Below are 288,358 nucleotides of genomic sequence, written 5' to 3'. Positions count from 1 at the left end.
TTGCATAACATTGGTGTGACACAAATTGTCACACCCTTCTTCAAAAATTCATATCTAGCAAACCACAAATGATAAATGCACAAACTCTACATCAAAACAAAGATGAATGAGTCTAGTTTCACCACAAAAAGTTTCAGAACCATTGGATGCATCCTCATCATTTCACAAGGGTTTTGGCAAAAGGTATCAAATAAGCATACATGTCAAGAAATCTTATGCAATTAAAAATCCAGCCAATCAAAAATTCAACAAAAATCATGATAAAAAAGTAGACATTCATGTGAAGATGATGCAAAAATTTTCATGATTTTAGGAGTTGAAATGAATGAGAAATTAATTTTGGAAGTTGATGAATAATTTGGAACAAAGTGAACAAATAACATGAATGGAATGGTCAAACAAGGGTCAGCATGGCATTTTGGTAAATAAGATCCTCACTAATCAAAACGCACAGCTTCAGATCCAAGCCAGGAAATGTTTTAATTGGCTAATAGCCAATGGAACAGTAACTCGGTAGCAGAGTCAAACAACAACAGCCAATAGCATGCATTATTTCTGGGCAGGGTTTAATGTTCATACAACCTAGGGTTTTAGAAACAGCATGCATTTCATCTTCATGCAATCATCATCAATTGAAACCCAAACAGCATGGCAAGCAGCATGGCAAGTGGTATAGTATGTTCATGCAACATCTAACAACAGCATACCAAATACGATTCATGGAAAATTCTGGGCAGACATTTAAGGTTTTAACAAACAGCAGGGCAACATCTTCATCATGTTCAATCATCGATCATGAACAATAATCAAACATAGTTTTCACCAGCATTATGGCCAATAGTAATCATGCAACATCATGCAACAATGAACTAAACACGATTTCACATGAACTTCCTGGGTAGGCTTTAGGGTTTAAGCCACAGTGTTAGGGTTTTAGCAGCATACAGTAAGCTTCACCAACCAACATCATGAAAAACGAATTTAACCCAGAAATGTACAAACAGCACGGCATTAGAATCACCAAACAACACACATTAAGAATACCAAATTCATTTTCATGGAATCAAACCACACAACAAGTATCACACAAAAACATGTTTGAGCATCAACATTCGATTTCACATTTCTCCCTAATTAATCAGTCATTTTAAGTGATTCAAAGCCCATTGTTCTCAGCATCAAAAGATTTACAACAAGCATCTCATAATTTTGCAAATGGCCAAGTGCGAATTTCTTACCAAATTTGGAGAACTGAGTTGAATCGTGTTGTTTGGATGTATTGAGGTGAAATAGATGTTCAACAAGCTTTCCAAGGTTGAATGGAGAATGACCTGTAGCTCAAAGGTGCTTGGAAATAACCAAATCATGATCTGCCATTGAAGGGTCCTTAGTGAAAACAGAACATGAAGATGGCTGTGCAGATGAGATTTGTTGCTTGAAAAAAGCTCTCAAATATTGTCCAGATGATGGAACAATGAAGAGAACTCGTGGTGTTTTGAGAGTTTTGTGCAGAAAATCCAAATCGTGAAAAATGGAAATGAGAGAAAATGAGAGAGTTTCTGGTTTTTTGTTCTGGCTGCTCTTAGTCTCTAGGGTTCTGAATGAGCAGAAAATGAGGTTAAATACCTCTGTTTAAGGTTGTTAATCCATGTGCTAACCAAAGTTAACTTAATGAAGCCATTTTGCATATTGCTAAGTTTGGAAAATATGGAAGTGGAGGTGTATGGTCTGCCACGAAAATGGGCTTCAAAAGGCTGCAAAGGACCCTTACATTTGCTGTTTTACATCTGCTCATGAAGTGCTAACAAGGATTTGCTCTAATGAAACCATTTGCAAAATTGCCAATTTCCCACATATGCACATGGAGGTGCATGCTTCTGGCCGAGTTAGGGCTCTAGACAAGTTGCAAATAACATATTAAACACATCCCAATTGGCCAAAAGTGTTAAAACTTGTTAAATCAAAAAGTCAACTTTTGGTCAAACTTGAATTTTAAAGGAAACAAGTCAAAAAATGCCATTTTGATTGGCAAGGTTTTGGTTCATGAAATTTATATTTTTGGAAAGAGGAGATGAAATGTGGTTTGTAGGAAAAAAACCCCACCAAATTTGGCCTTATGGTTCATGAGATATGGCTTGTTGAAGTTCACAAATTTTTGAAATTGAATTGATCATATCTTGCAAACCATCCATGGGATTTGAGAGTTCTTGGACTTTTTGAAAATGGGAGAACAAGATCTTCAACTTTCATGTTGGGCAAAAATTCATTTGAAGCTTGTATCATGATGTAAGTTTAAGATCAAGAAGTTTCCATTTTTGGCAGTTGAAATTACAGGTCCACTTTCTATTTCTGGAAATTTTCTGATTGACCTCAAATTCTTCCATGATGAGGTTTGGCATGATATATGAGGCTTGTATAGACATGAATGAGCTCCTTCAAATCAATTCTATCCATCAAATCACTGATTAAATCCACTATTGACCAAGTTTGACTTTCTGTTGACTTTTCTAGGGTTTTGCATGATTGAGCCATTTCTGATGAATTCCAAACCCTAATTCTTTGAGAACTTGATTCCAAATGATGTCCCAAGTTGTATGAACTCTTGATTATTGATCATGGTGCCCAAATTCTGCAAGAATGGCCACCAGGCACTGCAATGACTGACTTTGACTGCCTTTGACCTAATTGCTGATGATTGCTTCAACTGCAAGCAACAAGGTTAGACTGACAATATTTTTGTACTTTTTGAATGATAAACATATGAAAAGCAAAGATATACAAATGCAAAGCATGTTTGGTGATCAAGAATCAACTCACAAGGCAACCTACCCACTAGGAGGGAAACTAAGGCATGCAATGATCCTTGAGGCCATGATATGATATGATATGGGCCATGAGGGATCTTAGGGCCAAAATTGGGGTCTTACACTACTCAATGCAATTTCAATCTTACACTAAGATCAGAGTTCCTACTCACTCCCCCTCAATCACCTCAGTGATTACTACCTTTAATCAATATTAAAGACAATTATGAAGTCACACTTCAAACAACTCTTGATTGTGCTTAACAGCTTTAATCAAGATACACAGCACTCACGCTTAAAAGCTTAGAGTGACACAACACTTACAACTCAATGAACACCTTATACCAATGCAATCATCTATGTGATAATAGCTTGGCTTACAAGATATGTCTAATACAAGACTCACAAAAATACAACAGTGAAGTATGATGGACACACTAAATCTTCACGCCTAAAATCCCCAGTTCTGAATGAAGGAATGACTTCCTTTTATATTGCAGCACTTGGGCCTTGTACTTCTATTCTCCTGAATTTAAGGTCACGCGAGTTCCCCTAAATTCCACATCTAGGTTACTAACAAATAGGCTATTTGTTAGGTTCATTAAATGTAGCTTGGTTGTTGGTTTCCTGGATTTTCTCTTAGCTGTTGAATCCCTGAAGAATAGCCTGAGAAAAATGTTGAAACAAAAAAACTAAACAACCTACAATATAGCATATGCTGTCAGGAGTGAATGTCACAACATTCAGTTTGATATCCAAAACAAGGACCATATCCTAAGTCTGTTTTTCCTGAAAACAGACTGTACAAATTTGTTGAACTGTACAGGACCAATCTGTCCATACCTCAGTATCAGCGTACATTAGTAAATGTCAAGACATCCAATTTGACATTTACACAATTAGCCTTATGTCAGGTCTGGTATTTCGTTGATAACCAGACTGAAGGTAAATACTGAGTTATAGCAGAACACCAATTGTTCTATTCCTCAGTATCTGCTGACAGGGATGAATGTCAAAACATCCAGTTTGACATTCAATAATTCCTGTATTAGCTAAACCTGCAGTATACTACTCAGACTGTCATGACATCAGCCAAGACATCAGAGTACAGCTAGATATTCTAACCTACAATGCAGTCAAACAAACATCTCCACAGCATGTCATGACATCAGTCAAGACATTATAATCCAGCTAGTGTTTTACCATACAATGCAGCCAATTAAACATCTACAATTCGACACAGTGTTGACCTAAAATTCCCCACAGAGTTGACGATTTGGATTCTCCGCGGATATTTTCTCCTTCCCCAGCCAGGGTTGAGATATTCAGAGCCAGATCATTGACATCCATCCCTAGCATGTTTCTCTAGTTGGTGTTTCCATCTAGTCGAGATCAGTCGATTCTTGTAGCGGTGACATTTGTATCCTTTGCTATAGTTGTCAGCATAATCATCAATCATATACATACACACTCATGCATAAAACACATTATCAGATATTTCATTACGCACTTATTGCATATGATTCCTTGTTTTTGACCCCCTGCTACGGTGATATTAACTCCCTATGCAGATTTGGTGCGTCCTTCCTCCTTCAATTATAGAGTGTCGACACCTCAGGCAGAAAGAGTTTAAATTTTTCTCATTCCCCACTGAGTTGCTTCCTCGGGGATGATTATTATTTCAATTGCCTCCCTGGTTAATTACCTGGATGGAACCATTCCCCCTGAGTTATATCCTCATGGGGTTGAGTCTTTGTTTGACCGTTTCTTTCTAGCTCTTACCTAGATAGATACTTTTGGTCCCCCGAGAATCTATTTCCTGGTAACTGGTAATATTCTTCTTGATTTTGAGTACTTTACTTTTGCCCATTTACCCGGTAGAAGTAACTTACTTCCTTTATTTTCCTCAGCGGATTCATTTTCACGTTTCCCCAAAGAGTCTATCCTTGATATGTTCATCTTAATTGATGATGGATATTCTACCTTTTTGGTTTTCTATCCAGTAAAAAGGTAGTTGTAGTCCCTATTTTTATTCCCCCAGAGAGTTAATCCTTAATATTTTCACCCTAACCGATGACAGATTTTTCTCCCTTTGTGGTTTTCTACCTAGTAATTGGTAGATGTAAATCCTATCTCTCCCCTCAGAGTTAATCCTTGATATGTTCATCCTAACTGATGACAGATTTTTCTCTCTTTTGGTATTCTTTCCAGTAGCCGATAGATATAATTCCTACTTTGCCAGGCAGTCTATCCTTGATATGTTTACCCTAACCGGTAACGGATATTCTTCCCATTTACCCAGGAGTCTATCCTTGATATGTTCATCCTAATCGATGATGGATATTCTTCCTCTGAGTCCATCCTTGATATGTTCACTATAACCGGTGACGTATATTCTCTCTTTGGTCTTCTGCCCAGTAACCGGTAGTTGTAAACCCTATTTGATATTTTCCCCAGTATGCTATTCTTACCCAGTAACCGGTGACGACTACACCTTCTTTTCCTCAGTGGTTCATCCTTGATATGTTTACCCTAATCTGTAATGGATGCCTCTCTGTTAGAGTATATTATCTTCCTACCCAATAACCAGGTATTAGATAATGAACTTATGGTACTCCTATGTTGAAGTTTATTCTTCCCCAGCTGAGTTTGGGTGTGTATTTCCTCAGTGAAGTCGTCAATCCCCTGTTTGGTTCAGATATTTCATCTTTGTTTTGATTTACCCATTTCCTCTATAGATTTTCCCTTATCCCTGACCAAGTCCTTCCATTGATTTATTTTCATGGAATTCTTCTCGTGTCTCTAGTAATTTTCTTGATCAAAATGATATGCTCCTGTGAACTTTCAGTCTCTCCGGATTTCTTTTCCTTGGTGGCAATATTTTCCCCACAGAGATTATTAGCATCTTCATATCATATGCATCATGAGGTCTCTTAGGGACCAAAATTTGTTTCTATATGTTGTTATTTAAGTCCATTCTACTGAGTCGATACGAAGATTTTAACCTTCACCTCCTGAGTTAGAATGTCCTTAAATAGGGGCAGCTGCAAGACCCCAATTTTGACCTTAAGATCCCTCATGTTATCTCATCATATGCATTGGCTTTGATATCACATCTTGGCATCCTCCTTACCTCTCATTCATTGGGTTTGCATTAGGAGAGATTACCAAGCACATTTTATTGTATCATACTTTGTTTTTTATTATTTACGAACCAGAATATCAAAAATATGTCAATGTATAGTTTGTTACTTTTGTAGGTACTGTGTGTGTCCACCCATGCTCCATCAAGCTCATATCTAGGGTTTGAGACCCTTAATTCAAGGATATTAATCAAGAGATAGTTCACATTGACTATAGGCATCATATATGGATCCCCATGATCTTCACATATCATTTTGATCAAGAAATCATCAATAGTTTGAAGCTTGTTTGCCTTGGAAACCCTAATTCATCTGGGTATCTTGTGTGACTTCTTCAATAAGTTTCTTCATCATTTGATCAAATATTTCAAGGGATACTTAATATTACATCATCTTACACATATATTATCCTCCATGAGTCCCAAAAATCAATACAATGTCAAGCTAGCAAGATGGTTCATGGTGGTTGACCAGAGAAAGTCAACATGTCAAAACTGGGGTTCCCTAGACCCTATCTCCTACAATTATTGTCATATGAAAATGATTCCAAGATCCAAGTTACTCATAATGACATTCCAAACAACTTTCATGTTGAAGTCTAGAGCTTGTTTTGCTTGGAAAGTCATTTTTTATGGTGAAAGATTATAGGTCATTTTGTCTGAACCCTAGTTAGGAGGTCGACTTCCCAAGCCCATAACTTGCTCATTTTTTATACGATGAAAGCCATTCAAATTCCATGGTCAAATTCAAGATGTATAATTCAACTTTGATTTTTGGAGGAAGCTCAAATTCAACTTCAAAATGCATGTTCCAAGAGGAAACATCATAGGTCATTTTGGGCCATTACCATTGAATAAGTGATTTTCCTCCACTTCTAAAATGCATAACTCCTTCATGCCAAATCCAAATAAGGTCAAATTTGTGACCAAATTGAAGAGGTTTTAAAGATATACAACTTTTATGAATGAACGTTTTCTATTTGAAGTTCATAGAAAAGGTTGTTCAAGGTGGAAGCAGTGAATATTTGACTTGGTACTTAGAAAATTTTCATTTATCTTTGATTTTCCAAACTTCCACCTCAAAATACATCATGATCCAAGCTTCAAATTGAAAAGTGTTCAACATGAAAGTTGTTCCCCTTGATCTCACCTGTCCAAAAAATCCAACATCATTTAATTTGGGTCAATATTGAAGGACTTGCACATGGGTGTAATGCTTGGTACCATTTGGAAGATTCCCATGATCAAATTCATTTCAACATTGCATGGCTTAATGCATTTCTTTCAGCATGACTTGTGCATGATTTTGGACCTTTTCCAATGATTCTTTGGGCTTTGTACACGCCCATGCAAGCTCATGATGCAAAGTTGCTAATTTTGGATTTCAAATGGAAGTGTGTGGAAAGCATATGAATTGGCTATAAATACAAGTGCAATGAGCTCAGAACTTCATCAACACCTTACCCAAGTTTTTCCAGGAGAATCCAAACCCTCCATTCCATATAATTCTTGAAGATTTCAATTAAAATCGAGTTTGAATTTCACCTTCTGATTTGAAATTCAAACTCCAGGAATTCATTGCCCTTTTCATCCCAATTGATCACTGCAAGCAAGTGGAAGAGAAATCAAGCAAATCCAGATCAAGATCAAGTGAATTTGAAACAACTTGAAGGTGAAATTTCAGAAACTTCATCTCTTTGATTCTCTCTCATTTCTCCATAATTCTTTGTGATTTCTGGTTGGCTGAAGTCCTACCAACGTAGGCAATAAGATTGAGTTTCTTTGAGGTCAAATCAAAGCAACTTAGATCATGAACCTCAAATTTCAAATCCATGTATCTTTCAATATACTTGGAATTGGAAGAAAATGGAGGTCAGATTCGTGCTCCTGAGCATTTTTTCTTCAAATTAGTGTATTCATTTTCCATTTTTCATGAAGTTGAGCTTGAACCAGACCGGTGGTGATCACCGGAGAAGATGACCGGAGCTAGGGCTCCAGTGGTGCGTTGGCAAAGCCCATGCCATCTGATCTGATTCAAATGTTTTAATCTTAAGCGTTCATTGTGATTATCACGCGTACAATGCATTGACCAAGGAACATGGTGGAACGCGCGTGTGGGGCCATCCAATATACCACCTCAATTAATGAGGGAGATCCGATGGCGCTTGTTTTTTTTGAATTTCCATTTAATTTCTGATTTTATGTTTAATTCATTTATTTTGTTTAATTCATATTAATTTCATTTTTAATCCAAAAACTATGAAACTTTCACCAAAAATCTTTAAATATTTATCTATTTCACTTTTTGAATTAAAATTTTTTTTTGGATTAATTTTGATATTTTTCATGAATTAATTGTTTTTGTGCATATTTTTAATTGTTTAAAAATACTTCTGACTTTTCAAAAATCATGAATTTTTTTGTCTAAGGTCCTTTGACATTGTTTGACCTAGGATAAATCTCTTGGCCATTTATTTGTTGTTTTGAAGAGATTTTAGGTTTTGACCAAACTAATTTGAATTTAAATGCATATTTAATTTGATTTTTAATTGTTTAATTGTGTAAAAGTTATGCTGAGCTATTTTTATGGTCTTGTGATGTTTGACTATTTGTTTGGGTCTTGGTCAAGGTATATTTGACTTTTGTTGGATTAAAATCATTGGATTAGGGGGTTGATGAAATGAACATTTCATCTCCCAAAATGAATGAAAGATTCTAATTTGATAAGATTCCTCCTATGACCAATTTGTGTTTCTCTCATCTCCCCTACCTCTTCACCTTCATTCCCATTCTTTCCCATCCCTTTCATTGACCAATGAAATCTTAATATCCTAAGGCTAACTGGTTCATCAATATCCCTGTGTTAGATGAACCAATACAAGTATGGATGAGATAGGTTCATCCACTTTGATCTTTTCTTTTAGTGTGTGGTATGTTTTAGGAGTTTGATTCATTATTCCAAATCTCTAACATGCATTAGCACCTAAATTTTTATTGCCCGATCTCAGATAGTTGTGACTTCTACATAAGTCCAATTACAATTGCTTAACATAGAGCTAAATTTGACCCTAAAGGCATAGCTTTCTACTAAGTGAGATTGTAAGTCTCCAATCTTTCATGGTATTGTATGGAAACTTATCCTTTTTTCCTTCCTTTGGAAGATGTCTTGGTTCAAGGATCCATGCTTGTGAATAGATGGTTGAGTGTTCTCAAAAGAATGACTTAATCAATAAAAAAGCAAAACACCACTAACATATAATTAACCTTGACTAACATTTGACTGACTTTTATTAATATTGCTTTACTTTCAAGTCATTTACTTTGTGCAATTTAATTTCAAGTCATTTACCATTCATTGTCATTTACATATAATTTAACTTGTTTATGTTTATGTCATTTTCACATTGCTCATTTGAGCCATATATTGTTATTGTATATATTTGCTTGTGTATTTTGATTGTGCTTTTGGTCTTAGGACCTTAAAATACTTAATAAACAACAAAAACCCTAAAAAATGTTTGTATGGACTGTTGGGTTTGATCTGAACTCTTGGACTTAGGATTAGGCAATATTCCCTATGCAAAAGGACTTGGCCAATGCCAACAGTTCTGAAACCAAATTATTATGAACTGAGCCTTCATCTGATGCAAGTCTTGGGATTCATTTGAACTCATCTGCTACATTGTCTTGATGCAAACTGTTATTTTGATCTTCTGTATAATGTCTTGTTCTGAGTCGATCAAGGAGTATTTCATCTGATACATGAGAAGACAAAGAAGACTGCTAGCTATAGGACTTACTTGCTTGGATATGGCCATCTTTATTTGATGCTTGATTCAAATTCCAAAGGGAAAATTGATTTTCTATATGACATTCTTGTCTGTTGGATTGCATCCCATTGGTCAGATCTTTTCAACTCTTAACTTTTAATTTTATGCCTAGGACAATCTCTTCATCTTCTCCCACTTCTTAAATTTCAAAATCTCTTCCTATTTTCAAAAACCTCTATTTACTTGTGATTTCAAATTTAGACATGTTTTAATGATTAGAAACTTTGGCCTTATGCCATTGAATTTTCAAACTCTTTCTTAAATCAAACTTGTAAATAAATCTAATCATATTGACTTAAAATTTCAAAAGACAAAAAAAACTAACACCCATTCAAACTTTTGGGCCCTTTGTGCCTCTTTTAACTTAAATTTTGATTAAAAGCAATCCATTCATTTTGAAATTGATACCACGAAATACGAGGTTTTGATCCCTCATTTTTATGTTGGTACGTAGGCACAAGTCTGAAGGTCTTGTCAAACACAAAAAGGTAATCAATGATTTTTTTCTCATCCCCATACTCTATTTTTCTCAAACATCTTTTATACCAAAAACACATACACACATAAAAAAGGGGTCCCTAGGAGTACCTAGGACACTCTGGGTGCTAACACCTTCCCTCGGTGTAACCAACCCCCTTACCTGTTATCTCTGGCATTTTATTAGTTTTGATTTGAAAACTTCTTATCTTTGTGTTTTGTTCGTAATTTTCCCTTTCCCCTTGGAAACAATAAAAGCGCGGTGGCAACTCTGTTTTTATTGACGTTGAGCTTATCCATAGCTTGATGGTCGTGAATTTACCGCTACATATGTCTTCTTGCATCTTCTCCATAATCTCTTGGCCCCTTGCGACCACTTGAATCGTCTCCATCAGTTTCCCCATTTGGGACCTCACTTGGGATACTTCCTCTTGAAGTGCGGCTTGGTTTTGCTGAAGTTGCTCCATGACGACTTGTTGGTGTCTTCGCATATTGTACCGGAAAGTCACCTTTGGAGAGTGGTTCTATTCAGAAAAGGATGGATGGATTAGTTTTTGTTTTTTATGTTTTTAAAGATGCAAATGATGCAGGAATTTGTTTGTTTTTATGTTAATGAAAAGATATTTTAGTTAATCGTGTTTATTAATTGCAAGAAATACTTAACGATTTACGTTCACAAACAAAGATAAAGGAAAACACAATAGATAGAATCATAAAGCTTTATTCATCCTTTGAAAGCAAATAAGAATGTTACAATACATGGAAGTTGGAAAGTACAAGTAGTCGAAACAAATAAACTAACTAGATGTCAACCCTAAAAGTGACCCCTTGAGACTTGCGTAGAGCCACAATGTCGGTAATAAGTTCGGCCACCGGCTTCTTGTAGAATTTGACGAAGTGATAAACCTTCTCAGGGGTATTATCTGGCCACATAATCAGATCAGCCTCCTTTAACATGCCGAGAAATTCGTGAAGGGCATAATTAGTCAACACCACCATGTTGGCGTATTTGTATCTCCACTCGTTTTAAAAGGGTTTGGATATTGTGGATGATTTCATCCCTTTGAGCAATGGAAGCTTCGGCTCCACGAAAATGCTCGTCCCAATGTCTACAGTTGTTTTGCAACTCCACATAGGCTTGGTCATAGATCCCCCACTTTAGGTTCTTGATTTGCTCGTAAGCTTGTCCAAATTTGAATTGCTCACACAAGAAGCTTCGGTGAATCTTTTCTTTCTCAATTTGTTCCTTAGGTAAGATGTCCTTACACTCCTTGAGAGTGGTCCTAAGCTCGAGGGTTAACATAAAAACAAAAACAAAATCATGCATCATTTGCGTCTTTCAAAACATAAAAAACAAAAACTCATCCATCCACCCTTTTCTGATCAGTACCACTCTCCAAAGGTGACTTTCTGGTTCAATACGCGAAGACACCAACAAGTCATCATGGAGCAACTTTAGCAAAACCAAGCCGCACTTCAAGAGGAAGCATCCCAAGTGAGGTCCCAGATGGGGCAACTGATGAAGATGATTCAAGCGGTTGTAAGGGGCCAAGAAATTATGGAAAAGATGCAAGAAGACATGAACCAGCATGCTAATGCTTCCAATCCTCCCATTCCTCCAGTGGTCGAGACTTTGATCCCTCCTCCTCAAGTTGACCCTCCAGTCCATATAGGCGCACCCGGCAGTGTGCCACATGTCAATCTTCATCCTCTTGTCGTCGAGATAGATGATCAACACAATGCTTTCTTCAGCCTTAGGGCTGCCTCTCAATATGACAATTTTGGTCCGACAACCAATGAAGTAGAGAAGAAGGTAAAGGCTATTGAGGAGAAGCTTAAGTCAATGAAAAGTACTGATGCATTAGGTCTTGAATCAATAGAAATGTGCTTAGTGTTAGAACAAGATTTGGTTATGCAACTATACCTTAAGTTTTGATGATAACAATATTGTATTTGTGTGAGAAAATTTTTAGTACCCTAATGGTTTATTGTTGTAACGCTTTAACAACCAGTTTTGATTCTAAATATATGATGTGCAACATCATCAGTTTCTAAACTATGTGTTTTAAATCCTCTTCTGCGCAAGTTATTAGAAGTTCTGACAGACATCAATATTATTGCAGCAATGTTCTTTCTGCTTCTGAGCTATTTCACTCATCAGAAGCTTCTCAGAAGATACTATGTTGTTGCTGCAATGTTCTCTCAATTTGTGCTTCTAGATGAGACTCTGATAACTAAGCTTCTGAAGAATGGCAAGCTTCTGAAGTTGTGTTATGAAGCTGAAGATTCTGAAGATCTTAATCCAGACGATTGAAGTTATCAAGGTTATGACTGGGGATTTTGATGACTCTGAAGATTCTAAAGATACTAAAGACCTCAAACCAGACTACTGACGCTATCAAGGTTCTGACCCAAGGTTTTGAAGTTTCTTAATCCAGCTCTTTATTTCTTTATTTCATGCTTCATCAACTTCCATCAGAAGACAGTGAATTTGAAGATAAGATCAAAATGGGAATGTGATCAAATAGTACATGGTACAAAACGAACAACCTTTCCACTACGTCATTTGGTGGATAAGGATAGTATTATGAATCACACTTGTCACTGATTTTATGGGCGAAAGGACGTACGCAATATCATTCCTTTCCCATCCAATCATGGACAGCAGCTCAAATGATCTTTCCCAATTTTTCCCTCCAACGGGCATATGCTCATGTTATATAAGCAAGACTTAGAGACTTGAAGAAAAACCTACTTGTTACGCAAATATTTTTGACAAGTCAGTTTCTTTGTGAAAAGTGTAATACCCCAATTTTGACCCTAAGATCCCCCATTCCATCTCATCATATGCATTAGCATTGGGATCATACCTTGGCATCCTCTTTACCCCTCTTTCATTGGGTTTGTTTTGGGAGAGATCACCAAGCACCATGTGATTGTATCATACTTGTTATTTTATCATCTTTACTAACTAAAATACCAAAAATATGTCTTTTTATTTGTCTAACTCTTTTGTAGGGAGGGCACATGATCACGTTTGATCCATCAAGTTCACATCTAGGGTTTAAGACCCTCATTGCCAAGAGCTCAACCAAGGAATGATCCACATTGGCTCTAAGCATCATATATGAGTCCCCATGATCTTTACATGTTATTTTGATCAAGAATTCTTCAAGAATTTGGAATTTGTTTGCCTTGGAAACCCTAGTTCATCTGGGTATCTTGAGTAACTTCTTCAACAAGTTTCTTCACCAATTGATCAAATATATCAAGGGACACTTCAAATTACATCATCTTATTCATATATGATCTCCCATGAGCCTAAAAAGTCAAGATATTTGCAAGTTAGCAAGTTGGATGATGGTGGTTGGGCAGATGAAGTCATCTGATCAAAACTGGGTCTCCCAAGACCCTATCTCCTACAATTTGCATCATATGAAAATTATTCCAAGAGAAAAGTTACTATAAATGACATTACAAACAACTTTGATGTTGAGGTCTAGAGCTATTTTTTCTTGGAAAGTCATCTTTTATGTTGAAACATTATAGGTCATTTTGTCTAAACCCTAATTTGAAAGTCAACTTCCCAAGGCCATAACTTGTTCAATTTTTATGAGATGAAAGATTTACAAGTTTCACAATCCAATTCAGGGTATCTACTTCAACTTTTATGTTTGGAGGAAGATCTAATTCAACGTTTATGAGCATGTGATATGAGGATACATTATAGGTCATTTTGGACCAATACCATTGAACAAGTGATTTTCCTCAACTTCAGAAATGCATAAAGTATTCATACCAAATCCAAATGATGTAAAACTGGTGACCATTTTGATGTTTTTTGAAATAGCTACAACTTTTTTGAAGACACTTTTCTCATTTGAAGCTTGCATAAAAAGTTAGCCAAGGTGGAATAATTGAACATATGGCTTGACACTTAGAAAATATTTTGACATGTTGAAATTTGCAAATTTCCACCTCAAAATTCACCATGATACAAGCTTAAAATGGAAAAGTGTTCAACATAATAGTTGTTCCCCTTGATCTAACCTTTCCAAAGAATCAAAATTCATTCATTTTGGACAAGATTTGAGGGGTCTGCGTATGGCTGGAACATCGTTGTATCAGTTGGCAAGAATCATGCTTCAAACATCAAAACATTCTTGCCTTGCAATCCAATTCTCATTCAGACTTCATTTCACTTGCATTTGGACCTAATTGAGTTTCTTCATGGGCTTGTACATGCCCATGCAAGCGTGCACTTCACATTGCCAATTTTGGAAGAATTTTCAAGTGTGCAAATATCACTTACATTGTGCTATAAATAGAGGTCCGTTGCATCAGTTTGAAGGACCTGGCGCGACAACTTTGCCTCCAACCATCGAAACCCTCACAATACAAAGGAAAACCTGATAAGTTTCACTTGAAATTTGAGTTTGAATCTCACTATTTGGAGATTCAAGAACTCCAGGATCCAAAGCCTTGCACCATTCCTAATCCCCTTCTGCAAGCTCCATAAGCAAGATCAAGCACGAATTGAAGCAAGAGAGATCAAGTTCTGCACAACATTGAAGGTATTTTTCCAGATTTTTCTTCTCTTCGATTCTCCCTCAATTCTCATCAGTTCTCTTGGATCCTTGGTTGTCTGAAGTCCTACCAATGTAGACAAGAAGATTGAGTTGCTTTAAGGTCAAATTGAAGCAACTTAGTTCATACACCTCAAAATTCAACTCCACGTATCTCTTAATATACTTGGAGTTAGGTTAAATTGAGGTGATATTCATGATCTACGCCATTTTTTCTTTAAGATCATGTCCTCCTTTTTCATTTATTTGATGGTGATGAGAGAACCAGTCCGTCCAAGGTCATCCGAGAAGATGATCGACACTTTGCTCCAGCGATGCGTTGGATGAGTTCTGAGCCATTGGATCAATTCAAATCGTTTTAATCTTGAACGTTAATTTTGAATACCAGACGTGTGGCACGCTGACTCAAGCATATCATGGAACGCATGTTTTCCACCACGTCAGTATATGTTGAATCATACCACTTGGTTGATATCCAAATTGAATCTAATCAAGTACATATTTGAGAAACTTGCTTTAACTGGGAGGATTGCCCGTTGGCATATGTTGTTATCAGAGTATGATATCAAATATCGATCTTAGAAAGCGATCAAAGGTAGTATCTTGGCTGACCATTTGGCTCACCAACCAATCGAAGATTACCAGTCAGTGCAGTATGATTTTCTTGATGAAGAGATTTTGTACTTGAAAATGAAAGATTGTGATGAACCATTGCTTGAAGAAGGGCCAGAACCTGGTTCTCGTTGGGGCATGGTATTTGATGGAGTTGTTAATCAATATAGAATGGCATTGTGGCAGTGATTATTACTCCTCAAGGAACGTATTTTCCATTTACAACTAGATTGACTTTCAAGTGTACAAACAATATGGCAGAGTATGAAGCTTGCATTATGGGGCTTGAAGAGGCCATTGATCTCAGAATTAAGTATTTGGACGTCTATGGAGATTCAGCTTTGATCGTGAATCAGATCAAAGGTGAATGGGAGACGAATCAACCCGGTTTGATACCATATAGAGACTATGCGAGGAGGATTTCAACTTTCTTTACAAAGGTTGAGTTTCATCATATGCCTCGAGATGAAAACCGGATGGCTGATGCACTTGCAATGTTGGCTTCAATGATTATAGTGAAATATTGGAATGAGGTTCCCAATTTAACTAAAATGCGTCTTGATAGGCCAACTCATGTGTTTGCTGTTGAAGAAGTCAAAGACGAAAAGCCGTGGTATTATGACATCAAGTGTTTCCTCCAAAGTCAGATTTACCCGTTTGAGGCGTCTTTGAAAGATAAGAAGACTTTGAGAAGATTAGCCGGCAATTTCTACCTGAATGGTGATGTGTTATATAAGAGAAACTTTGATATGGTTTTTCTCATATGTGTGGATAGACACGAATCAACCCTATTGATGATTGAAGTCCATGAAGGTTCCTTTAGTACTCATTCCAATGGACATGCAATGACAAAGAAGATGTTCCAAGTTTGTGAAGAAGTGCCACAAGTGTCAAATATATGCATATAGGATTCATGTTCCTCCGATACTATTGAACGTCATTTCCTCTCCATGGCCTTTCTCCATGTAGGGAATTGATATGATTGGCATGATTGAGCCTAAAGCCTTGAACGGGCATCGTTTCATTTTGGTGGCATTTGACTACTTCACAAAATGGGTTGAAGCAGTGTCATATACAAATGTAACCGAGCAAGTTATTGTGAGGTTTATCAAGAATCAGATTATATGCCATTATGATATGCCAAGTAAGATCATTACTGATAATGGATCGAACTTGAATAATAATATGGTGGAAGCCCTTTTCAAAGACTTCAAGATAGCACATCATAATTATTCTCCCTATAGACCTAAGATGAATGGGGTTATTGAATGTGCAAATAAGAACATCAAGAAGATTATTCATGAGATGGTTGTAACATATAAGGATTGGCATGATATGCTCCCATTTTCTTTGCACGGGCATCTTACATCCATCCTCACTTCAATAGGGGCAACCCCTTTCTCTCTTGTATATGATATGGAAGATATGCTACCAGTAGAGGTTGAGATCCCTTCATTGCGTGTGCTCATGGAAGTCATGTTGACTGAGGCTGAATGGTGTCAGACCGGGTATGATCAACTGAATTTGATTGAAGAGAAGAGGATAACTGCCATGTGTCATGGTCAGTTATATCAGCAAAGAATGAAGAAAGAATTTGATAAGAAGGTAAGACCTCGCATTTTCAGAGAAGGTGACCTTGAGCACAAGAAGATTTTGTCTTTCAAACCAGACTCTAGGGGAAAATGGACTCCTAATTATGAAGGCCCATATGTTGTTGAAAGAGCATTTTCAGGCGGTGCTTTGATCCTTACAACTATGGATGGTGAAAAGTTCACTCGTCCTATGAACGCAGATGCAGTCAAGAAATACTTCTCCTAAAAAAGAAAAGAACAACTCGCTAAGTTGAAAACCCGAAAGGGCGGCTTATGAAAACATGAGCGTCTCGGTGGATTGAAAACCCGATAGGGCGATCCAGGAAAAAGTTAGAGACATAAAACAGAAAGAATTATCCCGATAAATTGAGTACCCCACCTTGGGGAAATTAATGCAAAAATTAAGGATTATGGCAAGTAGTTGCATCCTGCTGATCTTCAGACTTGAAGACGTTCTTGAGCACCACGGTTGTTCTTGATTCATCGTCCCCAGTAGTAGCCAAAAGCATAGTGGATATCAAGAGTTGGTAGAAGGATTAGATATCATAGTATTCAATATAACCCTTTTCCATGTAAATTACTATTTTCAACTTTGTAAAGATCTATGGAGTCTTGTCATTTATAGACTACCATTCCATTAAATAAAGTTAAGCTTTTATCCAATTGTGTCTGTTGGTGTAAGCCCTAAAGGCCAATACTTTTGGTACTTGTATCGAATTATTTTTTAATAATAACATGATTTTTCAATATTATATTTGTTTAATAAAGTCCCTAGAATGGATAGTCCGTTTAATGTATCAAGTGTGACCTAATCATGAGATCGCATTAAACATAAGGACATTATTCTTAAAGTATCCGTAGTCGAGCTTTATTGTGAAGTGGGATAACATTAAAGCATTAAGACTATTATATACATAGACTGATGATCACATCTCATGGATCATGGATAAGGAGTTATCAAGTCTTAAACATATGTATGAATATTAAGAGTAATATTTATACTGGATTGACCCGCTATGAGAATATTATATGATAATGGTGTATACCATCCGTCGACCTGAAACCACAATGGACCCTAGATGTAGAGTCGAGTGCCTTACTGCTGATAAAACGTTGTCCGTAATTGGATGACCATAAAGACAGTTGATGGGTACTCCACGAAGCATGCTAAGGGACATGAGTGACCTAGATGTAATTTGCCCATCATGCGTAACAGGATAAATGTCTATGGGCCCAATATTGAACTGGACAAGGATGACACGGTCTATGCCTTGTGTTCATTATAGACATAAGGGCAAAAGGGTAATTGTACATATAAGTATTATCACAGAAGGATTTATCGGATCACATGACATTTTCGTGTCTTGGGTAGCAGTGATGTGTTGCTAGATATCGCTCACTGTTTATTATGTTAAATATGTGATTTAATATAATTATTGTGAGGTTTATCAAGAATCATATTATATGCCATTATGATGTGCCAAGTAAGATCATTACTGATAATGGATCGAACTTGAATAATAATATGGTGGAAGCTCTTTTCAAAGACTTCAAGATAGCACATAATAATTATTCTCCCTATAGACCTAAGATGAATGGGGTTGTTGAAGCTGTAAATAAGAACTTCAAGAAGATTATTCATAATATGGTTGTAACATATATGGATTGGCATGATATGCTCCCATTTTCTTTGCACAGGCATCTTACATCCATCCTCACTTCAATAGGGGCAACCCCTTTCTCTCTTGTATATGATATGGAAGATATGCTCCCAGTAGAGGTTGAGATCCCTTCATTGCGTGTGCTCATGGAAGTCATGTTGACTGAGGCTGAATGGTGTCAGACCAGGTATGATCAACTGAATTTGATTGAAGAGAAGAGGATAACTGCCATGTGTCATGGTCAGTTATATCAGCAAAGAATGAAGAAAGAATTTGATAAGAAGGTAAGACCTTGCGTTTTCAGAGAAGTTGACCTTGAGCTCAAGAAGATTTTGTCTTTCAAACCAGATTCTAGGGGAAAATGGACTCCTAATTATGAAGGCCCATATGTTGTTGAGAGAGCATTTTCAGGCGGTGCTTTGATCCTTACAACTATGGATGGTGAAAAGTTCACTCGTCCTGTGAATGCAGATGCAGTCAAGAAATACTTCGCCTAAAAAAGAAAAGAACAGCTCGCTAAGTTGAAAACCCGAAAGGGCGGCTTAGGCAAAAATGAGCGTCTCGGTGGATTGAAAACCCGAAAGGGCGATCCAGGCAAAAGTTAGAGACATAAAACAGAAAGAATTATCCCGATAAATTGAGTACCCCACCTTGGGGGAATTAATGCAAAAATTAAGGATTATGGCAAGTAGTTGCATCCTGCTGGTCTTCAGACTTGAAGACGTTCTTGAGCACAACGGTTGTTCTTGATTCATCGTCCCCAGTAGTAGCCAAAAGCATAGTGGATATCAAGAGTTGGTAGAAGGATTAGATATCATAGTATTCAATATAACCCTTTTCCATGTAAATTACTATTTTCAACTTTGTAAAGATCTATGGAGTCTTGTCATTTGTATACTACCATTCCATTAAATAAAGTTGAGCTTTTATCCAATTGCTTCTATTGGTGTAAGCCCTAGAGGCCAATACTTTTGGTACTTATATCGAATTATTTATAAATAATAAAAGGCTTTTTATTTATTATGTTTGTTTAATAAAGTCCCTAGAATGGATAGTCCGTTTAATGTATCAAGTGTGACTTAATCATGAGATCACATTAAACATAAGGACATTATTCTTAAAGTATCTGTAGTCGAGCTTAATGTGAAGTGGGATAACATTAAAGCATTAAGACTATTATGTATATAGATTGATGATCATATCTCATGGATCATGGAGAAGGAGTTATCAAGTCTTAAACATATGTATGAATATTAAGTGTAATATTTATACTGGATTGACCCGCTATGATAATACTGTATAGAATGTTATGCAAAGTGTCATAAGTTATTCTCATGGTGATAATGGTGTATACCACCCTTCGACCAGAAACTAGTATGGACCCTAGATGTAGAGTCGAGTGCCTTACTGCTGATCATGCTCACTCGTAAGGATCACTAAAGGTGAAATTTTAAATTCTGATGCGTTTTGGATCGCTATTCTCCTTCAGTTTCTACTCTTATTTAATTCAGCCAAATAGTGTTAAATTTTATTCTGATTGTTGGTTCTATGTGTTGGCATGAATTTTGGTAAAACCTAGAATGTTCACAAGTTGTCACAAGTGTTGTCTTGACATGAGATAACAGGTTCCAGCAGGGTGTTCAAAATGTGGATGTGCCTGATTTTGCTGAGATGTCAGACTCGATGTCAAAACATTTGTATACAGAACATTCAGTCTGAATGTTATGTATTGTGTGATTCTTCTTTTTATGCTAATCTATGTATGATTGATGAGATGATTGAACGCGCCATTCAATCAGTAATTACAACCAGATTGACTTATTTTCCAACGAGATATTATCAGCTGTCATAAGAAGATACGAATGGAAAATAGTTTTAGGGTTTTATGATGTCCAAGCCCAGCCAAACACTTCTATATAAAGGGTATGGAAAACCTGGTTTTAACACACAAGAAATAACAAACGAAATATTGAGAGAGAATAAGGGTTTTAGTCTTGTGTGGTCGTGTGTATTGTGAGCCATTCATTCATCCATAGATGATTGAATTGGACTGACTTTTGAGTTGTAATTTTTCCACTCTAAGATTTGAAGCATGAGTGTGTATTTACTTGGTTGAAGCTTCTAAGAAAGATCAAGTATGTGTTCTTGAAGATTGTCTTCTTTCATTGTAATATTTGTTTTATATCACTGTTGTGATTGAGGGGGAGTGAGTAGGATCTCATACCTAAGAGTTCTTAGATAGAAGTCACACGGATAGTGATTAGGTAAAAAGACTGTAGCTTGAAGTTGTTTACTGAGAGTCTTTGAACTAATTTTGTTTAGTGGATTTCCTTCCTGGCTTGGTAGCCCCCAAACGTAGGTGAGTTTGCACCAAACTGGGTTAACAATTGCTTGTGTCACTTGTATTATTGTTCTTTATCTTACATCCTGCTTATATTGTTCAGATATTAGTATCGTGACATTACCTTCGACATCTCATATCTGATACCAGAATTTCAATGTTCATTTTTGAAAATTAAAATTTTAATCAAAATCATGTTTTCTTAAACATATAAAAGCATTAGTTTTAAGAAATCGATTTCATTTAAAAAGAGGAATTTCAACGGCGGTTTGAAAGCCATAAGCCCTAAATGTTGAGCATTATTGGTTATCTCCAAGCAGTAAGCACGATTTTTCTTTCATCCTTGGCAGCATTGTTCAGTACCCGGTGTTTGTTGATTTCTCCAGACGGTTATTTCTCCGTCATCCCCAGCTGAGTTAGTTGATTATTCCCCAGCCAAATTAATATTAATCTCTAGCTGAGTTCGAACATTTCGCTGCAGCAGTTCGCATGGTTCCGGCAGACCTTTGGTTTCTTCATCAGTCGCCATCAGATTCGCTCCTAGTCAGAGTTTCCTCCTAATTTCTGAGCAGTTATTTGTGTTTATCCCTTAGATGGTTGTCTCCCATTTGATATGGTGTTGACCTAAAATTCCCTGCAGAGTTGATAACACTTTTCCTCAGCAGATATCCTCCTTCCCTAGCTAGGGTTGAGTGTTTGGGATGTTGATCTCTCTTTTCTCCAGCAGTTGTTTCCCTCTTTTGTGGATTGGCCGAGAATTGTATCGATGATTCAAATCTGCGAAATTTTGTATCCTTTGTGATTGTTTTGTCATCATAATCATCATATATACATATACATATACATGTATGCTCATATAATTTCATTGTTGCATCATTGCACTTTGAGACTCATTCCTATAATTCTTATTCTCTGTTATGGTGGTACTTTATCCCCATAGAAGTTTGGTGTTTGTCCTCCTTCAAATGTAGAGTGTCATCCCCTTAATCAGAAATACTTTAACCTTTCTCCTTTCCCCACTGAGTTATTTCCTCGTGGTTAATGATCGCTTCAGCATCCTCCCTAGTTGATGATCTGGATGGAACCGCTCCCCTTGAGTTATATTCTCATTGAGTTAAGTCTTGATTGACCGTTTCTTTCTAGATCTTACCTAGATAGATATTTTTGGTCCCCTGAGAGTTTATTACCCAGTAACTGGTAGTATTCTCCTTAGTTGGCAGTTTGTTACTTCTTGCCCAATACCCGGAAAAAATAACCCTTTTTCTCCCCAGCGGATTCGTTTTCACGTTTCCCCAGGAAGTATATCCTTGATATGTTCATCCTAACCGATGACAAATATTTTCTTCCCCTTGCTTTGAGTTTATCCTTGATATGTTCATCCTAATCAATGACGGATATTCTCACCTTTGGTATTCTACCCATTAAAAAGGTAGTTGTAATCCCTATTTTTATTCCCTAGAGAGTTAATCCTTGATATGTTCATCCTAACCGATGACGGGTTTCCTCCTCTTCTCGGTCTTCTGCCCAGTAACCGGTAGTTGTAAATCCTGCTTTTCTCCCCTTGCAGAGTTTATCCTTGATATGTTCACTTTAACCGGTGATGGATATCCTCTTTTGTGGTCGTCTATCCAGCAAGTGATAGATGTAATCCCTATTCTTCACCTCAGAGTCTATCCTTGATATGTTCATCTTAACCAGTGACGGATATTTTTCTTTGATGGTATTCTATCCAGCATTCGATAGATGTAATTCCTAATTTTTGTTCAGGTGGTTTACCCTTGATATATTCATCTTAACCGATGAGGGGTATCCTCCTTAACATCCCCATGCGAGTTTATCCTTGATATGTTCATCCTAATCGGTGACGGATTTTCTTTCCTTTGAGTCTATCCTTGATATGTTCACTTTAGTCAGTGATGGATATTCTCTCCTTTGTGGTCTTCTCCCCAGTAACCGGTAGTTGTAAATCCTATTTTCATCTTTTCCCTAGCAAGTCTATTCTTACTCAGTAATCGGTAATGAATATGTCTCCTGGCGACCCTCAATGAGTCATCCTAGATATGTTTACCCTAACCGGTGACAAATGTCCTCTCTGTCAGATTTTTATTATCTCTTTACCCAATAATTGGTAATGGATAATATATTTCTTCTCCTTCTGTGTTGAAGTTTGTTTCTTCCCCAGTTGAGTTGAGGGTGTATTTCCTTAGTGAATCGCTTTTCCTGCATGGTTCGAGTATTTTAGTTTTATTCCGATCTACCAGTTTCCTCTATGAATGTTCCCTTTGTTTCCCCAGTTGAGTCTTTCCATTTTCATGGAATCCCTCTAGTTCCCCAGCAGTTTTTAAGTCGTAGCCTGGCCTACGCATAACCCTTTTATCCCCAGAGTCTCTGTCTCCCCAGTGAGTTTTCCTTATGGAATGCAATACGCTTCTGCGGACTTTCAGTCTCACTGATTTCTTTTCCTTTATGGCAATATTTTCCCACAGAGAAATTATTTTAGCATTCACATCATATGCATTATGAGGTCTCTTAGGGAACAAAATTTGTTTCTATATGTTGTTATTTAAGCCCTTTCTACTGAGTCGATACGAAGACTTTAACCTTCTCCTCCTCAGTTAGAATGTCCTTAAATAGGGGCAGCTGTAAGACCCCAATTTTGACCCTAAGATCCCTCATTCCATCTCATCATATTCATTAGCATTGGGATCATACCTTGGCATCCTCCTTACCCCTCTTTCATTGGGTTTGTTTTGGGAGAGATCACCAAGCACCATTTGATTGTATCATACTTGTTATTTTATCATCTTTACTAACTAAAATACCAAAAATATGTCTTTGTATTTGTCTAACTCTTTTGTAGGGAGGGCACATGATCACATTTGATCCATAAGTTCACATCTAGGGTTTAAGACCCTCATTGCCAAGAGCTCAACCAAGGAATGATCCACATTGGATCTAAGTGTCATACATGAATCCCCATGACCTTTACATGTTATTTTGTTCAAGAATTCTTCAAGAATTTGGAATTGGTTTGCCTTTGAAACCCTATTTCATCTAGGTATCTTGAGTAACTTCTTCAACAAGTTTCTTCACCAATTGATCGAATATCTCAAGAGACACTTAAAATTCCATCCTCTTATGCATATATGATCTCCCATGAGCCTAAAAAGTCAAGAGATTTGCAAGTTAGCAAGTTGGTTGATGGTGGTTGGCCAGATGAATTCATCTGATCAAAACTGGGTCTCCCTAGACCCTATCTCTTACAATTTGCATCGCATGAAAATGATTCCAAGAGCAACGTTACTCTTATAACATTACAAACACCTTTCATGTTGAGGTACAAAGCTAATTTTTCTTGGAAAGTCATTTTTCATGTTGAAACATTATAGGTCATTTTGTCTAAACCCTAATTTCAAAGTCAACTTCCCAAGGCCATAACTTGCTCAATTTTATGAGATGAAATATTTCCAAGTTTCACAATCAAATTCAGGGTGTCTAATTCAACTTTGATGTTTGGAGGAAGAGCTAATTCAACTTTTATGAGCATGTGATATGAGGATACATTATAGGTCCTTTTGGACCAATAGCATTGAACAAGTGATTTTCCTCAACTTCAAAAATGCATAACTCATTCATCCCAAATCCAAATGATGTCAAATTGGTGACAATTTTGAACTTTTTTGAAAGAGCTACAACTTTGTTGGAGACACTTTTCTCATTTGAAGCTTGCATAAAACCTTAGCCAAGCTGGAATAATTGAACATATGGCTTGACACTTAGAAAATATTTTGACATGTTGAAATTTCCAAACATCCACCTCTAAATTCACCATGATACAAGCTTCAAATGGAAAATTGTTCAACATAAGAGTTGTTCCCCTTGATCCAACCTTTCTAAAGAATCCAAATTCATTCATTTTGGACAAGGTTTGAGGGGTCTGCACATGGCGTGAACATGGTTGTATCAGTTGGCAAGAGTCATGCTTCAAACATCAAAACATTCTTGCCTTGCAATCCAATTCTCATTCAGACTTTATTTCACTTGCATTTGGACCTAATTGAGTTGCTTCATGGGCCTGTACATGCCCATGCAAGTGTGCACTTCACATTGCCAATTTTGGAAGCATTTTCAAGTTTGCAAATATCACTTACATTTTGCTATAAATAGAGGTCCATTGTGTAAGACCTCAATTTTGACCCTAAGATCCCTCATGCATTTCATCACAAGCATTAGCATTGGGATCATACCTTGGTATCCTCCTTACCCTTCCTTTATTGGGTTTGTTTGGGGAGTGATCACCAAGCACTTTGTGATCATATCATACTTGTATATTTTTATTTCACTAACCAAAATACCAAAAATATGTCTTTGTAGTTGTCTAACTCTTTTTGTAGGTAAGGGACATGATTTCCTTGATTCATTGATCACATCTAGGGTTTGAGACCCTCGTGAACAAAGAGCCCAATCAAGAATTGATTCAAGAATGGTTATGAGCATCATATATGAGTCCCAATTGCTTCTACATGTTATATTGATCAGGTTTGCTTCAAGATTTTGAGGGTGATTTGCCTTGGAAACCCTAGTTTGACTAGGTATCTTGAGTAACTTCTCCAATAAGCTACCTCACCAATTGATCAAATTTCTCAAGGTACACTTCAAAATTCATCATCTTATGCATATATGATCTACCATGAACCAAGAAAGTAAATAGAATTGGAGTTTAGCAAGATTGGTTGATGGTGGTTGGCCAGATGAATTCATCTGATCAAAACTGGGTCTCCCTAGACCCTATCTCCTACAATTTTCACCATATGAAAATGATTCCTATAGAAAACTTACTCTAAATGACATTATAAACAACTTTCATGTTGAAACCTAGAGCTAGGTTTGCTTGGAAAATCATTTTCTATGTTGAAACATTATAGGTCATTTTGTCTAAACCCTAATTTGAAAGTCAACTTCCCAAGGCCATAACTTGCTCAATTTTTATGAGATGAAAGATTTCTAAGCTTAAAAATCAAATTCAATGTGTCTACTTCAACTTTTATGTTTAGAGTGGGAGCTAATTCAACTTCTTTGCATATGTGATATGAGGCTACATTATAGGTCACTTTTGACCTATACCATTGATCAAGTGATTTTGCCAAACTTCAGAAATGCATAACTCTATCATTTCAAATCCAAATGACATGAAATTGGTGACCATTTTTAATGTCTTTGATAGAGATACAACTTTGATGAAAACACGTTTCTCATTTGAAGCTCCCATAAAAAGTTAAGCAAGGTGGAATATTGAGACATATGGCTTGACACTTAGGAAATTTTCAATATGTCAAATTTTTCCAAACTTCCACCTCAAATATCTCCAGGTTCCAAGCTCCAAATGAAAAATTGCTCAAAATCAAACTTGTTCCTCTTGATCTCACCTTTCCAAAGAGCTAAAGTTCATGCATTTTGGATAAGAAATGCATAGGTTGCGCATGGCTTAAACAGACTGCTATCATGTGTCATGAATCAAACTTCAAACAACAATGCTCAATTGCCTTGCAATCCAGTCCACCTCCAATGCATCTGAACTTCATTATGGACTTTTGAACAATCATTTGATGGGCCTATGCGCGCCCATGCAGCTTGCTTACCCCACTTTGCCAATTTTGGAAACTTGAAAGGAGTGTGCAATTATCACTTGAATTCTCTATAAATTGAAGCTCAATTGCTCAGAATCAACACACACACTGCACCGGCTTTGATTCCCCATAAAAAACCCTTCACATTGAAAGGATAAACCTGAAAAATTCTGTTGAATTTGAGCTTGAATCTTCACTGTTTTGGAATTCAATTCTCCAGGAGTCCATTGATTTTAAGCCATTCCATTCCTCTTCTGCAAGCTGTAGCACCTCAAATTTGCACCTATCATTATACATACATTTTCACATTAGGTCATGGCATATCATGATCCATTGCATAGCATTTTCATTATCCCTCAGTTGCCTCAAGAGCAAGCAATCAAGAATTAGGTCAAACTAATCTCCTGATCAGTCAACCAAGCAAGCAAAGGAATTTCTCATTGAATCAAGGCCTTGGGGTTTGTCCAACAAGTTCACATGGCTTGGAGGTCTATTTGAAGTATTTTGGTCAAGGGTTAAGGGCTCAGAGGTCAGCAGTTCATGCCCAGACAGTCAAAAACCCTAAAAAAGTCAACTGTCAGTCAAAGCAGTGGATGGTGGTCATTCTTGTGGAATCTGGGCACCATGGTCAATGATCAATAATTCATACAACTTGGGACATCATTTGAAGTCAAGTTCTCAAGGAATTAGGGTTTGGAAGTCATCAGTCAATGCACAATCAGTCAGAAACCCTAAAAGTCAACTGTTGGTCAACTGTCCATTTAATCAGTGATTTGATGATTGGAATTGGTTTGTGAGAGTTCATTCATGTCCAAATAGCCATCATATATCATGCCAAACACCATCATGGAAGAATTTGAAGCCAGATCAAAAATTTCCCAAAACGGAAACTGGGCCTGTAACTGAAACTTACCAAAAATGGAAAGTTTTGATCCTCAAACTTACATCATGATATAAGCCTCAAATGAATTTTTGCCCAACATGAAAGTTGAAGATCTTGTTCTCCCATTTCCAAAAAGTCCTAGAACTCTCAATTCCCATGTGTGGTTGGCAAGTTATGATCGAATCGATTTCAGAAAATCTTGAACTTCAAAGGGCCATATCTCCCAAACCGTTTGACCAATTTTGGTGGGGTTTTTTCCTACAAGTCACATTTGATCCCCTCTTTCCAAAAATATAAATTTCATGTGCCAAAACTTCACCGATCAAAATGGCATATTTTGACCTTTCTCATTTAAATGAAAGTTTGACCAAGAGTTGACTTTTTGATTTAAACATTTTTTCAACATTTGGCCAATTGGAACAGCTCATAAATGTCATTTAGAATGTGTTTGCAAAGTCAAATTATGCAGCACATGTGAATTATACTTAGTTGCTTGGAATTTGCAAAAAAAGGACACTTTCATCATACTAAACCATGCTACTTCATACCATGCCTTGTACCTCAAAAGGACAGCAACATTATGCATCATTTGCTGTCAATTGAACACATCTTTTGCAGCCATAACCAACAGAAAAGTCATGGCCTAAGTTGCTTGAATTTTGGATGGAAAGGACATTGTCACCATGCTACCACATCTTGCAACCTTACTTGTACTGTCCCATAGCAGAACTTTTCCCCCCATTTTTCTGTCATATTGCAAGCATTAGAAGCAACAAAAGACAACATGGCAAAATCTTAATGTCATTTTTTTGGCTGTCATAACAAAAAACCAACTGCATAACCAAAGCCTAGCTCACCCTTGCTGTTGACATTCCAAATTTCCTATCCAAACCATAAAGAAACTGCTAACAGCAGACTTGGAGGCCTCCTTCTTCTGTCATTTTTTTGAACACAAAGATTGCAGCCACACAAAACCATTTTGGCCAAAGGAGCAAAGCATGGCTCATGTTCTAAAAGACTAACCTCGCTTGGCAATTCTAATTTTCTGTCAAGAAACCTCAAAAAACCTAGCCTGGCTTGGCAACATTTCCACCCTTTTCCTGTCATGAACCAGCCCTGCAGCCAACCTAACCAGTAAGCACAAACCAATCTCATCCCTCTCCAAAAGACTCCACTTTAGCATTTATCAAACTTTTTGTCCAAAGGCTTTCAAGAAAGATCAAACCTTGCCTGGCTGGATACAGTATTTTATCAGCATTTTCTATCATTTGTAGACACGACTAGCATCCCTCAAAACTCATTTGCATATTAAAATTCACTCACCCTAAGAAACCTCACCTTGATGCATTTCTCATCAAACAGAACCTTTTCTTCATTGTGAAAGAAGCAGCCTCATAACAAAAGCCTTGGCTCTCATTCACTCAAAACCTCACTTTGCTATTTTCTGCCCAAAACAAAAGCAGCAGCCCCTAACCACACTGCATACAATTCATTCCCTCAAACTTAACCTGTGTGCATTTTTAAAGGGACAGTCCAAAAATTCCAAAGTTACCAACCTGCTTTGCCACTAAGCAACCTCCAACAGCAGGGCTTTTGGTCTTTTCTTCTATCATTTTAAAACACAATTAACCTCCATTAAACACACTGAATACACTCTCTCATAATGGCTCTCTGCTGTTGCATTTCAAGGACAGGACAGAACTCATACCAAAAACTCCTTGGATGCATTTCTTTCTGCTGTCAAAAAACCAATCCTGCCTTGCTTAACAACAGATCTCCTCATCACATTTTCTGATATTGAGGACAGTAGGAGTAGCAGCAAACCAACCAATTTCAACTGATGCAAAAATTGATTTGTTTGGCACTTTGTCAAAGAGTGCAAGTGCTGTTCAAAAACCACTAGCAACACAAAACAGCAGGGCTTTGGATCATTTTGTTCTGTCACATTTTGAAACACAATCAACATCCATCAAACACATCAAACCTACAAAAAATCCACTCCCTCAAGAATGGACCCTGCTTGGCATTTGGCAAAAAAGCAGTCAAGACTCCCACAGTGAAAAGCAGAACCTGACCAACCAACACAAAACCAGTGAACTTCATTCATCCTAAAAACTTACCCTGCTATATGCATCTCACCATACTGCAGCAAAAAGGCATAGATGAACCTTGCCCTCATTTGGCCATTTTTCTGTCAAAAAAAACTTGCAACAAAAAACTTGGCTTTTGCTTAACATCAGCCCTCCCCTCATTTTCTGTCATCTGCCAACACAACCAACAGTAGGAGCATACCACAAAAACACTTTGGCATTTCTCTTCTAAGGTCTGTCACAACACTGCAGCAGAAGAAAAGAAGAACTTTGGCATTTGCTTCTCAAAAACCCTGCCACAAGCAGCATGCCAAAACAACAAAGAACCTTTGGAAATTACCTGCCATGAAAAAACCAGTAGCATGCTCAAACCTCCACCACCTTGCCACTTGCATTTTCTGTCAAAAGCTGTTCAGACTCATAATGAAAAAACCTGCCTTGCCATAAAACCACACTCATCCAAAACTGAACCCTGCTAGCAACACAAGACAGCAGAGGTTGTAGTTACTACCTGTCATGAAAAAAACTGCAGCAAAAGGACCAACTTCCTATTCTCAAAGGAATTCATTTTCTTGGCCAAGGATTTTGCTGTCAAAACAAGAAGAACAAAACCTGCCTTGAAAATCCAAGAGTTGCATTCAGTTTGTTTTTTTTGCATTTTCTGTCCAAGCATAATGAACCAAAATACCTCCATACCATACTTGTATTGTCACATGGCTTGAACATATACTGGCTTGAACATCCTGCATCACACACCTTGCCACTTGTAGACAACAATATGCATCAGAAAAATAGATTGGCACAGGAAAATGGATCCTGCTCACTAACCCTGCTGTTTTGCATCCCACACCTTCTGTCCAAACCAACATAACAAACTCAACCTTGCCTTGCCTTTGTCCATCTCAGTTTCTCATTAACAAACTCAACCTTGCCTTGCCTTTGTCCATCTCAGTTTCTCATTAACAAACATTGCCTTGCCACCAAAAAACACAAAATTCACCTTGCTTTGGCCAAACTCCAAAACCTGTCCAAAACCAAGGTTGCCCAAACCCTGCATGAACCAAACTTGAAGCATTGCATTGTGACCACCAACATAACATGACTTAGCCTACATCACACAATCACCTTACACTCACCTTGGCATTCACTAAAAATCTGCCAACCCAACCAACTGCTAGCAGCATACACCCTCTCAAACTTGACTTGGCTTTTGGCACTGCATCTCCAAAACCCTGCATTCAACCTTTGGCCATTGCTCAAACCATACACCCTCCCCAAATCGCACCTTACCATTTGATTCCCCATTTTTCTGTCCATACATAACAAAACTAGCCTGGCCCTGTACTGACACAACTCCCATTCCACCATTTTTCTGTCACTCAGAAAACCATCAACAATAGCTTGGCTCACCAATTGTTTGACCTGCTAGTGACCAGCATAACCAACATACTCCAACCAATACAAGAGAACTTGACTGAGGCATTGGCAAAGGCAAGCATCCACAAGGCAAATTCTTCAATTAATTAACATTGGAAAGCCTTATTTCATCAGTTTCAAGCATTGGTCACCAAATACCAACTGGATCATCATTGCCCCTCCAAATAGGTAAGTTTTCAAGCTCCATAATTTCTCAAATTGACACATGTTCTGAATAGGTTTTTCAATGCTGAATATCATGATGCTTTCTTTTTTGAAAATGATTGCTTATCCATGAAGATATATGGTTTTGAAGTTTGATGTTAGAATATGTTTTTACTCGATTCTTGACCTTTGTGTGGTTTTAATGAAAATCAATGGTAGATTCTTGTTTGCCATGGCTTGCTGATCATTTCCATGTATTCAATTTGGATTTTTGGGCAAGATTGTGAAACCTTGATTTTTGGCCATGAACCCTAGTTCCCAAATTCATTTTCCAGAATTTTCTTCCCATTCTCACGTGCCTGCATGGTTACATTTCACCTGGCCAATGAAAACATTCTATTTTCTGGACCAAAACACGGTCGTTTTGATAAGTGGCAGGGTTATTTACAAAAATGCCATTCTTTCAATTTTATTCCAATTTATTTCTTCATTTTAATTACCAATCTTCCAAAATTCATAACTTGCTCATTTTTGATCCAAACTCAATGGGATTTTTTGTGTTGTGTTCATCATAATCTCTACTTTTTTATCATTATTTTTCCAGAATTTTTGGATGGTTGGTTTTTAAATGGCCTTAGGGTTTGTGACATGCGACCAAATTTTGTACACTTTGCCAAATCAATTGTGAAATGATGAGAATGTATCCAATGGCTCCCAAATTTTTTGTGCTTAAACTAGACATGTTCACCTTCATTTTGGTATAAAGTTTGTGGATTTCCCATTTGTGGTTTGCTGGTTATGATTTTTTGAAGTCATGTGTTACATTTGGTGCCATACCATGATCATGCATTTTCCCTAATTTTGTTCACATGCTTCCTTACATCCAAATGACCCCAAATTTTGCATGAACTTACTCTTGTATGTCTAGTTGACTTGTGAATTTTCTTGGATTTAATTGGACTACTTTCCATTTGTTTGAGATTTTCCTCTCCTGCCTAGTCAAATGTTGACTTTGTGTGACACATGTTCCCATTTCATTTGTGAAATTCTCATACTTTATTAGATGGACATGAAATTTTACATGAGATAATTAGACATCCTCATCTTTGCCATGGTTTTGATCTCATTCATTTCTCATCTGTTTTCAATTTGATATGATTTTCTGAAGTTGACCCATGCTTGTTGACTTTCTTTGTGCATGCTTGAATTTGGTTTGACTTCATGATTTTCATTGACTGCCTCCCTCTCACCCAAATGGGATGAAATTTGACATGCTTACTATGCTATGTGTTAGGTTTGATCATGATTTATTTGGTGATTTTTGGAAAATGTTTAGATTGCTTTTGATGCAAGTCTTGCTGTTGACTTCTATGGGCTTCTGTATGCCATGTTTTGACTTAAATGGTTCATGAAATGATGATGATGATTGATATGAGTGTGAATCCAATTGGTTGTGTTTCCTAATTGTTTGAACATGATTTGGGATGCTTGCCCTTTGCTGTTTTAACTTTCTCATTCACTTTTGACCCTAGGCTTGCCCTAGTGGTCCTGTTATTCACCTTTGAGTTTGTGATTTCAGGTTGACCATCAAATGACCATTAAGACCAATTTCTTTTGATTGAGCTCACTCAAGTATCATTGTCTAACCTTTTTGTTTTGTAGGTGGCTTGGCTCACATGCCCTAAGCCTTGTGCCTTGCACATCCATGTGCCTCTAATGGACAGTTGTTGCCTGTTTCTGTTTGTTTTGTTTGAAGTTGCATACTAACATCTGCTTGACTGTTTCAGGTGCTTTAATTGCTTAGTTCCTTGTGAACTTTTTGCTTTGCTTTGCTTGTATAAGCAATTTGCATTGAGGTATGTCTCCTTTACTTCATGTAGTCTGGAAGACCTGGCCTGTTACTTGGCCAGGCAACTGTCTGAAGTCCTCCTTAAGAGGCAATGGTTGTGGATGTTTAACTTTGTCCTTGCATAGAGTCAAAGACCTCCTAAGTGAAGAGGCAATTGGTGGAAGGTAGGGATATGCAATCTATCCCCCACTATTCAGTGTGTCATCCGCTTTGCTCACACCACTGTGTTGATGCATTGCAGATACAAACCCAAGATCTTGTACAATTGTACAGTTGAGTCAGTTTTAATGTGTAGAAGGGTTCCCACTTTCTGAACCCACACATTCTTGTCTTGAGCTCTCCCAGGCCAGGGATAAGAGCTGTGAGGTCTCATCCTCACTTCATCCTTTCATCTGCTTCACCTTAGCCCCCTCAATGGCAAGGTTAAGAGCAACATTCACCCAGTTCCAGAGGTTTGTTTGTTGAGGTTGATATGACCCCTTGACTAAAACCTAACCCTTGTTTGAGCCACTTGTTTGTGTATAGCGTGTGCTATCTGTGCTTGTAGGATTGTTTGACTTGCTTCCTGTGCAAGTTAGGATAGTTTGACTTGCTTCTTGTGCAAGTTAGGATAGTTTGACTTGCTTCCTGTGCAAGTTAGGATAGTTTGACTTGCTTCCTGTGCAAGTTAGGATAGTTTGACTTGCTTCCTGTGCAAGTTAGGATTAGTTTAGACTTGCTTCCTGTGCAAGTTAGTTTTTGCTTGGCTTGCTTCCTGTGCAAGTTAAGAGTGTGTGTGGCTTGCTTCCTGTGTGAGCCATACTTAGGATAGGTTGGCCCTTGTGCCATTTAGCTAGAAACCATAACTTAGGGTTGATTTTGCATGACAACATCTAGGCTCGAGTCGTAGTCTCCCTAGAGTTGTGTCTCCCTCTGTTATCTGGTTAGGCTAGACCTTTATCCCTGCGTAGGGGAACTACATCGCCCTGATCTTCATACCAGATGAAGTATGTAGGCAGGAGATTGAGCTGATCTCTCCGGGCGCCTTTTCTTTCTTTTGTGTGTGTTGTCTGACCTTTGCTAGGCTCGAGTCTGTGACTCCTTAGCATTTGTTGTCTGTCTGTTTATGCGTGCTTGACAGTTATAGGCTGAGTCCCCGACTCCCTATCAACCTGTTGTGTTGTTGTGTGCTTGGAAGCCGATGTAAGTCCATCGAGTGGCATTTGGGTTCCAGTGTGTGTGCGTTTTGGTTCGGATGCTGATGTAAGTCCAGTGATTGGCATTCAGGCTCCATGTTTGCCTTCTTGAGTGCGTTTTGGTTCGGATGCTGATGTAAGTCCAGTGATTGGCAGTCAGGCTCCACGTTTGCCTTTGCCTGTGTTTGTTTGTGTGCGTGTCAGCCGAGCTACGAATGCTCTGATTCTTCTCTCGTCCGAGGAGATACGTATGCATAGGATGCGATATCCTAGCGAGCATGTGTCGTTTCCCCAGTCCGAACTACTTGGACTCTGATGTCTATGCCTGATAGACTAAGTAGGCCCAGGATACGACATCCTGCCGAGTCAGTTTCAGTCAGTTTCCTTTGTCTCTTTCAGCCAGTGTGTGTGAGTATTTGAGCAGTGTTTAGCAACCAATATTCCTTCCTTTTGTGCGTGGATCCCGTAGAGTACTACGGATGCGTAGGGGTGCTAATACCTTCCCTTCGCATAACCGACTCCCGAACCCATCCTCTTTGGTCGCGAGACCATGTTCTTTCCCAGGTTTACTCTGAGCGTTTCCTTTCCCTCTTTTGGGATAAATAACACACGGTGGCGGCTCTGTTGTTTCTTCTTTTCCCGCCGGTTTTTCGCGCGATGCGACAGCTGGCGACTCCACTGGGGATTTAAGAGAAGTTGACCTATGCTGGTCCATCTTCCCTGAGCGAGTCTCTCCTAGCGCTCTCTAGGTTAGGGTTTTGGTTGCTTTGTGCTGTTATTTATTGCATTCATTGTATATATGTGCATTTATTGTTTGCATTTATGGTTTGCATTAATGTTTGCATTCATTCATATTCATTTGCTGGCTGTGCTGTGTTTCTCTGTTTGGGGTGGGAGTTACTCGAGGTAAAAGGCCCAATACCCAGGCTATGAGTGAAATCTAGGAAACCTAGGAATAGAGTGATTCATGGGAAGCGGGTGGTGTACGCCACTTAGCGGAACATTGATATCACGAGTAGTTCAGACCCTGGTGGGATATTATCGGTGCATACATCGGGTGTGCACAGGATGATATTCTGCGAAAGGTTATTTATGCTGCGTTTCTCTCGACTTTACCCTGGCCTAGACTACACCCGTGAGTGGGGAAGGGTTCATTATTACAGGTACCGTTGGTGACTCCTGGTACTGATCGTGACTACGATTTATATTTCTGGACGCCGGAGGTTTGACCCTGGTATTGATCAGAGGGTTCCGTTTATTTCGGATCCCTGGGCTGAATTTGAGGGTACTCGCTCGGATGGTGACTCAGTTCTCCAGATTTGGGTTCAGATGCCAGCTCCTCAGATGACTTTGGGGTTTCAGATGGTTCCTCAGATGCCAGTTCCTGCCAGTCTTGGCTCCATCATTTGCATCATAGCATGTTTATTTTCCAAAAAATTAGTAATGCATGAAAATGAAAAAAGTTAACTCGCATACGCATATCCTTTTCAGGATCATTCATGATAAAATAGCATCCGCATCCGCATCATGCATATCATGCACATACTTGCATTACAGACATGTTTGGAGAGACTTCTCACTTCGGTTCCTGACTGAGACAGGATTGCTGACCGCCGACCGCATCGTTACTCAACCAGACTCAATCATCAGAAGATTATGGATCAAGTACAAGCCGAGTTGGCTGAGATGAGGGCAAACATGGCCCAGTTCATGAACACGATGCAAGAGGTCGTTCAGGGGCAAGAGGAGCTGCGTGCCTTAGCCCAGAGACTGGAAGCCGTGATTCCACCAGTCCATCGTGCTCCACCAGTGGGTGTACCCGTTCATGAGAATGCTGCTGTCACTATTCTCGTCAATGATCATGTCGTGGGTGATGAATTGAAGGGGATCAGAATCAGTGAACAGCCTCTTGCTGCAGAGACTGTTAATGTCAGAGCAACCCGCGCTCCGGTTCGCCATCCTGGCTCTTCAAAGTTCTTCCAGTTCTAAGAAGCTATACTCTGGGGCACCCAAAAGGGGAGAGATTGAAACAAATGCTGTGCACCGTCGGAGGAGTGTGAACAGAGGACAGTATCGTCAGGCTGCTGCTGTGACTGTTCCAGCCACTCAAACTCAACAACAGTAGAGAAAACCAACTCGGCAGTATCAGCCTCCACAACGTCGTCCTCAGCAGCAGGCTTCCCAACAAGCCAGTACGAGTAATGAGAGGAAGAAGATCATTTTTGATCCAATCCCCATGTCCTACGCCGAACTGTATCCCTCTCTGTTAGAGCGGAACTTGATTACGCCCAGAGACCCGCCGCCCATACCTGTCAACCCTCGGTGGTGGTATAGGCCTGAACAACATTGTGTGTATCATTCGGGTGCTCCTGGTCATGATGTGGATAGCTGCTTTCAGCTGAAGATGAAGGTTCAAGACCTTGTGAGGTCAGGTATTCTGATCTTGGAGGATTTAGGTCCCTGTGTTAATCAAGCATGAAGATAACAAGTCCTGGGCTGGCACCGACTTTTTCTTCAGAAGGGTTGTTCAGAAAACAGAAGCTGCTGATGCCAGAGATATTGACAGTTGTCATTCCTGGTGGGATCTATCACAATTGGGTCACTGTGGGCTTTCCTACAGTTGTTCATAAGTCAGAGTAATAATCACTTTATTTAAAAAACCCTTCTCCCATGCCAAAAGGAGAAGTGATGACATTGTTGGCAGCATTTTGTGCAATGATATTTTCATTCAAATAATTCATGTTAAAACTTTTGTTTTTCCATTTGTTTTCCCTTTTCGCTTTTTGCATGAAATTGGTGATCACAAAAAACCTTAAAAACAAGAATAAAAGCAATCTTTTCATCTGCATAACGATTGTCTTGTTTGATTTTCAAGGAGCTTTTCATATCAAAATCTTTATGCAGGTTGTTTCTCAAACCCATTGAACATAATGATCGGACGTCATCTCCCAATTTTGAATTCCCTGTATTCGAAATGGACGAAGATGATGTTGAAGGGATTCCTGACGAGATTTCCCGACTTCTTGAGCAAGAAAAGAAGATCACTCAGCTGCATCTCGAGAATCAGCAGAACAGCCAACTGGGGCATTATCAAAAAAAAAAAAAGAGAAAAAAGAGAAAGAGGAGGGTGCAAAATCAAAAAAAAGAAATCAATCAAAATCAAAAGAAATCAAAAGAAATCAAAAGAAATCAAAAGAAAGAAAAAGAAAGAAAAACAAAAGAGAAATAGCACCCTCAAAGTCCCAAGTTGGCTGATGCTGAATTCGATCGAAAAGAAGAGATCAACTGCCATGTGTCATGGTCAGTTATATCAGCAGAGAGTGATGAAAGCATTCGACAAGAAGGTCAATCCTCGTGTGTTCCAAGAAGGTGACCTCGTGCTCAGGAAAGTCTTGTCTTTCGCACCCGATTCCAGGGGCAAGTGAACCCCAAATTATGGATGTCCATATGTTGTCAAGAGAGCCTTTTCAGGCAGTGCTTTAACACTTACTACAATGGATGAAGAAGTTCACTCGTCCTGTGAATTCCAGATGCAGTCAAGAAATACTTCGCCTAAAACAAAACAAAAAAAGCAAAAGCTCGCTAAGTCGAACACCCCAAAGGGCGACTTAGGCAAAAAGGAGCGTCTCGATGGATTGAAAACCCGAAAGGGCGATCCAGGCAAAAGTTAGAGACATTGAAAAAAGAATTTGCATCCCGCTAGATTGGACACCTCACACTGGGGCAATCTAGGCAAAAATTAGGGATTTGGCAAGTAACTGCATCGACAAGACTGTGCTCTATATCTGTCATCCGTCAGGGATTCTCGATTCATCGTCGACTGAAGCTTTGAATACATCGAAAATTCAGAATGGTAGAGGAAAGGTCATTATGTTCAATGTAGCCCTCTCCAATATATATCACCAATTTCAAACTTGTACAGATCCATGGAGTCTCGCCCTTTGCAGACTACCATTCCATCACATCAATTTGAGCTTTTATCCAATTATTTGCATTCTTATTTGTTTCAACTCAACAAACGTTTTGCATGTTTTAATTGATAAAGTATCATTGTTTTCAAAATAAACAAATTTTTCAAAAAAATTGTTCTTAAACAAAGTGAACCTTCACGATGATGGAAGGATACTTAGGAGACCCACAGTGCTCTCCCGGGGGTGGTATGATTACCAACAGGTAAGACAATTGTTCGTATCTCGAGCATGACTGTATCTTTGTCCTACAGAACCTCGTATGGTCTCTCCGCAATGAAGGTGCCCGACGCAGTGTTGTTTGAAGATGTTCATCTTCATGTCCCCAGTAGTGCAACATTTCTCCCTCCAAGTCCCTATTAGCTCTATTGTGGGGCATCCCCAGTAGAGTGCTGTTTGAGCCCTATCATGGGGCATACCTGGGGCACGTTTTTTTATCTAACGATCTCTTGTGCAAGTACTGTTGGATATATTCATTCACTTGTCGGTGGTGATGTGAAGCCTTTATGACAAGAGATCCCCTCCGAGTCCAATCAGAGGCAAGGGATAGATGAATCATGAAAAGACGGTGAAGGATCACGACAACGATCCTGGAAAGTTAATCAAGAAGACTCTTCAAAGTCTGATGATTGGAAAGTATGTATGAATCCCAAGAGTTCAACCTCCGTGAAGTATGGCCGAGTTGGGAATACAAGATGATGGAGCAGAAAAGTCCAGAAGAGTCTGAGAGTTCTTAAAAATGGAAAGTCAACACTATGGGTGGATGATGGATACCAGTGTTCGACGAGTCGACCGACATCCCTGTCGAACAAGCTGTATCTCCCCAGAGGATTGAGAGTGTGATCTCCCTGGCAGATTCGAGATCTTTGTCTCCTCAGCAAGCCTGAAGGTTGTCACGTCCCCCAGCAGGGGCAGGGGCAGGATGTTTCTCAGGGTGGAGGACGTCCCCAGCCCAAGCCAGTACTGAAGCTATCAGAATTATTTTCCACTGCAGAGATACCTATGGACAGTACCTTCTTTCCCCCAACAGATCTAAGGATTGCTTCTCCCCAGCAGTCCTGTAATTGCAGATTTCCCCAGTTGAGAATCCCCGCTGAGCGCCTGGCAGTTATGTTCCCCAACAATTGGTTTTGTGATGCTATTACCTCCAGTATGGCCGTGAGTGCTTATCCCAAGCGGGTTTGTGGGAATTCATCTCCAGTATGACATGACGTGTCATCATCCTCAACAGAGTTGTTACTCTCACCACTATGGTTTTTCTCTCCAGCAGAATGGTGTGGTTTTTCTTCAGCAAGTTCCCCGAGTGGAGCGGGTCTCATGAAATACATCTCCAGCAGTGATTCTCCTACATATGGATTGGTTGGGTCGTCCCTAATGGAGTAGCATTTATTTCTCCAGCAGAGTTCATCCTACCAGTGGATTGGACGGGTTTCTGTAATAGACTGATATCTGTATCCCCAGCGGAGTTGTGACTGTTTTCCAAGTCTGAAGCTGTCTTCCCAGCAGAGGTTGTGTTGATGTTTCTTTCCCAGCAAGGTTTGTCTTTCCCCAGCAGGATGGAAGTTGACCTGGTTATAGGATCCCCAGCACAGTTCCTGGAGTTCCCCGGTGTTGTCTCTAAAAGAGACGTGTGTTTATGCATTCATCATTTAGATAAGCATAGCATATCGCATCATTAGTACATAGCATTTCCATAATCATGGGGCATTGTGTAAAGCAAGAAAAAACTCATGCATCAGCATTGCAAGCATATCCATTAACCCTAGGCCGTGGCGACCAGCCGAGGTTGGGTTGTTGGAAAGAGTTTAGCATCGCGCCATTGGATCGGCTTCAGAATTGGGTTCATCAGCATGGTTGAGAGGTTGGTGTTTTCCCAACAAGTGATTCCTCAGTCGGGTGGGTATCCCCAACAGTGTTACTCCCCAATTGTTAGCATCTTGCCAGCTTGGATTTTTTTTCCCTAAGCAGATATAGGTGTGTCTGATCTCTCCATGTAGAGTCTACCCCTTAAGCAGAAAGTGTCAATCTTTTCCTACCATTTCCCCACTGAGATACATCCTCGTGGATGACGGTTGCTTCCGTTCCCTCCCTAATGGGATGGGTTTTCCCTATTGAGTTCTTTCCTCATTAGGATGAGTCTTGATTCAGTCTGCCTTTTTGGATCGATCCTAAACTGGCTTCTTGTTGACTATCTCTTGTGCTGCCCTGGGGCATAAATGAATAGTCGCTCACTAACCGGCACTCATTCATTTCATCCTCAGCGGAGTTTGTTGTTGGCCTCTACCACCAAACCGGTAGCTGTAAGTCCTATCTTTGTGGTTTTCTACCCACTAGCTGGTAGTTGTAAAATCCCACTTTCATCCCCTTGTTGGAATTAACCCTTTGTGCTCATCCCGATGATGACTGGTTACTTTTCCGTGGTTTTCTGCCTACAAACCGGTAGATGTAATCCCCTCTTTGTGGTATTAATGGTCTTGTCCCCTTTGGATACTTGCTTTGATCAAGCAGTATTGTCCCCATTGGGTCTTCACTTTCTTTTTGGATACTTGCTCCAAGTTAGCAGCTTTATCCTCTTTTGATTGGTCATCTTTTGCATACCTAGTCTGGTACCCAGATGCCTTTCTTTTCGGTCGATTATTCATTTAACAACCTACAACCCGGTTATGGATAATCTTCTATGCGAGTGTATTATCTACGTTTTGACGGCTATAGATAATATGTACTTATGATTTCCCGGTATTCAGACCGAAGGAGTTTCCGACGATCAGGTCGATGTACTCATGGCACAAGGCCAATTTTCCGGCATTCAGACCGAAGAAGTTTTCTCCTCTCCGTTGGTGTCGATAAACGTCGAGTTTTTCCTAGTTATCCGATGATGTCTAGTTGTACCCCTCTCCATGCAGAGTTACCTCTCCGTTGGTTTCGATAAACGTCGAGTTTTTCCTAGTTATCCGATGATGTCTAGTTGTACCCCTCTCCATGCAGAGTTACCTCTCCGTTGGTTTCGATAAACGTCGAGTTTTTCCTAGTTATCCGATGATGTCTAGTTGTACCCCTCTCCATGCAGAGTTACCTCTCCGTTGGTTTCGATAAACGTCGAGTTTTTCCTAGTTATCCGATGATGTCTAGTTGTACCCCTCTCCATGCAGAGTTACCTCTCCGTTGGTTTCGATAAACGTCGAGTTTTTCCTATTCGTCCTATGACGTCTAGTTGTACCTGTCCCCATGTGGATTTACCTCTCCGTTGGTCCTGGTAAACGTTGAGTTTTTCCCATTCGTCCGTTGACGTCTGGTTGTGTTTCTCTTATCCCCATTCATCAGTAAATGTCTGGTCGATCTTTTTGGTGTCTGTAAACATCATCTTTCGATGTCTGTAAACGTCGAGTTTTCCCATTCATCTGTAAATGTCTGGTCGATCTTTTTGGTGTCTGTAAACATCATCTTCCGATGTCTGTAAACGTCGAGTTTTCTCCCATTCATCCGTTGATGTCTGGTCGAGTCCCCCCAGTCATTCATTAATGTCTGGTTACCTCTCCGTTGGTTTCGATAAACGTCGAGTTTTTCCTGGTCGTCCCCAGTTGGTTACCTCTCCGTTGGTTTCGATAAACGTCGAGTTTTTCCTGGTCGTCCCCAGTTGGTTACCTCTCCGTTGGTCTTGGTAAACGTTGAGTTTTTCCCATTTCGTCCGTTGACGTATGGTTGTATCCCTTCCAGTCATTCATTAATGTCTGGTTACCTCTCCGTTGGTCTTGGTAAACGTCGAGTTTTTCCTAGTTGTCCGTTGGCATCTAGTTGTGATTTCTTTTCCCATTCGTCATCGTTGTGATGTCTGGATGTGGCCATACCCATTGAAAACCAAAAAACAAAACAAAATACCCAGTAATAAATATCAAATCCCAATGGACGTTTCCATCGGTGGATCCCTGTATTGTGCAAATTCTACGGTTCTTTGGTATTCAATCCCTGTTTACCCTGAAAGTCTGACAGCCGTTGCTCTCATCCATTCGGGTTCCCAGCTGATTGAATAGGGGCAGCTGTAGCACCTCAAATTTGCACCTATCATTATACATACATTTTCACATTAGGTCATGGCATATCATGATCCATTGCATAGCATTTTCATTGTCCCTCAGTTGCCTCAAGAGCAAGCAATCAAGAATTAGGTCAAACTAATCTCCTGATCAGTCAACCAAGCAAGCAAAGGAATTTCTCATTGAATCAAGGCCTTGGGGTTTATCCAACAAGTTCACATGGCTTGGAGGTCTATTTGAAGTATTTTGGTCAAGGGTTAAGGGCTCAGAGGTCAGCAGTTCATGCCCAGACAGTCAAAAACCCTAAAAAAGTCAACTGTCAGTCAAAGCAGTGGATGGTGGTCATTCTTGTGGAATCTGGGCACCATGGTCAATGATCAATAATTCATACAACTTGGGACATCATTTGAAGTCAAGTTCTCAAGGAATTAGGGTTTGGAAGTCATCAGTCAATGCACAATCAGTCAGAAACCCTAAAAGTCAACTGTTGGTCAACTGTCCATTTAATCAGTGATTTGATGATTGGAATTGGTTTGTGAGAGTTCATTCATGTCCAAATAGCCATCATATATCATGCCAAACACCATCATGGAAGAATTTGAAGCCAGATCAAAAATTTCCCAAAACGGAAACTGGGCCTGTAACTGAAACTTACCAAAAATGGAAAGTTTTGATCCTCAAACTTACATCATGATATAAGCCTCAAATGAATTTTTGCCCAACATGAAAGTTGAAGATCTTGTTGTCCCATTTCCAAAAAGTCCTAGAACTCTCAATTCCCATGTGTGGTTGGCAAGTTATGATCGAATCGATTTCAGAAAATCTTGAACTTCAAAGGGCCATATCTCCCAAACCGTTTGACCAATTTTGGTGGGGTTTTTTCCTACAAGTCACATTTGATCCCCTCTTTCCAAAAATATAAATTTCATGTGCCAAAACTTCACCGATCAAAATGGCATATTTTGACCTTTCTCATTTAAATGAAAGTTTGACCAAGAGTTGACTTTTTGATTTAAACATTTTTTCAACATTTGGCCAATTGGAACAGCTCATAAATGTCATTTAGAATGTGTTTGCAAAGTCAAATTATGCAGCACATGTGAATTATACTTAGTTGCTTGGAATTTGCAAAAAAAGGACACTTTCATCATACTAAACCATGCTACTTCATACCATGCCTTGTACCTCAAAAGGACAGCAACATTATGCATCATTTGCTGTCAATTGAACACATCTTTTGCAGCCATAACCAACAGAAAAGTCATGGCCTAAGTTGCTTGAATTTTGGATGGAAAGGACATTGTCACCATGCTACCACATCTTGCAACCTTACTTGTACTGTCCCATAGCAGAACTTTTCCCCCCATTTTTCTGTCATATTGCAAGCATTAGAAGCAACAAAAGACAACATGGCAAAATCTTAATGTCATTTTTTTGGCTGTCATAACAAAAAACCAACTGCATAACCAAAGCCTAGCTCACCCTTGCTGTTGACATTCCAAATTTCCTATCCAAACCATAAAGAAACTGCTAACAGCAGACTTGGAGGCCTCCTTCTTCTGTCATTTTTTTGAACACAAAGATTGCAGCCACACAAAACCATTTTGGCCAAAGGAGCAAAGCATGGCTCATGTTCTAAAAGACTAACCTCGCTTGGCAATTCTAATTTTCTGTCAAGAAACCTCAAAAAACCTAGCCTGGCTTGGCAACATTTCCACCCTTTTCCTGTCATGAACCAGCCCTGCAGCCAACCTAACCAGTAAGCACAAACCAATCTCATCCCTCTCCAAAAGACTCCACTTTAGCATTTATCAAACTTTTTGTCCAAAGGCTTTCAAGAAAGATCAAACCTTGCCTGGCTGGATACAGTATTTTATCAGCATTTTCTATCATTTGTAGACACGACTAGCATCCCTCAAAACTCATTTGCATATTAAAATTCACTCACCCTAAGAAACCTCACCTTGATGCATTTCTCATCAAACAGAACCTTTTCTTCATTGTGAAAGAAGCAGCCTCATAACAAAAGCCTTGGCTCTCATTCACTCAAAACCTCACTTTGCTATTTTCTGCCCAAAACAAAAGCAGCAGCCCCTAACCACACTGCATACAATTCATTCCCTCAAACTTAACCTGTGTGCATTTTTAAAGGGACAGTCCAAAAATTCCAAAGTTACCAACCTGCTTTGCCACTAAGCAACCTCCAACAGCAGGGCTTTTGGTCTTTTCTTCTGTCATTTTAAAACACAATTAACCTCCATTAAACACACTGAATACACTCTCTCATAATGGCTCTCTGCTGTTGCATTTCAAGGACAGGACAGAACTCATACCAAAAACTCCTTGGATGCATTTCTTTCTGCTGTCAAAAAACCAATCCTGCCTTGCTTAACAACAGATCTCCTCATCACATTTTCTGATATTGAGGACAGTAGGAGTAGCAGCAAACCAACCAATTTCAACTGATGCAAAAATTGATTTGTTTGGCACTTTGTCAAAGAGTGCAAGTGCTGTTCAAAAACCACTAGCAACACAAAACAGCAGGGCTTTGGATCATTTTGTTCTGTCACATTTTGAAACACAATCAACATCCATCAAACACATCAAACCTACAAAAAATCCACTCCCTCAAGAATGGACCCTGCTTGGCATTTGGCAAAAAAGCAGTCAAGACTCCCACAGTGAAAAGCAGAACCTGACCAACCAACACAAAACCAGTGAACTTCATTCATCCTAAAAACTTACCCTGCTATATGCATCTCACCATACTGCAGCAAAAAGGCATAGATGAACCTTGCCCTCATTTGGCCATTTTTCTGTCAAAAAAAACTTGCAACAAAAAACTTGGCTTTTGCTTAACATCAGCCCTCCCCTCATTTTCTGTCATCTGCCAACACAACCAACAGTAGGAGCATACCACAAAAACACTTTGGCATTTCTCTTCTAAGGTCTGTCACAACACTGCAGCAGAAGAAAAGAAGAACTTTGGCATTTGCTTCTCAAAAACCCTGCCACAAGCAGCATGCCAAAACAACAAAGAACCTTTGGAAATTACCTGCCATGAAAAAACCAGTAGCATGCTCAAACCTCCACCACCTTGCCACTTGCATTTTCTGTCAAAAGCTGTTCAGACTCATAATGAAAAAACCTGCCTTGCCATAAAACCACACTCATCCAAAACTGAACCCTGCTAGCAACACAAGACAGCAGAGGTTGTAGTTACTACCTGTCATGAAAAAAACTGCAGCAAAAGGACCAACTTCCTATTCTCAAAGGAATTCATTTTCTTGGCCAAGGATTTTGCTGTCAAAACAAGAAGAACAAAACCTGCCTTGAAAATCCAAGAGTTGCATTCAGTTTGTTTTTTTTGCATTTTCTGTCCAAGCATAATGAACCAAAATACCTCCATACCATACTTGTATTGTCACATGGCTTGAACATATACTGGCTTGAACATCCTGCATCACACACCTTGCCACTTGTAGACAACAATATGCATCAGAAAAATAGATTGGCACAGGAAAATGGATCCTGCTCACTAACCCTGCTGTTTTGCATCCCACACCTTCTGTCCAAACCAACATAACAAACTCAACCTTGCCTTGCCTTTGTCCATCTCAGTTTCTCATTAACAAACTCAACCTTGCCTTGCCTTTGTCCATCTCAGTTTCTCATTAACAAACATTGCCTTGCCACCAAAAAACACAAAATTCACCTTGCTTTGGCCAAACTCCAAAACCTGTCCAAAACCAAGGTTGCCCAAACCCTGCATGAACCAAACTTGAAGCATTGCATTGTGACCACCAACATAACATGACTTAGCCTACATCACACAATCACCTTACACTCACCTTGGCATTCACTAAAAATCTGCCAACCCAACCAACTGCTAGCAGCATACACCCTCTCAAACTTGACTTGGCTTTTGGCACTGCATCTCCAAAACCCTGCATTCAACCTTTGGCCATTGCTCAAACCATACACCCTCCCCAAATCGCACCTTACCATTTGATTCCCCATTTTTCTGTCCATACATAACAAAACTAGCCTGGCCCTGTACTGACACAACTCCCATTCCACCATTTTTCTGTCACTCAGAAAACCATCAACAATAGCTTGGCTCACCAATTGTTTGACCTGCTAGTGACCAGCATAACCAACATACTCCAACCAATACAAGAGAACTTGACTGAGGCATTGGCAAAGGCAAGCATCCACAAGGCAAATTCTTCAACTAATTAACATTGGAAAGCCTTATTTCATCAGTTTCAAGCATTGGTCACCAAATACCAACTGGATCATCATTGCCCCTCCAAATAGGTAAGTTTTCAAGCTCCATAATTTCTCAAATTGACACATGTTCTGAATAGGTTTTTCAATGCTGAATATCATGATGCTTTCTTTTTTGAAAATGATTGCTTATCCATGAAGATGTATGGTTTTGAAGTTTGATGTTAGAATATGTTTTTACTCGATTCTTGACCTTTGTGTGGTTTTAATGAAAATCAATGGTAGATTCTTGTTTGCCATGGCTTGCTGATCATTTCCATGTATTCAATTTGGATTTTTGGGCAAGATTGTGAAACCTTGATTTTTGGCCATGAACCCTAGTTCCCAAATTCATTTTCCAGAATTTTCTTCCCATTCTCACGTGCCTGCATGGTTACATTTCACCTGGCCAATGAAAACATTCTATTTTCTGGACCAAAACACGGTCGTTTTGATAAGTGGCAGGGTTATTTACAAAAATGCCATTCTTTCAATTTTATTCCAATTTATTTCTTCATTTTAATTACCAATCTTCCAAAATTCATAAGTTGCTCATTTTTGATCCAAACTCAATGGGATTTTTTGTGTTGTGTTCATCATAATCTCTACTTTTTTATCATTATTTTTCCAGAATTTTTGGATGGTTGGTTTTTAAATGGCCTTAGGGTTTGTGACATGCGACCAAATTTTGTACACTTTGCCAAATCAATTGTGAAATGATGAGAATGTATCCAATGGCTCCCAAATTTTTTGTGCTTAAACTAGACATGTTCACCTTCATTTTGGTATAAAGTTTGTGGATTTCCCATTTGTGGTTTGCTGGTTATGATTTTTTGAAGTCATGTGTTACATTTGGTGCCATACCATGATCATGCATTTTCCCTAATTTTGTTCACATGCTTCCTTACATCCAAATGACCCCAAATTTTGCATGAACTTACTCTTGTATGTCTAGTTGACTTGTGAATTTTCTTGGATTTAATTGGACTACTTTCCATTTGTTTGAGATTTTCCTCTCCTGCCTAGTCAAATGTTGACTTTGTGTGACACATGTTCCCATTTCATTTGTGAAATTCTCATACTTTATTAGATGGACATGAAATTTTACATGAGATAATTAGACATCCTCATCTTTGCCATGGTTTTGATCTCATTCATTTCTCATCTGTTTTCAATTTGATATGATTTTCTGAAGTTGACCCATGCTTGTTGACTTTCTTTGTGCATGCTTGAATTTGGTTTGACTTCATGATTTTCATTGACTGCCTCCCTCTCACCCAAATGGGATGAAATTTGACATGCTTACTATGCTATGTGTTAGGTTTGATCATGATTTATTTGGTGATTTTTGGAAAATGTTTAGATTGCTTTTGATGCAAGTCTTGCTGTTGACTTCTATGGGCTTCTGTATGCCATGTTTTGACTTAAATGGTTCATGAAATGATGATGATGATTGATATGAGTGTGAATCCAATTGGTTGTGTTTCCTAATTGTTTGAACATGATTTGGGATGCTTGCCCTTTGCTGTTTTAACTTTCTCATTCACTTTTGACCCTAGGCTTGCCCTAGTGGTCCTGTTATTCACCTTTGAGTTTGTGATTTCAGGTTGACCATCAAATGACCATTAAGACCAATTTCTTTTGATTGAGCTCACTCAAGTATCATTGTCTAACCTTTTTGTTTTGTAGGTGGCTTGGCTCACATGCCCTAAGCCTTGTGCCTTGCACATCCATGTGCCTCTAATGGACAGTTGTTGCCTGTTTCTGTTTGTTTTGTTTGAAGTTGCATACTAACATCTGCTTGACTGTTTCAGGTGCTTTAATTGCTTAGTTCCTTGTGAACTTTTTGCTTTGCTTTGCTTGTATAAGCAATTTGCATTGAGGTATGTCTCCTTTACTTCATGTAGTCTGGAAGACCTGGCCTGTTACTTGGCCAGGCAACTGTCTGAAGTCCTCCTTAAGAGGCAATGGTTGTGGATGTTTAACTTTGTCCTTGCATAGAGTCAAAGACCTCCTAAGTGAAGAGGCAATTGGTGGAAGGTAGGGATATGCAATCTATCCCCCACTATTCAGTGTGTCATCCGCTTTGCTCACACCACTGTGTTGATGCATTGCAGATACAAACCCAAGATCTTGTACAATTGTACAGTTGAGTCAGTTTTAATGTGTAGAAGGGTTCCCACTTTCTGAACCCACACATTCTTGTCTTGAGCTCTCCCAGGCCAGGGATAAGAGCTGTGAGGTCTCATCCTCACTTCATCCTTTCATCTGCTTCACCTTAGCCCCCTCAATGGAAAGGTTAAGAGCAACATTCACCCAGTTCCAGAGGTTTGTTTGTTGAGGTTGATATGACCCCTTGACTAAAACCTAACCCTTGTTTGAGCCACTTGTTTGTGTATAGCGTGTGCTATCTGTGCTTGTAGGATTGTTTGACTTGCTTCCTGTGCAAGTTAGGATAGTTTGACTTGCTTCTTGTGCAAGTTAGGATAGTTTGACTTGCTTCCTGTGCAAGTTAGGATAGTTTGACTTGCTTCCTGTGCAAGTTAGGATAGTTTGACTTGCTTCCTGTGCAAGTTAGGATTAGTTTAGACTTGCTTCCTGTGCAAGTTAGTTTTTGCTTGGCTTGCTTCCTGTGCAAGTTAAGAGTGTGTGTGGCTTGCTTCCTGTGTGAGCCATACTTAGGATAGGTTGGCCCTTGTGCCATTTAGCTAGAAACCATAACTTAGGGTTGATTTTGCATGACAACATCTAGGCTCGAGTCGTAGTCTCCCTAGAGTTGTGTCTCCCTCTGTTATCTGGTTAGGCTAGACCTTTATCCCTGCGTAGGGGAACTACATCGCCCTGATCTTCATACCAGATGAAGTATGTAGGCAGGAGATTGAGCTGATCTCTCCGGGCGCCTTTTCTTTCTTTTGTGTGTGTTGTCTGACCTTTGCTAGGCTCGAGTCTGTGACTCCTTAGCATTTGTTGTCTGTCTGTTTATGCGTGCTTGACAGTTATAGGCTGAGTCCCCGACTCCCTATCAACCTGTTGTGTTGTTGTGTGCTTGGAAGCCGATGTAAGTCCATCGAGTGGCATTTGGGTTCCAGTGTGTGTGCGTTTTGGTTCGGATGCTGATGTAAGTCCAGTGATTGGCATTCAGGCTCCATGTTTGCCTTCTTGAGTGCGTTTTGGTTCGGATGCTGATGTAAGTCCAGTGATTGGCAGTCAGGCTCCACGTTTGCCTTTGCCTGTGTTTGTTTGTGTGCGTGTCAGCCGAGCTACGAATGCTCTGATTCTTCTCTCGTCCGAGGAGATACGTATGCATAGGATGCGATATCCTAGCGAGCATGTGTCGTTTCCCCAGTCCGAACTACTTGGACTCTGATGTCTATGCCTGATAGACTAAGTAGGCCCAGGATACGACATCCTGCCGAGTCAGTTTCAGTCAGTTTCCTTTGTCTCTTTCAGCCAGTGTGTGTGAGTATTTGAGCAGTGTTTAGCAACCAATATTCCTTCCTTTTGTGCGTGGATCCCGTAGAGTACTACGGATGCGTAGGGGTGCTAATACCTTCCCTTCGCATAACCGACTCCCGAACCCATCCTCTTTGGTCGCGAGACCATGTTCTTTCCCAGGTTTACTCTGAGCGTTTCCTTTCCCTCTTTTGGGATAAATAACGCACGGTGGCGGCTCTGTTGTTTTCGTTTCCTGCCGGTTTTTCGCGCGATGCGACACAAGCAATTGAAGTGAAGCAAAGTACGATTCAGATCAAGATCTAGCAAGCTCGGACCTCCATTGAAGGTATTTTGCAGAAAATTTGATCTCTTCAATTCTCCTTGTTTCTTGCTCAATTCTCTTGATTATTGTGTTGGCTGAAGTCCTACCAATGTAGGCAAGGTGATATTCGTGCTCAGTGATATTTTCTCTTTAAAATCATGTCCCTGTTTGAAATTTTGGTGATGGTTGATGATGACCAGTCCGACGAAGCTCGCCGGATAAGACAACCAGAGCTCTGGCTCCGGTGATGAGTTGTCTAAAGTCTAGACCGTATGATCCTTGCTCCACGTTATAATCTCAGCTGTTTCTTTTGATTAACAAGTTTTCCACGCAGTTGACTCGTGCATTGGTGAAACGCGTGTTGTGGATCATCAGATCTACCACCTCAACTAATGAGGGAGATCTGATGGTCCACGTATTTTTGCAATTTCTGATTTTCCTTTTTATTTCATTTTCTTCAATAATTCATATTAAATTCAATATTGATCCAAAAAATATGGGACTTTCACCAAAAAATTTCAAATATTTTTCTCTTTCATATTCTGAATTAAAATTATTTTTTGGATCATTATTAATATTTTTCAGGAATTAATTGATTTTTCATTTGTTTTTAATTATTTAAAAATATTTTTAAGTGTCCAAAAATTATGAAATGTTTTATCCAAGGTCCTTTGACCTTGTTTGACCTATGATAAATCACATGGCCATTTATTTGGTGTTTTGATGTGATTTTAGGATTTGGACAAAACATATTTGAATTTAATGCATTATTTTAATATTTTTAATTCAATAAATGTCATTTTAATTGTGTTGACCATTTGGATTGACTTATTTGAGTTTCTCATTTGTTTTTAGGTCTTGTTCAAGGTTGATTTGACTTTGTCAAATTAATATTATTGGATTTAGGGGATTGATGGTATGTACATTCCATCTCCCTAAATGAATGAATGATATTAATTTGGTAAAAGTCCTCCTAAACCCTTCATCTAATTCCCTCTTCATCTAATTCCCCTTCTTCATCCATTCATTTCAATTGTCCAATGACATCTCTAAGTCCTAAATGCTAGTTGATTGAAAGATTAACTTTAGTATGGATGAGATTAGGCCACACCTTTGCATATTTTTTTCTGTGTGGTATGTTTAATGAGCATAGTTCTTAATACTATGTCTCGAACATGCATTAACACCAAAACTTTATTGCCCGACCTCAAATAGTTGTGACTTCTACATAAGTCCAATTACGATTGCTTAACATAGCGCTAAATTTCTAAAACAAAAGGCATACGCATTCTAGTTAGTGAGATTCTAAGTCTCCCCTCTTCCATGGTATTGTGTGGAAACTTGGCCTTCTTTCCTTCCTTTGAAAGATGTTTTGGTTCAAGGATCCATGCTTGTGGCAAGTGGGTTGAGTGTTCTCCAAAGAATGTCTTGAAATCAAAAGCAAAACAAAACTAACTATTAACTTACTAACCATTAACCTTTACTTTCAAGCTTTTACTTTTAATGCAATTAATTTTTATTATCATTTGTCATTGTACATATCATTCTAATTGTTTATGTTTATGAAATTTTCACTTTGTCCACTTGGACCATATTGTGTGATATACTTTGTTGCTTTGTTTGTTTGATTGGTCTTTGACCACTAATGCACATAATAATAACAAAAACCCTAAAAGACAATTTGAGTGGACTGTTGTTTTGATCTCCCCAATTGGACTTAGAATTTAGGAAAAATTCCTTTGCTAATGGACTTGGCCAATGCCAATTTGTTGAGAGACCAAGAACTTGCAAGTTTGAATTCATCTGATACGTCATTCAAGATCTCTCCAGATTCATCTGCAACATTGATCATTGTTAAGCTATTATGTTGAACCTGTGACTTATGGAATTCATCTGCTACATAGGTTATTCTAAAGAAGATCATTGAAGTGGATAAGCTTGGATGAGGCCATATTTATTTGATGCCTTTACTCTTCAAGATTGATAATTGTGCATTTGTGTGTTGCTTGATCTAAAAAGTCCAAGGGAATTCTGGGTTTCTATTGACATACTTGTCTATTGGATTGCTCCCATTTGGTCAGATCTTTTCAACTTTAAACTTTTAAAATTTCTTGTATCTAGGGCAGTCTCTTCATCTTCTCCCCATTTCTTTAATTTCAAAATCTCTCCCTCCATTTTTAAAATCTTCTTTGTGTGAACTATTTTTGTTCTAAACTTCGACCACTTTCAAAAAGGTAGAAACTTTGGCCTTATTCCATTGCATTTTCAAACTTATAAATGAACTTAACAATACTTGACTTAATCTTTCAAAAAGACAAAAAGAACTTACTCATTCAAAACAGTTTAGGCCTTTGTGCCTTTCAAGCATAATTTTTGTTAAAACCAACCAACTCATTTTGAAATTTTTAGCACGAACTACGAGGTTTTGATCCCTCATTTATATGTTGGTACGTAGGCACGAGACCGAAGGTCTTGTCAAACACAAAAATATAATTAATCAATTCTTGTATCATCCCCCCATCCTATTTGTTTGTAAACATCACTTTGTACAAAATACATATGCATACAAAAAAGGGCTCCCTAGGAGTACCTAGGACACTTTGGGTGCTAACACCTTCCCTCTGTGTAACCAACCCCCTTACCTGTGATCTCTGATTTTTATTAGTTTTTATTTGAAAACTTCTTACTATTTGGGTTTTGTTCGCATTTTTTCCCTTTTCCCTTGGAAACGATAAAATCGCGGTGGCGACTCTTGTTAATTGATCTCTAGCTTGCCAATAGCCTGATGATCATGAATTTCCCGCTACAGAAATTAAGTTGCGACTCTGCTGGGGAATAGTCTCCAGTGGGTTTAGCCTACTTTTTTGTGTGAATATATTTGTATATATGTGATGTTTATATGTATGAGTGATATAATCTGCTTGTCGTGCTTGGTGATCTCTGAGTGCTGAGATAAGTTCTAACCCGAACTTGAGTGCAATTAAGATAGGAGGATGGTATAGTCATGTTCGACTTGTGTGGAGTAGTCCTTAACAAGTTGGCTTGAGATCCATCTGCTCAGTGGAGACTCCTTTGGATTTGGAAATGTCACACAAGTATTTGTGGTTAGGCATGACTATTTCTAATTGGGTATGAGAAGCTGAGGACCTTAGAACACCTAACCCATCTTGGTATATTTAAGACATAGTGCGGAAACTGTTTAAGTGTAGACTTGATAACAGTTGTTACGCGATACTACACTCATACGAGTTTCTCTTGAGAATATTATGGGTCGATGAGTCAGTCATCCTAACCTGTAATATCCGATGGATGGAATTAAGACTCTGGGAACTTTTTAGAACATGATCTACATGTTTTATCCTTAGTTCACTCCTTTGGGATGGTTCTTACCCAGACTCCATGCTCGTGACTTACAACAAACCCTTGATCCTTGGTTGATCCAATCAAGTCTTGTCAATATTGTAAGACCCTAATTTTGACCCTAATATCCCTCATGGAATCATATCATTGCACAAGTGCATTGCCTTAAGGATCATTGTATGTTTGGCTCCTTAACCCTAGGGTTGGGATTTGTTTGAGTGGTTTGAGATCACCAAGCATATTTGTATTGTATATTATTTCTTTTCTTATTTTATTACTAACCAAAAGCACAAAAATATGTCACTAACGCTTTTTGTTTTGAAGCTCAAGTGATCATGTGCTCCACAATGCTCCTAGGAGGCTCTTGAGCCCAATGAAATGGCTAGATAGAGAAGAGAAAAAACATGACAATGGTCCACAAAGTTCCTAATCATCATATATGTATCCCAAGTATCTCAATTTTCCAATTTGATCAAGATATCCCAAGGTGCTTGAAGATTGTTTCCCAAGGAAACCCTAATTCAATTGTGCTTTGACTATGCCTTGCCCATGAAGCAACCTCAATCTCTGATCAAATTTAATCAAGGGAAGTTATTTAATTAATCATTTTATGAATATATGAGTCTATTAGAGGCCCCTAAATCATTTATTCATCAAGATTGGAAATTTTTCCTTGAAAAGTTGACCAGTCAAGTCATTTGACTAAGCTGAGGATCCATGAAATATAACTTTTGATGTGTTTGTCAAATGAAGATGACCCCAAGAGAAAAAATGTTCCTAAGAACAATATTATCAACATTAATGTTAATTAAAAATACATTTGAAACTTGTAAGGTCATCACTCATTTCAAAACATTATAGGTCATTTTGACTGAAACCCTAATTGTGGGTCAACTTACCAAGGGCATAACTTCCTTAATTTTTATAATTTTGAGGTGATACCAAATTCATTGGAAATATTGAGATATATAATTCAAATGTTATGCTGGAAAAAATTTCATAATCTCAAAAGAAATACATGTGATAATACAAAACATTATAAGTCATCTTGGACCTAATTCATTGAATTTGAAAAAGTACCCAACTTCAAATTCCCATAACGTTGTAATAGAAAATCCAAATGATGTAAACTTTGAGTCTAGATTGATCATATTGAAACTATCTACAACTTTTATGTTGAATATTTTTTAATTTGAAGCTTTAATCATGAAAACATAGGGGTTTGATTAAGCTTGCTTTTGGTGAAATTTTTCAAAGTGTTTTGAACATGTTTTGTACTTGAATTTTCCAAGCCAGTTTTCATCAATTTGAAAATACCAAATGATTTTTTGCCCAACATGACTTTTGGATCCACCATTGGTGAGTTTCGAAATTATCTTCATTTAGGTGCATTTTGGATATTTCATGTTATAACTTGAATTACAAGCACATTCCATCCAATGTACATGTCCAATTGCTCTTCACATGAACTCAGCAATCTCTTGCAGCCATCAATGGGCCTTCAACACGCATGTATAGGCCCATGGACATCAAAGTTCAAATTTCATGCACACGAGAGAAGTGTGTGATCAGCCATATTTAGCTATAAATAGAGGCTGCATCTCCCTCATTTCTCAACCTTTTGGAGATCTGAAGTGCTACAGAGTTGAAACCATAGCCATACCAAAGGAATTATTCAAAAATTGTTCTTACTTTTGAGCTTGAAATTCAGCATCATTATCTGAGTTTTAAAGCCTAATTCCTTAGCTTTCACTTCCACTACATCCATAGATCAAAGAGGAGCAAGGAACTTGGAGGATTCATGGCCTGAAGTGCTTCCATTCAAAGGTTTATTCTCAAACTTTTTGGATCTAGAACTCTTAATTCAATGTAGCATTCTTGTGTTTCTGTGGTTTTCTGAAGTCCTCACACTTGAGGCAAGCCATTGGTGCTTTCAATTTATCATTTCATGAGAAAACAGTTTGGATACCATGATCTTCTCCTTCACATTTCTCTCAATATAGGAAGAGTGAGGAAGATCCATTGGTACAGTGATGATCTCCATCACACGAGCTTCATTTACATGGCCTTGTTTTCAATTTTCATTAAATTTTTATTTCCTGCAACTGGTGGCCGCAAGTTGTTGTCTCGCCGGAGAAGATGGTGGTTTCCACCACCATCACCATGTGTGCACCTTTATGGTCTTTGGATCTTGTGTTCAGGATCTAATCGTGTGCATCCATTGTGTTTACTTATTTTAATACATGTTGTTACGCGTTTGACTCAAGCCCAACGTGTGCCCTCAGATCTGGACCATCCATAAGCGCCACGTCAATTAATGAATCCATCACGTGGCTGTGGTTTTTTCCATTTATTCCATTTTCTTTTATTTTCAGTTAATTCATTTGATTTTCAAAAATTCATTAAAAATTCATTTGAGGTCATAAAAATATGAGACCAACTCCAAAAAATTTCTTGAAAAATCTAGTTTCATTTTTTGATTTTTAATTATTTTTGTGACTTCATTTGATATTTTTTATGGATTATTTGATTTTTAATGATTTTAATTCATTTCAAAATACTTTCTGACTTTTAAAAAATCCAAAAATATTTTCATAACATCCATGGATCATGATAAGTCAATTTTGAATTGAATTTGAGGTTTGACCTTATTTATTTATTTTTTATTTGCATTTTATTTTAATTCAAAAAATACCAAAAAAATATGGTTGACCTCTTGACTTGTTATCTTCATTTCTCTTCTGTTTGGTGTTGGTTGATGTTGATTTGATTCACATTTGATCTATTGGATTTGGTTGTGGTCTTCTTTTCCCCTCCCTTTCATCTTCATCCCTTTCTTTCCATCAATGGCCAATGAGTTAAACTCTTGAAGTTGGTCTTGACAAATGAGAAGTTTAACCTTCTTTGATCCAAACCAAACTCAACTTGATCCATGATCAAGTGAGTTGTTTTGTGTCCAAGATAGGTTGCTTCTTGGTCAAGCAAATAACTAAAAGTCAATACAAGGCCCTTCCCCTCTTATTTGGCATGACAAGTCTATGGAGCTTGGCTTACTATTCATGATCTCTAACTTGTGTTCTTTGCCTATATTTTTATTGACCGGCCTCAGATAGGTGTGACTACTACATTAGTCCACTTACGATTGCTTAACATAGCGCTACATTGTCTTATGACAAGCTAACATAACCTTACTAACTATTAACTTTAATTTGAGCATTTAATTTTAATGTCATTTATTTCTTGCTCATTATTGATATTGATTTTCACTTTGCTTACTTGAGCACATATTTTATGTTTATGTCATTTTTCTTTTACTCAGTTGAGCCCATTATTATATATAAATATATTGCTATCTTGTTTTGTTTGTGTTTATTTTGATGTGAACAAAAATGCAAAGAGGAGAAAGGACTTAGAATTAGGACTTACCTATGCTTAAAGGAGTTCAAGAGCAACTAGGCCTCATGCCTTTAGAATGCAAAAATTTGTTGAAGAGCTACTAGGCCTCATGCCTTTAGAATGCTAAAATTCAAAGTTGATCTCAAAGGACTTCTCCTCCAAACTTATTCTTTGTCCACTCCCTTTATTGTGTTGTGAACCTTTTGATGTTTGCTTCTGTGTGATAGGGATCCTACCTTGAGATTGTGAAAAGAGGACCATTGTCATGAGTAGCCAAGTTAAGAGCCAAGCCAAATGGAGATCCTAGGAGCTTGATTTCAATTGTTTGATTGCTTGTTTGTGTGTTAAGTCTAAAGGAAAGAAGCATCTTGAGTCATCTCTATGACTTCAAGAAAAGGAACTCCAAGGTTTATCCTTTTCCTCTTATCTTTGTTTGCTTTAGGAATAGCCCTTCTCTTCTTCTCCCCACTCTAACCAAGCCAAAAATCATTTTCAAAACTTTGAATTTGTTTCAAATTAGAAACCTAGGCCTGAAGCCTTTGACTTTTCAAAACCATTTTCATAAATACTCATTGTAAATAAATCTTAATCCAACTTTGACTTCATTTTGTAAATAAATTTAACTTGTAAATATAACTCGTTTCAAGTTGTTTTTTGTGGTTCCAATGGCCACTTGTTAAAATCTTTTCAAAAACATTTGTCATGGGTTTGAGTTATCATAGTGGTTGATGTAAATCTCACCTCATCCTTAGTGATTGGATTATAAGTCTTCCATGCTTATTATAGGGTTAACCCCTCACTAGCATGTTGAAGCCTTCCTCACATGGTGGATTGTTGGTTTAGGTTGAGTTTTCTCCCTTTTATAACAAAAGACCTTAAGGCTTTTGATCAAGTTAATTCACCAATCTTTGAGACTTTTACCCCGAACTACGAGGTTTTGATCCTCCTTTGTGATGGTACATAGGCAATGGGTTCATCCAATCAAACAACAAAATTTGTAAATAAAATCTATTCTTTTCTCATCCCTCCAATCTTTTTGCACAAATCTTTTCACAAATACCAACCTACAACACATATTTGCAAAAAGGGTTCCCTTAGAGTAATAAGGATGTTTTGGGTGCGTAAAACCTTCCCATTTCATAACCAACCCCCTTACCTAGATCTCTGACCTTTTTATTAGTTTTTTATTTAAAAAAAACTTCTTACTTGGCTTTTGTTCGCTTTTTAGCCTTTCCTTTGGACAAATAAAAGTGCGGTGGCGACTCGAATTGTATGTTGACTTTTGGTTTAGTCAATAAACCTAAAGGTAACGAAAACCCCGCTACAGAAAAGTGGCGACTCCACTGGGGACTATCTCTACTCTCTCGTGGGTTTAGCCTATTTTTTGCTTGTATGTGTTGTATTTTTATATTTATCTGTGGCATATTTTTATGAAAATTTGGAATGAATGTATTGTTTGTAATGTATGAATTGCTTGATATATCAATTGCTTGTATGCTTGGTGGTCTCTTGTGAGATGAGTTCTGTACCCGTACTTAAGTGCACTTATGATAGAAGAATGTCATAGGTCATAGTATTGTTGACTTGTGTAGAGTTATTCCTTAACAAGTTAACTTGCAAGTCCATTCACTTGGTGGGGGTCTTGTTGGGATCAATAATGTCACAAGAGTAGTCGTGGTTAGGCATTAATCTTTCCAATAGGAACCTTAGAAACCAAGGACCTTAGATACCTAGCCCATCTTGGCCTATTTTAGGACGTAGTGCAAAGGTCGTTCAAGTGTAAGACTTGATGCGATTGTTACGTAATACTACACTCATAAGAGTTCCTCTTGAGAATATTTTTGGAGGACGAGTAGTCGTTTCATCCGATAATATCTGAAAGATGGGATGATGACTATGGGAACCTCTTTAGAACATGATTTTTAGGTTTAACAATAGTACACTCCCGTTGGGTGGTTCTTAACCGAGACTCCATGCTCGTGACTCATAACAAACCCTTGATTCGCGGTTGATCCGTTCTTGTATATCCTCAATATCAATGGAACTTGGGTGTTGATAAGGTGTAAACCATAATCCACCAAAATGGATGATTGATATTGACGATGACTTGAGCCATCCCGTGACCTTTATGTTGTGTGACTTGCTTGATCCTTGAGTGTGTTTGTTGCATCCATGCATCCATGCATCCATTTGCATTCATGTCATAAACAATAAAGATTTTTTTACAAGGAACTTAAGAGGTCTATTTGTAAATTTTCAGATATGGATAAGCAAAGAAGGAATACGAAGAAGTATAGTTTTAGACAACCTGAATTGAAAGAGTTAAGGAGTTTGGCATCTTATGTATTAGAGCCCTTGGAGTTTAAAGCTCGCCATGGGAAGCTTCTGTCTATTCTTTCAACCAAAGTGGATGAGGGTCTGATGAGTGTGTTGGTGCAGTTCTATGATCCTCTGTATCGGTGCTTCACTTTTCCGGATTTCCAGCTTTTTCCAACATTGGAGGAGTATGCTTATCATGTGGGTATACCTATTCTGGACCAGTTGTTGTTCAGTGGTTTGGAGAAGATTCTGTCTTCTCAAGAGATTGTTGATATGCTTCATATGGAGGTGTCTGACATTGTTGCCAATATGACTACCAAAGGTGGAATTTAAGGTGTCCCGTTTGATTTTCTGATTGCCAAAGCTACTTTGTTTGGGAAGGCCATGAGTAAGGAAGCTTTTGAAGCCATATTTGTACTCCTCATCTATGGGCTAGTGTTATTTCCCAACATTGACAACTTCGTGGATGTGAACGCTATTAGGATTTTCTCTTCTCTTAATCCCATTCCGACTCTGTTGGGTGACACTTATTTCTCTTGCATATGCGGAATGCAAAGGGTGGTGGTTCCATTATGTGATGTCTGCCTCTGTTGTACAAGTGGTTTATTTCGCACTTGCCTCAGACGCTTGCCTTCAAGGAGAACAAGGGATGTCTACGGTGGTCCAGAGACTTATGTCTCTCACTAATGATGATATCTCTTGGTATAATCGTGTTTATGATGGCGTTCAGATTATTGACTCTTGTGGTGAGTTCTTCAATGTACCTCTTCTTGGTACATGTGGTGGAATTAACTACAACCCTACTTTGGCTCGCCGTCAGCTTGGGTTCCCCTTAAAGGATAAACCTAACAACATTTCGTTGTAAGGCTTATTCTTTCAAGAGGGTAAAGATCCCCAAAACTTGAAGGATAGAATGGTCCGCGCCTGGCGCAAGGTTCATAGGAAAGGGAGGAATGAGCTTGGTCTAAAGAACTGTGTTGCTTTGGAACCTTACACCTCTTGGGTGAGGAAGAGAGCTCTTGAGTTCCGCATGCCGTACGAATATCCGAGACCTACCCCTATGATTATGGTATGGCCTTCGACCCTCCCTAATCAAGGAGTAGAGGAGTTAAGAGACGAAGACCGTTCGCGTGCTTGGGTTCGTGAGCGTGAGGAGCTTCTTCAGCAGCTCAAAGATAAGGATGCAGTGATAGATTTTCTAGAGCATCAGGTCATTGATGAACCCGATGACGTGGTTACTTCTCTCCTACCTCACTCATCTAGGTTTTGGAAGAAGAGGTATGATCAGCTCACCAAGGAGAAGGCCGATATGGAAGTAGCTTATGAGAGATAAGTGAAGAGGCTTCGTGCAACGTATCTTCCGATCTTGAACGCTTTGGACGATTGCTTCTAGGGATCCATAGGATGTTTATTCTCCTTTTCTCTTGTATTGTATTTGGTTACCAAAACTGTACTACTTCTTTGGTGTAAAAAGTTTCCAAATATTATATTGCTATGAGTATTCCACATATGTCTTAAAAAGTTCACTATTTTTAAAACATTTGCAAATAGATCTTTATAAAGTTCCTTTGATAAAAAGCAAGTCATATGCACAAGCATTGCATGCATCATATGCATAAGCAGGTTTTGGTTCCGAGCTCTTTGATATAGTGGTCTAACTCTTTGCTTTTCATTTATTTTGAAGACAAGCTGACGCACCGGTACAACACCCGAGCAAATCATCAGAAGATTACGGAACACCTCGAACAAGAGAACAGAGATCTGAAAGAAGAGATTGCCAGGCTGACTGCCATGATGGAGTCAGTTCTTGCTGTGCAAAGTCGAGCTTCTCCAACTCATGTAACTCCTCCCGCGAGGACAATCATCTCTGAAGTGGTTACCTCAATAGTGCCTGCTGCCACTTCCCACTTCGCCCCTAGTATGCCTACTGGATTCCCTTGGGGAATGCAATCTAACTTTGTACCAGAGGGTTTCGCTCCCACTTTTGCTTCTCTACTGGCATCTAGCCTGGTCCTGTCTGTGCCACCACCTGTAGTGCATACCTTACCTCGTGCGGAAGACACCATTTATCATTCCGAGCCATTTGAGGGCCCGAACGTATATGAGAAAATGGATGAGATGAAAGATCAATTTCTTGAGTTGCGCAAGGAGTTGAAAACTTTGAGAGGTAAGGACCTTTTTAGGAAGAGTGTTGTTGAATTGTGCTTGGTGCCCAACATGAAGATCCTGGTTAAATTCAAAGTGCCTGACTTTGAGAAGTATAAGGGAAACATGTGCCCACTTAGCCATCTTGTGATGTATGCTCGCAAGATGTTGACCCAGACAGATAACGAACAACTGCTGATTCACTACTTTCAGGACAGCCTGACAGGTGCTGCGCTCCGGTGGTATATGGGGCTAGAGAGTGCAAGCATCCACACTTTCAATGACCTTGGGGAGGCGTTTCTGAAGCAGTATAAGTACAACATGGATATGGCTCCAGACAGAGATCAGCTAAGGGTGATGTCCTAGCAGGATAAGGAGACCTTCAAGGAATACGCCTAGAGATGGCGAGCATTGGCAGCTTAGGTAGTGCCACCCTTGGAGGAGAAGGAGATGACGAAGATCTTCTTGAAGACTTTGAGCTCTTTCTACTATGAGCGCATGATTGCTAGTGCTCCCTCGGACTTTAAGGAAATGGTAAATATGGGGATGAGGCTAGAATAGGGTGTCCGCGAAGGATGTCTGCCCCGTGAGGACAATTCGGCAAAGAAATATGGAGGATTTGCCAGGAAGAAAGAAGGGGAGACTCACGTTGTTTCTTCCCATATCAAGAGAAAGCCCTTTATGAGGAAGAAAGAAGTCCGACCAACTATCAACCAACACCAGGTGGCTCATATAGCACCTGCTTTCAGAGAAGCTCAACCACAACAACAACATCGTCAACAACAACAGGCTTACCAGCCTCACAACAATAACAACACCAGCACCAGCAACTATGAGAGGAAGAGGGTGACGTTTGACCCAATTCCTATGACCTACGCTGAACTTTATCCTTCCTTAATCGGTAGAAACTTGATAACTCATGACCCTCCTGCTGTGCCAGCCAATCCTTAATGGTGGTACAAGCCCGAACTTCACTGTGTGTATCATTCCGGTGCGCCCAGACATGATGTGGAGAACTGTTTTCCTTTGAAGAACAAGGTGCAAGACCTTGTAAGGAGTGTAATACTATTCTTCGAGGATGTAGGCCCAAATGTGAAGAAGAACCCATTGCCCAAGCATGGGAAGGAAGCTGTCAATATGGTTCAGGGGTGCCCTGGCAAATACAAAGTCCTTTATGTGAATGACATAAGGCAGTCCTTGGTAGAGATGCATGGGTTGTTGTGTGAGCACAGTCATTATGAGTATGATCATGATAGGTGCCAGGTGTGCACTATCAATGAGAGAGGGTGTCGTCAAGTAAGGAAGGACATCCAAGAGATGTTATACCAAGGGATGATTGAGATACTTCATAATCGTAATGAAGATGAAGTTGATGTTATCACTCCAGTGTTCAAGATTCCTGATCCTGTTGTCATAAAGTATGATGTCGCCAACTCTTGTGATCAAGCCAGCGGGCCCTGTCCCATATGTATCAGATAAGGCGGTCCCGTACCGTTACAAGGTTGTTATGCTAGAAGATGGGAAGGAGGTGTCCTTGCCCTCAACCTCTGTCGTAAGCATTTACGACGTTAGTGGAGTGACCCGTAGTGGTCGTGTTTTCTCGGCTCAGCCGAAATCCCATGAAGACGTCGTGAAGGGAGGTGTTGTTAGTCCTTCCGGTCCCATGGGGACTTCTTCCTAGAAACATTTGGTTCCTGTTGTGAAGGGTGTTGACCCTGTTGTTGACAAATCTGTTAAAGCTCCTATCCTAGTTGGCTAGTCTAGCATGATGAAAGAGGATGGTGATGAGATGATGAGGCTCATCAAGAGGAGTGAATACAACGTTGTCAACCAGTTGCTTCAAACTCCATCAAAGATATTTGTCCTATCTTTGTTGATGAATTCAGAGCCGCACCGTGAAGCATTGCAAAGGGTGTTGGACGTGGCATACGTGGATCACAATGTCACGATTGAGCAGTTTGATAGCATTGTTGCAAATATAACTGCCTGCAACAATTTGAGCTTCTGTGATGATGATCTTCCCGTGGAGGGAAAAGACCACAATTTGGCTTTACATATCTCCATGAATTGTAAAGATGATGCCCTGTCCAATGTGTTGGTGGATACAGGGTCATCACTTAATGTATTTCCAAAATCCACTCTTGCCAAACTTTCATATCAGGGGCCTCCCATGAGGCAGAATGGAGTGGTAGTGAAAGCTTTTGATGGATCGCGTAAAACTGTGATTGGTGAATTAGACCTCCCGATCAAGATTGGACCTAGTGATTTCCAGATCACTTTTCAGGTCATGGATATACATCCGTCATATAGTTGTTTTCTTGGTAGACCATGGATTCATGAGGCAGGTGCCGTGACATCCACCCTACACCAAAAGTTGAAATTCGTTAAGAACAAGAAGTTGGTGGTGATAGGGGGAGAGAAGGATCTCTTGGTCAACCATTTATCTTCCTTTTCCTACATTGATGCTAAGGATGAGGTTGGGACTCCGTTCCAAGCCTTATCTATTGCTGAGCCTTCTAGGAAAGGACTTTCTTCATTTGTCTCCTATAATGACGCGAAGTTGGCCATCGAGCATGGTGCAACTGTTGGTTTGGGGAAAATGATAAAGATGGAAGATAATAAATCCCGGACTGGTATAGGGTTTTCTTCTGGTGTTTCCAATGATCTTGGGTTGTTTCAGAGTGGAGGTTTCATCCACACCATTGAAGATCAGGAAGTTGCTGTCGTCATTGAAGAAGATGAAGAGGAAGACCTTGGCAACTTTGTCATACCTGGCGGAATCTGCAATATTTGGGTCGCTGTTGATGTTCCAACAGTTATCCATAAGTCAACGTAATGTGTTCATTTTGTTTAAAACTCCTTCTCCCATGCCAAAAGGAGAAGTGAAGACATTGTTGGCATAATTGATTAATACAATGATATTCACTCAATAATCGCATGTTAAATGTTTGTTTTTCAAAATTATTTTTCATTTTTTGCATGAAATTGGTGATCACCATAGAACCCTAAAAAAGAGAATAAAATCAATTTTTCCATCTGCATAATGATTTGCCTTGTTTGAATTCTGAAATCTCTTTTATACTCAAAATCATTATGCAGGTTAATCAAACCCATTGAACATAATGATCCAACACCATCTCCTAAATTTGAGTTCCCTATATTTGAGGCAGAAGAAGATGATGTTGAAGAGATTCCTGATGAGATTACCCGTCTGCTTATGCAAGAGGAGAAGATCATTCAGCCACATCTTGAGAATCTGGAAACGGTCAACTTGGGGTCTGAAGACTGCGTTCGTGAAGTGAAGATTGGGGCACTCCTTAAAGAGTCTGTTAAGAAGGGGTTGATTGAGTTGCTACGAGAATATGTCGACGTTTTTTCCTAGTCGTATAAAGACATGCCTGGTCTAGATACTGATATCGTGCAACATTTCTTGCCGTTGAAGCCTGAGTGCGTGCCTATAAAGCAAAAGCTCAGAAGAACTTACTCTGACATGGCAGTAAAGATTAAAGAAGAAGTTCATAAGCAAATTGATGCGGGGTTTCTAGTGACTTCTACATATCCTCAATGGGTGGCCAATATTGTGCTTGTACCTAAGAGAGATGGAAAAGTCTGAATGTGTGTAGATTACCGTGACTTGAATAAGGCTAGTCAAAAGATGATTTTCCTCTACAACACATTGATATGTTGGTAGACAATACAGCTAAATTCAATGTCTTTTCATTTATGGACGAATTTTGCGGTTATAATCAGATTTAAATGGCACCCGAGGATATGGAGAAGACAACATTCATCACACCTTGGGGAACATTCTGTTATCGAGTGATACCCTTCGATTTGAAGAACGCCGGAGTCACGTATCAACGTGATATGACTACCTTGTTTGATGATATGATGCACAAAGAGATCGAGGTGTATGTCGATGATATGATTGCAAAGTCGAAAACGGAAGTTGAACATGTAGAACACTTGTTGAAGCTTTTCCAGCGTTTGAGGAAGTACAAACTCCACTTGAATCCGAACAAGTGTACATTTGGAGTCCGTTCCGGCAAGTTATTGGGCTTTATCGTCAGCGAGAGAGGTAAGGAAGTTGATCCTGCCAAGGTCAAAGCAATACAAGAGATGCCTGCGCCCAAAACTGAGAAGCAAGTCCGAGGTTTTCTTGGCCGCATGAATTACATTTCCAGATTTATATCCCACATGACTGCCACATGTGCGCCTATATTCAAGCTCCTCCGGAAAAATCAGCGTCATGATTGGACCGAGGATTGCCAAAAGACCTTTGACAGTATCAAAGAGTATTTGTCTGAGCCTCCGATTCTGTCTTCGCCGGTTGAAGGGAGACCGTTGATTATGTATTTGACCGTGCTTGATGACTCCAAGGGTTGTGTCCTTGGTCAGCAAGATGAATCAGAAAAGAAAGAATATGCGATATACTACTTAAGTAAGAAGTTCACTGACTGTGAGTCTTGGTACTCAATGCTTGAGAAGACATGATGTGCCTTGGCTTGGGCTGCTAAGCGTTTACGCCAGTATATGTTGAATCATACAACTTGGTTGATATCCAAAATGGACCCGATCAAGTACATCTTTGAGAAGCCTTCTTTAACTAGGAGAATTGCCCGTTGGCAGATGTTGTTATCTGAGTATGATATTGAGTATTGAGCTCAAAAAGCTATTAAAGGTAGTATCTTGGCTGACCATTTGGCGCATCAACCAATTGAAGATTATTAGTCTATGCAATACGACTTCCCCGATGAGGAGATTCTGTATTTGAAGATGAAAGATTGTGATGAGCCTACGCTCGATGAAGGGCCAGAGCCTGGTTCCCGATGGGGTATGGTGTTCGATGGTGCTGTCAATCAGTATGGAAATAGTATTGGGGCAGTGATTATTACTCCTCAAGGCACACATTTTCCTTTTACAGCACGGCTAACTTTCAAATGCATGAATAATATGGCAGAGTATGAGGCTTGTATTATGGGTTTGGAAGAATGTATTGATCTTAGGATCAATTATCTTGATGTTTATGGTGATTCGACCCTTGTTGTTAATCAGATTAAGGGTGAATGGGAGACGAATCAGCCTGGCCTCATCCCATATAGAGATTATGCGAGGAGGATTTCAACTTTCTTTACTAAGGTTGACTTCCATCATATTCCTTGAGATGAGAATTGGATGGCGGATGCTCTTGCTACACTTGCTTCAATGATTGCTGTCAATTATTGGAATGAAGTCCCCAATATTACCGTGATGTGCTTGGATAGACCAACTCACGTGTTTGCAGTTGAGGAGGTGAAAGATGATAAGCTGTGGTATTATGATATCAAGTGTTTTCTTCAGAGTCAGACTTACCCGTCTGGGGCATCTGTTAAAGATAAGAAGACTTTGAGGAGATTATCTGGCAGTTTCTGAAGGAGAATGACGATCCAAAACGCAGCGGAATTTAAAATTTTCTCCTTTATTGATCCTTACAAACGGGCATGATCAGTGATAGAATTGTCACCTCTTACGGCGATCACGAACGTTGAACGATGACAACGCCTCTACTCAGTCCACACGAACGAATTCTTTCAATCTCAATGCTAGCTGCTACGAATGAAGGCTTTGAGTGAAAGAGAGAGAGAGAGAGAGAGAGAGAGAGAGAGAGAGAGAGAGAGAGAGAAACGAAATTGCAAGTCTTCTAAATGCTTCTGCACAAGGGTTCTATTTATAGAACCACTTGTGTGAGCTTCAAGCTAAAAGGCCCACTTAAGTGTATTTTGGCCCATATCTTATAATATGCCCAAAATCACTTAAGCGTGTGGTACCTTACCATATTTCGTATTCCACTTAAGTGCACCGTACCTTACGGTGTTCCTTAGTTACTCTATCTCTCATCAATCCGTCTTTTGTGTGTGACCCTGTAGGTTTTCGCGACGTTGGCAATTATATTAAATTACGCATTTAACATAATAAACAGTGAGCGGTATCTATCAACACATCACTGCTACCCAAGACACGAAAATGTCATGTGATCTGACAAATCCTTCTGTGATAATAATTATGTGTATAATTACCCTTTTACCCTTATGTCTATATTGAACACAAGGCATAGACCGTGTCATCCTTGTCCAGTTCAATATTGGGCCCATAGACATTTATCCTGTTACGCAGGATGGGTAAATTCCATCTAGGTCACTCATGTACCTTAGCATGCTTTGTGGAATACCCATCAACTGTCTTTATGGTTATCCAGTTACAGACGATGTTGGATCAACAATAAAGCACTCGACTCTACATCTAGGGTTCATAATGGTTTCAGGTCGAAGAGTGGTATACACCATTATCACCATGATAATAACTTATGACACTTTGCATAACATTCTATATAGTATTCTCATAGCGGGTCAATCCAGTATAAATATTACTCTTAATATTCATACCTATGTTTGAGACTTGACAACTCCTTATCCATGATCCATGAGAAGTGATCATCAGTCTATAAACATAATAGTCTCCATGCTTTAATGTTATCCCACTTCACAATAAAGCTCGACTACGGATACTTTAAGAATAATGTCCTTATGTTTAATGTGATCTCATGATTAAGTCATACTTGATACATTAAACGGACTAGCTATTCTAGGGACTTTATTAAACAAACATAATAAAGAAAAAGCCTTTTATTATTAATAAATAATTCGATACAAGTACCAAAAGTATTGGCCTCTAGGGCTTACACCAACAATCTCCCACTAGCACTAGAGCCAATAAGGCATACCCCTAATGCCCATAGATCTAGTATGGCCATCATGCTTCTGCTGCGCAAGAGGCTTTGTCAGGGGGTCAGCAATATTGTCAAGTGTAGGTAGTCTACATATTTTCACATCTCCTCTATCTATTATCTCTCGAATGAGGTGATAACGCCTAATTATGTGTTTGGATCGTTGGTGAGATCTAGGCTCCTTAGCTTGTGCGATAACACCATTGTTATCACAATAGAGGCCAATGGGATCCACAATGCTAGGAACTATGTCAAGTTCACTAATGAACTTTTTGATCCAAACAGCTTCCTTTGCTGCACTTGAGGCAGCAATATACTCGGCCTCGGTTGTAGAATCAGCAACTATATCTTGCTTTGAACTTTTCCAGCTCACAGCGCCACCGTTTAAGCAAAACACATAACCAGATTGCGATCTAAAGTCATCCTTATCTGTCTGGAAGTTGGCATCGGTGTATCCAATTACAGCCAACTCTTCCTGACCTCCATATATCAAGAATGAGTCCTTAGTCCTTCTCAAGTACTTAAGGATATTCTTGACAGCTACCCAATGGGCATCACCAGGATCAGATTGGTACCTACTCGTTGCACTTAAAGCATACAAGACATCTGGTCGAGTACATAACATGGCATACATGATAGATCCTATTGCAGATGCATATGGAATCTTATTCATGCGATCCCTTTCTTCCTTAGTTGAAGGGGATTGTGTTTTTGTTAGACACAGGCCATGTTGCATAGGTATGAATCCTTTCTTAGAATCATGCATGTTAAAGCGTCTCAGCACTTTGTTTATGTACGTACTCTGACTTAGGCCAAGCAGTTTTTGTGATCTATCTCTATAGATTCTGATTCCTAATATATAGGCTGCTTCACCTAGGTCCTTCATAGAAAAGCATTTCCCCAACCAAGACTTTACTTGTTGTAGGGTAGGGACATCGTTTCCAATGAGTAATATGTCATCTACATATAATACCAGGAACACGATCATGCTCCCACTAACCTTCTTGTAGACACAAGGCTCATCTTCGTTCTTGATGAATCCATATTGTTTTACTGTTTCATCAAAACGAAGATTCCAGCTTCTGGAAGCTTGCTTCAATCCATATATTGACCTTTGTAACTTACATATCTTTTGGGCTTCTTATGGTATGTCAAATCCTTCGGGTTGTGTCATGTACACATCCTCAAGAAGATTCCCAATAAGGAAAGCAGTTTTGACATCCATCTGCCATATTTCATAATCATGATATGCAGCGATAGCAAGTAAAATCCGAACAGATTTAAGCATTGCAACTGGTGAAAATGTTTCATCATAGTCAACCCCATGAATTTGTTTATATCCTTTTGCAACCAGTCTTGCCTTATAGGTATGTACCTTACCATCCATGTCAGTCTTCTTTTTGAAGACCCACTTGCATCCTATACGGTTAACTCCTACAGGAGGCTCTACCAAGGTCCAAACTTCGTTTGTGTACATGGAATCCATTTCAGATTTCATGGCTTCTAGCCACTTCTCAGACTCGGGACCAGTTATGGCCTCTTGGTAGGTCACAGGCTCATCTTTATCCATGAGTAATACATCACCTTGATCTGTTATGAGACATCCATATCTCTCAGGTAGGTGACGTATCCTGCTTGACCTACGCTGGTCTTGTTCTACTTGAGCAGGTTTCTCTTCCACAACTACTTGTGTTTCCTGCTCTAATTCCTCCATAGGTGTATCGATGCTTTGTGATTCTTGAATTTCATCAAGCTCTATTTTCCTACCGCTGATTCCTTTGGAAATAAAATCCTTTTCTAGGAAAACTCCAGTTCGAGCGACAAACACTTTTCCCTCAGAAGGATTATAGAAGTAATACCCTCTTGTTTCTTTAGGATACCCCACAAATAAGCATTTGTCAGATTTGGGCTCAAGCTTAGTTGAAATTTGTCGTTTCACATAAACTTCGCAACCCCAAATCTTCATGTAAGACATATGTGGTTTCTTACCACTCCATATCTCATATGGTGTCTTCTCAACCTTTTTGGGTGGAACACGGTTAAGTGTGTAAGATGCTGTCAATAATGCATGTCCCCAAAAAGAGTTTGGAAGATCGGTGTGACTCATCATGGATCGGACCATGTCTAACAGGGTTCTATTTCTTCTCTCAGATACACCATTCCATTGGGGTGTTCCAGGAGGAGTAAGTTGGGATAGGATCCCACACTCTTTCAGATGGTCATCAAACTCTAGGCTTAAATACTCACCACCTCGATCTGATCGAAGAGTTTTAATATTCTTACCTAGTTGTTTTTGTACTTCATTCTTGAATTCCTTGAACTTTTCAAAGGACTCTGATTTGTGTTTCATTAAATACACATAACCATATCTACTGAAATCATCAGTGAATATGATGAAGTACTGAAAACCTCCTCTGGCTGGTATTTTCAGTGGTCCACATACATCAGTATGTATGAGGGCCAAAAGATCATTAGCTCTTTCACCTTTTCCTGTGAATTGAGACTTTGTCATCTTTCTAATTAAACAAGATCTGCATGTCTCATATGATTCATAATCAAAAGAGTCCAAGAGTCCATCTTTATGGAGTTTGGAAATGCGCTTTTCATTTATGTGGCCTAATCGACAATGCCAAAGGTAAGTTGGATTTAACTCATTAGGTTTCATCCTTTTAGTATTAATGTTATAAATAGGCATTTCAAGATCAAGGACATATAATCCATTGTTCATTTGTGCAGTAGCATAGAATATATCATTCAAATAAATTGAGCAACAATTGTTCTTTATTATAAATGAAAACCCAAACTTGTCCAAACAAGAAACGGAAATAATATTCCTGCTAATTGCAGGTACATAATAACAGTTCTCTAACTGAATTATTAAACCACTAGGTAAAGTCAATACATAAGTTCCTATGGCTAAAGAAGCAACCTTTGCTCCATTGCCAACTCGTAGGTCGACTTCACCTTTTGCCAAATCTCTACTCCTTTTTAGTCCTTGCACATTGGTACAAATGTGAGAACCGCATCCAGTATCTAATACCCATGATGCAGAAGTAGATAAATTAATTTCAATAACAAAAATACCTGAAGTTGAAGTCTCTATTCCATTCTTCTTATCTTCCAGGTACTTTGGGCAGTTTCTCTTCTAGTGTCTGGTCTTACCGCAATGGAAACAGGTGCCTTCTTTTGCTATGCCTCCACTAGGCTTTAAAGTAGAAACGGTGGGTTTGGGTTTGGAAACTTCCTTGCCTTTCCCTTTATCACCTTGCTTAGTGGGCCCTTTGTTCTGTCTCTTTCCATTTCCGACCATCAGAATGGACTTCCCTTTTGACTTCAGATTCTGCTCAGCAGTTCTTAACATGGCGAGCAGTTCAGGAAGAGATTTGTCCATATCATTCATATTGAAATTTAGGATAAATTGACTGAATCTATCTGGCAACGATTGCAAGATCAAATCAGTCGCAAGTTCCTTTCCGAGGGGAAAACCCAATCTCTCAAGGTTTTCCACATACCCAATCATCTTGAGCACATGGGGATCTACAGGGGCTCCCTCAGCTAACTTGCCTTGAAAAAGGGATTTTGAAACTTCAAACCTCTCATGCCTTGCTTGCTCTTGATAGAGCATCTTCAGGTGTTCGATCATATCGAACGCTGCCATGTTCTCATGTTGCTTTTGCAATTCTGAGTTCATGGTAGCTAGCATGAGACAAGCAGTTTCATTGGCATCATCGACATGCTTATTATAAGCATCTCTTTCTGCCTTAGGTGCAGAACTAGGAGGTTCCTCTTCAGGAACAGGTTTCTCCAAGACATACAGCTTTTTATCATGTTTGAGGATAATCCTCAGGTTTCGGTGCCAATCCAGAAAATTTGTCCCAGACATTTTTTCTTTGTCAAGGATTGATCGCAAGATGTTGTTAGAGGTGTTTGTTGTCATGCTAATCTACATAAGAATTAATGAAAATATAAGTATCATTGACATCATTAATTAGGCCTTTAATTAAATATGCTCCCACTATTTTACTCAAAACAAATGACCCTCATCATTTGATTCGGAAAATCCCGTTGGAAGATTTTCTAGTGGGTCGAGATCCATATTTCACTTCGTTCTAAGTCCGCGTAGGCGGATTACACAAAACTAGGTTATTTAGGTAGGAACTCCTTCCAATTGTATCTAATACAACTCTCGAATATTTTAGTTGGGTGAATAACTCTTTATTCCAATCCATCACATGGATCATTTCCAATTCTTGCTTCTAAACATATATAATCTTATTATAATTTGTTTAGTTAAGTTTGACCCATTGTTTTAACAATTGGATATTGCAATTATCCCATCGCACCTTACTAATATAGAACATGCACCTCGCGTAGGCGAAACCTACATTATCCGATACTAGTCTTGATGAGTGTTAAAACTTGGAAAGCATAAACTTAATATTTAATTTGAGGGAATTTGCAATTATTCTGATCTCACCGGCTTATTTATCATATAAATCGTCTCTCATATGCATCAACATACATACACATGCATCAACATACATATGTAATGAAACAGTTATGGCCCCTAGCGCAATTGTTCTCCCAAGCCAATGAGAGAACCTAAGCTAACCTAATAACGACCTAAGCTTCTCCAAGAAAGATCTTCAAGGTTGTCCTCCTTTGGCACTGACTTCTTTGCTTTCTTCATAATATTACATTACATAAAGAAACTCGTTTTACATACGAGGGAGTGAGATGAGAAAAGAAGTTACATTGAGAGATTAAAAGAGAGGCATGACACGCAGGTCGTATTTTAAAACCCAAAACAAAATAAAGGAAAACTAAGGCCATAACCGATCACCACAAGACAATAATAAACACATTATTATTATTATCAATTTTAATTCTTTTAATCAATTAAAACCAAATTAAATCTCAACGACCGATCACATTACGCAGAGTTAGCCGAACGGGTCAATTTTGCCTTGCGTTAACCGGTTAACCATATACATTAACCGGTTAACACTATTTGAAAATCTATTCATAATTTGTATTCCATTTTGCGTTAACTGGTTAACCAAATTCGTTAACCGGTTAACACTGTTGAAAAACTGTTAGAAGGTTGTATTCCGTTTCGCGTTAACGAGTTAACCATATGCGTTAACCGGTTAACACTGTTCGAAAAAGTATTTAGAAAGCACAACTCTTGTGCAGTCACAACCCCAATCCCATAACTCTCTGACAACACAACCCTTGTGCCGTCACTAACCCAAATGCACCAATTTCAGACCATCAAACACATCCCAATTGTTGATTCAGTATGATTGATTAACACGTCATTGCATCACCATACTAATGTCGGATCAAGAAGCAAACGACCATTGATCGCTCAAAGGAAAACAACCATTGAGTGTTTGAATGAACGAACCAAGAACACTATATCATATAAAATGTATTTTGCATCAGGATTACTTATATCATATATATAACTTGATCGATCTCAATTTAATCTTTGATTCATTCTGTCTTTAATCGTATTAATACAGAAAATAAACAGTTATCAGATTCATGGTTTCGTATGTGGCTCTGATACCACTGAAGGAGAATGGTGATCCAAAACGCAGCGGAATTTAAAATTTTCTCCTTTATTGATCCTTACGAATGGGCATGATCAGTGATAGAATCGTTATCTCTTATGGCGATCACGAACGTTGAACGATGACAACGCCTCTACTCAGTCCACACGAACGGATTCCTTCAATCTTAGTGCTAGCTGCTACGAATGACGGCTTTGAGTGAGAGAGAGAGAAAAAAACGAATTTACAAGTCTTCTAAATGCTTCTGCACAAGGGTTCTATTTATAGAACCACTTGTGTGAGCTTAAAGCTAAAAGGCCCACTTAAGTGTATTTTGGCCCATATCTTATAATATGCCCAAAATCACTTAAGCGTGTGGTACCTTACCATATTTCGTATTCCACTTAAGTGCACCGTCCCTTACGGTGTTCCTTAGGTACTCTATCTCTCATCAATCCATCCTTTGTGTGTGACCCTGTAGGTTTTTGCGACGTTGGCAATTATATTAAATCACACATTTAACATAATAAACAGTGAGCGGTATCTAGCAACACATCACTGCTACCCAAGACACGAAAATGTCATGTGATCTGACAAATCCTTCTGTGATAATAATTATGTGTATAATTACCCTTTTGCCCCTATGTCTATATTGAACACAAGGCATAGACCGTGTCATCCTTGTCCAGTTCAATATTGGGCTCATAGACATTTATCCTGTTACGCAGGATGGGCAAATTCCATCTAGGTCACTCATGTACCTTAGCATGCTTTGTGGAATACCCATCAACTGTCTTTATGGTTATTCAGTTACAGACAACTTTGGATCAGCAATAAAGCACTCGACTCTACATCTAGGGTCCATAGTGGTTTCAGGTCGAAGAGTGGTATACACCATTATCACCATGAGAATAACTTATGACACTTTGCATAACATTCTATATAGTATTCTCATAGCGGGTCAATCCAGTATAAATATTACTCTTAATATTCATACTTATGTTTGAGACTTGATAACTCCTTATCCATGACCCATGAGATGTGATCATCAGTCTATAAACATAATAGTCTCCATGCTTTAATGTTATCCCAGTTCACAATAAAGCTCGACTACTGATACTTTAAGAATAGTGTCCTTATGTTTAATGTGATCTCATGATTAAGTCATACTTGATACATTAAACGGACTAGCTATTCTAGGGACTTTATTAAACAAACATAATAAAGAAAAAGCCTTTTATTATTAATAAATAATTCGATACAAGTGTCGCATTACGCGAAAAACCGGCGAGAAAACAAGAACAACAGAGCCGCCACCGTGCGTTATTTATCCCAAAAGAGGGAAAGGAAACGCTCAGAGTAAACCTGGAAAAAGCATGGTCTCGCGAACAAAGAGAATGGGATCGGGAGTCGGTTATGCGAAGGGAAGGTATTAGCACCCCTACGCATCCGTCGTACTCGACGGGATCCACGCACAATAGGAAGGAAAATGGTTGCTAAAACACTGCTCACGAACACCCAGATACTGGCTGAAAGAGACACAAGAAAACAAACAAGACTGACTCGGCAGGATATCGCATCCTGGGCCTACTTGGTCTATCAGGCATAGACATCAGAGTCGAAGTAGTTCGGACTGGGGAAACGACACATGCTCGCTAGGATATCGCATCCTATGCATACATATCTCCTCGGACGAAGGAGAATTAGAGCATCCGTAGCTCGGCTAACACGCACACAAACAAACACGGGAAAAGGCAAACGTGGAGCCCGAATGCCAATCACTGGACTTACATCAGCATCCGAACCAAACACACCCACACTGGAACCCGAATGCCAATCGCTGGACTTACATCAGCTTCCAAGCACACAACAAGACAAGGATACGGAATGCCAATCGCTGGGCTTACATCCATCTCCTAACACACGCAAAGACAAAAGAAAGAGGGCGCCCGGAGAGATCTGCTCATCTCCTGCCTACGTACCTCATCTGGTATGAGGATCAGGGCGACGTAGTTCCCCTACGGAGGGATACAGAACTAGCTTAACCAGATAACAGAGGGAGACACAACTAGGGAGACTACGACTCGAGCCTAGATGTTATCATGCAAAATCATCCCCAAGTTAAGGTTTCTAGCTAACTTGCACAGGGAGCAAGCCTATCCTAAACATGACTTACACAGGAAGCAAGCCAAACTAAACCTAACTTGCACAGGAAGCAAGCTAAAGCAAACACACAAGCACAAATATCACACAATGTATGCAATCAAATGGGCTCAATCAAGGTTAGGTTTTAGTCGAGGGGTCATATCAACCTCAACAAACAAACCACTGTAACAGGGTAATGTTAGCTCTTAACCCTAACATTGAGAGTTAGGGTGAAGCTGATGAAGGGTGAGTGAAGATGAGACTTCACAGCTCTTATCCCTGGCCTGGGAGAGCTTAAGACAAGAATGTGTGGGTTCAGAAAGTGGTAACCCTTCTACACATATGACACAGACTCAACTGTACAACTGTACAAGATCTTGGGTTAGTATCTGCAATGCATCAACACAGTGGTGTGAGCAAAGAAGATGACACACAGAATAGCAGGGTATGGATTGCACATCCCTTGTATCTGCCAATGCCTCTTCACTTAGGAGGTCTTTGAATAAATGCAAGGACAAAAGTAAACAGTCACAAACATTGCCCCTTAAGGAGGACTTCAGACAGGTGCCTGGCCAAGTAACAGGCCAGGTCTTCCAGACTACATGGAGTAAGGGAGTTATACCTCAATGCAAATTGCTATCAAGCAAAGCAAAGCAAAGTTCTCAAAGAACTAAAAGCAACTAATGTACCTGAAATCAGTCAAACACAATTAGTATACCAGACACAAAGTTAAAACAAACAGCATAAGCCAACAGGCAACACAGTCAAGCATATGTGCAAAGCTCAAGCTCAAAACAAGTGAGCTAAGCAACCTACAAAACAAACAAGTTATTTCATGATAAACAATCAAACTCATTCAACTTGTATTAATCTCTTTGAAGCATTTGTTGCTTAACCTGAAAAACCAAACTTAAAGATGAGTAACAAGACCACTAGGACAAGCCTAGGGTCAAAAGGAGATAACAAATTTAAAACAGCAAGGGACAAGTGTCCAAAGTCAAGACAAATCAATCAAGAAACAAACCCAAGTTGTTTCACATTCATATCATTCATCATCATCATTTCACAAACAAATTAGGTCAAAGCATGGCATATAGAACCTCAAAGAAGTCAACAGAATGACTCAACTCAAATCCAATCACAAACATTTCAATAAATCCTCAAATAAATCATGATCAAACATCATCCACAACACGATAGGCATACCAAATTTCAGCTCATTTGGATCAAAGGAAGTAGGTCAATGAAAATCAGAAAGTCAAAGCAAGTTCAAGCATACTCATACAAAGCATCAAAACATGCACCAACTTCAATTAATCATAAAACAGAAACAACACTTGATAAGTGAATGGGACTAAAACCATGATAAACTTTAAGATGTCTACAATTCACATATCAAATTTCAAGTCCATACATTTAAGCATTAGAATTTCACAAATCAAATAACATCATGTGTCACAAGAGGTCAACAATTTGGTCAAACAGGGCAGAAATTATCAAACAAATAGGAAATGAATTCAAAAATTCCAGAAAAAATCACCAGCATTCTCAACATGCACAAGTGTCTTCATGCAAAACTCCAGACCAATTTGAGTTCAATAAGCATGGTAATTAAAATTATGAAGTTGGACATCAATGGTGTGACACAAATTGTCACACCCCTATTCAAAAAATCCTATCTCCACAACCAGCAATGATAAAATTACAAACTCTATACCAAAATCACCATGAACATGTCTAGTTTAAGCACAAAAAATTTGAGAGGCATTGGATCATGTATCATCATTTCACAAGCAAATTGGCAAAGCATACACAAAATGGACACACATGAACAAACCCTAGCACAATTAAAAATCCACACGTGCAAAAATTCTGGAAAAATCACCATAATAAACTAGAGATCATGAGGAGAAATTCACAAAAAATCTCATGTTATTTGGATCATCCTTTGATTTTATATGAATTTTTGAAGATTGTAAAGAAATCGGAATAAAAATTGAAATGAGGCAATTAATGGAAATGATTTTATGAAAATGATTTAGGAATTTTTTAATGAGATGAACAGTGCCGGGGCCAAAACGCCCCGTATCACTAATCCCACGTGGCAGCTGGACCAAGTCAGCGCCCTCTCAGCCAAACGAAATGCCCGCGTGGCAGCGAGATCGGATCAATGCATGAAAGACTTTGCGAAAAACACATGCAGGTCGTGGATGTAGGCCAACAGCGGATCAAAACAAGAATTTCAAAAGAAAATTTTCCATTCTTCAACATGTTCATCATGCCAACACCAGTTCAAGAACTTTTCTCTCCGATTTCAAAAACAACCACACCGTCGCGTTCGTCTTCTAGCATACATTCACAATACAACAACGATTTGTCAAGAAAACAAAAGGTATATGCCAATCGAAGGAAAAACACATTAACATCAAAACTTTAAATGCTCGTAACTAACTCATTTTGGCACGAAAATCAACGGTTCTAAGCTTGTTTAACTCAGCATTCAAAGATCTATAAGTAACACTCAACAAATTCATGAATCGAGATGGTCGAAATCTGACCTTTATGAAGAACAGCGGTTGAATTCATGGTTATTTGTCCTTGTATTGTGCAAACAGAAATTCTACCATGCTCCAGGAGGTGAATGGAAGTAGGTTGGATGTTCAAATGCTTCAATTCCAGCTCAAAACCTTCACTGCCATGGAATAGGTTCAATGGAACAGTGTGGTTCTTTGCTCTACAGTCATGAATCTATCCTTGCAAAAGCTTCAAAAAGGTTTGCAAGTGATGACACAATGGAAAAGAGCAAGAATCCTTTGAAGATTTTCAGAAAAAATTCCAAATGAAGAATGAGAATTTTTGAGAGAAAAAGAAATTTAATCTGGTTTCTGAATAGTGGCTAGGGTTTTTTCAGTCAGAAATGATGCCATATATACTCTGATTAATAAGGCTTAAACATGGTTAGTGGAATGGTAAAATCACATTAGCTCAAATGAAGGTGTTTTGGTCATTTTGTGAAATTAACCAAGTTGCATGTGCATGGCATGCTACAGTGCGAAAATGGGCCTAAACACATCCCAAATTTGATTTCTGAACAATTGCAATTGGTAGAATGTATTGGAAATGGTTAATTTGAAAAGTCATTTTTCACCTCACCCCTTTTTTAATTCAAACCACTTGAAAAAGGCTAATTTGATTGGATGATTTTTGGTAAATTGTGATGAAGGATTTGGATAGAGCATATCAAATGTGACTTGTAGCAAAAAACCTCAACCAATTTGGCCAAATGGTTTGGAAGATATGCCACTTTGAAGTTCAAAAATTTCTGAAAATGATTTGATCATAACTTGCCAACCATAAATGAGAAATGAGTGTTCTTGGACTTTTTGGAAAGGTAAGAGCAAGATATTCAACTTTCATGTTGGACAAAATTTCATTTGAAGCTTGTATGATGATGTAAGTTTGAGGAGAAAAACTTTCTATTTTTGGCAGTTTCCAATTACAGGTCACCTGCCATTTTAGGAAACTTTTTGTCTGACTTCAAATTCTTCAATCTTGATCTTTGAAATGTCAAGTGAGACTTGTATGGACATGAATGAACCCTTTTAAACCATCTCCCACCTTGCAATCCATAAAATCAAGCACAGTTGACCACAGTTGACCATAGTTGACTTTCTAGGGTTTCTGAAGAAATTCAGCTTGACTGTTGAGCTTTGATCATCCAATCTTCGGCCAAATCACTTCAAAATGATCCTTAGACCATATGAACTTGATAAACCAACCCTAGGGCTTTGTCTCAATGGAAATGGCACATGCTTGCTTGTTTGACCTGATCTCCTGACCAGTTTGACCTAATTTGCCGGATGAACTTGCACTTGGGCAAATGGACAATGCAATGTTATGCAGTGGACTATGCTATGTTAATGACCTAATATGAAATGAATGTACAGAAGGTAGGTGCAAATTTGAGGTGCTACAGCTGCCCCTATTCAATCAGTTGGGAACCCGAATGGATGAGAGCGACGACTGTCAAACTTTCAGGGTAAACAGGGATTGAATACCAAGAACCGTAGAATTTGCACAATACAGGGATCCACCAATGGAAACGTCCACTGGAATTTGATATTTATTACTGGGTACTTTTGGTGTTGTTTTTTTTTCAAAGGGTAAATCCTCATCCAGACACCGACACACGATGAATGGGAACAGAAATCACAACTAGATGCCAACGGACAACTAGGAAAAACTCAACGTTTACCAAGACCAACGGAGAGGTAACTCAACTCTACTAGGGACGACCAGGAAAAACTCGACGTTTACCAAGACCAACGGAGAGGTAACCAGACATCATCGGATGAATGGACAGACTCTAATAGACGTCAACAGACGAAAGGGAGGAGCTCGACGTTTATCGACACCAATGGAGAAGGAGAATCAACTGGGGATGACCAGGAAAACTCGACCAGACGTCAACGGACGAAAGGGAGACTCTGTAAGACCCCAATTTTTGGCCCTAAGATCCCTCATGGCCCATAACATATCATATCATAGCCTCAAGGATCATTGCATGCTTTTGTCCCCTCCTAGTGGGTAGATTGCCTTGTAGGTTTGTTTCTTGATCACCAGGCATACTTTGCATTTGTATATCTTTGCTTTCATGTGATTATCATTCCCAAGTACAAAAATATTGTCAGTCTAACCTTGTTGCTTGCAGTTGAAGTAATCATCAGAAATTAGGTCAAAGATGGTCAACAGTCAGTCAAAGCAATGGATGATGGCCATTCTTGCAGAATTTGGGCATCATGATCAGTAATCACAAGTTCATACATCTTGAGACATCATTTGAAGTCAAGTTCTCAAGGAATTAGGGTTTGGAATTCATCAGAAGTGCACCAGTCACTCAAAACCCTAGAAAAGTCAAACTTGGTCAACTGTGGATTTAATCAAGGATTTAATGGATAGAATTGATTTGAAGGAGCTCATTCATGCTTGTATAAGCCTCATCTATCATGTCAAACCTCATCATGGAAGAAAATCAAGCCAATCAGAAAATTTTCCAGAAATAGCAAGTGGACCTGTAATTTCAACTGCCAAAAATGGAAACTTCTTGATCTTAAACTTACATCATGATACAAGCTCCAAATGAATTTTTGCCCAACATGAAAGTTGAAGATCTTGTCTTCCCATTTTCAAAAAGTCCAAGAACATCCAAATCCCATGTGTGGTTGTCAAGATATGATCAAATCATTTTCACCAATTTTTGAACTTCAACAAGCCATATCTCCCAAACCCTAAGGCCAAATTTGGTGGGGTTTTTTCCTACAAACCACATTTTTCATCCTCTTTCCAAAAATATAAATTTCATGACCTAAAACCTTACCAATCAAAATGGCATTTTTGGACCTTTTTCATTTAAATTCAAAGTTTGACCAAACTTTGACTTTTTGAGTTTTTGACTTTTTCTTGATTTGGTCAATTGGGAAATGTTCCATATCACATTTGTGATTTGTTCCAAGCCTTAAATCATTATCACACCACCATTTTACCACATTTTTGGACCATAGTGCAATCTTGGCAATTTTAGCAAATGGTTTGAAAAGAGTAAGAAGCAAGTACAGTTCTGCAGCACACACAAAACAGCAATTGTGCTGGCCACTAGCAGCTTGTAGCAGGCCCAAAACCGTGCCAAATTCACACCTCCATTTTCATTGGTTCCAAAATTAGCAAGAATGCAAAATGCCTCATTAAACATAATCCAACTTAGCACTTCCATTAGCTTGGCTAAACAGCAATATAAAAGTTCATTTCCTGCTGATTCACAACCCTAGAAAAACACACTGCAGCCACACGACCCAAAAATTCTCCTTTGCTCTCAATTGACATTTTCACAAAAACAGCAAAACTTCTGCTAAAACACTCAAAACCCTTGAGTCACCTTCATTGTTTCTCCATCTAAACATCTTGGTGAGCTCCCTTGAACCACCAAATCTTAACTGCAAAGCCATCTTCATGTTCTGTCATTACCAAGTCCAACAATGGCAGTTAGAGCTGTGAGGTTTTCTATGCACCATTGAGCCAAAAGACCTCAAGCCTTCATCATTTTAAGGCATTGTGGACATCTGTATCGGGCTGCAACATCAAAACCAGCACTGCATCTCACTTTGCTTCAAAATCAAGTAAGTAATTGACCCTTTCCTTTCACCAAATCATGTTAGGTTTAGGATAGAACATGGTATGCTAGTGTTATTACGACTGGAATCGTGGCAAACGGTTGTGTATTTCTTGAGATATGCTGATCTGAAGTAGGGTTCATATGGATTTTTTGCTCGATGCTTGGTTATTTATTTTGTTCTGATGAATTTCCTTGCTGGATTTATGATGTATATTGTTTGATGATGCTATTTGTGTGCTTGATTGTTATTTCTGGGATTGTTGTTTTTGTTCGAATTTTACATGATGATGATGCTAAAACCATGCTGTTGTTTGTTTTTGTTTGGTTTGATGATGATGAAGTTGAGCATTTTGCTGCTGTGATAAACCCCCACACTTTTTTTCCAGAAATCCATATGGTTGTGGCTGTTGTGTATGGTTTGTGCTGTTGGATGTTGCATGAGGCTGTACCATTGCCATGTTATTGTTTAATTTGGCTCGAAGCTTGATTTATGGTGATGAACATACATGTTGTTGTTGTTTAAACCCATCCTGTTCAGAATTTTTCATGCTCATGTTTGTTTGTTACTGGATGATGTTGCTTGTACCCAACACCATGTGGCTTGTATGCTTGTCGAATGTTGTGTTGATGTAAAAAATGCTGAATGCCATGGCTGCTAAACCCTGCTGCAGTTTTTGAAACCTTATGAACATGCTCAGAAAGACCAATGTGACTGCGTTGTATGCTTGTTAAATGCTTGCTAGAACATCGCCAAAACCTTAATGCTGCATGATGAAGTTCTTACCATGCTGTTGTGATTGCTTGCTCGATTTTGTTTTATGGTGATGATAACATGATGATGAGCAAATGCTGCTGCTGCCCAAACTTACTTGCTGCCCAGAATTTTCCATGATTAAGTGTTTTGTTGTTGGTTGAGTTTAGGTGATGGTAGTAGTTGCTGAACCTTGTTTGTTTACCATGCTAAATGATTTTGTGTTGATGGATAACATGTTGGACACCATGCTGCTTGCTTGCTATTGTTCTTGATGATTACATGATGATGATGAGCATGCCCTGTTGCTGTTATGCTTGAACCCAAAAAAACCATATGTTTTGTGTTACATACTGTTGGTTGCTTGCCGCATAAACTTTACCAGTGCCCTGCTATTAAACCATAATATGCCAGAAAATCCATGTGAAATATACTGAATACTGTTGTGATTGCTTAGATGAACTAGGTTTGAGTTTTGTTGATGAACATGTTGCTTTGCTGCTGTTCTGAAACCTTAAAACCTTGCCCAGAATTCTGCATGAATGTGTATGGTTTGTACTGTTTAAGTGTGCATGAGTGTGGTTGCATCATTACCATGTTTGTTCGTGAGCTATGATTTTTGATTGCTGTGATTTTGATTGGAAATGTTGAATGCTGTTTGCCAAACCCTAGTTCCCTGCATGAAATCCCCAGAAATTTGGAGCTCACTGGCCGTTGCTGCGTTTGTTACTGTTTCATTGGGGCGGGCCAATCAGAACATTTCCTGGCCGCCCCTGAAACGCAGTCGTTTCACTAAGTGCCACACATATTTACACAAATGCCACTGCGTTGACCTTGGTTGACCACTAGTTCATGCCTTTTGCTCATGCTTGCACCAATTTATCATCCAACTTCAACAATTATTTTCTAATTCGTTTTTCATCCAAAAATTATGATTCTTTTTCCATGATGTTCATGATTGAGTCTATTATTTAATTGTGAATTTTAATTAATTTTTCAGTGGATGGATTTTAAAGGATAATTGATTTTCCAACATGTGTGCATAAATGATACATTGTGCCATTTCAATTGTGAAATACTCATGTCATATCCAATGCCTTTGAAATTTTTTGTGGTAAAACTAGACACCTTGACCTTCATTTCCATATAAAGTTTGTGCATTTATCATTTGTGGATTGATAGTTATGATTTTTTGAAGTTATGTGTTACATTTGGTGCTATACCATGATCATGCATTTTCACAATTTTTGTTCACACACTTCCCTACATCCAAATGACTCCAAATTTTGCATGAATGATCCCTTGTATGTCTAATTGATGTATGAATTTTCTTGTAATTAATCTTGCTGTTTTCCATTTAATTGAGAATTTTCTTCCACACTTGGTCATTTGTTGACTTTTTGTGCTATGCCTTGCCAAATCTTTTGTGAAATTCTCAAATCTTATTGTATGATCATGAAATTTCATATGTGATAACTAGACATCTCAAGCTTTGCATTGGTGTTAATCTCATTCATTTCTCTTCTGTTTTCAAATTGATATGATTTTTTGAAGTTGACCCATGCTTGTTGACTTTCACCATGCTTACTTGAATTTGGTTTGACTTCATGATTTTACTTGACTGCCTTCCTCTCATCCAAATGCCATGAAATTTTACATGTATACCATGTTAGATATTAGGATTGAGTGTGATTTATTTCATAATTTTTGAGATTGTTTGAGTTGACTTTTGAATGAAGTCTTTGCTGTTGACTTTTGTATGCCTCCTTTGCTATGCTTTGCATTCTTTGGCTTATGAAATGACCTTGATGCATGATATAAGTTTGAATCCAATTGTGTTTGCTTCCTACATGATTGAGTTTGACTTTGATTGAATATTGCTTGCTGCCTTGACTTTCTTCTTTCATCTTTGACCCTAGGCTAGCCCTAGTGGTCTTCTGAGCTTATGTTGAGTTCATCTGTTTCAGGTTGAGCACCAATGCCTTGAGGATCATTCTAATGTGCTTGAGTTTGATTGTTTAATATGCTAACCTTTGTTTTGTAGGTGACTCTTATGCTTGAGTCTTTGTGCCTTGCACAATTGGTCCCTCTGTGGTTGACTATTGGGTTATTTTCTTTTGATTTTGATTGTTGACTTGTTTACTAATGAGTTTGACTTTTTCAGGTACTTTAGTTGCCTAAGTTCTTTGAACTTACTTGCTTGCTTTGCTTTTTAGCATTTGCTTTGAGGTATAATTACTTCTTCTTCATGTAGTCTGGAGACCCGGTCTGTTATTTGACCGGGCAAACTGTCTGAAGTCCTCCTTAAGAGGCAATGCCTGTGTTTGTTTAAATTTGTCCTAAGCAGGAAAAGTCCTTCAAGTAAGGCAATTGGTGGAAGGTAGGGATAAGCAATCTATCCCCCACTATTCAGTGTGTCCTCTCTTTGCTCCCATTACATGGTTGAAGCAATGAGATAAATACCCAAGATCTAATCGAGTCAACAACGTGGAGAGAGTTCCTACTTTCTGAACTCCCACACTTTCTTTGATGCTCTCTCTGATCTGAGATAGAAGCAATGAGGCACACCCCTCATTCCCTATTCATCTGCTTCACCTGAGCCCCTCAATGGCCAGGTTAAGAGCAACTTTTACCTATTACAGTGGACTTTTAAAGTCAAACCCTCTTGTGTGAGCCCCCATTGTTTGGCTATAGAGTGTGCTGTTTGATATTCATTGCTTGATTGATTGCTTCATATGCACTTGTTTGCCTGTATGCTATGCATTTATCATCATCATCAATTACCATTAATACATGATCATCTCATCTGTTTTGTGATGTTATCATTTGTTGCTTACCCATTGAGGACAATTGTAAGTCCATTTGCTTTGGCATTTGCTCCTGTGATATGGAAGGATAGAGTGTAAGACCTCATTGGTCACTCATATCTTCTGTTATCTGTTTGTATGTGAGGATACAGTTATAAGTCCCTGTAAGTTGGCATCTGTTGTCCTGTGATCATAATTTAATCTGTTTGGTGTGTATGTGAGGATACAGTTATAAGTCCCTGTAAGTTGGCATCTGTTGTCCTGTGATCATAATGTGATCTGTTTGATTTGTATGTGAGGTTGCAGTTATAAGTCCCTGTAAGTTGGCATCTGCTTTCCTGTGATCATAGTTTGTTCATCTGTTTGTGTGAGAGGTTGCAATTATAAGTCCCTGTAAGTTGGCATTTGCATTCCTGTGATCATATTGTTGCTTTTGTTTCTTGTATGTGAGGATCCATTGTAAGTCCCAGTGACGTGGCATTGGTATTCCTAGGACCATACTGTGGGGTTAACCTAAGTCCAGATAGATTGGCAGTTGACTTCCACATTTCATCTTTGTTTCATTCTTTTGAGGAGATTAGTGTAAGTCCATTGAGTGGCATCTGATATCCTGTTCTGTTTTAGGAGACCGGTGTAAATCCATTTATTGGTATCCGGTATCCGCTTTTATTTCTTTGCCTGTGGAGATTAGTGTAAGTCCATTGAGTGGCTTCTGATATCCCATTTTGTTTTAGGAGATTGGTATAAGACCATTGATTGGCATCCGATATCCGCCTTTGCTTTGTTTGTTTATTATTAATTGCTATTCCAAAGGACACACTTGAATCATCTGCTATATGATTTCAAGAAGTGAACCTTCTAAGAAGTTTTACTTTCCATCCTCATCCATTCATCATTCATTATGTCCTAGACTTTTCACACTAAACCTTTCAAACTTGACATAAGTGTTGTGCAAACATCTTCATGTTTTCTAACTAAAAACCTGGACTCAAGTCCTTGACCTTTTTTTCAAACCCATTTCATAATACTTCTTTCAAATTGATCTTAATCATACTTTGACTACATTTTCATAATCATAATCAGTAACTTCACTCATTCGCTTGTTTTGGCTTTGTCCATTAATCTTTTCATACATGAGCTATAGGTTTGATTTATCTTAGTGGTTGATGTTAATCTCACCTTCTGTCTTTAGTGATTGAATTGTAAGCCTTCCTTGCCTATTATAGGGTTAACCCCTCTCTGGCAAGTTGAAGTTGTTCTCACGTGGTGGACGTTGTTGTTTGTATAAGGTTGAGTTTTCTCCCGTGGATAACGTAAGACCTAGGGTTTGTGTTTAAAATTGAACCTAACCCACTTTTGGAAATCTTTTAGCCGAACTACGGCGTTCTGATCCTTACCTTTGATGGAAGGTACGTAGGCAACGGGTTCATCCGTTCGAACCCAATAATAATAAAATTGTATATTCTTTTCTCACCATCCCAATCATGTTTGCATAATGTTTATGTCATAACAAATAACAATTTAATACAACAAGTGTGAAAAGGGCTCCCTAGGAGTACCTAGGACGTAGTGGGTGCCTAACACCTTCCCATTGCGTAATTTACCCCTTACCCAGAATCTCTGATCTTTTTATTAGTTTTCTACGTGTAAAACTTCTTAGGCTTTTGTTCGCTTTTTAGCCAGTCCTTTGGATAAATAAAAGTGCGGTGGCGACTCGAAATTTCAATGTATCTCCTAGCTTATGATTTAATCGATAGATCATATAGCGACGAATACACCGCTACAGAAAAGTGGCGACTCCACTGGGGAACATGACATCTCTGGTGGTATTGCCTACTTTTCACCTTTGTTGTGATATATTGTTATTCTTTATCTGACATATTTTTGTACAATTTGGGATCACTGTATTGATTGTAATGTGTGAATTGCTTGATATACAATTGCTGTTTGCTTTGGTGATCTGTGAGATGAGTTCTGTACCCGAACTCGAGTGCTCTCTAGGATAGGAGAATGGCATAGTCTGGTCGACTGGTGTGGAGTAGTCCTTAGCCAGTTGACTTGCGAGCCCATTCACTTGGTGGAGGTCATGTTGAACTAATAATGTCACACAAGTTATTTGTGGTTAGGCATTATTCTTTCAATCATGTTCCGCAGAAGCCAAGGACCTTAGTTTACCAAACCCATCTTGGCCTATTTTTAGGACCGTAGTGCGGAGGTCGTTCAGATGTCAGTTCTGATACGATTGTTACGCGATACTACACTCATAAGAGTTTCTCTTGAGAATATTCTTGGAATACGAGTATTCGTTCCTCCGATAATATTCGAAAGATGGAACGATGATTATGGGAACCTCTGATAGAACATGTCTGGCAGGTTTAAACCCTAGTACACTCCCTTTGGGTGGTTCTTAACCGAGACTCCATGCTCGTGACTCTCAACAAACCCGTGATTCGTGGTTGAGTCGTTCAAACATTGTTAATATCAATGGATCCCGGATCAGGTGTAAAACCTAAAATCCACCAAAGCGGCTGGTTGATATTAAGAATGTCTGAACCGGTTCATGTACCGTTAATATCAATGGAACTTGGGTGTCGATAAGGTGAAAACCTAAATCCACCAAAATGGATGATTGATATTAGGGATACATAGAGCTTTCCCACGACCTTTGTTTGGTGTGCTTTGCTTGATCCTTGAGTGTGTTTGTTGCATTCATGCATTCACGCATTCATCCGCATTCATGTCATCAAAAAAGAGAAAATTTTCAAGGAACTTAAAGGGTTATTTGCAAAATTTTCAGACATGGAAAGACCAAAAAGGCATACAAAGAAGTACAGCTTCAAGCAGCCCGATGTAAAAGAGTTAAGGAATCTGACATCGTATGTATTAGATCCCTTGGGTTTCAAAGCTCGCTATGGGAAGCTTCTGCCGTTGCTGACTACTCAGGTGGATGAGGGATTGATGAGCACTCTTGCTCAGTTCTATGATCCGCTCTATCATTGCTTCTTATTCCCGGACTTCCAGTTGTTGCCGACTTTGGAAGAATACTCTCACCTTATTGGGATTCCGATTTTGGATCAAGTGCCGTTCAGTGGCTTAGAGAGTATTCTATCTGCTCGAGAGATTTCCAGTCTGTTGCACATAGATGAAGATCTGATTAGAGCTAATCTTACAATCAAAGGCGGAATTCAGGGTTTTCCTTCCGAGTTCCTCATTGCTCAAGCCATTTTCTATGGGAAGGCCATGAGTGAGGATGCCTTTGAGGCTCTATTCGTTTTGCTTATCTATGGATTGGTGCTGTTTCCCAACTTCGACAAGTTCGTCGACATGAATGCCATTAGGATTTTTTCAGTCCTTAATCCAGTTCCGACCTTGTTGGGTGATGCATATGTCTCTTTGCATCTGAGGAATATGAAGAATGGAGGAGTTATTGTCTGCTGTTTACCCCTGCTGTACAAGTGGTTTATTTCGCACTTGCCGCAGACAGTTGCTTTCAAGGAGAACAAGGGATGTCTACGGTGGTCTCAGAGACTCATGTCTCTCACCAATGATGATATCACCTGGTATGATCGCGTGTATGATACCGTTCAGATCATCAACTGTTGTGGTGAATTCCCTAATGTGCCTCTTCTTGGTACATGTGGTGGGATTACCTACAACCCTACACTTGCACGTCGTCAGCTTGGGTTCCCCCTAAAGGATAAACCCCATAACATTCTGTTAGAAGGTGTGTTCTTTCAGGAGGGTAAAGATCCCCAAGGCCTGAAAGCCAGATTCGTCCGCGCTTGGCGCAATATTCGCATAAAGAGTAGGAATGAATTGGGTCCAAAGAACTGCATTGCTTTGGAGCCCTATACCTCTTGGGTCAGACAGAGGGCTGCTACCTACCTGATGCCATATGATCATCCGAAACCTACACTGTTGGATGTGGCTGGGCCTTCAACCCTCCCTACCCAACGTGTAGAGGAGTTGAGAGAAGAAGACCTTTCGCGTGCCTGGATCCGCGAGAGAGAGGAATTGCTGCAGCAGCTCAAGGAGAAAGATGATATGATTGAATTTCTCGAGCACCGAGTGATCGACGATCCGAACGACGCTTGGACTTCTCTGCTTCCTCAGTCTTCCAAATTTTGGAAAAGGAAGTATGATCAACTTGCAAAAGAGAAAGCTGATATGGAGGCCGCCTATGAGAGAGAGATCAAGAAGTTGTGCACTTCTCGTCTTCCACCATCCCGAGCTAATAGGGATCCATAGGATGTTATTTACCTTTTCTCTTTGTAATATTTAAAAGAATGCTGTACTTCTTTGTCTTAATATTTTGAGTGAAATATTTTCCATGAGCAATCAAAATGTTTAAATATTCAAAATATTGCAAATGTACCCTAAGGGTTCCTTGAAAACAAAGCATTTGCACAAGCATTTCATGCATCATTCTTGCATAAACAGGTACCCATTTTTCTGGTCTTCTGGTTCTAACATCTGCTCTTCATTTATTTTGAAGACAAGCTGACTCACCGGTATTATACGAGAGTCAACTCTGCAAGGATTATGGAGCAATTGGAACAAGAGAACCAGAGTTTGAGGGATGAAGTCGCCAGACTTGGCGCTCTGATGGAGCAACTTCTTGCTGCCCAGAATCAGCCTGCTCCCCAGCCAGCAACTCCGGTTCAGCGGACGGTTATTTCTGAGATTGCTACTTCATCGGTGCCTGTTAGCGCCCAGCAGCCAAACACCATGCCTCCCGGTTTTCCTTGGGGGATGCCTCCCGGCTTCATGCCTGATCTGCCAGCTCCAACGTTTGCTCAAATGCCGGCATCTAGCCCGGTCCCTATACCTGTTCCTCCTGTCGTGCATACCATGCCTAGGGTAGACGACACCATTTATCACTCTGAAGCGTCTGAGGGCTCAGATGTTCACGAGAAGATGGATGCGATGAACGATCAATTCCTTGAGCTGAGAAAGGAATTGAGAACTCTTAGAGGCAAAGATCTCTTCGGCAAGTCAGCAGCCGAACTTTGTCTAGTTCCCGGTGTTAAAATACCAGTTAAGTTCAAGGTCCCAGACTTTGAGAAATATAAAGGGAACACTTGTCCTTTGGCACACCTGGTCATGTATGCCAGGAAGATGTCCACGCAGACCGACAACGATCAACTTTTGATCCACTACTTTCAAGACAGCTTGTCTGGTGCTGCTCTCCGCTGGTACATGAGCTTGGACAGCGTCAACATCCGCTCTTTCAATGATCTTGGCGAAGCTTTCGTCAAGCAATATAAATATAACGTTGACATGGCGCCTGACAGAGATCAACTCAGGTCTATGTCACAAAAGGACAAAGAGTCGTTCAAGGAGTACGCCCAGAGATGGCGTGAGCTGGCAGCTCAAATCACTCCACCATTAGAAGAGAAGGAGATGACCAAGATCTTTCTGAAGACTCTTGGGTCATTTTACTATGAGAGAATGGTGGCCAGCACTCCCTCTGATTTCACCGAGATGGTGAACATGGGGATGCGTCTTGAAGAAGGTGTCCGCGAGGGACGGTTAGCCAAAGATGATGGTTCTTCCTCTAAACGGTATGGAGCGTTTAAGAGGAAAGAAGGTGAAGCGCATGCTGTGCAGTCTCAGCCCAAGCATCGAAGACCCTCTGTTCAGAGGAAGCCTGCACATCGTGCCGGACATCAGCATCAGGTGGCTAGTGTAGCGCCTGTATTCAAGGATAATGCTCAACAGTATCAGCATCAGCAGCAATATCCACAACCGCAATACCAGCAACAGCAGCGTCCACAGCAACAGGCTTACCAGCCTCGTGGAAGTACAACCAATCAAGCAAATGTGAACTATGATAGGAAGAAGGTCAGCTTCGACCCTATTCCGATGACATATACAGAGCTTTATCCCTCCTTGTTGGAGAGGAAGTTGGTTTCACCCAGGGATCCTCCTGCTATTCCTGCAAACCCGCAATGGTGGTACAAACCAGACCAGCATTGTGTCTACCATTCCGGTGCTCCGGGCCACAACGTTGAGAACTGTTTCCCGCTGAAGAATAAGGTTCAAGACCTCATGAGAAGCGGAATTCTGAGTTTTGAGGACTCCAATCCGAATGTCACCAGGAACCCATTGCCTTCGCATGGGAAATCTGTGAATATGGTCCAGGAAGACCTTGGGAAGTACAAAGTGAAATATGTCAGCCATATCCGGCAGTCATTGGTTGGATTACATAAGATGCTGTGTCAGCACAGCTATTTGAAGCATAACCATGACCAGTGTCGCGTCTGTTCTGTCAATTGTTTGGGTTGTGACCAAGTACGCTGTGAACTTCAGAAGATGTTGAATGAGGGTACCATTGAGATTTTCCAGAATCGCAATGTGGATGTAGTTGAGCCCGAAGTGAGTGTCATCTCCCCGGTGTTCAAGTTGCCTGAGCCCGTTGTTATTCGTTACAATAGCAACAAACCGAAGGCTTCACCTTCTTTGATTATCAAACCGGCAGGCCCTGTGCCTTATTCATCTGATAAGGCTGTACCTTTCAGATACAATCCTGTTGCTGTCCAGGATGGGGTTGAAGTACCTTTGCCTTCCACTTCCGTGACCACTATCGCTGATGTTAGTGGATTGACCCGCAGTGGTCGTGTCTTTTCTGCGCCTGCTAAGGCTGTTGCTTCTGAATCTGTTGAGCGTCCTGTGGGGACTGCTGTGAATGTTCAGAATCCGGCACTTGATGTTGCCAAACCCTCCTCGTCTGTACAAAAGACTCCTGTTTCTTCAGATGGCCCGAGTGGCATTGTTGATGAAGAATCTGATGAGATGCTGAGGCTCATCAGAAAGAGTGAGTACAATATTGTAGACCAGCTTCTACACACGCCCTCCAAGATCTCCATTCTTTCTCTATTGCTGAATTCAGAGCCTCATAGGGAGTCTCTGCAGAAAGTCTTGGACCTGGCATATGTCGATCACGACGTCACCTTGGAACAATTTGATAGCATTGTTGCAAACATCACTGCTTGCAACACTCTGAGCTTTTGTGACGCTGATCTCCCCGAGGAGGGAAGAGACCACAACATGGCTTTACACATATCTATGAACTGCAAATCTGATGCAATGTCCAATGTGTTGGTGGACACTGGATCGTCCCTTAATGTATTGCCAAAATCCACACTCTCTCGTCTGTCATATCAAGGTCCTCCTATGAGGCAGAGTGGGGTTGTTGTTAAAGCTTTTGATGGGTCGCGCAAGACCGTGATTGGGGAAGTTGATCTCCCAATCAAGATTGGACCAAGTGATTTCCAGATTACTTTCCAAGTAATGGATATCCACCCATCTTACAGCTGTCTCTTGGGCAGACCATGGATTCACGAGGCTGGCGCCGTGACATCCACCCTACACCAAAAGCTGAAGTTTGTCAAAAACAAGAAATTGGTTGTAGTAGGGGGAGAAAAGGCTCTCCTGGTCAGTAACTTGTCTTCTTTCTCGTACATTGATGCAGAGGATGAAGTTGGAACTCAGTTCCAAGCTTTATCTATTGATAAACCAATCGAGAAGAAGTCTCCTTCATTCACTTCCTACCGAGATGCTAAGCTGGCCATTGAATGTGGTGCAGTTGCTGGATTAGGGAAAGTGCTTGAACTTGAAGATAATCGATCCCGGGCTGGCATTGGCTATGGTTCTGGGGCATTCAATGAGCAAGGTCTGTTCACCAGTGGAGGATTCATCCATGCTGATCAACCTGCAGAAGAGGAAGCTGCTGCTATCATTGAAGAAGAAGATGCAGAAGATTTGAACAATTTTGTTATTCCTGGTGGTGTCTGCCACAATTGGGTCGCTGTGGATGTTCCTACGGTTATCCATAGATCAGAGTAATTGTTCATTTTGTTTAAAACCCTTCTCCCATGCCAAAAGGAGAAGTGATGACATTGTTGGCAAAGCATATATACAATGATATTTTCATTCAATTTTTGCATTGTCAAAACATTTGTTTTTCCTTTGTTTTCACTTTTTGCTTTTCTTTATGAAATCAGTGATCACAAAAAACCATAAAAACAAAAATAAAAGCTGTAAAAGCAACATCTTTTCATCTGCATAATGATTTGTTTGCTTAAATTCTGAAGTTTTTCTTAACCAAAATCATTATGCAGGTTGATCCTAAAACCCATTGAACATAATGATCCAACGCCATCTCCCAACTTTGAATTCCCTGTATTTGAGGCAGAAGAAGATGACGTTGAAGAGATCCCTGATGAGATCACCCGTCTCCTTGAGCACGAAGAGAAGATCATTCAGCCGCATCTCGAAGACTTGGAAACAGTCAACTTGGGATCTGAAGATTGTGAGCGCCTGGTGAAGATTGGGGCACTTCTTGAAGGGTCTGTTAAGGAAGATTTGATCAGCTTGCTACGAGAATATTCAGATATCTTTGCTTGGTCCTATGAAGACATGCCGGGTTTAGATACAGATATTGTGCAACATTTCCTGCCTTTGAAGCCTGAGTGCGTGCCTGTGAAGCAGAAGCTCAGAAGAACTCATCCAGATATGGCAGTGAAGATCAAAGAGGAAGTTCAGAAGCAAATTGATGCGGGGTTTCTGGTGACTTCGACATATCCTCAATGGGTGGCCAATATTGTGCCTGTTCCTAAGAAGGACGGAAAAGTCCGTATGTGCGTTGATTACAGAGATTTGAATAAAGCTAGCCCAAAAGATGATTTTCCTCTACCACACATTGACATGTTGGTAGACAATACAGCTAAATTCAAAGTCTTTTCCTTTATGGACGGATTTTCCGGATATAATCAAATCAAGATGGCACCAGAGGATATGGAGAAGACAACATTCATCACACCTTGGGGAACATTCTGTTATCGAGTGATGCCCTTCGGTTTGAAGAACGCCGGAGCCACGTATCAACGAGCTATGACTACCTTGTTTCATGACATGATGCACAAGGAGATAGAAGTCTATGTTGATGATATGATTGCTAAGTCCCGAACGGAAGTTGAGCATATTGAGCATTTGTTGAAGCTTTTTCAGCGTTTGAGGAAGTTCCAGCTTCGTCTGAATCCGAACAAATGTACTTTTGGAGTCCGTTCCGGCAAGTTGTTGGGTTTTGTGGTAAGTGAAAGAGGTATTGAGGTTGATCCTGCAAAGGTCAAAGCAATACAAGAGATGCCCGCACCCAAAACTGAGAAGCAAGTCCGAGGTTTTCTTGGCCGCTTGAACTACATTTCCAGATTTATATCCCACATGACTGCCACATGTGCGCCGATATTCAAGCTCCTCCGGAAAGATCAGTCTCATGATTGGACCGAGGATTGCCAGAAAGCTTTCGACAGTATCAAAGATTATCTGTCCGAACCTCCGATTTTGTCTCCGCCAGTGGAAGGAAGACCTCTGATTATGTACTTAACAGTTCTTGAAGACTCGATGGGTTGTGTACTCGGTCAACAAGATGAATCAGGGAAGAAGGAGTTTGCTATTTACTACCTCAGTAAGAAGTTTACTGATTGTGAGTCTCGGTACTCTATGCTTGAGAAGACGTGCTGTGCTTTAGCTTGGGCAGCTAAGCGTTTGCGCCAGTACATGATAAATCATACAACTTGGTTGATATCCAGAATGGATCCAATTAAGTATATCTTCGAGAAGCCTGCTTTAACTGGGAGGATTGCCCGTTGGCAGATGTTATTGTCTGAGTATGATATTGAGTATCGAGCTCAGAAAGCTATCAAAGGTAGTATCTTGGCTGACCACCTAGCGCACCAGCCAATTGAAGATCATCAGTCTGTTCAGTATGACTTCCCTGACGAGGAAATTCTGTATTTGAAGATGAAAGATTGCGATGAGCCTACACTTGATGAAGGTCCAGAACCTGGTTCCAGATGGACGATGGTGTTTGATGGCGCTGTTAATCAATATGGAAATGGAATTGGGGCAGTAATTGTTAATCCCCAGGGATCGCACATTCCATTTACAGCAAGGCTAACTTTCAAATGCACGAATAATATGGCGGAGTATGAAGCCTGTATTATGGGACTTGAAGAATGCATTGACTTAAGGATCAAGTATCTTGATGTCTATGGTGATTCAGCTTTGGTTGTCAATCAGATCAAGGGTGAATGGGAGACAAATCAACCAGGTCTCATCCCATATAGAGATTATGCAAGGAGAATTTCAACTTTCTTCACAGAAGTTGAATTTTATCATATTCCTCGAGAGGATAATCGGATGGCAGATGCCCTTGCTACGCTTGCTTCCATGATTGTAGTCAGATGGTGGAATGATGTTCCCAACATTACTGTGATGCGCTTGGATAGACCCGCTCACATATTTGCAATCGAAGACGTGAAAGATGACAAGCCTTGGTATTTTGATATCAAGAATTTCCTCCAGAACCAGGTCTACCCGCCTGGGGCATCTGTGAAAGATAGGAAAACTTTGAGAAGGTTGTCAGGCAGTTTCTACCTCAGTGGTGAAGTGCTGTACAAGAGAAATTTTGATATGGTTTTGCTCAGATGCGTGGATAGACACGAAGCAAACCTATTGATGACTGAGGTCCATGAGGGTTCATTTGGTACTCATTCCAATGGACATGCCATGGCTAAGAAGATGTTGAGAGCAGGCTACTATTGGCTGACAATGGAGTCTGACTGTTGCAAGTATGTGAAGAAATGTCACAAGTGTCAAATTTATGCGGATAAGATTCATATTCCTCCGACACTCCTGAATGTGATTTCATCACCATGGCCTTTCTCTATGTGGGGAATCGACATGATCGGCATGATTGAGCCGAAAGCGTCCAATGGACATCGATTTATTCTCGTAGCAATTGATTACTTCACCAAATGGGTTGAAGCCGCTTCGTACGCGAATGTAACCAGACAGGTGGTTGTGAAGTTTATCAAGAATCAGCTGATTTGCCGTTATGGTGTGCCAGAGAGGATCATTACTGATAATGGATCCAATCTGAACAACAAGATGATGGATGAGTTGTGCGCTGAATTTAAGATTGCACACCATAATTCCTCTCCTTACAGACCTAAGATGAATGGGGCTGTTGAAGCTGCTAACAAGAATATCAAGAGAATTATCCAGAAGATGACTGTCACGTACAAAGATTGGCATGAGATGCTGCCATTTGCTTTGCATGGATATCGTACGTCTGTACGCACTTCAACAGGGGCAACCCCTTTCTCTCTTGTTTATGGCATGGAAGCCGTTCTCCCAGTAGAGGTGGAGATCCCATCAATGCGAGTCTTGATGGAAGCCAAGTTGACTGATGCTGAATGGATTCAGAGTCGTTATGACCAACTGAATTTAATTGAAGAGAAGCGTTTAACTGCCATGTGCCATGGTCAGTTATATCAGCAGAGAATGAAGAAAGCATTCGACAAGAAGGTCAAGCCTCGTGTGTTCCGAGAAGGTGACCTTGTGCTCAAGAAAGTTTTGTCTTTCGCGCCCGATTCCAGGGGCAAGTGGACTCCAAACTACGAGGGTCCATATGTTGTTAAGAGAGCCTTTTCAGGCGGTGCTTTGATGCTTACAACAATGGATGGGGAGGATTTCACTCGTCCTGTGAATTCAGATGCAGTTAAGAGATACTTTGCCTAAAAAAAAGTATATGCAAATGAAAAAACAAATGAAAAAAACAGAATTGCTCGCTAAGTTGAAAACCCGAAAGGGCGGCTTAGGCAAAAATGAGCGTCTCGGTGGAGAACCCGCAAGGGTAATTCAGGCAAAAATTAGAGACTTGAAAAAAAAAAGATATATTTGCATCCCGCTAGATTGAGTACCTCACTCTGGGGCAATCTAGGCAAAAATTAGGGATTTGGCAAGTAACTGCATCCTGACAAGACTTTCTGGTTTATCAATCGTCATTTCGTCAGAAGATTCTCGATTCGTCATCAACCGAAGCTTCGGATACATCGAGATTCAAATTGGTAGAGAAAGGATCATTATGTTCAATGTAGCCCTCTTCCAATATATATCACTGATTTCAAATTTGTACAGATCTATGGAGTCTTGCCATTTGCGGACTACCATTCTATCAAATCAATTTGAGCTTTTTATCCAATTATTTGCACTCTTATTTATTTCAATTCAACAAATGTTTTGCATGTTTTAAATTGATAAAAATGTCATTGTTTTAAACAAATCAATTTTTCAAAATTTTTGTTTTAAACAAAGTGAACGTTCACAAGATTGAAAGGATACTCAAGAATATCTCAGTGCTCTCCCGAGGGTGGCATGATTCCCAGCAGGTAAGACATTCGTTCATATTCCTGGTTTGGTGGTATCTTCTTTCTTCAGATCTTTGTTGAGGTTGTTCCTCGAGCAGAGTTATTGGTGGGGTTTTTCCCCAGTACGGTCGCAAGCGATGTGGTTGAAGACTTCGTTTTCTCCAGCAGCAGGTCCCCTAGCAGGGGTGTTTCTTGAGAAGTTTCGGTGATTGATGGTTTGTCATCTTGGTGCCCCGTCACTTTCTCCAGTGGGTCGTATATCCCCAGACTTTATTTGTCTCCTCAGCACAGTCATGAGTATAGCTGATTGATTGATACTCCCCTCGGAGTCGCGAGTAGAACTGTTATTGATATCCCCACCAGGGTTGCAAGTGGAGTTGTTACCACTCTTCCCCATGCAGTGTGCCAGCAGGATCTGTCTGTTTCCTCAGCATGATTGCTTTCTTTTTGAAGACTCAGTAAGTCAGTGGTTTGATACCCGGTACTTTGCCCTTTCCCCGGCGAAGTTGTCTGTGGAATTGTTGCTATCTCTACATCAGAGTTATTCTCTTCAGCAGAGCAGGATTTATTTTCCTGAGCAGTTTTGATTTGGGTTGATATCCCAGTATTTCAATCATCTTTTCCTCAGCATAGTCTGCAGAGTGTTTGTTGTGGCAGTTTCGCCTGTTGAATGATCCTTCAATCCCCGATATGGTCGGATGATGGCTCTAGCCTCTAGTGAACGGATTAATTTCCTGACTGTTTGTGATCCTCAGTAGAGTGGCTTATATTGCAGAATCTACTTGTTGTGATCAATTTGCTTTGTATATTCTCCCCAAGTGGGTTGGTTCGTTGCAAAATCTACTTGTTTGATCTGTCCTCCCTCAGTGGTTTATTCCCAAGAGAGTAGCCGACAGTTTTCCCCAATAGAGTTGCTTATGCAGTTAGATTCTATTTGGATGATATCATTCTCCCTCAGTGGATTCTCCCCCGGTAGAGTTATGTGGACTTGCTTCTACAGCAGTTTGTGCTTGTGCAACACACTTTTTGTTTCTCAGTTTACACTGGGACCCCCTGCAGATACTTTGGGATTTCTCTTGTTCCCCTACAGATTTGTCTTGGTGGCTGTTTTGCCCGTTGTGACTTTCTGTACCCTGTTTCGGGTTGTTTCCTGATATCTGATTCGCTGCTTCTTCAGCAGTACCCGCAGATCTTTGCTTTACAGCATGTGGATCTCCGCAGATTGGCTCTCCAGCTGGTTTTTCCCCTGGAAGTATAATACCGGACGTTTTGGTTCCTGAACTTGTTTGTGTTAGAATTGTCTGTTTTGTCAGCATTCATCAAGCATAAATCACGCATATTCATGCATATTCATAAACATTCAGATATTCATGTTGCATTTTTTGCCATATATCTTTTGTTTGCCGTGTCTCCTGCTATGGTGATATAGATCTCTTTACAGATCTCCCCAAGCAGATGTCGGGTGTTATAAATCTCTCCATATAGAGTCAGCCCATAAGCAGAGAATGTTGTCTTTCCTTCTGCAGTTCCCCACTGAGATATATCCTCGTGGATGACGGTTTCTTCCGTTTCCTCCCAACACATATATTGGGATGGATCTTCCTATTTGAGTTACATCCTCATTAGGACGTGTCTTTATTCAGTCTGTCTTTTCGGATCATTCCCGAATTGGCTATTTGTCAGATATCCTGTGCTTCCCAGTGGGTTGCTCCCCAGCGGAATGTTTTTGGGCCTCTACCCTCATAACCGGTAGCTATAAGTCCTATCGTTTCCTGGCTTTCTTAACAGAATTTGTGGTTATACACCTTTTATTCTCCAGCCAGAGTTTTGGTTTTCTACCTACTACCCGGTGGTTGTAAAATCCTATTTTCCTGCTCTTCAGCAGTATGTGGTTTGTTATAAACCCTATTTTGGTTTCCCGTGCGGATTTGTGATTTGTTCTATCCCCACGCGGAGTTTTTGGTCTTCTACCCCGTATTCGGTAGATGTAAACCCTAATTTTGTGGTTATCTTCATTCAATATTTGATGTTGATTTTCCTTTGCTTGTATAAGTTGCTCAGATCAGCACTTATATCCCTAGCAAGTCTTTTGTGGATAATTGCCGTATGCTAGCAATTTTATCCCCAGTGGGTCTTTTCACCGTATGCTAGTGATTTGTTCCCCGGATCATTGGTTGTTTACCAGTGCATCCCCAGCTAGTCCCTGTCGATAATTGCCGGATGCTTGCAATTTATCCTCAGCAGTTCGCCTTTCATTTACCCTTTTGTTGGTAATGTCTGTTGCCTTTTTTTGATTGGTTATCATTATATACCTAGTTTGGTATCCCGATGCCTTTCTGTTCGGTTGATTTATCCTTTGTTAACCCAGTAACCGGTTGTGGATAATCTTCCATGCGAGTATATTATTCACGGTCTGCCGGTAATGAATAATATGTCTCATGCACTCTTCAGTCGAAGCCTTTTGTGTTTCCCCAGTCGAGTAAGATTCGTTATTCCCCTTTGCGGAGTCGAATATTTCTTTGTTGTCGGATAATTGCCGGATGCTTGCAATTTATCCCTTTGAGTTGTCTTTCGTTTACCCGTATGCTTGGTATCGATTGTCTCTCTTTTTGGTTAGTCACTTATTACATACCCAGTAACCGGTATCTCTGGTGTCTTTTCCTTTCGAGTATATTATTCACGGTCTGCCGGTAATGAATAATATATCTCATGCGCTCTTTAGTTGGAATCCTTTGTTGATTTTCCCCAACTGAGCAAGATTCGTATTCTTTGTAGAATCGAATGTCCATCCTTTAACCAGTTTGTGTTTCGGATGATGAGTGTTTTGGAAGTGAAAACCAATTCACGTTTTCGGTAGATCACCTATTATATACCCAGTAACCGGTATCCCTGGTGTTTCTTACCATGCGAGTTTATTATCTACGTTCTGACGGTAATAGATAATATATCTCATGCAAGTATCTTATCCACGGTCTGCCGGTAATGGATATTATATCTCATGCACTCTTTGGGTTTGTGTCCCCAGTTGAGTAAGATTCGTTTTCCCGTTGTGGATTCGAATGCCCATCCTTTAAGTCAGTCTGCTTTTTTAAGCCCTCCTTTCGGATGATGAGTGTTTTGGAAGTGAAAACCAATTCACGTCTTTGGATTTTATCCTATAAACAACCCAGTAACCGGTTCAGGATAATTTTCCTATCGAGTATATTATTCACGGTCTGCCGGTAATGAATAATATGTCTCATCTGAGTATTCTATCCACGTTCTGACGGTAATAGATATTATATCTCGTTCGCTCTTGAGTCAATCTTTTGATTGTTTTCCCCTCAGAGTAAGATTCATTTTCCTTGTGGAATTGAATGTCCATCCTATAAACAAGTTTGCTGTTATAGCTCTCTTCAGGATGATGAGTGTCTTGGAAGTGAAATCCAATTCACGTCTTTGGTCGGTCACCTATTATATACCCAGTAACCGGTATCCTTGGTGTTCCCTCCTTTCTGCTCCCTATTATGACCTCGGTTCCCCTGTGGAGTCAGATTTTTCCTGAGTTTGTTACCCGTATGCCTGGTAACATCTCATTTCTTTGTTACTTCCCCAGTGGAGTTTTCTTTTGCTTCTCCTCAGGAGTCAGCTTGTGTCTTTCCAATGGACTTATTTTCCATTTGGAATTCTCTTCCCAGTGTGAGTTCTTCACTCCCCAGTGAGTTCTCCAGTCTGTTTTCCATTCTTCTAATCAGAGTCGTGTCTTGTTCACGTTATGTCAGTTTATCTTCCCCAGTTTGGAGTCGTGTATTGTCCACACATCTCTCATTTCTTTTATTATCCCCATAGATTCTTGTTAGAGTCTCTGTTCCTGGTGAGTGTATTACTCCGATGGATCGTCTTTCCTTCTGTGTGAATCATATTCCCCACAGAATTTGTGTCTTTTGCATGCATACATCTGCATCATGAGGTCTCTTAGGGACCAAAATTTGTCTCATTACTGTTATTTAAGCCCATTCTACCGCGTCGAGATGAAGATTTCTAAACTTCACTTCTCCGGCTAGAATGACCTTAAATAGGGGCATCTGTAAGACCCCAATTTTTGGCCCTAAGATCCCTCATGGCCCATAACATATCATATCATAGCCTCAAGGATCATTGCATGCTTTTGTCCCCTCCTAGTGGGTAGATTGCCTTGTAGGTTTGTTTCTTGATCACCAGGCATACTTTGCATTTGTATATCTTTGCTTTCATGTGATTATCATTCCCAAGTACAAAAATATTGTCAGTCTAACCTTGTTGCTTGCAGTTGAAGTAATCATCAGAAATTAGGTCAAAGATGGTCAACAGTCAGTCAAAGCAATGGATGATGGCCATTCTTGCAGAATTTGGGCATCATGATCAGTAATCACAAGTTCATACATCTTGAGACATCATTTGAAGTCAAGTTCTCAAGGAATTAGGGTTTGGAATTCATCAGAAGTGCACCAGTCACTCAAAACCCTAGAAAAGTCAAACTTGGTCAACTGTGGATTTAATCAAGGATTTAATGGATAGAATTGATTTGAAGGAGCTCATTCATGCTTGTATAAGCCTCATCTATCATGTCAAACCTCATCATGGAAGAAAATCAAGCCAATCAGAAAATTTTCCAGAAATAGCAAGTGGACCTGTAATTTCAACTGCCAAAAATGGAAACTTCTTGATCTTAAACTTACATCATGATACAAGCTCCAAATGAATTTTTGCCCAACATGAAAGTTGAAGATCTTGTCTTCCCATTTTCAAAAAGTCCAAGAACATCCAAATCCCATGTGTGGTTGTCAAGATATGATCAAATCATTTTCACCAATTTTTGAACTTCAACAAGCCATATCTCCCAAACCCTAAGGCCAAATTTGGTGGGGTTTTTTCCTACAAACCACATTTTTCATCCTCTTTCCAAAAATATAAATTTCATGACCTAAAACCTTACCAATCAAAATGGCATTTTTGGACCTTTTTCATTTAAATTCAAAGTTTGACCAAACTTTGACTTTTTGAGTTTTTGACTTTTTCTTGATTTGGTCAATTGGGAAATGTTCCATATCACATTTGTGATTTGTTCCAAGCCTTAAATCATTATCACACCACCATTTTACCACATTTTTGGACCATAGTGCAATCTTGGCAATTTTAGCAAATGGTTTGAAAAGAGTAAGAAGCAAGTACAGTTCTGCAGCACACACAAAACAGCAATTGTGCTGGCCACTAGCAGCTTGTAGCAGGCCCAAAACCGTGCCAAATTCACACCTCCATTTTCATTGGTTCCAAAATTAGCAAGAATGCAAAATGCCTCATTAAACATAATCCAACTTAGCACTTCCATTAGCTTGGCTAAACAGCAATATAAAAGTTCATTTCCTGCTGATTCACAACCCTAGAAAAACACACTGCAGCCACACGACCCAAAAATTCTCCTTTGCTCTCAATTGACATTTTCACAAAAACAGCAAAACTTCTGCTAAAACACTCAAAACCCTTGAGTCACCTTCATTGTTTCTCCATCTAAACATCTTGGTGAGCTCCCTTGAACCACCAAATCTTAACTGCAAAGCCATCTTCATGTTCTGTCATTACCAAGTCCAACAATGGCAGTTAGAGCTGTGAGGTTTTCTATGCACCATTGAGCCAAAAGACCTCAAGCCTTCATCATTTTAAGGCATTGTGGACATCTGTATCGGGCTGCAACATCAAAACCAGCACTGCATCTCACTTTGCTTCAAAATCAAGTAAGTAATTGACCCTTTCCTTTCACCAAATCATGCTAGGTTTAGGATAGAACATGGTATGCTAGTGTTATTACGACTGGAATCGTGGCAAACGGTTGTGTATTTCTTGAGATATGCTGATCTGAAGTAGGGTTCATATGGATTTTTTGCTCGATGCTTGGTTATTTATTTTGTTCTGATGAATTTCCTTGCTGGATTTATGATGTATATTGTTTGATGATGCTATTTGTGTGCTTGATTGTTATTTCTGGGATTGTTGTTTTTGTTCGAATTTTACATGATGATGATGCTAAAACCATGCTGTTGTTTGTTTTTGTTTGGTTTGATGATGATGAAGTTGAGCATTTTGCTGCTGTGATAAACCCCCACACTTTTTTTCCAGAAATCCATATGGTTGTGGCTGTTGTGTATGGTTTGTGCTGTTGGATGTTGCATGAGGCTGTACCATTGCCATGTTATTGTTTAATTTGGCTCGAAGCTTGATTTATGGTGATGAACATACATGTTGTTGTTGTTTAAACCCATCCTGTTCAGAATTTTTCATGCTCATGTTTGTTTGTTACTGGATGATGTTGCTTGTACCCAACACCATGTGGCTTGTATGCTTGTCGAATGTTGTGTTGATGTAAAAAATGCTGAATGCCATGGCTGCTAAACCCTGCTGCAGTTTTTGAAACCTTATGAACATGCTCAGAAAGACCAATGTGACTGCGTTGTATGCTTGTTAAATGCTTGCTAGAACATCGCCAAAACCTTAATGCTGCATGATGAAGTTCTTACCATGCTGTTGTGATTGCTTGCTCGATTTTGTTTTATGGTGATGATAACATGATGATGAGCAAATGCTGCTGCTGCCCAAACTTACTTGCTGCCCAGAATTTTCCATGATTAAGTGTTTTGTTGTTGGTTGAGTTTAGGTGATGGTAGTAGTTGCTGAACCTTGTTTGTTTACCATGCTAAATGATTTTGTGTTGATGGATAACATGTTGGACACCATGCTGCTTGCTTGCTATTGTTCTTGATGATTACATGATGATGATGAGCATGCCCTGTTGCTGTTATGCTTGAACCCAAAAAAACCATATGTTTTGTGTTACATACTGTTGGTTGCTTGCCGCATAAACTTTACCAGTGCCCTGCTATTAAACCATAATATGCCAGAAAATCCATGTGAAATATACTGAATACTGTTGTGATTGCTTAGATGAACTAGGTTTGAGTTTTGTTGATGAACATGTTGCTTTGCTGCTGTTCTGAAACCTTAAAACCTTGCCCAGAATTCTGCATGAATGTGTATGGTTTGTACTGTTTAAGTGTGCATGAGTGTGGTTGCATCATTACCATGTTTGTTCGTGAGCTATGATTTTTGATTGCTGTGATTTTGATTGGAAATGTTGAATGCTGTTTGCCAAACCCTAGTTCCCTGCATGAAATCCCCAGAAATTTGGAGCTCACTGGCCGTTGCTGCGTTTGTTACTGTTTCATTGGGGCGGGCCAATCAGAACATTTCCTGGCCGCCCCTGAAACGCAGTCGTTTCACTAAGTGCCACACATATTTACACAAATGCCACTGCGTTGACCTTGGTTGACCACTAGTTCATGCCTTTTGCTCATGCTTGCACCAATTTATCATCCAACTTCAACAATTATTTTCTAATTCGTTTTTCATCCAAAAATTATGATTCTTTTTCCATGATGTTCATGATTGAGTCTATTATTTAATTGTGAATTTTAATTAATTTTTCAGTGGATGGATTTTAAAGGATAATTGATTTTCCAACATGTGTGCATAAATGATACATTGTGCCATTTCAATTGTGAAATACTCATGTCATATCCAATGCCTTTGAAATTTTTTGTGGTAAAACTAGACACCTTGACCTTCATTTCCATATAAAGTTTGTGCATTTATCATTTGTGGATTGATAGTTATGATTTTTTGAAGTTATGTGTTACATTTGGTGCTATACCATGATCATGCATTTTCACAATTTTTGTTCACACACTTCCCTACATCCAAATGACTCCAAATTTTGCATGAATGATCCCTTGTATGTCTAATTGATGTATGAATTTTCTTGGAATTAATCTTGCTGTTTTCCATTTAATTGAGAATTTTCTTCCATACTTGGTCATTTGTTGACTTTTTGTGCTATGCCTTGCCAAATCTTTTGTGAAATTCTCAAATCTTATTGTATGATCATGAAATTTCATATGTGATAACTAGACATCTCAAGCTTTGCATTGGTGTTAATCTCATTCATTTCTCTTCTGTTTTCAAATTGATATGATTTTTTGAAGTTGACCCATGCTTGTTGACTTTCACCATGCTTACTTGAATTTGGTTTGACTTCATGATTTTACTTGACTGCCTTCCTCTCATCCAAATGCCATGAAATTTTACATGTATACCATGTTAGATGTTAGGATTGAGTGTGATTTATTTCATAATTTTTGAGATTGTTTGAGTTGACTTTTGAATGAAGTCTTTGCTGTTGACTTTTGTATGCCTCCTTTGCTATGCTTTGCATTCTTTGGCTTATGAAATGACCTTGATGCATGATATAAGTTTGAATCCAATTGTGTTTGCTTCCTACATGATTGAGTTTGACTTTGATTGAATATTGCTTGCTGCCTTGACTTTCTTCTTTCATCTTTGACCCTAGGCTAGCCCTAGTGGTCTTCTGAGCTTATGTTGAGTTCATCTGTTTCAGGTTGAGCACCAATGCCTTGAGGATCATTCTAATGTGCTTGAGTTTGATTGTTTAATATGCTAACCTTTGTTTTGTAGGTGACTCTTATGCTTGAGTCTTTGTGCCTTGCACAATTGGTCCCTCTGTGGTTGACTATTGGGTTATTTTCTTTTGATTTTGATTGTTGACTTGTTTACTAATGAGTTTGACTTTTTCAGGTACTTTAGTTGCCTAAGTTCTTTGAACTTACTTGCTTGCTTTGCTTTTTAGCATTTGCTTTGAGGTATAATTACTTCTTCTTCATGTAGTCTGGAGACCCGGTCTGTTATTTGACCGGGCAAACTGTCTGAAGTCCTCCTTAAGAGGCAATGCCTGTGTTTGTTTAAATTTGTCCTAAGCAGGAAAAGTCCTTCAAGTAAGGCAATTGGTGGAAGGTAGGGATAAGCAATCTATCCCCCACTATTCAGTGTGTCCTCTCTTTGCTCCCATTACATGGTTGAAGCAATGAGATAAATACCCAAGATCTAATCGAGTCAACAACGTGGAGAGAGTTCCTACTTTCTGAACTCCCACACTTTCTTTGATGCTCTCTCTGATCTGAGATAGAAGCAATGAGGCACACCCCTCATTCCCTATTCATCTGCTTCACCTGAGCCCCTCAATGGCCAGGTTAAGAGCAACTTTTACCTATTACAGTGGACTTTTAAAGTCAAACCCTCTTGTGTGAGCCCCCATTGTTTGGCTATAGAGTGTGCTGTTTGATATTCATTGCTTGATTGATTGCTTCATATGCACTTGTTTGCCTGTATGCTATGCATTTATCATCATCATCAATTACCATTAATACATGATCATCTCATCTGTTTTGTGATGTTATCATTTGTTGCTTACCCATTGAGGACAATTGTAAGTCCATTTGCTTTGGCATTTGCTCCTGTGATATGGAAGGATAGAGTGTAAGACCTCATTGGTCACTCATATCTTCTGTTATCTGTTTGTATGTGAGGATACAGTTATAAGTCCCTGTAAGTTGGCATCTGTTGTCCTGTGATCATAATTTAATCTGTTTGGTGTGTATGTGAGGATACAGTTATAAGTCCCTGTAAGTTGGCATCTGTTGTCCTGTGATCATAATGTGATCTGTTTGATTTGTATGTGAGGTTGCAGTTATAAGTCCCTGTAAGTTGGCATCTGCTTTCCTGTGATCATAGTTTGTTCATCTGTTTGTGTGAGAGGTTGCAATTATAAGTCCCTGTAAGTTGGCATTTGCATTCCTGTGATCATATTGTTGCTTTTGTTTCTTGTATGTGAGGATCCATTGTAAGTCCCAGTGACGTGGCATTGGTATTCCTAGGACCATACTGTGGGGTTAACCTAAGTCCAGATAGATTGGCAGTTGACTTCCACATTTCATCTTTGTTTCATTCTTTTGAGGAGATTAGTGTAAGTCCATTGAGTGGCATCTGATATCCTGTTCTGTTTTAGGAGACCGGTGTAAATCCATTTATTGGTATCCGGTATCCGCTTTTATTTCTTTGCCTGTGGAGATTAGTGTAAGTCCATTGAGTGGCTTCTGATATCCCATTTTGTTTTAGGAGATTGGTATAAGACCATTGATTGGCATCCGATATCCGCCTTTGCTTTGTTTGTTTATTATTAATTGCTATTCCAAAGGACACACTTGAATCATCTGCTATATGATTTCAAGAAGTGAACCTTCTAAGAAGTTTTACTTTCCATCCTCATCCATTCATCATTCATTATGTCCTAGACTTTTCACACTAAACCTTTCAAACTTGACATAAGTGTTGTGCAAACATCTTCATGTTTTCTAACTAAAAACCTGGACTCAAGTCCTTGACCTTTTTTTCAAACCCATTTCATAATACTTCTTTCAAATTGATCTTAATCATACTTTGACTACATTTTCATAATCATAATCAGTAACTTCACTCATTCGCTTGTTTTGGCTTTGTCCATTAATCTTTTCATACATGAGCTATAGGTTTGATTTATCTTAGTGGTTGATGTTAATCTCACCTTCTGTCTTTAGTGATTGAATTGTAAGCCTTCCTTGCCTATTATAGGGTTAACCCCTCTCTGGCAAGTTGAAGTTGTTCTCACGTGGTGGACGTTGTTGTTTGTATAAGGTTGAGTTTTCTCCCGTGGATAACGTAAGACCTAGGGTTTGTGTTTAAAATTGAACCTAACCCACTTTTGGAAATCTTTTAGCCGAACTACGGCGTTCTGATCCTTACCTTTGATGGAAGGTACGTAGGCAACGGGTTCATCCGTTCGAACCCAATAATAATAAAATTGTATATTCTTTTCTCACCATCCCAATCATGTTTGCATAATGTTTATGTCATAACAAATAACAATTTAATACAACAAGTGTGAAAAGGGCTCCCTAGGAGTACCTAGGACGTAGTGGGTGCCTAACACCTTCCCATTGCGTAATTTACCCCTTACCCAGAATCTCTGATCTTTTTATTAGTTTTCTACGTGTAAAACTTCTTAGGCTTTTGTTCGCTTTTTAGCCAGTCCTTTGGATAAATAAAAGTGCGGTGGCGACTCGAAATTTCAATGTATCTCCTAGCTTATGATTTAATCGATAGATCATATAGCGACGAATACACTGCTACAGACTCGACCAGACATTAATGAATGACTGGTAATGGGGTATACAATCAGACGTCAACGGACGAATGAGAAACACTCGACGTTTATCGAAACCAATGGAGAGGTAAATCCGCATGGGGAAGGGTACAACTAGACGTTTATCGACACCAACGGAGAGGAGGATTCTTCTGGGGATAATGAACACAACCATATCATCAACGGATGACCGGGAAAAACTCGACGTTTATCGACACCAACGGAGAGGAGGATCTCTTCACTAGGGAAGGAGGACGACGTTACGAACATCGAAAGATGATGTTTACAGACATCAAAAGCAGACCAGACACTTACGCATGACTGGGAAAGCACCGAAAGATGGTGTTTACCGACACCAAAGAAGACCAGACACTTACGCATGACTGAGAAATCACCGAAAGATGGTGTTTACCAACACCAAAGAAACAACACACGCGGGTGCTGACAGGATACTGACATCTACATGTCTGGGAAAGGCTAAACGCTTGCAAGGGATCTCACTGGGGATCAAGGTCACGACAGCGAGCAAACAGGAAGGAACACCAAGGATACCGGGTTGTAGGTATGAAACAGGTGACCGACGCGTGAATTGGTTTGTTTTCCAAAACACTCAACATCCTGAAGAGGGCTAGAAAAGCAGTCTTGTTAAAGGATGGACATCCGATTCCATAGGGAATACAAATCTTACTCAGCTGGGGAGGACAAAACTTCGACCCAAGAGTGCATGAGATACATTATCTATAGCCGTCAAAACGTAGATAATATACTCGCATGGAAGATTATCCATAACCGGTTTGCAGGTTGTTAAATGGATAAACGACCGACATCATCCTGAAGAGAGCGAAAGCAAACTTGTTAAAGGATGGACATCCGATTCCACGAGGAATACGAATCTTACTCTGCTGGGGAGGACGACTTCGACCCAAGAGCGCATGAGACATATTATCTATAGCCGTCAAAACGTAGATAATATACTCGCAAGGAAGATTATCCATAACCGGGTTGCAGGTTGTTAAATGGATAAACGACCGACATCATCCTGAAGAGAGCGAAAGCAAACTTGTTAAAGGATGGACATCCGATTCCACGAGGAATACGAATCTTACTCTGCTGGGGAGGACGACTTCGACCCAAGAGCGCATGAGACATATTATCTATAGCCGTCAAAACGTAGATAATACACTCACATGGAAGATTATCCATAACCGGGTTGCAGGTTGTTAAATGGATAAACGACCGACATCATCCTGAAGAGAGCGAAAGCAAACTTGTTAAAGGATGGACATCCGATTCCACGAGGAATACGAATCTTACTCTGCTGGAGAAAACAATCAAAAGACTGACCAGAGAGTGCATGAGATACATTGTCTATAGCCGTCAAAACGTAGATAATACACTCGCATGGAAGATTATCCATAATCGGGTTGCAGGTTGTTAAATGGATAAACGACCGACATCATCCTGAAGAGAGCGAAAGCAAACTTGTTAAAGGATGGACATCCGATTCCACGAGGAATACGAATCTTACTCTGCTGGAGAAAACAATCAAAAGACTGACCAGAGAGTGCATGAGATACATTATCTATAGCCGTCAAAACGTAGATAATACACTCGCATGGAAGATTATCCATAACCGGGTTGCAGGTTGTTAAATGGATAAACGACCGAAAAGAAAGGCGTCGGGGTACCAGGAATAGGTATGCAAAGATGACCAATCAAAAGAGGATAAAATTGCTTACTTGGAGCAAATATCCGAAAGGAAGGGGAAGACCCACTGGGGACAATACTGTTTGACCAAGGCAAGTATCCAGAGGGGACAAGACTATCAATGCCGCAAACGGGATACTGATAATGGCAAAGAGGGGATTACATCTACCGGTTTGTAGGCAGAAAACCACAGAAAAAGTAACCATCATCAACTAGGATAAGCACAAAGGGTTAACTCCACCAAGGGGAGGACAGAGGATTCACATCTACCGGTTAGTAGGTAGAAGATCACAAAGATAGGACTTACAACTACCGGGTTGTAGGTAGAGGCCACAAAAGATTCCGCTGAGTATAAGATGAAAGAGTGTCGGTTAGTGAGCAACTATTCATTTATGCCCCAGGGAAGTACAAGAAACAGTCAACGGGGAGCCAATTTAGGATCGATCCAAAAAGGCATACTGAATCAAGACTCGTCCTACTGAGGAAAGAACTCAATAGGGAAAACCCATCCCGTGCAGGGAGAGAACGGAAACAACCGTCATCCACGAGGATCTAACTCAGTGGGGAGCGCAGAAGGAAATGGTAGACACTTTCTGCTTAAGGGGTGGACTCTACATGGAGAGATCGGACACACCCACATCTGCTAGGAGATCACTGGGTAGAACCAAGTTTTCTTTTCACTAACGGATGAGTAAATAAACCTCTCCGGGGGTACCAATCCTGAATGCCGTCAGGAGCAACTGTAGCAAAAGTGTTGTACAGATGTCGAACAAGAATCTGCCTCTGCCGGGGATACGGTCTGATTGGGTTAACACATGAATGCATATGTTTGAATTTCTATGGCATAATGCTCCATATTGAATGGAAGTGCTACGCAATTTTGAGGATGCAATGATCGCTCTACGCAAAATGCAAAATGATGAACACTCCGGCTGGGGAGCCAAAACAATCAGATACTCCAACTCTGTGGGGAGACTCTGCTGAGGAAATCTGCTTGAGGAAAACTCTGCAGGGAGAGCACCGACTTCTCACTCGCGCTGGAGAACAGAGATACCAAGAATCAACCAGATCTCTGGTGATGATAGATAGGCATTGACAACACTCATCCTGCCAACAACTACGCTGAGGATCTATCCGGGAAAATACCGGAGTACTGGGATGTCAATCCATCGAATACTGAATCTTATCGGAAACACACCCGCGCCAGGGTAAGGAGAAGACTGCTCTGCTGGAGAGACGAAAATTGAAGTCTTCAGTACACCTTCTGCTTGAGAACTGCCCCATGAAAATGTTCCACCAGCAATCTTGCTGGGGATGCCCCAGCATAGGGATCAAACAACATTCTACTGGGGATGCCCCACAATATGGCTAACAGGAACTTGGAGGAAGAATGTTGCACTGCCGGGGACATGAAGATGAACAACTTCAACCAACACTGCACTGAGCAACCTCGCTGAGGAGAAATCATAAGAAGTTATACAGGAAAGAGATACAGTTATGCTCGAGATACGAACGAATGTCTTACCTGTTGGTAATCATACCACCCTTGGGAGAGCACTGCGAGTCTCCTAAGTATCCTTCCATCATTGTGAATGTTAACTTTGTTTAAGAACAATTTTGTGAAAAATTTGTTTATTTTGAAAACAATGACATTTTATCAATTAAAACATGCAAAACACTTGTTGAGTTAAAACAAATAAGAGTACGAATAAACGGATAAAAGCTCAAATTGATGTGATGGAATGGTAGTTTGCAAAGGGCAAGACTCCATAGATTTGTACAAGTTTGAAATCAGTGATATATATTGGAAGAGGGCTACATTGAACATAATGACCTTTCCTCTACCATTCTGAATTTCGATGTATTCGGAACTTCTGTCGACGACGAATCGAGAATCCCTGACGGATAACAGATGTAGAACATAGTCTTGTCAAGATGCAGTTACTTGCCAAATCCCTAATTTTTGCCTAGATTGCCCTAGTGTGAGGTGTTCAATCTAGCGGGATGCAAATTCTTTTTCAATGTCTCTAACTTTTGCCTGGATCGCCCTTTCGGGTGTTCGACTTAGCGAGCTGTTTTGCTCTTTTTTTTTTCTTTTTTTTTATCTTAGGCGAAGTATTTCTTGACTGCATCAGGATTCACAGGACGAGTGAACTTCTTCATCCATTGTTGTAAATGTCAGAGCACCGCCTGAGAAGGCTTTCTTGACCTCATATGGACATTCATAGCTTGGAGTCCACTTGCCCCTGGAATCGGGCATGAAAGACAAGACTTGCTTGAGCACAGGGTCATTTTCTCAGAACTCAAGACTTGACCTTCTTGTCGAACGCTTTCATCACTCTCTGCTGATGTAACTGACCATGACACATGGCAGTTGATCTCTTCTTTTTGATCGAATTCAGCATCAGTCAACTTGAGACTTTGAGGGTGCTATTTTCTTTTGTTCCTTTCTTTGTTTTTTCTGATTTCGCTTTTGATATCTTTTGATTTTTTTTTATTTTTTTATTTTTTTATTTTTTTTGCACCCTCCTCTTTTTTTTTTTTTGTATATTTTTTTTTTGTATATATGCCCCAGTTGGCTGTTCTGCTGATTCTCGAGATGCAGCTGAGTGATCTTCTTTTCTTGCTCAAGAAGTCGGGAAATCTCGTCAGGAATCCCTTCAACATCATCTTCTTCTGCTTCGAATACAGGGAATCCAAAATTGGGAGATGACGTCCGATCATTATGTTCAATGGGTTTGAGAATCAACCTGCATAATGATTTGATATGAAAAGCTTTTTGGAAATCCAACAAGACAATCGTTATGCAGATGAAAAGATTGCTTTTATTCTTGTTTTTAGGGTTTTTTTGATCACCAATTTCATGCAAAAAGCGAAAAGAGAAAACAAATGGAAAAACAAATGTTTAACATGAATTTATTTGAATGAAAATATCATTGCACAAAATGTTGCCAACAATGTCATCACTTCTCCTTTTGGCATGGGAGAAGGGTTTTTAAACAAAGTGATTATTACAATGACTTATGAACAACTGTAGGGATGCCCACAGTGACCCAATTGCGATAAATCCCACCAGAGATGACAAACGTCAGAATCTTCTGCAACAACAGCTTCTGCCTTTGAACAACCCTCTTTGTTGAAAAGTCAGCGCCGGCCCAGGGCTTGTTATCTTCAAGCTTGATTAACACTGGGACCCAAGTCTTCAAAGTTCAGAATATCTGACCTTACGAGGTCTTGAACCTTCATCTTCAACTGAAAGCAACTATCCACATCATGACCAGGAGCACCCAAATGATACACACAATGCTGCTCAGGCCTATACCACCACCGAGGGTTGACGGGTATATCCGGCGGGTCTCTGGGAGTAATCAAGTTCCGCTCTATCAACGAGGGATACAACTCTGCGTAAGACATGGGAATCGGGTCAAAAATGATCCTCTTCCTCTCATTACCCGTATTGGCTTGATTATCATAGGGAGGCTGGTAAGCCTGCTGTTGAGGACGATGTTGCTGATGTTGATATTGCTGAGTTGGTCTTCTCTGTTGCTGTTGAGTTTGAGTTGCTGGGATAGTCACAGCAGCGACCTGACGATATGGTCCTCTATTTGCACTCCTTCGACGGTGCACAACATTTGTTTCATTTTCTCCCCTTTTGGGTGCCCCAGAGGATAGCTTCTTAGAACTCGAAGAGCTTAAAGAGCCAGGATCTTGAATCTTTCCGGCTTTGATAAGGCTCTCAGTCCTTTCCCCACAGACAACAACATCAGAAAAGCTACTGAACGGGCAACTTCCCATGCGGTTCATGAACACACCTTGCAAGGTCCCAATGAACATGTCAGTCAGCTCTCTCTCCAGCATAGGAGGTTGCACTCTAGCGGCTAGCTCACGCCACCTCTGGGCATACTCTTTGAAGCTTTCCTTGGATTTCTGACACAAACTCTGCAATTGGGTTCGGCTCGGCGCCATGTCCATGTTGTGCTTGTATTGCCTCAGAAAAGCCTCACTCAGCTCTTTCCAGCTTCTGACTGATTCTTGTTTCAGGTCCATGTACCAATCCAAAGATGCCCCAGATAGACTATCTTGGAAAAAGTACATCCACATCTTCTCGTCGTCAGTGTAAGCAGAGATCTTTCTGAAGTAAGCTTGCACATGGGTGCGAGGACAGGAGGTACCGTTGTACTTTTCGAATGAGGGTGCTTTGAACTTGTACGGGATCCTCAAACCCTCTACCAGCCCCATATTCGTAACATCAAATCCGAGGGAATTCTGGCATTCCATCGCACGGATCTTCTCAGCCAGGGCGTCAACCTTACGGTCCCTCTCTTCAACTCTGACCACCTCATCATCTTCACTCAGCAGTGTGAACATGTCCTCTTGTCTGTCGACAATAGGAGCTGGATGACGAACCGGAGCCCAGGTAGCTCTAGCATTGACCTCTGCAGCAAGAGGCTGTCCATTGATCCTTATTCCTCTCAACTCTTCCCCGACGGCGTAGTCGTTAGCGGGAGCAGCAATATTGACATTCTCATAAGCAGGTGCAACAACAGGCGAAGCACGGTTGGACGTCTGGATCACAGTCTCTTGTCTCTGAACCAAAGCCCGAAGCTCCTCTTGACCTTGAGCAACCCCTTGCATCATCGTTATGAACTGGGCCATGTTCGCCCTCATCTCAGCCAACTCATTCTGAACCTGATCCATGCTTCGCTGTTGATTGAGTCTGGTTGAATACCGGTGAGGTCTCTGATCAACTATCCTGTCTGACACAGGAACCAGAGTGAGAAGTCCGAACTAGAACACCTGTCATGCAATATGATATGAGTATGATGCTAATGCATATGATGCACATGAAATGTTCATTTCTCAGGCATTCAAAGAGCCTGATCCATCTTCGAAAAATAGTAATCTGCAGTACCATGGCGCAGTATACAAGAGCAATGAGTATCGAGTGAACCCAACAATTTCATATGTAAATGAGCACCCGGATCTATCAGTGAACAGGCTCTGGAATGTACCTGAGAAATGATATGCATGCAGAGATTAGTTTTTTTTTCTTTTTTCCTTTTTTATATTGCTTTTCTTTTTTGATTGCGTTTCTTTTGAAAATAAACATGCTATGATGTAGATGATGCAGACAAGACTGGCAGGCTGTGCATCTCTGAACACAGGATCGAAACTTCGGCTCGAACTCTGATCACAATCATCTGAACCCCAAAGTTAACTGGTCAACTGTCATCTGAACCCAATCTGAGAAACTGAGTCACCAACAGAACCCTGAGTCACCATCAAGTCACCAACCGGTCACCAACAGTCACCATCTGTACCTGTTAAAATGATCATTCCCTCCCCACTCACGGGCGTCATCTAGGCCAGGGTAAGGTCGAAAGAAACGCAGCATAAATAACCTTTCGTAGAATACCATCATATACACACCTGAAGTATGTAACGATGATACCCCACCAGGGTCTGAACTGCTCGTGATGTCGATGTTCCGCTAAGTGGCGCATACCACCCGCTTCCCATGTATCACTCTATCCCTAGGTTTCCTAGATTGCACTCATAGCCTGGGTATTGAGCCTTTTACCTCAAGTAACACCCACCCCCAATCAGAGAAACACAGCCAGCACAGCAGATGAAATGAATGAATGCAAGCATTAATGCACACATTGAATGCAAACAGTCAATGAAATGAATGCAATAAATAACAGCATACAGCAACCAAAGCCCTAACCTAGAGAGCGCTAGGAGAGACTCGCTCAGGGAAGATGGACCAGCACAGGTCAACTTCTCTATCCCCAGTGGAGTCGCCAGCTGTCGCATTATGCGAAAAACCGGCGGGAAAACAAGAACAACAGAGCCGCCACCGTGCGTTATTTATCCCAAAAGAGGGAAAGGAAACGCTCAGAGTAAACCTGGAAAAAGCATGGTCTCGCGACCAAAGAGAATGGGATCGGGAGTCGGTTATGCGAAGGGAAGGTATTAGCACCCCTACGCATCCGTCGTACTCGACGGGATCCACGCACAATAGGAAGGAAAATTGAAATTCTGGTGTAGTCAGAGTTTAGATGTTCTACTCTAAGTAATGACATCTGATCTAACATTGTAACTAATACAGCAAGACAGTTATACAAATTACAACCTAGTACTGATATGCACACATTCACAGATGTCACGACATCTGCTACTATATCACCATAGAATGGAAGAACACCCAGTTCTGTCCATCTGGTACACAGGCACAGCAGAGATCAAACATAGCACTTACTTTTGTTGAGCCTGCACAGTTATCAGCATGATGTCTCAACATTGATTGGAACATCATCTGTTACAGCATTACAGGTTTACCTTATTTTATAACAGACAAAGTTATAACATGCAAAAGGTAAAAACACAAGTAATTGTTAACCCAGTTCGGTGCAACATCACCTACGTCTGGGGGCATACCAAGCCAGGAAGAAGATCCACTATTAGTAGTATCAATTCAAAGCTAAACTCACCCGTTTACAACTTATCACTTAATCCCTACCCAATGCAATCTATACCTAGGAACTCCTAGATAGAAACCTCCAGTTTCCATTCCTATCACCACAATTACAATGTAATGCTAAACAACTTGAACTTGCTTCACAGCTTCGTTCAAGAACATAATCACTCTTGCCTACAGGCTTTGAGTTACAAATACTCTCAGCTTTGAACACTGAGAAACACATGGTAACCATCCCACAGGTTGGGAGGTTTACCTCACACACACCCCTAAATTTTCATTCTAGGAGGCTTACAAAAACTAGGTTACAAAGTGCTATTTATAACCTAATCACCCAACTGGATTTGGGCCTTCAGAAAATCGCAGCAACTTGTTCTTTGCTGTTACAAAGTCAGCAAAAACTTTCTTCTACAAACAAGGTCTTCAATCCTAAAATCTCTCTATATATATCTCCTTATTTTGAGCCTATATATATTCCAAGACCTCCACAAATAATGCCACATAGGATTCTAACTAATTTCCAGATATTAGTGTGCTAACAAATGGGCTATTTGTTAGGTTCCTTAATTGTAGCTTGGTTGTTGGTTTCCTGGATTTTAGCCTGAGAAAAATGCTGAAACAGAAAAACTAAACAACCTACAATATAGCATATGCTGTCAGGAATGAATGTCACAACATTCAGCTTGACATCAAGGACCATATGCTAAGTCTGTTTTTCCTGAAAATAGACTGTACATAATTTGCTGAACTGTACATGACCAACCTGTCCATTCTACAGTAGCAGCTTACAATAATAAATGTCAAGGCATCCAATTTGACATTTACACATTTAGCCTTAAGTCAGTTCTGTTTTCCTCTTGAAGAACAGACTCAGAAACATACTGAAGTGTAGCAGAACTCCACTCTGTTTATTGTTCAGTATATGCTGTCAATGATGAATGTCATAACATCCAGTTTGACATTCAGACAGTAGGCCTTATGCCAGGTCTGGTATTTCCTTGATAACCAGACTGGAAATAAACACTGAATTCTAACAGAACACAAATTGTTCTATTCCTCAGTATTTGCTGACAGGGATGAATGTCACCACATCCAATTTGACATTCAACAAATCCTGTATTAGCTAATCCTGCAGTAAACTACTCAAGTGTGTCATGACATCAGTCAAGACATCAGAGTACAGTTAGATATTCTAACCTACAATGCAGTCACACCTTCACACCATGTCATGACATCAGTCAAGACATTAGAATCCAGCTAGTGTTTTACCATACAATGCAGCCAATTAAACACCTACAAACTCCCCCTTTGGCAAATTTTTGGCTAAAACACTTTGATCCCCATAACAGAGTTCATAGCAGCGGAATCACACATCTAGCAGGAAATAAACCTAGCTAATACACTCAGAGTGGCAGCACACTCACATACATGGAAGTTAAATAAAAACTTCACAAAGCAGCACACATCAGCTGCTGCAGGGGGGGAATCTTCGAATCTGTCAAGAACGTCTGTTTTCACAGACCAACATCAGCTGCTGCAGGGGGGGAATCTTCGAATCTGTCAAGAACGTCTGTTTTCACAGACCAATCTGTTGTCTGGGGTATCACCTGTTACTCCCCCTTTTTGTCAAAAATGTTGCCAAAGTCAACAACATAAACAAAAATGACAGACTTACATACTTGGTTTTACTTCACAGTTTCAACCAAGTTAGTATCCACTTGATCTTGCTTCACAGCTTAGATCAGGTAATCACCCACTTTTGCTTTACAGTAGGTACAGCCATATCAGATTCCAAGACTTTGACTCTGACATCTTGATCCACTCCTGCATGAACACTTTCTTGAACTCCAGCAGGCACATAAGATATCTTATGTTAAGACATCACATATGACATCTTGTGAATACTCTGTCCTTTTTGTTAACAAGGCAAACTATCAGCAGCAGGAGCAAAAACAATTACTAGTTATGGCTACTAGTAATACACACATGCACACGGGTACTTCTCCTCCCCCTAAATCTTTGCAACAATCAGAATTACTAGTTATGGATGCAACTAGTAAGACACACAAATGTACAATGCACAAGGGTACTTCTTCTCCCCCTAAATTTGTGCATTCATCAAATAACAGTTGCTGTAACTCCATCACCTGTACCAGCCAGAATGTCCTACTGGCATCTGCTTCCATATTTCCTTATGACTGTAAGTTTCAGAAGGAAATAAAAATATTGTCCAAGGCATTGACATCCGGTCAGACATTCTTCTGCTCACTCAGCCTTGACACATGCCACATCATCCCACTAGCTAACAGGTTTCCAAACCTTGTTATCTGAGAACACATAGACCACAAGCTTGATGATTACTTGTAGTGCAAGGACAGAACTCCCCCTGTCATGAACAACCTACTCTCCTCTTAAAACTGGGAGATCACACATGATCATATCCAACATCCCAAGGTTGGACCTTCACATACTTCCTGATTCAAAGAGAACCCAGACCACTTGATGAATGGAAAACATAAGACGCATCTTCATGTCTTCAAGAGCACACCCTCTGTTCAACCCTCTTGGCTGAACACATCCACACTCTGTGTCAATCTCTCTTCTAACCAGAACAGAAAACCACTTCACCAAATGTTCTAACATTAGTTAGGACATCCTCACAACATAACAGGGAACACCACCTGAGAGTCTTCAGATATTGCTGAGTCACCAGCTTGATCAAGAAGAACCCAGACATAAATTGGGACACATACATTTTCATCCCATTACAAGAGATACTCTTCCATAGATAGCTCAGAACTCCTACCACAAGCTCCAAGAGATGAATAGAAGACACCTCCTTTAGTCTTCAACTTACTACTTTTCTGCTCAAAAGTAATTTGTCTCAGACTTTCCTCAAGAATAATCAGCTGCCATATGTGGATTATCTTGATTCTTCGAACTCACTTCTGAGATAGACCAAATGCCACTGGTTGATTACCTCCTTCATGAATCCTCATATGAAAAGGTCAAATGCTGCTTTTTGACCTCCCCAAGTTTATCAGACTTCTCCCAAAGATATTCTGACCTTCCAAGTGAGACTAGAACTTCAAGCTTTTTGAAGTATCCAATCTACAACCCTGTAGACCTTTCTATCTCAAGTTGATGTGCCACCTCACCAACCAAGAATCTGATGTTGAACCAAATGTCACAACATTGTGTTTTGACATCTAGCTGTTGAATTCAGCTCCTTCTTCTGCCACTTGAAAGAACTTCCTCCCTTCACAGAGCAGAGTTCAAAGTTCTCATAGACTTGATTGTGGAACCAAGTTTGAGTAAACAACCTCCATCCTGCAGGTTTGCAGTTAAGTCATCCAAGCTCACACCTTGATGAATCCCTGCTTCTTCTCCAAAGACATCAGACACTCTGATGTATGAGTCTTCAGAAGGACCAGTTATAAACTAACCCTTCAGCTCTACCAAGGATTCCACATCCTAAGGCAAGGTTGTTTCTATGATGTCAAGACTGCTGCCACTAGTTCTTGACTCCACAGTGTGCATAAGCTAATGCACTTCCTTACCTAGATCAGAAATAAACTGATCCAAGTAACCACCATCAAGACTATGATGTCTTCTTCTTCTTGTACATACCAAGGCTGAATCATGTTTCTTTCCAGGAAACCTTTTCAGAGATCATATGCTTTTGCTGCCACCAAAGAGATAGATCATAAGCCAATGTACTATCCTTCCTGTGATTCTGCACAGGGTCTTGAAGAAGTGATGTTCCAACATCTTTAAGAACATCCGTTATCTTGAGCTCCAAGGATAATCAATTAAACACATGTACTTGGCACAAGTAGACATTGATCTTAAATCCTTTCCCAATTTTCCTTTCAGATACTTCCACCATAAGAATACTTTGAAAGTAATCTTCTTGTGTCAACATCTTCTGCTTGCAAGCACCTAGACAATTTTGAAAGTCTTCCCAGATTAAATTCACCCTTAGGAATGAGAGAGATGAATTCTTCCTTGCAATTGTGTCACACAACTACCAGAACCCATGTGACACAGGTCAACAGCCAACCAGACCCTAGGCTGACCAGGCTTGAGGAGGTTAACCAAAACTCCCCCTCAACTTAACAATCATGGAAACTCCACACCAATAACCATGCATTGTATATAAATGTCTCAACCTGACATACATCGTCCCTACCAGTGGCAACTAACTCTAAGAGTTATACCTATACATACTCCAATCACACCAATCAGACTCCAGCTGACCATAAGTACTAGTGATACAAAACAGCACCAGTCAATGGTAAATATGCATTGCTAGAGCATACTACCTCAACTAACCCCTGAATCTTCATATTCTCACTCCTCGTAAGAACTGCCACTTCTGAAACGTGGTGTTTGAATAACAAGATTCATGGTTCCAATCCTCTTGAATGGTATAGCAATCAGGTTATCCCATTATTGACTACTAACATCCAGGGGACTTGTCTTCCAACACAACATAGTACTTCAGGGAACAACTATCCAACCCTGATCAATCAACAGGAACATGCCAAACAGCAGGAGATTGCACAATGTCACATCTCAACTAGCTCAACTTCTAGAGATCAAACTTCTAAAGGTGACCTTCTTGAGCACACACACAGTTGACCCTACCCTTGTCAACTTAGCACACACAGATGTTTCCTCTTCCAGGTCAGGAGTAGGTTCCAAACAGAAGTATCCCTTTGTTTGATACCTAAAAACATCTGCTCTTCAACCAGTAGATGCATACTTGTTGAACAACATGTTCTAACATCGCATAGAACATTAGTTCCACCTCCTTGGAACAACCCTTCCTTGAAGGTCTTCAAGGTCTTCACACACCCTACTCAAGTGAGTAAAAGAATCAGTGAATAAGTGATTCTTACCATCCTGAAGTGAGAACATCATGATGAGTGGACTTGAGGAGACTCAAGTATCTTTGACATCTTCAGTAGATTATGATGAGATCTTGAATACAGCAGCCTTTCATCCACATGAGGGGAAACAACATCAGAGTTTGAGTTTTACCAGGTATTATGCAGCGGAAATCATAATACAACTCAACCTATGAACACACACTTCACCAGATCAGCCTCCAAGACCATACCAAGTTTGAATGTGATTCAATACTGGCACAGCTGTCCCACACACAGGCCAATTGCCACCCTCCAGAGACAGGTACACACTATTCCTGTCATGAACAGTCCATCCACCTACTTCAAGGGACCATTCAGGGAAATTACAGAACCTTTCACAGGTTCCAGCATCAGTACTAACATAACTCCTTGCAAGATACCAGAAAGTATCACCCATGGATCTCATCCAGAAGCAGAACAGGATGCCTGCTCTGATACCAATTGAAATTCTGGTGTAGTCAGAGTTTAGATGTTCTACTCCAAGTAATGACATCTGATCTAACATTGTAACTAATACAGCAAGACAATTATACAAATTACAACCTAGTACTGATATGCACACATTCACAGATGTCACGACATCTGCTACTATATCACCATAGAATGGAAGAACACCCAGTTCTGTCCATCTGGTACACAGGCACAGCAGAGATCAAACATAGCACTTACTTTTGTTGAGCCTGCACAGTTATCAGCATGATGTCTCAACATTGATTGGAACATCATCTGTTACAGCATTACAGGTTTACCTTATTTTATAACAGACAAAGTTATAACATGCAAAAGGTAAAAACACAAGTAATTGTTAACCCAGTTCGGTGCAACATCACCTACGTCTGGGGGCATACCAAGCCAGGAAGAAGATCCACTATTAGTAGTATCAATTCAAAGCTAAACTCACCCGTTTACAACTTATCACTTAATCCCTACCCAATGCAATCTATACCTAGGAACTCCTAGATAGAAACCTCCAGTTTCCATTCCTATCACCACAATTACAATGTAATGCTAAACAACTTGAACTTGCTTCACAGCTTCGTTCAAGAACATAATCACTCTTGCCTACAGGCTTTGAGTTACAAATACTCTCAGCTTTGAACACTGAGAAACACATGGTAACCATCCCACAGGTTGGGAGGTTTACCTCACACACACCCCTAAATTTTCATTCTAGGAGGCTTACAAAAACTAGGTTACAAAGTGCTATTTATAACCTAATCACCCAACTGGATTTGGGCCTTCAGAAAATCGCAGCAACTTATTCTTTGCTGTTACAAAGTCAGCAGAAACTTTCTGCTACAAACAAGGTCTTCAATCCTAAAATCTCTCCATATATATCTCCTTATTTTGAGCCTATATATATTCCAAGACCTCCACAAATAATGCCACATAGGATTCTAACTAATTTCCAGATATTAGTGTGCTAACAAATAGGCTATTTGTTAGGTTCCTTAATTGTAGCTTGGTTGTTGGTTTCCTGGATTTTAGCCTGAGAAAAATGCTGAAACAGAAAAACTAAACAACCTACAATATAGCATATGCTGTCAGGAATGAATGTCACAACATTCAGCTTGACATCAAGGACCATATGCTAAGTCTGTTTTTCCTGAAAATAGACTGTACATAATTTGTTGAACTGTACAGGACCAACCTGTCCATTCTACAGTAGCAGCTTACAATAATAAATGTCAAGGCATCCAATTTGACATTTACACATTTAGCCTTAAGTCAGTTCTGTTTTCCTCTTGAAGAACAGACTCAGAAACATACTGAAGTGTAGCAGAACTCCACTCTGTTTATTGTTCAGTATATGCTGTCAATGATGAATGTCATAACATCCAGTTTGACATTCAGACAGTAGGCCTTATGCCAGGTCTGGTATTTCCTTGATAACCAGACTGGAAATAAACACTGAGTTCTAACAGAACACCAACTGTTCTATTCCTCAGTATTTGCTGACAGGGATGAATGTCACCACATCCAATTTGACATTCAACAAATCCTGTATTAGCTAATCCTGCAGTAAACTACTCAAGTGTGTCATGACATCAGTCAAGACATCAGAGTACAGTTAGATATTCTAACCTACAATGCAGTCACACCTTCACACCATGTCATGACATCAGTCAAGACATTAGAATCCAGCTAGTGTTTTACCATACAATGCAGCCAATTAAACACCTATAAAAATGGTTGCTAAAACACTGCTCACGAACACACAGATACTGGCTGGAAGAGACACAAGAAAACAAACAAGACTGACTCGGCAGGATATCGCATCCTGGGCCTACTTGGTCTATCAGGCATAGACATCAGAGTCGAAGTAGTTCAGACTGGGGAAACGACACATGCTCACTAGGATATCGCATCCTATGCATACGTATCTCCTCGGACGAAGGAGAATCAGAGCATCCGTAGCTCGGCTAACACGCACACAAACAAACACGGGAAAAGGCAAACGTGGAGCCCGAATGCCAATCACTGGACTTACATCAGCATCCGAACCAAACACACCCACACTGGAACCCGAATGCCAATCGTTGGACTTACATCAGCTTCCAAGCACACAACAAGACAAGGATACGGAATGCCAATCGTTGGGCTTACATCCATCTCCTAACACACGCAAAGACAAAAGAAAGAGGGCGCCCGGAGAGATCTGCTCATCTCCTGCCTACGTACCTCATCTGGTATGAGGATCAGGGCGACGTAGTTCCCCTACGGAGGGAAACAGAACTAGCTTAACCAGATAACAGAGGGAGACACAACTAGGGAGACTACGACTCGAGCCTAGATGTTATCATGCAAAATCATCCCCAAGTTAAGGTTTCTAGCTAACTTGCACAGGGAGCAAGCCTATCCTAAACATGACTTGCACAGGAAGCAAGCCAAACTAAACCTAACTTGCACAGGAAGCAAGCTAAAGCAAACACACAAGCACAAATATCACACACTATATGCAATCAAATGGGCTCAATCAAGGTTAGGTTTTAGTCTAGGGGTCGTATCAACCTCAACAAACAAACCACTGTAACAGGGTAATGTTAGCTCTTAACCCTAACATTGAGAGTTAGGGTGAAGCTAATGAAGGGTGAGTGAAGATGAGACTTCACAGCTCTTATCCCTGGCCTGGGAGAGCTTAAGACAAGAATGTGTGGGTTCAGAAAGTGGGAACCCTTCTACACATATGACACTGACTCAACTGTACAACTGTACAAGATCTTGGCTTAGTATCTGCAATGCATCAACACAGTGGTGTGAGCAAAGCAGATGACACACAGAATAGCAGGGGATGGATTGCACATCCCTTGTATCTGCCAATGCCTCTTAACTTAGGAGGTCTTTGAATAAATGCAAGGACAAAAGTAAACAGTCACAAACATTGCCCCTTAAGGAGGACTTCAGACAGGTGCTTGGCCAAGTAACAGGCCAGGTCTTCCAGACTACATGGAGTAAGGGAGTTATACCTCAATGCAAATTGCTATCAAGCAAAGCAAAGCAAAGTTCTCAATGAACTAAAAGCAACTAATGTACCTGAAATCAGTCAAACACAATTAGTATACCAGACACAAAGTTAAAACAAACAGCATAAGCCAACAGGCAACACAGTCAAGCATATGTGCAATGCTCAAGCTCAAAACAAGTGAGCTAAGCAACCTACAAAACAAACAAGTTAGTTCATGATAAACAATCAAACTCATTCGACTTGTATTAATCTCTTTGAAGCATTTGTTGCTTAACCTGAAAAACCAAACTTAAGCATACTCATACAAAGCATCAAAACATGCACCAACTTCAATTAATCATAAAACAGAAACAACACATGATAAGTGAATGGGACTAAAACCATGATAAACTTTAAGATGTCTACAATTCACATATCAAATTTCAAGTCCATACATTTAAGCATTAGAATTTCACAAATCAAATAACATCATGTGTCACAAGAGGTCAACAATTTGGTCAAACAGGGGAGAAATTATCAAACAAATAGGAAATGAATTCAAAAATTCCAGAAAAAATCACCAGCATTCTCAACATGCACAAGTGTCTTCATGCAAAAATCCAGACCAATTTGAGTTCAAAAAGCATGGTAATTAAAATTATGAAGTTGGACATCAATGGTGTGACACAAATTGTCACACCCCTATTCAAAAAATCCTATCTCCACAACCAGCAATGATAAAATTACAAACTCTATACCAAAATCACCATGAACATGTCTAGTTTAAGCACAAAAAATTTGAGAGGCATTGGATCATGTATCATCATTTCACAAGCAAATTGGCAAAGCATACACAAAATGGACACACATGAACAAACCCTAGCACAATTAAAAATCCACACGTGCAAAAATTCTGGAAAAATCGCCATAATAAACTAGAGATCATGAGGAGAAATTCACAAAAAATCTCATGTTATTTGGATCATCCTTTGATTTTATATGAATTTTTGAAGATTGTAAAGAAATCGGAATAAAAATTGAAATGAGGCAATTAATGGAAATGATTTTATGAAAATGATTTAGGAATTTTTTAATGAGATGAACAGTGTCGGGGCCAAAACGCCCCGTATCACTAATCCCACGTGGCAGCTGGACCAAGTCAGCGCCCTCTCAGCCAAACGAAATGCCCGCGTGGCAGCGAGATCGGATCAATGCATGAAAAGCTTTGCGAAAAACACATGCAGGTCGTGGATGTAGGCCAACAGCGGATCAAAACAAGAATTTCAAAAGAAAATTTTCCAGCCTTCAACATGTTCATCATGCCAACACCAGTTCAAGAACTTTTCTCTCCGATTTCAAAAACAACCACACCGCCGCGTTCGTCTTCCAGCATACATTCACAATCCAACAACGATTTGTCAAGAAAACAAAAGGTATATGCCAATCGAAGGAAAAACACATTAACATCAAAACTTTAAATGCTCGTAACTAACTCATTTTGGCACGAAAATCAACGGTTCTAAGCTTGTTTAACTCAGCATTCAAAGATCTATAAGTAACACTCAACAAATTCATGAATCGAGATGGTCGAAATCTGACCTTTATGAAGAACAGCGGTTGAATTCATGGTTATTTGTCCTTGTATTGTGCAAACAGAAATTCTACCATGCTCTAGGAGGTGAATGGAAGTAGGTTGGATGTTCAAATGCTTCAATTCCAGCTCAAAACCTTCACTGCCATGGAAGAGGTTCAATGGAACAGTGTGGTTCTTTGCTCTACAGTCATGAATCTATCCTTGCAAAAGCTTCAAAAAGGTTTGTAGGTGATGGCACAATGGAAAAGAGCAAGAATCCTTTGAAGATTTTCAGACAAAATTCCAAATGAAGAATGAGAATTTTTGAGAGAAAAAGAAATTTAGATCTGGTTTCTGAATAGTGGCTAGGGTTTATTCAGTCAGAAATGATGCCATATATACTCTGGTTAATAAGGCTTAAACATGGTTAGTGGAATGGTAAAATCACATTAGCTCAAATGAAGGTGTTTTGGTCATTTTGTGAAATTAACCAAGTTGCATGTGCATGGCATGCTACAGTGCGAAAATGGGCCTAAACACATCCCAAATTTGATTTCTGAACAATTGCAATTGGTAGAATGTATTGGAAATGGTTAATTTGAAAAGTCATTTTTCACCTCACCCCTTTTTTAATTCAAACCACTTGAAAAAGGCTATTTTGATTGGATGATTTTTGTTAAATTGTGATGAAGGATTTGGATAGAGCATATCAAATGTGACTTGTAGCAAAAAACCTCACCCAATTTGGCCAAATGGTTTGGAAGATATGCCACTTTGAAGTTCAAAAATTTCTGAAAATGATTTGATCATAACTTGCCAACCATAAATGAGAAATGAGTGTTCTTGGACTTTTTCGAAAGGTGAGAGCAAGATCTTCAACTTTCATGTTGGACAAAATTTCATTTGAAGCTTGTATGATGATGTAAATTTGAGGAGAAAAACTTTCTATTTTTGGCAGTTTCCAATTACAGGTCACCTGCCATTTTAGGAAACTTTTTGTCTGACTTCAAATTCTTCAATCTTGATCTTTGAAATGTCAAATGAGACTTGTATGGACATGAATGAACCCTTTCAAACCATCTCCCACCTTGCAATCCATAAAATCAAGCACAGTTGACCATAGTTGACCATAGTTGACTTTCTAGGGTTTCTGAAGAAATTCAGCTTGACTGTTGAGCTTTGATCATCTAATCTTCGGCCAAATCACTTCAAAATGATCCTTAGACCATATGAACTTGATAAACCAACCCTAGGGCTTTGTCTCAATGGAAATGGCACATGCTTGCTTGTTTGACCTGATCTCCTGACCAGTTTGACCTAATTTGTCAGATGAACTTGCACTTGGGCAAATGGACAATGCAATGTTATGCAGTGGACTATGCTATGTTAATGACCTAATATGAAATGAATTTACAGAAGGTAGGTGCAAATTTGAGGTGCTACAACAAGTACCAAAAGTATTGGCCTATAGGGCTTACACCAACAGTTTCTACCTTAATGGTGATGTGCTTTACAAGAGAAATTTTGACATGGTTCTGCTCAGATGCGTGGATAGACAGGAAGTCGACCTGTTGACGAACGAAGTCCATGAGGGTTCATTTGGTACTCATTCCAATGGACATGCCATGGCGAAGAAGATGTTGAGAGCAGGCTACTATTGGTTGACAATGGAGTCTGACTGCTGCAAATTTGTGAAGAAATGCCACAAGTGTCAGATTTATGCAGATAAGATTCATGTTCCGCCAATACTTCTGAATGTTATTTCCTCACCATGGCCTTTCTCCATGTGGGGAATTGATATGATTGGCATGGTTGAGCCTAAGGCGTCAAACGGTCACCATTTTATTCTCGTAGCCATTGATTACTTCACTAAGTGGGTTGAAGCAGCATCGTACGCAAATGTGACCAGGCAGGTGGATGTGAGGTTTATCAAGAACTAACTCATATGCCGATATGGTGTGCCAGACAAGCTCATTACTGATAATGGATCTAACTTGAACAATAAGATGATGAAAGAGTTGTGTAGCGAGTTCAAGATTGCACATCATAATTCTTCTCCCTATAGACCCAAGATGAATGTCGTTGTTGAAGCTGCTAACAAGAACATCAAGAAGATTATTCAGAAGATGGTTGTTACGTACAAAGATTGGCATGAGATGCTGCCATTTGCTTTGCATGGCTATCGTACATCCGTCCCCACTTCAACAGGGGCAACCCCTTTCTCCCTTGTATATGGCATGGAGGTTGTGCTCCCCGTAGAGGTTGATATCCCATCAATGAAAGGCTTGATGGAAGCCAAGTTGACTGAGGCTAAATGGGTTCAGAGTCGTTATGACCAACTGAATTTGATTGAAGAGAAGAGGTTAACTGCCATGTGCCATGGTGAGTTGTATCAGCAAAGGATGAAGAAAGCTTTTGATAAGAAGGTTAAGCCTCGAGTGTTCCGAGAAGGTGACCTCGTGCTCAAGAAAGTCTTGTCTTTCGCGCCCGATTCTAGGGGCAAGTGGAATCCAAACTATGAAGGTCCATACGTTGTTAAGAGAGCCTTTTCAGGCGGTGCTTTGTTGCTTACAACTATGGATGGGGAGGATTTCACTCGTCCTGTGAATTCAGATGCAGTCAAGAAATACTTCGCCTAAAAAATAAAAACAGAATAGCTTGCTAAGTTGAAAACCCGAAAGGGTGGCTTAGGAAAAAATGAGCGTCTCGCTGGATTGAAAACCCGAAAGGGCGATCCAAGCAAAAGTTAGAGACATAAAAAAAATGTATATCCCGCAAGATTGAGTACCTCACCCTAGGGAAATCTAGGCAAAAATTAGGGATTTGGCAAGTAACTGCATCCTAACAAGACTTTGTTCTACAACTGTCATCTGTCAAAGATTCTCGCTCAGTCATCATCAATTGAAGTTTCAAATACAGCGGATTCGAAGTTGGTGGAGAAACGGTCATTATGTTCAATGTAGCCCTTTTCCATGTATATCACTGTAGCGGGGTATTCGTTACCATTAGAGATATTGACTAAATCCAAGGTAAATCATACAAGTCGAGTCGCCACCGCACTTCTATTTATCCAAAGGAATGGTTAGAAAGCGAACAAGAACCTAAAAGTTTTATCGAATCAAAAACTAGTAAAAATTTCAGAGATCTGGGTAAGGGGGTTGGTTATGCAATGGGAAGGCTTTAAGCACCCAAAACATCCTAGGTACTCCTAGGGAGCCCTTTTCACATTGGTTGTAAGGTTGGTATTTGGTGAAAATTTGTTTTTGCAAACATGATTGAAGAGATGAGAAGAGAATGTACAAGTTTATTTACATTTGTGTTTGGATGGATAAACCCATTGCCTACGTACCATCTTAAAAAAGATTAGGATCAAAACCTCGTAGTTCGGGGTAAAAATCTCAAAAATGAATTGGTGAATTGATTGGTCCAAAAGCCCTATGGTCTTTTGTTATCCAAGGGAGAAAACTCAACCTAAAACCACAAATCCACCATGTGAGGATAGCTTCAACATGCTAGTGAGGGGTTAACCCTATAATAAGCATGGAAGACTCATTGTCCATCACTAAGGATATAGGTGAGCATTACATCTACCTCAAGGATAACTCAAACCTAATAGCTAAAGGTTGTGAAAAAACTTGATTAAGAAAGTGGCAATTGAAACCATAAAAAGGACATTTGAATGGGTTATATTTACCAATGAAAAGTATGTACAAAATGGTCAAAGTTGACTTAGAAGTTCAATTCAAAATAAGTGTTATGAAAAGAAAAGTTTGAAAATCAAAAGCATAAGGCTTAGGTTTCTAATGTTGAAAACAAATGTTGAATGTTTGCACAAAGGCTTTGGCTTGGGTTAGAGTGGAGAGAAGAAGAAGAATGGATAAAGTCCTAAACATACAAGAGGTAAGGAATAAGAAGTAAAACCAAAAATGGAGTTCCTCTCTTGAGATCATATTGATGATCCAAGTAGCTCCCATCCTTTGGAATAAGCAATCACATAAGCATAAACTCAAGCAATCACCAATCAAATGAACTCTTGGAAAGCTCCTCAATGTATCTTGGGTCCCTCTCTCTTAGAAGCTCATGGTAATGGTTCCTCAATTTGGATCAAGTTGGAATCCCTAGCACAAGAACACACACATTAAAAGATTCTAGCAAAACAAACAAGGAATGGACAAGAAGAGTTTAGAAGTTTGTCCTTTCAAGGTCATCTTTCAACATTAAGCATTCTAAAGGCCCAATGCCTAGTTGCTCTTTGACTCCAAATTTTCATAGGGAAAGTCCTAAAGTCTAAGTCCATTTTGTCCAATTCTTTGCATTATGGTCAACAACAATCAAACAAAACACAAGCACAAAAGTATATACAAAATTATATGCTCAAGTGAGCAAAAGGAAAATTGCATTAACATAAACATGTGCTCCAATAAGCAAAGGGAAAAGCAAATGAATAATATGTACAAGAATAGTAAATTGCATAAATGTAAAGTGCAAAAAGTAAATGTTAATGGTTAATGATTAGTGTTAGTAGTTAGTGTGCCATAAGGCAAATTTAGCGCTATGTTAAGCAATCGTAATTGGACTTATGTAGAAGTCACAACTATCTGAGGCCGGTCAATAATAATGTAGGCAACAACACAAGTTAGAAGTCTTGATTAGTGAACCAAGTTCCAACAACTTGCCATGCCAAAAAGAAGAAGAGAATTGATCTTGTATTGGTTTAAGTCCTTTGCCTGATTTAGGAAGCAACCTATCCTTAATGCAAAGCCATTCATTTGATCAATTGATCAAGATGAATTAGATTTGAATCAAGGAAGATTAAGCCTCCCTAATCAATGCTAACTTAATAACCTTTAACTCATTGATCAAAAAGAAAGAAGAAGAAGAAGGAGATGAATAATGGATAATGAAAATGGAAAGAATAAAATGCATTAAATGAAATGGAATGTACCAATCAACAAGTGTTGGCCAATGACATTGAGGATCATGGTCAAACAAACAAAAACAGAAGTGAGATGAAGATTGGAAGTCAAGACATGAACAAAATATTTTTGACATTTTTAATATTTAAAAATAAACTTGAATTAAAATATTAAAGAAAGGTCAAACTTCAAAATCACTTCAAATCAACTTTGCAAAGCCCAAGTGATTTATCCTAAGTTCAACAAGGTCAAACAATGTTTGACAAAAAAATTCAGCATTTTTAAAAGTCAGAAACTATTTTTAATTAATTAAAAATGAATAAAAATAACCTAATTGAACTAAAATCTCAAATAAATCTCAAATCAATTAAAAAATTGATGAGAATATTTTTCATAGATCCATCATCATTCAAAGAGGTTGGGAAAATATTTTTGTATTTTTTGAATATCAAAAACTATTTAAAATGAATTAAAAATAACCAGAAAAGAGAAAATTCACAAAAAATATCAAATGATGAAATAAAAAATATTAAAAATCATTTTTAGAAACTAGAATTAAAAAGAGATATAATGCAATTGGTCCCATATTTTTTGGATTAAAAATGAGAGATTTATGAATTTTTGAAGTTAAATGAAATAAAAGAAATAAAATGGAAATTATAAAAATCAGGAAAAACCACGAGCGTCTGATCAAGCCTCATTAATTGACGTGGCTGATCAGAAGGTTATCAAGCGCGTGCTTACCATGTACATGAGTCAAGCGCGTGGTACCATGCATTAAATGGAGTCAAACATAACTAGGGCCAGGATTAGATCGTGGGAAACGCATCCAATGGTCCAGATTCAATCTGGCATGGTGGACGGTGGTGTACACCACCGTCTTCTCCGGCGAGCACACCAGCTCCGGCCAGAGTTTCAGGTTTGCAAAAGTTAACCAAAACTCACGATCCATATACCAAATTAAAGCTGGGGTGATGTACATCACCCCTGTACCATTAGTTTCTCTTCTAGATCCCCATAGTAAGAGAAATAAGAAGAAGAAAAATATGGTGTTCATGCTGAACTTCATGGATTTCAAAAATTGAGCATATAGCAATGATGTCTCTATAGAGAGGACTTCAGACAACACAATATCAAGGCCAACAGATCAAAGAATAAGGAGTTTCGAAGAAAAAACCAGTTGATGCACACCTTTGAATTGTGAAGCTTGAACTCCCTTTCCTTAGCTCCTTTTGCAAAACAGAACCTCAATGTATCAGATGATGAAGGTTTAGGAACTTTAGATCTGAAGATTCAACCAAATTCAATCAGATCTAAAATTTTGAAGAAATATGAACTTAGTTCCTTTGGTATGGTTGGGAATTCACTCTTGCAGCATTTCAGGCACCTTTAGGTTAGTTCATAATGAAGCATAGCACATGTATTTATAGCTGAAATTGGCTGAACAAGTGATTTTACTCGTGTGCATGGCAAATGGATTTCCCTTTCATGGGCTTGTATGATCATGTGGAAGGCCCAATGAAGCTTGGAATAACTTGCTGAACTCATGCAGATTGCAAATGGACGTGTACAAGAAGTGTAAACAGCTCATGCATGGCAATTGGAATTGAATTTCACAAAATGCACTAAACCTTCATGCCTTCGAAAATGGTGCTTCTAAACTCTAAATGCCACCTCATGAGTAATGGTTAGAAAGCTTATTGCATAAGGAACAAATGATATGTTGATCAAAATTTCAATTGGGCCTTGGAAATTAGTGAATTTTGAGTCTAAAGTGTAAGGTGCAAAACATGCAAAAGTGATGTTTCCAAATTTGGCCAATGTTCAAGCCCTTATGTTTTGATGATGCAAGCCTCAAATGGAACAACCTCCAACATCAAAGTTGTAGATATTTTCAAGACAATTACTATGGACTTAAATTTTGCATCATTTGGAGTTTTGATGAAGAAGTTATGGGCACTTGAAGTTGGACTTTTCTGCCTTTCAATGCATTTGGTCCAAAGTCACCTATAATGTTTTGCATTATCACATGTATTTATTTTGATATTTTAAAATTTTGTTCAACATAACATTTGAATTATACACAATAATATTTCCAATGTATTTGACCCCACCTCAAAATCATAAAAAATGAATGAGTTATGTTCTTGGGAAGTTGACCCAAAATTAGGGTTTCAGTCAAAATGACCTATAATGTCCTGGTATGGGAGATGACCTTCCAAGCTTCAAATCGATTTTTGATGAACATGAAAGTTGTTCATATTGTCCTTACGAACATTTGTTCTTTTGGGATCATCTCCATTTGACGAATACATAAAAAGTTAGGTCTCAGTACATTTCAAAATAGTCAGATGAATTGACTGATCAACTTTCCAAGTCCACAACTCATATCTTGATGAATTGATGATCGAGGACACTCAAATAAGTTCAAATATGCATGAAATGATGAATTAAATAACTTCCCTTGATTTTATTTAACCATGGGCTGAGGTTGCTTCCTGAGCAAGGCACACTTAGTACATAGATGAATTAGGGCTCTTTGGGGACACAAGCCTCAAACCCTTTGACTTGCTTTGATCAAAATGATGAATTGAGATACTAGGGAGACATATTTGATGGATGAGAGCTTTGGGAACCATTACCATGCTTGCTTTCATCTTCTCTTGACCATATCTTTGCACCCATGTTCTCCTAGAAGCTTTGGACCTTGTGATTACTCAAGCTACAAACAAAAGATGTTAGTGACATATTTTTGTGCTTTTAGTTAGTGAATGAAATGATAAAAGAAATAATATACAATTAAAGCATGCTTGGTGATCCCAAACCACTCACAAGAAGTCCCACCCAAAGGTAAAGGGAACCTAGATGCTTATGATCCTTGGGGCTTTGCAAATGCAATGTTATGATGCCATGAGGGATCTTAGTGTCAAAATTGGGGTCTTACAATCACCAATTTCAAATTTATAAATATCCATAGAGTCTCGCCATTTGCGGACTACCATTCTCTTAAATAAATTTGAGCCTTTATCCAATTCTTGGCACTCTTATTTGTTTTTGTTTAGAAAATGTTTGCATTGATGAATATCATTGTTTTAAACAAATAATGTTTTCATAAATAAACTGTTTTAAACAAAATGAACATTCACAATGACTGAAAGGATAAGTGGAATGTCCTCAGTGCTTTCCCAAGGATAGTATGATCACCAAAGGGTAAGATATTTGTTCATATTCTGGCATTCTTATATCCTCTTCATCAGTGTTCGAGTTGTCTCCCCAGTAAGCGCAGAAAGAATGATACATCATCAGCTTCCTAGAGAGTCTGATATGAGAAATTCTCTTTGATGGCAGTGAATTGATCTATCTTATTGGATTGCTTTCCCCTAGCAGAATTTGTGGATGTTCATCCAACACATTCCCGGATAGTTTATTTGTGCATACATGCTTGTTTCTCCCCCGCGGAGTCTTAGCAATCCATGATTGGTTATATGGTTGATCTATAGAGGATCCCTTCTGTTCCAGTTCTTGCCTTGATCTTTTAGAGACATGTATCCCTCTGTATCAGGCACTAGCATTTGTGTTTTATCAATTATATGGTTGTCATCCCTTTTGTGGATTGACCTAAAATCCCTTATAGATTGATAAAAGTTGGTATGCTTTGAGTCGAGAATTTTCCTTGCCTGACTATTTACTCATGAGGAAGATCGTCTTTCCCCAACCTGAGTAGGAATCTCCAGGAGTGTGAGCATGCGATAATCATTTCCCTAGTGAAGTCGCCAGTTGATGAAGGGTTTGTTTTCCTTTTCATTTATTTTGAAAAGGAGTATCCCTGATATGTCGCTTGTGGATGATGGATCCATTTCCAGTTTCCCCAGCCAGGGTAGTTCCCTCGAGAGCATTTGCAGTTTTTCCCCGGTAGGGTTGCTAGATCAGAGTTTGATATTTGTATCTCCTCCGAGTCTAAAGATTTCTTCTAGTATTCAGAGCTGGTGGTGAAGATGTTTATTTCCTTCCCTAGTGGAATAAATGATATTTTCCTCTTTGTAGAGTTTCCTCTCCAGTAGATAGAAGGGAGATGTTTTGATTAATGTATATCTGGTTGGTGGTTGTTCCCCACGGAGTTCCACATCACTCCTTGTTAAGCTTCTCCAGTAAAGTTTCTTTTCTGGCGGATCTTATTGTGTTTGAACCACTTGTCCCCGAGAGAGTTGATGGAAACTCCCAGCAGATTTTTTGCATGACAGAAGTTGCTTGCCCCTGGAAGATTTCTCCTATGCAGAGTGTTGGTTCCTGTAGTTGGAAGCTTTGACTTTGCTTATTCCTAGCTGTGGTGGAAGTTTTCCCTTGTTTACTCTTATTCCAGAGACGATCCCCATCAGAGTTGAGCTCTTTGTTTGATCATCTTCTTTCGCTGCTCCTGAATGCATCTTCTTTGTATCCTCAGCGAGTGTAGCTTTGGGATAGGGTTTTGATATCCCCGATGATTTATTTTCATCCTTCTCGGGTTGTTCCCAAGTTGAGTTCTCCAGTAGGCTTTGCCTTTCTTGTCGGGACGTTGGTCGAGTGTCTGTTCGTGATTCTCAGACTTGTTTGTGTTAGATATGTCGGTTTGTCAGCATTAATCATGCACAAATCATGCATATACATGCATAATTATAGCATTCAGATATTCATGATGCAATCTTTGCTTGTTATCTCCTACTATTGGTGAAATGTTCTTCCCCAAGCAGATGTTTGTGTTTGATCTCTCCATATAGAGTCAACCCCATAAGCAGAAAGTGTCTATCTTTCCTTCTTTCTTCCCCCACTGAGTTATGTCCTCGTGGATGATTTGTTTCAGTTTCTTCCCCAGTTGTATATTGGGATGGAATTACTCCCCTGAGTTATATCCTCACCGGGTTGAGTCTTGTTTGATTGTGTCTTTCTAGTTTGTTCCTAGATTGATTTTCCGTTCTTAATATCCCCTGCGGTTCCCTGTGGTTCAGTTGTTCAATTGCTCAGTAACCAGTAATTCTTCATCTTTTCCCCAGCGGATTTTATGGCCTTCTACCCAGTAAGCGGTAGTTGTAAGTCCTATTTCTGTGGTTTTCTACCCAGTAGACGGTAGATGTAATCCCCTCTTTGTTGGTTATCTTTACCCAGTAACCGGTATTGATATTCCTTCACTTTTAAGTATACCACCCAGTAACCAATGATATATCTCTTGGATAATTGCTTTTGTCAAGCAATTTATCCCTTGCGAGTCATCTTTCATTTACCTTTGTTTGGTAATGATTGTTTCTCCTTCTGATTGGTCATCATTTAATACCCAGTAACCGGTATCCCGATGTCTTTTCTTTTCGGTCGATTTATCCTTTATTAACCCAGTAACCGGTTGTGGATAATCTTCCATGGGAGTATATTCTCTATGTTTTTACCCATATAATGGTAGTAGATAATATATCGCATGCTCTCTTCAGTCGAAGTCTTTTCTTCCTCAGTCGAGTAAGATTCGTATTCCCTTGTGGAATTGAATGTCCGTCCTATAAGTCGAGTTTGCTTTTTCAGCCCTTCTTTCGGATGATGAGTGTCTTGGATATGTTCCCAATTCACGCATGGTTGGTCACCTATTATATACCCAGTAACCGGTATCCCTGGTGTTCTTTCCTTCTGCTCCCTATTATGACTTTTTGTCCCTTGTGGAGTCAAATTTTCCTGCGTTGAGATGTGCCTTTCGGGTCCTCCTCAGATGTTTCAGATGATTGATATCTTTCACCCTTATACCGGTCTTAGATACTCTTTCTCCCTGAGCGTGTTGTGCTCACACCTAGTAACCGGTGTTTTGATGACATGTCTCTCTTTGAGTTTATTACCTAGTAACCGATAATATCTCGTTGTTTCTTCCTCAGCTGGGTCCTTTATGGACGTCCCCGTCTGAGTCTGGATTTTGTTATCCGATGTATCCTTTTGTGGATAGTTTTGTTGTATTGGCACATTCCCTAATACATGCATCTTTGCGTCATCTCGAGTCTTTCCATCGATTTATTTTCGTGGAATCCCTTCGTGTCTCCCAACATGTTTTCAAGTCGTGACCTGCTCACGCACTTTTACCTTAATCCCCCCCCCTAGAGTCTCTGTCTCCCTAGTGAGTGTGTTACTCCTATGGATTTTTCAGTCTCTCCTGATTTCTTTTCCTTTGTGGCAACTATTCACCATGAAGATTTCATTTTGCATGCATACATTTGCATCATGAGGTCTCTTAGCGACCAAAATTCGTCTCTTTGTTATTATTTAAGCTCATTCTATCTCGTCGAAATGAAGATTTTAACCTTCATATCTCCGGCTAGAACGACCTTAAATAGGGGCATCTGTAAGACCCTAATTTTGACCCTAAGATCCCTCATGGCATCATATCATTGCACAAGTGCATTGCCTCAAGGATCATTGTATGTTTGGCTCCTTAACCCTAGGGTTGGGATTTGTTTGAGTGGTTTGAGATCACCAAGCATGTTTGTATTGTATATTATTGCTTTTCTTATTCGATTACTAACCAAAAGCACAAAAATATGTCACTAACTCTTTTTGTTTTGAAGCTCAAATGATCATGTGTTCCACAATGCTCTTAGGAGGCTCATGAGCCCAATGAAATGGCTAGATGGAGAAGAGAAAAAGCATGACAATGGTCCACAAAGTTCCTAATCATCATATATATCTCCAAAGTATCTAAATTTTCCAATTTGATCAAGATAACCCAAGGGGCTTGAAGATTGTTTCCCTAGGAAACCCTAATTCTACTATGTTTTGACTGTGCCTTGCCCATGAAGCAACCTCAATCTCTTATCAAATTTAATCAAGGGAAGTTCTTTCATTCATAATTTTATGCATATATGAGCCTATGAGAGTACCCTCAATCATTTATTCATCAAGATTGGAAGTTTGGCCTTGAAAAGTTGACTAGTCACGTCATCTGACTAAGCTGGGGATCCATGAAATATAAATTTTGATGTGTTTATCAAATGAAGATGCCCCCAAGAGAAACAATGTTCCTAAGAACCATATGAACAACTTTCATGTTCATCATAAATCCATTTGAAACTTTTAAGTTCATCATTCATTTCAAAACATTATAGGTCACTTTGTCTGAAACCTTAATTGTGGGTCAATTTACCAAGGGTATAACTTCCTTAATTATTATAATTTTGAGGTGAGACTCAATGCATTGGAAATATTGAGATGTCTACTTCAAATTTTATCTTGGACAAAATTTCATAATCCCAAAATAAATACATGTGACAATATAAAACATTATAGGTCATCTTGGACCTAATTCATTGAATTTGAAAAAGTACCCAACTGCAAATGCCCTTAACTTTGTTATAGAAAATCCAAATGATTCAAAATTTGGCTCTAAATTGATTATATTGAAAATATATACAACTTTTATGTTGAAGGTTTTTTCATTTGAAGCTTGCATCATGAAAACAGAGGGGTTTGATTAAGCTTGCTTTTGGTGAAATGTTTCAAAGTGTTTTTAATATGTTTTGTACTTGAATTTTCCAAGCCAGTTTTCATCAATTCGAAAATACCAAATGATTTTTTTCCCAACATGACTTTTGTTCCTTACTTCAAGGGTTTTCCAACCATTATTCACAATACTCGTTTGGATCCACCATTGGTGAGTTTCGAAATTATCTTCATTTAGGTGCATTTTGGATATTTCATGTTATAACTTGAATTGCAAGCACATTCCATCCAATGTACACGTCCAATTTCTCTTCAAATGAACTCAGCAATCTCTTGCAGCCATCATTGGGCCTTCCACACGCCTGTACATGCCCATGCACATCAAAGTTCAAATTCCATGCACACGAGAGAAGTGTGTGATCAACCACATTTAGCTATAAATAGAGGTTGCATCTCTCTCATTTCTCAACCTTTTGGAGATCTGAAGTGCTGCAGATTTGAAACAATAGCCATACCAAAGGAATTATTCAAAAATTGTTCTTACTTTCGAGCTTGAAATTCAGCATCATTAGCTGAGTTTTAAAGCCTAATTCCTTAGCCTTTCACTTCCACTACATCCATAGATCAAAGAGGAGCAAGGAACTTGGAGGATTCGTGGCCAGAAGTGCTTCAATTCAAAGGTTTATTCTCAAACTTTTTGGATCTAGAACTCTTAATTCAATGTAGCATTCTTGTGTTTCTGTGGTTTTCTGAAGTCCTCACACTTGAGGCAAGTCATTGGTGCTTTCAATTCATCATTTCATGAGCAAACAGTTCGAATACCATGAGCTTCTCCTTCACATTTCTCTCAATATAGGAAGAGTGAGGAAGATCCATTGGTACAATGATGATCTCCATCACACGAGCTTCATTTCCATGGCCTTGTTTTCAATTTTCATTAAATTTTTATTTCCTGCAACTGGTGGCCGGAAGTTGATGTCTCTCCGGAGAAGATGGTGGTTTCCACCACCATCACCACGTGTGTACCTTTATGGCTTTTGGATCTTGTGTTCAGGATCTAATCATCCATTGTGTTTACTTATTTTAATACATGTTGTTGCGCGTTTGACTTAAGCCCAGTGTGTGCCCTCAGATTTGGACCATTCATAAGCGCCACGTCAATTAATGAATCCATCATGTGGCTGTGGTTTTTTCCATTTATTCCATTTTCTTTTATTTTCAGTTAATTCATTTGATTTTCAAAAATTCATTAAAAATTCATTTGAAGTCATAAAAATAAGAGACCAACTCCAAAAAAATTCTTGAAAAATCTAGTTTCATATTTTGATTTTTAATTATTTTTGTGACTTTATTTGATATTTTTTATGGATTATTTGATTTTTAATGGTTTTAATTCATTTTAAAATGCTTTCTGACTTTTAAAAAATCCAAAAATATTTTCATAACATCCATGGATCATGATAAGTCAATGAAAAATAATCTCTTCAATTTCTTATTTGATTTGAGATTTATTTGAGATTTTAATTCATATTGTGCTATTTTTAATTGTTTTTAATTGCTTTCTGATTTCAAAAATTGGTGAGAAAATTAATCAAAACTTGTTTGACTATTTTGAACCTATGAGAATTTAATTGGACTCATTGAAGTTGTTTTGAATTGAATTTGAGGTTTGACCTTATTTTTTATTATTTTTTATTTGCATTTTATTTTAATTCAAAAAATACCAAAAAAATGTGGTTGATCTCTTGACTTGGTATCTTCACTTCTCTTCTATTTGGTGTTGGTTGATGTTGATTTGATTCACATTTGATCAATTGGATTTGGTTGTGGTCTTCTCCCCCCCCCCCCCCCCCTTTCATCTTCATCCCTTTCTTTCCATCAATGGCCAATGAGTTAAAGTCTTGAAGTTGGTCTTGACAAATGAGAAGCTTAACCTTCTTTGATCCAAACCAAACTCAACTTGATCCATGATCAAGTGAGTTGTTTTGTGTCCAAGATAGGTTGCTTCTTGGTCAAGCAAATAACTAAAAGTCAATACAAGGCCCTTCCCCTCTTATTTGGCATGACATGTTTATGGAGCTTGGCTTACTATTCATGATCTTACTTATGTTCTTTGCCTATATTTTTATTGACAGGCCTCAGATAGGTGTGACTACTACATTAGTCCACTTACGATTGCTTAAAATAGCGCTACATTGTCTTATGACAAGCCAACATAACCTTACTAACTATTAACTTTAATTTGAGCATTTAATTTCTTGCCATTTACTTTTAATGTCATTTATTTCTTGCTCATTATTCATATTGATTTTCACTTTGCTCAGTTGAGCACATATTTTATGTTTATGTCATTTTTCTTTTGCTCAGTTGAACCCATTATTGTATATAAATATATTGCTATCTTGTTTTGTTTGTGTTTATTTTGATGTGAACAAAAATGCAAAGAGGAGAAAGGACTTAGAATTAGGACTTACCTATGCTTAAAGTAGTTCAAGAGCAACTAGGCCTCATGCCTTTAGATTGCTAAAATTCAAAGTTGATCTCAAAGGACTTCTCCTCCAAACTTATTCTTTGTCCATTCCCTTTATTGTGTTGTGAACCTTTTGATGTTTGCTTTTGTGTGATAGGGATCCTACCTTGAGATTGTGAAAAGAGGACCATTGCCATGAGTAGCCAAGTTAAGAGCTAAGCCAAATGGAGATCATAGGAGCTTGATTTTAATTGTTTGATTGCTTGTTTGTGTGCTAAGTCCAAAGGAAAGGAGCATCTTGAGTCATCTCTATGACTTCAAGAAAAGGAACTCCAAGGGTTTATCCTTTTCCTCTTATCTTTGTTTGCTTTAGGAGTAGCCCTTCTCTTCTTCTCCCCACTCTAACCAAGCCAAAAATCATTTTCAAAACTTTGACTTTGTTTCAAATTAGAAACCTAGGCCTTAATCCTTTGACTTTTCAAAACCATTTTCATAAATACTCATTGTAAATAAATCTTAATCCAACTTTGACTTCATTTTGTAAATAAATTTAACTTGTAAATATAACTCATTTCAAGTTTTTTTGTGTGGTTCCAATGGCCACTTGTTAAAATCTTTTCAAAAACATTTGTCATAGGTTTGAGTTATCATAGTGGTTGATGTAAATCTCACCTCATCCTCAGTGATTGGATTATAAGTCTTCCATGCTTATTATAGGGTTAACCCCTCACTAGCATGTTGAAGCCTTCCTCACATGGTGGATTGTTGGTTTAGGTTGAGTTTTCTCCCTCTGATAACAAAAGACCTTAAGGCTTTTGATCAAGTTAATTCACCAATCTTTGAGATTTTTACCCCGAACTACGAGGTTTTGATCCTCCTTTGTGATGGTACGTAGGCAATGGATTCATCCATTCAAACAACAAAATTTGTAAATATAATCTATTCTTTTCTCATCCCTCCAATCTTTTTGCACAAATCTTTTCACAAATACCAGCCTACAACACATATTTGCAAAAAGGGTTCCCTTAGAGTAATAACGATGTTTTGGGTGCGTAAAACCTTCCCATTTCATAACCAACCCCCTTACCTAGATCTCTGACCTTTTTATTAGTTTTTGATTTTAAAAAAAACTTCGTACTTGGCTTTTGTTCGCTTTTTAGCCTTTCCTTTGGACAAATAAAAGTGCGGTGGCGACTCGAATTGTATGTTGACTTTTGGTTTAGTCAATAAACCTAAAGGTAACGAAAACCCCGCTACAAATATCAATGGAACTTGGGTGTTGATAAGGTGAAAACCATAATCCACCAAAATGGATGATTAATCTTGGCAATGACTTGATTCATCCTTGACCTTTGTTTGCCTTGTGTGTGATCCCTTACTTGTGATTGTTGCATTCATGCATTTCATGTGCATCATAGCATTCATCACACAAAAATTTCAAGGAACTAAGGTATCATTTCCAAATATTTTCAAACCATGGATTATGGACGAAGGAACACTAAGAAGTACATTTTCATATGTCCCGACTTGAAAGAGATAAGGAAGCTAGCATCTTTTGTATTAGATCCCTTGGACTTCAAACAACGTCATGGGAAGCTTCTGTCCATCTTGTCTGCTGATGTAGTTGAAGGATTGTTGAGTGTATTGGTGCAGTTCTATGATCCTCTCTACCATTGTTTCACTTTCCCAGATTTTCAGCTTGTGCCTACCTTGGAGGAGTACTCCTATCTTTTGGGGATACCTGTTTCTAGGAGTGTGTCTTTTAGTGGATTGGAGGAGATTCCCCGATCTAGTATTATTGTTGAAGCTCTTCACTTGAAGAAGTCTGAGATAGAGGCGCATTGGGTAAAGAAGGGAGGTTTATTTGGATTTCCATTTGTTTTCCTCATCAAGGAAGCTACCACTTTTGCCCAAGCTGGTAGTGTAGATGCTTTTGAAGCTATCTTTGTGTTGCTCATTTATGGATTAGCTTTGTTCCCTAACATTGACGGTTTTTTTGATGTTAACGTCATTAGACTTTTCTTGATTGGGAATCATATGCCTACTTTGTTGGGTGATATGTATTTCTCTTTGCATCTAAGGAATTCTAAGGGTGGTGGAACGATTGTCTGTTGTACTCCTCTTCTATACAAGTGGTTTATTTTGCACTTGCCTCAAACGCCATCTTTTGTGGAGAACAAACAATGTCTAAGGTGGTCTCAGAGACTTATGTCTCTCACTAATGATGATATAGTTTGGTATGATCCTTCCTTAAGCAGTTTGGAGATTATTGGTAGTTATGGTGAATTCTCTAATGTGCCTCTCATTGGTACACAAGGAGGAATTAACTACAACCCTGCTTTGGCTCGTCGTCAACTTGGGTTCCCCTTGAGAGACAAACCTAATAACATGTTTTTAGAAGGTCTTTTCTATCAAGAGGGTAAAGATCCCCAACATTTGAAGCAGAAGATTGTGCACGCTTGGCATAATGTGCATAGGAAAGGAAGATCTGAGCTTGGTCCGTGCAATTGTGTAGCTTTGGAAGCTTACACTCTTTGGGTGAAGAAGAGAGCTATGGAGTTGAAGATGCCTCATCCTTGTGAAAGACCTATGTCTATGGTTGTGGTTGATCCATTAACTCTCTCTAACCAAGATGTAGAGGAGTTGGAAGATGCGCTCATCAAGATGAAGAAAGAGAAGGATATGTGGGAAGAGAGTTTCCATGCTTTGAGAAAGAAGCATGAAGAGTTGCAGTTAGAGTCTAAGGACAAAGATGCACTGATTGAGCTACTTGAAGACCGAGTGACGAAGAGACAGAGAGAGCTAGAGGTTTCATCTTCTAGCATGACTCAGCCTTCCGTTGCTTGGAAGAAGATTGTTGACCAGCTTGTCCTCGAGAAGACTTAGATGAAGGCTTCTTTTGAGACCGAGATTCATCGCATTCGAAGGAAGCATGCGCCTTTATCCAGATCTTCTGACACTGTTGTTAGGGATCCTTAGGATGACTAGTCTCCTTTTCTCTTGTATCTTTGATTTTGGTTTCTGAAATTGTACTCAGTGTAATCCTTCCAATTTATATAAATGAAAAGAGATTTTGGTCATATCAAAATTATTGCAATTGCCATTTTAATTTTTATATATTTGCAAATGACATAGTAAGTTCCTTGGAAATAAAAATAATCAAACATTGCATTTCATGCATCATTTGCATAAACAGGTTTTTGCCAGGTGTCTGATCAGTGTTCTTCTGTGCTTTAGCCAAGATGACTCACCGGTACAACACTCGAGCCAATCATTCAAAGATCATGGAACACCTTGAGCAAGAGAACTGAGACTTGAAAGAGGAGATTGCCCGACTGACTGCCATGATGGAGTCAGTTCTTGTTTCCCAGAGCCAAGCTTCTCCAACTCCTGCAACTCCTCCCGCGAGGATTGTCATTTCTGAAGTGGTTACCTCTACAGTGCCTATTGTCACCGCCCACTTTGCTCCGAATCCGCCTGCTGGATTCCCTCGGGGAATGCCACCTAATTTTATGCCAGAGGGTTTCGCTCCCACCTTTGCTTCCATGCTGACATCTAGCCCAGTCATGTCTGTGCCACCTCCCGTTGTGCACACTTTTCTGCGAGTAGAAGACACCATCTATCATTCCAAGCCATCTGAGGGCCCAAACGTTTATGAAAAGATGGATGAGATGAAGGATCAATTCCTTGAGCTGCGCAAGGAACTGAAAATGCTGAGAGGCAAAGATCTGTTTGGGAAGAGTGTTGCTGAACTGTGCTTGTTGCCCAATGTGAAGATCCTGGTCAAATTCAAAGTACCTGACTTTGAGAAGTATAAGGGAAACTCGTGTCCACTCAGTCATCTTGTGATGTATGTCCGCAAGATGTCAACCCAGACAGATAATGATCAACTACTGATTCACTATTTCCAGGATAGTCTGAAAGGTGCTGCGCTCCGTTGGTATATGGGGCTAGATAGTGCAAGCATCCACACTTTCAATGATCTAGGAGAGGCTTTTGTGAAACAATATAAGTACAACGTGGATATGGCGCCAGATAGGGACCAGCTGAGGTCCATCTCTCAGAAGGACATGAGACATTCAAAGAGTACGCCCAGCGTTAGAGGGAGTTGGCTGCCCAGATTACTCCTCCTTTAGAGGAGAAGGAGATGACAAAAATCTTTCTCAAAACCCTGAGTTCATTTTACTATGAACGTATGATCGCCAGTGCCCCCAGTGATTTTACCAAAATGGTAAACATGGGGATGAGACTTGAAGAAGGGGTCCGTGAAGGACGATTGTCAAAAGAAGAGGCGTCAACTAGCCAGAAGTATGGAAGCAATTTTAGCAAGAGGAAAGAAAATGAAACAAATGCAGTAAGCAGTGGGAGGCAAAGGAGACCTCAAGCAAGAAGGAATTTACCACCCCGTCAACATCATCATCATCAAGTATCTTCTATTATTCTAGTGTTTTCAAATCAGTCAACAATACCAATTCAACAACAACAACAACATCAGTATCAAAATCAACGTCAACAACAACAACCGCAACAAAGAACAAACACCTACAACAACAACAATTCCAGCAACAATCATCACCAGCAACAGAACTTCGAGAGGAAGAAGGTCTTTTTTGACCCGATTCCTATGTCATACACAGAGTTGTACCCGTCTTTAGTCCTCAAGAATTTGATCCAACCGAGGAATCCACCGCAGATCCCAGAACCACTTCCATGGTTGTATAAACCTGAACTTCGCTGTGCTTTTCACCAGGGTGCACCTGGGCATGATATTGAGAACTGTTATCCGTTGAAATATGAGGTGCAAAAGCTTATGAAAAGTGGCATGGTGTCTTTTGAAGACCGCGCGCCTAATGTGAAAGCTAATCCCTTGCCCGCTCATGGGAATACCTCAGTGAACATGGTGGACGGCTGTCCAGGTGAATATAAAGTCTTTGATGTGTGTTTCATTCGTGGATCCTTGGTGCAGATACATAAGGACATCTGTATGGTGAGTGAATGTGAACATGATCACGAAGGTTTTGATATTTGTAGTGTGAACCCAAGGGGGTGTGTTGTGGTGAAAAGGGATATCCAGAGCAACCAGAGCGACCAGAGCGGTTGGTGATGCAGTATGATAGCAGCAAGAGCATTAGCAATAGATCAGTTTCGTCGTTGGTAATACGGTTGGCGGGCCCAGTCCCGTATGCATCTGATAAGGTTGTACCGTATCAATATAATGCTACGATGATTGAGAAAGGTCAAGAGGTCCAGTTGCCTACGACCAGTTCAGTAGTAAGCATTGCAGATGTTACGAAGGTAACCCGCAGTGGTCGAGTTTTTGAGCCAGTTGTCCCAGAGAGTAGGGAAGATTTGGTTGTTGGTAAGAAGGCAGAGGTGCCTAGTGTAGATCATGTTGGTTGTTCAATAGATAAGTCTGGTGAATCCAACAAATTGAAAGCCAATAGTGATGATGATGAGGTACTCCGACTGATCAAGAGGAGTGAATTTAACGTGGTTGAGCAGTTGCTCAAGACTCCCTCAAATATTTTTGTGTTGTCTCTGCTTTTAAATTCTGAAGCGCACAGAGAAGCACTCGAGAGAGTTCTTGAACAAGCCTACGTGGAGCAAGATGTTACTGTAGCTCAATTTGATCACATTGTAGCTAACATCACTTCATGTAACAATTTGAGTTTTTGGGATGAAAAACTCCCTGAGGAGGGAAGAAATCACAATCTGGCTTTGCACGTCTCGATGAATTGCAAAGAAGATGCTTTGTCAGACGTGCTATTTGATACTGGGTCGTCACTCAACGTGCTTCCAAAGTCAACATTTTCAGAGTTATCTTATAAAGGAGCTCCCATGAGGTATAGTGGAGTAATTGTCAAAGCCTTCGATGGCTCGCGCAAGGCTGTTATTGGAGAAGTGGACCTTCCAGTCAAGATAGATTCGAGTGATTTTCATATTACTTTCCAGGTAATGGATATTCACCCGGCCTACAGCTATTTGTTTGGAAGGCCATGGATTCATGAAGCAGGAGTTGTTACTTCCACTCTGCACCAGAAGCTCAAATTTGTCAAGAATGGCATGTTGGTGATTGTGGGAGGTGAGAAAGCACTGTTGGTCAGCCATCTGTCATCTTTTTCACACGTGGAAGCTAAGGATGAGATTGGGACTCCATTCCAAGCCTTATCTATTGTTGCTGAGAAGAGAATTGGGGCACCTATGTCCTCTCTGAAAGATGCGCAAAAGATTGTTGAAGAAGGTCTTGTTGATCAGTGGGGGCGCGTGGTAGAGGTCGCCGAGAACAAGGGAAGAGCTGGTTTGGGGTTCCAGAAGGGCTCGTCAACTGTTAGATCTAAAGAGATGCAACTCAGTTTCCGTAGGGAGGGTTCATTCATGAGAATGAACAACACTTAGCTGCCGTGCTAGAGGACAATGAAGAGAACCAAAATTGTGACGCATGGACAAACATGCAACAATTGGACTATTGTTGATATTCCTGTTATTTTGCATCGATCTAAGTAATTGCTTTTTATATCTTAAAATCCTTCTCCTATGCCAAAGGGAGAAGTGAACATTGTTGGGCATTTTAAATTGATCATCAATAAAATTAATTATATTCATCCACATCTTTGATGTTTATTTTTACTTTTTGCTTATTTCTGAAAATGGTAATCACAAAAAACATAAATAAACAATATAGTTGTCCATTTGCATAATATTTGGTCAAAAATTCATTTCTCTAAAATCAGAATATCAAATCATTATGCAGGTTGGTTCCTAACCCCATTGAATACAGTGATCCTTCTCCTTCTCCAAATTTTGAATTCCCTGTGTTTGAGGCCGAGGAGGAAAGTGATGAAGAAGTGAGTGATGAATTGTCTCGTCTTCTTGAGCATGATGAGAAAATTATTCAGCCGTTTGAAGAGCAGATTGAGCTTGTCAACTTGGGTTCCGAAGATGATGTGAAGGAAGTCAAGATTGGGTCTCGATTGTGTCTAGATGCTAAGAAAGGGTTGATTGATCCTCTTCGAGAATATTCAGATGTATTTGCTTGGTCCTATCAAGACATGCCTGGGTTGGATTCTGATATTGTGGAGCATAGATTGTCGTTGAAGCCAGAATACCCGCCAGTCAAGCAGAAGTTGAGAAGAACGCATCCTGATATTGTTGTGAAGATCAAAGAGGAAGTTCAGAAGCAGATTGAGGCAGGTTTCCTTGTGACTGCTGAATATTCGCAATGGGTGGCCAATATTGTGCCTGTACCGAAGAAGGATGGAAAAGTCCGCATGTGTGTCGATTATAGAGATTTGAATAAAGCCAGTCCGAAACATGATTTCCCTCTGCCACACATTGATATGTTGGTAGACAATACTATTAAATTCAAAGTCTTTTCGTTTATGGATGGATTTTCCGAATATAATTAGATTAAGATGGCACCCGAGGATATGGAGAAGACCACATTCATTACACCCTGGGGAACATTCTGTTATAGAGTGATGCCTTTCGGTTTAAAGAATGCTGGTGCAACTTACCAGAGAGCAATGACTACTGTTTTTCATGATATGATACATAAAGAGATTGAAGTAGATGTCGATGACATGATTGCTAAATCAATTGATGAAGAGGAACATGTTGAGAATTTGTTGAAGTTATTCTAGCGTTTGAGGAAGTATAAACTCTGCTTGAATCCCAATAAGTGTACTTTTGGTGTTCGTTCTGGTAAGTTGTAACGCTTTATTGTCAGTGAGAAAGGTATTGAAGTTGATCCTGCCAAGGTCAAAGAAATACAAGAGATGCATGCGCCCAAAACTAAGAAGCAAGTCAGAGGTTTTATCGGCCGCTTGAATTATATTTCCAAATTCATTTCCCACATGACTGCCACGTGTGCGCCTATATTCAAGCTTCTTCGGAAAGATCATTCTTGTGATTGGACTGAAGACTGCCAGAAAGCTTTTGATAGTATCAAGGAATATTTTCTTGAACCTCCGATTTTGTCTCCACCTTTTGAAGGAAGATTGATGATCATGTATTTAAATGTGCTAAAAGATAGTATGGGTTATGTTCTTGGTCAGCAAGATGAGACTGGAAAGAAAGAGTTTGCAATCTACTACCTCAGTAAGAAGTTCACCGACTGTGAGACTCGGTATTCTATGTTTGAGAAAACTTGTTGCGCATTGGCTTGGGCTGCTAAGCGTCTGCGTTAGTATATGTTGAATCATATCACTTGGTTGATATCCAAAATTGATCCAATCAAGTATATATTTGAGAAGACTGCTTTAACTGGGAGAATTGCCCGTTGGCAGATGTTGTTATCGGAGTATGATATTGATTATCAATCTCAAAAAGCGATCAAAGGTAGTATCTTGGCTGACCATTTGGCTCAACAACCAATTGAAGATTACCAGTCAATGCAGTATGATTTTCCTGATGAAGAGATTTTGTACTTGAAAATGAAAGATTGTGATGAACCATTGCTAGAAGAAGGGCCAAAACCTGGTTCCCGATGGGGCATGGTGTTTGATGGAGCTGTTAATCAATATGGAAATGGCATTGGGGCAGTAATTATTACTTCTCAAGGCACGCATCTACCATTTACAGATAGATTGAATTTCAAGTGTACAAACAACATGGCAGAGTATGAAGCTTGCATTATGTGGCTTGAAGAGGCCATGAATCTCAGAATCAAATATTTGGATGTCTTCGGTGATTCGGCTTTGGTAGTGAATCAGATCAAAGGAGAATAGGAGACAAATCAACCCGGTTTGATACCATATAGAGATTATGCGAGGAGGATTTTGACTTTCTTTACAAAGGTTGAGTTTCATCATATCCCTTGAGATGAAAACCGGATGGCAGACGCTCTTGCAACGTTGGCATCAATGATTATGGTAAAGTATTAGAATGAAGTTCCCAATTTATCTGTGATGCGTCTTGATAGGCCAACTCATGTGTTTGTTGTTGAAGAGATCAAAGACGAGAAGCCGTGGTATTACGACATCAAGTGTTTCCTCCAAAGTCAGATCTACCCGTCTGGGGCATCTTTGAAAGATAAGAAGACTTTGAGAAGATTAGCCGGTAATTTCTACTTGAATGGTGATGTACTATACAAGAGAAACTTCGACAAGGTTTTGCTCAGATGCGTGGATAGACACGAAGCAAACTTGTTGATCACTGAACTGCATGAAGGATCCTTTGGTACTCATTCCAATGGACATGCAATGGCGAAGAAGATGTTGTGAGCAGGTTACTATTGGCTGACAATGGAATTTGATTGTTGCAAGTTTGTGAAGAAGTGTCACAAGTGTCAAATTTATGTTGATAAGATTCATGTTCCTCCGACACTATTGAATGTTATCTCTTCCCCATGGCCTTTATCCATGTGGGGAATTGATATGATTGGGATGATTGAGCCCAAAGCTTTGAATGGACGTCGTTTCATTTTTGTGGCAATTGACTATTTCACAAAATGGGTTGAAGCGGCATCGTATGCAAATGTAACCAAGCAAGTTATTGTAAGGTTTATCAAGAATCAAATCATATGCCGTTATGGTGTGCCAAGTAAGATCATTACTGATAATGGATCAAACTTGAATAACAATATGATGGAAACTCTTTGCAAAGACTTCAAGATTGCACATCATAGTTCTTCTCCCTAGAGACCCAAGATGAATGGAGTTGTTGAAGCTGCGAACAAGAACATCAAGAAGATTATCCAGAAGATGGTTGTCACATATAAGGATTGGCATGAGATGCTCCCATTTTCTTTGCATGGGTATTGTACGTCCGTCCACACTTCAACAGGGGCAACCCCTTTCTCTCTTATATATGGTATGGAAGCAGTGCTCCCCGTAGAGGTTGAGGTTCCTTCGTTGCGTGTGCTCATGAAAGCCAAGTTGATTGAGGTTGAATGGTGTCAGACCAGGTTTGACCAGTTGAATTTGATTAAAGAGAATAGGTTGACTGCCATGTGTCATGGTTAGTTGTATCAGCAAAGAATGAAGAAAGATTTTGATAAAAAGGTCAAACCTTGTGTGTTCAGAGAAGGTGACCTTGTGCTCAAGAAGATTTTGTCGTTCAAGCCAGATTCCAGAGGGAAATGGACTCCCAATTATGAAGGCCCATATGTTGTCAAGAGAGCCTTTTCAGGCGTTGCATTGATTCTTACAACTATGGATGGTGAAGAGTTCACTCGTCTTGTGAACGTAGATGCAGTCAAGAAATACTTCACCTAAAAAAGAAAATAACAGCTCGCTAAGTTGAAAACCCGAAAGGGCGGCTTAGGCAAAAATGAGTGTCTCGGTGGATTGAAAACCCGAAAGGGCGATCCAGACAAAAATTAGAGACATAAAAACAGAAAATGATTTCCCGATAAGTTGAGTACCCCGCCTTGGGGCAACATATGCAAAAATTAGGGATTATGGCAAGTAAATGCATTCTGCTGATCTTCAGTGATTTTGAAGACTTGTGTGAGCACAAGAGTTGGCATTGGTTCATCTTCATCAGCGGTCAAAAGCACAGTGAATATCAAGATTTGGTAGAAGGATTATGGATCATTTGTATTCAATGTAACCCTTTTCCATTAAAATTACCATTTTCAACTTTGTAAAATCTATGGAGTCTTGTCATTTAAAGACTACCATCCTATTAAATAAAGTTGAGCTTTTATCCAATTGTTTCTACTCTTATTTACTTCAGCCAATAGTTTTAAGTATTTATTATGATCATTTTGAAATTAAACTTTTAAATCAAAAATCAAATTTTCTTAAGTATATAAAAGCAAAAACTTTTCCAAAGCAAGTAACAATAATATCAACAGCATTTCAGTGAAAAGCAAGTTCTTAAGTGTGAAGCATCCGGGGTTTCCCAAGCAGTAACTCTTCGGGTATCTCTAGGCATCAGTGTTGATTCATGTTCTCAATAGAGTGATGTTGTCCTCATCTAGCGGATTCAGTTCCCCGGTAGAGTGTTTGATACACCAGTGGAATTTATTTTTTGTTCCCCAGCTGAGTTGATTGATTCAAATCCCCAGCGGCGTGTCCTGGTCCACAACAGAGTTTCGGCCTTCCCAACGGAGTTCGTTTTTCCTCAGCAGGTAGATCATCATCAGAAGATGTTTGATCTCTCCCCAGTAGATCGCTTTGGTATCTCCACCGATCATCGTATATTTGCTCCCAGTCAAAGTTTCCTCCTGGTTTCTAAGTAGGTTTTTGATTCCTCCCAGTAGGATTGTCTCCCATTTTATGGTGTTAACCTAAAATTCCCTATAGTTTGATGTGTTTTCTCCTCAGCAAATCTCCTCCTTCCCCATCTAGGGTTTGAGCTTTTGGGATGTTGATCTCTCTGTTTTCCAACAGTTTGTCTCCCTGATTTTTGTGGATTGATCGAGGATTGTACCGGTGGTTCAAATTCTTTGCGACACCTTTGTATCCTTCGTGATCGTTTTGTCAGCATAATCACCATATATAAATATACATATACATTCATATAATTTCATGATTTTTCATATCTTTTATATTTGATTTGTTTGAGATTCTCATTCACTGTTATGGCAGTACTTTATCCCCATACCAAATCTGGTGTCTGTCCTCCTTCAAGTGTAGAATGTCAGCCCCTAAGCAGAAAAGACTTTAAGCTTTCTCTGTTCCCCCCACTGAGCTTGTTTCCTCGTGGATCATTATTATTTCAGTTTCCTCTCCGACAAGTTTTCTGGATGGAATTACTCCCCTTGAGTTATGTCCTCATTGGGTTGAGTCTTGATTGACCGTTTCTTTCTAGCTCTTACCTAGATAGATACTTTGGTCCCCTAAGAGTCTATTACCCAGTAGCTGGTAATATTCTTCTTAGTCAGCAGTTTGTTACTTTTTTCCCAATACCCGGAAAAAGTACCTCTTTTCTCCCCAGTGGAGTCCCCGGAAGTATATCCTTGATATGTTCATCTTAACCAGGTGACGAATATCTTTCTTTTTCCCGCAGGAGTATATCCTTGATATGTTCACTTTAACCAGTGATGGATATTCTCTTCTTTGGTATTCTACCAAGTAAAAAGGTAGTTGTAATCCTTATTTTGTTTACCCAGAGAGTTAATCCTTGATATGTTCATCTTAATCGATGACGGGTTTTCTTCTCTTTGGTTGGTCTTCTACCCAGTAACCGGTAGTTGTAAATCCTATTGTTCCCCTGAGCGGAGTCTATCCTTGATATGTTCATTTTAACCGGTGACGGATTTTCTCTTCCTTGGAATTCTATCCAGTAATTGATAGATGTAATCCCTACTTGTCTCCCCTTTAAGAGTCTATCCTTGATATGTTCACTTTAACCGATGACGGATTTTATCTTTGGTTGGTCTTCTACCCAGTAACCGGTAGTTGTTAATCCTACTTTGTCCCCTCGCAAAGTTTAATCCTTGATATGTTCATCCTAACCGGTTACGTATTTTTCTCTTCGACGATTTTCTATCCAGTTTTCGATAGATGTAATTCCCCTATTGTTGTTCAGTTGGTATATCCTTGATATGTTCATCCTAACCGATGACGGGTATCCACCTTGACATCCCCAGGAAAGTCTATCCTTGATATGTTCATCTTAACTGGTGATGGATTTTCTTCCCTGTTGAGTTTATCCTTGATATGTTCATCTTAACCGATGACAGATACTCTCACCCTTTGGTCTTCTGCCCAATAACTGGTAGTTGTAAATCCTATTTTCTGCAGTTTCCCCCAGCAAGGCTATTCTTACCCAGTAACCGGTAATGAGTACTCCCTCCTGGCTTTTTCCTCAGCGAGTTATCCTTGATATGTTCATCCTAACCAATGACGGATGTTCTCTTTGTCAGATCTTTATTATCTCCTTACCCAGTAACAGGTAGTAGATAATAGATTTTTGCTCCTCCTGTGTTGAAGTATAACGCTTCCCCAGTCGAGTCGAGTGCGCATTTCCTTAGTGAGATCGCTTTTCCCTGCACGAGTTGAATACTTCAGTTTTATCCTGACTTATTCGTATCCCCTGCAGATGTTGTGTTTCCCCGACTGAGTCTTTCCATTTTTTGTATGGATCCCCTCGAGTCCCCCAGTAGTTTCAACTCATAGCCTAGCCTACACACAACTCTTTTTTTACCCCCCAGAGTCTTTGTCTCCCCAATGAGTTTTCTTTATGGAATGCATTGTGCTCCTACGGATTTTCGGTCCCTCTGATTTCTTTTTCCTTGGTGGCAATATTTCCCCACCAGAACATTTCTTTTTGCATTCATATCATATGCATCATGAGGTCTCTTAGAGACCAAAATTTGTTTCTCTATGTTGTTATTTAAGCCCATTCTACTAAGTCGAGCCGAAAATTTTAAACTTCACCTCCTCAGTTAGAATGTCCTTAAATAGGGGCAGCTGTAAGACCCTAATTTTGACCCTAAGATCCCTCAGGCATTTCATCACAAGCATTAGCATTGGGATCATACCTTGGTATCCTCCTTACCCCTCCTTCATTGGATTTGTTTGGGGAGTGATCACCAAGCACTTTGTGATTATATCATACTTGTATATTATCATTTCACTAACCAAAATACCAAAAATATGTCTTTGTAGTTGTCTAACTCTTTTTGTAGGTAAGGGACATGATTTCCTTAATTCATTGATCACATCTAGGGTTTGAGACCCTCATGAAAAAAGAGCCCAATCAAGAATTTATTAGATAATGGTCATGAGCATCATATATGAGTCCCTATTGCTTCTACATGTTATATTGATCAAGTTTGCTTCAAGAGTTTGAGGGTGATTTGCCTTGGAAACCCTAGTTTGACTGGGTATCTTGAGTAACTTCTCCAACAAGCTATCTCACCAATTGATCAAATTTCTCAAGGGAAACTTAAAAATTCATCATCTTATGCATATATGATCTACCATGAACCAAGAAAGTCAAGAGAATTGGAATTTAGCAAGATTGGTTGATGGTGGTTGGCCAGATGAATTCATCTAATCAAAACTGGGTCTCCCTAGATCCTATCTCCTACAATTTTCACCATATGAAAATGATTCCAAGAGAAAACTTACTCTAAATGACATTATAAACAACTTTCAGGTTGATACCTAGAGCTATTTTTGCTTGGAAAATCATTTTCTATGTTGAAACATTATAGGTCATTTTGTCTAAACCCTAATTTGAAAGTTAACTTCCCAAGGCCATAACTTGCTAAATTTTTATGAGATGAAATATTTCCAAGCTGCACAATTAAATTCAATGTGTCTACTTCAACTTTGATGTTTAGAATAGGAGCTAATTCAACTTCTTTGCACATGTGATATGAGGCTACATTATAGGTCACTTTTGACCTATACCATTGATCAAGTGATTTTGCCAAACTTCAAAAATGTATAACTCTATTATTTCAAATCCAAATGACATGAAATTGGTGACCATTTTTAAGGTATTTGAGAGAGCTACAACTTTTATAAATACCCTTTTCTCATTTGAATCTCCCATAAAAGGTTAATCAAGATGGAATATTGAGACATATGGCTTTAAACTTAGAAAATTTTCAATATGTCAATTTTTTCCAAACTTAAACCTCAAATATCTCCAAGTTCCAAGCTCCAAATGAAAAAGTGCTAAACATAAAACTTGTTGCTCTTGATCTCACCTTTCCAAAGAGCTAGAGTTCATGCATTTTGGATGAGAAATGCATAGGCTGCGCATGGCTTAAACAGGCTGGTATCATTTGTCATGAATCAAACTTAAAACAACAATGCTCAATTGCCTTGCAATCCAGTCCACCTCCAATGCATCTGGACTTCATTATGGACTTTTGAACAATCATTTGATGGGCCTATGCGCGCCCATGCAGCTTGCTTACCTCACTTTGTCAATTTTGGAAACTTGAAAGGAGTGTGCAATTATCACTTGAACTCTCTATAAATTGAAGCTCAATTGCTCATAATCAACACACATACTGCACTAGCTTTGATTCCCCACAGAAAACCCTTCACATTGAGAGGATAAACCTGAAATATTCTATTGAATTTGAGCTTGAATCTCCACTATTTTGGAATTCAATTCTCCAGGATTCCATTGTTCTAAGCCATTCCATTCCTCTTCTGCAAGCAATTGAAGTGAAGTAAAGCACGATTCAGATCAAGATCTAGCAAGCTCAGACCTCCATTGAAGGTATTTTGCAGAAAATTTGATCTCTTCGATTCTCCTTGTTTCTTGCTTAATTCTCATGATTATTGTGTTGGATGAAGTCCTACCAATGTAGGCAAGGAGTTTGAGTTGTTTTGATGCTGAATCGAAGCAACTCGGGTCATGAACCTCATTTTTCAATTCCACATATCTCTCAATATAGTTGAAATTGGAAGAAATGGAGGTGATATTCGTGCTCAGTGATGTTTTCTCTTTAAAATCATGTCCCTGTTTGAAATTTTGGTGATGGTTGATGATGACCAGTTCGGCGAAGCTCGCCGGAGAAGACAACCGGAGCTCTGGCTCCGGTGATGAGTTGTCTCAAGTCTAGACCGTGTGATCCTTGATCCACGTTATAATCTCAGTCGTTCCTTTTGATTAACAAGTTTGCCACGCAGTTGACTCGTGCATTTGTGGAACGCGTGTTGTGGATCATCAGATCTGCCACCTCAATTGATGAGGGAGACCTGATGGTCCACGTATTTTTGCAATTTCTGATTTTCCTTTTTATTTCATTTTCTTCAATAATTCATATTAAATTCAATATTGATCCAAAAAATATGGGACTTTCACCCAAAAAATTCAAATATTTTTCTCTTTCATATTCTGAATTAAAATTATTTTTTGGATCATTATTAATATTTTTCATGAATTAATTTATTTTTCATTTGCTTTTAATTGTGTAAAAATATTTTTAAGTGTCCAAAAATTATGAAATTTTTTATCCAAGGTCCTTTGACCTTGTTTGACCTATGATAAATCACATGGCCATTTATTTGGTGTTTTGATGTGATTTTAGGATTTGGACAAAACATATTTGAATTTAATGCATTATTTTAATACTTTTAATTGAATAAATGCCATTTTAATTATGTTGACCATTTGGATTGACTTATTTGAGTTTCTCATTTGTTGTTGGGCCTTGGTCAAGGTTGATTTGACTTTGTCAAATTAATATTATTGGATTTAGGGGATTGATGGAATGTACATTCCATCTCCCAAAATGAATGAATAATATTAATTTGGTAAAAGTCCTCCTTTGACCAATTTGTGATCTCATTCATCCCTTTCCCTATTCATCTAATTCCCCTTCTTCATCCATTCATTTCAATTGGCCAATGACATCTCTAAGTCCTAAATGCTAGTTGATTGAAAGATTAACATGAGTATGGATGAGATTAGGTCACACCTTTGCATATTTTTGTGTGTGTGGTATGTTTAATGAGCATAGTTCTTAATACTATGTCTCCAACATGCATTAACACCAAAAGTTTATTGTCCAGCCTCAAATAGTTGTGACTTCTACATAAGTCCAACTACGATTGCTTAACATATCGCTAAATTTGTGACACAAAAGGCATAAGCATTCTAGTTAGTGAGATTGTAAGTCTCCCCTCTTCCATGGTATTGTATGGAAACTTGGCCTTCTTTCCTTCCTTTGGAAGATGTTTTGGTTCAAGGATCCATGCTTGTGGCAAGTGGGTTGAGTGTTCTCCAAAGAATGTCTTGAAATCAAAAGCAAAACAAAACTAACTATTAACTTACTAACCATTAACCTTTACTTTCAAGCTTTTACTTTTAATGCAATTAATTTTTATTATCATTTGTCATTGTACATATCATTCTAATTGTTTATGTTTATGCAATTTTCACTTTGTCCACTTGGACCATATTGTGTCATATACTTTGTTGCTTTGTTTGTTTGATTGGTCTTTGACCACTAATGCACATAATAATAACAAAAACCCTAAAAGACAATTTGAGTGTACTGTTTTTTTTATCTCCCCAATTGGACTTAGAATTTAGGCAACATACCTTTGCTAATGGACTTGGCCAATGTCAATTTGTTGAGAGACCAAGAACTTGCAAGTTTGAATTATCTGATACATCATTCAAGATCTCTCTAGATTCATCTGCAACATTGATCATTGTTAAGCTGTTATGTTGAACCTGTGACTTGTGGAATTCATCTGCTACATAGGTTATTCTAAAAAAGATCATTGAACTGGATAAGCTTGGATCTTTATTTGATGTCTTTGCTCTTCAAGATTGATAATTGTGCATTTGTGTGTTGCTTGATCTAAAAAGTCCAAGGGAATTCTGGGTTTCTATTGACATACTTGTCTATTGGATTGCTCCCATTTGGTCAGATCTTTTCAATTTTAAACTTTTAAAATTTCTTGTATCTAGGGTAGTCTCTTCATCTTCTCCCCATTTCTTTAATTTCAAAATCTCTCCCTCCATTTTTAAAATCTTCTTTGTGTGAACTATTTTTGTTCTGAACTTTGACCACTTTCAAAAAGGTAGAAATTGTGGCCTTATGTCATTGCATTTTCAAACTTTATTTCTTAAATCAAACTTATAAATGAACTTAACTATACTTGACTTAATCTTTCAAAAAGCCAAAAAGAACTAACTCATTCAAACCATTTTAGGCCTTTGTGCCTTTCAGGCTTAATTTTTGTTAAAGCCAACCAACTCATTTTGAAATTTTTAGCACGAACTACGAGGTTTTGATCCCTCATTTATATGTTGGTATGTAGGCACGAGACCGAAGGTCTTGTCAAACACAAAAATATAATTAATCAATTCTTTTCTCATCCCCCCATTCTATTTGTTTGTAAACATCACTTTGTACAAAATACATATGCACACAAAAAAGGGCTCCCTAGGAGTACCTAGGACACTTTGGATGTTAACACCTTCCCTCTGTGTAACCAAACCCCTTACCTGTGATTTTTGATTTTTATTAGTATTTATTTGAAAACTTCTTACTATTTGGGTTTTGTTCGCATTTTTTCCCTTTTCCCTTGGAAACAATAAAATCGCGGTGGGGACTCTTGTTAATTGATCTCTAGCTTGCCAATAGCCTGATGATCATGAATTTCCCACTACACATTGCATCAGTTTGAAGGACCTGGCGTGGCAGCTTTTCCTCCAACCATTGAAACCCTCACAATTCAAAGGAAAACCTGATAAATTTTACTTGAAATTTGAGTTTGAATCTCATTGTTTGGAGATTCAAGAACTTCAGGATCCAAAGCCTTGCACCATTCCTAATTCACTTCTGCAAGCTCCATAAGAAAGATCAAGCACGAATTGAAGCAAGAGATATCAAGTTCTGCACAACATTAAAGGTATTTTTCCAGATTTTTCTTCTCTTCAATTCTCCCTCAATTCTCATCAATTCTCTTGGATCCTTGGTGGTCTGAAGTCCTACCAATGTAGGCAACAAGATTGAGTTGCTTTGAGGTCAAATCGAAGCAACTCAGTTCATACACCTCAAAATTCAACTCCACGTATCTCTCAATAAACTTGGAGTTAGGTTAAATTGAGGTGATATTCGTGATCTTTGCCATTTTTTCTTTAAGATCATGTCCTCCTTTTTCATTTATGTGATGGTGATGAGAGAACTAGTCCGGCCAGGGTAATCGGAGAAGATGACTGGCACTTTGCTCCGGTGATGCGTTGGATGAGTTCTGAGCCATTGGATCAATTCAAATCGTTTTAATCTTGAACTTTGCTTATGAATACCAGACGTGTGGTGCGCTGACTCAAGCGTATCATGGAACGCGCGTTTTCCACCATTTGATTTGTCACCTCAATTAATGAGAGAGATCAAGTGGTCTATGTTTTTCTGATTTAATTGATTTTCATTTTTTCCTTTTATTTTCAATAATTCATATTAAATTTAATATTGGTCCAAAAAATATGAGAGTTTCACCAAACAAATTTAAATAAAATCCTCTTTCATTTTCTGAATTAAAATTATTTTTTGGATCGTTATTAATATTTTTCATGATTTAATTGATTTTATGAATATTTTGAATTGTTTAAAAATGCTTTTAAGTTTCCAAAGATTCTGAAAAAAATTCTCCAAGGTCCTTTGACCTTGTTTGACCTATGATAAATCTCATGGCCATTTCTTTGGTGTTTTGATGAGGTTTTAGGAATTTGACAAACCATATTTAATTTGATGCATTATTTTTATTATTTTTAATTGGTTAAATGCCAAATAAATTGTGTAGATCCATTTTAGTTAACTTTGTGAGTTTGACTTGTGTTGTTGGGCCTTGGTCAAGGTTGATTTGACTTTGTTAGGTTAAGATCATTGGATTTAGGGGATTGATGGAATGTACATTCCATCTCCCAAAATGAATGAATGATCTTAACTTCGTAAAAGTCCTCCTTTGTCCAATTTGTGTTTGATCCATTCCCCTTCCCTCTTCATCTCATTCCCCTTCTTTATGCATTCATGTCATGGACCTATGATATCTCAATATCCTAAGACTAGTTGATTAAAAAATCAACATAAGTATGGATGAGATTAGGTCCCCCACTTTACATATTCTTTTTGTGTGTGGTATGTTTCATGAGAATAGTTCATCATACTATGTCTCTAACATGAATTAACACCAAAATTCTATTGCCCGACCTCAAATAGTTGTGACTTCTACATAGGTCCAATTACGATTGCTTAACATAGCGCTAAATTTTGACACAAAAGGCATAGCATTCTAGTTAGTGAGATTGTAAGTTTCCCCTCTTTCATGGTATTGTGATGAAACTTGGCCTTTTCTCCTTCCTTTGGAAGATGTCTTTGTTCAAGGATTCATTCTTGTGATAAGTGGGTTGAGTGTTCTCCAAAAATGACTAAAACAAAAGCAAAAGCAATACTGACTTCTAATTCATTAACAACTAACATTTAATTTCAAGTCATTTAATTTTAATGCACTTTAATTTTTAAGCCTTATTTCATTTGCCATTATTCATACCATTCAAATTGTTTATGTTAATGTCATTTTTACTTAGTTCACTTGGACCATATTTTGTAATTGTGTATATTGTGATTGTTTGTGTGGTATTTTGACCTTAATGTACCTAATAAGAACAAAAATTCTAAAAAATGTGTTGTGTGGACTGTTAGTTTCATCTGAGACTATTGGACTTAGAATTTAGGCAACAACACTCCCTATGCAAAGGACTTGGTCAATACCAACTTTCATGAGACCAAATGCTTGTGAATTGAAAATTCATCTAATACATCATTGAAGATCCATTTGAGTTCATCTGCAACATGATCATTGTGAAGCTGTTATTTTGAACCTGTGACTTATGCCATCTTGGAAGTCATCTGATACATGGGAAATTTTGAAGAAGATTACGGAGTTGCTAAGCTTGGATGTGGCTATATTTATTTGATGCCTTGTGTAACACCTCAAAATTTGCCCTCCTCTCTTGGGACTAGCTTTACATATTGCATATTATTTTGTAGGTCATTAGGCATTACATATTTGCATATCATGTGGTAACATTGTGCAAGTCATCCTCATAAGTCTAGGTCAGAAGATAAAGAGGTTACGGTTCAAGCCTGAGGGTTTATGGATTGGTCATTAATCATCTGAGGATGTGTGGTCCAAACTAGGGTTTCTTGGTTCTCAAGGAGATTGAGCCTGATCTTGGTTGCTATTATACATCATCATCATCATGGTCTTGTTATCATCCAAGGGATTCACCATGCTTGATCAGATACTTTGAGATTAGGGTTTTGACCATTGGTCAACCCTAATCAATTCTAATTAGTTGAATCATCTGCATTGGGCCAATCAGGGCATGGTAAGGAGATGGGGTCTACAATGGATATGGGGATCATCACACGATTATATTGAGCTTATGGAAGCTAGGGTTTCATCATTGAGCCATTTCATCAGGAGTTTGAGGCTCAACTTGATCAATGCATAGCCAAATTCATCTATCAATTGAAAAGTCAACTATGGTCAACTGGGCTTGAATTGATGGATTTAGAGGTGGGAGAGAGTTGGATACACTTCATTCATGTTGAAACAAGTTTCATTTGACATTTCAAACATCAAGAATGAAGAAAATAAAGTCAGGAGAAAACTTTCCAAAAATGGAAAGTGACTTGTAATGAAAGTTTCCAAAAATGGAAAGTTTTTCACCTCAAAATTACATGTCCAAAAATGCTTCAAATGAAATTTTGTTCAACATGAAAGTTGTAGATCTTGCTCTCACCTTTCTAAAAAGTCCAAGAACTTGAATTTCTCATGAATGGTTGACAAGTTATGATCCAATCATTTTCCAAAAATGCCTAAATTCAAAGTGGCATAACTTTCACATGGAATGGCCAATTTGGGTGATCTTTCTTTGAGCAAACCCCATTTCACATGTACTTTCATGATGCATGGTCAAAATTCATCAAAAATAAGCATGGCAAAAAGTCATTTTTCAAGTGAATTCATTTGTATTTTTGGTGTGGAATGGTGAAATTGAGAAATACAAGGCCTATGCACATGGAACCAATTCTAACACACTCCAAATGCTAAATAGAAGTTGTGTGAACTGTCATTTGCTGTCACATTGCCCAATTTGGAAAGGACCATTTTGCCATTTCACTTAAATATGCAATTGTGCTAATCACTCTCATTTTGCTAATTTGGATTAAGGAATGGATTAAGCAGTGGTATAAAGCCTTAACTGTAACAGAAAATGACAATTACATTTCATTCTTCAAGGATCTAACTGCTTTTCCCTCCAAATTCTCTCAAATTCTCCAAACTTCTTCCACACATTTTTCACCAATTCTCCATGAATTCTTCATCATTTTTTATCATTCTTGATTGATCTACACTCCCTAAGCCTTGGCACACGACTGTTTTGCAAAATCAAGGACAGAAGCTTGTTGAATTCCAACTGTCATAAGCTTGCACTTCCATGGAGTTTTGAAGATCCTTGCATCTGGCGTGGTTCTGAGCTAAGGCATTCATTGCAATCACCTTCCACATCAATAAGTTGCATCTGTTTTGACCTTTTACACTTGGAAGAGCACGAATCAAGCATTGCCATCATCAAGAGGTTAGAATTCGAATTCCTTCATTGATCAAATTGTTAGGTGGTTTGTGTAGATCTTTCAATGTAGATCCTCATGCAACTTGTGGTTTTTGATTTGATTAAGTATTGAGAGAGAAATCTGAGATTGATGTTTGATGCTCATTTCTTTTTTTTGATCGATCCGGTTAACATGTTTAGAATTAGATTAAAATAATTACATATCCATGATGTACGTGCTTTGCTGGTGATTTTGATGTATGGCATGTCAATTTTGGTTGAGATTTGTTGTTCATCATTTTCTGGAATTTCTGGAATTGTTCTTGATGAAGAACATGTCCAGAACGCGTTTGATCTTCAAATGCCATGGCCTGTGTTTGAATCATGTTTCCCGCGCGCCCTGAACCAATGAGAAGGCGCCAGCGCATTAATGCCAACGACGTCGTTTGGCTTTAGTTCCTCAATATTACGCTTTTGCCATTTTCCATCATTATTTCATTATTTCTCATTTCTTTTTCCATTTTTATTTCAATTTGATCACATGACTTAGAAAATTCATAAATAATTCATCCTTTGTCCAAAATTTGTGAGGTTTTTTTCACCATGCTCCTTATGATGTGTAGATTTTAATGATGATTTTTAATATTTTTGTGCACATGTGGAAATTAAAAATGCTTAGGGATTGTTTGGATGTATGCAATTTGTACATGTTTTGCCATATCACTCATGAAATGATGATGCTTCCAAATAAATTCATGAAACTTTTTGTGCATATTCTGGACTCTTTGCTGGTGACTTTGATGTGTAGTTTGTAGTTTTTGGATACATGATTGAGGAGATATGAATTTTTGAGTAGAGGTGTGACAATTTGTGTCACACCAAGCTTGATGAACTTCATGATTTTATTTGATGTGCTTAGGAATGTTGAATTGAGCCAATTTTTTGTATGATTGAGCATATGTATGTTGAGATCACATGGGAATTTTTCTGGATTTATTGATGGCATTTCCTATTTGATTGGAATTTTTCCCTCTGTTTGGTCATTTGTTGATTTTTTGTGACACATGTTACCATTTGATTTGTGAAATTCTGATCATTGATTGTATGAGTGTGCAATTTGGTGGAGTGATTCTAGACACATTATAGGTCATCATGCTTTTGATCCCATTCATTTCTCATATGTTGTCACTGTTTTATGATTATTGGAAGATGATGATTGTTTTGATGCCTTGTGTTGGCTTGCTTGAACTTGTCTGAACTTAGTGAATTTAATTTCCATACTTCCCTTAATCCAAATGAGCTAAATATTGATATGCTACTCATTGAATGTGTTCTGTTTAGGTTGGAATTTTTGTGGAATTTATTGGGCTGTTTTGATATTGATTTGATTGTGATCATTCTGTTTGGTCTTTTGGTGTTGTAAATAGCATGCTTTGTGATATTTTGTGCATAAAATGATAATGGTGATTGATATGAGCATGGGACCAATTGGTTTTGCTTTTCAATTGTTTGATTGTGATTTTGGATAATTTTCACTTGCTGTTTTGGATTTTTCATCTCCTTTGGACCCTAGGCTTGGCCTAGTGGTCTTGTTTCTCACTTTTGAATTGTGTTTCAGGTTGAGATGCAAATGCCTTAAGGAGAAAAATGCAAGTTGATTGAATTGAGTTTGGTTGCTTGTTGTAAACTAACTTGTGTGTTTTGTAGGATGCTTGGCTCAATTGAGTTGATTGTGCTTTGCACATTGCATTGGTTGACTGTATATATTAACTGTTTGACTTTTGCTGTTTGTTTGACTTTGTGACTTGAATACTGATTGTGCTTGATTGATTCCAGGTACCATAGTCGCTTTAGTTCTTTAAGAACTTGCTGTGCTGCTGCTTGGTTGTGTAAACCAGTTGAGGTAGACTCTCTTGTCTCCATGTAGTCTGGAAGACCTGGCTTGTTATTTAGCCAGGCAACTGTCTGAAGTCCTCCTTAAGAGGCGATGTTTATGATTGTTTACTTTTGTCCCCAAGCAGGTAAAGACCTCTATGAGGCAATTGGCGGAACCCAAGGGATATGCAATCTATCCCCCGCTATTCTGTGGAGTCGTCCCTCTGCTCACACCACTGTGTTGATGCATTGGGACATTAACCCAAGATCTTATGCTGTTGCACAGTCGAGTCAGAGTCTTGAGCGTAGAAGGGTTCCTCCTTTCTGGACCCACGCTCCTTTGTCTGAAGCTCTCCCTGGCCAGGGATAAGAGCTGTGAAGTCTCATCTTCACTCACCTTTCATCTGCTTCACCCTGACTCTCAATGTCAGGGTTAAGAGCGAACACTACCCTGTACAGTTGACTTGCCTTGGCAGTCTAACCCCTTTGTTTGAGCCTCACTTGACTGGATATAGTGTGTGCTACTTGAATGTTTGCTTTGTTTTGTTTATGCTTGCTTGCTTGCTTTTGCCTGGATAGGATTAGCTTGCCTGTGCAAGTAGATAGAAACCATAACATAGGGCAATGATGCATGATAACACCTAGGCTCGAGTCCAGCTCCCTAGTAGTGTGTCTCCCTTTGTATATGGTTAGAATTTCTTTCCCGTTCAGGGGAACTACGTCGCCCTGATCCTCATACCAGATGAGGTACGTAGGCAGGAGACCGTGCGAGGTCTCTCCGGGCACCTTTTTTCTTTCTTGTGTGTATTTGCTTGACAGTTGCTAGGCTCGAGTTCCCGACTCCCTAGTAGCTGGTTGTTTGTATTCTCTTGTGTGTCAGGATATGGATGTAAGTCCAGCGATTGGCTGTCCGTATCCTGATGGTGTTTGTTTGGTTCGGAAGCCGATGTAAGTCCAGCGATTGGCATTCGGGTTCCAGGTTTGCCTGAGTTTGTGTGTGTCTTGTTTGGCGTGCGTGAGCCGAACTACGGCAGCTCTGATTCTCGTTCCAGACGAGATACGTAGGCATAGGACGCGATGTCCTATCGAGCCCTCTTCCCCCTTTTCCCACCTGTGTTGTTTTCAGCGTGTGTGTGTGATGTCTGTTTGTTTTAGCAACCTTTCCTATCTTTTAGAGCGTGGATCCCGTCGAGTACGACGGACGTGAGGGGTGCTAATACCTTCCCCTTGCGTAACCGACTCCCTTACCCTTTCTCTTTGGTCGCGAGACCATGCTTTTCCCAGGTTTACTCTGAGCGTTTCCTTTCCCTCTTTGGGATAAATAACGCACGGTGGCGGCTCTGTGTTGTTTTTGTTTCAGCCCGCCGGTTGTTTTTCGCGGATGCGACACCTTGCTCTTCAACTTGCTATTTGTGTATTGATTGTTGTGTGATTCTAAAGTCCAAGGGAAATTTGGGTTTCTATATGACATTCTGGTCTATTGTATTGCAGCCCATTGGTCAGATCTTTTCAACTCTCAACTTTTAAATTTATGCTTCGGATTAGTCTCTTCATCTCCTCCCCATTTCTTTAATATCAAATCTCTCCCCCCTTTTTTTAAAAATGTTTTGTGCTTGTGTTTGTTTTCTAAACTTAGACCATTATTACAAACTAGAAACTTTGGCCTTATGCCATTGCATTTTCAAACTCTTTTCTTAATCAAAACTTGTAAATGAACTTAACTATACTGGACTTAAAATTTCAAAAGCCAAAAAGAACTAACACTCATTCAAACCATTTTTAGGCCCTTGTGCCTTTTAAATTTAAAATTTTGTTAAAAGCAATGCACCCACTTTGAAATTGATACCACGAACTACGAGGTTTTGATCCTTCATTTTTATGTTGGTACGTATGCACAAGTCCGAAGGTCTTGTCAAACACAAAAATATAATTAATGAATTCTTTTCTCATCCCCCCATTCTATTTGTTTGCAAACATCATTTGTACAAAAACACATATGCGCACAAGAAAGGGCTCCCTAGGAGTACCTAGGACACTTTGGGTGCTAACACCTTCCCTCCGTGTAACCAACCCCCTTACCTGTAATCCTTGGCATTTAATAGTCTTGATTTGAAAACTTCTTATCTTTTGGGTTTTGTTCGTACTTTTCCCTTTTCCCTTGGAAACAATAAAAGCGCGATGGCGACTCTGGTTTTATTGACGTCTAGCTTATCCATAGCTTGATGGTCATGAATTTATCGCTACAAAAAGCTATCATTGTTTTGTATACACTTTTTCTTTAAGTGTTTTCTGTTCATTTATGTAAAATCTGCTTGTGTAGAAGCATCTTGTAACATACAAAATAGTATTCAAACTCTTCGTTTGATTCCTTAAGGCGGTTATCTCTTAAAAAGACAAAGAAGGTTGTTCTTTGTGAATACTTAAGGAGACTAAGGTTTAGTTGGATCCTTGAGAAGACAAAGAAGATTATTCTTTGTGTTTGTTGTAGTCTACTGATTATAGTGGATTAAGTCCTTGTGTATAAGGCAAAATCACCTTGGTGGGTGGACTGGATTAACTTTGAGTTGAAGCGAACCAGGATAAAAATACTTGTGTTTTTATCTCTTTGTTATTAACTTGTTAGTGGTGTTTTTGTTTTGGAAAACACTTTTGCTTGTAAAACCCAATCCAAACCCCCATTCCTTGTGTTTTTCACACCTTCAATTGGTATCAGAGCTCCGGTTTTGATTTTGATAAAAAATTTATCAATACCTCACAGTGTTCAGTACCGATCCAGTTGTGTGTGAAACAACGGTTGCTGCTAACGCTGTTAACATTGTTAATAATAATGATAGAGATCATTATAGTGCAAAACCACCTATTTTTGATGGTGAGAAATTTGACTACTGGAAAGAAATAATAGAAAGTTTCTTTCTTGGTTACGATGTTGATCTCTGGGATCTCGTAGTCAATGGCTATGTTCACTCAGTAAATGCTGAAGGAAATACTTTAGCAAGAAGTGATATGTCTGATCAACAGAAGAAAGACTTCAAAAATCATCATAAGGCCAGAACCATATTGCTTAATGCTATCTCTTATACGGAGTATGAGAAGATAAAAAATAGGGATTCTACCAAATCCACCTTTGACTCTCTGAGAATGACTCATGAGGGAAAAGCTCAAGTAAAGGAGACAAAAGCCTTGGTCGTGGTCCAGAAATATGAAGCTTTCAAAATGGAAGATGATAAAAAAGTTGAGACTACGTTCTCAAGGTTTCAGATGCTTGTCGCAGAACTTAAAGTTCTGGACAAGGGGTATTCTACAGCTGATCACGTCAAGAAAATAATCAGAACTCTTCCCAAAAAATTGAGACCTATGTAACTGCCTTGAAGCTGGCAAAGGATCTCAACAACATCAGTCTTGAAGAACTTGTTAGTTCTTTAAGAAGTGATGAGAATGAGCTAAAAGAAGATGAACCTCAGAAGTGAGGTAAATCTGTTTCTCTAAAATCCAAGCCTGAGAAGACAAGAGCCTATCATGCTAAGGAAGAATCAGAAGGATCTGATAAAGACTCAGATGATGATGATGAGTTGTCTCTAATCTCAAAGAGAGTCAACAAACTCTGGAAACACGGGCAAAGTAGTCAAGGGAAGTTCAAGGGAGTCATAAGGACTGAGGGTCACTTTGATTCTTCGTCTGGACAAAAGAAGTTATCTGCTTCGAGTGGAAGGAGCTAAGCCACTACAAAAATGATTGTCCCAAGCTGAAAAAGGACAGAAGGCCCAAGAAGAACTTATCCAAAGTCAACAAGGGACTGATGGCTTCCTGGGATGACTCAAAATCTAAAGAAGAAGATTACGATGAAGAAAAATCCAACGCTGCACTGATGGCAACCACAAAGGATCCTACAAGATCTGAAGAATCAGAAGACAAGGTATCATAATCAAATTAGACTTCGATTCTGAAGAGGTATTTTCTAACCTATCTTGTTTTGATATTGAATCATGTCTCTCTAAAATGCTAGAAAAGTACCAGAGTCTTCAGAGTAAATACAAGGACCTTAAACAAGTCCAAGCAATTAATTTTGAAACTTAGAAAGCTTGAGAAACATATTTCCTCTTTAAATGAAAAAGTATTTTCTTTAGAAAGTATTAACTCTACTTTGAAAAGAAAATTTTCAAAACTAGATGGGGAAATAATTTCAGAAGCATCTGGTACTGATTGTGTCATCAGATATGACAAAGCACTTCAGTACTTTCTGGCTAAAGGCATAGATAGAAGCAAAATGGCTTCCTTGATCTAAGGGATTAGCAGAAATGGAAGGAAAGGTTTGGGTTGTACAGAATCCATAAAACCTGATGAAAGTCAGAAGGTCAAACCAAAACCTCTCTATGTGCATTTTGTGCCTGCTGGCACTGAGCTTGATACTTCTGCACAGACGCAAAAGCATACTAAGGATAAGAACTATGTTCTGAAACCTAAGTATCATGCATAAATCTCTCATGATTATCCTTCTGCTAAAATACCCAAAGTTTTAAGAAACTCCGGGAAAACTAACAAAAGAGGACCCAAAAAATGGGTACCTAAGGATAACATAATTTATGTTGTAGACATTCTTAACAACTCAGCTGAGACATCAGTCATGGTACCTGGACAATGGATGCTCATGACATATGACGGGTAGAAGGTCTATGTTCCATGATTTGGAACTTAAGCCTGGAGGCTTCGTTGGTTTTGGAGGAAACCAGAAAGGAAAGATCATTGGCTCTGGAACCATTGGTAATGGTAAACTTCCCTCTATTACTAATGTTCTTTTAGTTGATGGTATGATGCATAACCTTTTGCCTATTAGCCAACTTAGTGACATTGGTTATGATATCATCTTTAATCAAAATTCATGTAAGGTTGTATGTCAGAAAGATGGTACAATCCTTTTTAATAGAAAGAGGAAGAACAACATTTATAAAATTAGGCTTTCTGATCTTGAAGATTAAAATGTAAAATGTCTAACGTTTGTTAATGAGGAGTAATAGGTCTGGCATAAATGTTTGGGTCATGTTAGCATGAGAAATATTTCTCATCTAAATAAGCTTGAACTAGTCAGATGCTCTTTGTGAAGCATGTCAGAAAGGCAAGTTTTTTAAAACTTCTTTCAAAGATATAACTGTTGTTTCTACCTCTAAACCGTTAGAAATTCTGCACATTTATTTGTTTGGACCAGTGAAAATTGCTTAAATCAATGGAAAGAAGTATGGATTAGTCATTGTTGATAACTACAGTCGTTGGACATGGGTAAAGTTCTTGAAACACAAATATGAGTCACATTTTGTGCTTTTTACCTTCTGCTCACTAGTGAAAACATAAATGAATTGCAAAATAGTCAAAGTCAGAAGTGATCATGGTGGAGAATTTGAAAACCTTTTTTATTCAAATGGTATTTCCCATGATTTCTCCTGTCCTAGAACTCCATAACAAAATGGAGTTGTAGAAAGGAAGAATAGGACTTTGCAAGAAATGGCTCACACCATGATCCAAGAAACTAATATGGCTAAGCATTTCTGGGTAGAAGAAGTTAACACAGTGTGTTACATTCAGACCTATTCTGGGTAAGACTACTTATGAATTGTGGAAGAACAAAAAGCCCAACATTTCTTACTTTTATCCTTTTGGATATGAATGTTTTATGTTAAACACTAAAGAGAATCATGGCAAGTTTGACTCTAAAGCATAGAAGTGTTTACTGTTAAGATATTCTGAACGCTCTAAAGGCTACAAAATCTTTAACACAAAAACATGAATTGTTGAGGAATCAATTCATGTTAGATTCAATGATAAGCATGACCCTGAAAAGTCAAAGTTAGTTGAGAAATTTACAGATCTGAAGATCAATCTCTCTGAATCCAAAGACTCAGTCTCTAAAGAAAAAGACTCAGAAGGCAAAGCCAAAGAATTTGAAGAAACGACTCAACCAGAAGCAATCGTTGATCAAGCTCATCAGAAGAAGAGCATATCAAGAGCTTCTCATTCTGAAGAACTGATTCTGGGAGATACGAATGCTCTAGTCATAACTAAATCTTCATCCAAACCTTCTGAAGAGACTCTTATGGGTTTAACGTCTCTGATAGAACCCATATCAATTGATGAAGCTCTTCTGGATAATGAATGGATTATGGCTATGGAAGAAGAACTCAATCAATTCACCAGAAACTATGTTTGGGATCTTGTTCAGAAACCAAAAGGTTTCCACGTCATTAGAACCAAATGGATCTTCAGAAACAAGTGAATGAGAAAGGCAAGGTTGTCAGAAAGAAAGCTTGACTGGTAGCACAAGGTTATAGTCAGCAATGAGGTATAAACTATACATAAACCTTTTCTCCAGTTTCCAGGCTAGAGTCTATTCTTCTTTTAATTTCGTTTACAGTCAGTCAATCATGACATCATCCTTTATTAGATGGATGTTAAGAGTGCATTTCTGAATGGATATATTTCTAAATAAGTATATGTGTATCAACCCCCTGGTTTTGAAAGTTCTCAAAATCCTGATTTTATTTTTAAACTGAAAAAATATTTGTATGGTCTGAAGCAAGCTCCTAGAGCTTAGTATGATTGACTAAGCAACTTTTTGTTGGAAAATGATATTACCAGAGGGAAAGTGGACACAACTCTCTTTTGCAAAACCTTCAAGAATGACATTCTGGTTGTGCAAATTTATGTTGATGATATTATTTTTGGTTCTGCTAATGCGTCGTTGTGCAAGGATTTTGCTAAGTCTATGCAGGAAAAATTTGAAATGAGTCTGATAGGAGAACTTAAGTTATTTCTGGGAATCCATATTGATCAAAGGTCATAAGGAACTTATATTCATCAGAGAAAATACACAAAGGAGCTTCTGAAGAAGTTCAACTTATCAGAATGCAAGCAAGCAAAGACTCCAATACATCCTACATGTATTCTGGAGAAAGAAGAGGTAAGCAGTAAGGTAAATCAGAAGCTATTCAGAGGTGTGATAGGTTCTCTTTTATATCTAACCGCTTCGAGACCTGATATCTTATTCAGTGTCTGCTTATGTGCCTGCTTCCAATCATATCCTAGGGAAACTCACTTAACTGTGGTTAAGAGAATCTTTAGGTATCTGAAAGGTACTACTCGCCTTGGTTTATTTTATATAAAATCAAGTGAATATAAATTAGTAGGCTATTGTGACGCTAATTATGCTTGAGACAAAATCGAAATAAAAATTACTTCTAGAAGTTACAAATTTCTGGGAGATAACTTGATCTCATGGTCCAGCAAGAGACAGTCAATAATTGCTCTTTCAACAGCCAAAGTTAAATATGTTACAGCTTCTGGATACAGCACTCAGATACTCTGGATGAAAAGTCAGTTGAAAGATTATCATATATTTGAGAGTAACATTCCTATTCTCTATGATAATACTTATGTTATTTGTTTCTCTAATAATCATATCTTGCATTCTAGGGCTAAGCATATTGAAATAAAACATCACTTTTTACGTGACTATGTTCATAAGAGAATTTTTCATTTAAAATTTGTTTATATAGACCATCAATGAGATGATATCTTTACAAATCCCCTTGATAAAGATGGATTCGTGTTCATTCTGAAAAACCTATTTATGAAATTATGTCCAGAATGAAAAGATGTATTTTAGAATGTCAAAGTCTTCAGAACTCTAGATTAGATTCTGATATTGTTATCTTTCTAACTCTGAAACATGAGCTTTCTGAAGTAAGGAAGTTTTTATGAATAAAAAAGGTTCTGATCAGAAGCAATATTATCGATTTGTCTTCCTGATTCTAAACAGTCGCAGCATTAAATGCTTGTCTTGTCATTTGATTTCATGTGGTTCTTAGTGGCGACAGCTGTCCCACTTTCTGAGCATGCATGATAAAAGCGTGACACATTGGGTTTAGCAATTCTTGGAATTAGGTTTAAACTCTTACGCTTCCCCTTATGGCTACGTATTCCCTTTTTATCATCATTGCAAAATTTTCTATATAAACCCACTTCAATCACATTTTCACATTACGAGCACATTACTCCTACACTTTCAGTTTTTCAACCTAAAAACAACCCTTTTCTCTCTGCAAATATTCTTCATCTTCATCTTCATCTTCTTCAAATGGCTGAACAACAACAACACTCTTCAAGCTCTTCAAAGGTAACTGAAAGCAACACATTTTGGAAGGGATTCCAGAATTAACCCTCAATACTTCTGTCAACGAGCTAATGGTGTTATGTGAAACCATGTTGATATCAAAAACTTGAAGGAAAACGATTTTGATTTCACTAAAACTTTGGATATTCAAGGATGGAAAAGTTTCTTCGAGAGACTCACAGGCCCAATTTGCCCTGTGTTAGTGAAGCAGTTTTGGGTTCATGCAACTGCTGAGAAGGAAACTATTACTTCCTATGTCATGAATATGGAGATAGTTATTATTGAGAATTCTATATCTGATCTTATTTCCTATGATGGTAAAGGGAAAAGGATCCGCAGTGCTAAGATCACTGCTAAAAGAAAAGCTATAATTTCTCTAGTTATCTTCAACGATGAAACTAACATTACTAATGAAAAAGGTCCTAGTGCTAAGGACTTAACAAGGAACCTAAGAGTATGGTTCAATATTATTTTGGGTTGTATTCACCAAGTGCCAAGTACTAATAGTTCTAACTACATCAACACACGTCATAAATTCATGTTATTCTGTCTGGAGAAGGGTGTCAAGATGGGACTTCCTTCAATTCTATTTAAGTTCATGAGGGACTCTATCAGAGAATCCAGACCTGGTGGCTCTTCCAAGAAGACAAAGAGAAAATTCATTCCCAATGGCAGATTAATTTTTGATATTCTTGTGGAAAGTGGTTTAGTGGATGACCTTCGGGTCAGTGATGTGATAGAAGAGCTGGTGAAGGGTGCTGGAAAAATCTTTTAGGGGAAGAATCTGAAGAGTATGGGTCTCATCTCTAGAATTCAAAGGCCAAATTTCATTTTGTCTAAGTATCATATTTGTGGTACAAGGAATCCCATTGATGACTACCCAATCTTCACCAAAATTGATCTTATACGGGTTCTGACGGCTTTTTTGGAAAGTTTTCTAAAGGATAGACTTAAGCCATTGGTGGATCCGTTTAACCTTACAAAAACTTTCCCTGGTGTTCATGGGAAGAGAAAGAAGGAATTCATAGGCAAAGGATCTTCTAGGGCTCAGAAGAAAAAGAAGATTGATATATTTCAGGATGAAGACGAGGTGCCTCTAAGTGAGCGCCAGAAGGCAATGATTTTGAAGGATACTTCTGGAGTAGTCTAGTCTTCTTCAAGAGCTTATGATATAGCATCTGGTATGCCTCCTTCTGATAGAACATATTTTAATTAGGATTCAATTTCTTCTAAAAGGATCTTACCAATCCCTCCTCCATCTCAACCATTAGTTTCTGAACCTATTCCACTTCAACCACCTCAATCAACCTTTATTAATCCTATCATATAAACTCCTTTAGTTTCTAAAACTGTGACAGAACAATAAGAACAACAACAACAACAACAATAGATTCAGTCACCATCATCTCCTCCATAGTTATAAAATTCACCTATTTCACCACCAAATATTACTGCTCCCCAACCAACTAATCCAAATTTAAAACTCCTAAAACATCTCCCTTAAGAGTTTCTGAAGAACACGTTTCGGATGGAACTCCTGAAGGAATGTTCAATTTCAAACCATAACCCATTTCACCTGAATCACCCCCTATTATTTTGCCATCACATCCTTTTGTATATGGTCCTGACTTTGATGAGTCCATAATCAATCTTATAGTCAAATACCCCAAACAACCAACAAAGTCCTCCCCTAACTTTGGTAAGGTTCTGAGGAAATCTGAATTTGAATCTAAAAGTTGTTTGCATGAAGCAATGACTGTCATTCGTTCTTCAACAAATCCTGTTGTGGGTGATTCAACATGGGAAGCTTACAGAAGCTAGATGAACTCCAAGATTTCTAAGCTGAAGGAATTAGGTATACTCTTGCTAAGAGTAAATTTATTTATGGGTTTGTTCCCTTAATGGAACTCTAGAAGCTAAAATATTCCTAACTCTGCCTTCCTGCTCCAGAAATCAAGGAAGCGGCTTCTGAAGAAGAAGTTGCTCCAGAAACAGAGATTGTTCCACACATTAAGTCTACTCCAAAAGTTGTTGCTGCTTATGAAACTTAAGATTGTTCTATAGAAGAAGTTTCTACTCAGATGGTTGTCTCAGAGGCTTCTGCCTCTCAGCCTATCCTCGTTTATCTTCTGAAGACAATCGAGGAAATCAAGGCTGATAATGTAAAGGTCAATGAGCGTTTGGACAAGCAAGATCTCATGTTTCAGTTGATTCTTTCAAGGCTTCCTCCACCTCATCCACCTCCTCCTCAGAACCCTTAGTTTCTATTTTTTACTTTCTTGAAAATTTATATTTGTTGTTTATCAAGTTGTACTTTGCACTGACTTTTGGCAAGTTTTAATGAAAATTATTTTGTTTCTCTTAATTTATTTTTGTCTTATGACTTTTTGATTAATGACAAAGGGGGAGAAAATATAATGTTCTAAAGGGGAAGAAATAGAGTTTATTTCGATATCTAAATTCCTTAATTAAAAACCCAAACATTGATTAATGTTTTTTGCTAAAAACTACTTTGAAAAAGAGTTTATTAAGTGTTTTTGCAGGGTTATTTCTCAAGAATCAGAATAGTTCTGAATATGTTCTTTCTGAAAATCATGGATATGGAAATCAGATAAGAGAGATTTAATGACTTGAAAAGTCAAGGTTTCAATACAAAAACTTGCTCCTTTAAAAGCTTCTGAAGTGAAGCTTATCGGAATGATGATGTTATCAACTAGTGCTCTGGACAATATCAACTAACTTCTGAAGATAAACCAGATTCTGACTTAATATTCACTCTAGTACTTCAAAAAGGTTAATCAGGAAAGTGTTCTTTCTGGTTTTATCTTTATACGATTATGCATCTCAAAGGGAGCTTCGTGCTTCAGAAATATGTATTCTTCTGTGATTACCATGTTGAAAATTGTTCATCAAAATACATGTTTTGTCATCATCAAAAAGGGGGAGATTGTTAGAACAAGATTTGGTTCTGCATTTATACCTTGAGTTTTGATGATAACAATATTGTATTTGTGTGAGAAAAATTTTGGTACCCTAATGGTTTGTTATTGTGTCGCTTTAACAACCAGTTCTGATTCTGAATATATGATGTGCAACATCATCAGTTTCTGAACTATGTGTTCTAAATTCGCTTTTGCGTAAGTTATTAGAAGTTCTGAAAGACGCCAATATTGTTGTGGCAATGTTCTTTCTGCTTATGAGTTATTTCACTCATCAGAAGCTTCTCAGGAGACAGTATGTTGCTGCTGCAATGTTCTCTCAGTTCGTGCTTCTGGATGAGACTCTAATAACCAAACTTCTGAAGAATGGCAAGCTTCTGAAGTTTATGTTTGTTGTAATCTGTTGATTATGGTGGATTAAGCCCTTGTGTATAAGGCAAAATCACCTTGGCGGGTGGACTGGATTAGCTTTGAGTTCAAGCGAACCAGGATCAAAATACTTGTGTTTTTATCTCTTTGTTATTAACTTATTAGTGGTGTTTTTGTTTTGGAAAAGGCGTTTGCTTGTAAAACCCAATTCAAACCCCCTTTTCTTGTGTTTTTCACACCTTCACTTGGTTCCTGGTGTGGTTATCCCATCCAAATTCAAAGTCCCCGACTTTGAGAAGTATAAGGGAGCTAGTAACCCTAGGACCCACATCAGAGCCTAATATCGGAAAATGCTTATCTATTCCAATGATGACCGACTATTAATGCACTTTTCCAAGATTCACTCAGTGGGGCGTCCCTAGATGTGTACATGCAATTGGAGGAAGCTTATATTCGTACTTGGTGAGAGATGTTTGAGGCTTTCCTGAAACATTATTAGTACAATACTGATATTGCATTGAACCACACCTAGTTGCAGAATTTAACACAAAAGACTGAGGAATCCTTTAAAGAGTATGCTCAAAGATGGAGGGAGCTAGCATCCTGAGTACAACCACCATTGTTAGAGAGAGAATCGATAGACATGTTCGTGGGCAACTTACGAGTCTCGTATCATGATAGAATGGTGGGAAGTACCTCCTCCGGCTTTTCTGATTTAGTGTTGGCCGGTGAAAGGATCGAGAACATGATCAAGCTGGGAAAATTTCAAAACTCTGCAAGAACATCCGGCGTAGCAAAGAAACCTTTTGTTCCCTATAGAAAGAAAAGAGAAGGAGAGACTAATGCAAACACAGTCGTCCGATCAAAGGTTTCGTACTATCAAGTTCCATATCAACAAGTGGCTATTCATGGCCCCCGTTCAACCAATTCAACAACAATAATTTGTGTCGCAACCTGAAAAATACAGTGCGCAAAAAAAACAACCGGCGAAAGAAAAAGACAGAAGAGTCGCCACCGTGCGTTATTCATCCCAAAGGAGGGAAAGGAAACGCTCGAAGTAAACCTGAAAAAGGAAAGGACAAGACGGGGTCTCGCAACCAAATCTTGGGTTCGGGAGTCGGTTATGCGAAGGGAAGGTATTAGCACCCCTACGCATCCGTAGTGCTCTACGGGATCCACTTTTGTAGTTTTCGTCTAAAGGGTGTGAGTTTATCTTGTGCTGTTTACCCAAAAAAAAAGGGTTAAATGAAAATGACTCGCGCGGATGTCGCATCCACTGCATACGTATCTCATATGAATATGAGGATCAGAGTCTTCGTAGCTCGGCTGACCTATGGGTTGGGGGATGTGTGCTCGCTAAGACATTGCGTCTTATGCCTACGTATCTCATCTGGAATGAGAATCAGAGCAAGCCGTAGTTCGGCTAACTACGGGGTTATGGATTGGGTTTTGGACGAACGACGTCACTACGCAATCTACCGGATGCTCGACCTTTGGAGACTTACTCGCCTGTAGTAGAAGGAGTAAACGTGTGTTATGGAGAAGAAAAATCAATGAAGGGTTTGTTTGCATTGTAGGAACGCGCATGCAAAAGGGTAATGAGGATAAGACCTCATAGCTCTTAACCCTGGACAAAGGAACCTGCATAAACTAAACACAAAAACATTGCCTCCTATCGAGGTCTTCCAGCTAGGAAAGCAGTAAAATGCGGGAAAAATGTAAAAGTACCACGCGGATAAAGATCCGAAGTAACAGCAATTAGAGGAATAGGAAACCCCGAGATCCTTCCAAGCTAACATCATCAAAGAAAGTGGGTCAATACAGGTAATCGGAATGAACCTCCAAGGGTTATCCCACAAATAAAGTGGGAAACCACGCAAGTTATCCCTGCAAAAGTCATGTGAGCCCTCACAAAAACTCAACAAAAGGGTTAGTGAAACACCATAAGCATTTTTTTCATGGATAACAGTATGGTTTCAGAAACCTCAAACCCTGTGGCATACACTTCAGAAATCATGTGATTAAACATTCAAGGCATAGGTTTCACCCATTCATAATACATCACACATTTAGAACATTCAAATTGAAGGCGTAAAATAATGGGAATAGGGCAAACCTGATTGGAGAGCTTGATTGAAATTGAGTTGCACCCGTGAGGCCCTTCAGGGTTTGGAGGCTGCTTTGAGTTCTCTGTCAGGTTTCTCTTCAGGTTTTGTCCAGGGTTTTGTTCCAAGGAAACCTCAGAGTATTTTGCTTCTCTTCCTTTTTCTCAAGTGAAGCCTTGGTATTTATAGACTGAATTTCATGGTTTTGTGGGCTCAAATGAGAGAGACCCAAGTCCAAACTTTTTTATTATATTTTATTTATTTTTTTATTATTATTTTTATTTATTTATTTATTTTATAAAAAATTATTTATTTATTTATTTATTTTTTTTTTTTCCGGATCTAATTCTGATTGACATGATGAAATGCAATATGAAATGCTAAATGAATGCATGAATGAGGAGGGCAAATTTTGGGGTGTTACAGCTGCCCCTATTCAATCATCAGCTAAACCGAGTAGGATGAAAGCGAACAGCTTATCAGACAAACGGGGTGAGCTGTGATTGAATACCAAAGACAGACCGAAAATTTGCGCTCCGAGAACACCATAAAAACGCGGAAATACACCGTGCTGTTTATTTTTCTTCCGATCCTCTGGCTTAATCTGGAGTTTCGATCCTCTGGCTGAACCTATACTCAATTTAGTCCTCTGGTTGGATATTAATTTTGATCCTCGGGCTGGATACGATTTTTATCTTCTGGCTAGATCTTCTTCGATCTTCTGGCTAGATCTCCTCCGTTTCGATTCTCTGGCTGAATCTATTTCCTTTGATTCTCTGGCTGAATCTACTTCGATCTTCTGGCTAGATCTAAATTGTTGCGATTTTCGATTCTCTGGCTAGATCTTCTTTATTTCGATTCTCTGGCTGAATCTACTTCGATCTTCTGGCTAGATCTGGATTGTTTTGATGAAAAATTCCCGTCATTAGGATCCCGCATCTGAGGCATGCGCTGGTTGACCCTCTTTTGAAATCTACACCCAACCTTCATATTAGATATGCAGCTTCGAGAATATTCCACTTTTGGGCTTCGTACATATTCTTCGGGCTAGAACAAGTTGTAACGACTCCTCAATTAGACTTGGGCTTGCTGGGGAAATAAAGCTTGTAGGCGACTTCACCGGGGAATCTTCAAATTGAGCCTTAGGATGGCTTACTGGAACACGATTCTCAGGCTGAATCTTCGAAATGACCCTCAGGCTGGATCACTGGAACACGATTCTCAAGCTGAATCTTTGAAATGACCCTCAGGCTGGATCACTGGAACACGATTCTCAGGCTGAATCTTCGAAATGGACCCTCAGGCTGGATCACTGGAACACGATTCTCAGGCTGAATCTTTGAAATGACCCTCAGGCTGGATCACTGGAACACGATTCTCAGGCTGAATCTTCGAAATGGACCCTCAGGCTGGATCACTGGAACACGATTCTCAGGCTGAATCTTCAAAATGAACCTCAGGCCGGATCACTGGAACATGATTCTCAGGCTGAATCTTCAAAATGACCCTCAGGCTGGATCACTCACGCTTGATCCTCTGGCTGGATCTCATGACCTTGGTTGTAAAGTAATTCTTCATTCTGCTTGGAAGAAACTGTTTATCAGCTTATGTGTATGCTTGATATGATATGCATGCAAATGCAAATGTTATGCATGGTGTAAAACGAAATCTGCTTGGGGAAGCAAACTCCGGTAGGGAACAGATCGCTGTATCAATCCTTGAATGCTCTGTGGGGAATGATCCGTCTGCCGGGACCAATGAGCCACCAAAAATAAATTGGCTGCTTGAAAAGTTGACCTTGCGGGGGGAATATCAACTATGGAAACTTTGTTCGGCGAGGCTCTGTGAGGAGAGTCTGTGGGGAAAACACTTCTTGGGGAAATGTCGTAGGAAACGGCCTTTGCTGGGGATATGAACTTGCTAATCGCCCTCAAGCTGGGGATTAACAAATCTGTTAAAAATAATCTGCTGGGGAATGAGATGAACACTGGGAACGCCACCCTCTCATCTGTTGGTTATGCAACCACTCCGCTGTTGCTAGGAAGATACAGTCTGACACTGTCAACTCCACTGGGGATAGACAGTCTGGATACTGTCAACTCTACTGGGGATAGACAGTCTGGATACTGTCAACTCTGTTGGGGAACATGCTCTGCTGAGGAGAGACTTTGTCAACCGCTTGGGGATGAGGATTCATGACTTGGCATCCCGTTCATGTGACCTGCAACCAAAAATACACGTATGCCTCGGGGGAATTACTCGGTTTGAATTCACCGTTCGGGATTAAGCACATTCAAAGCAATTTTAAATGTTTTCCTGTGCAAATCATCTGCAAAAGCCACCATTATGTTCATATGCAATATGTTTTATCAAAAATTCGGACATTTTTGCAAACAAACTGATAAATGAAAAATAAAGAGGCTCTTTAACTGAATTATTCGACTCTTAATGGGGAGAAAATTTGTGCTAGGAATAGGCGAGGGTATCAGGAAGCTGATCCCTGAAAAGAGGTGATCGCTATAAAAAGAGAACTATCCTAATGACAACGGGGATACGGGGTCCCACTGAGTTTCGACTCTGCTATGACTCGTATGTCCTCAAGACGCTCTGCTCATCTTGCTTTCTGAAGTGGATGATTAGTCGATCTTTAACCTTCGAAGATTGCCGGATTGAATGAAACGGTGATATAACACTGATGAACTCAATCACAGTCATTCGCTTATTCCCTAACTTTTGCCTGGATCGCCCCCTTTTCGGGTTTTCAATCCATCGAGATACCCATTTTTGCCTGAGCCGCCCTTTTGGGTTTTCGACTCACCGGGTGTACTCTTTTTTATATCCCTAATTTTTGCCCGAACCTCTTTATTCTCTTTTTTGGTTCGTCGGGATGCCCCTTTTTTGCCTGGACTATTCTTTTTACTGTCCAGCGGGTCTATTTTATGCGAAGTATTTTTTGACTGCGTCTGAGTTGACAGGGGACGGGAATCCTTCGCCCTCCATGGTTGTTAGCATCAAAACTCCGCCATAGAAAATCCTTTTAACCACGTACGGACCCTCATAGTTTGGTGTCCATTTGCCCCTGTGATCTGTGTTGGGAGGAAGAAATATTTTGAGTACCAATTCACCGACTTGATACCCCCGAGGGCGCACTTTCTGACCAAATGCTTTCTTCATTCGTCTCTGACCGAGATACGTCAATTCTGGGTACGTAGTTCCAGCATAGCACCATTTCCCGTTGGTTTGATTGATGACCAAAGCTGTATCCCCGTATACATCCAGGGTTTTAATTTGTATATTGATGGCTTCCTCAAGTCTTAGGATACAAGCTTTGTATTCGGCTTCATTGTTGGTGCAGGGAAAAGTTATTCTGGCACCAAATGGCATATGAACCCCCTTCCGGTGTGATCAACACTATACCAACTCCGCGACCATTGACGTGGACCGCCCCATCAAACATCATAACCCATTTGGATTCAGGGTCAGGCCCCTCCTCCGGGAGTGGTTCCTCTCAATCTTTCGATTTGAGAAACATGATGTCCTCATAAGGAAAGTCAAACCTCATAGGTTGGTAATCATCAATCGGTTGCTCTGCAAGATAGTCTGACAAGACACTTCCCTTGATGGCTTTTTGTGAAGTGTATTGGATGTCATACTCTGTCAGTATCATTTGTCACCTAGTAACCTTTCCGGTAAGTGATGGCTTTTCAAAAATATACTTGACTGGATCCATTTTTGATATCAATAGAGTCGTGTGAGTCAACATATACTGTCTTAGTCGGCGAGCAGCCCATGCCAAAGCGCGGCAAGTTTTCTCGAGCAATGAGTATCTTTGTTCACAGTCGGTAAACTTTTGCTAAGGTAGTATATTGCATGCTCTTTTCGACCTGACTCGTCATGCTGACCGAGCACACAACCCATTGACCTTTCTAACACAGTCAAGTACATGATCAACGGTCTTTCCTCTCGGCCTGTAGACTGGCCCCGATCTTGATCTCTTTCTTGTCGTCTTCGGTACCAACGTTGATGGTCTCAACCACCTCCTGATAAGGTGTAATAGCTCGGTCCTCCCGTTTCAACAATCTGGCTAACCCTTCAGGCAATTCACAATCTTCCTCAGCCCCTTCTTCGGCTTGATAGATAGGATTGTCGAAGTCATACTTGGCCATAGCAGTGTCGTTAGCAGTGAGATCCGAGTGGTCGGCTCTGCATGATGGAGGATCATGCTTTACCTTAGAATGAGAGATTTTTTTTTTGAAAGAAAGGAAAAACGAAAAAAGAAACATTGCCATTTTTTTTGTAAAAAGTAAAAAAAACTGAAAGAAAGAGAACACAAAATTGTTTGCAAAAGCCGTCCTTTATTGATAATAAAAATAATTGTGAAACGTAACTAAATGAATGGCCCTACAAATGAGCCGTTACACCTTGGGCAAAGTGTAAGACTTTATTATGCATGTAATAAAGGAAAACAATAAAAATCACTCTTTCAGCAGAGTAACCCGGACGGTTTTTTAGACGACCAATTGTCGAGCTTTTCTCCCGGGACACACGGACGAATCCAGCTATCTAAGTCACAGTCGCTGTCAGCCTTGTCTTCATCTGCAGCATTGACGATGTGGGGAGAAACCAAACCCCCGCTGGAGAGAGTACCGGTTTCATTCTTCTGAGATCCCTGAGCATACCCCAATCCAAACTTGTCTTCTTTGATGACTGGCTCCACAAATTTGCCCCAGCCTTGGGCATTACCAGCTTTAACCACTTTGACAGCTTGCTTGTATGAAGAGATAGAAGTCCCGACCTTGTCAAACTCAGGTGAAAAGACAGCTTCGGGCGCGACCTCATTGATGTTTGTAGTTTCGAAGCCCTGACACAGCATCTCATGCATCTCGCCATCCATCTCTACATACTTAAATGTAGACAGGTGGCTAACAAAAATATCCTCTTCACCACATACAATGACGATCTGACCTTCTAGTTCATATTTGAGCTTCTGGTGAAGGGTAGAAGTAACAGCACCGGCAACATGAATCCAAGGCCGACCTAGCAGACAGCTGTAGGCAGGCTGGATATCCATCACATAAAAGGTGCTCTTGAACACCTGCGGTCCAATCTTAACTGGCAACTCAACTTCGCCAAAAACAGCTCTCTTAGAGCCATCAAAAGCCCTCACAACTAAGTTACTTGGCCTCAGGATGATGTCATCGCAATCCAACTTCATTAAGGCTTTCTTTGGAAGAACATTCAGAGAAGAGCCTGTATCAACCAAAACATGGGAAAGCACCACCCCTTTGCACTCCATTGTGATATGCAAGGCTTTGTTGTGATTCCTGCCCTCAGATGTCAGGTCATTATCGGTGAAACCTAGCCCCCGGCTACCGTTTACATTGGAAACTACCGACTCCAGCTGGTTAATAGTTATCTCCAGTGGAACATAGGCCATATTCAGTACTTTCAACAAGGCTGCTCTGTGCGCCTCAGAGCACAACAATAGTGAGAGAATGGAGATCTTTGAGGGTGTCTGATTTAGCTGGTCGACTACCTTGTAGTCACTTTTCTTGATAATCCTCATAAACTCATCCACTTCCTTCTCGAATGCGGTCTTAGGAGGATTTCCTCAGTAGTAACCTCTTCGGTGGATACCTGTTTCCCTTTAGCCTTGGCAGCTGCCTCGGCTTCAGTATTCGCGCGTAATGTTGATGGTTCAAATAGGCATCCACTGCGAGTGAAGCCACCAACCCCTCCAACATTGTCTACAGCGGAGCTACCAATGTCAATGTCTTCTTCGTTAACTTTCTGCCCCTGGCAGTAGATATCAGCCCCATAGTGCCACGGGATAGCACTGTCTTTCTCATACGGAACAGGTCCTGGTACCGTGATGGTGATTGGACCAACCAAAGTCGGTTGAGGGCTGTCAGAGTAAATTGCGACTGGTGCTGAACTTTCGATGTTCACCGCTGCTGGTTCTGTACTTTCTGGGAAATATATTGTTGTCGGAGCGAGTCTCTCGGGAACATATATTTCTTCAGGAGTGAAATAAAACGTTACCGTCGATACATCATTCTTCACCGGACGGGCCTGATCGAACTGAAGACAACCTTCATCTATCAGCTGCTGAATACCCCTTCTCAAACTGTCACATCCGTTTTCGGCAGCTTGACAATTTCTGCATTCTTCCCCACAGCCCGGGAAAATCTGTCCTTTCAGAAGTCGGTCTTTAACCACCGATAGCGAAGTCTTCACCTTAGTCACATCAGAAACCAAATTCAAAGTTTCCCCACTATCAACAACATTAATCCTCTGCCCGCCGTGAGCCGGCATCGGGTTCTGGATAACATTAGGCACCGGAGCAAAATTGATAGCCTGGGCATCTCTCAAATCTTGTACCTTTAACTGGAGAGCCTTGCAATTATCTGTAGTATGGCCAGGTGCGTTGGAGTGAAAAGCGCATCTGGCGTTGACATCATAACCTCTAGGCAAATTATTGGGATCGATTGGTGGGGCCAGAGTTCTCAATGTAACCAGATTCATGTCAATCAGCTTGGGAAGTAATACTGAATAAGGCATTGGGATTGGCTCGATGACCCGGTCCGTCTGCCTTGGACGTTGTTGATAGTGTCTCTGCTGACCCGAATTACCTCCTTGTTGTTGATTATTGTACCTGGGTTGTTGTTGCGGATGATATTGCGGTTGAGGAACAGGTGTTGGAATAGTGACTACGACCACTTGATCTTGATAATAATTAGGGCGTCCTTTACTCCTGCCTCTGCCGGCATACACAACGCTTGCCTCTCCTTCTTTTCTTCGCTGACCGTTACCCTCAAACGGTCTCTTGGGACCTGATGAGTTGGAAGCACAATTGTCTTGAATTCGGCCCATCTTCAACAGACTCTCGATTCTTTCTCCAGCAATTACTATCTCTGCAAAGCTGATTGACGGGCAAGCAGCCAATCTCTCAATATAATTGCCTTGAAGAGTGTTCATGAACATGTCCGCCATCTCCCTTTTAGACATAGGGGGTTGGACGGACGCAGCAATCTGTCTCCAACGCTGAGCATATTCTCTAAAGGTCTCCTTGGCAGTCTGGGACATACCTTGCAACAAGGTCCTATTTGGAGCCATGTCCAAGTTGTATTGATATTGCTTGACAAAAGCCTCTGCCAAGTCTTTCCAGCTCTTGATGGTAGTACGAGACAAATGAGAATACCATTCACGAGAAGCTCCAGTTAGACTGTCTTCAAAATAGTACATCCACAGCTTTTCATCTTCCGTGTGAGCTCCCAACCTTCCCAGATAAGATTGGAGATAAGTGCGTGGGCAAGAAGTCCCGTTGTATTTCTCAAAAGTAGGGGGTTTGAACTTGTGAGGAATCCTTACTCCCTGAACCAGACCAAGATTTGTGACATCAAAGCCTAAGGAATTTTGAGACTCCAAAGATTTGAGCTTCTCAGCAAGCTCATCCATACGGCGAGTGGTCTCGAGGGCCTCGTCGTGCAAAGAAAATTGATCATACTGATAATCTTCAGTAACGGGGTGCCCGTTAATCCGAATTCCTTGATTCACATTGCACCTTCCGCCAATACCATTTCCAACATTCCCTGTGTTGCCAACATTACCCGGGTTTCCATCAGCATTTGCGTTACCCGCGTTACCAGTGTTCACAGGGTTATCAGCGTTCCCAGGGTTACCAGGGCTTCCCTCAGCATTTGGTATCTCCACCTCCGAATCGGGTCTCGGTTGCTCAACCAATTCCCTCAGCTTTTCCTGGCCTGCTGCCATACCAGTCATCAATGTCCTGAACTGATCCATCCTTTCACGCATATCAGCCAGCTCTTTCTGTACTTGGTCTATCGCTAGTCGTGGACGGTTTTCCTTTGTCGGGTATCTGTGAACTCGCTTGGGACCAATAACTGCCTGATACAGGGAACAAACATTAGACACTGCGGTGACACCTGCAAAACAGACAAGGGTTAATATGCATGGTATGCGATGCACTGCTTGTTCAGTTTTAAGGCACCCCCGTTTTGAAAGGGAATACCCTGCAAATGAATAAGCATGAGATGTTGGATGCAAATATGCAGATGATGTTATGCAATGCAAAGGCATGTCAATCAGAATTGATGGATCCGCTTGAACATCTGTCAGGTTGCAATTCCTGGAGAGAAATTCACTGAGGAATATAATACAAGACAAAAACTCTGCTCCAGAAAACCGGGTTGGTTGGAGGTTAAGGTTTCCTGAATTTAGCCCACCCCTCACTGGTAGGTTCTAAGAACAGAAGTTCGTCAGCTTCAGCCCTTCAGTCGCGAATAATACGTTTACCACTGAAGGTTTGGCATTATTACGGGATAAAAGACCTCCACTGACTCCCCTCAACAGGACATCCTAAAGCAAGTTCCCAGTCTCGGGGTCCTCGGATTGATCAGCGAGAATGCGCCCACCAGAGCTAACATAATCACGTCTCGGAGGAGAGGCCTCGACTGAGTTCTCGGGAAATGGTCACCAGAGTTGACGATTTCTAAAGGAACACCATGTCGTTACGGAACATCCGTAGGACATAATATATCCAAAAGAAACCTCGTCTGGGTGTGGTTCTTCACGAACGACTTAACGTAGCAACATGCCACGCAAGCCTCATGATCATCCACTCTAAAACCTGTGTGTACACTCAAGATTGGGTAATGGGCTTATCTCTCATAGAACATCCCATCCCAACAAACAAACAAACAGATCCAATAGATACAACAAACGCATGCAAGCAGGTAAGCAAATAAATGTACAAAAGCATGAACACCCAATAAACAAGAAATCACACAAGCTAGGAGGGACTCGCTTAGGGAAGATGGACCAGCAAGCGGTCAACTTCTTAGTCCCCAGCAGAGTCGCCAGCTGTCGCAACCTGAAAAATACAGTGCGCAAAAAAAACAACCGGCGAAAGAAAAAGACAGAAGAGTCGCCACCGTGCGTTATTCATCCCAAAGGAGGGAAAGGAAACGCTCGAAGTAAACCTGAAAAAGGAAAGGACAAGACGGGGTCTCGCAACCAAATCTTGGGTTCGGGAGTCGGTTATGCGAAGGGAAGGTATTAGCACCCCTACGCATCCGTAGTACTCTACGGGATCCACTTTTGTAGTTTTCGTCTAAAGGGTGTGAGTTTATCTTGTGCTGTTTACCAAAAAAAAAGGGTTAAATGAAAATGACTCGCACGGATGTCGCATCCACTGCATACGTATCTCATCTGAATATGAGGATCAGAGTCTTCGTAGCTCGGCTGACCTATGGGTTGGGGGATGTGTGCTCGCTAAGACATCGCGTCTTATGCCTACGTATCTCATCTAGAATGAGAATCAGAGCAAGCCGTAGTTCGGCTAACTACTGGGTTATGGATTGGGTTTTGGACGAACGACGTCACTACGCAATCTACCGGATGCTCGACCTTTGGAGACTTACTCGCCTGTAGTAGAAGGAGTAAACGTGTGTTATGGAGAAGAAATATCAATGAAGGGTTTGTTTGCATTGTAGGAACGCGCATGCAAAAGGGTAATGAGGATAAGACCTCATAGCTCTTAACCCTGGACAAAGGAACCTGCATAAAGTAAACACAAAAACATTGCCTCTTATCGAGGTCTTCCAGCTAGGAAAGCAGTAAAATGCGGGAAAAATGTAAAAGTACCACGCGGATAAAGATCCGAAGTAACAGCAATTAGAGGAATGGGAAACCCTGAGATCCTTCCAAGCTAACATCATCAAAGAAAGTGGGTCAGTACAGGTAATCGGAATGAACCTCTAGGGGTTATCCCACAAATAAAGTGGGAAACCACGCAAGTTATCCCTGCAAAAGTCATGTGAGCCCTCACAAAAACTCAACAAAAGGGTTAGTGAAACACCATAAGCATTTTTTTCATGGATAACAGTATGGTTTCAGAAACCTCAAACCCTGTGGCATACACTTCAGAAATCATGTGATTAAACATTCAAGGCATAGGTTTCACCCATTCATAATACATCACACATTTAGAACATTCAAATTGAAGGCGTAAAATAATGGGAATAGGGCAAACCTGATTGGAGAGCTTGATTGAAATTGATTTGCACCCGTGAGGCCCTTCAGGGTTTGGAGGCTGCTCTGAGTTCTCTGTCAGGTTTCTCTTCAGGTTTTGTCCAGGGTTTTGTTCCAAGGAAACCTCAGAGTATTTTGCTTCTCTTCCTTTTTCTCAAGTGAAGCCTTGGTATTTATAGACTGAATTTCATAGTTTTGTGGGCTCAAATGAGAGAGACCCAAGTCCAAAAAAATTTATTATATTTTATTTATTTATTTATTATTATTTTTATTTATTTATTTTTTTTGTAAAAAATTATTATTATTATTTTTTTTTTTCGGATCTAATTCTGATTGACATGATGAAATGCAATATGAAATGCTAAATGAATGCATGAATGAGGAGGGCAAATTTTGGGGTGTTACAACTTGCTATTCATGTTCAACCTCAACAGCAACAACAGTAACGCTACCAACAACCACAACAACAATGTTATCCACAACAACAACAACAATAACAACAACAACAACGTCAGCAACCCCAGTATCAGTAACAACAAAGAGCAAGAAGGCCTAAAATAAGGTTTGACCCGGTTCCTTTGTTGTACATCCATATTTTACCATACTTACTAAGAGGATCACTTGTACAACTAAGGGAGTTAGGACCCCCACCAGCGGTTCTTCCTCCCGGTTATGATGCAAATGCCCATTGTGGATTCCATTCCGGTGCTCCCAGACATTCTATTGAAAATTGCAAAGCATTGAAGTACAAAGTCCAAGATCTTATTGATTCAAAGGCAATTACGTTTGTATCTAATGGGCCGAATGTAAACAACAATCATATGCCTCCGCATAATAAAGAAAATGTAAATATGGTAGAATTGGACGGTGGAAGGAAGGTGATAACCTCTATTAGTGAATTAAAGACTCTGCTCATTGAATTAAGCATGTACCCATGAAAAGTAATGCATTCTCAGTTTGCACCGATACTTGTGAATATTGTTTAAAGGACCCACAATAGTGTGAGGCATTGAAGGCCTACATTCAAACTCTGATGAATCAAGGAATTCTTTTAATTGATCGACCCTCTACACTCAAAGACGTGTCTACCCTCGAGATACCATACGATGAAGTCCCCCATCAGCAAGTTCCGTACAACTTGTCTCAATTAACTCTCTCAACAAATCATGTTGCTCCAATGATACAAACAGTTCCAATATCATTCTCTTATAATGACACTGTAGCGGTAAATTCATGACCATCAAGCTATAGAAAAACTTTACGTCAATAAAACCAGAGTCGGCACCGCGCTTTTATTGTTTTCAAAGGAAAATGGAAAAGTATGAACAAAACCCAAAGATAAGAAGTTTTCAAATCAAAACTAATAAAATACCATAGATTACAGGTAAGAGAGTTGGAACTTCAAAAACTGGCCCAAACTAACTATTTTAATCAAGTCTGGAACTTCAACGAATTATTCGACCATTCTTCATTCCGAATTTGCTTTTTAATTCAACATAAAACTTGTAGTTTTTTCTCTTAGCTTTCCAACGCATATTAGAACGCGTCAATCCGATTCTTATAGCCCAAGTTATGATCTGCATAGTAACAAGGTATCAAATAATTGTTTATGCTGAAAATAAAGTACGAAAATAAAATAAAGCAAAAAATAAACTTAAATCTAAAAACATAATAAAATAGTAAAATAAGTAAAGTAAACTAAGGAAATGCATAAGTACAATAGTAGAAGAAAGTGCATCAAAATGCACTGATCAAATTCCCCCACACTTGAACATTTGCACTCCGAGCAAAATTATAAATTCAAAACTCAAAACAAAAAAAACAAGAACAAACAAATCATGTAATTCCAAAGGTTGTCAAGATACAAGGTGCAAGCAAAGTTCTAAGTCTAAGCTTTAAGAATATGGTGTTAGTAAGCAACTTTTTGTAACATTCAAAGCAGATAGGAAAACAGGTTACCAAAGAGTACATCCAAAAGCAGTAAGATTCTCACGGGATATAATTCACTCAACTCTCAAGTGTTTAGATTAATTGTTTACACTCAAAGCGCAATATGAAAGTTAGTACTACCATAAGCTTGAAAATACTCTAACATCCACAATTGAAATACATGCACACAAAGATCAAAAGGACTTTTATTTGGTTGTAATGTGGCCAAGGTAAGGGTGAGATAAATCCTAAGGGGGTACTAGGCTAAAATTCAAAGAGACAAAAGAGACTTGAAGAAACTACGGGAGTTGAATTTACAAAAGATTTCATTCACTTCAACAACTCTTTAGCAACTGTTTTCTCTTCTTTTTTCTCTTTTTATTCTTTTTTTTTCTTTTTCATAAGGAGTATGTATTGACATGTATACATCCTTCTATTTTTTTTTCTTTCAGTTTTTTTTCTTCTCTATTTTCTTTTTTTCATTTTTCTTTTCGTTTTCTACCAACTTCTGAAATATTATAAACATAATTATTCAACCCCACACAACTCCAAACAAGACTCTTTCAACCCTTTGAATATGGTGATCACATTGTTTTTCACTTCTCGGTTTGTAATGAGTTTCAAACAAAAAAGTGATAATAGGCTCAAGGGGGTTTCAAACAAGGGATGAAATTATTTCAGGGTTGGCTTTTTGGATAACTGGCTAAAAAACCAAAAACAAAATTTCCTTTACCATATCAGTGTGCACAAGTAAACAACAGCATCAACAAGAGTCAATTCAAGTTCTAGAGACTAACAGATATGAGTGAATCACACAAGAAGGAAAGAGATGGATTTTTGCATGTTATCCATATAAGGCTCAAAATCTCACAAGGTTAATTGATCTACCATAAATGATGTACAATTTAGAGTTTAGTCCTACCTATCATACTAAAAATGCACAGTAAATTTTTCACATCACACCACAAGACTTTAGTCAAGAGAACTAAGAAAAATACTCATAATTGTAACTTAAAAACTAAAGGAAAAAACATGCAATTTTTTTTAAAAAGCAAACAAAAACCAAAACAGAGAAAAACTGAAAACAAAGCAAATAAATGATTCTCTCCCCCACACTTAAAACATATATTGTCCTCAATGAAAGAGCATAAATATAAAATAAGAGTGAGAGAAAGGAAAGAACACACCCGAGGAGTCAAGGCGGATAAGTGAATGCATAAGCAGCCTTTCCCAAAGAGAGTTCTTCTACAGTCTCTTCTTCCAAACTCAGATTCTCATGTAGTAGCTTTGGGTAGTATCCATTGACCTTGAAATTTTGATTAGTGCATTCGCCTTGTATTCCAGGATCAAAGAAGAATCTTTGATAAGTAAAACTATTGAATGAGCGCGTGAAAGTGATCTCATTTTTCACAATATCAAGAATCAAAGGATTACGGGGCTGCCTCACTACTTTTATTTCATCTCTAAGTGAGATCCTATGCATACATATGGAATGGCTAATATCACGAGTGTCATCCAAGGTCCATCCAATTCCCTTCTTATGTTTCTTCTTAAGTTGAAGCTTTGATGAATAATATGAATCCTCGGGAAGTGGTTTAGGCTCTACAGAATGTGGTTGTTCAATGGATGGTATGTTTGGGGAAGCCGGAATGTCAAGAGCTTCACCTACATAAACAACTTCATTTACACTGTCACCCTACAAGGCAGCATCAATCTCAACACAAGCAACACAAAGGTTAGTGTCAGTACAATCATCACATGAATAAACATCATCAAAACCAGATAAAGTTAGAAAATTCGCTGAAAACAAATCAGAATAAGCTTTATCAACAACTTCAGAAAGCAACTCAATTTGAAAAACAGAATGCTCTTCCTCGTCAATCTTCTTATTTTCCAGTACTCTTTGTGGGAAAGGATTGGTGATACATACTTTTTTTCAACCTCAACAACAATAGAAGGTTCAAGTTTATTTTCAGGTGTTATACTAACAATTTTTTCATTTTTTTCTGGGGCTGGTTCTGCAACTTTTTCGGATCTCAAGGAAATTGCACTCATATTGGGGACTTTTGGATTCACTACTGTTTGGGCAGGTAGTTGGTTCGATCCTTAAGCTTGCTGCATGGCATTCATTGAAGTGGCAAGTTGTCCAATTTGTTTTTGCAAAGTATGAATACTAGAATCTGTTTGCTACTGAAATTGGAGATTGTTTACAACCATTTACTTAACAAGTTCCTCTAGTGAAGGTTCAGAAGGTGATGATGTGGTTACTTGTGTAGGGTTATATGGTGGTGGTGGTGGTGGTGGAAGGGGTATCATCAATTGTTTCACTAAAGAGGTAAGTTCATCAATTCTGATTTCTAGAGCCTTGTTGGAAGAAGAAACCTGAATCTCATTCACACCTTTTGCTTGGACCACAAAATTATCCCTTGTTGTGAACTGTTGGGAGTTAAGTGACATGTTCTCAATCAAGGATTTGACAGCAACATGATATTCAATACACAAAGCATTATAATCAACATCAGGCGCAACAAGTTCTCTCAGAGTTCTTTGGTCAGCCATGTTAAACTCAATAGAAAGAAAAATCAACAAACAATGAGAAAACACAAAACTAATTCAGCAATGCAGCAACAAAATAGGAAAATATCGACAATGTCCCTATTAAGAAAAAACAATTGAAATACGAAAAAAAACTATTAAAATAAAAGGAAAAAAATACAAAAACATGAAAATTAATCTAATAACGTCAATTAAGAATTTTGAGAATTTTTGCAGAATTTTATGAAACTACCAAAACAGAAAATAAATCATAAAAAATAGAAAAATAGATAATTTCGGGTTTTTAGAACGGCTTCCACTATTTATTCTCTAAATAGAGGCTTTTGTTCCTTTATTTTTTTCTAGTTAATCGACAAAGAATCGAAATAATTTGAGATGATTTTCTAAAAAAAACAGATTTTTTTAATCCTAAAACGCAAAAAGACCAAAACGTAATAAAGTTAGGGCAAAAAAAAATGCTAAAACAGAACACTTATGACTATAATAATGGTTAGACTATAATAATCGTTAAAATCTACAAGAGTCCCCGGCAACGACGCCAATTTGATTCGCTGTCGCACACGGGTCAAAAACGAGTTTAAAAGTGTAGTAAAACGGAAACGACACTCGAATATCGTATCACAAGGACTCTTGAATGTTATAACCAAACGAATGGAAAGAAGGAGTTTTTTAAGGTTCAAAATTTAAATCGAATATGATTAAAGGTAAAAGCAAAATTGATAAATAAGCTAATCTATTGTGTTGATTTCCGACTTATCATCGATTCTTATAATTTAAATTCCCTAGCGGATTCAATCCCATTCGATTACAATACCAACTGACAAGCGCAAATTGGTATTATATGATGTATGTTCCTAATTTCCGAATTAAGCAAACAGATTTAAGCAGACGCGAATTAAGCAAACACTACTTAATCAAACATGATAACGAAAAAGCTACGTTAACGTGATTATAGTTAAGGATCATACAAACAATCAAATTTAATCAACTCTATCTTATAAGAAACAATCGAATTAAGCAAACGAAAGTAATCGAATTAAGCAAACGAGTTTATAGGAAGAATTGAAAAGAAATTGAAATTAAACTGAAATTAATAAAAACCTCAAAGTCGAATTCGAATACAACAGATCAGCTCTTTTGGAATTAGCTCTCCATGAAATCTTATAAGCAATCTTGTCTCATCAAAATTCAGAATTAGGATTACTATAGTAGGGAAAGACCTAATATAATAAAAGGAAAATTCGGGCCCTTATAAGATTCGGCCCAAAAATTACAAAAACTGGCCCAAACTAACTATTTTAATTAAGTTTGGAACTTCAACGAATTATTCGACCATTCTTCATTCCGAATTCGCTTTTGAATTCAACATAAAACTTGTAGTTCTTTCTTTTATCTTACCAACGCATACTAGAACACGTCAATCCAATTCCTATAGCCCAAGTTATGATCTGCATAGTAACAAGGTATCAAATAATTGTTTATGCTGAAAATAAAGTACGAAACTAAAATAAAGCAAAAAATAAACTTAAATCTAAAAACATAATAAAATAGTAAAATAATTAAAATAAACTAAGGAAATGCCAAAGTACAATAGTAGAAGAAAGTGCATCAAAATGCACTGATCAATCTCTCCTAATGCAAACCCAATTAATGAGGGGTAAGGAGGATGCTAAGGTGTGATCCCAAAGCCAATGCATATGATGAGATAACATGAGGGATCTTAGGGTCAAAATTGGGGTCTTACAGATGCCCCTATTTAAGGACATTCTAATTGAGGATGTGAAGGTTAAAATCTTCGTATCAACTCAGTAGGATGGACTTAAATAACAACAATAAAAACAAATTTTGGTCCCTAAGAGACCTCGTGATGCATATGATATAAAAATGTTAAAATATCTTTGTGGGGAAATATTGCCATAAAGGAAAAGAATTTGGAGAGACTGAAAGTCCACAGGAGTATAATGCATTCCATAAGGAACATTCATTGGGGAGACAAAGACTCTGGAGGTAAAGGGGTTATGCGTAGGCCAAGCTACGACTTAAAAACTTTTGGAGACATGAGGGGAATTTCCATGGAAATAAATCAATGGAAAGACTCGGTTGGGGAAAAAGGGAAAATCTGCATGGGAGTGGGTAGATCAGAACAAATATCAAATACTCAAACCAAACTCGACTGGGGAAGAAAGATCTTCAAAACAGGAGTACCAGAAATATATTATCTAATACCGATTACTGGGTAGGAAGATAATGTATTCTGACAGAGGGACATCCGTTACCGATTAGGGTAAACATATCAAGGATGACTCGCTGAGGAGAAAGGAGGTGTATTCGTTACCAGCTACTGGGTAAGAACAACCTACTGAGGAAAATATCAAATAGGATTTACAACTACTGCCTAGTGGGCAGAAAACCAAAGAGAGAATATTCGTCACTGGTTAAAGTGAACATGTCAAGGATAGACTCAGAGGAAGAATATCCGTCATCGATTAGGATGAACATATCAAGGATAGACCGCCGGATAAAAATAGGAATTATATTTATCAGTCACTGGATAGAATACCAAAAAGAGAATATTTATCACCGGTTAGGATAAACATATCAAGGATAGACTCAGCAGGGGAAAGTAGGATTTATAACTACCTTTTACTGGGTAGAAAACCACAAAGGGAGAAAATTTGTCATCGGTTAGGATGAACATATCAAGGATCAACTCTTTGGGGAAGGTAAAAGTAGGGATTACAACTACCTTTTTACTGGGTAGAAAACCACAAAAGGAAGAATATTTGTTACTGGTTAAAGTGAACATATCAAGGATATACTGCCTGGGGAAACGTGAAAATGAATCCACTGGGGAAAACAAAGGAAGTAAATTACATTTACCGGGTATTGGGAAAAATTAAAGTACTCAAAAATTGAGAAGAATATTACCAGTTACTGGGTAATTGACTCTTAAGGGACCGAAATACCTATCTAGGTAATAGCTAGAAAGAAACAGTCAAACAAAGACTCGACCAAATGAGGATATAACGCAAGGGGAGTGGCTTTGTCTAGATAATTAACTGGGGAGGAAACTGAAATAATAGTCATCCACGAGGAAATAACTCATTGGGGAATAAAAAAGGTTAAACTCTTTTTACTTAAGGGGCTGACACTCTACAATTGACGAAGGACAGATGCACCAAATCTACATGGGGAAATGATATCACCGCAATATGGGATCAGAAATAAGGAGTCAAATGCAATAAAATGCATAATGAAAATATTCTATGTTATGTTTTATGCATGAATATGTATGTATATGATTATAATTATGCTGACACAACAAACTCAAAGGATATAAGTATCATAGATTTGAATCATCGCTACAATACTCGGCTAATCTCAACAAGATGGAAACACCAACTGGAGAAAATGTTAGGGATAAATATAAATCATCTGGTTCCGAATAAATCAACACTGGCTGGAGAGAGAGAGAGAGAGAGAGAGAGAAAATCAACCATGGCTGGCTGAGGATCTAACTGTCAACTATACGGGGAATTTTAGGTCAACACCATCTAAAATAGGAGTCAACCTCGCAGGGGACCAAACACTGTCGGAAACAAGAGATCTTCGATATCTGAAGATGAACTCCGCCGGGGAATACAGGAGATAAAACTCTGCATGGGGTCTGAGCCAATTGCTGACAATGAGACCCTACTACTCGGCTAGGGGAAATGGCTTGCAAAAGGGACTGATCACCATCTCCACTCTACTGGGGAATAAATGATGAATTGTTTTGGAGGTATCACCAAACCAGCTGCTTGGGGAAGACCAACAAGGCTTCGCATGTCAAGACTTACCTGTTTTCAGACTGCTGTTGATATTCCTTGCTAAAATTTAGAGTAATTGCTTTTATTATTTTAAAAAAATGATTTTTATTAATTTATTTCAAAATTATCATCATAAAAATTCAATTTTATTTTAGCTGAAAAATAAATAAGAGTAGAAACAATTGGATAAAAAGTTCAACTTTATTTAATAGAATGGTAGTCTATAAATGACAAGACTCCATAGATCCTTACCAAAGTTGAAAAATGGTAATTTACACGGAAAAAGGGCTACATTGAATACAATGATCACTACTCTCCCTACCAACTTCAATATCCACTATGCTCTTGGCTTCGGTCGAGAATGACGAATCAGAAATGAATGACTTGCTCAAAAACGTCTCCAATGATCATGACCAACCGAATGCAGTTACTTTCCAGAATTCCTATTTTTTGCCTAGATTGCCTCAAGGTGGGGTATTCAATCTAGCGGGATAAATATTCTGTTTTATATCCCTAACTTTTGCCTGGATCACCCTTTCGGGTTTTCAATCCACCGACACGCTCATTTTTGCCTAAGTCACCCTTTCGGGTTTTTAACTTAGCGAGTTATTCTTTTATTTTTAGGCGAAGTATTTCTTGACTGCAATGGCATCAACAGGACGAGTGAACTCTTCACCATCCATAGTTGTAAGAATCAAAGCACCACCTGAAAAGGATCTCTTAACAACATATGGGCCTTCATAATTAAGAGTCCACTTGCCCCTAGCATCAGGTTTGAAGGATAGAATTTTCTTGAGCGCAAGGTCACCTTCTCTAAACACACAAGGTCTGACCTTATCAAATGCCTTCTTCATTCTCTGCTAATATAACTGGCCATGACACATGGAAGTCAACCTCTTCTCTTCAATTAAGTTCAACTGGTCATATCTAGTCTGACACCATTCAGCCTCAGTCAACTTGGCTTCCATCAAGACACGCAATGATGGGATCTCAACCTTTACGGGGAGCACATCTTCCATACCATAAATAAGTGACAAAGGGGTTGCCCCTGTTGAAATATGGACGGATGTAAGGTACCCATGCAAAGCAAATGGAAGCATCTCATGCCAATCCTTGTAGGTTACCACCATCTTCTGAATGATCTTTTTGATGTTCTTATTTGCAGCTTCAACAGTCCCATTAATCTTAGGTCTGTAGGGAAAAGAATTATGGTGTACAATCTTGAAGTCGTTGCAAAGAGCTTCCACCATTATATTGTTCAAGTTTGATCCATTATCAATAATGATCTTACTTGGCACACTATAACGGCATATAATTTGATTCTTGATAAACCTTACAACAACTTGCTTGGTTACATTTGCATACGATGCCGCTTCCACCCACTTGGTGAAGTATTCAATAGCCACCAAAATGAAACGATGTATGTTTGAAGCTTTGGGTTCAATCATGCCAATCATATCAATCCCCCACATGGAGAAGGGCCATGGAGAGGAAATGGCGTTCAACAGTGTCGGAGGAACATGAATCTTATCTGTATAAACTTGACACTTGTGGCATTTCTTCACAAACTTGCAATAGTCATATTCTGTTGTCAGCCAATAGTAACCTGCCATCAACATCTTTTTAGCCATAGCATGTCCATTGGAATGAATACCAAATTAACCTTCATGGACTTTAGTCATCAACATGTCCGCTTCATGTCTATCCACACATATGAGCAAAACCATATCGAAGTTTCTATTGTAAAGCACATCATCATTCTGGTAGAAGTTGCCAACTAATCTTCTCAAAGTCTTTTATCTTTCAAAGATGCTCCAAGCGAGTAAATCTGACTTTGGAGGAAACATTTAATATCAAAATACCACGGCTTCTCATCTTTGATATCTTCAACAGCAAATACATGAGTTGGCCTATCAAGACGCATCACAGTGAGATTAGGAACTTCATTCCAGAATTTCACCATGATCATTGAAGCCAACGTTGCAAAAGCATCTGCCATCCGGTTTTTATCTCGAGGGATATGATGAAACTCAACCTTTGTAAAGAAAGTTGAAATTCTTCTTGCATAATCTCTATACGGTATCAAACCGGGTAAATTCATCTCCCATTCACCTTTGATCTGATTTACAACCAAAGCTGAATCTCTATAGACGTCGAGATATTTGATTCTGAGATCAATCGCATCTTCAAGCCCCATAATACAAGCTTCATACTCAATCATGTTGTTTGTACACTTGAAAGTTAATCTAGTTGTGAATGGAAAATGAGTGCCTTGAGGAGTAACAATCACTACCCCAATGCCATTACCATAAGAATTAACAGCTCCATCAAATACCATGCCCCAACGGGAACCAGGTTATGGTCCTTCTTCATGCAATGGTTCATCACAATCTTTCATCTTTAAGTAAAAAATCTCTTCGTCAGGAAAATCATATTGTACTAATTAGTAATCTTTAATCGGGTGGTGAGCCAAGTGGTCAGCCAAGACGCTACCCTTGATAGCCTTTTGAGAACAATATTCAATATCATACTCTAATAACAACATCTGCCAACGGGCAATCCTCCCAGTTAAAGCAGGCTTCTTAAAGATATACTTGATTGGATCCATTTTGGATTTCAACCAAGTAGTATGATTCAACATATACTGGCACAAACGCTTAGCAGCCCAAGCTAGTGCGTAACAAGTTTTTTCAAGCATAGAATTTCGAGTCTCATAATTGGTGAATTTCTTATTAAGGTAGTAAATTTCATATTCTTTCTTCCCATATTCATCTTGTTGACCAAGAACACAACTCATACTCTCTTCAAGTATAGTTAAATACATGATCAATGGTCTTCCTTCAACATGTGGAGACAGAATCGGAGGCTCAAGCAAATACTCTTTGGTACTGTCAAATGCTTTCTGGAAATCTTCGGTCCAATCACAAGACTGATCTTTCCGAAGGAGCTTAAATATAGGCACACATGTGGCAGTCATATGCGATATAAATCTTGAGATATAGTTCAAGAGGCCGAGAAAACCTCTGACTTGCTTCTCAGTTTTAGGCGCAGGCATCTCTTGTATTGCTTTGACCTTGACAGGATCAACCTCAATACCTTTCTCACTGACAATAAAGCCCAACAACTTACCAGAACGAACACCAAAAATACACTTATTGGGATTCAAGCGGAGTTTGTACTTCCTAAATTTTTGTAATAACTTCAAGAAATGCTCAACATGTTCTTCTTCATCACTTGATTTGGCAATCATATCATCAACATAGACTTCAATCTCTTTATACATCATATCATGAAAAAGTGTGGTCATAGCTCTCTGGTATGTTGCACAAACATTCTTTAGACCGAAAGGCATCACTCTATAACATAATGTTCCCCAGGGTGTAATGAATGTGGTCTTCTCCATATCCTCAGGTGCCATCTTGATCTGATTATAGCCAGAAAATGCGTTCATAAACGAAAAGACTTTGAATTTAGTTGTATTGTCTACCAACATATCAATGTGTGGCAGAGGAAAATCATCTTTCAGACTAGCTTTGTTCGAATCTCTATAATCGGCACACATGCGGACTTTTCCATCTTTCTTAGGAATAGGCACAATATTGGCTACCCACTGTGGATACTCAAAGGTAACAAGGAAACCAGCATCAATTTGCTTCTGCACTTCCTCTTTGATCTTAACTTCCATATCAGGGTGAGTTCTTCTCAACTTCTGCTTGACTGGTGGGCATTTTGGCTTTAATGTCAATCTATGCTCCACAATCTTGGAATCCAACCCAGGCATGTATTGATAGGACCAAGCAAACACATCAGAATAGTCTCGAAGAAGATCAATCAACCCCTTCTTAGACTCTGGACATAGTTGAGACCCAATCTTGACTTCTTTCACATTATCTTTGGAATCCAAGTTGACTAATTCAATTTGCTCTTCAAACGGATGAATGGCTTTTTCCTCATGCTCAAGTAAACGAGATAATTCATCAAATACTTCTTCATCATCAATTTCTTCCTCAACCTCAAACACAGGGAAATCAAAGTGTGGAGAGGGAGTAGGATCATTGTATTTAATGGGTTTGAGAAATAACATGCATAATGATTTGATATTTTGATTTTAGAGAAGTGAATTGTGACCAAATATTATGCAGATGGAAGATTGTTATTTATTTATGTTTTTTTGTGATTAGCATTTTCAGAAAAGCAAAAAAGTAAAAGTAAAACATCATAGATGTGGATGAATAAAATTGCATTTTATTGATGATAATTGAAATGCCCAACAATGTTCACTTATCCCTTAGGCATAGGAGAAGGATTTTTCTTAAAAAATGAAAGAAAAAAAACAGATTACTTAGATCAGTGAATAACAGTAGGAACATCAACAACAACCCAATTGTTGCAAATCTGGCCATGCGTCACAAAGTTGGTGCAAGCTTCGCTTTCATCATCATTGTCCTCGATCACAGCAGCTGAGTGTTGATCATTACCATGAATGAACCCTCCACTGCGGAAACTCGGTTGCAAATCTTCGGTTTTGACGTTGAACGGCCCTGGTTGAAATCCCAATCCGGCCTTATTCTTTTTCTCAGCAATCTCTATCATTCGACCCCACTGATCAGTGTTGCCAGCCTCAATAGCTTTCTGAGCATCCTTGAGAGAGGACATAGGCGCCCCAGTCTTCTTCAATTCAACAATAAATAAGGCTTGGAACGGCGTTCCAACCTCCTCATCAACTTTAACATACAAAAAGGATGATAGATGGCTCAATAATAGCACATTTTCTCTACCAACAATCACAAGCTTGTCGTTCTTCACAAATTTAAGCTTTTGGTGTAGAGTAGACGTCACTGCTCCAACTTCATGAATCCATGGCCTTCCCAATAAACAACTGTAGGCCGGGTGGATATCCATCACTTGAAAAGTAATTTGGAAATCACTCGGACCTATCTTTATTGGAAGGTCCACTTCACCAATGACGGTTTTACGGGAACCATCAAATGCCTTGACAATTACACCATTGTATCTCATTGGGGCGCCTTGATGGGAAAGTATGGGCAGGGTTGATTTTGGAAGCACATTCAAAGATGAACCAGTATCGACCAACACATTGGATAGAGCGTCCTCCTTACAATTTATAGAAATATGGAGCGCTAGATTATGATTTCTTCCTTCCTCGGGAAGCTCTTCATCACAAAAACTCAAATTATTGCAAGAAGTGATGTTAGCAACAATGTGGTCAAATTGATTCACAGTAGCATCATGTTCAACATAGGCTTGTTCAAGCACTTTCTGCAACGCCTCCCTATGTGCTTCAGAATTCATCAATAGTGATAGCATGAAGATCTTTAACGGGGTTTAGAGCACTGCTCCACCATATTGAACTCGCTCCTCTTAATCAGACGCAATACCTCATCATCATCATTCGCCTTCAGTTTGCTGGATTCACCAGACTGACACACTGGAGCACTAACTGGATTCACCACTGGAATCTCTGTTGAGCTTAATTCTTACTCAATTAGATTAACCTTTATTAATTAGTAAAAGAAGGAACATTTTGGCAACATTAATAATTGGTCAATTGCTCTCTAGAAGATAAAAATATCTTTTAAGATATTGTCTTCCTTTCCTTTTATTACCAATCAATCATTTGCTTTTGGTTAGTAAGAGAGAAATAAAATTAATAAAAAGGAGAAAGTTGGTAAGAGAGAAAGAATTGAAAGATAAGAGAAGAAAATGAGGAAAGAATATAAAGAATGGAAGAGATAAATAAGAGAAAACTTGGAGGAAGAAGAATCATCATCATCCTTACCAATTTATCTCAATTTCCTCATCATCTTCTTGGATTGAGATGAGTTCCTAGCTAGACTTAGCTTTGGGGGAAATAAATTCATGAAAAGGAAACTAGGGTTTTGTATGTAGATCTTACAATAAGTATGAAATTGATGTTGGTATATTGTATTCTTGTTATCTTGTATTCTTAAAGTGTTAATCCATTATATTTGAAGATGGTTGAGTGTCATATGTAGTCATCTTAATCTTGTGTGATTCATCCATATGCAATATAGCTTTATTTTTAGATAGTTTTGTTGTCAGTGTAGTTTATGTTCCAAATTCTTGTCATTTTGATGTAGTAATATGTATTTGTCTTGCATCATAGTAACATATCTTGTGTATATATGTGTTATAATTGTTATTGTGTCTGATGTCATCTGTTATCATATATATGTAAATGTGCTATAGTAATTGTATAGTGTATAAAATATTGCTTCAATTGTGTTAACTATAATATTATGTACCCCATTGGTGTGTTTTATTACATGTGTATTTGTATATTGTTATTATTATATTTTCTTAGTGTTGTTTGTGTATGCCATGTTGTAAATATTTGTTTTTATTAATTAATTCATATTATTGTGTGATATGTGATTTCATGTCTATGTGTGTATTAATTCTAATGGCAATCTCATTGTACATTATGTTTATATGTTCTATTGTCATATTTGTTGTTTATGTTGTCTAAGTGTATGTAATTATTGTGTTATTTATGTGTTACATGTGTAGTTATTTATTTCACTGATAGTGTTAAAGTGGTTGTTGATTGTCTCCCTTGTTTTCTCTATAAAGTGAGTATTATAACTCAAAATGTGATGTGTTCGGATGCGTTAGAAATATTGTTGTGTGATTAAAATTTTGTTAAACTTTTTTTTAACTCACACAACACAATATTGGTTGAAATGGTTAAAAAATTCTCTAAATCTTTTATCTTGATGGCTTAACTGAAATGGATGTGAATAATCAAGAAATAAATGCAAAAGGAAAATATAGGTTATTATTAATTGGAAGTAATTACAAATCCTAAGGAACAAGATGCACTACATAGCCTACTCATCTCCAAATTCTTCAGGGAAATAAGCACAGTGTTTGAGGAAGTTTATCTAGTCCTCGTATGCATATGAATCAAAATCAAAAGTTGGGTCCTGACTTTTATTGACCTTCTTCATCTTAGCAACTGGTGTCCTTAAAATCTCCTACAGATGGACCTATTTTTGATCTTGAACCTTCAATCTTTTTGGACTTACCCTTGATTTTTCTTCCTGCGCCTTCATTGACAACCCTGTCAATTTCTTTTGAAGTGCTCTCCTTGGAGTTCTTGGAAGGATTGCTCATATTTTATGTTATGAGAAAAATCTTGTTGAGATAAAATGGAATGTGATATTTTTGTATCAAAACCCTGCTCTTATAGAAGATTTAGAATAAAGAGAAATTAGCTTTGGATTATATGCACCAATGGACATCGGAGAGAGATATATTCTTGGTCTTCAAGCACGTCTCCCTAGCCTTGATTTCCTTATTCCTCTCTAAGCCTAGCTGATAGAACCTATTTTGACCATCTCAAAAATTGAAGAAGCTGTTTCCCAACCATTTTAACTAGTTTAAATCTCTTTCTCAAAAATTGTTTTTCAAAAGGGAAAATCAAATATGATTTTAAACTATTTTTACCCATATCTGATAACATCCCAAACATTTTTTTTTTGAATATGCTTTCTATCATCTAAATATTTTTTGATTATATGAAATTATTCTTTCTTCAGTATCTTTTCTATTTCCTTTAATTATTTTTGTTGATCACAAAATGGGGAGTAGATATAGAAGTATTTGAGCACCTGAAACATGTCAATTATTATCTTGCTTAAATTGTGAAGAATTTTATATGTGCTTTATATGCTTTAATTTAATTAACCTGGATAGGACTTATGGGGAGCTTACAAACGTAACCCTATGGACTGTTAGACTCAGGGGAGAACTTATTAACCTTAGACCATGAAGTCAACTAGTTAATTAAATTATCAACCATTCTTCTTAAATACTTATGTTTGTCATCATCAAAAAGGGGGAGATTGTTGTGAAAAAAATGGTTTGTCCCATATCCCTTAGGTTTTGATGATAACAAAGTATTTAAAGAACAATTAGGCATATTAATGTTTGCTCAAGTGTGCAGGACCATAGACTAAAATTTCATATAGAATCCAAGTAATGGTTTTAACTATGAACATTAAAAGAGAAGTTTGAGATCAAAATATGATGGACCATAAGCTGAAGACCAGACTCTGAAGAAGTTAACTTCTGGAGAGGTTAACATATGAATATCAGAGTCTAAAGGAGTCAACCTCTAAAGGATAGACTTTTGAGAAGTCTGCTTCTGGTGATTAGAACCTAAACCAGTCAAAGCGCAAGGACCAAGGTGATCTTGATAGGTCATGTCCATCTATGAACATACTTTGTCACATGAAGGCCTAAGCTCGATTTTCTTCTGTTGCAGGAAATTCATGATCATCAAGCTATTGACAAGCTAGAGATCAATTAACAAGGGTCGCCACCGCGCTTTTATTGTTTCCAAGGGAAAAGGGAAAAAGTACGAACAAAACCTAACAAGTAAGAAGTTTTCAAATAAAAACTAATAAAAGTCAGAGATCACAGGTAAGGGGGTTGGTTACACAGAGGGAAGGTGTTACGTGCATATGTATTTTGTACAAAGTGATGTTTTCAACCAAATAGAATGGGGGGATGAGAAAAGAATTCATTAATTATATTTTTGTGTTTGACAAGACCTTCGGTCTTGTGCCTACATACCAACATAAAAATGAGGGATCAAAACCTCGTAGTTCGTGATACAAATTTCAAAGTGGGTGCATTGCTTTTAACAAAATTAAGTTTGAAAGGCACAAAGGCCTAAAATGGTTTGAATGAGTTAGTTCTTTTTTGCTTTTTGAAAGTTTAAGTCAAGTATAGTTAAGTCTATTTACAAGTTTGATTTAAGAAAAGAAGTTTGAAAATGCAATGGCATAAGGCCAAAGTTTCTATCTTTTTTGCAAAAGTGGTCAAAGTTTAGAACAAAAGTAGTTCACACAAAGAAGTTTTTTTTTTTTAAATGGAGGGAGAGATTTTGAAATTAAAGAAATGGGGAGAAGATGAAGAGACTAACCTCTGTATAAAATTAAAAATTTAGAGTTGAAAAAATGTGACCAAATGGGTAGCAATCCAATAGACAAGTATGTCAATAGAAACCCAGAACTCCCTTGGACTTTTAGAATCAAGCAACACACAAATGCACAATCATATTATCTTGAAGAGCAAGGCATCAAATAAAGATGGCCTCATCCAAGCTTATCCACTTCATGATCTTCTTCAACGTAGCCCATGTAACAGATGAATTCCACAAGTCACAATGATTAAAATAACAGATGAACTTAGAGAGATCGTGAATGATGTATCAGATGAATTTCAAATTGCAAGCACTTGGTTCTTCAACAAGTTGGCATTGGCCAAGTCCATTAGCAAAGGAGGTTGCCTAGATTCTAAGTCCATTTGTCTAAGATCAAGCCAACAGTCCACACAAAAGTTTTTTAGGGTTTTTGTTATTATTATATGCATTAATGGTCAAAGACCACACAAACAAACAAGGTATATACAAACAAGATATGTCACACAAATATGGTCCAAATGGACAAAGTGAAAATTGCATTAACATAAACAATTAGAATGATATGAACAATGGCAAATGAAATAGAGTGCTAAAAGTAAATTGCATTAAAGTAAAGATTGGAATTAAAAGTTAACTGTTAGTAAGTTAGAAGTCAGTTTTATTTTGCTTTTCATTTCAAGACATTCTTTGGAGAACACTCAACCCACTTATCACAAGCATGGATCCTTGAACCAAAACATCTTCCAAAGGAGGGAAATAAGGCCAAGTTTCCACACAATACCATGAAAGAGGGGAGACTTACAATCTCACTAACTAGAATGCTTATGCCTTTTATGTCACAAATTTAGCGTTGTGTTAAGCAATCGTAATTGGACTTATGTAGAAGTCACAACTATTTGAGGTCGGGCAATAGAATTTTAGTGTTAATGCATGTGGGAGACATAGTATTATGAACTATTCTCATGAAACATACCACACACAAAAAAGAATATGCAAAAGGTGAGGCCTAATCTCATCCATACTCATGTCAATTTTTCAATGAACTAGCATTAGGACTTTGAGATGTCATAGAGCAAATGGAAATAAATGAATGAAGAAGAGGAATGAGATGAAGTGGGAAGGGGATGAATGAGATCACAAATTGGTAAAAGGAGGACTTTTACCAAATTAATATCATTCATTCATTTTGGGAGATGGAATGTACATTCCATCAATCCCCTAAATCCAATGATATTAATTTGACAAAGTCAAATCAACCTTGACCAAGGCCCAACAACAAACAAGCAAACTCAAACAAGTCAAATACAAATGTTCAACAAAATTTAATTGTCATTTATTCAATTAAAAATAATAAAATAGTGCATTTAAATCAAATATGTTTTGTCCAATTCCTAAAATCACATTAAAACACCAAAGAAATGGCCATGAGATTTATCATAGGACAAACAAGGTCAAAGGACCTTGGAGAAAAAAATTCATAATTTTTGGACATTTAAAAATATTTTTAAATAATTAAAAACAAATACAAAATCAATTAATTCTTGAAAATTATTAATAATGATCCAAAAAATAATTTTAATTCAGAATATGAAAGAGAAAAATATTTGTAAATTTTTGGTGAAAGTCCCATATTTTTTGGATCAGTATTGAATTTAATATGAATTATTGAAGAAAATGCAATTAAAATAAAAATTCAGAAAATCTAAATTACGTGGACCATCAGATCTCCCTCATTAATTGAGGTGGCAGATCTGATGGTCCCTAGCGCGCGCTCCACATGTACTTGAATCAACAACGCTTCAACTTGGGTAATCAATACCAACAATCAAGATTAAAACATGAGGGACGGATCATGTGGTTCAGAAGCTAGCCAGCTCATCGTCGGAGCCAGAGCTCCGTCATCTTCTCCGGTGGACCTCACCGGACTGGTCCACCATGAACCATTACCATAATAAAAAACCAGGACATGATCTTGAAGAAAAAATGGTACTGAGCTCGAATCTGACCTCCATTCACTCCAATTCCAAATATATTGAGAGAGATATGGAATTGAAATTTGAGGTACATGAATTGAGTTACTTCGATTTGACCTCAAAGAAACTCAATCTTCTTGCCTACATTGGTAGGACTTCAGATAACCAAAGAATCAATAGAATTGAGCAAGAATTTAAGAGAATCAAAGAGTTCAAAATTTCTGGAAAATACCTTCAATGTAGGTCTGGATTCGATGGATCTTGATCTTGCTTGTGCTTGGCTCACTCCACTTGCTTGCAGGAGAAGGATTGAATGGTTAAAAAGCAATGGATTCCTGGAGAATTGAATTCCAAAACAGTGGAGATTGAAGCTCAAATTCAAGAGAATTTATCAGGCTTATCCTTTGAGAATTGAGCATTTGAAGTGGGGGATCAAAGTTGGTGCCAATTTCTATCAAATTCTGAGCAATTGAAGCTCTATTTATAGTTGAATTGGTTGATACTTGCACAATCACTTTCACTTTCCAAATTTGGCAAATGGTGATGCAATGGTACATGGGTGCGCATAGGCCCATGAAATGATTACTTGAGGTCCAAAATTGAATATCAGATACTTTGAAGTAAGCTTGGATAGTAAGGCAAATGTACATTGGTGTTTAAAGCTTGATCTTTGCCAAGTGATGTCAGCCTGTTTAAGCCATGCGCAGCCTATGTATTTCTTGTCCAAAATGAATGAATTTGAGCTTTTTGGAAAGGTGAGATCAATAGGAACAACTTCCATGTTCAACACTTTTTCATTTGGAGCTTGGAACTTGGAGAAATTTGAGGTGGAAGTTTGGAAAATTTTTACATATCAAAATTTTTCTAAGAGTCAAGCCATATGTCTCAATATTCCACCTTGTTTAACGTTTTCTATGAGCTTCAAATGAGAAACGTGTCTTCATAAAAGTTGTATCTCTCTCAAATACCTTTAAAATGGTCACCAATTTCATGTCATTTGGATTTTAAATGATAAAGTTATGCATTTTTGAAGTTTGGAAAAATCACTTGATCAATGGTATAGGTCAAAAGTGACCTATAATGTAACCTCATATCACATGCTCAAAAAAGTTGAATTAGCTCCTACTCCAAACATAAAAGTTGAAGTAGACACATTTAATTTGATTGTGCAACTTTGAAATCTTTCATCTCCTAAAAATTGAGCAAGTTATGGCCTTGGGAAGTTGACTTTCAAATTAGGGTTTAGACAAAATGACCTATAATGTTTCAACATAGAATATGATTTTCCAATCAAAACTAGCTCTAGGTATTAACATGAAAGTTGTTTAGAATGTCATTTATAGTAAGTTTTCTCTTGGAATCATTTTCATATGGTTAAAATTGTAGGAGATAGGGTCTAGGGAGTCCCAGTTTTGATCAGATGAATTCATCTGTCCAACCACCATCAACCAACTTGCTAACCTTCAATTATCTTGACTTTCTTGGCACATGGTAGATCATATATGCATAATATTATGAATTTTTAAGTGCCCCTTGAGAAATTTGATCAATTGCTGAGATAGCTTGTTGGAGAAGTTACTCAAGATACCCAGTCAAACTAGGGTTTCCAGGGCAAATCACCCTCAAACTCTTGAAGAAAACTTGATCAATATAACATGTGGAGATCATTGGGACTCATATATGATGCTCATAACCATTCTTGGATCAATTCATGGTTGTGCTCTTTGTCATGGGGGTCTCAAACTCTATATATGAACTTGGTGAACCAAGGAGATCATGCCCTTCCTACAAAAGAGTTAGATAAATGCAAAGACATATTTTTGGTATTTTGATTAGTGAAATGATAAAATACAAGTATGATATAATCACAAAGTGCTTGGTGATCCCTCCCAAAACAAACCCAATGAAGGAGGGGTAAGGAGGATGCTAAGGTATGATCCAAATGTTAATGCTTATGATGAAATTGCATGAGGGATATTAGGGTCAAAATTAGGGTCTGACAGCTACGCCTATTTAAGGACATTCTAACTGAGGAGGTGAAGGTTAAAATCTTCGGCTCGACTCAGTAGAATGGGCTTAAATAACAACATAGAGAAACAAATTGTGGTCCCTAAGAGACCTCGTGATGCAAATGATATGATTGAAAAAGTTGATGCTCTGTGGGGAAATATTGTCACAAAGGAAAAGAAATCAGAGAGACCGAAAGTCCGCAGGAGCACAATGCATTCCGTAAGAAAAACTCACTAGGGAGACAGAGACTCTAAGGGGATAAGAGGGGCTTATGTGTAGGCCAGGCTATGACTTAAAACTACAAGGGGACTAGAGGGATTCCACACAAAATGGAAAGACTCAGCCGGGGAAACAACATCTGCAGGGGATACGAATAAGTCAGGATAAAACTGAGGTACTCGAATCATGCAGGGGAACAACGATTTCACTAAGGAATAGCGCACTCAACTCAACTGGGGAGAAATAAAATTTCAACACAAGAGGAGCGGAAATCTATTATCTGCTACCTGCTACAGGGTAAAGAGATAATAAAGATCTGACAAAGAGAACATCCGTCATCGGTTAAGATGAACATATCAAGGATGACTCGCTGAGGAAAAGCCAGGAGGTAGTATTTATTACCGGTTACTGGGTAAGAATAACCTTACTGGGGAAAACTGTAGAAAATAGGATTTACAACTACCAGTTACTGGGCAGAAGACCAAGGGTGAGAGTATCCGTCATCGGTTAGGATGAACATATCAAGGATAAACTCAACAGGGAAGAAAATTCGTCATCGGTTAGGATGAACATATCAAGGATTATCTTGCCTGGAAACGTCAACGAGGATACCCGTCATCGGTTAGGATGAACATATCAAGGATATACCAACTGAACAAAAAGGGTAGGAATTACATCTATCAAAAACTGGATAGAAAACCGTCGGAGAGAAAATTTGTCATCGGTTAAGATGAACATATCAAGGATAGACTCCGCGAGGGGACAAAGTAGGATTTACAACTACTGGTTACTGGGTAGAAGACTAATCAAAGAGAAAATCCGTCACCGGTTAAGATGAACATATCAAGGATAGACTCTGAAAAGGGGAGTAAAAATAGGGATTACATCTATCAGTTATGGGATAGAATACCAAAGAAGAGAAAATCCATCACTGGTTAAAGTGAACATATCAAGGATTAACTCCGCACAGGGGAAAAAGTAGGATTTACAACTACAGGTTACTGGGTAGAAAACCAACAAGAGAAGGAAACCCGTCATCGGCTAAGATGAACATATCAAGGATTAACTCTCTGAGGAACAAAATAGGGATTACAACTACCTTTTTACTGGGTAGAATACCAAAAAACGAGAAAAGATATATGTCACCGGTTAAGCTGAACATATCAAGGATATACTTCCAGGGGAATAGATTCGTTGGGGATTCTACTGGGGAGGAAAAGGGTACTTTTGCCGGGTATTGGGCAAGAAGTAACAAACCGCAAACTAAGAAGAATATTACCAATTACTGGGTAATAGACTCTTAGGGGACCAAAACATCTATCTAGGTAAGAGCTAGAAAGAAACAATCAGTCGAGACTCAACCCATTAAGGACATAACTCAAGGGGAGTAATTCCATCCAGAAAATCTACTGGAGAGGAAACTGAAATAACAACCATCCACGAGGGAACAAACTCAGTGGGGAAACAGAGAAAGGTTAAAGTCTTTCTGCTTAAGGGGTTGACACTCTACAATTGAAAGAGGACAAACATCAGATTTGGTATGGGGATAAAGTACCGCCATAACAGAGAATGAGAAACTCAAACAAATCAAATATGGAGATGCGAGATATGCAAAATATGAAATAATATGAATGTATATGTATATGTATATGTATATGTATGATGATTATGCTGACAACACGATCACAAAGGATACAAAGGTGTCGCAAAGAAATTGAGCCACCGGTACAATCCTCGGCCAATCCATAAAATGGGGAGACAACAACTGGAGAACAGAGAGATCAACATCTCAAGGACTCAACCCTAGCTGAGGACGGAAGAGATCTGTTGAGGACAGAACATCCAATCTGTGGGGAATTTTAGGTCAACACCATAAAAATGGAAGACAACCCTACAGAGAAAATAATCAACAAATGTTGCTCAGAAACTAGGAGGAAACTCTGACTGGGAGCAAAGATACATGGTGATTGGTGGGGACACCAAAGCGATCTACTGGGGAAGATCAAACATCTTTGATGACGATCCACTCTGCTGAGGAAATACGAACTTCACTGGAGAAGGCTGAAACTCTGTTGGGGACAAGGGCACGCCGCAGAGTATCTGAATCAACCAACTCAGCTGGGAATAAAGAAAGAAGCTCTACCGGGGATCAAACACTCCGCCGAGGAACTGAATCAACACTAATGTCTAGGGATACCACAAGGGTTAACTGCTTGGGAACCTCTGATGATTCGCACTTATGTACTTGCTTTTTACTGAAATGTTGTTGATATTCCTTTTACTTGCTTTGGAAAAATTCTTGCTTTTATATTTTAAAGAAAAATTGATTTTGATTTAAAAATTTAACTCTGAAATGATCATAATAAAATTTAAAACTATCGGCTGAAGTAAATAAGAGTATAAATAATTGGATAAAAGCTCAACTTTATTTAATAGAATGGTAGTTTGTAAATGACAAGACTCCATAGAGCTTACAAAGTTGAAAATGGTAATTTACATGCAAAATGGTTACATTGAATTCAAATGATCCTTAATCCCTCTACCAATCTTGATATCCACTGTGCTCTTGACCGCTGCTGGAGACGAACCAATGTCAACTCTTGTGCTCAAATAAGTCTTCAAAATCACTGAAGATCAGCAGAATGCAGTTACTTGCCATAATCCCTAATTTTTGCATAAGTTTCCCCAAGGTGGGGTACTCAACTTATCAGGAAATTCTTTCTGTTTTATGTCTCTAATTTTTGCCTGGATCGCCCTTTCGGGTTTTCAATCCACCGAGACGCTCATTTTTGCCTAAGCCACCCTTTTGGGTTTTCAACTTAGCGAGCTGTTCTTTTATTATTATTTTTTTAGGCGAAGTATTTCTTGACTGCATCTGCGTTCACAGGACGAGTGAACTCTTCACCATCCATAGTTGTAAGAATCAATGCACCGCCTGAAAAGGCTCTCTTAACAACATATGGGCCTTCATAATTGGGAGTCCATTTTCCTCTGGAATCTGGCTTGAACGATAAAATCTTCTTGAGCACAAGGTCACCTTCTCTAAACACTCGAGGTTTGACCTTCTTATCAAAAGCTTTCTTCATCCTTTGCTGATATAACCGACCATGACACATGGCAATCAATCTCTTCTCTTCAATCAAATTCAACTTATCAAACCTGGTCTGACACCACTGAGCTTCAGTCAACTTGGCTTCCATGAGTACACGCAATGAAGGAATCTCAACCTCTACGGGGAGTACTGCTTCCATACCATACACGAGAGAGAAAGGGGTTGCCCTTGTTGAAGTGCGGACGGATGTACGATACCCATGCAAAGCAAATGGGAGCATCTCATGCCAATCCTTGTATGTGACAACCATCTTCTGGATAATATTCTTGATGTTCTTATTTGCAGCTTCAACAGCCCCATTAATCTTGGGTCTGTAGGGAGAAGAATTATGATGTACAATCTTGAAGTCTTAGCAAAGAGCTTCCACCATATTCTTATTCAAGTTCGATGCATTGTTAGTAATGATCTTACTCGGCACACCATAACGGCATATGATCTGATTCTTGATAAACCTTACAACGACTTGTTTGGTTACATTTGCATACGATGTCGCTTCAACCCATTTTGTGAAGTAATTAATTGCCACCAAAATGAAACGATGTCCATTCGAAGCTTTGGGCTCAATCATCCCAATCATATCAATTCCCCACATGGAGAAGGGCCATGGGAAAGAGATAACATTCAATAGTGTCGGAGGAACATGAATCTTATCGGCATAAATTTGACACTTGTGGTATTTCTTCACAAATTTGCAACAGTCAGATTCCATTGTCAGCCAATAGTAACCTGCTCGCAACATATTCTTCGTCATTGCATGTCCATTGGAATGAGTACCAAAGGAACCTTCGTGCACTTCGGTCATCAACAAGTCTGCTTCGTGTCTATCCACGCATCTGAGCAAAACCATGTCGAAGTTTCTCTTGTACAGTATATCACCATTCAAGTAGAAATTATCGGCTAATCTTCTCAAAGTCTTCTTATCTTTTAAAGATGCCCTAGGTGGGTAAATTTGACTTTGGAGGAAACATTTGATGTCGTGATACCACGATTTCTCGTCTTTAATCTCTTGAACAACAAACACATGAGCTGGCCTATCAAGACGCATCACAGATAAATTTTGAACTTCATTCCAATACTTTACCACAATCATTGATGCCAACGTGGCAAGAGCATCTGCCATCCGGTTCTCATCTCGAGGGATATGATGAAACTCAACCTTTTGAAAAGAAAGTTGAAATCCTCCTCGCATAATCTTTATATGGTACTAAACCGGGTTGATTTGTTTCCCATTCTCCTTTGATCTGATTCATAACCAAAGCGGAATCACTGAAGGCATCCAAATATTTGATTCTGAGATTCATGGCCTCTTCAAGCCCCATAATGCAAGCTTCATATTTTTCCATGTTGTTTGTACACTTGAAAGTCAATCTAGTTGTAAATGGTAGGTGCGTGCCTTGAGGAGTAATAATCACTGCCCCAATGCCATTTCCATATTGATTAACAGCTCCGTCAAATACCATGCCCCAATGGGAACCAAGTTCTGGCCCTTCTTCTAGCAATGGTTCATCACAATCTTTCATTTTCAAGTACAGAATCTCTTCATTTGGAAAATCATACTGCACTAACTGATAATCTTCAATTGGTTGGTGAGCCAAATGGTCAGCCAATATACTACCTTTGATCGCTTTCTGAGATCGGTATTCGATATCATACTCTGATAACAACATCTGCTAACAGACAATTCTCCCAGTTAAAGCAGGCTTCTCAAATATATACTTGATTGGATCCCTTTTGGATATTAACCAAGTGGTATGATTCAACATATACTGACGCAGACGCTTAGCAGCCTAAGCCAATGCGCAACAAGTTTTCTCAAGCATAGAATACCGAGTCTCACAGTCGATGAACTTCTTACTGAGGTAGTAAATAGCAAATTCTTTCTTTCCAATCTCATCTTGCTGACCAAGAACACAACCCATACTATCTTCGAGCACAGTCTAATACATGATCAACGGTCTTCCTTCAACATGTGGAGACAAAATCGGAGGTTCAAGCAAATATTCTTTGATACTATCAAACACTTTCTGGAAATCTTCGATCCAATCACAAGACTGATATTTCCGAAGAAGCTTGAATATAGGCGCACATGTGGCAGTCATATGGGAAATGAATCTGGAAATATAATTCAAGCGGCCGAGAAAACCTCTGACTTGCTTCTCAGTTTTAGGCGCAGGCATTTCTTATATTGCTTTGACCTTGGCAGGATCAACTTCAATACCCTTCTCGCTGACAATAAAGCCCAACAACTTACCAGAACGAACACCAAAAGTACACTTATTGGGATTCGAGCGGAGTTTGTACTTCCTCAAATGCTGGAGTAGCTTCAACAAATGCTCAACATGTTCCTCTTCATCAATTGATTTAGAAATCATGTCATCGACATAAACTTCAATCTCTTTATGCATCATATCATGAAAAAGAGTAGTCATTGCTCTCTGATAAATCGCACCAGCATTCTTTAGACCGAAAGGCATCACTCTGTAACAGAATGTTCCCCAGGGTGTAATGATTGTGGTCTTTTCCATATCTTCGGGTGCCATCTTGATCTGATTATATCCGGAAAATCCATCCATGAACGAAAATACTTTGAATTTAGCAGTATTATCTACCAACATGTCAATGTGTGGCAGAGGGAAATCATCTTTCGGACTGGCTTTATTCAAATCTCTATAATCAACACACATGTGGCTTTATTCAAATCTCTATAATCAACACACATGCGGACTTTTCCATCCATTGCGGATACTCAGCAGTCACACGGAAATCGGCATCAATCTGCTTCTGAACTTCCTCTTTGATTTTCACAGCCATATCAGGATGCGTTCTTCTCAATTTCTACTTGACTAGCGGGCATTCTGGCTTCAACGGCAATCTATGCTCTACAATCTCAAAATCCAAACCAGGCATGTCTTGATAGGACCAAGCAAACACGTCTAAATACTCTCGAAGAAGATTAATCAACCCCTTCTTAGCATTTGGACACAGTCGAGACCCAATCTTGACTTCCTTCACATCATCTTCGGAACCCAAGTTGACTAGCTCAATCTGTTCTTCAAACGGATGAATAATATTTTCATCTTACTCAAGGAGACGAGACAATTCCTCACTCACTTCTACATCACTTTCCTCCTTGGCCTCAAACACAAGGAATTCAAAATTTGGAGAAGGAGAATGATCATTGTATTCAATGGGGTTAGAGACCAACCTGCATAATGATTTGATATTTCGATTTTAGAGAAGTGAATTTGTGACCAAATATTATGCAGATGGACAATTATATTGTTTACTTATGTTTTTTTGTGATTACCATTTTCAGAATAAAGCAAAAAGTAAAAATAAACATCAAAGATGTGGATGAATAAAATTAATTTTATTGATGATCAATTTAAAATGCCCAAACAATGTTCACTTCTCCCTTAGGCATAGGAGAAGGATTTTAAAATGTAAAAGCAATTACTTAGGTCGATGCAAAATAACAGGAATATCAACAGCAGTCCAATTGTTGCACTTCTTTCCATGCATAACAAAGTTGGTGCAGTCTTCCTCTTCGCTATCCTCTAGCACAGCAGCTAAGTGTTGTTCATTGCCATGAATGAACCCTCCACTACGGAAGCTGAGTTGCATATCTTCAGATCTAACAGTTGATGAGCCTTTCTGGAACCCCAAACCGGTTCTGCCTTTGTTGTCGGAGACCTCTACCATGCGCCCCCATTGATCAACAACACCTTCAACAATCTTCTGAGCATCTCTCAGCGAGGACATAGGTGCCCCAACTCTCTTCTCAGCAGCAATAGATAAGGCTCAGAACGGAGTTCTAACCTCATCCTCAGCTTCTACCGACGAGAAAGATGACAGATGGCTAACCAATTGCGCTTTCTCTCCTCCAACAATCACAAGTTTGCTATTCTTGACAAATTTGAGCTTCTGGTGCAGAGTGGAGGTAACAGCCCTTGCCTCATGAATCCATGGCCTTCCCAGTAAACAGCTGTAGGCCGCATGGATATCCATTACTTGGAAAGTAATCTGAAAATCACTCGGACCTATCTTGACTGGAAGGTCCACTTCTTCAATTACCGTCTTGCGCGAGCCATCAAAAGCTTTGATAATTACCCCACTATACCTCATGGGAGCTCCTTGGTAAGATAACTTCGACAAAGTTAACTTCGGAAGCACATTGAGTGACGAACCGGTGTCAACTAACACATTTGACAAAGCATTTTCCTTACAGTTCATTGAAATATGCAAAGCCAGATTATGATTTCTTCCCTCTTCAGAGAGTTCTTCATCACAGAAGCTCAGATTATTACATGAAGTGATGTTAGCCACAATGTGATCAAATTGACCCACAGTAACATCCTGCTTTACATATGCCTGTTTAAGAACTCTCTGTAGTGCTTCTCTGTGCGCTTCAAAATTCAAAAACAGAGACAACACTGATATTTTCGAGGGGGTCTAGAGTAGCTGCTCAACCACATTAAATTCGCTCCTTTTAATCAATCGGAGTACCTCATCATCATCATTGGCTTTCAAGTTGCTGGATTCACCAGACTTATCTTTTGAACAGCCAACTGGATCTACATTAGGCACCTCCGCCTTCTTACCAACAATCGTTTCCTCTTTATTTTCAGGGAACACCGGTCCAAATACTCGACCACTGTAGGTCACCTTCATAACATCGGCAATGCTCACCACTGAACTGGTCGTAGGTAACGGGACCTCTTGACCATTCTCTATCATTGTAGCATTGTACTAGTACGGTATAGCCTTATCAGATGAATACGGGACTGGGCCCGCTAACCGAATTACCAATGGTGATACTGATCTTGGACTGATATTCTTGTTGCTGCTGCTATCATACTGGATTATCAACCGCTCTTGCTGCTTGAAAACGGGCACTATGACATTGACGTCGTCATCTACATGACGGGATTGAATAGTCTAGATCATGCCTTTATCCATCAGACACTAGATGTCCCTTTTCACTACATCACACCCTCTTGGGTTCACACTACAAACAACACAACCGTCATGGTCATGTTCACAGTCACTCACAAAACAGATATCTTTATGCATCTGCACCAAAGATCTTCGAATAAATCGGACATCAAAAACCTTGAATTCTCCAGGACAACCGTCCACCATATTCACTGAAGAGTTCCCATGAGCGAGCAAAGGGTTAGCTTTCACATTTGGCGTGCGGTCCTTAAAGGACACCATACCACTCTTCATAAGCTTCTGCACCTCATACTTCAATGGATAGCAATTTTCAATATCATGGCCGGGTGCACCCTGATGAAAAGCACATCGGAGCTCAGGTTTATACCACCAGGGAAGTGGTTCTGGGATCTGTGTGGGTTCCTCGGTTGAATCAAGTTCTTGAGAACTAACGAGGGATACAGCTCTGCATACGACATAGGAATCGGGTCAAAAGAGACCTTTTTCCTCTCGAAATTCTGCTGATGATGATTGTTGTTGGTGTAGGTTTTTATTCTCTGTTGCGGTTGTTGTTGTTGACGTTGATGTTATTGTTGAATTGGTGTTGTTTGTTGATTAGAAAATACAGGAGTTACTGATGATACTTGATGATGATGATATTGACGGGGTGGTGGATTTCTTCTGATCTGAGGCCTCCTCTGCCTCCCACTGGAAATTGCATTTGTCTCACTGTCCTTCTTCTTGCTGAAACTACTGCCATACCTCTTACTTGTTGTCGCCTCATCTTTCGACAAACTTCCTTCACGGACCCCTTCTTCAAGTTTCATCCCCATATTTACCATTTCAGTAAAATCACTGGGGGCACTAGTGATCATACGTTCATAATAAAATGAACTCAGGGTTTTCAAGAAGATTTTTGTCATCTCTTTCTCCTCCAAAGAAGGAGTGATCTGGGCAGCCAACTCCCTCCATCTCTGCGCATACTCCTTGAATGTTTCTTTATCTTTCTGAGACATGGACCTCAGCTGGTCTCTATCTGGCGCCATATCCACATTGTACTTGTATTGCTTCACAAAAGCCTCTCCCAAGTCGTTGAAAGTGCGGATGCTTGCACTATCCAACCCCATATACCAACGGAGTGCAGCACCAGTCAGGCTATCATTTGCAAATATATAATATTTAAATGGTAATTGCAAAAAATCTCTTTTTATTTATATAAATTGGAAGGATTACACTGAGTACAATTTCAGAAACCAAAATAAAAATATACAAGAGAAAAGGAGACTAGTCATCCTAAGGATCCCTAACAATAATGTCAGAAGATCTGGTTGAAGGCGCGTACTTCCTTCGAATGCGATGAATCTCGGTCTCAAAAGAAGCCTTCATCTGAGTCTTCTCGAGGACAAGTGGGTCAACAATCTTCTTCCAAGCAACGGAAGGCTGAGGTATGCTAGAAGATGAAACCTCTGGCTCTCTCTGTCTCTTCGTTACTCGGTCTTCAAGTAGCTCAATCAGTGCATCTTTGTCCTTAGACTCCAATTTCAACTCTTCATGCTTCTTGCTCAAAGCATGGAAACACTCTTCCCACATATCTTTCTCTTGCTTCATCTTGATGAGCGCGTCTTCCAACTCCTCTACATCTTGGTTAGGGAGAGTTAATGGATCAACCACAACCATAGACGTAGGTATTTCACAAGGATAAGGCATCTTCAATTCCATATCTCTCTTCTTCACCCAAAGAGTGTAAGCTTCCAAAGCTACACAATTGCACGGACCAAGCTCGGATCTTCCTTTCCTATGCATATTATGCCAAGCATGCACAATCTTCTACTTCAAATGTTAGGGATCTTTACCCTCTTGATAGAAAAGACCTTCTAACAACATGTTATTAGATTTGTCTCTCAAGGGGAACCCAAGTTGACGACGAGCCAAAGCAGGGTTATAGTTAATTCCTCCTTGCGTACCAATAAGAGGCACATTAGAGAATTCACCACAACTATCAATAATCTCCAAACTGCTTAAAGATGGATCATACCAAACTATATCATCATTAGTGAGAGACATAAGTCTCTAAGACCACCGTAGACATTGTTTGTTCTCCACAAAAGCAGGTGTTTGTGGCAAGTGCGAAATAAACCACTTGTACAGAAGAGGAATGCAACAGACAATCGTTCCACCACCCTTAGAACTCCTTAATTCCAAAGAGAAGTACATATCACCCAACAAAGTAGGCACAGGATTCCCAATCAAGAAAAGTCTAATGGCGTTAACATCAACAAAACCGTCAATGTTAGGGAACAAAGCTAATCCATATATGAGCAACACAAAGATAGTTTCAAAAGCGTCCATACTACCGGCTTGAGCAAAAGCAGTAGCTTCCTTGATGAGGAAAATAGATGGAAACCCAAATAACCCTCCTTTCTTCACCCAATGAGCCTCTATCTCAGACTTCTTCAAGTGAGGAGCTTCAGCAATAATACTAGATCGGGGAATCTCCTCTAATCCACTAAAAGGCACTCTACTAGAAACAGGTATCCCCAAAAGATGAGAATACTCCTCCAAGGTAGGCACAAGCTGAAAATCTGGGAAAGTGAAACAACGGTAGAGAGGATCATAGAACTGCACCAATACACTCAAAAGTCCTTCAACCACATCAGCAGACAAGATAGACAGAAGCTTCCCGTGACGTTGTTTGAAGATCAAGGGATCTAATACAAAAGATGCTAGCTTCCTTAACTCTTTCAAGTTGGGACATCTGAAACTGTACTTCTTAGTGTTCCTTCGTCCATAATCCATGGTCTGAAAATATTTGCAAATGATACCTTAGTTCCTTGAAATTTTCGTGTGATGAATGTTGTGACGCGCATGAATGCATGAATGCAACAACCACAAGTAAGGGATCATACACAAGGCAAACAAAGGTCAAGGGATGAATCAAGTCATTGTCAAGATCAATCATCCATTTTGGTGGTATATGGTTTACACCTTATCAACACCCAAGTTCCATTGATATTGACAAGACTTGATTGAATCAACCAAGAATCAAGGGTTTGTTGCAAGTCACGAGCATGGAGTCTGGGTAAGAACCATCCCAAAGGAGTGAACTAAGGATAAAAATCTGTAGATCATGTTCTAAAAAGTTCCCAGAGTCTTAATTCCATCTATCAGATATTACAGGTTAAGATGACTGACTCATCGACCCATAATATTCTCAAGAGAAACTCGTCTGAGTGTAGTATCGCGTAACAACTATTTTCAAGTCTACACTTGAATAGTTTCCGCACTACGTCCTAAATAGGCTGAAATTCTGGTATCAGATATCAGATGTCGAAGGTAATTTCACGACACTAATATCTGTTAACACACATAGGATAAAGATACAGAATGGTAAAGCAAATGACACAAGCAATTGTTAACCCAGTTCGGTGCAACTCACCTACATCTGGGGGGTACCAAGCCAGGAAGGAAATTCACTAAAATAGAATTAGTTCAAAGACTCTCCGTACACTTCAACAAGTTATAGTCTTTCTCACCTAATCTCTACCCGTGCAATTTCTACCTAAGCACTCTTAGATATGAGAACCCACTCACTTCCCTACAATCACACCTGTGATCTTAAACAACAATCCCTTGAGAAAAGAAAATACTTTTCAATTACACACTCTTGATTTTACTTCACAGTTTCAATCAAGAAGACACACTCTTGATCTTGCTTCACAACTTTGATCAAGAAGACACAAACTCTTGCTTAACAGCTTTAGAGTGACAAATTACAACCATAAATCAGTCCAATTCAATCATCAATGAATGACTTGAATGGCTTACAAGTCTCACGACTAAACAAACACAAACCCTAGCTCTCTCTCTATATTTTGCTCAGTCTTGGTTATGTATTCACACAGGTTTTCTAAGTCCCTTTTTATAGAAGCATCCAACTGGGCTTGGACATCTTGAAAACCCTAAATCTATTTTCCAATCAAATCTTTTTATAACAGCTGGTTAGATCTCCTTGGAAAATAAGTAAATCTGGTTGTAATCCATGATTGAATGCGCCAGCTAATCAGATCTTCAATCATACAAAGATTTCCATTAATTGTGCAATCACAAAACACCAGACATTCACACTGAATGTTCTGTGTACAGGATGTCATGACATCGGGTCTGACATCCTGGAAAAATCCTTCATAATCCAATAATTCCTTTTATAACTTCCAGCAGGTACAACCATATTAGATGCCATGACCTTGTGTATGTCATCTAAAACAATCCTGCATGAACATGTCTTTCATGTAAGCTCCAGCAGGTACATCCAATATCAGAAGCCATGGCATTGTATGTGGCATTCTTAAACAATCCTGCATGAACATGTTCTTGAACTCCAGCAGGTACATAAGATATCTCATGTTAAGACATCACACATAACATCTTGTGAACACTCTTTGTTTTACCAAAATTGCTGCCAACACTTAGAATCAACAAACTCCCCCTTTGGCAAATTTTGGCTAAAACATATATCTGTCCTTTTTGTTGACAAGGTAAACTATCAGCAGTTAAACAACATAACAGTAGCTTAATCAGCAGTAGAAGCAAAACAATTACTAGTTATAGCTACTAGTAATACGTATATGCACAAGGGTACTTCTCCTCCCCCTAAATTTGTGCAACACAAATAGAATTACTAGTTATGGATGCAACTAGTAAGACACACAAATGCACAAGGGTACTCCTTCTCCCCCTAATTCCGTGCATACATCAAACAGTCTCCATGAACATAACAGCTACTATAACTCCAGCACCTGTACCAGCCAGAATGTCATTCTGACATCTGCTTCAACAACAACACATGTGCACCATATCATACATCCTCTTTGACATCTGTAAACAGAACAATATTCTGTTTTAACACCTGTGCACTTCCTTTAATAATAGTTGTCCTCCAGCTATATACATCTCACGACTTCCACAACAACTTCCATATTAGCACTTCTCCCCCTTTTTAGTCAAAATTGACCAAAGGTGACCTTTTTCAAAAACAATAAAACTTCAGTCTTTCAAACATCAGCATCAGAATAGCTTCCAGCCACACAGTCTAGTCTTCGCCACAGCACAGTTTACCCAGTCAGAACCATCCTCTGGGATAACCACAAACTCCTTTACTTGCTATAGGTTCTCATGAACACAGATCCCCAACTTCCCCCTTAAACATTCAAATTGATTGGCATCCAAAGCTTTAGTGAAAATGTCTGCTAATTACTTTTCAATAGTAACATGCTCCAGAGTTATGATCTTCTCTTCTACAAGTTCTCTGGTGAAGTGATGACGAATGTCAATGTGCTTTGTCCTGCTATGTTGAATAGGATTTTTGGAAATATTTATGGCACTCAGGTTATCACAGTATAATGTCATGACTTCTTGTGTGACATTGTATTCAGACAACATCTGCTTCATCCAGACCAATTGAGAACAGCTACTCCCAGCTGCTATGTATTCAGCTTCAGCAGTGGATAGAGATACACAGTTTTGTTTCTTTCTAAACCATGAAATCAGATTGTTCCCCAAAAAGAAGCATCCCCCATATGTGCTTTTCCTATCATCAGCACTTCCAGCCCAATCAGCATCACAGTAACCAGCCAACATGGATCCAGATCCATGAGTATACAACATCCCATAGTCACTGGTGCCATTGACATATTTCAGTATTCTCTTCACTTGGTTTATGTGACTGACTTTTGGTTCAGCTTGATACCTAGCACAAACACCTACAGCAAATGCAATGTCAGGTCTGCTTGCTGTGAGATATAGCAGACTTCCTATCATGCTTCTGTATAGACTCTGATCTACACTGACACCATTTTCGTCTTTGGAGATTTTCACATGAGTAGGAGCAGGTGTCCTTTTATGGCTTGCATTTTCCATGCCAAACTTCTTCACAATGTTCTTGGCATACTTGCTTTGAGATAGAAAGATAGAGTCTTCCATCTGTTTGACTTGTAGCCCAAGAAAGTAGGTCAGTTCTCCAACAAGGCTCATCTCAAACTCAGATTGCATTTGTCTAACAAAATTTTCAACCATCTGTTCTGACATCCCACCAAATACAATGTCATCTACATATATTTGTGCCACCATGAGCTTTTCTCCTTCATTCTTCACAAACAGAGTTTTGTCAATACCTCCTTTCCTATATCCATTATCAGTGAGGAACACTGTGAGTCTCTCATACCAAGCCCTGGGAGCTTGCTTCAACCCATAGAGGGCTTTCTTTAATCTGTACACATGTTGTGGAAGATTTGGATATGCGAATTCTTTAGGCTGTTCAACATATACTTCTTCATTTAAGTAGCCATTCAGGAAGGCACTTTTTACATCCATTTGAAACATCTTGAATTTCAGAATACATGCCACTCCAAGCAATAGTCTAATGGACTCAAGGCGAGCTACAGGAGCAAATGTTTCATCAAAGTCTACTCCTTCAACTTGAGTATATCCTTGAGCTACTAATCTAGCTTTGTTTTTAGTAACAACCCCTTGTTCATCAGATTTATTCTTATATACCCACTTTGTTCCTATGACATTTACTCCTTCAGGTCTAGGAACCAATTCCCATACTTCATTCCTTTTGAATTGGCCTAACTCCTCTTGCATGGCATTGATCCATAACTCATCAGTCAAGGCTTCCTTGATATTTCTGGGTTCAATCTTTGACACAAAGTAGCCATGTGAGATCACTTCCCTTGATCTAGTAGTGACTCCTTTATCTGGATCTCCTATGATAAGATCTTTGGGATGATCCTTCTGAATTCTGATAGAGGGTCCCTTATTTTTGATTTTGTCATGTGAGGAGGTTCTAGTATATCCATGTGAGATCACTTTGTTGATTTTGTCATCTTCAGGTTCAGCTTGAGGAGGTTCTTCTTCCTTATTTTTGTCTGAGAAGTCAGCTGGAGAATCATTCAGAGATGTCTCGACATCGTCTGTGACATCCGTCTGTTGGTCATCAACCACAACATTAATGGATTCCATCAATACATTAGTTCTGGAATTAAAGACCCTGTAAGCTCTGCTGTTTGTTGAATAGCCCAGAAATATTCCTTCATCACTTTTAGGATCCATCTTCCTTCTTTGCTCACGATCAGCCAGGATATAGCATTTGCTACCAAATACATGGAAGTATTTGACTGTAGGTTTTCTTCCTTTCCAGACTTCATAAAGGGTTGTGGGAGTCCCTTTTCTCTAATGTCACTCTGTTGTGAACATAGCAGGTTGTGTTCATGGCTTCAGCCCAAAAATGATAGGGCAATTTCTTAGCATGAATCATAGCTCTGGATGATTCTTGAAGAGTCCTATTTTTTCTTTCCACCACACCATTTTGCTGGGGAGTGATGGGAGATGAGAACTCATGATGAATTCCTTCTGAAGAGCAGAATTCAGCAAATTTACTGTTCTCAAACTCCTTCCCATGATCACTTCTAATTTTGACAATAGGACTTTCTTTTTCCCTTTGAAGTTTCAGACAAAGCTCCTTAAAGACTTCAAATACATCAGATTTTTCTCTTATAAAATTGATCCAGGTGTATCTGGAGAAATCATCCACCACCACATATGCATATTTCTTCCCACCAAGGCTTTCTCCTTGCATGGGTCCCATCAAGTCCATACGAAGGAGTTCCAGGACTTTGGTAGTTATGTCATGTCTGAGCCTCTGGTGTGACATCCTTGTTTGTTTTCCAATCTGACATTCTTCACAGATTTTTCCCTCGTCAGTCTTTAAGTTGGGAATTCCTCTAACAGCTTCAACTGATATGATCCTCTTCATACCTTTAAGGTGCAGATGGCCCAATCTTTGATGCCATATCTTCACTTCTTCTTCTTTGGCTAAGGTACACATTGAAGAGTATCTAGTTTCTTGAGAGCTCCACATGTAGCAGTTGTCTTTGGACCTAACTCCCTTCATGATTACTTTATTTTCTTTATTAGTAATCAGACATTCAGTTCTGGTGAAGTTTACATTCAGACCTTGATCACACAGTTAACTGATGCTTATAAGATTAGCAGTTAATCCCTTAACAAGTAGGACATCATCAAGGTTAGGAACTCCAGGGCAATCCAACCTACCCATTCCCTTGATTTCACCCTTTGCACCATCACCAAAGGTAACATAACTCATGGCATGAGGATGAAGTTCAGTTAGCAGATTTTTGTTCCCAGTCATATGTCTGGAGCAACCACTGTCAAAATACCAATCTTCTTTGGCTGAAACTCTGAGGGAAGTGTGAGCTATTAGACTTGTGACATTTGTCTTAGGAACCCATTGCTTTTTGTTCACAGTCTTGTGATGCTTGGACCTTTATTGGTATTGAGACTGCACAGGGCCAGGATAGCCACATAGCTTATAGCAGAAGGGCTTCAGGTGGCCAATTTTTCCACAGTCTTGGCATTTCCATCTTTGATGCTTCCCTTTTTATTGTTGTGACATCTGATGTGACATCTCAGGTTTGTTTTTAACATGGCTGCACTTAGGTTTGGATTTTGGTTTGCAACCAGTGTAACTGCACTCAGCCTTGAATCCAATGCCAGATTTGTTTCCTGTTATTTGGCCAGTCTGGAGAATCTTGTCTAAGATGGCAGATCCATTGTTAAGCATTCTTACATACTTAGTCATCTCATCTAGTTTGGAATTCAAGAATACAGCTTCAGTCTTCAATTTTGAGATGGTTTCCACAAACTCTTCCTTTTCATTTTCCAGCTAAGCTATCACTTTCTTCTGGCTTTCAACTTGTCTGCACACTCCTGCACTTCTGTGGCACAACTCTTTGTAGGTAGTGGCCAGCTCTTCAAAGGTTCTTTCATCATCAATTGACTCTTCCTCAGACCCCCATCTTCCTGTCAATGCAGTCACATGGTTTGTAGCTTCTTCTATTTCACTTCCATCAGACCAAGAGGCCACAAGACTCCTCTTTTGTTTCTTGAGGTAGGTCCCACATTTAGTTTTAATATGACCATACCCATTACACTCATAGCACTGAACTTCTTTGGGCTTTTCTTCAGACTTTGTTTTCTTACCAAAGCTGTTGGATTTACTGATGTCAGATGTGATGTTCTTGACATTGCCCTTTGCTCTCACATCTACCCTTTTTATCAGTCTGTTGAACTGTCTTCCCAGCATTGCTATCTCATTTGCCAGGTCTTCATTAATATCTTGACCACCTTCCTCATCTTCCTCTTCAGTGTTTGACATAAATGCTATGCTCTTGGCTTTCTTTTCAGCTCCATCACATATTCCCATATCAAATGTTTGGAGGGATCCAATTAGCTCATCAACTCTCATATTTGAGATGTCTTGAGATTCTTCTATGGCTGTTACTTTCATAGCAAATCTCTTGGGCAGTGATCTGAGTATTTTTCTTACTAACTTTTCATCTGACATCTTCTCACCCAAAGCTCCAGAGGCATTGGCAATTTCAAGGATACTCATGTAGAATTCATGAATATTTTCATCTTCTTTCATCCTTAAGTTTTCAAACTTGGTGGTGAGCAGCTGTAGTCTAGACATTTTCACTCTATAGGTGCCTTCATGAGTGGTTTTGAGAATGTCCCAAGCATCTTAAGCTACTTCACAGGTGTTTACTAATCTGAAGATGTTCTTGTCCACTCCATTGAAGATGGCATTCAATGCTTTAGAATTTCCAAGGGCTAAGTCGTCCTCCTCCTTGGACCATTGTTCTTCAGGCTTTTTCTCAACAGTGGCTTCTCCTTCTTTAGTAACTACAGGGTGCACCCAGCCTGTCAACACAGCCTTCTAAGCCTTGTTATCAAGAGATTTTAGAAAGGGGACCATTCGAGGTTTCCAATAGTCATAGTTAGAACCATCCAAAATTGGTGGCCTGTGAACAGATCCTCTATCTCTCTCCACTGTACCAGAAAGTATTGTCCCTAGATCTCACCCAGAACCAGAGCAGGATGCCTGCTCTGATACCAATTGAAATTTTGGTATCAGATATCAGATGTCGAAGGTAATGTCACGACACTAATATCTGTTAACACACATAGGATAAAGATATGGAATGGTAAAGCAAATGACACAAGCAATTGTTAACCCAGTTCGGTGCAACTCACCAATGTCTAGGGGCTACCAAGCCAGGAAGGAAATTCACTAAAATAGAATTAGTTCAAAGACTCTCCGTACACTTCAACAAGTTACAGTCTTTCTCACCTAATCTCTACCCGTGCAATTTCTACCTAAGCGCTCTTAGATATGAGAACCCACTCACTTCCCTACAATCACACCTGTGATCTTAAACAACAATCCCTTGAGAAAAGAAAATACTTTTCAATTACACACTCTTGATTTTACTTCATAGTTTCAATCAAGAAGACACACTCTTGATCTTGCTTCACAGGTTTGATCAAGAAGACACACACTCTTGCTTAACAATTTTAGAGTGACAAATTACAACCACAAATTAGTCCAATTCAATCATCAATGGATGACTTGAATGGCTTACAAGTCTCACGACTAAACAGACACAAACCCTAGCTCTCTCTCTATATTTTGCTCAGTCTTGGTTGTGTATTCAAACAGGTTTCTAAGTCCCTTTTTATAGAAGCATCCAGCTGGGCTTTGACATCTTGAAAACCCTAAATCTATTTTCCAATCAAATCTTTTTATAACAGCTGGTTAGATCTCCTTGGAAAATAAGTAAATCTGGTTGTAATCCATGATTGAATGCGCCAGCTAATCAGATCTTCAATCATACAAAGATTGCCATTAATTGTGCAATCACAAAACACCAGACATTCACACTGAATGTTCTGTGTACAGGATGTCATGACATCGGGTCTGACATCCTGGAAAAATCCTGCATAATCCAATAATTCCTTTTATAACTTCCAGCAGGTACAACCATATCAGATGCCATGACCTTGTGTATGTCATCTGAAACAATCCTATATGAACATGTCTTTCATGTAAGCTCCAGCAGGTACATCCAATATCAGAAGCCATGGCATTGTATGTGGCATTCTGAAACAATCCTGCATGAACATGTTCTTGAACTCCAGCAGGTACATATGATATCTCATGTTAAGACATCACACATAATATCTTGTGAACACTCTTTGTTTTACCAAAATTGCTGCCAACACTTAGAATCAACATAGGCCAAGATGGGTTAAATGTTCTAAGGTCCTCGACTTCTCAGACCCAATTAGAAATAGTAATGCCTAACCATAAATACTTGTGTGACATTTCCAAATCTAAAGGAGTCTCCATTGAGCAGATGGATCTCAATCCAACCTGTTAAGGACTACTCCACACAAGCCGAACATGACTATACCATCCTCCTATCTTAATTGCACTCAAGTTCGGGTTAGAACTTAACTCACCACTCAGAGATCACCAAGCACAACAAGCAGATTATATCACACATACATATATACAAACATCATATATATACAAATATATTCACACAAAAAGTAGAATAAACCCACTGGAGACTACTCCCCAGTAGAGTTGCCACTTAATTTCTGTAGCGGGAAATTCATGATCATCAAGCTATTGACAAGCTAGAGATTAATTAACAAGAGTCGCCACCGCGACTTTATTGTTTCCAAGGGAAAAGGGAAAAAGTACGAACAAAACCCAACAAGTAAGAAGTTTTCAAATAAAAACTAATAAAAGTCAGAGATCATAGGTAAGGGGGTTGGTTACACAGAGGGAAGGTGTTAGCACCCAAAGTGTCATAGGTACTCCTAGGGAGCCATTTTGTGTGCATATGTATTTTGTACAAAATGATGTTTTCAACCAAATAGAATGGGGGGATGAGAAAAGAATTCATTAATTATATTTTTGTGTTTGACAAGACCTTCGGTCTTGTGCCTACGTACCAACATAAAAATGAGGGATCAAAACCTCGTAGTTCGTGATACAAATTTCAAAGTGGATGCATTGCTTTTAACAAAAATTAAGTTTGAAAGGCACAAAGGCCTAAAATGGTTTGAATGAGTTAGTTCTTTTTGGCTTTTTGAAAGTTTAAGTCAAGTATAGTTAAGTTTATTTACAAGTTTGATTTAAGAAAAGAATTTTGAAAATGCAATGGCATAAGGCCAAAGTTTCTATCTTTTTTGCAAAAGTGGTCAAAGTTTAGAACAAAAGTAGTTCACACAAAGAAGTTTTTTTTTGAAAAATGAAGGGAGAGATTTTGAAATTAAAGAAATGGGGAGAAGATGAAGAGACTACCCTATGTACAAAATTAAAAGTTTAGAGCTGAAAAGATCTGACCAAATGGGTAGAAATCCAATAGACAAGTATGTCAATAGAAACCCAGAACTCCCTTGGACTTTTAGAATCAAGCAACACACAAATGCACAATTATATTATCTTGAAGAGCAAGGCATCAAATAAAGATGGCCTCATCCAAGCTTATCCACTTCATAATCTTCTTCAACATAGCCCATGTAACACATGAATTTCACAAGTCACAGATTCAAAATAATAGCTACACAATGACCATGTTGCAGATGAACTTAGAGAGATCTTGAATGATGTATCATATGAATTTCAAATTGCAAGCACTTGGTTCTTCAATAAGTTAGCATTGGCCAAGTCCATTAGCAAAGGAGGTTGCCTAGATTCTAAGTCCATTTGTCCAAGATCAAGCCAACAGTCCACACAAAAGTTTTTTAGGGTTTTTGTTATTATTATGTGCATTAATGGTCAAAGACCACACAAACAAACAAGGTATATACAAACAAGATATGTCACACAAGTATGGTCCAAATGGACAAAGTGAAAATTTCATTAACATAAACAATTAGAATGATATGAACAATGGCAAATGAAATAGAGTGCTAAAAGTAAATTGCATTAAAGTAAAGCTTGGAATTAAAAGTTAATAGTAAGTAAGTTAGAAGTTAGTTTTATTTTGCTTTTTATTTCAAGACATTCTTTGGAGAACACTCAACCCACTTATCACAAGCATGGATCCTTGAACCAAAACATCTTCCAAAGGAAGGAAAGAAGGCCAAGTTTCCACACAATACCATGAAAGAGGGGAGACTTACAATCTCACTAACTAGAATGCTTATGCCTTTTATGTCACAAATTTAGCGCTATGTTAAGCAATCTGTAGCGGGGTATTCGTTACCATTAGAGATATCGACTAAATCCAAGGTAAATCATACAAGTCGAGTCGCCACCGCACTTCTATTTATCCAAAGGAATGGTTAGAAAGGGAACAAAAACCTAAAAGTTTTATCGAATCAAAAACTAGTAAAAATGTCAGAGATCTGGGTAAGGGGGTTGGTTATGCAATGGGAAGGTATTAGGCACCCAAAGCATCCTAGGTACTCCTAAGGAGCCCTTTTCACATTTGTTGCAAAGGTTGTTGTTTTTTTTTTGAAAATTTATTTGTGCAAACATGACTGAAGGGATGAGAAAAGCGTGTATGTTTATCTAATGTACTACTTACTAAAAGAAGGGTCAAAAGAAAATGACTCGCATGGACGTCGCATCCACTGCATACGTATCTCATCTGAATCTGAGAATCAGAGTCTTCGTAGCTCGGCTACCTATGGGTTAAAGAGGAGGGTGCTCGCTAAGACATCGCGTCTTATGCCTACGTATCTCATCTGGGATGAAAATCAGAGCAAAACGTAGTTCGACTAACTATGGGGTAAGGGTTGTGTTTTGGGGTGAACGACATTACTACGCAATCTACCGGATGCTCGACCTTTGGAGACTTACTCACCTGTAGTAGAAGGAGATAACGTGTTCTTAGGAGAAGAAAAATCAATGAGTTTGGGGTGTTTAGGGATGCTCATGCAAAAAGGCAGTCCTAGATGAAGGAACTGCGCTACCTTAAATGACATGCCACGAGAGGCTATACGAAACCTAAGAAATCGGTAACATGCGGGAAAAGTAAAGGGATCGAGAGATCTACCGTACGGATAAAGATCCGAAGTAACAGCAATTAGATAAATAAGAAACCCAAAGACTCTTCCAAGCTAAACACCATCAAAGAAAGCGAGTCAGTACAGGTAATCGGAATAGACCTCCAGGTGGTACCCCACAAATAAAGTGGAACACCAGGCAAGCCATCTCTGCAAGAGTCATATGAGCCCTCACAAAACAAAACTCAACAAACAGGTTAGAGAAACAAGATAGGGTAATCAAGAGTTGCCCCTAAATCAAAATGTAACCACATGAATCATGCCATTAAAATTCACAAAAAGCTCATAAAAAGCAACCAAGGGTAGGAGGCCTATGTCGCATTACGCGAAAAACCGGCAGGAAACGAAGACAACAGAGCCGCCACCGTGCGTTATTTATCCCAAAGGAGGGAAAGGAAACGCTCGAAGTAAACCTGGAAAAAGCATGGTCTCGCGACCAAAGAGAATGGGATCGGGAGTCGGTTATGCGAAGGGAAGGTATTAGCACCCCTACTCATCCGTCGTACTCGACGGGATCCACGCACAAAAGGAAGGAATATGGTTGCTAAAACACTGCTCATAAACAAACAAACACTGGCTGAAAGAGACACAAGAAAACAAACAAGACTGACTCGGCAGGATATCGCATCCTGGGCCTACTTAGTCTATCAAGCATAGACATCAGAGTCGAAGTAGTTCGGACGGGGGAAAGCACATGCTCGCTAGGATGTCGCATCCTATGCATACGTATCTTCTTGGACTAAGAAGAATCAGAGCATCCGTAGCTCGGCTCACGCACACAAACAAAACCACACAGGCAAACGTGGAATCCGAATGCCAATCGCTGGACTTACATCAGATTCCGAACCCAACACACGCACACAGGAAACCAGATGCCACTTGATGGACTTATACCGGACTCCAATCACACAACAAGAGGATATGGAATGCCAATCGCTGGGCTTACATCCATCTCCTGACACACACAAAGACAAAACAAAAGGGCGCCCGGAGAGATCAGCTCATCTCCTGCCTACGTACCTCATCTGGTATGAGGATCAGGGCGACGTAGTTCCCCTACGAAGGGACAAAGGACTAGCCTAACCAGATAACAAAGGGAAACACAACTAGGGAGACTACGACTCGAGCCTAGATGTTATCATGCATATCATCCCTAAGTTAAGGTTGCTATCTAACTTGCACAGGAAGCAAGCTAACCTAAACATGACTTGCACAGGGAGCAAGCCAAACTAACCCTAACTTGCACTGGAAGAAAGCTAAACTAAAAAAGCACAAACACACAAGCACACATAGCACACACTATATGCAATCAGTTGGCTCAATCAAGGTTAGGTTTTAGTCGAGGGGTCATATCAACCTCGACAAACAAACCACTGTAACAGGGTAATGTTAGCTCTTAACCCTAACATTGAGAGTTAGGGTGAAGCAGATGAAATGGTGAGTGAAGATGAGACTTCAAAACTCTTATCCCTGGCCAGGGAGAGCTTCAAGACAATGAAAGTGTAGGTTCAGAAAGTTGGAACCCTTCTACACTTATGACTAACACAATGTACAATGATCTTGGGTTAGTATCTACAATGCATCAACACAGTGGTGTGAGCAAAGCAGGTGACACACAGAATAGCAGGGGATGGATTGCACATCCCTGGTATCTGACAATGCCTCTTCACTTAGGAGGTCTTTGGATATGTACAAGGACAAAAGTAAACAAACACAAACATTGCCTCTTAAGGAGGACTTCAGACAGGTGCCTGGCCAAGTAACAGGTCAGGTCTTCCAGACTACATGAAGAAAAGAAATTCTACCTCAATGCTCAAGCTATCAAGCAAAGCCAAAGCAAGTTCACAAAGGAACTATAGCAACTAAAGTACCTGAAATCAATCCAACATAATCAGTATACCAGACAAACAAAAGTCAAACAGAAAATTACAAGTCCACAGCACAAACAGATAACAAGCATCAATGCACAAAGGTGCAAGCCACAAGGCCTAAGCATAAGTCTCAATGCCTACAAAACCAACTCAAAGTTAGTCATAAACAAGCAATAAACCAAACTCCAATTGAGTGCACATCATTAAGTACAAGCAATTGTGCTCTTTGACCTGAAACAAAGCTCAAACATTAAACACTAACCACTAGTACAAGACTAGGGTCAAAATGGGAGCAATAAACCAAAACCGAACATGAAACTTATCAAAAATCAAGATAAATCAAATAAGAATCAAATCCAAGTGGTCTCACATTCATATCATCAACCATTATCATTTCATGAAGCATAGAGTACAAAGCATGCAATTTGAAGCTCATAGAAGCAAACAGAATGATTCAATTCAAATCAACTCAAGAATATGTCAATAAATCCCCACAAAATTCATGGTCAAACAGCATTCATAACATGACCTACACACCAAATTTCAAGTCATTTGGACCAAGGGAAGCAAGTCAAATAAATTCATCAAGTCAAAGCATGTTCAAGCAAGCTCATACAAGGCACCAAATCATGCATCAACTTCAAGCAAGCATAAAACAGAATTGGCATAAGATAAATGAATGAAACCAAAGCCATGGCAAGCTTCAAGATGTCTATAACACACATGCCAAATTTCAAGTCCATCCAATAAACCACAAGAATTTCACAAATCATATAAAATCATGTATCACAAGAAGTCAACAATTGGTCAAACAGGGAAGAAAATCTCAATCAAATTGGAAATGCACTCAAAAATCCACAAAACTTCACATTCAAACTTAACATCCAGAAGATTCAACATGCAAAAATTCAGGTCATTTCAAGTTCATATGGCATGGTAACAAAAATCAAGAAGTTGGACATGAAATGGTGTGACACAAATTGTCACACCTCCAAAGATCATAGCATATCTCACAATCCAGGAATGCAAAAATCACAAACTATGTACCAAAATGCTCCTCAAAGTGTCTAGATTATGCATACAAAATTTCAGCTCCATCCAATTAAGCATCATCATTTCATGTTCAAAATGGTAAACAAGGTGTAACAAATGACATGTTCACATAAACCCTAGCCAAAACAGAAATCCACACGTGCACAATTTCCATAAAAATCATCAAAAAATACTAGACATGGCAAGGATCATCATGGAAAAAACCTCACATGAATTGGACAAACCAACAAGAAGTTATGAATTTTCTATTGAGAAGAAAAAATAAAAAAAAGTGAAACAAGGCAAGATGAACATGATAAGTGAAATGGAATTAAATGCTAAAACCAAAAGGAGAAGTGCATGAGCCCGGTATCGAACCGTGTTTCAATTTAAAATGGGGCGCCACTTAGTGAAACGCCGCGTTTCACTAAATGAGGTGTCACGTTGTGGTTGGTGGCATGGCGTATAAACACGGAAAACATGCAAAGCAACGAGGCTGAGGATCTAGCGCGATCTGGAAACAACATTGTTAGGGTTTCACGTGACATTCATCGTGTTCATCATCAGGATGAACTTTTTTCACAGAAATTGAAAATGAATACACCAATCGGTTCATCTCATCATGCACATCAACAATCCAATATCCATTAAACCTAGTTCATGCTAACAAATCCGGATCGAGCAAAATAAGTTTCAACAACCAATCTTAAATTCAGCATATCTCTCTTAATACTCAATGAAAATCAAAACTATAAAGTTCAGTGAACTCATGGATGCAAGATCTATCAAATACACATCCTAATTTCAACAAATATAAGGTTCGAATTCCAACCTTCAAGAAATGGCAGAGCTGGATTTGGAGTTTTTTGACCTTGTAGTGTTGAAACAGAAGCTCTTTGATGCTCAAGTTGGTGAATGGAAGAAGGAATGTTGCTCAATCTTGCTTAATCGTGCTCAAATCTACAGTTGCCATTAATGGAGCTTGATGTAACAGTGCTTGAAACCTCTTGAAATCCTTGCTCTCTTGCTTCAATCCAGCTCAGTGATGATTGTAGATGATGATTTAATCGCGGAAATGGCAAGGGATTGGAAGGAACTTGCAGAAAAAGTGAGAGCAAAAGTTGAGAGAATTTGCACTTAGATCTAGATCTGAGTAGAAATGAAATGCTAATGTGTTTTCTGTTTTGATTATGCATATATACCATCTGTTAATGATCTTTTCTAATCAAGATTAAGCCAAGCCTTGGTAATTAGTGAAATGAGTGTTTGTGTGCAAATTGCTAATTCACCTCATGTGCATGGAGTGCATGCTACAGTACACGAAATTGGGCCTAAATCCACTTAAAACTCTGTTTGTAAGCCAATGGAAATGTTGCCAAGTGTAAACAATGCATTTTTTAAGATTTGAAAATTCTATCCAAAAAGTCAAGTGAAAAATCAAATAATTTTGTGATGAGATTTGATGAAATGTAATGGAGGATTATGATAGCTCATGTCAAAAGGAGAATGTAGCAAAAAACCCCACTCAATTTGGCCAAATGGTGTGAAAGTTATCCAACTTTGAAGTTCAAAATATCCTGACAATGATTTGATCATAACTTGCCAACCACACATGGGAAATGGATGTTCTTGGACGTTTTGGAAATGGGAGAACAAGATATTCAACTTTCATGTTGGACAAAATTTCATTTGAATCTTGTATGATGATGTAAACTTGAGGAGAAAACCTTTCTATTTTTGGCAATTTCCAATTATAGGTCACTTACTGTTTTTGGAAACTTTTCATCTGACCTAAAATTCTTCAATGTTGATCTTTGATATGTCAAATGCGACTTGTATGGACATGAATGAGGCCTCTCAAACCATCTCCCACCTTTAAATCCTTGATTTCAGGCACAGTTGACTTTGGTTGACTTCCTAGGGTTTCAGATGCATTGTGCAATGATTGATGACTTCTGAACATCCAATCTTTGGCCAAACCACTCCAAAATGATCCCTAGATCATATGAACTTGATGAACCAACCCTAGGGCCTTGCTTCAATAGGAAATGTACTTGCTTGCTTGCACAACTGGATCTCCTGACCAATTGACCTAATCTTGTCTGATGGCTTGCACTTGGGCAAAGGACAATGCAATGCTATGCAGTGGACAATGTAATGTTAATGACCTAGTCATGAAAATGTATGTACAAAATGGGAGGTGCAAATTTGTGGTGCTACAGCTTCCCCTATTCAATCAGCTGGGAACCTGAACGGATGAGAGCAACGGCTGTCAGACTTTCGAGGTACACAGGGATTGAATACCAAAGAACCGTAGAAATTTGCACTCTGCGGGATATGGTACCAAGAAAAACCAAGTCATTTACCGATGACGGCTGCACGACAACTTCAGGAAAGCGAAACCATTTACCGATGGCTAAATACTGGAAACTTGATATTTACCGATATCAACTTCAGCGAGACCATTTACCGATGGCTGCTGGGAAACACCTTGATGTTAAAAGGAAGCAAGACCATTTACCGATGGTGGCTTCAAAGCAACTTGATATTTACCGATATCAACTTCGGCAAGACCATTTACCGATGGCTGCTCCAACTAGGGACTCGATATTTACCGATATCAAAGAAAGCGGGGCCATTTACCGATGGCGTCTCCACCTGGGGAGGAAAAAGGAGATATTTGTAATTGGAATCAGACAAGACGTTTACCGATGACTCCTGGGGTTTTTTCGATTTTATCAACAGGAAATACGCACGATCAGACATTACCGATGATTGGGATGAGACTCGATGTTTACCAACATCGAAAGATGATGTTTACCGACATCCAAAAACGACCAGACATTTACCGATGACTGGGGGGAAATACTTGATCAGACGTCAACGGACGAAAGGGAGAGGCTCGACGTTTATCAACACCAACGGAGAGGTGAACACTTCACTGGGGAAGGAAAAACAAATACTTGCAACCGGAAACCAGACAGAACGTTTACCGACGACTCTACTGGGGATCTCTAGCTGCGGAATTATCAGACATTTATCGATGACTGGGGTGAAACTCGACGTTTACCGACATCGAAAGATGATGTTTACCGACATCAAACAAAGGCGACCAGACATTTACCGATGACTGGGATGAGACTCGATGTTTACCGACATCGAAAGATGATGTTTACCGACATCCAAAAACGAACAGACACTTACCGATGACTGGGGTGAGACTCGATGTTTACCGACACCAAAACAATGGTGTTTACCGACACCAAAGAAAGAACACACGCGGGCGCTGACATGAAACTTACCAGTATCACAAGAATGACATCTTAAATACGTCAAGGCAAGGCTGACCACTCGCTGGGGATCTCACTGGGGAGAAACAAGCTTTCCGTTCGCGGACGGGTGAGGAAATAAACATCTCTGGGGGAATATCAATCCCGAATGTTGTCAGGAGCAACTGTAGCAAACGTGTTGTACCGATGTTGAACAAACGATCCGCCTCTGCCGGGGATACGATCTGGTTGGGTTAACACATGAATTCATATGTTTGAATTTTTCTATGGCGTAATGCTCCATATTGAATGAAAATGCTACGCAGTTTGAGGATGCAATGATCACTATATGCAAAATGCAAAGGATGAACACTCCGCCGGGGAGCCAACTGATCAAATACTCCGACTCTGTGGGGAGACTCTGTACGGGGAGTACTCTGCGGGGAGAGCACTGACTTCTCACTCGCGCTGGAGAAATAACACTGTTGCTAGGGGAAAGATCCCAATCCACTCGGGGGACTCCGCTTGGGGAAAAATCATTATGACTCCACTGGGGAACAATCAATATGACTCCGCTGGGGAATACACAAGGCGACTGCGCTGAGGAACCAATAATACAACTCCACTGGGGAAAACAAGGCAACTCGCTGGGGAGTAATAAAGCGACTTCACTGGGGAGAGCCAACCAATCCACAGGTAGGATAAACTCTGCTGGAGATAAATTTTACTGAACCCGCTCCACTCGGGGACTCGCTGCGGAAAATCATCAACACCAATCTCTGCTCGAGTGCTAGGGAAAGCAACCCTGTTGGGGTTAACACACCACTCTTCTGAGGAAGAGCAAAACTCTGGTGAGGAAAGTAATATCAGACTCCATGCTGGAGATATACATCCACAACCCTGCTGAGGACAGGCGCTCACAACCATGCTAGGGATGATGATATTTCCAACCAGACTGCTGGGGAATAAACTACTAACACCTCCGCTGGGGATATACCATCCTTCCAACTCAGTGGGGATAATCCTGCTTCCAAACTCAGCTAGGAACTCAACAACTGGGGAAATCGGCAAATACAGGCCTGCTGGGGATAGGCAATCCTTAGATCTGTTGGGGAAACGTCCTCACAGATGACGACCTGCAAAATAGCTTAACAAAATGCCCCCAGGGGATACATGGACAAGATACGCTCAAGTGTCCTCGACATTCAAAATGATTTTCAAATGTTTTATCTTTTTGCACGTTATCGTTTAGCCTTCATGTTCTTATATGCAATGCTTATCAAAAATTCGGACATTTTTGCAAACAAAACAGTAAAAATAAAAACAATAGAGCTATTTATCTGAATAACGACTTTTATTGATTGAAAATGTGCCTGAAAAGGCAAATACATTGAGAAGCAATTCCTAGAAAGAGGTAATTGCGCATAAAAGGAAAAATCTATCCTAATGGCAATGTGAACACGGCATCCACTATTTCCCAACTCGGTTATAACCCACAGATCATCAACTTTCTTCCCAACTTCCTTGCTTTCTGAGAAGAATGGCTGGACCGATCACATCTTTCGAGATGGCAGACGACAAAGCGCGATGAAGTACAGATAACTCAGACTGTAGTCTTCGCTCTAATCCCTCTTTTGCCTGGATCGCCCTTTCGGGTTTTCAATCCACCGGGATACCCATTTTTGCCTAAGCCGCCCTTGCGGGTTTTCGACTTACCGGGTGTACAAATTCTTTTCATTTTATCCCTAATTTTTGCCCGAACCTTTTCTTTCTGTTTTTTGGTTCGCCGAGATGCCCTTTTTTGCCTGGACTCTTTGATTCTTTTTGTCCAGCAGGTCAATTTATGCGAAGTATTTTTTGACTACATCTGAGTTAACAGGGGACGGAAAATCTTCACCGTCCATAGTTGTAAGCATCAAGGCCCCACCGGAGAAAACCTTCTTCACAACATATGGACCTTCGTAATTAGGAGTCCACTTGCCCCTGTTATCTGTATCGGGAGGAAGGATCCTCTTCAAAACTAGATCACCAGTTTGATAGCTCCGAGGACGCACTTTCTGATCAAAGGCTCTCTTCATCCTTCTCTGATACAACTGCCCATGGCACACAGCTACTAGCCGTCTTTCTTCGATAAGGCTTAACTCATTAAACCTTGTCTGAATCCACTCGGCTTCGTCCAGCTTGACATCCAACAAAACCCTCAGAGAAGGTATCTCCACTTCAACTGGTAGGACTACTTCCATACCATACACAAGGGAGTAAGGGGTTGCCCCGGTCGACGTACGTACTGAGGTACGGTACCCATGCAAAGCGAAAGGCAGCATCTCATGTCAATCTTTGTACGTCACGACCATCTTCTGCACAATCTTCTTGATGTTCTTATTTGCCGCCTCTACAGCACCATTCATCTTCGGTCTGTAAGGAGAAGAATTGTGATGTTCAATCTTGAAATCTTTGCACAGCTCTTTCATCATCTTATTATTGAGATTCGAACCATTGTCAGTGATGATTCTCTCAGGAACCCCATAACGACAGATGATTTCTTTCTTGATGAACCGGGCAACCACTTGTTTGGTAACATTAGCATAGGAAGCTGCTTCCACCCACTTCGTGAAGTAATCAATCGCAACCAGGATGAAGCGATGTCCATTCGAAGCAGTAGGCTCAATCTTCCCAATCATATCAATGCCCCACATGGCAAACGGCCAAGGCGAGTTCATGACATTCAGAGGGCTTGGTGGTACATGCACCTTATCAGCATAAATTTGACACTTATGGCACTTCCGAGCGTACTTGAAACAATCGGATTCCATAGTCATCCAATAATAATCGGCTCTCAACAGTTTCTTGGACATTGCATGACCGCCAGCATGGGTACCTAACGAACCTTCATGCACTTCTTGCATCAACATGTCTGCTTCGTGTCTATCCACGCATCTGAGCAAGACCATGTCGAAGTTCCTCTTATACAGCACATCATCCTGATTCAAATAAAAGCTTCCAACTAGCCTTCTCAGGGTTTTCTTATCATTCCTTGACGCACCTTCAGGATACTCCTGAGCCTTGAGGAAGTTCTTGATGTCATAATACCACGGTTTCTCATCAATCACAACAGACTCGGCTGCAAACACATACGCAGGTCTCTCGAGTCGATTCACCGCAACATGTGGCACATGATTCCACCAATGAACTTTGATCATAGAAGACAAAGTAGCCAAGGCATCAGCCATCTGATTCTCATCCCGGGGGACATGATACAGCTTCACCTTCTTGAAGAACGTCAGTATTCTTCTGGTGTAATCTCTATAAGGAATCAAATGTGGCTGATTCGTATTCCAATCTCTGTTGACCTGATTGATCACTAGAGCGGAATCTCCATAAATGTCAAGCGTTTTGATTCTCAGATCAATGGCTTCTTCTATCCCCATGATATAAGCCTCATACTCAGCTTCGTTGTTAGTGACGTCAAAAGTCAGCCTAGCAGAGAAAGGTATATGTGCACCTTTGGGATTAATCAATACTGCCCCAACACCGTTGCCGTTCATATTCACAGCCCCATCAAACATCAGTGTCCACTTGTCATCCAGATCCGGTCCTTCCTCGACAAGAGGCTCTTCGCAATCTTTCATCTTAAGATACATGATGTCTTCATCAGGGAACTCAAACATCATAGGCTGATAATCATCAAGCGGTTGCTCAGCAAGGTAGTCTGACAGGATACTACCTTTAATGGCCTTCTGCGACGTGTACTGAATATCATATTCTGTTAGAATCATCTGCCATCGAGCAACGCGCCCGGTGAGAGCCGGCTTCTCAAAGATGTACTTCACTGGATCCATCTTAGAAATCAATAAGGTAGTATGGTTCAACATATACTGCCTCAGTCGGCGAGCAGCCCAGGCCAAAGCACAGTAAGTTTTCTCGAGCAGTGAATATCTTGTTTCACAATCGGTAAACTTTTTGCTAAGGTAGTATATGGCATGCTCTTTTCGACCAGACTCGTCATGCTGTCCCAATACACACCCCATCGAGTTCTCGGTCACTGATAGGTACATTATCAATGGTCTCCCTGGAACTGGAGGTATCAGGATTGGAGGTTTCTGTAAATACTCTTTTATCTTGTCAAAAGCTTTCTGACAGTCATCATTCCACCTGATTGCTTGATTCTTTCTGAGCAATTTGAAAATTGGTTCACACGTGGCAGTTAGGTGAGATATGAACCTTGCAATGTAATTCAACCTCCCTAAAAACCCACGGACTTGCTTTTCCGTTTTCGGTTCAGGCATCTCTTGAATAGCTTTGACTTTTCCTGGATCAACCTCGATCCCTTTCTCACTGACAATGAAACCCAACAGCTTACTAGATCTCACCCCAAACGTACACTTGTTCGGATTCAGCCTCAGTTTGAACTTTACCAATCTGTCAAACAACTTCTACAAATTAACCAGGTGCTCCTCTTCTGTCTGCGACTTCGCAATCATATCATCCACGTACACTTCAATCTCTTTGTGCATCATGTCATGAAAGAGAGTCGTCATAGCCCTCTGATAGGTAGCACCGGCATTCTTCAGCCCAAATGGCATCACCTTATAGCAGAACGTGCCCCAAGGCGTAATGAACGTCGTCTTTTCCATGTCCTCTGGCGCCATTTTAATCTGATTATAGCCCGAGAAACCGTCCATGAAAGAGAATGCCGAGGATTGAGCCGTATTATCAACCAATACATCAATGTGAGGTAATGGGAAATCATCTTTCGGACTCGCTCTATTCAAATCCCCGTAATCGACGCACATTCTGACTTTACCATCCTTCTTCGGCACAGGAAGGATGTTGGCCACCCACGGGGGATAACTTGTAACAGCCAGAAAACCCGCATCCCACTGCTTCTGAACCTCTTCCTTGATCTTGACAGCCATATCAGGACTAGTTCTGCGAAGCTTCTGCTTGACCGAAGGACACTCTTCTCTAAGGGGTAGTCGATGCACCACAATGTCTGTATCCAACCCAGGCATATCTTGATATGACTAGGCGAATATCTCCACATATTCTCTCAGCATCTCAATCAGCCTCCTCTTGACAGAGTCCTCTAAAGCAGCCCCAATCTTGATCTCTCTTCTGGCGTCCTCAGTACCCAGATTAACAATCTCCAACTCCTCCTGATGAGGTTGGATGACCCTTTCCTCCTGCTTCAGCAGTCTGACCAATTCTGCGGGGAGTTCACAGTCTTCCTTACTCTCCTCTTCAACTTGGTAGATGGGAATATCAAAATCATACTGAGCCATAACAGAATTGTTCATAGTGGATTCCGTAAGATCACTTCTGCATGTTAATGCCTTATTTTAGAAAAAGAGTTCAAGAAAGTCACAAAAAACAAAAACATTGCCATTTTTATTGTTTTGAAAAAACGAAAACAAAAATAGAAAGACAGGGATCACAAAATTTGATTGCAAAACGTCCTTTATTAATGATAATCATTAAAAACATGATGAGGCCCTACAATGAACCACTACGCCTTGGGCAGAACGTAGGGTTTTCATGCAAAATGAAAAACAAAAGAAAATTACTCTGTCTGAAGAGTAACTTGGACCACTTCTTCAGCCGTCCAGTTGTTGATAGACTCCCCTGGCGCACACGGGCGAACCCAGTTGTCTAGATCGCAGTCACTATCACAGTCTTCACCACCGGTTGCAAAGACGTCGCCATGATTCATCAGCCCAGCGCTGGTAAAGGTACTTGGACCCGCTTGACCATTCTGCTCTGCTTGGAGAGGCTCATAACCAATGCCAAATTTGTCCTCCTTGACAGGCAAGTCCACCATCTTGCCCCAACCTTCAGCTTTGCCGGAGTTAACAACCTCTTTGGCCTGCTTGTACGAAGCAATCGAAGCACCTGGCTTCCTCTGATCAGCGTACGCCACTTTCTCAAGAGCCACAGTCTCAAACGCCTGGCATAAGGTTTCGTGGATCTCGCCATCCACCTCGACATACTTGAACGAGGATAGGTGACTCACCAGAATCTCTTCTTCGCCACACACGGTCACAATCTGACCGTTCCATACATACTTGAGCTTCTGATGGAGAGTCGACGAGACTGCCCCTGCTGCATGGATCCACGGACGCCCCAACAAACAACTATAAGCGGGCTGAATGTCCATAACATAGAAGATTATGTCAAACACCTCCGGACCTATTTTCACCGGCAAAGTGGCTTCCCCAAACACAGAACGCTTGGATCCGTCGAAAGCACGCACGATTAGGTCACTAGGAGTAAGCACAACCCCTTCAACATCAATCTTCTTCAGAATCTGCTTAGGCAGCACATTCAGCGACGACCCGGTGTCTACCAATACGTGAGACAACACTGCCCCCTTGCATTCCATCGTGATATGCAAGGCTTTGTTGTGATTGGGACCCTCAGGCGTTAAATCTAGGTCGGTGAATCCTACACCATGCCTGGTGCTCACATTGGCCATCACACCCTCCAACTGGTTGACGGAAATCTCTTGAGGTACGTAAGCCATGTTCAGCATCTTCAATAAGGCATTACGATGCGCCTCAGAGCACAGCAGCAAAGAGAGTTATGAAATCTTGGACGGAGTCTGATTAAGTTGATCTACGATCTTATAATCACTCTTCCTTATGATCTTCATAAACTCTTCTACGTCCTTTTCAAATGAACCCTCAGGCACCTCCTTCTGAGCCGGTTCCTCGTCAACGACAACCTGTTTGCCCTTTGACTTGGCAGAAGCCTCAGCATTAGCATCTCTCAACGGCTGAGGAGCAAACAGTCGTCCACTTCGAGTAAAACCTCCTGGTCCACCAACATTGTCCACAACGGGACTCACAACCACAGGAGTTTTAACTGGTGCACTGATCGTCACAGGCGCTTGATTTGCGGGCCTCGTCTGATTATCAGCCCTTCTGTTGATGTGGTAGGCATTATCATATCTCCATGGCACAGCCCTACTGTTCTCAACTGGCCCTCTTCTAGACGCGACGATAGTAGTTGGAGCACTGATGGTTACCGGAGCGGAAATGGTAACAGGGGTGCCACTCATTGCAGGTGCACTAACAACCCTCTGTCCATGTTTCAGACGGTTTAAAGTAGATGGTGACAGTTGACACTGTCCCACGATCTTTTACAGCCCTACTGAATTGCAGACAACCCTCATCCATCATACCCTGGATACCGGCCCTTAACTGGTCACAACCATTATCAGCTTCAGCACAACCAATACAGCCCTCATCACAGCCCGGGTAGACACCCCCATTCAGCAGACGGCCCTTTACAACCAGCAGAGAAGTCTGAACATCACCAACACTGACAACCAGATCTTCAGCTTCTTCCCCTTCAATATTGTTCACTCTATGCCCACCATGCTGAGGCATAGGATTGTTCACGACGTTAGGCACTGGAGCGAAGTTGATCGTCTTGGCATCGATCAAATCTTGGACTTTGTGCTGGAAAGCCCGGCATTTTTCAGTATGGTGCCCTGGTGCCCCGGAGTGAAAGTCACAACGGGCGTTGGCGTCGTACCCAGGAGGCAATATTGTTGGCGGAGCCATTGTACGCAACTCAACAAACCCCAACCTGAGTAGTTCGGGCAGCAGTTCGGCGTACGACATTGGTAGCGGATCAAAACGTCGATCAGGCATCCTCTGTCTGGGCTGATACGGACGTTGCTGTTGTTGTTGTTGTTGTTGCGGTTGTTGAACTCTTTGTTGTTGTTGACGAGGTTGAGGTGTCGGGATGGTTACAGCAGCAACCGGACGATACTGATTTCTGTTCACACTTCCTCTGTACACATTCCCTCGGTGCTGTACAACATTGGTTTCACCCTCTCTCCGGCGAGGTGCCCCAGAGAAAGGTTTCTTTGAAGACGAGGAACTAGCATCATTGATCTTTCCAGCTTTGATCAAACTCTCAGTCCTCTCTCCACAAATGACTACATCAGAAAAGCTACCGAATGGGCAACTCCCCATCCGATCTATGAATACTCCTTGAAGAGTGCCAATGAACATATTTGTTAACTCCCTCTCCAGCATAGGGGGTTGAACTCTCGCAGCCAATTCGTGCCACCTCTGGGCGTACTCCTTGAAGCTTTCATTGGATTTCTGACATAGACTCTGCAGCTGAGTCCGGCTTGGTGCCATATCCATGTTGTGCTTGTATTGCCTCAAGAAGGCCTCACCCAGATCCCTCCAACAGCGGATAGAATCTCTCTTCAACTCCATGTACCAGTCCAAAGAAGCCCCAGATAGACTATCTTGGAAAAAGTACATCCACATCTTTTCATCATCCGTATACGCAGAGATCTTCCGGTAATATGCCTGCACGTGAGTGCGAGGGCAGGAAGTGTCGTTGTACTTGTCGAAGGACGGTGCTTTGAATTTATAAGGGATTCTCAAGCCTTCCACTAACCCCATATTGGTAACATCAAAATCGAGAGAATTCTGACATTCCATAGCCCGGATCTTCTCAGCAAGGGCATCAACTTTACGATCCCTCTCATCAACCCTTCCCAAAACGTCTTCGTCTTCACTGAGCAGCGTGAACATATCCTCTTGTCTGTCAACAATCGGAGCCTGATTACGGGCCGGAGCACGGACTACTCTGGCATTGGCGGTATCTGGAGCAATAGGTTGACCATTGATTCGAATACCTCTCAATTCGTCACCTACAGCATAGTTGTTGATGGGCACAGCCGCAGTAGCAGGGTCATTGATCGGGCCTCCCTCTGGCAGAGCTTGGTTGGCCGGTGGAATTACAACTTCTTGTCTCTGAACTAGAGCTCGGAGTTCTTCTTGACCTTGCGCAACCCCTTGCATCATATGCATGAACTGGGCCATGTTAGCCCTCATCTCAGCTAGCTCAGCTTGCACTTGATCCATGTTCCTTTGATGATTCAACCTCGTTGAGTAGCGATGCGGACGTTGATCAGCTATCCTGCCTAAACACAGGAACCAAAGTGAGAAGTCACGAACGAGAACACCTGCTATGCAAAATGATATGAGTATGATGTTAATGATGTGTATGATGCACATGATATGTTCATTTCTCAGGCATTCAAAGAGCCTGATTCATCCTCAAAAGATGGCAACCTGCAGCAGCAAGAGAACAACATGTACAAGATAAATGAGAACAAAATGAAACGCCAACAACCTTATCCATATATAAGAGCAACAGGCTCATACAACAAAGTCAACAAAGATCCAAATAAACAGAGTACACAATGAATCCCATCCAACAAGCCTGGAGGTGATTCTCAATATACACATCAAAGATACAAGCTAAGACAAACGGTCTTCCGGAATGAGAGTCTTCAGGTACTGGCACTGGTCTATCAACAGGGCGCATTCTGAACATTCTGGTAGAGGGGTGATCATTTCCTTCAGTTGTCTTCTGAGCTCTACAACTTCTCCTCCATGATGGTTCTCTGATGCCTGTCTCAAGTCAACCTCCTTCTTCAACTGGATGTCTTTGTCTCTGAGTTGCTTCTCCAGGTCTCTGATCTTCTTCTGGTAACTGGCTTCAGCTCTCTGCAACCTCAAGCACTCCCGGTGTTCTGCATCTAACATGGATTCCATCTCCTCGTAGGATCTCTTCTTGCTTCTCAATCTGCTAGCATCTTCTCTCTGCACTCCTCTGAGTTGATGAACCAAGTTCAACCTATCAGCATTGGCTTTGTAAAGCTCCATCTGGGTATCTTGCTCCTTCTCTCTTAACCGGCAATTCTCCATCAAGGCTTGCTTGTAGTGCTCCGCAGGCACACTCTCAGCAAGGATCAAAGGTGGTTGCTCCTGCAACGGCTCCATCCTATCGTAGGGTAACAACAAAGTCTCCACTCTCTCCTTGACCCAATCGGTGTAATCAGGCATAGCAATGGCAAACTTCTTCCCTAAGACAGATCCATCCTTCACACCAATAGTCTTCCAAGCTCTTCCTATCTTCTCCAATCTAGCCGGGTCACTCTGCTTCTCAAAATACACACTTTCAGCTACCTCAGCCTCAAGTGGTCTTCCCTTCATCACAAACCCCAACTGGCGAAGAGAAAGAATCGGGTTGTAATTGATGCAACCCCTAGTCCCTACGAGTGGCACATTACGGAATTCTCCACAGCTCATAATGACGTTATGCACATCCATCCGGTAAGATTGCCATCTGATATCATAGGAGGTAAGAGACATAACCCTCTGAGTCCACTTATGAGTGCTCTGAGCGTCCACAAAAGGTCCACTAACTGGCAGGAGAGACATGAACCATCTGAGCAAAAGAGGTAGACAGCATCTGATAGCTCCACCCTTACCATGCCTACTGTGAATGGCATAATAAGTGTCAGCTAACAGAGTAGGAACTGGATTCCCTCCAATGAAGATACAGACTGCAGCGTAGTCAACAAAATTGGGCATACTCGGGAACAAGACGATCCCATAGATCATGACGGCCAACTGAGCCTGAAAAGCTTCCCAATTCCCCTTCTCTGCTTCCTCTCTAGCAACCCTCAACAAGAACTTCAAAGGCAATCCTACAACATCCCCACTGGGCTTCCAGTTATCACAGACTTCTTTGATACCCAAATGAAGAGCTCGAGCAACGACTCTGAAATCAACTTCCTTAGGCACATCCAAGAAAGGAACCTGATACCGGATCAGGACACTCAGCAGAATAGAATACTCCTCAAGAGTAGGCGCCAACTGATAATCTTGAAAGGTGAAACAATGAAGCTCTGGGTCGTAGAACTAAAGAAGAGTCTGCAACGGCACCGGATCGACTACCATCTTCAACAGTGTCAGAATATCTCCATACTGGTCAACAAACCCCTTCTGGTTACCACTGGTCATAAGGCTACTCAACTCAATCAGAGACGTCAAAGGCTCACGGTGAAAGCTGTAGGAACAAGTCTTCCGCTTCGGCTCTGGGACTGTTGCCATCTCTATCAGTGAACAGACTCTGGAATGTACCTGAGAAATGATATGCATGCAGAGATTAGCTTTTCTTTTCTTTCTTTTTTTTCTTTTTTCCTTTTCAATTCTTTTTTATTGCGTATTTTTTTGAAAATAAACATGCTATGATGCAAATGATGCAGACAAGACTGGCTGGCTGCGCATTTCAGAACATAGGATCGAAGCTTTGGTTTAAACTCGGAACCACAACTCATCTGAAACCCAAAGTCAACTGAGAAACTGTCATCTGAACCCAAAGTCACCAACAGGACCACAAGTCACCAACGGTACCTGTAATAATGATCATCCCCTCCCCACTCACGGGTGTCATCTAGGCCAGGGTAAGGTCGAGAGAAACGCAGCATAAATAACCTTTCACAGAATATCATCATATACACACCCGAAGTATGCAACGATAATATCCCACCAGGGTCTGAACTGCTCGTGATATCAATGTTCCGCTAAGTGGCGCGATACCACCCGCTTCCCATGAATCACTCTATTCCTAAGTATCCTAGATTTCACTCATGGCCTGGGTATTGGGCCTTTTACCTCAAGTAACTCCCACCCCAACAGAGAGAAACAGACAACCAGCCAGCCAGATGAACAGATGAATATGAATGAATGCAAACATTAATGCACACATAAATGCAAACAGTAAATAAATGAATGCAATAAATAAAACAGCAGAAGCAACCAAAACCCTAACCTAGAGAGCGCTAGGAGAGACTCGCTTAGGGAAGATGGACCAGCAGAAGGTCAACTTCTCTTACTCCCCAGCAGAGTCGCCAGCTGTCGCATTACGCGAAAAACCGGCGGGAAACGAAGACAGCAGAGCCGTCACCGTGCGTTATTTATCCCAAAGGAGGGAAAGGAAACGCTCGAAGTAAACCTGGAAAAAGCATGGTCTCGCGACCAAAGAGAATGGGATCGGGAGTCGGTTATGCGAAGGGAAGGTATTAGCACCCCTACGCATTCGTCGTACTCAACGAGATCCACGCACAAAAGGAAGGAATATGGTTGCTAAAACACTGCTCATAAACAAACAAACACTGGCTGAAAGAGACACAAGAAAACAAACAAGACTGACTCGGCAGGATATCGCATCCTGGGCCTACTTAGTCTATCAAGCATAGACATCAGAGTCGAAGTAGTTCGGACGGGGGAAAGCACATGCTCGCTAGGATGTCGCATCCTATGCATACATATCTTCTTGGACTAAGAAGAATCAGAGCATCCGTAGCTCGGCTCACGCACACAAACAAAACCACACAGGCAAACGTGGAATCCGAATGCCAATCGCTGGACTTACATCAGATTCCGAACCCAACACACGCACACAGGAAACCAGATGCCACTTGATGGACTTATAACGGACTCCAATCACACAACAAGAGGATATGGAATGCCAATCGCTGGGCTTACATCCATCTCCTGACACACACAAAGACAAAACAAAAGGGCGCCCGGAGAGATCAGCTCATCTCCTGCCTACGTACCTCATCTGGTATGAGGATCAGGGCAACGTAGTTCCCCTAAGAAGGGACAAAGGACTAGCCTAACCAGATAACAAAGGGAGACACAACTAGGGAGACTACGACTCGAGCCTAGATGTTATCATGCATATCATCCCTAAGTTAAGGTTGCTATCTAACTTGCACAGGAAGCAAGCTAACCTAAACATGACTTGCACAAGGAGCAAGCCAAACTAACCCTAACTTGCACTGGAAGCAAGCTAAACTAAAAAAGCACAAACACACAAGCACACATAGCACACACTATATGCAATCAGTTGGCTCAATCAAGGTTAGGTTTTAGTCGAGGGGTCATATCAACCTCGACAAACAAACCACTGTAACAGGGTAATGTTAGCTCTTAACCCTAACATTGAGAGTTAGGGTGAAGCAGATGAAATGGTGAGTGAAGATGAGACTTCACAGCTCTTATCCCTGGCCAGGGAGAGCTTCAAGACAATGAAAGTGTGGGTTCAGAAAGTTGGAACCCTTCTACACTTATGACTGACACAATGTACAATGATCTTGGGTTAGTATCTATAATGCATCAACACAGTGGTGTGAGCAAAGCAGGTGACACACAGAATAGCAGGGGATGGATTGCACATCCCTGGTATCTGCCAATGCCTCTTCACTTAGGAGGTCTTTGGATATGTACAAGGACAAAAGTAAACAAACACAAACATTGCCTCTTAAGGAGGACTTCAGACAGGTGCCTGGCCAAGTAACAGGCCAGGTCTTCCAGACTACATGGAGAAAAGAAATTCTACCTCAATGCTCAAGCTATCAAGCAAAGCCAAAGCAAGTTCACAAAGGAACTATAGCAACTAAGGTACCTGAAATCAATCCAACATAATCAGTATACCAGACAAACAAAAGTTAAACAGAAAATTACAAGTCCACAGCACAAACAGATAACAAGCATCAATGCACAAAGGTGCAAGCCACAAGGCCTAAGCATAAGTCTCAATGCCTACAAAACCAACTCAAAGTTAGTCATAAACAAGCAATAAACCAAACTCCAATTGAGTGCACATCATTAAGTACAAGCAATTGTGCTCTTTGACCTGAAACAAAGCTCAAACATTAAACACTAACCACTAGTACAAGACTAGGGTCAAAATGGGAGCAATAAACCAAAACAGAACATGAAACTTATCAAAAATCAAGATAAATCAAATAAGAATCAAATCCAAGTGGTCTCACATTCATATCATCAACCATTATCATTTCATGAAGCATAGAGTACAAAGCATGCAATTTGAAGCTCATAGAAGCAAACAGAATGATTCAATTCAAATCAACTCAAGAATATTTCAATAAATCCCCACAGAATTCATGGTCAAACAGCATTCATAACATGATCTACACACCAAATTTCAAGTCATTTGGACCAAGGGAAGCAAGTCAAATAAATTCATCAAGTCAAAGCATGTTCAAGCAAGCTCATACAAGGCACCAAATCATGCATCAACTTCAAGCAAGCATAAAACAGAATTGGCATAAGCTAAATGAATGAAACCGAAGCCATGGCAAACTTCAAGATGTCTATAATACACATGCCAAATTTCAAGTCCATCCAATAAACCACAAGAATTTCACAAATCATATAAAATCATGTATCACAAGAAGTCAACTATTGGTCAAACAGGGAAGAAAATCTCAATCAAATTGGAAATGCACTCAAAAAATCGACAAAACTTCACATTCAAACTTAACATCTAGAAGATTCAACATGCAAATATTCAAGTCATTTCAAGTTCATATGGCATGGTAACAAAAATCAAGAAGTTGGACATGAAATGGTGTGACACAAATTGTCACACCTCCAAATATCATAGCATATCTCCCAATCCAGGAATGCAAAAATCACAAACTATATACCAAAATTCTCCTCAAAGTGCCTAGATTATGCGTACAAAATTTCAGCTCCATCCAATTAAGCATCATCATTTCATGTTCAAAATGGTAAACAAGGTGTAACAAATGACATGTTCACATAAACCCTAGCCAAAACAGAAATCCACACGTGCACAATTTCCATAAAAATCATCAAAAATTACTAGACATGGCAAGGATCATCATGGAAAAAACCTCACATGAATTGGACAAACCAACAAGAAGTTATGAATTTTCTATTGAGAAGAAAAAATAAAAAAAAGTGAAACAAGGCAAGATGAACATGATAAGTGAAATGGAATTAAATGCTAAAACCAAAAGGAGAAGTGCATGAGCCCGGTATCGAACCGTGTTTCAATTTAAAATGGGGCGCCACTTAGTGAAACGCCGCGTTTCACTAAATGAGGTGTCACGTTGTGGTTGGTGGCATGGCGTATAAACACGGAAAACATGCAAAGCAACGAGGCTGAGGATCTAGCGCGATCTGGAAACAACATTGTTAGGGTTTCACGTGACATTCATCGTGTTCATCATCAGGATGAACTTTTTTCACAGAAATTGAAAATGAATACACCAATCGGTTCATCTCATCATGCACATCAACAATCCAATATCCATTAAACCTAGTTCATGCTAACAAATCCGGATCGAGCAAAATAAGTTTCAACAACCAATCTTAAATTCAGCATATCTCTCTTAATACTCAATGAAAATCAAAACTATAAAGTTCAGTGAACTCATGGATGCAAGATCTATCAAATACACATCCTAATTTCAACAAATATAAGGTTCGAATTCCAACCTTCAAGAAATGGCAGAGCTGGATTTGGAGTTTTTTGACCTTGTAGTGTTGAAACAGAAGCTCTTTGATGCTCAAGTTGGTGAATGGAAGAAGGAATGTTGCTCAATCTTGCTTAATCGTGCTCAAATCTACAGTTGCCATTAATGGAGCTTGATGTAACAGTGCTTGAAACCTCTTGAAATCCTTGCTCTCTTGCTTCAATCCAGCTCAGTGATGATTGTAGATGATGATTTAATCGCGGAAATGGCAAGGGATTGGAAGGAACTTGCAGAAAAAGTGAGAGCAAAAGTTGAGAGAATTTGCACTTAGATCTAGATCTGAGTAGAAATGAAATGCTAATGTGTTTTCTGTTTTGATTATGCATATATACCATCTGTTAATGATCTTTTCTAATCAAGATTAAGCCAAGCCTTGGTAATTAGTGAAATGAGTGTTTGTGTGCAAATTGCTAATTCACCTCATGTGCATGGAGTGCATGCTACAGTACACGAAATTGGGCCTAAATCCACTTAAAACTCTGTTTGTAAGCCAATGGAAATGTTGCCAAGTGTAAACAATGCATTTTTTAAGATTTGAAAATTCTATCCAAAAAGTCAAGTGAAAAATCAAATAATTTTGTGATGAGATTTGATGAAATGTAATGGAGGATTATGATAGCTCATGTCAAAAGGAGAATGTAGCAAAAAACCCCACTCAATTTGGCCAAATGGTGTGAAAGTTATCCAACTTTGAAGTTCAAAATATCCTGACAATGATTTGATCATAACTTGCCAACCACACATGGGAAATGGATGTTCTTGGACTTTTTGGAAATGGGAGAACAAGATATTCAACTTTCATGTTGGACAAAATTTTATTTGAAGCTTGTATGATGATGTAAACTTGAGGAGAAAACCTTTCTATTTTTGGCAATTTCCAATTACAAGTCACTTACTGTTTTTGGAAACTTTTCATCTGACCTCAAATTCTTCAATGTTGATCTTTGATATGTCAAATGCGACTTGTATGGACATGAATGAGGCCTATCAAACCATCTCCCACCTTCAAATCCTTGATTTCAGGCACAGTTGACTTTGGTTGACTTCCTAGGGTTTCAGATGCATTGTGCAATGATTGATGACTTCTGAACATCCAATCTTTGGCCAAACCACTCCAAAATGATCCCTAGATCATATGAACTTGATGAACCAACCCTAGGGCCTTGCTTCAATAGGAAATGTACTTGCTTGCTTGCACAACTGGATCTCCTGACCAGTTGACCTAATCTTGTCTGATGGCTTGCACTTGGGCAAAGGACAATGCAATGCTATGCAGTGGACAATGTAATGTTAATGACCTAGTCATGAAAATGTATGTACAAAATGGGAGGTGCAAATTTGTGGTGCTACAGCCTAAACCTCTTGTCAAACACATGCATCAAAAGGGTATCAAATTCACCTATAATACCTCATACATTCAGAGCATTCAAATTAAAAGCATAAAGTAATGGGAATAAGGCAAACCTGACTGGAGAGATCGAATGAAATTGAATGGCACGGTTGGGTTTGCAAAGCACTCTTAGGGTTTATATGAGAGGGAATTGGTTCTTTGCCGATGAGTTCCCTTCAGTCTCTAGAGGTTGCTCTGAACTCTGTTAGCTCTTCTCTCACTATCTTTTTCCTGCCAGGGTAATAGGAATAGAATGGCCTTTTGTTTCACTGAAACTCTGAATTTATAACCTGATTTTTGTGGACCTGTGGGCTCAAATGAGAGAGGCCCAAGTCCAAAAAATATCTGTTATATTTTATTTATTTATTTATTTATTTATTTATTTATTTATTATTTTATTTTTTTTAAACACGTGGGCTTCGCCTAGCGAGCATGACAGTTCAAGAAATTCCTCTGAGCGTAGGTGATTCTGGTGGCTTTTCTTGGGACTCGTTAGGCGACCCATTCTGCTCGCCTAGCGAGCATGACAGCTCATGAACAAACTTTTGCTCCTTCAAGATTAACGTTTTGACTGACGAATAGACCCCATTTGAACCTGTTGGAAGTATCTCAAGTCATTCCCTTGTGTTGACTGATCATCTAAATAGAACCCACAAAGTGTCTTGGATGATACTCAAGCTTCAAACAAAAGATGTTAGTGACACATTTTTGTGCTTTTGGTTAGTAAATAAAAGTAAGAGAAACAATGATGTATAATTCAAGCATGCTTGGTGATCTCAAACCAATCGCAAGGAGTCCCACCCAAAGGCAAAGGGAACCAAGAGGCTAAAGATCCTTGAGGCAATGCAAATGCAATGTTATGATGCCATGAGGGATCTTAGGGTCAAAATTGGGGTCTTACAAATGCCCCTATTTAAGGTCATTCTAGCCGGAGAAGTGAAGGTTAAAATCTTCGTCTCGACGGGGTAGAATGGGCTTAAATAATAACAAAGAGACGATATTTGGTCCCTAAGAGACCTCATGATGCAAATGTAGGTATGAAAAATGGTAGCACTCTGTGGAGATATGTGTCCACAAAAGCAAAGAAATCAGAAGGCACGGATAATCCATATGAGCAATTCACTCCATGGGACCAAGACCCTGGGGACTCTCCTGGGGATAGAAAAGGGATAAAAATGCGCGAGCAGGTCACAAATCAAAGCGTGAGGAACAGAATTCCAAAGGGAAAAGATCCAATGGAAAGACTCAAGCTGACTCGGAGATGCATGTATTGGGGAATATGCCAATACGGCAAAAAACTATCCATAGCGGATACTTCGGATAAAATCCGGATGAAAACAATCCACTAAGGGACTTCGTTGGGGATGTCCACAAGGACACTCTTGGGGAAGCAGCGGGACGAGGTATTACCGGTTACTGGGTAATAAGCTTAAGGAGACATGTGATTTGAACGCCAGGTATGAGGGTGAGAGATACAACATGCTCAGGAAGAGATGAATATCCAAGACCGGCATAAGGGTGAAAGATATCAAAACTTCAAAACGTCTGAGGAAAACCTAAAAGGTATACTTCAACTCAGGGATTCTGACTCCACCGGGGTCAAAAAGTCATAATAGGGAGCAGAGAGGAAGGAACATCAGGGATACCGGTTACTGGGCATATAATAGGTGACCAACCAAGGCGTGAATTGGGGAATATTCCCAAAACACTCATCATCCAAAAGAGGGCTAAAAGCAAACTCGATTACAGGATGGATATTCGACTCTACAAAGGGGATACGAATCTTACTCAACTGGGGAAGAACAAAAGGCTTCAGACCCGAGAGTGCATGAGATATACTATCTATTACCGTCAGAATATAGATAATATACTCGCATGGACGATTATCCACAACCGGTTACTGGGTTAATAAAGGATAAATCGTCCGAAAAGAAAAGGCATCAGGATACCGAAACTAGGTATATAATGATGACCAATTCAGGGGAGAAACAATCGTCACCAACAACAACAAGGTAGACGAGAGATGACCCGCTGAGGATAAATTGCGTAATCAGGGCAATTATCCAAGCAGATGAGGGGGTATCATCACCGAATATTGGATGAAGATAACTGTCACCAATTAAAGATGAGCAAAAATAGTTACTCTGCAAAAAGGGAAGAAATAGGGTTTACAACTATCGGTATGAGGGTAGAGAACCGCAGACTCCGCCGGGGATAATGATTACTAATTATTGAGCAATTATTCATTTACCACGGGGAAACAGGAAAAGAGTCTCAAGAGACCGATCTAGGATTAAACTAGATAGGCACACCAAATCGAGACTTGTCCCGGTGAGGATATAACTCAATGGGGAAAACCATCCCAGTATATGTGTTGGGAAGGAACAAAAACAATCAACATCCACGAGCATATAACCCGGTGGGGAATATGGAAGAAAGGATAGACGCTTTCTACTTATGGAGCTGACTCTATATGGAGAGATCAGACACACACATCTGCTCGGGGAAGTATATCACCAAATAGCAGGAGACAGCAAACAACGATATATGGCAAAGAATGCAACATGAATATCTGAATGTTATAATTATGCATGAATATGCGTGGTTTATGTATGATGTATGCTGACAGATAAACATATCTAACACAACCAGGTCCAGGAATCAATCGCCCGGTACTACATCTCAAGAGAGAAAGCCAAGTTCACCGGGGAGTATCCAATCTACTGGGGATCAGAGATACCAGGAAGCAAAGAACTCTGCAAGGGATGAATCATCAATCATTCCAGTTGGGGACGAGAGTTATCACAGACAAGGTCCACCACACCAACAACTCTACTAGGGAATCTATCCGAGGAGATAAAGGATTTATCGGGATCAACCACCAAGTACCGCTCTTGCCCAAAGAGATCCAAGATGCTGAGGAAGAAAGATTGCTACTCTGCTAAAGGGAAGAGAGGTGACTCTCAACAAGCAATCCACTTGGTAGGATAAACCACAACGGGTTCCGGAGGGAGGAGATACAGTCATGCCAGGAATATGGACAAAAATCTTACCCTGTTGGGGATCATACCACCCTTGGGAGAGCACTGAGGATCTCCTAAGTATCCTTTCGTCATTGTGAATGTTCACTTTGTTTAAAAACAAATTATATAAAAAATTGATTGTTTAAAACAACGATATTTTCTTAATCAAAACATGCAAACATTTGTTGAATAGAAACAGATAAGAGTGCCAATAATTGGATAAAAGGCTCAAATTTATTTGATAGAATGGTAGTCTACGAATGGCAAGACTCCATAGATCTTTACAAATTTGAAATTGGTGATATCTATTGGAAAACGGCTACATTAAACATAATGACCATTTCTCCACCAATTCTGAATCCAATGTATTTGAAGCTTTGGCTGCTAATGAGCAAGGATCTCTGACGGACGACAGTTGTAGAACAAAGTCTTGTCAGGATGCAGTTACTTGCCAAATCCCTAATTTTTGCCTAGATTGCCCCAGGATGAGGTACTCAATCTAGCGGGATACCTATATTCATTTTTCATGTCTCTAACTTTTGCTTGGACCGCCCTTTCGGGTTTTCAATCCACCGAGACGCTCATTTTTTCCTAAGCCGCCCTTTCGAGTTTTCAACTTAGCGAGCTATTCTGTTTTTATTTTTAGGCGAAGTATTTCTTGACTGCATCTGAATTCACAGGACGAGTGAAATCCTCCCCATCCATAGTTGTAAGTATCAAAGCACCGCCTGAAAAGGCTCTCTTAACAACATATGGACCTTCATAGTTTGGAGTCCACTTGCCCCTGGAATCGGGCGCGAAAGACAAGACTTTCTTGAGCACAAGGTCACCTTCTCGGAACACACGAGGCTTGACCTTCTTATCAAAAGCTTTCTTCATCCTTTGCTGATATAACTGACCGTGGCACATGGCAGTCAATCTCTTTTCTTCAATCAAATTCAGCTGGTCATAACGACTCTGAACCCATTCAGCATCAGTCAACTTGGCCTCCATCAAGACTCTCATTGATGGGATCTCCACCTCTACAGGGAGTACAGCCTCCGATCTTGACTTAGTGATCATATCGTCAATGTACCCCTCAATCTCCTTGTGCATCATGTCATGGAACAAGGTAGTTATAGCTCATTGATACGTGGCTCCGACGTTCTTCAAACCGAAGGGCATCACTCGATAACAGAATGTTCCCCAAGGTGTGATGAATGTTGTCTTCTCCATATCCTCGGGTACCATTTTAATCTGATTATATCCAGAAAATCCGTCCATAAATGAGAAGACATTGAATTTAGCTGTATTGTCTACCAACATATCAATATGTGGTAGAGGGAAATCATTTTTCGGACTAGCTTTATTCAAGTCTCTATAGTCCACACACATCCGGACTTTTCCGTCTTTCTTAGGCACGGGCACAATATTGGCCACCCATTGAGGATATATAGAAGTCACCAGGAACCCTGCATCAATTTGCTTCTAAACTTCCTATTTGATCTTCACTGCCATATCGGGATGAGTTCTTCTGAGCTTCTGCTTCATAGGCATGCACTCAGGTTTCAAAGGTAGGAAATGTTGCACAATATCAGTATCTAGACCTGGCATGTCTTCATACGACCAAGCAAAGACGTCAACATATTCTCGTAGGAACTTAATCAACCCCTTCTTAACAGATTCTTCCAGAAGTGCCCCAATCTTTACCTCTCGCACACAATTTTCAGACCCCAAGTTGACTGTTTCCAGATTCTCAAGATGCGGCTGAATGATCTTCTCTTCATGCTCAAGTAGCCGGGTGATCTCATCAGGAATCTCTTCAACATCATCTTCCTCTGCCTCAAATACAGGGAATTCAAAATTGGGAGATGGTGTTGGGTCATTATGTTCAATGGGTTTAGAAATCAACCTGCATAATGATTTTGGATATGAAAAGATTTAGAATTCAAACAAGGCAAATCATTATGCAGATGAAAAGATTGATTTTATTCCATTTTGAGGTTTTATGTGATCACCAATTTCATGCAAAAGCGAAAAGGGAAAATAAATGGAAAAACAAACATTTAACATGAATTTATTGAATGAAAATATCATTGTATTTGTGCGCCATCAATGTCATCACTCCTTCTTTTGGCATGGGAGAGGGGTTTTTAAACAAAGTGATCATTACGTTGACTTATGGACAACTGTTGGAATATCCACAGCGACCCAATTGTTGCAGACCCCTCCAGGGATGATGAAATTGCCAGAATCCTTTGTATCTTCTTCTAAAATGGCAGCAGCCTCCTCATCTAGACCAGTGTGGATGAAACCTCCACTCTTGAATAACCCTTGTTGGTTGAAAGTACCAGAAGAAAAACCTATGCCAGCCCGGGACTCGTTGTCTTCTAACTCAATCATTTTTCCTAAACCAGTGGTTGCACCACGCTCAATGGCCAGCTTTGCATCTTTGTAGGAAGCAAATGAAGGAGCTCTTTTCTCAATAGGCTCAGCTATAGATAAAGCTTGGAAAGGAGTTCCAACTTCAACCTCAGCATCTATATAAGAGAAGGAAGACAAATGGCTAACCAGGAGAGCCCTTTCTCCCCCTACCACCAACAGCTTCTTGTTCTTCACAAATTTCAGCTTCTGGTGTAGTACCGGTGAGTCAGCTTGTCTTCAAAATAAATGAAGGACACAGAGTTAGAACACAGGGCAAGGGACCGGAAACAAAACCTGCTTATGCATATGATGCATGCAATGCTTGTGCATATGATTTGTTTTTTATTTCAAAGGAACTTTAGAGTTTTATTTGCAAATTCTGGAAATATTAAACATTTTATCACATATGGAAATATCTCAACAGGGAAAAGAAGTGCAGCATCGTCAATCATATACAAGAGAAAAGGAAAATAATCATCCTATGGATCCTTAGAAACAATCATCCAAAGCTCAGGACACAGGAAGATAAGATGCGCAAAGCCTCTTCACCTCCCTCTCGTAGGCTGCCTCCATATCGGCCTTCTCTTTGGCGAGTCGATCATACCTCCTCTTCCAGAAATTAGAAGACTGAGGAAGTAGAGAAGTCCATACATCATTAGGGTCATCAATAACCTGATGCTCGAGAAACTCTATCAAAGCGTCCTTCTCCTTAATCTGCTGAAGCAACTCTTCACGTTCACGGATCCAGGCACGTGAACGGTCTTCGTCTCTCAACTCCTCTACTCCTTGATTAGGGAGGGTTGAAGGCCCAGCCATAATCATAGGTGTAGGTCTCGGATACTCGTAAGGCATGAGATACTCAGACGCCCTCTTCCTAGCCCAAATAGTGTAAGGCTCCAAAGCGATGCAATTCTTAGGACCCAACTCTTTCCTTCCTTTCCTATGAATCTTACGCCAAGCGCGGACCATCCTAGCTTTCAAGCCTTGGGGATCTTTACCATCCTGAAAGAATACACCCTCTAACAGAATGTTATTGGGTTTATCCTTTAAGGGGAACCCAAGCTGACGAGGTGCCAAAACAGGATTGTAGTTAATCCCACCACATGTACCAAGAAGAGGTACATTGGAGAATTCGCCACAAGAGTCAATAATCTGCACACCATCATACACACGGTTATACCAAGAGATATCATCATTAGTGAGAGACATAAGTCTCGTGGACCACCGTAGACATTCCTTGTTCTCCTTGAAAGCGACCGTCTAAGGTAAGTGAGAAATAAACCACTTATACAACAGAGGCAAACAACACACAATGGCGCCACCACCCTTTGCATTCCTCATATGCAAAGAGAAGTAGGTATCGCCCAACAGAGTCGGAACGGGATTAAGAGTAGAGAAAATCCTAATAACGTTCACATCCACAAACTTGTCGATGTTGGGGAATAACACTAGCCCATAGATGAGAAGTACAAATATGGTCTCAAAGGCGTCCTCACTCATGGCCTTCCCATACATAGTAGCTTGAGCGATGAGGAACTCAGAAGGGAAACCTTGAATTCCCCCTTTGGTAGTCATATGAGCATCAAACAGAGAATCATCTATGTGTAACATGTCTGCTATCTCTTGAGAAGTGGGAACCCTTTACAAGCCATTGAACGGCAACTGATCCAGAACAGGTATACCTACGAGATAATCATACTCCTCCAGTGTCGGCAAAAGTTGAAAATCCGGAAACGTGAAGCAACGGTACAAAGGATCGTAAAACTGCACCAATACACTCATCAATCCTTCATCCAACTGAGTGGTCAGAAGAGGAAGAAGCTTCCGGAAACGAGCCTAGAAACCCAAGGGATCTAATACATAAGATGTCAAATTCCTTAACTCTTTCAAGTCTGGTTGTCTGAAACTGTACTTCTTTGTATTCCTTCTTTGTCTTTCCATGTCTGAAAATTTTGCAAATAGACCTCTTAAGTTCTTTGAAAATTTTCTCATTATTTTGATGATATGAATGCAAATGGGTGCATGAATGCAACAATCACACTCAAGGATCAAGCAAAGCACACCAAACAAAGGTCATGGGATGGATCATGTTATCCTTAATATCAACCATCCATTTTGGTGGATTATGGTTTACACATTATCAACACCCAAGTTCCATTGATATTAAGGATACCTGAACGGATCAACCATGAATCAAGGGTTTATTGCAAGTCACGAGCATGGAGTTTAGGTTAAGAACCACCCAAAAGGAGTGTACTAAGGTTTAAACCTGCCAAACATGTTCTACAAAAGGTTCCCATAGTCATCATCCCATCTTTTGGATATTATCGGAGAAACGACTACTCGTATTCCAAAAATATTCTCAAGAGAGACTCTTATGAGTGTAGTATCGCGTAACAATCGTATCAAATCTTACACTTGAACGACTTTCGCACTACATCCTACGAATAGGCCAAGATGGGTTTGGTAAACTAAGGTCCTTGGCTTCTAAGGTCTATATTGGAAAAAGTAATGTCTAACCACAACTACTTGTGTGACATTATTGATCCCAACATGACCTCCACCAAGTGAATGGGCTTGCAAGTCAACTTGCTAAGGAATAACTCCACACAAGTCGACAAGACTATGCCATTCTCCTATCCTAAGTGCACTCGAGTTCGGGTATAGAACTCATCTCACAAAGATCACCAAGCATACAAGGAATTAATATTCAAGCAATTCAATCATTACATACAATACAGTAATCCCAAATTGCACAAAAATATGTCACATAACAATACAACACAACAAATATGAAAAGTAGGCAAAACCCAATAAGCAAATGTTCCCCAGCAGAGTCGCCACTTTTCTGTAGTGGGGTATTCGTTATCATTAGAGATATCGACTAAATCCAAGGTAAATCATACAAGTCGAGTCGCCACCGCACTTCTATTTATCCAAAGGAATGGTTAGAAAGCGAACAAAAACCTAAAAGTTTTATCGAATCAAAGACTAGTAAAAATGTCAGAGATCTGGGTAAGGGGGTTGGTTATGCAATGGGAAGGTATTAGGCACCCAAAGCATCCTAGGTACTCCTAGGGAGCCCTTTTCACATTTGTTGCAAAGGTTATTGTTTTTTTTTTTTAATTTATTTGTGCAAACATGACTGAAGGGATGAGAAAAGCGTGTATGTTTATCTAATGTACTACTTACTAAAAGAAGGGTCAAAAGAAAATGACTCGCATGGACGTCGCATCCACTGCATACGTATCTCATCTAAATCTGAGAATCAGAGTCTTCGTAGCTCGGCTACCTATGGGTTAAAGAGGAGGGTGCTCGCTAAGACATCGCGTCTTATGCCTACGTATCTCATCTGGGATGAAAATCAGAGCAAAACGTAGTTCGACTAACTACGGGGTAAGGGTTGTGTTTTGGGGTGAACGACGTTACTACGCAATCTACCGGATGCTCGACCTTTGGAGACTTACCCGCCTGTAGTAGAAGGAGATAACGTGTTCTTAGGAGAAGAAAAATCAATGAGTTTGGGGTGTTTAGGGATGCTCATGCAAAAAGGCAGTCCTAGATGAAGGAACCGCGCTACCTTAAATGACATGCCACGAGAGGCTATACGAAACCTAAGAAATCGGTAACATGCGGGAAAAGTAAAGGGATCGAGAGATCTACCGTACGGATAAAGATCCGAAGTAACAGCAATTAGATAAATAAGAAACCCAAAGACTCTTCCAAGCTAAACACCATCAAAGAAAGCGAGTCAGTACAGGTAATCGGAATAGACCTCCAGGTGGTACCCCATAAATAAAGTGGAACATCAGGCAAGCCATCTCTGCAAGAGTCATATGAGCCCTCACAAAACAAAACTCAACAAACAGGTTAGAGAAACAAGATAGGGTAATCAAGAGTTGCCCCTAAATCAAAATGTAACCACATGAATCATGCCATTAAAATTCACAAAAAGCTCACAAAAAGCAACCAAGGGTAGGAGGCCTAAACCTCTTGTCAAACACATGCATCAAAAGGGTATCAAATTCACCCATAATACCTCATACATTTAGAGCATTCAAATTAAAAGCATAAAGTAATGGGAATAAGGAAAACCTGACTGGAGAGATCGAATGAAATTGAATGGCACGGTTGGGTTTGCAAAGCACTCTTAGGGTTTATACGAGAGGGAATTGGTTCTTTGCCGATGAGTTCCCTTCAGTCTCTGGAGGTTGCTCTGAACTCTGTTAGCTCTTCTCTCACTATCTTTTTCCTGCCAGGGTAATAGGAATAGAATGGCCTTTTGTTTCACTGAAATTCTGAATTTATAACCTGATTTTTGTGGACCTGTGGGCTCAAATGAGAGAGGCCCAAGTCCAAAAAAATTCTGTTATATTTTTTTTAATTATTTATTTAGTTATTTATTTAATTTTTTTTTTCGTTTTTTTTTTAAACACGTGGGCTTCGCCTAGCGAGCATGACAGTTCAAGAAATTCCTCTGAGCGTAGGTGATTCTGGTGGATTTTCTTGGGACTCGTTAGGCGACCCATTCTGCTCGCCTAGCGAGCATGACAGCTCATGAACAAACTTTTGCTCCTTCAAGATTAACGTTTTGACTGACGAATAGACCATATTTGAACCTGTTGGAAGTATCTCAAGCCATTCCCTTGTGTTGACTGATCATCTAAATAGAACCCACAAAGTGTCTTGGATGATACTCAAGCTTCAAACAAAAGATGTTAGTGACACATTTTTGTGCTTTTGGTTAGTAAACAAAAGTAAGAGAAACAATGATGTATAATTCAAGCATGCTTGGTGATCTCAAACCAATCACAAGGAGTCTCACCCAAAGGCAAAGGGAACCAAGATGCTAAGTTCCTTGAGGCAATGCAAATGCAATGTTATGATGCCATGAGGGATCTTAGGGTCAAAATTGGGGTCTTACACAATCGTAATTGGACTTATATAGAAGTCACAACTATTTGAGGTCGGGCAATAGAATTTTGGTGTTAATGCATGTTGGAGACAAAGTATTATGAACTATGCTCATGAAACATACCACAACAAAAAAGAATATGCAAAAGGTGAGGCTTAATCTCATCCATACTCATGTCAATTTTTCAATCAACTAGCATTAGGACTTTGAGATGTCATGGGCCAAATGGAAATAAATGAATGAAGAAGAGGAATGAGATGAAGTGGGAATGGGATGAATGAGATCACAAATTGGTCAAAGGAGGACTTTTACCAAATTAATATCATTCATTCATTTTGGGATATGGAATGTACATTCCATCAATCCCCTAAATCCAATGATATTAATTTGACAAAGTCAAATCAACCTTGACCAAGGCCCAACAACAAACAAGAATACTCAAACAAGTCAAATACAAATGGTCAACAAAATTTAATTGGCATTTATTCAATTAAAAATAATAAAATAGTGCATTTAAATCAAATATGTTTTGTCCAATTCCTAAAATCTCATCAAAACACCAAAGAAATGGCCATGAGATTTATCATAGGTAAAACAAGGTCAAAGGACCTTGGAGAAAAAAATTCATAATTTTTGGACATTTAAAAATATTTTTAAACAATTAAAAACAAATGCAAAATCAATTAATTCATGAAAAATATTAATAATGATCCAAAAAATAATTTTAATTCAGAATATGAAAGAAAAATATTCGTAAATACTTTGTGAAAGTCCATTTTTTTTGGATCAATATTGAATTTAATATGAATTATTGAAGAAAATGTAATTAAAATAAAAATTTAGAAAATTTAAATTACGTGGTCCCTAGCGCGCGATCCACATGAACTTGAGTCAACAGCGCTGCAGCTTGGGTAATCGATACCAACGATCAAGATTAAAACGTGAGGGACAGATCATGTGGTTCAGATGCTAGCCAACTCATCGCCGGAGCCAGAGCTCCGATAATCTTCTCCAGTGGACCTCACCGGACTGGTCCACCATGAACCATCACCATAATAAAAAACAAGGACATGATCTTGAAGAAAAAATGGCACTGAGCTCGAATCTGACCTCCATTCACTCCAATTCCAAATATATTGAGAGATATGTGGAATTGAAATTTGAGGTACATGAACTGAGTTGCTTCGATTTGACCTCAAAGCAACTCAATCTTCTTGCCTACATTGGTAGGACTTCAGACAACCAAAGAATCAATAGAATTGAGCAAGAATTTAAGAGAATCGAAGAGTTCAAAATTTCTGGAAAATACCTTCAATGTAGGTCTGGATTCGATGGATCTTGATCTTGCTTGTGCTTGGTCTCACTCCACTTGCTTGCAGGAGAAGGATTGAATGGTTAAAAAGCAATGGATTCCTGGAGAATTGAATTCCAAAACAGTGGAGATTCAAGCTCAAATTCAAGAGAATTTATCAGGCTTATCCTTTGAGAATTGAGGGTTTGAAGTGGGGGATCAAAGCTGGCGCCAATGTCTATCGAATTTTGAGCAATTGAAGCTCTATTTATAGCTGAATTGGTTGATACTTGCACACTCACTTTCACTTTCCAAATTTGGAAAATGGTGATGCAATGGTGCATGGGCGCGCATAGGCCCATGAAATGATTGCTTGAGGTCCAAAATTGAATATCAGATACTTTGAAGTAAGCTTGGATAGCAAGGCAAATGTACATTGGTGTTTGAAGCTTGACCTTTGCCAAGTGATGTCAGCCTGTTTAAGCCATGCGCAGCCTATGCATTTCTTGTCCAAATTAAATTAATTTGAGCTTTTTGGAAAGGTGAGATCAAGCGGAACAACTTTCATGTTCAACACTTTTTAATTTGGAGCTTAGAACTTGGAGAAATTTGAGGTGGAAGTTTGGAAATGTTTGACATATCAAAATATTTCTAAGTATCAAGCCATATGTCTCAATATTCCACCTTTGCTAACGTTTTCTATGAGCTTCAAATGAGAAAAGTGTCTTCATAAAAGTTGTATCTCTCTCAAAGAACTTCAAAATTGTCACCAATTTCATGTCATTTGGATTTGAAATGATAGAGTTATGCATTTTTGAAGTTTGGAAAAATCACTTGATCAATGGTATAGGTCAAAAGTGACCTATAATGTAACCTCGTATCACATGCTCAAAAAAGTTGAATTAGCTCCTACTACAAACATAAAAGTTGAATTAGACACATTGAATTTGATTGTGCAACTTGGAAATCTTTCATCTCATAAAAATTGAGCAAGTTATGGCCTTGGGAAGTTGACTTTCAAATTAGGGTTTAGACAAAATGACCTATAATGTTTCAACATAGAAAATTATTTTCCAAGCAAAACTAGCTCTAGGTATTAACATGAAAGTTGTTTAGAATGTCATTTAGAGTAAGTTTTCTCTTGGAATCCTTTTCATATGGTGAAAAGTGTAGGAGATAGGGTCTAGGGAGACCTAGTTTTGATCAGATGAATTCATCTGGCCAACCACCATCAACCAACTTGCTAACCTTCAATTATCTTGACTTCTTGGATCATGGTAGATCATATATGCATAAGATGATTAATTTTTAAGTGCCCCTTGAGAAATTTGATCAATTTGTGAGATAGCTTGTTGGAGAAGTTACTCAAGATACCCAGTCAAATTAGGGTTTCCAAGGCAAATCACCCTCAAACTCTTGAAGAAAACTTGATCAATATAACATGTGGAGATCATTGGGACTCATATATGATGCTCATAACCATTCTTGGATCAATTCATGGTTGTGCTCTTTGTCATGGGGGTCTCAAACCCTAGATATGAACTTGGTGAACCAAGGAGATCATGCCCTTCCTACAAAAGAGTTAGATAAATGCAAAGACATATTTTTGGTATTTTGGTTAGTGAAATGATAAAATACAAGTATGATATAATCACAAATTGCTTGGTGATCTCTCCCAAAACAAACCCAATGAATGAGGGGTAAGGAGGATGCCAAGGTATGATCCCAATGCTAATGCTTATGATGAAATTGCATGAGGGATCTTAGGGTCAAAATTGGGGTCTTACATCTTCATAGAGTCTGCTGAGATACAACTGCTAATTCCTTTTGTGGAAAAGGGTTTTCAAACTAGCCTTCACCTAACCTGACAAATTGGTGAAACATCCTAACATCTATTTTAAATCTTCTCAAAGGACTCTACTGTGATGCATCTTCGACGACTCTTTTTCTTCTCCATTTAAGGAGCTAAAATACTTGAAGAAACATATGCCAATAGAATGATTCACAATAAGAGAGAAGTTACTCTGTCAAAGCAAAGCAAAAGTTAAACTTATGATTTCTTATCCTTGTATATCTTAGAAATCCTGAAGTCTTAAAAGAGTTCATTTGATGTGTATTCTTTATACACCTCTGATTGTATATCAAGTGTATTTTTCCAACAATCATTTATCTGCTAGGTAGATTGTAATAATTCCCTTACTAAGTGTTTAAGCATTAGAAGTCTCTTTCTTGTATGCTTGAGCAAATAAGTATATTGCTTGTGTGATTGAGCAAAGTAAGTCTCTTACTTTAGTGTTTAAGTAAAGGAAGTTTTTAGCTTATGTGTTTGAGCATAGAAATCTCTTACTTATGTGTTTGAGCAAAAGAAGCATCTTGCTTGTGTGCTTGAGCAAATTGTAATCTTGTGTTATTATAGTGAAAATATATTGTAAGTACATGGGTATTGTATTACTCTCAAGTTGTGAGAGGAAGCTGGATAACTCTATGTGTTATTCTTCTTTCTTGCATTTCATATTCGTTGCCTACCTCTGACTAAATCAGATTCTATTACCTTGTGTTTAGAATTTGACTCAAGAGTTTAAAAAGAAAGAAAAATTCAACACAAACCCAACCCCCTTATTGTGTTTTTCTCACCTTTAAGCGAGGTCTTCAAGCAAGCTCTCGCCTAGCAAACTCCCAATGAGGCTCAAGCGAGACACGCCAAAATGTCACATTTTCACAAGATCGATTGTCTTGCTTAGCGAGACCTAGCGAGTATAGAAGAACATTTTATGGAATAATCCTCTCATTTTCTCACCTAGAGAGCCATTCCTTCTACTAGCGAGGATGACAAAAATCAGCTAGTGAGAAAATATAACAGGATGAAGGAGCTGAACCACACAACATCACCAAACACCATAATACACCAAAATAACACATAAAGGTCATGGAATGACACATAGAAGCATGTAAGCAACAAAGATGTCATGTATTATCAACAATTTCATTATCAAAGAAAACACATAAACCCTAATCCCCCATTTTCCATGAAAACTTTCCCAAAAGCTAGTACTACCTAGAACCCACCTTAGTAAGTGAAGATGATGAAAGATTTTATATGAGATGTGATCATTCAAGCTTCTTCTTCCTTCTTCCAAGTTTTATTCTTCTTTCCTCTTCTTTCTCTTCTTCTTCCCATATCTTATCCTCCTGTTATCTTCTCTTTCTATTTTCTTCTTTTGTTACTAACAAGTGGCATGGTTATTAGATGGTAAGAAAAGATAGATAAAAATATATTAAGAGACATATTTCTATTAGGAAGCAATTTACTATCCATTAATGTTTCCAAATTGTTCCTTTATTTTAGTAATTAATAAAGGTCAATTGTATTGAATAAGAATTAAACTCAATTGAGTTTACTAGTTACTCTATTTTTCCCAACTGACAAAAAATATAGCGTATAGGAACTCAGTTGGTCTCAACTGACAAAAATAAAGTATTTATGGGGATATTTGATATTACATTCTACCCCCTTTAAATAAAAATTCGTCCTTGAATTTTAAGGATTTACCTATAAGTGATAAGGATAAGCATTTCGCATCTCGGACTCAAGCTCCCAAGTTGCTTCGCCAAGGTGCGATCATTCCCAAAGAACTTTGACAATAGGATTATCCTTATACCTTAATGCCTTAACTTCAAGATTTAGGATTTGACTAGTTTGAGGTTTGAAAGAAAGATTTGTTTCTACCTCAATGATATCTGAAAGAACAGGCTGAAGAGGGTCCGAAATGAATTTTTGAAGTTGAGATACATCAAAGACATCATGCACTCTGAAGAGTCATGGTGGTAATGCCAAAGGGTATACTACTTCACTGATCCTTCCAATAATCTGATATGGTCCAATATACCTTGGACTTAATTTTCGCGACTTAAAATTTCCTTTCAATCTCAATCTCGGAGTAACCTTCAAGAATACATGACCACCTTCTCCAAACTCCAATGGTCTCCATCTATGGTTTGCATAACTCTTTTGATGATCTTGAGCCTTTTTTATATTTTCTTATATCATCTTGATCTTTTCTATGGTCTTTTGAATAATCTCCAGTCATATAATCCACTTCTCACTAACTTCCATCCAACAAAGATGGCTTCGACATCTCCTTCCTTAAAGAGCTTCATATGGAGTCATTCTAATACTAGAATAATAATTGTTATTGTATGCAAACCCAATCAAGGGTATGAGGTCTTTCCAATTTTTTCCACTTTCAAGCACACATGCCCTTAACATATCCTCTAAGGTCTTAATCATCCTCTCGGTCTGACCATCAGTATGAGGATGGTTAGAAGTACTCAAACATAACTTCGATGTCATAGCATTTTGAAACGCTTCCAAAATCTTGAAGTAAATTTCGGATCTCTATCTGATACAATACTAGAGGGAATAACATACAACCTCACAATCTCTGCAATTAACAATCTTGCAAGATGAATAGCTTTGTAAGTGGTCTTAACTTCTAAGAAATGGGTTGACTTCGTTAGCCGATCCAAAATCACTCAAATTGAATCGTAAGCACCATGGATACGCAGTAACCCTACTGCAAAGTCCATAGAAATAATATCAAATTTCCACTCTGGGATTTCTAATGGTTGTAACAAATCACCTTCTCTTTGATGCTCGATCTTCACTTGTTGGCCTACTATACATTCAGCCAAATATTCTGCAATGTTCTTCTTCATACCAGGCCATCAATCATCTTTCTTCATATCTTGATACATCTTCAATGAATTTAGATAAACGGTAAACATACTCTTATGTGCCTCTTCTAAGATCAATATCCTTAACTTTGTGTCCTTTAGAACACATACCATTTGATTAAACAAAAGGACTCCATCTTTGGCATGAGTAAAACTGGTTGAGTTGACATTGCATGTAACTCATCATCTAACAATTAACTTTGTCGAATCCTTTCCTCAAATCAGAAGTGACCTTCAAATTTCCCATCACTACACGATTCCGAGTCCAGGAAAACTGAAGGTTGAGATTCCTGAACTTCTCTAACAAGTCATACTCCAACATCATTAATTCCTCCTTGTGTATTACCTTATGACTTAATGCATCAGCCACCTTATTTGCCTTACCTGGATGATACTTTAATTCAAAATCAAATCTTTCAAATATTCCCTTTATCTTCTATGTTGCGTGTTCAACATCATTAATTTCTTATCACTTAAGTACCCCTTCAATACATCTCCCAAAGTGAGATTTCATACACATGTGACAATGAGGAAGTTGGGTGAATCATGCACTCTGAAATTTCCTTCCCAAAAAAGATTGAGGCTTAGGCCTATACTGATGACTTTGTCTTTCTTAGTCCTTCTGACCAAACCTATTTTGACCTATTTCCTCTTGAACCATTTTCAAACTATTCTCCGTAACATAACATTGTCTCAGCAATTAGTTAACTCTCTCTAAGAGACACTTTGAGCAATCTCACTTTTTAACCCTAAAATGACCTGATCCACCTTCTTCTTTTCATCCGGTGAATACATGGCATTGCTGGAGTAGACAACCATGTTCTCAAACTTCTCAGCATACTTCGTCACTGACATGTTACCTTGTCTAAGTTGCTGAAACTCAAATTCCTTTTGTGTCTTCAAACTACTTGGAAAATACTTATCAAGGAAAGTAGTCTTAAAATTTTCCCAATCTCTTGGAGCTCATTGACTAGTCATAAGGGTTGAGGCACTATCCCACCACCTAACAGCAGGACCCTTCAGCATATCTAAGGTAAATGTTATTTTCTTCTCTTCACTACAAGGCACAATCTGAAATACTCTCCCCATATTAGACAATCAGTCATGATCCTTCAAAGGAACCAATCTACATTAGAATTCAGGAGGGTTCATCCGAAAAAAGTCCTTAAAATTCTCATCCGGAGCAACCTGTGGAACAGTTAGTGGTCGTGAACCACCATTCATTTGTTGTATCACATGTTGCGTAAACTGTAGAAACTGAGGTGGCCACTGAGTACCATTATCTTTAACTGTTGGTTATGATTCCTCATTACGAGTTCTGGGCCTTCCGAGACCTTTGTCTCTATCATCCATGCTCCTAAACTTCATACATATAGAATTAAGTTAATCAGGATCAATACTATAATATATGACATCAAGGATAATGATGAAAATTACACATGAGTTAGAAATTATTTTACTTATGATGTTTCACGGCTGGGTCGAGAATCGACCTTCTCTGATACCAATTGTAACACCTTCATATAATATACATCTAAAAAAATATATTACATATAATGTAATTTGGTACTGATACACATAAGTGCCTATCGGCAATATTATATATACATGTAGAAACGAATAATATACAATATGGCACATGGTATACAAAGGTGCCTAGACAAAAAATAATATCTATGTACAATATCCATATATGCACACAAGATACATGAGAAGATCATCATATCAAAAACCTTTGAAACATCATCATGCAAGCTTATCATTGCCCTACACTTGCAAAGAACCGCCTGAAAAGCAACAATAATAAAGAGGGGAGATAATAATCTCGGTGGGTTCCCTATCTTATGGGTCCACTCGACTCTAAAGGGCTAATATTTAAACCTCAACTTAAGCTTCTCGGTAAAACAATAAATGTGTACACTTATACAATAGAGAAGGACTTGAGCATCTAAGGGATATTCACATTGTATGAAAACATGTAATTTGAGTTCATATTACTCAATTTATTCAGAAATTTTCACAAAGTATATTTCCCTGACCGAACCTACGTCTAGAGAACGACTTATGTGACATATGTTTGTATAATTCTACTTTTGTATGGATGCAGGTTCCCCGTGGAACTCGAACCCACATCAAGAACCGTCACTCGTATGGGACTCGAACCCACTTAGAGTATATTTCCTTGTATGGGACTCGAACCCACCGAGAGGTCCACCTCTCCTCTATGGGACTCAACCCATAGTTGAGACTCAAACCCAGTGTGAGGCAGGAATCATTGGTGCACATATCCCAATTCTACTTTACATATGCATCTCAATTGGGATGTGCACGATCAAGGGTTATTTTTTAATACGTGATTAGGTTCCAACATTCAACGTGATTGCACTCATTAATCACTAGGTGATCATATTCACCAATTCTCATATCATCATAACATGTTCCATACAAGGCCTATTGACTCATAATTCAAGCGACTACTCGTCCACGGTACACACTGAGGTATCTTCGCGTCCAAGCATCACCACCTAAGTCATTTTCATAACCTATGTCTTTGTTATTAGCTTATTCACCTAGTTATTAACCTAGGTTCGCCTCACTTTTCATCATAGTTAATTCAACCATTATCCATTCAAGACAAACAACAATTTGTAATATAGTTCATAACATAAGCATAATAATTCATCACCACTCATCAAGGATTATTTAATATACATGCATGATTTCTTCATTAAAGGATATAGTATTGATTAGCTTTCCAATGCATTCGACCTTGTGTCAATCGAAGTTATGGTTCTCGCTTTATGGTGGAAAGGAAAACACAAATCACCTTTTAACATATCAGAATCCTTGCTCAGCGAGCTTAGGGAGAGCTCCAAGCAAGGCAAGTGTTGCGGCTGGAAAAATGACAGAGTTGTCACCATCCTTTATTCGTTCCTAAGGAACAGGTAAATAATGATAAAACCTATGACTAAGGTGAGATATTAGGTTCGGGGGTCAGTTAAATAAGAGGAAGGTGTTAGGCATCCCTTAAGGTGAGATGTTGTAAACTCTATGCCTACGTACCTTCGCATTAGGCGAAGGATCAGAGTACCGTAGTTCTTCTTTAAAATGTTGGTTGATTGATTGTTTTTATCCCTTAAAAGTTCTCACGCATCGGGGGCGGAGAAGTGTTTCTTTTAAATGCCTTAATACACTAGGATAAAGGTCTTACGATTTGACGTGAGTTTGAATTGATTTTATCCATTTATCCCTTGCAAAAAATATTGTTTTAATTTATTTAAGAAAATAAATTAGGAGTCATAGTTATGTATTAGATATAACCCTTTATCCCGATTTAACCCTTGAAAACCTTAGAGTTTTATACCATGTTCTTGTCCCATTTGATTTGAAAATATAATTTAATTTAATTAAGAAAGATAAATTAAATAAGATGCAATAAGATGTATCCCATATCCCGATTTTATCCCTAATTTATATCCCTTAAAACCCTAGAAATTATCCCTGAAATTTATCCCATAAATCCTAGAACTTTTCCTAGAATGTTATCCCATAAATTAATCCTAATTCTCTAATTAAATAATATCCCATGATTAGACCTATTTTTTATTCCTTATTATTTAAAAGGAGATATCCTAATTTTTAAACTAATTAATTTCAAATTAACCCAATTATTTCCAATTATGCTAATTAATTACTAATTTAAATTATACTTAATTAAACATTTTGTATTTTTTTATAGACTAAAACATTTTCATATTTTTTTAAGAATTATGAATCAAACACCAATTAAAATGTAACTTTAACTGTGGAATCCAAGTGCACCTTCAGTAAGTAAAAAAAAACATATCATGCTCTTCAATTGATTTATACAGCATCTCATTTTCTCTTGTTCTCAAATTGGACCCCTCAACCAATCATCCATCGACACCTGGCCAAATACAAATATTAAATAATGCAAAATTAATAGAAACAAATATTTCCTCAAATATGCATGTGATGGAAAAAGGGGATTTTTTTTTAAAAATAATCATGTTTTTTAAAAAAAATACGAAAATAATCAACTTTTCAAAAAAAAATCCAAAATAACCATGTTTGGGGAGGATGCGCCGGGGGAGTTGGCGCACCCCCCAAAAAATAAGAGGAGGCGCCAGATGCATTGGGCAATATGAAGAGGCGCCAATGCTTGTGGCGCCTCTACATGGCCCTCCAAGAGAAAGGGCCAATACTGGCGCCTATGTGTCTCTTTTGAAAAGAAAATTTAATTTTCCAGACAACAAGAATCAAACACACAACCTTTGGATCAATAGTGAAACACGTTACCATTGCACCACAAACCCTTCATGTTAATTTGTTTCATCATATATTTAATATACCGTGTATAATTACTTAAAAGGAGATATCCTAATTTTTAAACTAATTAATTTCAAATTAACCCAATTATTCCCAATTATGCTAATTAATTACTAATTTAAATTATACTTAATTAAACATTTTGTATTTTTTTATAGACTAAAACATTTTCATATTTTTTTAAGAATTATGAATCAAACACCAATTAAAATGTAACTTTAACTGTGGAATCCAAGTGCACCTTCAGTAAGTAAAAAAAAAAACATATCATGCTCTTCAATTGATTTATACAGCATCTCATTTTCTCTTGTTCTCAAATTGGACCCCTCAACCAATCATCCATCGACACCGTGGGAGTTGGCGCCAGATGCATTGGGCCTTTAGTGAAACACGTTACCATTGCACCACAGACCCTTCATGTTAATTTGTTTCATCATATATTTAATATACCGTGTATAATTACAATAGATTAATAAATTAATTAAACTTAGTTGGACCACGTGCATGAAATTCTGAAAGAACACAAACAACAAGTAATTATTTTTATTAACTTCCAATATTCCAATACTATCTAATACAAATTGCTATTTCCATTTTAAATTATATGTTACTCCTATTTTGTAAAATATTTTGTTTTATATTTTAAGTTGTTTTGCAATATAAATTAAATATTAATAAGTTTTTCTTATCATACTATCTACTATTTATATTATTCTTTTATTTCATCATCTTTTCATATCATTAATAAATGACATATAATTTATTTATTTATAAAATTAATTATAATCTAAATTTGTGTGAAATATCATAAAGAAATTATTATTTAGGACAAAGAAAGTATCTCATTTAAGTTATACAAGATTTTTAAAAAATAATTGATAGTATTTATTTTATTATTAAAATAAATCTGATTTATTATAATGTTTTATTTTTAAAAAATATATTGTTCTTTTTTCATTTTATTAAATTTTATCTCTATTCTTTAATTTTTAAAAATATTATATATTAATATATTCAAATTAATATTCAATTATTTTGTGTTTGATTTTATAATGTATTTATATTTTATTAATTTTTTATATATTAAATATTTAAGTATTATTTTATATAACTTAGACATGTATTAATATATTATATTATTTATAAAAAGTAATATAATATTTAAAAATATATTATATTTAAAATGATATAATTTTTCAATTGTATTTATAATAAATATTATGAAGTTTTATTTGAATTTTTGTGTAAAAATTAATATAAAAAATAATATGTTTAAGGTTGAATAATTCAAAAAATTTAAAGAGGGATAATAATTTTTAAACGCATAATACAATGTAAACAACCCTATAAAATCCAAGATAGTTTGAATTGGTGTATTTAATATCGAATAATTTATTTTTGATGAATTTAATACCGAATAATCCATTTTTGGTGTATTTAATATCGAATAACCCGTTTTATCAGCTATACATACTCGGTCGAAAGGTGTTGGATAGTTTTATATTGATTATAAATAAATTATATAAATTTTGAAGAATATAATTCATATATTTAAGATATTAAAATTTAAAATAAAAATTTAGTGTCTTTCTCTTATGATCTAAGAACAATGGCTCATTAAATATATGATGAAACAAATTAACATGAAGGGTTTGTGGTGCAATGGTAACGTGTTTCACTATTGATCTAAATGTTGTGTATTTGATTCTTGTTGGTTGCAAAATTAAATTTTCTTTTCAAAAGAAACACATAGGTGCAAAATTAAATTTTCTTTTCAAAAGAAACACATAGGCACCAGTTGTATTGGCGCCTCCTCTTGGAGGGTCATGCAGGCGCCTTTTCATGAGGCCCAATGCATGTGCGTCACGCCTCCTCTTATTTTTTTGGGGTTCAGGCGCCTCTTCATGAGGCCCAATGCATGTGCGCCACGCCTCCTCTTATTTTTTTGGGGTGCCAACTCCCTCGGCGCATCCTCCCCCAAACATGGTTATTTTGAAAAAAAAATTGAAAAGTCGGTTATTTTCGTATTTTTTTTGAAAAAAATGGTTATTTTAAAAAAAAATATGGAAAAAGGGGGTCGTCCCTTTACATCCCTCTCTCCCAATTCATTAATCTTCCTCTGTGCTTATGAAACAGAGAAAAAAAAAGTCCACTCCAATTTATAATAAATTCATGCTCTCAAACAAATATCAAACCAGAACAATACACAATCAATCATAACAACAATTAGATTCAATAGAAAGGAAAAGTGAATCTTACAAAAATATGACGAATTCGAAAGAAACTGCGGTGACTGCGGGAGGAGAGCGACGGTTGAGGGGAGGTGTGGTCGTATTCGTCTTCAACGGCGATGTTGTTGAGGTTGAGTGTGATGTTCGTCGGAAGGTCGTTGACGACCGGATCTGGCATCGTCGGTAGAGCGACTGGAAGTTCGACGACACGCGTCGTGATTTGGAAGCAGCTTTTGGCAGTGTTGTGTTCGTGGGTGTATCGATCTCCTCTTCCTTCTATTTTTTTTTTTTTTTGAATCCAAGTGTTTACGAAATTGAATTATATTCTTTTGATTTATGTTTTGGAATTGTGAATGAATGTTAGTGAAGGTATGGAAAGTTTTATGAAGATGATGTTAACGTTGAACGAAAATTGGTTTCTAGAGGTAATTGATTTTCTTGAAAAGTTGTTTATTGGTGTTGAGATAATGGCATTTATAGAAGAATAACAAAACTAGGATTTGACTTTTGACTCAAAGATAGAAAAAAGGTTCTGTGTAGATTGCAGTATGTGAAGTTTTTACTTGTGTGAGAGGAATAGATATGTGTAGTGATATGTGTAAGAATTGGTGGAATTGTGTTATGCTTGTAGTGAGAGTATTGTGGTTTGAGAGGAGAATTTTGCTTCTGCAAAATACGGAAGAGTTATCTTCTTTAGACTGGTTTTTTTTTATTTGGTTTATATCGTGTACTTTAGTGTCCCCTATTCACTGATGTAGAGTTTTTTTTAATATAATGGGACAATCTTCCATGCTAATTTATTTCTTTGATTTCTCCCACTCTTAATATTAGAAATTATTTCAATGTTGAGATATGGAGTTTTGAATGCTCATGAATGGTTGTCTATACATGCTTTCGGAAAGATTTTGATTTATGAGTTGTAAAGAAATCCTAATAATAATATATAAACTTAATTATAATCTTTTCTAGAAACAATAACCTTATTAATAATTATAAGTCTAATGATAATCTAATAAACTATACTAGTTAAATTAAAAATAAATTTCAACTTATTAAATTTTATAAAAAAATAAAAATTCTAATCCTCTAATTAAAACAATTTCAAACTAGACTAAATTAATTTTAATTATAAATTCTATTTATGTTCTAAATTAGTTCTAAAATAAAAACTATTCTAAAAATAATGATTGTATTCTAAAATTAAAATCCAATAAACTATCCTAAATATAAAAGTAGTAAATATATTAAATAATAAAAATGTTAGGAAATGATTCATATTTGTAATGAAAATCAAAACATGATTAGTAATTAAAGTGGATTAAAGATGAAATCAAGAGTAAAAATAAAACTTTAATACGAGTGATTTCTAACTATAAATATTTATTTTTATTTTTATTTATTATTAGTTTTTGGGATATTTTTTACTATTTTTGGATTAGAAAAATTTGTTATTTAAAAAATATATTAATAAAAATGAAAGTTAATAATAAATATTTAAAAAAATGCAATTTTCCCTTTTAAATAATAAAAAAAAGCAAGGATAAAAAAAATAGAATACGAGATTATTTATATTAATGGAGATTTGTGATTTTTCCTTCTTTGATCTGTGTTTTAATTTTGAGCAGTGGCGGAACTGAGGGGGGCGTGGGAAGGTCACGGTCACCCCCCAACTTTTTATTTTTTTTAATTCATATATATTAAATTATTAAAACATCTTTATTTTAAATTTAAATTAACTTTTATTTTTTCTTTTTCGTTCAAAGTTAGGTTAAAATACAGATAAGGTAAAAAGCTCTTACCTTTCCTTTCTTTCTCATATGGGTTTGCTACCGGCACTGGAATCGGAACAGATTAAAGTGGTCAACATCTAACAGGTAAAAAACTTTATTCATTCTTCTTTTATAAAAAGTAACAAATTAAAGTGATTGATTGACTTGTGTTTTTGAGATTTTTAGGGTTATTCTTTCTTGATGTGTTAAAATAATCTATATGAGGTTTATTAAGCCAATTCATAACACTGTAATTTACAAATATAATTATACAATGTAATAAGGTTTATTTAATCATTGTTGCTGCTAATTTCTAATAGTGAAGTTACCGGTATTTGAAAACGGATTAAAGTTGATTAATTAAGTTTATTAATTTTTTTCTCTTTTAATTTTTATGTTCTCTAAATTGATTTTTGGATCTGATATGATATTATAGGAAGAGTAAAGAAGAATAATAAGAAAATTGATTCTTTTTTCAAAAGGAAAGCATGTGAAATTGAAAGAGAAGAGAGAGATGAAGAAATTATAATCCCGACATCCGAATCTGAAACAGTTCTTGAGAATCCAACAATTTAAGAGCATCATGGTTTTGAAAATTCTTTGGAACGCGATCCTGGAAAGCGTCCTCCGATTTGGCAATATCCATCAAATCAAGTGGATGCAATACGAAGAGCTTATCTAAAATGGGGTCCATATCAAATTCATTTAGAAAACTATCCTTTGTCCGGTAATGAGCTTATCTAAAATGGGGTCCATATTAAATTCTTTGTAAAGGTGCGAATCAAGTTGGTACATTGAAACGAGCTGGAGATACTCGTTCGGGATCACATTACGATTTAATTTCTAGCTTGATAAACATGTATAAAGCAACTTGTTTAGTTTTAAAAAAATTTGCAAAAGATAGAGGGAGTTATGCTACACGTGGGGATGCAGATAGTTGTTACAATTACTTGAAGGTATTTGATTTTATATTTATTTTGCACTTGATGAAAGAAATCATGGGAATAACAGATATGCTTTGTCAAGCCTTACAAAAAAAATCAAGATGTAGTTAATGCTATGAACTTGGTTCGTTCAACAAAACATCTTATTCAAGGTTTAAGAGAAAATGGTTGGGATATATTGTTTAATAAAGTCGTATCTTTTTGTGAAAAGCATGGTATTGAGATTCCTGATCTTAATGATGTTCATTCAACAACAAGATTTGGACGCTCCCGTCTTGAAGAGAATCAAGTCACAATTCAACAATACTTTAAAGTTGAAATCTTTTTCACTACAATTGACAAACAGTTACAAAAGTTGAATAGCAAATTCAGTGAGCAGGCAATGGATTTGTTAACTCTTTCTTGTTCTTTATCTCTTAAGGATGGATATAAAGCTTTTAGCATTGATACTATTTGTTCTTTAGTTGAAAAATATTATCCTATGGATTTTAGTGATCAAGAGAAGAATAATTTACAATTTCAACTCCAACATTTTCTATCTGTTACTTGTCAAGCATCAAACTTAAATAATTTATCAACTATTCAAGAACTATGTTCATGTTTGGTTGCATCTGGACAGGCTGAAACTTACTTCTTGATTGATAGACTACTTCGTCTTATCATGACTCTTCCCGTTTCTACGGCCATAACTGAGAGGTCTTTTTCAGCAATGAAAATTATTAAGATTAAGTTGAGAAACAAGATGGATGATGGGTTTCTTGGAGATAGCATGACAGTATATATTGAAAGGGAGATTAGTGCAAGCATTAGTTCGGAGTCAATTATTGACGATTTCAAGTCACTCGAAACACGTAAAGCATTACTTTAAGGTAGTTTTAAGTCATGTAATTTAAATTTTTAGTAATTAACTTTCTATTTATTTTAACTTTAATGTTTCATTTAAAATACTATTTACATTTTGTTTATAATCTTTATTTTACATTAGCGGCCATCCCAAAAAATTTTATCTGGCTCCGCCACTAATTTTGAGGAATACTTGATAATAATAGTAAATCAATATTAATTTAAAGAATAATTAATACTTAAATAAATTGTTGATAGCCATGATTAAAACAAAATCATTCCCTTAATTTCTAATAATTAAAACCATTCAAAGAAATTAAATTAATTTTTTAATGGATTTTTTAAACTTATAAAGAAATAATAATTGATCATTTTGATAAATAATCAAAACTATGTGGTAATAAAAATAACAATAAAAGATATATTTTTTTTATTTTATCTTGATTAAAATAAAATAAAAAGCAAATTTTTTATTTTTCTAGATTAAAATATATTAAATTAAAAAATTAAAATAAAAAATGAAAATTTTGATCTAGATTAAAAATATATTAAATTCAAAAATTAAAATAACAAATTAAAATTTTGATTTTTTAGACTAAAAATATATTATATTCAAATATTAAAATAAAAAAATGCAAATTTTATTTAAAAATATATTTAAAATTAAATAAAATTTTAAAAATACAGATTTGATTGCAATTGAAGTGGAGGAAATTTTAAAAGTGAAAATACAGATTTGATTGCAATTGAAGTTAAAACATAAAAAAAGGAGGAAATTTTAAAAGTGGGGAGAGTGAGATTTGAACTTAAGACCTCTCCCTTGTAACTCCTTACATATGCTCTTCTACCAATTGTACCATTTCATTTATTCAAAATAAAATGGCGCTAGAAAACATATGAAGGATGGGCAAAATTTGAGGTACGACAACGAGGAAAAATGGTCAAGCCTCTAGATTTTTCCTTTCCCCGCTTAGCGAGACCCGGCGAGGCTCATGTGAGACAAGCTTGTATGTCACATTTTCATAAGATCAATTGTCTCGCTTAGCGAGACCTAGCGATAATAGCAGAACATTTTATGTTGTAAGCCTTTGGTTTTCTCGTTATTCCCTCGCCTAGCGAGGATGATAAAACTCATCTAGTGAGAAAATGTAACATGATGAAGGAGATGAATCACACAAACACCATAATACACCAAGATAACATATAAAAGTCCTGGAATGACACATAGAAGCATGTAAACAACAAAGACATCATGTATTACAACAATTTCATAATCAAAGAAAACACGCAAACCATAATCCTCATATTCCATTAAAACTCCCCTGAAAGCTAGTAACACCTAGAAACTACCTTAGTAAGTGAAGACAATGAAATATTTGAGATGAGATGTGATGATTCAAGTTTCTTCTTCCTTCTTCTAAGTTTTGTTCTTTGTTCCTCTTATTTCTCTTTTTTTCTCTTCTTCTTCTCTTATCTTCTTCTTCTATTCTTTTTCTATTTTCTTCTTTTGTTACTTACAAGTGGCAAGGTTGGTAAGAAAAGAGAGATAAGAAAATATCTTAAGAGAGATATTTCTCTTAGAGAGCAATTGATTATTCATTAATGTTTTCGAAGTGTTTCTTTCTTTTAGTAATTAATAAAGGCCAATTAAATTGAATAAGAATTAAGCTCATATGACAAGAAATATAGCGTATAGAAATTCAATTGGTTTCAATTGACAACGAATAGAGTATTTATAGGGATACAGGATATTACACGAGATCTCATATCGTTCGGTTGGAATTGGATATGGAACCTGACGAAGCAGTGTCTGGACTGTTCCTGTTCGTGGTGGGGGGAGAATTACGTTCATTCGTTGAAGAGTGTTGGTGTAAGAACAAAGTTCAGTATCTACAATTCATCTCTAAGATTTTGATGATAACAAAGGATGAAACAAAATGGTACCCTAACAAAATTTATCTAAGTGTGCAGGACTCTAATAAAAAAGAAGTTAGATAGACATATATCAGATACGACACAAGTTCAGCATGACCACTTAGAAGGTACTCAAGAAGAAGCTCTGACTCTAAACAAAGGAAGCGTACAAAGCTCAACGAAGAAAGAAATATCAGACACTCTAAAGCGATAGAGCGCACTCTAGGATCTGAAGCTTTTACACTCTGATGTAATCAATCAAGAAGACATCGAGAACCTCTGAAGTCAGTCAGTTGTAAGCAACTATCTGAATATGTAATTACTGAACAAAAACTCTAAAGTTTGAACACTCTGATTCAGAAATGATCACCAAAGACTTAGCTATGAAGTCTTCCACTTATGGCAAGAATCTAATTTTGGAAGAAAGTTAAAGCACCCCAAACTTCTTTGGAAAGAACACAGAGATTAATGACATTAATCATCCATCATTGCCAAGATACTTTCAGGCAATGGTCTCCTCATCAAACCCCTATATATAGGATGGATATCTTCACAAAGAAGAAACGAAAACACACGAGAATACTGAAACTAATCTCATATCTCTTACTCATTCTCCTTTCACACGAGTTTCTGCTCTAAAGTGTGAACATTTCTTTTGTTCTTATATTGTGTAATTTCTGCTTACCTAGAAGCACTAAGCACTACTGTAATTTTTCTGTAATTGCTGAATATTCCTCAAGTGACTTGTTAAGTCTGTATACTTGAGAGGGCTAAGAGATATTTATCCTCTTAGATGCTCATTTGTTGTAATATTTCAAGATTAGTGAATTAAGTCCTTATTGAAGGAAAAATCACCTTGGCCGGATGGACTGGAGTAGCTTTGAATTTCAAGTGAACCAGGATAAAAAATTTGTGTTGATAGATTTTGTTTTCATGTGTGTCTTGTTTTCAAAAGTTTTTATTATCAGTTAAAACAATTCAAACCCCCCTTTCTTGTTTTTCTCAACCTTCAATTTGTATCAGAGCTTCGGCTCTGTTATTGATTTTCTAATCAAACACTTAACAGTGTAGAGAGATCCCACGTGAGAAAAATATTATGGCCAACACCAATGAAAGAGACAGTTATAATGTTAAACCTCCAATCTTTGATGGAGAAAATTTTGATTACTGGAAAGACAGAATCGAAAGTTTCTTTCTGGGTTATGACATTGATCTATGGGACATAGTTACTATTAGCTATACACCTCATGTATCTGATGATGGTATTGCTATTTCCAGAAACAAGATGACAGATGACCAGAAGCGTGACTTCAAAAATCATCACAAAGTCAGAACAATATTGATGAATGCCATTTCCTACAATGAATATGAAAAGATCACCAACAGGGAAACTGCCAAAGAAATGCTTGACTCCCTATGTATGACTCACGAAGGAAATTCACAAGTCAAAGAGATAAAATCTCTGGCTCTAATTCAGAAGTATGAAGCCTTCAAGATGGAGGAAGATGAAGCTATAGAGGTAATGTTTTCTAGATTTCAAACTTTAATTGCATGACTCAAGGTTCTGGACAAAGGCTACACAACTGCAGATCATGTCAAAAATATTGTCAGAATCCTGCCAAAGAAGTGGAGACCTATGGTCACTGCATTAAAATTATCAAAGGATCTGAACAACATAAGCCCAGAAGAACTCATCAGATCTCTCAGAAGTCACGAGATAGAACTTGAGGAAGATCAACCCCAAAAGAAGAACAAATTTGTAGCCCTGAAATCCATATCTAAGAGACGTAAACCAGAAAGGAACAAAGCCCTCCAAGCTGAAGAAGAAGATAATAACGACTCTGAAAAGGAAGACTCTGACGATGAAGAAGAGTTATCCCTTATGACCAGAAGAGTGAAACAACTCTTGAGAAAAAGGAATAACAATTTTAGAAAACCAAGACCCAAGGGAGATCGCTCAGAATAAACTTCCAGAAGCAAATCAAACAAAAAGGTAACATGCTATGAATGTAAAGAAATAGGTCATTACAGGAACAAATACCCCAAGCTCAAGAAGGAAAGCTTCAGAAGAGAAGGATTTAAGAAAAATTCTTTCAAAACTAAGAAGGGACTCATGGCCACATGGGATGACTCTGAATCCGATTCCTCGGACTCAGACTCTGAAGAAGAACAGGCAAATGTGGCATTCATGACTACCACATCTGGAAACTCATCAGAGAGAGAATCTGACCCTGAAGAGGTATTTTCTGATCTATCTCGCTCTGACCTTGAATCATGCCTTTCTGAAACTCTAAACTCATATCAGAAACTTAAACAAAAATTTAAAGCATTAAAAAGGGTCCTTGAAGTAACCATTGAAGAATGTGATAAGCTTGAGATAACAGTTTCTGAATTAAAGGATGATATTCTAATTTTGACAAGAGAAAAAGAATCCACAAATAAACAGTGTTTAAAACTTGAAGAAGCTTTATCTCAAGCCCCACAAACTTCCAACATAATTATATATGAATATGAAAAGGCTTTTCAAAAGTTTCTGAAAAATGGGATAGAGAGAAGCAGAATGACCTCTATGATTTATGGAGTCAGTCGGAATAAGAAAAGAGGAATATGATATGATTCTAATGAAGACAAATACATATCTTCTGCAGATGAAAAACCTAAATCCCCATTTTCTTATCACTACACACATGTACAAACTCAACATTGTACCAATGCTAGAAAACGCAAAGTTTTAAGAAACTCTGGGAGAACTAATCACAAAGGAGCCAAAAGTTTCTGGGTACCAAAGGATAAAATATTTTATGTTGCAGATTGTTGGTGTAAGCCCTAGAGGCCAATACTTTTGGTACTTGTACTGAATTATTTATTAATAGTAAAAGGACTTTTCTTTATTATGTTTGTTTAATAAAGTCCCTAGAATAGCAGGTCTGTTTAATGTATCAAGTGTGACTTAATCATGAGATCCCATTAAACATAAGGACACTATTCTTAAAGTATCTGTAGTCGAGCTTTATTGTGAAGTGGAATAACATTAAAGCATTAAGACTATTATGTATATAGACTGATGATCACATCTCATGAATCATGGATAAGGAGTTATCAAGTCTTAAACATATGTATGAATATTAAGAGTAATATTTATACTGGATTGACCCGCTATGAGAATACTATATAGAATGTTATGCAAAGTGTCATAAGTTATTCTCATGGTGATAATGGTGTATACCACCCTTCAACCTGAAACTACTATGGACCCTAGATGTAGAGTCGAGTGCCTTATTGCTGATCAAACATTGTCTGTAACTGGTTGACCATAAAGACAGTTGATGGGTACTCCACGAAGCATGCTGAGGGACATGAGTGACCTAGATGGAATTTGCCCATCCTGCGTAACAGGATAAATGTCTACGGGCCCAATATTGAACTGGACAAGGATGACACAGTCTATGCCTTATGTTCAATATAGACATAAGGGTAAAAGGGTAGTTGTACACATAAGTATTATCACAAAAGGATTTGTCAGATCACATGACATTTTCGTGTCTTGGGTAGTGTCGCATCCGCGAAAAACAACCGGCGAGCTGAAACAAAAACAACACAGAGCCGCCACCGTGCGTTATTTATCCCAAAAGAGGGAAAGGAAACGCTCAGAGTAAACCTGGAAAAAGCATGGTCTCGCGACCAAAGAGAAAGGGTACGGGAGTCGGTTACGCAAGGGGAAGGTATTAGCACCCCTCACGTCCGTCGTACTCGACGGGATCCACGCTCTAAAAGAAAGAAAAGGTTGCTAAACAAACATCACACACACACTGAAGACAACACAGGTGGGGTAAAAGAGGAGAGGGCTCGCTAGGACGTCGCATCCTATGCCTACGTATCTCGTCTGGAACGAGAATCAGAGCTGCCGTAGTTCGGCTCACGCACGCCAAACAAGACACACACAAACACGGGCAAACTTGGAACCCGAATGCCAATTGCTGGACTTACATCGGCTTCCGAACCAAACAAACTCAATCAGGATACGGACAGCCAATCGTTGGGCTTACATCCGTCTCCTGACTCACACACAAGAAACAAACTAACACACTCAAAAAAGAAAAAAAGTGCCCGGAGAGACCTCGCACGGTCTCCTGCCTACGTACCTCATCTGGTATGAGGATCAGGGCGACGTAGTTCCCCTGAACGGGAAAGAAATTCTAACCAGATACAAAGGGAGACACACTACTAGGGAGCTGGACTCGAGCCTAGGTGTTA

The 288,358-nt window shown here is 39.0% G+C and overlaps 1 long non-coding RNA gene across 1 annotated transcript; it reads right to left on the bottom strand.

The window, feature by feature from the left end:
* Window positions 1-273,564: 273,564 nt before the first annotated feature.
* Window positions 273,565-279,476, bottom strand: LOC127100382 (uncharacterized). Its single transcript, XR_007794409.1, has 2 exons — window positions 278,663-279,476; window positions 273,565-275,981 (listed from the first exon to the last, which is right to left on the bottom strand). It is a non-coding gene; the product is annotated as an uncharacterized LOC127100382 (long non-coding RNA).
* Window positions 279,477-288,358: the final 8,882 nt, after the last annotated feature.

The sequence above is a fragment of the Lathyrus oleraceus genome, chromosome 7, assembly GCF_024323335.1.
Source record: "Lathyrus oleraceus cultivar Zhongwan6 chromosome 7, CAAS_Psat_ZW6_1.0, whole genome shotgun sequence".
NCBI classification, from domain to species: domain Eukaryota; kingdom Viridiplantae; phylum Streptophyta; class Magnoliopsida; order Fabales; family Fabaceae; genus Lathyrus; species Lathyrus oleraceus.
The sequence above is the reverse complement of the archived record's forward strand: the minus strand, read 5'-3'. Positions and strand labels throughout refer to the sequence as shown.